At 40.6% G+C, this 238,886-nt stretch overlaps 2 protein-coding genes across 7 annotated transcripts; both read right to left on the bottom strand.

Annotated features, from left to right (window-relative positions):
- Positions 1-19,188: 19,188 nt before the first annotated feature.
- On the bottom strand, positions 19,189-121,907 carry cpne5b (copine Vb). Of its 3 annotated transcripts, XM_061687322.1 has the most exons (18): positions 121,700-121,907; positions 100,154-100,194; positions 99,745-99,791; positions 95,331-95,434; positions 60,967-61,030; positions 53,742-53,845; positions 52,060-52,164; positions 39,696-39,737; positions 39,530-39,605; positions 38,143-38,196; positions 37,571-37,632; positions 35,147-35,193; positions 30,751-30,932; positions 30,529-30,656; positions 29,370-29,472; positions 26,079-26,136; positions 24,551-24,624; positions 19,189-20,925 (listed from the first exon to the last, which is right to left on the bottom strand). In XM_061687322.1, the coding sequence occupies exons 1-18, from the start codon at positions 121,816-121,818 to the stop codon at positions 20,734-20,736; spliced, it is 1,602 nt and encodes a 533-aa protein (XP_061543306.1). In that variant the 5' UTR covers positions 121,819-121,907; the 3' UTR covers positions 19,189-20,733. The 3 variants fall into 3 exon arrangements, with proteins under 3 accessions (XP_061543306.1, XP_061543307.1, XP_061543308.1); XM_061687323.1 differs by lacking the exons at positions 52,060-52,164; positions 53,742-53,845; positions 60,967-61,030; ... (2 more) ...; positions 100,154-100,194; positions 121,700-121,907 and adding an exon at positions 44,973-45,051; XM_061687324.1 differs by lacking the exons at positions 19,189-20,925; positions 24,551-24,624; positions 26,079-26,136; ... (9 more) ...; positions 53,742-53,845; positions 60,967-61,030 and adding exons at positions 90,839-90,919; positions 93,853-93,892.
- A 13,526-nt stretch (positions 121,908-135,433) lies between these two features.
- kif21b (kinesin family member 21B) lies at positions 135,434-234,825 on the bottom strand. Of its 4 annotated transcripts, none has more exons than XM_061689086.1 (35): positions 234,411-234,825; positions 204,560-204,782; positions 202,440-202,622; positions 197,782-197,931; positions 196,158-196,295; positions 195,477-195,659; positions 195,243-195,358; positions 194,315-194,510; positions 190,572-190,761; positions 190,161-190,224; positions 182,023-182,253; positions 180,233-180,347; positions 180,033-180,159; positions 178,834-179,022; positions 178,560-178,759; positions 178,380-178,487; positions 177,500-177,816; positions 177,232-177,415; positions 175,865-176,068; positions 175,647-175,748; positions 174,100-174,265; positions 173,929-173,989; positions 173,789-173,837; positions 173,023-173,273; positions 169,322-169,390; positions 169,132-169,242; positions 162,396-162,434; positions 158,130-158,266; positions 157,845-158,025; positions 157,092-157,256; positions 156,137-156,254; positions 155,861-156,031; positions 146,856-147,055; positions 145,635-145,758; positions 135,434-144,564 (listed from the first exon to the last, which is right to left on the bottom strand). In XM_061689086.1, the coding sequence occupies exons 1-34, from the start codon at positions 234,449-234,451 to the stop codon at positions 145,659-145,661; spliced, it is 5,079 nt and encodes a 1,692-aa protein (XP_061545070.1). In that variant the 5' UTR covers positions 234,452-234,825; the 3' UTR covers positions 135,434-144,564; positions 145,635-145,658. The 4 variants fall into 4 exon arrangements, with proteins under 4 accessions (XP_061545070.1, XP_061545071.1, XP_061545073.1 ...); XM_061689087.1 differs by having other exon boundaries at positions 177,232-177,412; XM_061689089.1 differs by lacking the exon at positions 145,635-145,758.
- Positions 234,826-238,886: the final 4,061 nt, after the last annotated feature.

Genomic DNA, 238,886 nt, shown 5'->3' with positions numbered 1-238,886 from the left:
TAAACTGTATGTACCTTTTATAAAACAACTTCTTTAGAAATCATTTTAAATTTCTGTACATTTCCACACCCATCTGGAAATCTTCAAAGCCTCAACTGACCATACAAACTAAAGTGGGAACGTTTCAGAATGAAAGTACAGTTAACCCCCTGCCTTGTAAATGTATACATGCAGACTGACAGAGTGTAAGTAAAAAATGAAGACAATTATATTAGCTATGCCTATTAAGGACATACATACCCGCAGTAAGTACACAACAGAAACTTAAATTAGCTTCTAATTTAATAGTCAACCAGTAGCTTTCCATAAAAAGCTGAAAACGCAAACAATGACTCTATATGAGGTTAGCATTAGTTTGCACAAAACAATTAGCAAGCCATCTTCAACTACTAGCATGCATAAAATTAGCTTGTAGCCTCTCACTAAAGAAGAGACTTTCAGCTTCTCCCTGTCAGGGGTCTTTGCCACAGCGAGCCAGTTGCATGATTGGTTTGTCTGACGTAACCCAACCATTTTTATCCTGGCTTTAATAATTTTGAGATGGGGAGAGACCGCAAGATTTGCCAGATGGAACTGATCAGATTAGCAACCCGAAGACTTAATTTTCTCCTCATTCACTATTTCCTCTTATTGCGGGGCTGATTATTATTGATTATTTTTTTCTAATACCTGCTGAAGCCAAGATACGTGATAATTATTTTGGCCATAGTCGTGCAGCCCTACTTTTCTCTCTTATTAGTTTTGTTTTCTGTGAAATCTGACAACGCGCTTGTTCTCAGTGTGACCTGGAAAATGAGATGGCTCGGCGGTATTGTTTCTTTTTACAGACACCGAGAATTATTATTATAAAATTTTTTAAAGCACACACATTGGTATTTTTCTTTAACTGACATTGAGAATAATTTAAAAATAACAATTATGCTATTAGGCTAACAACGTGCTAGAAGCATGGCATTGAAGCTTTACGATCCTTTCTGTTTGAAGTGCTTTGTCCCCCTCTTGTGGCATCTTCTCCCCAATTACAAACCCTTTTGGGGGGGTCAATTATCTGCAGGTTTTCACTATTCGCGGATCAACTCAGTCCCTAGCCCCAGTGAATACTGTAACAGGGGTTCACGAAGATTGGCTGGCAACCAGTTCAGGGTGTACCCTGCCCTATGATAGCTGGGATAGGCTCAAGCACGCCCGCGACACTAGTGAGGAGAAGCGGCTCAGAAAATGGATGGATGGATGGGTTCACTGTATGCTGAAGCCCTATGTGTGACGTAAACCACTGCTTGTTGGTCATTGGTTGAGCAGATTCATCATTGTCACATGGCTACAAATGACTAGCTTACCCTCCTGCTGTCCTTAGCTCAGGACTATGTTTTCCTCCAGTTTCCAGTTTTTTTGAAGTGATCTGTTGTTTTGCTGCTATCAGTCTCCTCTCAAATAAAATGAGTCTCCAAGAAATAGAGGCGACATTCCTCCATTTTTGTTTGTTAGTGTATCTTGTCTCGACTGATGCGTTAAATGCGGCATGCTTTATGCATTTTTCAGGGGGTTACGAAGTGAAACGAACACTGTCCAAAAAATGGTGAGGAAAATTGCAGAATGAAACCAAACTGGTACTGAAGTTGAAAAGTGGAACAAGCGGATTTATATTACAAATTATTAGTCACTTTTTTTGAATAAAAATAAAGTATTTAATACATGCAGAAAATGGGTTTAGTTGATAAATTACAATATTCAAAATTACAACCCTCGGAGTGAGTTTCCAGTTAAATGACTTTCCTCAACATAGAAAAGACAAAAATACATCTACTCACCCAGCCACCTTGCTGAGTAACCCAAGTGGCAACTCGGCTGTTGAGGAATGTGGTCACAGCACTCTGGACTTTGGTTTTCAGCTCGGGACATGATTTTTTTACAAAAAGCCCGAAGGCAACACAAACTTTGATGAGCTGCATTTCTGGAGCCACATCAGTAGCCTTCTGAGAGATTTGAGTCTGCAACAAGGTGTCCATGCCACGACTAAAGGCTCCCTCCATGGCCTGGGGAGGATTAAAACATTCATCAGAAAGAAGAGTTTTTTTTTTTTTTTTTTTAAAGCCATGACGTCCACACAAAGTAACCTGATGGAGTGCTGTTAGTGAAGATAATTTTGGCATTTATATTGTCTCACAACAAATATTTGCTTAGGTAGCAGTGTCTAAAACCTCTCCATATAATAACAACAATTATTTGTATGCTAAATATAACGACTGGCTTGCAGTACATCGGGCTATCGCAGACTTAAACTATCGTGTATCAGGATTGTGTTGTCAGTGCACTGCACTCAGTAACGTGTGCTATGAGCAGGGAAAGGTTTTAATCCTATTATTCACTGGCAGAAACACAGTAGTGAATCGCTTAGTAAATTTGCAGTCACTCAGAAAATTCCTACAGTCTTTATGTGACTCTCAGGTAAGTGGACAATATCATTCACAATAGTATAATTATACAATATAATATCTCATAAGACTTCTGCAGGGTGAGAACTGTTTAGTAATTCTGAATGCTCAAAATTCATGAAATTGGGTTGCATTCAAATGGTACGAGTACAAACCCTATAGATGTATTAGCAAACAATGGTTAAATGAAAGATAATTTACAAGAAGGAAATATGAGGTGTGTCAGAAGGGTTCTAGGACTGGTCTCAATAAAGACATATCTTAAACTTTAAAGTTTTGGTCCAGACGATCAAACAGATCAATGGAAAGATTCTGGAGCGTTTGCTTCATCCAGAGCGCAAGAAGAGGCGAGGGTTGTTGCACGACAATTTGTGGCTGCTTCACCAGGACAATGTACCTGCTAACAATGCCCTGAGCATCATACAGTTTCTGACCAAGAAAAAAATCGCCTATTTCGTGAGTGGCAATGATGGCATGTGAGTGTGTCTACCTCTTGTACCAATGCAGGCTTCAAGTCAACCAGAGCAGCCTTAAAATTTGCATCTTCATTTAGAGAATCAGCCACTTCTTTCAGTTTATCAGCTATTGGAACTGGATCAAAGTTTTCTCCTGGAAAATTTTTTTTTGTTAATTAGAAAACATCAAGTGACGAATGAAATGTCTTCAGAGTCTCTTACAAAGCTTCTTTGCCATATAGACCAACATTAGACCATAAAAGATCACATCTTATCAGAGACTAAATTGTCAACTGGTCTGATAGTATTTAATGGTGAATCATGATTGCAATATTAGTAAATATGTAAATGTAAAAATGACATCTCTGTGGCAGCCCACTGGTTCGCACATTTGCCTCACAGTTCTGAGGACCGGGGTTTAAATCCCCGACCCCGCCTGTGTGGAGTTTGCACATTCTCCCCATGCCTGCGTGGGTTTTCTCCGGGTACTCCGGTGTCCTCCCACATCCCAAAAAAACATGCGTGGTAAGTTGATTGATGACTTTAAATTGCCCGTAGGTGTGAATTTGAGTGTGAATGTTGGTTTGTTTATATGTGCCCTGTGAGTGGTTGGCGACCAGTTCAGGGTGTACCCCGCCTCTCGAGGCTGGATAGGCTCCAGCACACCCCCGACCCTAGTGAGGATAAGCAGTACAGAAAATGGATGGACATCTGTCTCTGTTATGAGATCATATTCCAATCCAATTCAAGGGGGTCCTGGGCTTTTAAAGGAGTTCTGTTCCTACGACTGAGACGTAACCCAAAATTTTATACAATTCGTAATGTGCAGTGGTCCATCATTAACCTATGCTAACACTGTAAAGTCAAACAGAGTATTTGGTGAGTGTCAAGTGTGTACTGTAAAAGCTGTTATCTTTTTTTTGGATCAGTGTATTGGTACGTGTTTACATTTATTTTATCGTGTGTTTAAGTTACCTTCTTTTTATGCTTGTTGTTTGTCAACAGGCCATTGTTTCCAGGAAGGAGCGAGAGAAAGTTAGCCGGACATTCGATATTTGCCTGACGTTCGTCAGGGACCGTGTACAAGTTACACAACCAAGGTTTTGGTGAAATCACTAAAAATCAATAAATCACTTTTTTTCTCATTCTGATGTCTGTAGTTGTTGGCAATGGAAGTCCACTACGTACTACAGGTCAAACCTGGCTGAAATCTTGCATGATAGATAAACTGTGTGCAATTAATTGACATAAATATTCACTAAAAATCAATAAAAAGATTATCTTATTCTGATTGCTGTAGTAGGTGGCAAGGGGAGTCCACTACTTACTACAGGTCAAACGTTGCTTATATCTTGCATTCTGGTTAAATTGTATCTAATTATTTATCATAAACATTCATCAAAAATCCATCCATCCACATATATGTGATGTAGTGAGTAGTGGACTCCCATTGCCAACTACTGCAGAAATCAAAATGAGAAAATGTGTTTATATTGATTTTTGGTGAATATTTTGACTATTATTGAATATTGGTGAATATTTTTGCCAGCTAATTGCATCCACTTTCTCTATAATGCAAGATATCAGCAATGTTTTACCTGTACTACATAGTGGCCTCCCATTGGAAACTACTACAGCAATCAGAATGAGAAAAGGGGTTTTTATTGATTTTTGGTGAATATGTTTGATAATTAATTGGACACAGTTTAACCAAAATGCAAGATATCTGCAAAAGTTGACCTCTAGTAAGTAGTGGACTCTCATTACCAACAACTACAAAAATCACAATGAGAAAAAGTGTTTATTAATTTTTAGTGAATATTTTTCACTATTATTGAATTTTGGTTAATATTTTTTTGCCAATTAATTGGATCAAGTTTCTCCATAATGCAAGATATCAGCAAAGTTTAACATGCAGTAATACAACTACTACAGCAAACAATGAAAAAATAAACTTTTCTTTTTTTTTTTTTTTGGTCCTGTTCGGCTGTTAGGTCAAGCAGAATGCAAAATCTTTATCCCTTTCATGCCGGAACAGTTTTACTGTGTCACAGTGGAGTTTTTTAGGCTTCCGCTGTGGTTTCTTAGTTTTATAATTGAGGTTTATTGAGAATCAGTCGAACAGAACAAAGTTTCTAGAGGGGAGAGAGAAACAAAGACAAAAGACAAAGCCCTAATTGTAAACATGATGAGAGAAGTAAGTCATTACATTATCTACAACAATGAAACATTAAATTAGTGTTGCATGGGGCTGTCGTGCTACACCCTGTGAGGGAAGGACAGGACAAGATAGAACAGGAGAAGAAGCATGCAGGACAAGGGTCGTGAACCCGGCTGTACAACTGAAGTGTAGTGGGATTAATTATGTAAATTATAAAAGCCTACAGGACGAGAGTATAAATGAGGGGATACACAAGGGATTTGCATATTCATGAGTTACTTGTTGCAATAAGTGCGTGGTTCCACACCCAGTTAAAGCGTCCCAGGGGTGTGTGCCTGTGGCTACATGCAAGTGAACTGACACCGTTTTACAGGCACAAAGACTGACAGAAGTGTACTGTAATTGCTGTGCCAGCACTGCGGAGGCTGAAGACCCCACCCAATCAATCGAGGGGCTGGATCGGGCCCAATGGTCCACCCGAGAGCAGCCCGGTAGATGGGACATGTCCCACACCGAGGGACCGAGGGCGGTCCACCGGCCCCACCGAGGCGCCCCGACAACTGGCCACCCAGTGGGGGCTGCAGGGACCCAATGCTTCCTGTGCATTGATTGAATGTAAACTACGACGTTAAGACGTCATGCAACAGCGATTAACATTTTTGAATCGGGTCAAAACCAGTGGCCGACCGATCGCCCGCTCGTGGAAACAGTTGCTAAACCACGCACACTGCGCCATAGTTCAGTCAGGTTCAGCGGCGTCGCTCGGTGTGCGCCAGCCTTAACCACCATAATCCTAACCTTAACCCATCCTAAAGTGCCTTAACCCCAAACCTAGTCCGAATCTTAACCATAACGAACATCTTTTTTTATTATTTATATTTTGTACAAATGTGATACACATTTGGGATGGACATCTTTTTATATCTGCGTAGTCTACCCTTCCCGCGATGCAGGAGCCAATCATGTTGAAGCGGGGCGTGTTCTGCCAAGAAAGGGCGTGGGATTCCTAAGAATGCATGTGGGGAATCTGTGAAATCTGTGAAATTAAATGTTCACCCAAAGATAGCTGGTACAGGTTCCAGCACGCCCACGACCCAAGTGAGGATAAGCGGTACAGAAAATGGATGGATGTTTTCTGAAATGTGAAAGTGTTTTGGGATTTGTTAATGTGTTTTCTGAAATGTGAAAGTGTTTTGGCATTTGTTAATGTGTTTTCTGAAATGTAAAAGTGTTTCTTTGTTTTTTGCAAATTTGTTTTCTGAAATGTAAGCGTGTTTCACAATTTGTGATATTGTTTGCACTTCCAGGCCACACAGACGGTAAACGACATGTCGAACCCAGCGCCGTTGTTGTATGTCCTGATCAAATCCAGTCGCGAGTTTTTTTTACGGTTTCGTAAACTGTCCTCCAAATATTAAACGTGAGATAGTCGAAAATGTAGTTATGAGGCCGAGAACGAGCGTGTGAGACCTGAATGTCGGGTGAATAGCAAACATCCGGCCAACTTTCTCTCGCTCCAGGAAGGTCGGTAACACGCCCTTTGTTTTTTTCTTACTATCGCTCACCTAACCTTTGGTTTCAAATTGGGGTAGGTGGTTAAAATTTTTTTTAAAGCGCTGAACCTTTTCCTACCTTATTGTTTGACGTCGTATTTTCGAATAAATGGTTAAACTTTTCATTCGGCCAAATCATTGCAGTTTTACATCGACCAGCACAATTGTTTTTTTGTCAATGTCTTTATGTCCCCAAAGTGTTCTGTAAATTGACTGTCTGTTGTACTAGAGCGGCTCCAACTACCAGAGACAAATTCCTTGTGTGTTTTGGACATACTTGGAAAATAAAGATGATTCTGATTCTGATTCTGATAAAAGAACCGGGCAATAGAGGTTTGTACGGCCACCAGGTTATACCCCGGCCGCGACTTTTCTTTGTTCGCTTTTCCTAACCTCTAACAGTACAGTTGGACTCCGCGGAAAAGAAAAGTGGCTCGAGCATCGATACGACATGTAAATAAAAAGCGAACTGAAATGTATGATATTGAATTGACAAATCGTTTCCAATACAATTCTCTTCCTGGGAAATGTACCTCCGGCCACTGGGCAGTCGGTCTCCACTTCCACATCTGCATTGAACTGACGGTAGTCTACTTCGTCGTCGTCCGCAAACAGACATTGGATGATTTGAGTGGTTTGTCGCTCGATTGGAGACGACTGTGTTAGTCCGGCCATTGTTAAGCTTTGTTTCAGAGCGACACCCGCGCGGCGGCATCAGAGCTGAACAAGTGTTCTTCTTCGTTGCTTCTGTGCACCTGCTTCTGCTGGCCTCTACTGTTTGCCATCAGTACTCCACCCATCCATCTATTTTCTGGACAGCGAGCCTCTAATTTTAGGAAGAATTAAAAATTGTATATATATATTTTTTAAACTCTAACTTGTAACATTGATGACAAAGCAGGAAAGTGTGATTATATCCATGGATGCAGAAATGGAACGTATGAAAACGTAGGAAGGCGTTCTCTGTCCTGCCTGCTCAGTGCAATATGGTTATATTGACCTTAATAATAATAATAATAATAATAATAACAATAATAATATGTGGCACGGTGGATGGCTGTTTAGCACATCTGCCTCACAGGTGACCTTGATTCAAATCCAGCCTTACCTGTGTGGAGTGTGCATGTTTTCCCTGTACCTGCATGGCTTTAGGGGCCCGTGCACCTGTGCCCAAGGTGCCCTTATGTCATTTTTTTTTTTTTTTTTTTTTTTTTTAAACGACTGGGTGCATAATTGAATGCCTGTGACCTTCGATCCCTCAGGCGGCACTGCATCAAAAACCAACATCAATGTGTAAAGGATATCAAAACACGGGCTCAGGAACACTTCAGAAAACCAATGTCAGTAAACGGAGTTCGGCGCAACATCCGTAAGTGGAACTTGAAACTCTACTATGCAGAGCAAAAGCCATTTATCAACAACACCCAGAAATGCCGCCGGGTTCTCTGCGCCCGAGCTCATCTTAGATGGACTGATGCAAACTGGAAAAGTGTTCTGTGGTCCGACGAGTCCACATTTCAAATTATTTTTGGAAATTGTGGACATCGTGTCCTCCGGGCCAAAGAGAAAAAGGACCATCCGGACTGTTATGGACGCAAAAAGTTCAAAAGCCAGCACCTGTGACGGTATGGGGCTGTGTTAGTGCCAATGATATGGGTAACTTACAATGCCAAACCACATTCTGCACGTGTTAGAACAGCGTGGCTTTGTAGTAAAAGAGTGCGGGTACTAGACTGGCCTGCCTGCAGTCCAAACCTGTCTCCCATTGAAAATGTGTGGCGCATTATACAGCTGAAGCTGTACATCAAGCAAGAATGAGAAATAATTCCACCTACAAAGCTTCAACAATTAGTGTCCTCAGTTGTTGAAAGAAAATGTGATGTAACACAGTGGTAAACATGACCCTGAACATGATTTGCAAACCATTGTATTCTTTTTTTATTTACGTTTAACACATCCCAACTTAATTGGAATTGGGTTTGTAATGTAACCGTGTAGTTATTTGCTGCAGGCAGCATCAATAGTATCTGTCTGTGCCATGCCGACCACCTCTGGTTACGCCTCTCCTTTGGTTACAGACCCCTCTTGGCAGCGTGGGTTCAGTTACACAAAAGTTTTACCAGAATCAAAGGCGCCGTAACACAGCAAAACAACAAGGTACCACTGAATATTTGCTGTTACTTTTCCCTCATAGACACAAGCACAATGTTACGGTACACTTGAATGCACCATATGCTGGCTCACTCACCAACAATCAAACCGATCAAATGTTGGATGAAAAAGCCATGTAAGTTGAGTAACTCTTTTACATGTAAATGTAGACAATGTATGACAAATGAATAGGTCATGTTAACGTTAGGAGGGATAATGTGGAGTGAGTGGGCGATTGTGAAAGTTGACCGGCAAGGTGATGTCTGTGTGACTCGGTGGTCCACTCCACTGCCAACTGTCATCAAAGTTAATGATGAGTACAAAATCTGTTGTTTTGTAAGTTTATAAAAACAGCTCCTGATCCTAAGCATACCACATCAGTGTTGTTCTAGCTAAGTTGTTTTAACAGAGTGGTTTAACTTGTATGACAGTTGAAAATGTGGGAAAAGTGTGGAGCATGAAGCCTTTCAGCAAATCTACCTCTCCTCAATTACTGTTTTCTTGACACCTACTGTACATCACACATCACTGAAGGGTGAAGTGATTTTATTTTTGTTAACGACCCTTGTGAGGATAAGCGGAAGGGAAGAGGAATGAATGAATAATGGTTAATGTATTTCTTTATTTTATTTTACACTTTCTGGGTATCACCAAATGTTAAAATGTTACTTAAAAGATCCATGTACAGTCCAAGATTTTTGTAATGGCCATAGTTTCAAACTGGAACTATTTTGATTTCCATTATTTGTTATGGGGATATAATGCTGATAAATGGAAACAACTTGGAGGATAACCATCTTCCCAAATCGATTTTGTTTCACTCTCTGGTTATATTTACTCTTACTGTGTAAATTCACATTGGAACAATTTGTGAATTCAGCAGTTTGGAATATTGAAATGCTGTTGTGAAAGCAACTTCTGCCATGTATGCTTGTAGTTTGCAATCTTGTCATCGTTATTTGAAGCTTTTAGCTGTAAGCATGTGATTAAATGAAAATTTAAAAAACAAAAAACAAAACACTGAGTTTAATAAAACCAACCCCTAAAGCTGATGGGAAGTCTGACACAGACCCACAAGCACGGGCACGCATACACACGCACACAGACCAGGCCACATACCTCTTTTTGCCAGAAGATGGGGCCATCTACCTGGAGTTTATGTTATTTTGTGCATTGTCCCACTGTGTTGACCACACCCTTTGCATGCACGCATGGAAGCACATGATGCCGAAAAACCCGCATCACAGGTATGAAGTCTTGGTTGCTAACAGGCACTGCAGTTCTATTTGATCATATTCTTCTTTTTAATTGCGTAATGAAGAACTCATTGGGATAATGTGCCTTGTAGTTGGACCAAATACACGTGACTAGAGTGAAAGTGAGGGAACTAACGTGATATCAGAATTGTGTACAAAATGGATTTTGTCTGTGTGATAGAGAGAGAGAGAGGGAGAGCTATTGACATAGGATGAGGATTGAATGAGTCAGGAGGAATATGGTGGTTTACCTAATCGGCATCATTTTTGTTCTTGTTTTTGTGATATTTTATTGAAATCATGCCAACCTTTGGCAAAATATACATTTGGTTTTGCACAAGTTGCAATGAGAACAATAATAAAAAAACAAAAAAAATCAAGCAATTTCAAAGCGGCTCAATGAAACTAAAATTAGTGGTTTACTGTAGATGGTGACACTATAATGTCAACAAATGGCATAAGAACCATCCCTCATAAGTAAAACTCTTGGCAGTCTGCCTGCAGCAGTAATAAAATGGCGATAGAATGTAGAATTGGCAACGGCATTTAGCTTCTTTTTCCCCCCGACCAGAGATATGTTAACTTTTAATTAGTAGTGAGAGGAAAGCAGACGGGAGAGAGGCTTTTAATTTTAGTTTTGCTCGGTGCAATGAAAGCAGTTTCAGAAGTCATGAAATTTTCAAGCCTTCCATGCTGCTACAGAGTGCAATGCTGTTTTTTTTAATTGTCATTTACTTTTCTGATATTAAATACATTAGATTGCATTCATGGAACTGCATCTCAAACTGTATATGGATTGTTGTATGCATTATTATTTCTGGATTAAGATACACTGCATTACCAAAAGTATTTCCTCCCCCTGCTTTGACTCACATACAGTATATCCCATTGTAAATCCATCCATCCATCCATCCATTCATTTTCTGAGCCGCTTCTCCTCACGAGGGTCGCGGGAGTTTTGGAGCCTATCCCAGCTATCATCGGGCAGGAGGCGGGGTACACCCTGAACTGGTTGCCAGCCAATCGCAGGGCACATACAAACAAACAACCATTCGCACTCACATTCACACCTACGGGCAATTTAGAGTTGTCAATTAACCTACCACGCATGTTTTTTTATGGGATGTGGGACGAAACCGGAGTGCCCGGAGAAAACCCACGCAGGCACGGGGAGAACATGCAAACTCCACACAGGCGGGGCCGGGGATTGCACCCCAGTCCTCAGAACTGTGAGGAAGACGCTCTAACCAGTCTTCCACCGTGCCGCACCATTGTAAATCCATATGGTTTAATTTGATTGTGGTCTACCCTTTGGAGCTATAACAGCTTCAACTCTTGTGGGAAGGCTTGCAACAAGGTTTAGGAGTCAGTTTATGGGAATTTTTGTCCATTGATCCAGGAGCATATTTGTGAGGCCACACATTGAAGGCCTGGCTCACTGTCCACTCGAAATCCACACAAAGGTATTCTATCAGGTTGAGGGCAGGACTCTGTGCAGGGCAATTAAGTTCATCCACACCAAATTCTCTCATCCATATCTTTATGGACCTTGCTTTGTGTACCGGTGCACAGACATCTTGGAACAGGAAGAGGTAATCCCCAAACTGTTTGACTGTCCAAGATCTCTTGGAATGCTGAAACATTCAGAGTTCCTTTCACTGGACCTTGGGGACTAATATTATGGACATTTCCAACTTTGTGGGAGTAGTTTGGAGAGGGCCCCTTCCTGTTCCAACATGACTGCGCATCAGTGCACAAATCAAGGTTCATAAAGACACGGATGAGAGAGTTTGATGAGGATGAACTTGACTGGCCTGCACAATCTTGACCGCAACCCTATGGAACACTTTGGGATGAATTAGAGTGGAGACTGAGACCCAGCCCTTCTTGTCCAACATCAGTGTGTAACCTCACAAATGCGCTTCTGGAAAAAATGGTCATAAATTCTCACGAACACCCTCCTAAACTTTGTGGAAAACCTTTCCAGAAGGGTTTAACATGTTATAATTGCAGAGGGTGGACCGATGTCATATTAAAACCGATGGATTAAGAATGGGTGGAATGGTGGGCGACTGGTTAGCACATCTGCCTCACAGTTCTGAGGCCTGGGGTTCAAATCCCAGCCCTGCCTGTGTGGAGTTTGCATGTTCTCCCCGTGCCTGCGTGGGTTTTCTGAGGGCACTTCGGTTTCCTCCCACATCCCAAAAACATGCGTGGTAGGTTGACTGAAAACTCAAAATTGCCCGTAGGTGTGAATGTACCCGCGATTGGCTGGCGACCAGTTCAGGGTGTACCCCGCCTCTCGCCCGAAGATAGCTGGGATAGGCTTCAGCACGCCCGTGACCCTTGTGAAGATAAAGCGGTACTGAAAATGGAAGGATGGATTAAGAATGGGGTCACTTAAATTCATATCTGAGCCAAGGCAGGTGAGCGAATACATTTGGCAATATAGTGTCGGTTTTATCGCATCAATAATTAAATCTGAGTCATTCATTTGGATGCAAATCCACTGATGAGGATGCATTTCATAAATCATTAAAGATGGACTAATTGACAGCAAGATTATATCACTCAACAACCTACTTCGGATTTCAAAGTTTATGGATCATAATTACAATTGGGAACTTTGTTGATCTATTGTGAGAAACACATCCGGAATTCCAAGTCCATTCATGAATAATTAAGTACGTGACTTTACACCCATAACTTTGTTGTTGGTCTTCATAATTACCAATCACTTTCTGCTGAGTGACTACACAGTATTATGATAATTGGATGAAAAGAATGATGGAATTCATTTGACCTTTAATTCTACTTTCAGTGGCAGTTCCAGTTTTACCGAGGGGCCTGGTTGGGGCCAAGGGTTGTGTCAGAGGGACACATTTCGGGGTGGCATGGCTCAGAGGGTAAATGTAGGGTATCGCCACCTGAGTGCATGTTGTTATAGTGTCCCTGAGCAAGACACTTTACCCACATTGCCTATGAATGAATGTGGTTGGGCTGTAGACACTGAATGGCAGCCACGCTTTTGTCAGACTGCCCCAGGGGAGCTGTGGCTACATAAGTAGCTTACCATCATTAAGGTGTGACTGTGGAATGAATTAATAATGTGTGCAATTTATTATTATTATTATTATTATTATTATTATTATTAATCAACCCACTGCCAGTTAACTGCTAGTTAACTAGTTAACTTGACCACAACAACCAGACCAAGCAAGCCTGTAACAGTAGCCTATTTTAATAATTTTTTTTACCAGATTGTTTGTCATTCAACAGGCGAACCGCTGCAAAAATATGTGGCAGAGACAATCTCATGTAGAATGTAGAAGGAACAAGCAGGGGGGAAATATGCATAAGCTTCTTATGCTCCAAGCAAGAGAAAGCAAGTTGAAAGAATAGTGGTCAAGCACAGACTGATGAATGCCATTTATTTTACTATTACAGTGAAGAGAGCAGAAATGCAAATGGTGAAGGAATGTGATTCAATGCGGTATTCAGTTTAGGTGGAAGGCAATCTCTTGGTAGGTTTGCAGTTGTGGCATACTTTTTCCATTCTTGGAGGATGTATTGAATGGTGCTCCTTGAGATATTCAAAGCTTAGTATATTTTTTTTAATAACACAATCCTGCTTTAAACTTCTCCACAACTGCATCCCTGACCTGTCCGGTGAGTTCCTTGGTTTTCATGATGCTGTTGTTCACTAGTGTACTTTTACAAACCACTGAGGCCTTCACAGAACAAGTCTATTTATACTGAGAGGACATTTGTTTATTTATTTATTTTTACACAGGTGGACTCTATTTACTAATTATGTGACTTTTGAAGGCAATTGATTACCCTGGATTGTATATATTTTGGGGTATCAGAGTACAGGGGCATGAATACAAATGCACACAACACTTTTCAGATTTACAACCCCAATTCAAATGAAGTTGGGACATTGTGTTAAACATAAATAAAAACAGAATACAATGATTTGCACACCATGTTCAACCTATATTTAATTGAATACACTACAAAGACAAGATATTTAATGTTCAAACTGATAAACTTAATTGTTTTTAGCAAATAATCATTAACTTTGAATTTTATGGCTGCAACACGTTCCAAAAAAGCTGGGACAGGGTCATGTTTACCACTGTGTTACATCACCTTTTCTTTTAACAACATTCAATAAATGTTTGGGAACTGAGGAAACTAATTGTTGAAGCTTTGTTGGTGGAATTCTTTCCCATTCTTGCTTGATGTACAGCTTCAGCTATTCAACAGTCCGAGGTCTCCGTTGTCGTATTTTACGCTTCATAATGCGCCACACATTTTCAATGGGAGACATGTCTGGACTGCAGGCAGGCCAGTCTAGTACCTGCACTCTTTTACTACAAAGCCATGCTGTTGTAATACGTGCAGAATGTGGTTTGGCATTTTCTTGCTGAAATAAGCAGGGGCGTCCATGAAGAAGACGATGCTTGGATGGCAGCATATGTTTCTCCAAAACCTGTATGTACCTTTCAGCATTAATGGTGCCTTCACAGATGTGTTTGTTACCCATGCCATTGGCACTAACACAGCCCCATACCATCACAGATGCTGGCTTTTGAACTTTGCGTCCATAACAGTCCAGATGGTTCTTTTCCTCTTTGGCCCGGAGGACACGACGTCCACAATTTGTACTGTATTTACTGACATTGATTTATTGAAGCCCATGTGGTATTGAGCCCATGTGGTGATATCCTTGACACATTGATGTCGGTTTTCTATGCAGTGCCGCCTGAGGGATCGAAGGTCACGGGCATTCAATGTTGGTTTTCGGCCTTGCCGCTTACATGCAGTGATTTCTCCAGATTCTCTGAACCTTTTGATGATGTTATGGACCGTAGATGATGAAATCCCTAAATTCTTTGCAATTGTACGTTGAGGATCATTGTCCTTAAACTATTTTCTCACGCACTTGTTCACAAAGAGGTGAACCTCGCCCCATCTTTGCTTGTGAATGACTGAGAAATTCAGGGAAGCTCATTTTATACCCAATCATGGCACCCACCTGTTCCCAATTAGCCTGTTCACCTGTGACATGTTCCAAACAGGTGTTTGATGAGCATTCCTCAACTTTCTCAGTCTTTTTTGTCAACTGTCCCAGCTTTTTTGGAACATATTGGAGCCATAAAATTCCAAGTTAATGATTATTTGCTAAAAACAATAAAGTTCATCAGTTTGAACATTAAATATATTGTCTTTGTAGTGTATTCAATTAAATATAGGTTGAAGATGATTTGCAAATCATTGCATTCTGTTTTGATTTGTTTAACACAACGTCCCAACTTCATTGGAATTGGGTTGTATATCCCTTAAAATTTTAAAAACTGTACATCATTTGTGTTCCACTTCACAATTATTTGCTGATTTTTGTTGGTCTGTCACATAAAACTTTGATAAAATACATTCAAGTTTGTCTGCGATTGGCTGGCGCCCGAAAATGGCTGGGATAGGCTCCAGCAATCCCGCGACCCTTATGAGGATCAAGCGGTATGGAAAATGGATGGATGGCATTCAAGCTTGTGATTGTAAGGTCACAAAATGGTTCTTGCAACCACAAAGAAAGACCACGAACACTGGTACTCTAATATGTCAAAATATCTGGAATGCCAAACACTCTTGTTCAGGGACTTGTTCCCTATGTTCCAACCAGACATCTACTGTCTTCAGAGCACAGCAGAAGAGTGGATGTCATTGCCGAGGTAAGTTAACATGTCTTCACTTTCCACACGCATAACACCCACAAATCCTGTGCAAAAACATGGACATTCACTGACGCTGCAACTGCAAGTATTACAACATCCTTGTCAAAGTCAAGGTCTGTAACCACATCAGTCAGACTGCTCCTGTAGATGGCAAGCCAACAAATGATTCATTCATTCATTCATTCATCTTTCGTTCTGCTTATCCTCACTGGGGTCGCAGGCGTGCTGGAGCCTATCCCAGCTATCTTTGGGTGAGAGGTGTTGTACAGCCTGAACTGGTCGCCAGCCAATCGCAGGGCACGTAGAAACAAACAACCATTCGCACTCACATTCACACTTACGGGCAATTTAGAGTCTTCAATTAACCTACTCTGTTTTTTGGATGTGGGAGGAAACCAAAGTACCCGGAGAAAACCCACACAGGCACGGGGAGAACATGCAAACTCCACACAGGCGGGGGATTTGAACCCCGGTCCTCAGAACTGTGAGGCGGATGTGCTAACCAGTCGCCCACCGTGCCGCCGCCAACAAATTAGATAAGTAACAAAATTTACTCAGCATAGATGTCATAAATGACATTGCTGAATACTAAAATAACTATTCATTTTCTTTAAATTGAACTTTAATTTAAGGCAATCCATTACAAAGCATTTCACAACCAACCATTTGACAATAGTCATGTACAATAAGGGAAAGCAAAGTGTCATGCAACTAAAAAACAAAGAAATGCTGTATAAACAACAAAGATAGATTGTGGGATTAAAAAAATAAATAAACTGTAACATGCTAATTACATGCTACAATTCAGTTTTTTTTTTTACCACTGGTGAGCGAAAAAATGTTAGGGGAAGCAAGTACAACAGAGAAGAAACAGCAAACTGACATGCATGCTGTTTCGTTGGACAGGTTTCAATTTAACAAATGGCAGTAACGTGTATAAAAACTCGTAAGGACACATGCAGGTGATCCATATTGAAAATCACAATCCTAAAAGGAAATCGTGTGTAATTGATGGCAGGAGCAATGACCTTTCATATAATACCAAAAAACAAACAAACAAAAAATCAAAACAGTAGTATTCCTCAAAAAATATCAAACATATTCCATAAGCACTCTTTAATATTAAAGTGCAGTTGGGATCAATATGCAAATCAGCATTTATGTATGCTTTACATTCTCATGCATATTGATTCCCATTTACATAAAAGTTTTCACTGTAAATGGTTTCCTTCTACACAAAATATTCTGCCCCCACCTGTACTTCTGTCCAATAGTGAAACAGTTTCAATGAAATGTAAAGTACGTAAGTCTCTTTGTGTGTTGCATTGGGAGACTAAATTAATAAATCAGCATTTTCTTTAAAAACAAAGGACATCTCAAAAGCAGTCATCACAAAATATTAGGATGGAAACCACAACCCCACATGAAAAACAAATGATTGACTTTGATAATGACGCTGACCAAATTGGCAAAAGTTGCATTGAGTTTTAAAAGTATATAATTGTTATACTTATAACAACATATCAGTACTTTAGTCTCTCATTGTATTGACTGTAATGATCACGTTTCCATTTCTATTACGTTTCTTCAACTGAGCCATGGTTATAATGTATTGTAAGGCATGTGGCATGATGACATATTGTTCCTTTTTAAGGTGTCCCTTTCATCTAAATACAATGCTTGAAATAGAACATCTCTGTAATCGAGCTCATGTACAAGAAGCAACCCCCCCTCCTTCCCCTCCAAAAACAAAAAAAACAATAGGACTGCAACAGAAAACAGAAAACTGTTAATGGCAGTGGTGCCATGTGCTAGAACTCTCCTCTAGACTTGTGTATTTGACTCATCTGATCTTTGCATTAGAAAGACAACACAGAAGACTGTCACACTTTGGTGTTGGGTTATTGTCGGTGAATGCATCACAATTTCCAAGCTTGATGCCGTAAAGAGGATTTGCAATGTGGAACCAGCTGTTTTATCCTTTATTGTACTATTTTATACTCACTAAACCAATAGCACAACATGTAGGCGTCTACAGTTAAGTGATTGATATAGACACATTATACGTCTACATTGGAGTTTAACAACTCCCTTCAAATGTGAAAAAGTGAATGTCTGTAGATAATTTGTGAACCGTCTCTCACCACATTTGCAACAATGTGAAAGACAACTATGTGAAATGAAAATTCACAGAGAAAGAACACTGTCGGCAAGAATTCTGAGTTGTGACGCAATGTCTGTACGAATGGAGGTTACCTGACAGTTGATGCATGACAATTTTAACTCAATCTTGTCGGCATCTATCCACCTTGCAGTGTTAGCGCTTACCTCAAAAACAATACCGGGAATGGGTTGGCCATCATATAATCGAATTGGGGTTGCAAAAGATGGAAAATTGGGAATAAATTGAAATATATAATGTCTGACTGAATATACAATGGGCAATCAAAAAAAAGAAATAGGTCTAATTTTCCTCTAGCTTTATTTATTGCAATACAAAGGCAATATATGCATAGAAATAAAGCCTAAAAAGTGGGGATTCCATCGCTACTTTTCAATATAATCGTCCTTTATCTCAACACCGACTGTCCATCGTCGAACAAGGGCATGTATGCCAGCCTCGTACAATTCAGTAGGCTGCGCGCCAAACCTTGTTCATTATCAGATAAGTGTTAGCCCTGAGCTCATTTTAAAGGTTAAAAAAGGTGATAATCTGATGATGCTAGATCAGGTAAGTATGGTGGATGGGTTATGGTTGTTCATTAAAGGAACTGGTGACTTCATGAGCTACTTTACGTGTCACAAAGGTCACTCAAAGCAGGCTCTTCTTCTTCGCTTTGGATCCTGGACACCCACTTTTTGACTCATTTCCAAAATGGCTAACAAGAAGAGGCCAAAACTTTTAAAAAAGAAATCTAAACAAATTTAAACTACAAAACAGGAATATTTCTGGGGAAAAAAATCAATCATTAGTAGGTTAAATTAAATTACGCTCAATACTTTTTGACTGCCCCTCGTATATGATCAGACTGGAATGTTTTTTGCAAAACGCATGCTAGTCTATATGGGAACTTAACACCCCTCCCTTCAGAAAAAAAACATTCAGTAATAAACCTTGTTAAAATCAGCACATTTTAAAATCAGTTGATAGACTACCCTGCACTGTGCATCCCACAGTCAATTGGACAAACACAAACTCTTTCATTCAATAAAATAACTTGATCAAATTGATACTCACTTAAATACTCAAATGTTTAATTAAATTAACATTTATTATAAAAACATAATTTAATTTAATTGAAAAAAAAACATAGCCTTGAAATATTCCAATTTTAAATATTCCTTCAGCCAAATCTCTCATGGAAAGTTTCCAGATCCTCTAAGTTCTGTAGTAGAACCTCTACATTCCAATGTCCCTGAAGTCACACAATACCAAGGTCAATTCAGGAAAACAATGGCTCTAAAGTTGCACAAAAAACTCAGAAGAACCTTCATTAAGCATCGCATGGGACTTCAGCAAATCTCACGTGACTTGATGTTATATTGTTGACTTCAGCTCAGTGAGCATCTAAAGGATCTACAAAAAAGTGTTTTGCTTTTTCTTTGGCCTTTTTGTGATGGATGGGTACCAGTGATGTCAAAGAGGAACTGTGTGATAGAACTGGTAATGGAACGTATTGCAATGTAAAAGTAGCATAGCAATGATGAACCTACGCACGTCTCTATCCTTGCTCTGAGTTCAATATGGCTAAAGTTACATAAGGCTGACAATAATAATAAAAAGACGACAAACATAATGTACATCGAACAATGAGCTGCTTAACAGCCAGTGGTGTCATTTTGACCCTGTGACTGATTAATTTAATTTTCATTTCCCATAGGAAAATTGTTTCAAGATGTGAACAAACCAGAGATCTGTTTTGCATGGACTGTGGTGGACTTTAGAGGTTCCAACACTTACCAGAAAATTTCTGCCCCTTGCAACTCTACATCCAGTAGATATAGACATCAAAACTAAAGAGAGGTGCCCAAAATAAAATAAAAAATAAAATTAAAAAAAAGGTACCACAATACTGGCCAAGTAACCCCGAAGAATCAGTCTTTACCAACATATACTATCAACACAGAATGGTTTGAATCTAAGTAAAAAAAAAAGTTTGTACTTTTAATGCTTGTGGCATGCCAACAAATCGTAACAAGCAAATATGATCTTAACAGTGCAGAACTGTAAGAAAAGAAAAAGGGTGCTGAAAGAGAATATTGACCATGCTTAAAAACTATATATCAATAAATATGCATTATATTTATTATGTTATTTTTAATAAAATATATTCATGTATAAGGATACACGTGCAACCATTCTTATAGAAAATCATCTTCTGCTGTTTACATGGAAATCAAATAAAAATAGGTTATGCTTTTCTCAAGTTTCATCAAATTCCATGCCACTCTGAATAATATTTGACAGTAAATTCTAAATAAGGGGACTCTTGAACAACATGCTCTTATGAAGTTAAGTAAGAGAAAGGCAATGTCTAATGGTATGAAATACCTGATTGATGTTTGAAGAAATCAAATTGTAAACGACACACGTATTTTTCCTTAATCAGTCTTGATACATCATTAAGTAAATAGGGAGATAATCTCCAAATATAAAAACTAATTCCAGACAAAAAATGTTGCCTGAAAATATGAACGTACTAGGCCACACCAAAAACTGACAAGCAGTGCTTTAGGTCAAAGTTCACCACCTGAAACACTGTGAGAAACAAGCACAGACAGGCAAAAGTTTTAACCACGACATGATCATCTTGTTCAACTGACCTGCTGTCCGTTTTGACGTGAAACAGTCTTTGCCGCAGTTCTGGTTAAAAAATACTTTTTGCCAACGGGTCCTGGAAAGTTTGCATCCTCTCCTCAAGAAAATGCAACCTGATGGAGATGACTGCTTCACGCTGTCAGTCATCAATAAAACGCCATCTGGTCAGATGTGTGTGTGGTGATGTGTGAGTCCGGGTAGCGTGTAAGGTGGCGGGGCCGGCTTAGGTTTAATCCCCCGACTCTTCATGTAGGAAATCAACTGGTCGGGGATCTCTGCTAGCACGTCTTTAGCCAGCCGGGCCATGCTCAGCACATGGTTACCTGTCCGGTCCATATAATCTCTGAAGGGAACAAACTGAGGAGGAGCAACACAAAATGTGATATAAAACTTAATCAGAGCAATAGAATGACACACAAATTACAAAATGTTATAGTTCAGCAACCTTTGTAGTATATGTTGTATACACCACTATGTATTTGTGTCATACTGTACGTATATATACACCATACGTATATCTCATTACTGCTCATGGGTGGCTGCTGCCAAATGAATGGTTGTTGATTGGTTTTGTTTTGATATACAAAGACAACACATGAAAATTCTTCTAGGGCAGGGATCACCAACATGCTACCCGTACTAGGTCGTCCCCAAGGACCAAATGAATAGCCCAAGGCCCTGTTCTTGAAATAGCTGACCAGTGATGGGACATTGTGATTTCCTAGGAATGTTGTAGAAGTGATCATTTGAAACAGTATACACTTGCAGAGATACCAGTATATGGAAATGAAGTGTTGCATAATATTTTGCTGTTTCCCACCTTGTTAAATCGTTTTTTAACTGTTAATTATTGTGAGAAATAACAATCAGGTTTTTCACACATTTCAGATAAATATCATTAATCAATACTACTACTAATAATAATAATTAAAGTAGCCGACACTGCAAATTAGTGGAAATAATAATAATTAAAATTATTAATTAAAATTAGTTATTTCAGACATACTGGTAGCCCTTCACATAAACCAGTACCCAAGAAGTACCTCTCAGTTTAAAAAAGGTTTATGAGCCCTGGGCTAGACATTACTTTATTATTTATAGCAAGGTTTTGTACAAACCCCAATTCCAATGAAGTTGGATGTTGTGCAAAATGTAAATTAAAAACAGAATACAATGATTACAATGACTTATATTCAACTGAATACACTACAAGGACAAGATATTTAACATTAAAATTGTTTTTAAAAAAATTTTTTTTTATTTATTTATTTATTTTTTGCAAACATTCACTCATTTTCCCCTTGATGCCGGCAACAAATTCCCAAAAAGTTGGGCTAGGGGCATGTTTACCACCGTGTTCTATCATGTTTCCTTCTAACAACACTCAGTAAGAGTTTGGTACCTGAGGACACTAATTGTTGAAGCTTTGTAGGGGGATTTAATTCCCATTCTTGCTTGATGTCTACAACTACAGTTGCTCAACAGTCCGAGGTCTCTGTTGTTGTATTTTGCACTTCATAATGCACCACACATTTTGAGTGCGAGGTAGGTCTGGACTTCTGGCAGTGTCGCAGTCTTTTACTACAAAGCCGCAGTGTTGTAATTTGTGCAGAATGTGGCTTGGTAATGTCTTGCTGAAATAAGCAGGGACGTCCCTGCAAAAAGACATTGCTTAGATGGCAGCATATGATGCTCCAAACCTGTATGTAGCTTTCAGCATTAATGGTGCCTTCACAGATGTGCAAGTTACCCATGCCATGGGCACTAACACACCCCCATACCATCACAGATGCTGGCTTTTGAACGCTGCATTGATAACAAGCCAGATGGTCCTTTTCCTCTTTGGCCCGGAGGACACGACGTCCATGATTTCCAAAAACAATTGAAAATTTGGACTCATCAGACCCCAGCACACTTTTCCACTTTGCGTCAGTCTATCTCAGATGAGCTCAGTCCCAGAGAAGCTGGCGACGTTTCTGGGTGTTGTTGATTCAGTATATGGCTTTCGCTTTGCATGGTACAGTTTTTCCTTGCATTAGTAGATGTAGCGACGAACTATGTTAACTGATAATGGTTTTCTAAAGTGTTCCTAAAACCATGTGGCAACATCCTTTATACAGTGATGCCGGTTTTTAGTGCAATGCCACCTGAGGGATCGAAAGTCACGGCCATTCATTGTTGGTTTTAGGCCTTGCTGCTTACTTGCAGATATCTTTCCAGAATCTCTGAATCTTTTGATGAAATTGTGGATCGTAGATGATGAAATCTATAAATTCCTCACAATTTTACATTGCGAAATGTTGTTATTGAACTGTTGGACTATTTGCTCACGGAGTTGTTCACTAAGTGGTGAACCTCGCCTAATCCTTGCTTGTGAATAACTGAGCCTTTTGGGAATGCTCCTTTTATACCCAATCATGACACTCACCTGTTTCCAGTTAACCTCTTCACTTGTGCAATGTTACAAACAAGTGTTTTCTGAGCATTCCTCAACTTTCCCAGTCTTTTGTTGTCGCTGTCCCATCTTTTTGGAATGTGTTGCAGGCATCAAATTCAAAATGAGAGAATATTTGCAAAAACAACAACAACATATTATGTTTTGATTTACATTTTACACAAAGTACGAACTTCACTGGAATTGGGGTTAGTTGAATAGTTTTCATAACTTGTCAAGCATACAAGCAGCACTACTGTGTGGATTAAATATAAATATAGTCCAAGCTGAAGCTGAATCATTGTCCTCTTACTGTATGAAGCAAACAATTACATATTTTTTAAATTATAGAAATAATCTTTTATTTCTCCAAGGTAGTACAGTTTATAATTCATCCTAATATTTCCTGAAAAATGTGATTGTAAAGCAAACAAGCTTGAATTGCTTTAACACCTGACAATTACATGAGTTCAGTTTAGCAAGCATCAAAGGATTAACTCCGGGATTGTATTTTGCTTTTTCTTTGGCTCTATGTGGCTCTGGACACTTACTCCAAAAGAAAGACCAGTCACATCAACGGGTGTTGAAGGGGAAGTTTGTAGTTAACCAACAACAGTATTTGTCATATATGTTAAAACTGTCTCAATAACCAAATATTAGAATATTATAAAAATAATCTTTAAAAAAACATCCCTCTCTTGCCCCATCTGCCACTAATTTAATTTTAATTATTATTTAAAAACACTAGCCAGTCAGAAGAATAGCCAGTCAGTGACTGTAGCGACAGAAGTTGTGACCGAAGACTGTGTTCAATTATTAGCCACCCATTCCCATTTACCATGCACTGTTGCACACACCATTATAGTTTATTGGCTTGATTATGTAACTCCAGTTAGCAACAAAGGTTAAAAAGAAAGAATTGGACAGCTTTTGAGACAAAACAAGGGTAAACATATTTAACGGTGGTGCATATTTTACAGACGCAGTCGCGGTTCAGCCACCCACCACTGATCTCACTGTGTCACCAAGTAGGTTTATCACCTCCTCTTATATTTTTAATTGATTGTACAGTCTAAAAAATACATCAAACCGCTAGCAGTGGCCAAGATAGTCTTATTTACTGTGCACGTTTGTACAATGCACATCTAGTGCATGTTCATGTTTGTGAGGGGCGTGGCTTTGGCCAGAGACGCGAGGGGGGGATTATTGATGTGAGGCTACATTCAAATCTTGCTTGCATCTTGAAAACTGCATACTCTACCTTTAGGAGAAGAAACACAGTAAGTAGGTAAACACAGTACCTGGAAATATAACACAGCAATACTGTGAGTCACTTTTGCTATTAAAAGACAAACCATATTGGACTGGAATGTGAATTTATTTTGATAATTAAAAAAAACCCATCTATACAGCAGTCATTATTTTTATTAGCTAAATGGTGTGGCATGGAACACTTGAATTCTCCTGCTTTCCCTTTTCTGACCTAGATAGTGTATCTACAATGTCAGTGAATAGCTAAAAATTTCATTCCACGATAAGAGCCGTTACCTGGACAATGTCTCTCTCTGCAAGTTTCCCTCGGGAAGAGACCCGAATGTCATCACCATCCAACTCCACCATAGCTGCAAGAACACATAAAGGCATGAGTGGGAAGCAAATAAATTAATTATTGATACCGTTCCTCACCAAAGGCGGGGATAGCTTTAAGTGCTCTGTAGCTGCATATATCTATTCAACTGAAAAGTTCTATATTAAGGCCTACCATTATATTTTATAATTATGCACTCATCCACCTGGGATACAAATGATTGTGGACAGCAATTTCCTAATCCTTACAATAATGAACAGTAATTTGAAATGTCAATTACAGTGTTCCCTCGCCACTTCGCGCTTCACGTTTTGCGGCTTAAGTGCTTCGCGGGTTTCTCCAAAATATTCATTAAAAAAATAAAAAATAAAATACAGCCATATCGGCAGCCATATTGCGGAAAGACGCGTTGTTTCATGTTGATGCGCGCGAGAGAAGGTTTCCTTGCATGCCAAACAAAGAGATGAGTTGACTCAGAGGCTTTGTACATGCCTGTACATGCCTTTACTGTACGGGCAACTCATACAAGGCTCGTGATTGGTTCCCGGAGCGACATCGACCAATGAGCGCACGAGTGGATTTATCCCGTGAGCTGATTGGCTGCGCATCATCGCAGCCTCACCCAGTATCTTCCGTTGTTGTGTCTCGCCAGTCTGGTCCACGCTGTTATGTTCGCAATAAAATTTTTTAGTTAAGCGATAATTGTTTTGATTAGTTAAGCAAACCCTTACAATGCCGCAGAAGCGCTGTGCCCCTGCGAAAGCTTCCTCCGGGGCGCCCAAGAGGAAGCAGATGATGATGACCATCAGCGAAAAAGTGAAACTTTTAGATTTGATCAAAGAGGGCAGAAGTTATGCATCTGTGGCACGCCATTATGGCGTGAATGAATGTACAGTGCGGTACATCAAGAAAGAGGAAGCAAACATCTGCAAAACTCCTTCAATAACCTTCAATAAGGAAGCGAAATGTGTGGTAACTCAAAGAGAATTGTGAAAATCAAAGCTGCATTGGCATTGTGGATTGCTGATTGCAGGGAAAAGACAGTGAGTTTGGACACTAATATTATCAGGACAAAATTACTATATAATACATTTTAATTACTGGATAAGGTTTTATAATTAAAGACGTAAGTAAATATGTGTACTGTTGTAATCTTTGTCTCAAATATGTAAAGTATAAATACTGTTTACATATATTAAACATTCTGGTACCCACATACACATCCAAGAAAATTCCTCGGTGGGGGAGAGACGCAAATCCTACTTTGCGGTATTTCACCTTTCGCGGGGGGTTCTGGTCCCCAATAACCACGAAAAACGAGGGAACACTGTATTACCTACTATTTTTTCACATCACTTGAACAGGTTTGTTGTGCAACGAAAAAAGCTATAAGCCTTGCAATATCTGCATTATTACTCTGGCTATATTTCTGATGCATGCAATTAAAGGGGTGATTAATATTTATCATTGCACTAGGTTTAACCATACCGTCAAATTCAGCCTGACCCACTCCGACGATGATGATGGACATTGGAAGCTTCGCACCCTACAGAATAATCAAAGTAGAGCAATTAAAAACGTTCCACTACTCATAATCCCTTTATTTCCATTTAAGGGAGGAGGAAGCTTGTACAATGTTACAGACTTTGTGACATCAGAGTAGATACATGCTCAGCTATGTACCGAACAGCCACGCTAATGTTCTGTATCACTCTTTAACTAGCTGAATGACCTTTAAGGTTTGGAAAGAATGGCAAAAAATAAAAATAAAAAATGAAGTCAGGTAAGCAAGGTCAGAAAGTAAGGTACTGCAGTGGAACATTCTTATTCCACATGCTTTAGTTCCTTCAATCCACATTTCTTGTTGTTAAATGCTCACTGGTATCTGTTTTTGCTCACAAAATGTTTATCTGCATGCTGGAGGAGGTGAAATCAAGTGACAATATTAACTGCTACACTGATAAACAGCTGCTTCAATAGTCCACAGGAAGACTTTTGGCAAGCCCTGTGATGAGTGATAAAGTTTGTTGCATGAGGTTCAGAATGGATGGAAGCTTTTGTGAGCTGGGAGAGTAGGGGAAAGGGAGGAGATGCCAACTTCAGTCAATACAGCATCCATCCTCGGTCACTCGCCCAGCCACTCCCAAGCCACACATCCACAGCAAAAGCTCAACAAGCAAATCACATATTAAATACGAAACATAGAAATGTATGACATTTAACTGTAACCTATTAAAGTTAATTTAGTAACACAACAAAACAAATCATTAAAAATTCAAATACAGCAGTGCCTGCCCTCGACATACAAAGAGTGCAGTAACACATTTAGACATTCAATATAACAGTACTCAGTTATATATTCTTTATCTTCTGAGAGGAGTTTAGATACCTAGACTGTACATGCGTCCATGTACAGGATATCCGTCTATCTGTCTTGTACTGCTCCCAGGAGGCCAAGGTCGGCAGCAGCTCAATGGCCATTCAATTGATGCAAAGTGTGACTAAAACGGTTTCATTCTTTTTAATTGGATTCAATTACACCATTACTGTGTGTTTTTATAAAGTACAATATATTCTCTTTTGGGTATTTTCTTTTGGGAGGCTGAAACAGATGCACTGATGATCAATACAACATTTTGTGTTCAGTCTCTGTGTGGTCCGCTACCAAATATCCCACCGATGGGTACCGCTGTGCTAAAGTTCTGTAGCTAATTTTGGCTTGCTAGCTGAAATGATAATACATGGATTTCACAAACCATTAGTTTTTGACATTTCCGCGGATCAAAATGTCAGACCCCATCTGGTCACCCAATCTTGAAACTGACTAATAGGCGAATGGTAAATGGTTGGAAAAATGCATTATTGGAGACCGTTATTGTTCAAAGACTGGCCACCTTGACTGTTGGTGTAACAACTGCAGCTATTTACTTAAATGGTATTTGTCTAGCTAATTAGGGAGCCTCTCCAATGCTACCCCAACCCCGCATCAACGTAATAATCAGTGTTCAACACTTCTGTCCGCGCCTGTCCTCCCACACACACACTGAGACAAATGTGTGTGTGTATGTAGCCCGTGACATTAGAACCAAAAATAACCTGGCAGTATACCATGCCCTAATTTTTCCATGCCGCTGACAGCCCAGAGTCAGTATAATGAAACAACAAAGAAACCACTCATTTTCTCAGCATCTCACTGCGGATGTGCTCCTTAAATGCAAATGTCATGCATGCATATCCTTTATTGGGTGTCTTTCGAGATGTGGGTGCATCCCGACACACATTATTAGACGTCTATTTAGGTGGCCCAAGGTCATCTATTTAGAAATTAGAAAACACACCCTGCCAGGATCATATGAGCAGCAAGGATTTTTTTTATATGACACATTCTTATATTAGGGCTTTTGTCTGAAGTCAGTTCGGATGGGCTCTAGCTCCTCATGACCCTGAACAGGATAAGAAATATCCAGTACAAAATGGATGGATGGAGTCTTATTTTATGATAAGACTTGGATTTTTATTAAGGTCTCACTTTGTTGATTTTTATTAATTTTTATTTTATTTTTATTAAGGTCTCACTTTGTTGATTTTTTTCTCTCCCTGCTTTCCTTCTTTTCTCAGCAGTACCACTTGCACATCATCAGTCACCCCTTTATGTTTCATTCAAGACAATCCGGCTTCCTATCTAAAGTGAAGTGGAGTACTTTAGTGAGATGAAGGATAAAGAAAGACAGTTAATAAAATGAGAGAACGAAAGAAATGAAAGACTGTGAAGGATTTGGTTCTATTGGGAAAGGGGTGACATGTCTGGTGAAAGCGGGATTTGAGCGTCGAAAGGGGATGAGAATGAAAGAGACATCAGAAGTCTTTGCATGTGTGGGCAAGAGAGTCTCACTTTTCCAAAGGGAGGCGGCAAAGGGGCCGGAGGGAAGGTGACGAGTCATTGACACATGGTTTTGTGTAGACCAGGAGATCCGGCTATATTTTATAAACTCTGTCTTTTCTCTTACTCTCGCACACAGAGGTTAGTGACAAGTTCAAACAGAGTTGTGCAACTTTTTCGCATGCCCTCCTTATTATTTTTTTGGGGGAAAACACATTTCCAGCATGTATAATGTATAAAAATGACTCACAAAGATCCACAGAGGGTGAAAGTGGAAGCAGTGGAAGCAGCAAGCATCAGTCGGCAGTCAGAGAAGAAACTGTGAGATAGAGCAGCAGGCAAGATCTTAAAAGGAAGGTGTGGCTGTTCTAATGTGTTGACTAACAGTCGCAAATTCCCTTTAAATCCAGTCTGCTGGGTGTTCTGAGCCTGTGGCAGGCTGCGGAGGAGGTGGTAGGTGCTTAGAAGTAGAAAACAAGGGAGGAGAAATTAAAAGGTTCTATTCAAAGATTGAAAGACACAATATGTTTGGGAGGGAGAAAGCAGAATGTTGTCTATGTAGAGACCGAATATCTTGTTATCTTATCTTATCTTATCTTGTTTTTAATAAGCTTGTTGAATATATCCTCTCTGTGGCAAATTTATTATAGTGTGAATGGCCAAATATTCTTTCACTTACACTTCAAATGCGCCTTTTTGGGTGTCAGGGGATCATGTCCATTACAAGCCCATATTTGAACACATTTAGTAATAACAATATTCCACTGCTTGTTCATTTAATTGGATATCTGGGGAACATTGTGTAAAAATGTTAATGAATTAACCCCATCGTCTTCATTAACAACATTTAGATTAAACTGCGTCTTAACCAAATTAGTCCTGCCCTTCCCCACACTTACATTAACAATGGCCTCTTTGGTCTGAGCCATGTCAGATATGACTCCATCTGTAATTATGAGGAGCACAAGGTACTGGGAGCCGTCTTGCACTGATGCTGCATACCTGTGTGTGCACACATTTGATTAGACATCAAAGGGATTTCAAATAGCAAACGATGATCAATATGTGCCTTTTCATGCAAAATCAAATAACACTTGTCTTAATTTAGTTTGGAGAAAAGAACAAACTTCGATTATCAGATTGTCATCTTGTCACACCGATTTATACCCGAGTGCACCTTTTCACACGATTTAAACAGGTCGATTGTTAGCGATCCTGTATCAAGAATGTGAAAGAATTACATTTTAAATAGGTAATCCCAAAAGGAAATGTTTGCCTTCCCATCAGGCGATGGAGATCAATATTATCTTAGAAGTGTATTTGGATCAAGTCACAAATTGTAACATCATTGTATCTCCATGTTCATGATTACGTCAGTGTATGTTTATGGTGACACATCTTTCTCATTTGTTCGGTCCGCTACATCAAGCCTGTTGACAGCTGTCTTGTGATCTAAATTCATGTTCAAGCATGTCAAGTCTGATTTATTGTGTCTGTGCTGTTATTGGTCTGGATCATAAAACCAGAGATGGCAGAACACATACAGTTCTGGCCACTATTATTGGCACCCTTGCAATTGTGTTAACTTAGCATACAATCTGAAGAAAATTTAAATGTGCCATCAAAACATTGTACATAGGGTTTCTAAATTATTCTAAATTAATTTAAAAACAACAAAAAAGAGGAAAATAACCAACTGAATGCAGCAGTTTCATGCAAGAAAATATGGGCCTGGACAGTTATGAAGGCATCCTTGCTTCCCTTCCTGTAATCCCTTGGAACTGTCAGGAGATATTTTTCCTATTTGTTCTTTGCCATTTGTTTGGCCTTAAGCACAAGTTCTTGAATGCTTGCCTGATTTCTCACACTCAGGGCAGATGTAACCTTTACCCAAGGATTTTGTAATGGATTGACATCAGGACTCCACTGGCAAGTTTAAAACACTTTTCCTTTGAGGGTAGCACTGGTTTTTGATTTATTGTGACAATATTAAGGAAGGAAATGTATTTGTTCAACTCTTTTAATTATTGGCTTGAGAGTCTTATATTGTTTGCTCACCTTGCAACATGGTTCACCACTGGTGCAAAGTTGGTTGGACCATACAGTTGTACTGTCTTCAGACTCCGGTGGTACGCTTCTAAGATGCCCTCTATACCATTGCAGTAAGGATTCTCCATGTTTTCATTCTAAGGCGGTAGTACGATATGACACTTCAGGATTATATAGCACATATTAAAAAAAATAGTCTGAGCTACGAGGCTGAATGGAAAGTGACTTTACCAGTGGAAACTCGTGTGACACTCGTCCGTCGGGGGGGAGTTTGGCCCCAAAGCCAAGAGCCGGAAACATCTTATCACTGTCATAATCCTGAATGATCTCCCCAACAGCTTTAAGTGCCATGGCATAGGCGTTCAGCTGGTAGGGGTTCATGTAGTGGAGTGAGGTGGACTGAGAGGGGTTACCTGTTGACCATACAAACAACACCCAGCTTTCAGCTATCTGCTGTGCACAGTTTGCCCAGATACAGCACAGTGCAGTAGCCTTCTTGTTGAATGACCTTTTTTGACATAGCAAACGAGTTAATAGTAGGAGAGATACAATTGTTATTGAACTGTATATAAAAATATTGAGTTTTTCCATTCCATTTGTTCAACTAATTTATCACGTTATAAAAACAGCTAAAGTAATTACTCTATTTCAAACTGGAGACAAACACCTTTTTCCAAATGACAGACCTGTTTCTCTTCCACAGTTCTCCAAAATTCTGGAAAAGTTTCATGATTTCATAAAAAAGCATAACTTCGTCACCAATAACCAATAGGGGTTTTGAAGCAACCGATCAACAGCACAAGCTCTTATTGAATTAATAGAAGAAACCACAAATGCCATGGATAAAAAGAAATATGCTAATGGGGTATTCGTCTATCTAAATTAAGCATTTGATACAATTAACCACAAAATATTAATCACAAAATTAGAACAATATGGAATTAGAGGACTTGCACTAGGGGTGAATAGTTACTTAAGAAACACGAAGCAATTTGTAAAAATGGGTGAATATAGTTCAAAATGCATGGACATTGTGTGTGGAGTTTCACAAGGGTTGGTGCTGGGTCCGATTTATCATGTACATCAATGGCATATGCACGACATCACAATTACGCCAATACAAATTATTTGCAGACACCGAAAACATATTTAGTGCAGATGAAAATTTACAGCAACTGTTGGACATGAATAATTCAGAATTCATCAAACTAGAGATAGAGGGGGTTGTTTTGGAAAAGGGTGCATGAAATCGAAGTCCTTGGGGTGCTAATACATGACGAAAACTACTTAAGTCTCACATAAAATACATATGTATGCACAAAAATATCTAGAAGCATCTCTGTAATGGTCAAAGTAAGACACTTTATAGATAAGTCACTCCACACTCTTTTCTGTTCCCTGGTTTTACCTTACCCCTCCTTGAGCCATCACCTTATCGTGGTGGAGGGGTTTGCGTGTCCCAATGATCAGGAGCTAAGTTGTCTGGGGCTTCACACCCCTAGTAGGGTCACCCATGGCAAACAGGTCCTAGGTGAGGGACCAGACCAAGCATGGCTCCAAAAACCTCTATGATGAATAAGACAAATGGGTATCAGTTTCGCTTGCCCGGACGAGGGTCACCGGGGCCCCCCTTCTGGAGCCAGGCCTCGACGTGGGGCTCAAAAGGTGAACGCCCGGTGGCTGGGCCTGCACCCATGGGGCCCGGCCGGGCACAGCCCGGATGGATAACGTGGGTCACCCTACCCATGGGCTCACCACCTGTGGGAGGGGCCTTAGGGATCGGGTGCGGTGTGAGCTGGGCGGTGGGCAAAAGCGATCCCCGGCTACAGAAGCTGATTCTAGGGATGTGGAAGGTCACCTCTCTGGCAGGGAAGGAGCCCGAGCTGGTGTGTGAGGTAAAAAAGTTCTAGATATAGTCGGGCTCCCCTCCACAAACGGCTTGGGCTCTGGTACCAGTCCTCTTGAGAGGGGTTGGACTCTCTTGCACTCTGGAGTTGCCCACGGTGAGAGGTGCCGAGCAGGTGTGGGTATACTTATTGCCCCCCGGCTCGGCGCCTGTACATTGGGGTTCACCCCGGTGGACGAGAGGGTAGCCTCCCTCTGCTTTCGGGTGGGGGGATGGGTCCTGACTGTTGTTTGTGCCTATGCACCAAACAACAGTTCAGGGTGGGTACTCCCTTTTTGGAGTCCTTGGAGGGGATGCTGGAGAGCGCTCCCGCTGGGGAGGCCATCATTCTGCTGGGGGACTTCAATGCTCACGTGGGCAATGACAGTGAGACCTGTGAAGGGAATATAGAATACTTTGTATTCTAATATGTAATTCGAACTAGTTTGGAAGAGAATGTGTATTGGAGTATATTGCAGGAAGGCCCCCATCGGGGGGTATGTGGCCCCCATCAGGGGGTATTTGGAGACAGATGGCAAAGAAGAAAGGAACTGTGGGGAGCCACTATAAACATTGAATGCAGGAGACATCGGCAGGCGACGTCTGGACCCAGATCAGATCGTCATCATTTGGCCAAACAACGATGACGTCAGATTACGGACCAATCAGACGACAGCGATTCCACACCGGCCTGTTTGAAACATTGTATAAGTCTGGGGTAGAGTCAGATAGTTTTGTTCGACTACTGTATCTGCTAAGGATAAGATAGGGTAGTTACGAACCCAGAGCTCTGCAAAATGTATAGACTCCTCTGTCAGGAATAAATTGGTTGTTTTTTATACATTGTTGTGAACGAAGTTCTTTCACGAAAACGAGCACGCTTGGAACCACGGAAGTTAGGAGATTTTAAAACACAGGTTCCTTCACCTGGAAGGGCATGATTGGGAGGAACGGTCCTCCTGATCAGAACCCGAGTGGTGTTCTGTTAATGGACTTCTGTGCTCACCATGGATTGTCCATAACGAACACCATGTTCAAGCATAAGGGTGTCCACATGTGCACTTGGCACCAAGAAACCCTAGGTCGCAGTTCGATGATTGAATTTGTGGTCGTGTCATCGGGCTGTGAGGGTCTGCTGGGAACAAGGTCATAGTAGTACATAAGGCTAAAATAATAAAAAAAATAATGATATTGTGGAATTTAAACAAATACTTTACAAAGTCAGGAACAATTTATTACCGAGCAATTTACAAAAGAAAATGTCTCAAGAAACAGAGGGGGAGTATAAATTAAGAGATATAAATTAAGAGATATGGCAAACTTTTGAATCCAAAAATATAGAACCACATTAAAGAAATTCTGCATATCAAATAATGGAGTGACACTATGGAAGAGACTGATTGTGGATCTGAAACAATGTCCAAATGTCAACCAATTCAAAAACAGATACAAACAAATGATCTTTACTAAATATGAGAAGGAATTGGTATACATTTTAATACAATAATAACAATAATAATAATAATAATATATTATTATTATTTATCATAATATATTATTATTATTATTATATAGGACAATACATAAATTTATATGTATATTATATAGGTATAAGTGTTTGTTTTAATGCCTGTTTTTGCTGTGTTGTGGTTGTTTTTCTTCTTTTCTTTTCAGTAAAACCTAAGATACTGCTGTTACTTATATAATAATTTGTATTATTGTATTAGTGTATATAGGAATAAGGATGTGTATATATTAATATTTCTTACTTATTATTATACAGTATTACTGTAGTACCATAATTGATAAAGTAATAGTTATAATCCTTATAGGATTATAAGGAAGTAGAGATAGTGGTAGGAATAAATACATTTGACTTCTTCCTACTCCTTTTTGAATATGTATAAATTAACTTTTTATTTTATTTAATTTCGTGTGTATGTTTTGTTGTTCTTTTAAGGTCACTTTCACATGTTTAAAATAAAGAATTCAATTGAGCATGATCCTCTCGGAAAGGATCATGCTCAATTGTGGAAGTCACACTAGATGTGACAAAAACTTATACATACAATATAAATGAAGAAATTATACAGTATAGTTATTGTAGCTATCATTGCTAAAATAACTCTAATGAGGCATACAGTACTACTGTATGACTTCTAAAGTTCAAACTTAACACCTCAACACATTTATTACTGTGCTTTGGCTTGTTGGAATGCTTGTCAACGCCTGTGACCTTTCCAAATATCCCCACTGCAATGGCATATTATTTGGTCATTCACAATTAAGCTTTATTGGGAAATCAGAATATTGAATATATATAACAATAGCTATCCACAAGTATCATAATGACAGAGGTGTCACTGTCATTATACTGTATCATCCAATTAAACAATATTACTTTACATGGTTGCATCTAGGTAAGCTACACTAAAGGCACAGTGTCAGCACAAAGGAGAAAAAGAATAAAATGTTACAGCATGGAGACATTGTTGAGAGTAGCAACATCTTTTCACACAACCTTGAGTGTTTTTGTCTTCCGCTTTGCCAGCTATTAGCTTTATTTACCATACATCAACGGAGCAAATGTCAACACTTGCAGGTGACGATGTTTGTGCAGTATCCAACCAAGGCACCCGCTTGCATGTCTGTTTGTGTGATTGATTCCAAAATTGGACATGCCACAGTCAAAGATCTGTGCTTGCTTTACACAGCCCCACACATACACTTTGTATCACTCACCGTTAGATGCTGTGAAATCAATAGCCACAGTGAAATTGATCTGCGTCCTAGAAGGGGGGTAGAAAGAAAAAATGAGGAGAACAATTTTGAGCGAGAACAGGCAGGAATACTAAACGTTCCTCATCAAGTTCCATAGATCATTTCCTATGATGCCATATGAGGTCGAAAAGCCATCAGTACTTCATCAGTTATTGCCATTTGTCATATGCAGTCAAGCATAAAGTGGTCCCTCGGTTTGCAAAGAAAGATTGAAGTGATTATACCAGTGTACTTATCCGACTTTCACCTCCACTAAGAGCACTAGAAGGATGAAGCGACTTTCCAACGAGTAATTAAAGTGACGGCGCACTTAAGAACAAATCATAATCTAATTCTTCCTTGGTGATGAAGTTCTGCCTTCTTCTTGTTAATTTACGGCACAGTGACGAGATCTCGGGGGGCCCAAATGACTGCCCCTCATTACATGTGAGAGCCAACCCAGAGGAAGGCGGGAGAATGATAACCAAATGAATGGCTTAAAGATTCACATTAACCTTTCAGTTTTAGGCGGGCACTGAGAATATGCCAACACCGACCCTGCCGACCTTAGCATTAATCACACTTATTTGTATTATTTATGAGTCCTCTTCAATACATCATCGTGCTGCGGGAAATGCTGTGACAGTGATGTCGTTCTGTACTTAGAAAGGACCATTCAGTGTGTATACGTCCCTGTATGTGCATTGTGTGTGTGTGTGTGTGGACTGTTGATTTAAAGGTCAATGTTGGAAAAGAAGCTATGACATCTTTGTAGACTCTTTTGACACTTCACGCTGCAGTCTCAGGAACGACTGCCAACACAAACACAGTAGTATCTGCTACACTCCTCTCTCCAGGCAATATATATTTACTACATCTACATCCACCAAAATGTTGTGTTTTTGCCCTCATTTTCTCTGAATTTACAGATATGTATGCTGTCCTCTGTGCAAATAATATAGAAACAAAATAGAATCGAATAAGGCATTATTAGTTCTACAATGGGAAGAGCCCAAAGGCTCTTTCTAGGGTTAACATTTATAGCACAATATTGATAAACAGTGGAACCTCTACTGTTGAAAACCCCTGACCTTGTACTCAGATCAGTACTAAACTACATTTATTTAGCTTTTTCTTTCTGACATGTCTCCACTGCCAAATGGGTGGATAACTTTTGTATCACCACAAAGCTCACTAAGACAGACTTTAACCAACTGGTGAAGAAAAACCAAAAGTGTTTAATTTAGAAGTTGTCTTTCTATAACTATATGTGGAACTCACCGTTTTACTACAAGAAAATATGATAGATGACAACATAACGCTGAAGATCTTAATGATTACTCATGAGGTCGCAGTGTCCCATGCCATTGTTACTAATGTTGGCCACACTCAGGTAGAAGAATTGACCAAGAGGTCATTCTGACACATACTACCTAAAGTAATGGTATCATTAAAAAAACAAAAAAAAAAAACAACAAAAAACAGTACAACATAAATCAACAATAAATGTGACAACTAAATAAGTTATACATTCCAAGAACTACTGTTAACGTACACGGAAACGACAGCAACATTTAACGTAACAATAAGGATGTTAACGATTGAAAAAAAAGTCCACATTGCATTGTGGGAATCGTGCGGGTTTACGTCATGTACGCTTTTATTAGCAGTAGCAGCTAACTTTGTGAGCGATCACGTAAATAGTTACACGGTGGGCCGGCCGAGCGCTGTTTGGCCTTCCTGCCCATTGCAGTCTGGTTTAGTCAGTGTAGTGTTCTCAAGAATCAGTCTTATACTGTATTTCTTTTTTTAATTTACTTTATTTACCAGTCGATCAGCACACAGCTAGGATCTATTTGACAAGAAACTACATTCTTCTTTGTGTCCTTTTCTTAGCCTCTTTTTGCATACTGCCCCCTAGTGGTCCAATTGAGATACCATACATGGATGAAATTCTACCTTTATAACAAGACAAACTTGTGTTCCATCCATCCATCCATGCATCCATCCATTCTCTAAGACGCTTATCCTCACAAGGGATAAGGGATGGGATAAGGGAGTGCTGGAGCCTATCCCAGCTATCTTCGGACAGGAGGCGGGGTACTCCAAAGACTTGAGACTTGCGACATGCAAAGCAATGACTTGGTCCCACCTCTGCTGAGTAGTCTTAAGATTGCACTTTTACCACAAACAGCTTCATACTAATTCAATGTAATGTTTTGAAACTTATTCGACACATGTGATGTTTGTAACCAGTGTTAAAATTATCAGTTCATTTCATTCTTTGGCGACTACATAACTCAGCATTACTGATGGAATGACAATTCTTACACTAATTTTACAGTAAACCTTAAGAGCAGCATTCATTGAATTCAAAGTTAGTCAAAGAACAAAATGTGCACTTACCCTCCTTTGATGTAATCTAAGAATGTGAACTCCGACTCAACAGAGAATGAGAGCAAGGTCACCTAAAAGAAAGAATGAAAAAAATACAAGTTAGATTGAACACTATAAAGATTTGGTTTGATGGCCAAACACCTAGAGCCTTGCTTCCCATCAATGACGTTGTGTTTGCCACACTGGCAGAAGATAAGAGACGTTTAGATGATTAGTAATTTTCTTTCCCCGAGACAAGTGTGTAGATGATGGGAGCAAATTGCTTGTTGACATCTAACATTGTGATCTGTGTTTGAATGCCATTCAAGTTCTGAAACACCATGATTTTTGTTTTTGTGAAAATACTTAAATGAACCAATGAACAAGTCACCTACAGAGTGCAATGTACCAGATTAATGTGCACAAAACTGTGATGTACTGCTCATACTGTGGCGCCATCGATATTTTATACACCAAAAATACTCCATTTTCACAACACCCTCTACCAAATGTGATAATTGGAGTGAATCAGTGGACAAGAGAAGTAACAGTGAAGCACAAAAGAGGCAAACTTCCAGCTTTGATTAGGTGCAGGCACTCACAGTTCCAGAGTTGACATATTTCTTTTTCTTCATTTTCTTCTTGTTATTTATAACCTACAAATAAAAAAAGAAACCAATAAGAGAAACTTATTTGTCTTGGACTGATAAAAAAAAAATACAATTGTATAAAGGCCGACAACTCTAAATTGCCCGTAGGTGTGAATGCGAGTGCGAATGGTTGTTTGTTTGTATGTGCTCTGTGAGTGGCTGGCAACCAGTTCAGGATGTACCCCGCCTCCTGCCCGACGATAGCTGGGATAGGCTCCAGCGCGCCCGCGACCGTAGTGAGGAGAAGCAGCACAGAAAATGGATGGATGGATGGATGTAGATTTTGTCTTTAATGTTAGCGTTCATACTAGCAACATGCACATCTTTGTATGAAACTAATGGTCATGTTCCCTTTTTAAGAGAAAAAGGTACAAAATGTTCTCATGTGTGTGTGAACACATGCATGACGCACAATAGAGCACTTATAAACACCACATTTAACACTTTCCCCTTGGTATCCTGTGCATGCCAATCAGACACGCAAACACTGACATGTCCAAATATAATGTGTATTGATGGATGTAGTGGACAGCAGGCTCAAGGTGCACGACTCACGTTTGACGGGTTGGAGAGCAAGAGAGAAATGTCAATTTTGAGACCAAGGAGGTCTCAGCTCATTACCTTGATTCTTTATGGATTTAAGGCATGAAAGTGACAACCCCTAATTTAACATGGAGCGATAGCAATTTGTCTGACACATTGAACAATCTGCAGATGCAAAAAGTAAAAGGGCCTTTCAGACTCCCTTGGAGGTAGAGAAGAATCAAGAGTAACACATAATGGAGATGACATTCAAAAGACAGGTATTTATCCTCGGGGTGAGGCTAGCGAACCATGGCAGCATAAAGATCCTGACATGTCTTCTTTGTTGTTTTTCGTAGCTTCAGATATTTGTTATTGCTATAATTAAAATAAGGTAAAAAAATGCCAACATACTTGAAAATACAATTGACAAAAGACAGATTACAGTATGTCCCATGCTGTTAGAATCAAAACTGAAACATATACCTGCACAGTAAGTGAATTATTTCTGAAAGTCAAAAGCTATATTGAGAGTTCTTAAACTGAGATGCACTGAAAAGTAGCTCCGATGTTGGATTTAGTTATCCTATTTTATGCATCAGTGTCAGTGAATATATCCGCGCTGTTTTTCTCTATGGAAGATTTTCTTTTAGTTACAACTTATTCACAGACAGAGTATGGATGAGGCGATGCAACAAAAATGTTAGAGATGACAATGGAAGTTAGAAATTCAATACTTCAGATGCTAATTTAGATTTTGACTATCCCCCGCAAATGAAATACATGTATAGTAAAAATAAAAGCACTAATGAATTACCTCGTACACATTGAACTGGCTCTGCCCTCGAGCTAACTCTCGGTAGCTGGTGGTGAAGTCCCCAATGAAGTCATGGCTGGAAAGAGGAAAAACGTACTACTCAGTTGGACAACTGGTGAGTTACAAACAATCAGGTAAACATTGAGAAAGAGACAATTCCACTCACCCGCCGTCTCTATCCCAATCATACACCTCCACTTTGATTGTTCTGGAGAAAGAATCCGACAGAGACAGGACACATGAGAAAGTTGTTTGGAAAATAACGAAAATGTGTTGGAACCAACAAACTTTCACGTTGTGGTTCAAGCTGCTTATAAATTCAATCCACTCAGTGCAGAAATTCATTTCAAGAGCCACACTGCTATGTGCATTTGTCCAACATTTAGTGGATTCCTGCAGGTCCATATGTTCTCACAAGAATTGGAATGTCATACAAACTTGTTGAACCCCATTCTTTATGTTTGAGCAGGACTCTGTTCCAGCAAAATGAGGATCAGGTTGCCTGCTTGTTTCTTGTATTGAGGGCCACATTCAATGAATGCAACAAGCTTGCGCCATCTGAAGCTCTTCACTTATTCTACAGCCCCTCCAGCCCTGTAAACAATTTCACTCCACTTGTGCTATTTGTATGTGCAAAGCCATCAGCAAAACACTCACCAAATACGGAAAACACTACATTAAAAAAAAATAAAATAGATTTTTCAAATCAGTTAGGGGGCAAGGGTGTAGCAATTTCATACAACGATAGTAATTACAATAAAATGCTTGAAGCTAGTACTAATTCTCCTGCTAAATTCTCATGTGAAAAGCCTCTACAGGATGAGTAGATGTATAATAACGCAACTGGAGAGGAGTAGGAGAGATAATTTTTTTTTTAAATTTGGTATTCAGCAAATTATGCAAAAACCCATCGGCGTAGAGGAATCATCAGCTCAGTGCCCTTTGCATGACAGTGGGAGTGTTTGAGCACCCGACATAAACTTTGTATGGTTGTCTGTGGGAATATGTTTGACTCGTACTGTAGTACAATACACAATACAAAACACATTCTTTTCATCCCCTCATAATTGTCATCACAACTATCAGCAGTATTACAAACACTTGCCATCCCTTCCCCCAAATACAAGCCAGATATGTAGCATTTTATAGTCTGTGTTATGATGACTAATAACATATCATGTTTAGGGGATTTTACTAGAAGAAAAAAAAACAAAAAAGTGTTAATTGATAGCTAGTGGTTAGCAGTTAACAGTTCGACGAGAGATGATTTTTTTTTTAGCTCTTCCTATAGGATTTTTTTTCATTTTCAAAATACGAATAACTAAGCATTCAACCAGTACGACAGAACAAATTTAATTTGACCATAGCGCTACCACTATGTGTGTGCTTTAAGAATAGTAGAAAAGTGTTTTGAAATTATTGTTATTATTCAAAAATTGTAGCACACTTGGCTTTACCTTGCAAGTAACGAATTCAACACATTCTACCTAAAATATGCAACTTGCAAATGGCTACACGTTAAAGTCCATATGCAGAAAAACAACAGAAAAGATTTGTTACACTGCAGTGTAACCTTCATTGCTGAGTTCCACTGATCTCATCCCAATGTCTCTCCTCCTTGCTAACTTTGCCTTACATAAGAAGTTCCACCTGCCCAGATTCAAAGAAAGCTGTCACAGAGGACAGATGCCTAGAATAAGCCAAACTAGTTCCCTGACATCTGGCCTGTGTTGCTGTGTGGTGACAGGTTGTTCTTTTGAGGTTATCTTCAAGCATTTGAGCAAGAGAATGTGTGCTTGTCACACCAGTACGGGAAACGCCATGCTTCTCTCTCAAATGCAAAAAGACAGAGTGGATTAAGTCAGATGGCTTTGAGAAAATGAAGAAAAAGTGGCAATAAACTCTCTTTAGACCAGTTTGTGGACAGTAATTAAATTAAAGCCTGTGCGCACTGTGTTACACATATTAGGGAAATTAAATTGTTCTGACACGTATGCGCTGTGATTTAAAATAAAACTCCCTAACATGGATCATAAGACTTTCAGATCATTTAGTGCCCCCCTTGAAATCTCTGAACAACATACACAACATACACCAGAACTAATCTGCCAACGTTATCTCCTGCCATTGTCAGGCTTCTTTTAATGAAATTACTCATCTCCAGTAATGGAGGTACATGTGATTGAGCGAGTGAAAAAAAGTGGAATACATTTAACACTGAATCATTCTTCGCCTGTAATTACAAAGATTGCCTTGCAATATTTGCCACGGGTGAAAATAGAAAACCTTTGAGTCAGTGTGCTTGTTAATATGGAAGAAATGAGCTTTGGGAGGTTTTAATTAAATCACTACTGTACATTCATGTATTAAACATTGCTCAAAGCTTTGGGGAAAACTTGTCAAAGCTCAAAGATATTAAATTGATTACACATACAGCATATTATTCTAGTAATACATATTTTTATTATTGTTATTACTATCATTACTCATCATCATCATTAAGAGTCCTTAATAATATGACCACATGAAAGAGAAAGAGCTAAATGAGGCAACCAAAATATTCGAAACCAAAGGCTTGGGGTCAGGGGATACAGGTGAAGCACAGCCAATATCCAAGTAATGATTACTGTAAATAAAATTCCTTTCAATTTAAGTTCACTGGTCTGTACATTATATTGCTTTTCTTTTTGATCCAATAACATTCATGTTTTAATGATCAAAAGTGCTTAATTTGCATATTTCCTTTTCAAATACATGGATGAGATGTTTAGTGAGGCAGTAAGCAGCCAATTATCACCTCAGATTGCACAAGCATATACAAACTGGGTTGACGATGATTGTATTTGATAAGTGCACGTTTCTGTCTCTCCAATTTTTCCAGACTTTTAATACAGTATACACTCTAATTTGCCATAGTCAGGCTTATGTTTCTAATATAATATAATACTTAGTTTTGCTGATCCCACAAAAATGCAGATAAAAAAGCGCGAGGTGAGGCAGAGAGTACGTTGCCTCACTGAAGGGTGCATATAAGAGCACACTACCAGCCACCCGTGCCTCTGGAAACAACTCTAATATAGGGCTGCAACTAACAATTATTTTAATAATGGATCAATATGTCGATTGTATTTTCAATTAATCGAAGAATCACATAAAAATAACATTTTAATTTCAATCCCTTTATTCAAAAACAGGACATTATTTCAAATTGAGACAAACATATGATTATGATTGAGTTAGTGGTTTGGTCCGTAACGTCAGAAAATAGGCAAACATGGTAATCATTGTTTTCCACAATAAAAGCAGATGTTTGCAAATGTCTTCTTTTTTTAAACACAAAGATAATCAGTCATTGAAGACTACAGAAATTGCAGAATATTTACTCTGGAGAGGCTGAAATCAGAGGACTTCGACAATTTCAAATTAAAAAATGTCTCTAAATGATTAATCAAAAATAGTTATTGATTAATGTGATAATCGATTTGCTGTTGATTAATCAATCAATTACTGCACCTCACTCTAATAAGCAATACAGGTCTACAGCACTGCAACCACAATAATATGAATGCTGTTAAATTAATCAACATCTGACAGATTGAGCTTTATTAACTCTTTTTTTAATACCAAAAAAGACACACCAGATTTCCATCAAACTTTGTGGAGGTCTGGTAGTAGCAATAACTTTTTTTTGGTGCAGATCTGAATAATTCAATTCTTTGTGTGCCCTTATTACAACATAAATGGCCTGACTATGTGACCTACCGATTACCGGTGCTGTCAGGAGCTGTAATATGAAATATAGTATATCACATTGATATTTTTGTAATTCATAAAAGTGAGTTTTTTTCTGTCATCTAATTGATCATTTTAATTGGTCTGTATTAGTGGTGTTAAAAGGCTGATGAATCATACGAGAATCCTCATACAATCATGGATTAAATGTGCAGAGGAAGTTCAAGGACGGGTTTGGACTGTGACTCTTAGCATTTGAGGATTTGATGTTCTCAGAATGAACAAAATAACAAAAAATTCCATTGTCGCTTCGAGTTGTTTTGAGAAATAAAAGCTAGATCATTCAAGGCATAGCCGAGAAACAGAATATGTCATGTCCACATCTCCCTTTAGCTCATCCTGATCTCTCATAGTAAAACAAAACTCTTACTGAAACATAATCTTTGGACTTCTCTTTTCTTTTTTGTAACACTGCGTGACTCATTGTGGTTCCCTTTTCGACCAACTGCCATTCCTCCTCTATTGTTAGCCTCTTATGCTTCTTCTCTTTTTCTCATGCCCTTTTCTCCCTCTAACAAACTGAAGTCTACTGTCAGTGTTGGATCATATACCCACTTGAGGAAAAAGGGCTAACCACTGTGCATTCTTTTTGTAGAAAGATGATGTTGTCTTGGGTTACAATCTATCTTAACACAAACCCCAATTCCAATGAAGTTGGGACGTTGTGTAAGATGATGTCCATGTCCTGTTGAACCTAAATTCAATTGAATACACTCTAAAGAAATATTTCATGTTCAAACTGATTAAAATTATTTTTTGAAAATATTCTCTCGTTTTGAATTTGATGCCTGCCCCATGTTCCAAAAAAGCTGGGACAGGGGCAACAAAAGACTGGGAAACTAAGGAATGCTCACAAAACACCTGTTTGGAACATGCCATAAGTGAAAAGGTTAATTGGAAACAGGTGAGTGTCATGATTAGGTCAAAAAGGAGCATCCCCGAAAGGCTCAGTTGTTTACAAGGATGGGGCGAGGTTACCTACTTTGTGACAAACAGTCCTGCAATTTCATACTATATTATACAGTCCATAATATTACCAAAAAAATCTGAGAATCTGGCAAAATCTCTGTATGTAGGCGGCAAGGCTGAAAACCAACATTGAATGCCCATGACCTTCGATCCTTCAGGCGGCATTGCAGTAAAAATTGGCATCATTGTGTAAAGGATGACGTTGCAATTGACAAACGCAGCACGCTACACTCTATACGCATTTCGACCTACAGGAGCACCCAACTGAACTTGGCATCGTCAAACCGTACATGTTTGAGCCGATCAGGAGGTCGGAACCTGACAGTGATAACGACGAGCAGCCATGTAGCAGCTGTACAACAGAAAAAGCTATGGCGAGAAATAATGGCACCTCCGGTGGTGCCAATATTTTTTAGCGCGATTTTACATATCATATATTCATATATGTTTCAGTGACATGGGACAAGCTTTTACATCGTATGCAGTATTCCTATATATTTTGTGCCCCCGCTCGAGTCTCTTTATGACACGCCACACACAAATACTTTGCCGTGTCTGTTGGCTTGTCATATAGGCAAAAGTACAGACGACAGTACTGAAAAGTACTTCGTGGGTCTTTTTTGTGCATAATAGTGCATAATAACCATAATAGAGTGGTAGGTATATACAAGGAAATCCTCACCTCTTGTCTGCGCCGCTTCGCTGCTGCACCGTGGTGGCTGCGACATTTAGTTCTGTTGGTGGCGGTTGAGGTCCCCATGGCCGTAGAAAAAATAGTTGGCACCACAGCTGGTTTCAGCCTCTATCTCCGTATCCAATGCTTTCTCCTAAGTCTTTCTCAAAACATGCCGGTTCGAAGTCATCCATACAGAGTTCGGAATGCTTGCTAGGCACCCATTGCTGACCACGTTTCTTCCCCTGTCGAGTGACTTTCCCTATCCACTGTTTACATATTCCTTTTTCACTTGGAAAGCCCAAAAAAAACTCTTGCCACTGCCTGAACCATTTGTACAACCAAATGCCACACAATAAACAATCCTGACATCGCTAAATCATACGACAACAAATATACAAGGATGGGAACAACAGCATGGAACAATAGCACACAACGCCAAATGAACAGGCTATTTGGCTCGTGTTACGTCAAAGTGCCGGATAGAGCCGAAGACCAGAAGGCGCTGGATACAAAAAGCAGGTGCATTCTGAATCATATTTATCAAATTAACTGCTGTATGTCTCCTAAATAATCATTTTGAAAAGGCAGATGTGATTTGTAAAGGGGTTCTAGACTTATCAAGAACATTTTTAACATCTTTGCCCTCTGACCTTTAACCTACCAGGCATGTTTTTGGGATGTGGGAGGAAACCGGAGTAACTGGAGAAAACCCACGCAGGCATAGGGAGCGCATGCAAACTCCACAGAGGGAAGGCCGTATTTGAACCCGGGTCCTCAGAACTGTGAGACGGATGTGCTTGTGAAGAACAGTTTAATGCTATATCGCTACAATTCAATACTACATGCACGTTTCACAGTCTTTGCACTTTTTCAGCAATTATTTTCAAACTTGGGGTGGGACTTGATTAAAAAAAAAAATCCAATTAAATGGAGGCTTTGTAAATGATTAATCAAGTTTTAATCGTATAACAATATTTGGCAACATGGTTTAATTTAAATAGATTTTGGTGGTCAGCTGATTGACAAAGACGGGAATATTGTTAACTCTGGAAAAATGCATTTAATTGAATTGCAATACAAAACAGTAGAAAAACTAATAGAAAAGATCCCTGACCAAAATTAACCAGACCTAAATATAAAGCACCATTTTAGGACATTTTTTTGATAACAGTATTGCCTTTAAATGGTTTCTGCATGACAGTTGAAAGGTTTGATCACATGTCGGAAGGTTTTAGTGCTTCGGTGGTATAAAAACAATTGCACAAACCCAAGCTTATCAAGGCTTACATCAGACAGATTTTTAAAAATTGAAATTCACCTCCTATCATTCCAAGCAACGCTGTTTCATCCAATTTCTTTATTTTGGTACCTGAGGTCCGACGTCTGCGTCAGTGTAAGCTGTGTACCAGGAAATCGTGCACTGACAAAGGTTCCCCATTGTTTGAAACACAAAATGCGATTAAAATTAGCTCATCTTATTAACTAATTAATTTGCTCGTAATTAATTAATAACTATTAACCCACCCATATTTCAAACATGTACATTTTGTTTAGAAACAAATATATGATTTCAGCTGACAGGGATTTTAACTTACTCAAGACAAAAGTGTGGGTGGCGAGGCCTACAGTTCACACAAGCAGTAAATGAGGGTGGCTTGTACTTTATCCAAACACTTTTGAGCCATTCAAAATAGTTATGGACCTTGAATGCAAATAAATTACATGCTCAGAGACCTTAAATCATAACAGTAAGTAAAGTCTTGATTGATCTTCTACTAAAAAGATATTGTGTCCTAACATTTTGGAAATATTTTAAAGGACTGATATGGTATCCAACAGAAACTAATGAAATGAAATGATATGTACCGGTACCTCTTACTACAAGTACAAAAGGGACGTACTGTGTAAGTCTGCTGAGTTCAAGGTAGCATTGAAAAAGCCTTGCATTTGCTTTTGATTTTAATAACTAGTTCCTGCAGTAGAGGTAATTATCTCTGCACTGATGCTCTGGCATACTGTTAATTTCAGAAAGGCTACAAGCCACGTTGCATGCTCATCTAAGGCCAATCAGGTAGATGATCTTAAAGTACAGATTCCTGTGGAGTTTTCCCCCCCCCCACATTATAACAGAGCATCTAAATGCATTTGGTGGCTATCGGTGCTTGGCTTCTTGTGTATGGGTGTCACATTTAGAATACCATATGTACGGCAATGTTAGATTGTACAGGTTGGATGGAAATACGGAGAGGAAAAACAAGCAAGTGCATAACCTGTTTTCTATGCTGTTTTGGTCATATTTCAAGACCTGCAGCATTTTGAACCGTTTCAGCTTGTGACTTGTCATATTCCATTACTCACAACGTGCTAGTGTGTGTGTGTGTCTGTGTGTGTGTGTGTGTGTGTGTGTGTGTACGCCTTTGAAGCTCACCTCACTCAAGAGTCTATGATCGACTCTGACAGGTTAGTGACCCCTTTTGGAGCTCGTGTGAGATACTCTGGCTGGCACAATTTCCCCCAATGTTTTGTTACACGTTACAGATCCTCGGTATGAACAAGCAGCTCTCATCCATTCTTGGGTTTGATCTCACACACATCCTTTATTTTCCCAGCATCCCCCTTAATTAGATTTCAAGTGTAGGCACACACATTATGACAAAAAATTGTATCACACAAAACTTTCTTACCCTCCAGAAGAGATACTGTGCCTGTCACTTCTATTTCATCATTGTTTATAGCTTCTTCCTGATATAGCTTGTTTTCCTTCTATCACTGACTTCTAAATGAAAGGCAGACAGATAAGCTAGGGGAGATATGAGTTCTGATCCCTTATAACACGTGCCTTTATTCATAATGTGCGACGTAAGTAAGTAAGATGAGAAATTCATCATAGTGTTAGATTCTCCTGCAGTGCAGTGGATTCTCAAGGTCAACATAATGAAGAAACTATTAATTCAATTTTATTCAGTATTGTCTCATTTGTAGTCTATAATACTAAGTCCCTCTATTTACTTTGTTTTGCCTAAAATAACTGACTTTGTTAAACCCCATCACTCTTGAAATTCAACTAAAAACATGAAAGTGAATAGCCTCATTCTAACAATGATGAATATTTCAATCAACTTGAAATATTAAGTTCGAGTATTGTCAACTCATCAGTTAAATCAGAGCAGTCCAGGTAACTCAGATTGCTGAGTTGACTCAATTAAATATGAGTAGCCCCTGCAAAACTCCCCGGGACAACCCGCACAAGCTAAAATGTCAAGACCGGTCAAGACTGCCCCCTGGAAAGGAGGCCATTTTCTTTTACAAGGAGGCCCAGACAGAGTATCGGGAGTCGACATAAGGAGGAAATAAAGATTTTTGTAACTTATAAAGGTGCAGTTCGCCACTCTATGCAATGTTACCAAACCAGGTTCCTTAAGCTATTATCCTAAATATTACCCCTTGTTAGCTCCCTGTAAGTGATGTAGCCTGTTAGCTAACTATCTGAATTCAGCAAGAGCATTTTGATATCAGGATTTTCCCACCTATCTAAGGCAATTTTGGTCTCAAAAGAAAAAACAAAAAAAAATAAACAGGTAAATCCTGGATATGTAAAACAATTATACTTTTCATGTTCACAAGTGTGTTGGAACAATGTATATTACCGCTCTAGGAAGTATTCGTTTGGCGACATATCTGAATATTTTGAAGTTATGGAGTTAAATGTGTGACAATGAACGAGAGCGGATCCCTCGAACTTCTTTAAAGTCTGTGAGCTGTGTCATACATATACATAACACTTTTTAACGGCACACTAAGAAAGGCATATAGACAGAATTTTTCCCTTACATGTTAAATATGGGGGGCACGGTGAGCGACTGGTTAGAGCGTCAGCCTCACAGTTCTGAGGACCGGGGTTCAATCCCCGGCCCCGCATGTGTGGAGTTTGCATGTTCTCCCCGTGCCTGCGTGGGTTTTCTCCGGGCACTCCGGTTTCCTCCCACATCCCAAAAACATGCATGGTAGGTTGATTGACAACTCTAATAAATTGCCCGTAGGTGTGAATGTGAGTGCGAACGGTTTGTATGTGCCCTGCGATTGGCTGGCAAACAGTTCAGCGTGTACCCCACCTCCTGCCCAATGATAGCTGGGATAGGCTCCAGCACGCCCGCGACCCTAGTGAGGAGAAGCGGCTCAGAAAATGGATGGATGGATGGATGTTAAATATGTAAGGGATAATGTACAGTTCAGAGGTTGTTTAGAACCAAATTTATCACCAAACAGCTTTTGGTGTCCTATAATGCAGCATTTCATGTAGCCTGGAGAGACAATGCATTTTCTGGCATCTGGTTATGTGCAAAAACCTCCCACCACATACTCATAAATTGTTGATAATCTAGTTTACATCCGGGAATTTCGCGTATACAGTACAAAGTGAACATCACATACTCAATTTTACATCATACTTAGTATTAATAGTATGTTGGCATGACATTCCGAACACAGCCATAGAGGGGAAATACATTGCCTCTGGGTGGCTGCAAAAACGACTTATAGCCCAGCGTGGCTGCCATTAAAAGACTACAAAACCCATCGTCAACAGGTCAGTCAGGGTAAAGGTTGCTGTCCAGCTAAAGCAGATGAGCTGATTGCTCTGGTGAGAAAGGTATGTGTTAACAACAGCAGTGCAGGCAGCAGCAGAGAAAGAGACAGAGGTGAGCGTGTTTTGTTTTTTCCTCTGTCAATATGATGGTCTAAGGTCAGAGGATGCTTTGATGCTGTGTAAACCCCTTTGAGACAAACCGTTTGTAAAAACAGGCTATACAAACAAGGGCCTTGCCTTAATTTGCAGATAATTAGCGGACTAGAATCTTTCAATTTGGATACCCGAATCTTGTGTTTCACCTTCTTTCATCAGGCTTCTGATCCAGAGAAGGAAATAGGCCTACTCTTCATGACCGGAGAAGCTGAGGATGGCAAATATGCTCACAGACATTCAGGATGTTTCAGTGATACTGGAGGACAAAATCATCATCCGTCAGCTAAAAAGTGTTCCAGATGCCTTTGCTCTCCTAATTGGCCTTTTTTATAGTCTCAACATTGACTATCCAAAGGGACTGAAATACAGTTTATGAGATTAAAAATTGAGGGAGACAGATTTAAAAAATAAAAATGAGTGTCAATGCATTTCAAACTGTATCTGTGTCAGTTCTCCATACATAGACATTACTTGCATTGTAAGATTCAGAAACTTCTAAAAGACTGTTAAAAGCACCTCTAAATTTGCAACTGTTAAGTTTTAAATTATATTTTCATTGTTTTATGAATTTATAGATTTGTGATCAAATGTTATTTGTAAAAAAAAAAAAAAAAAAAAAAAAAGTAATGTCTTTATGTATTCAGTCATTTTAGAAAATAATTGATTTAGTTGACCTGACAAATAATGCAATTTGGAGGTATTGATTACACTTAAGCTTATCAATGAGGTCAACTTTTACTGAAAAGGTAACCTGGCTGCCTTAAAATTTTATGTTGATTCAACTAATAGGCTTAGTTGAAAAACGTATGTTTCCTTGTTTGAGAAACAAATATAGAAATACATGTTTGTTGGTTGGGCTTGTAATGCAATGTCACCTCAACTCGGCATTTAGTTCATACAACTTAAATTTCCTTAAAATTCCTTGTTAGTAGAACTTAGAATATCAAGTTGAGCTGTTTATCACTTTCATATTAATCAATTTAACTTATAATTGTAAGTGGCAACAACTTACATGGAAGTCTAAAGAACTAGAAATCCTTAGCTCCCTTTTTAAGGCAGCCAGGCTACTTGATTTTTTTAAGTTGAGCCAACAAATTTGTTTTTACAGTGTAGCAATGTGAGGGTGGATGGTTTTATCGATCTGTACCCTGCGATTGGCTGGTGACCAAACAAGGGTGTACCCCGCCTCTCGTCTAAAAGTCAGTGAGGATTGGCTCCAATGACCTTTATTTGTAAAGCGTAAGTGGAAGCAAAGTGGATATAATTTTTTTTTTCTCAATAAGTTTTATATAAGCATGTGTTTAAAGAAAATGAAGAATGTGGAATAAACACTTTGATTTAAGTGCAATTCCATTCAAAGGAGTAAGACTGCACTGTGTCCCAATGGAGCTACTAAATATTTGAGCCATTCCAAACGGCGATGATGCGACATGCATTTTATTACACACTCTTTAATCATCATTAAAGGAGAGTGTTAAATATTCTTTTACTGTTTTACCCTACCTGTACAGTTTATAAAGGAGTTATGATGTAGGCCGTTTGACTTTGGAATGAATTATTTGTATAGTTTTTTCCCCCCCAATGGTAAACAACAACTGGACATCAACCAACAGTCAAGTGCGTTTAACCTTAAAAGTTCAACTTTATGAAGAAAATTGTATGAACTTGAGATCACATCATAGCAAGTTACTTCCTGTATTGCAATCATGATGTCAGTTCCCTCAATTGTATTTGAATATCACCCATTTACACACATTGTCGTTTCTCCATTTGAGTGTTACCGTGCGTTTATTTTGCAAAAAGGATAATGGAGCGGAGCACAACGAGGCATTTAGTGCAGATATAAAATCACTCGTGTGCTTTCAAGTAAGAATCAATACTGAGAAGTGATCTACGAATGTGGCTACAGTAAAATTGTGTGACCGTGAAAAAAAAAAAAAAAGACATTGATTCTTGCGCTGGCGCGGTGGACAACTGGTTAGCATCTCTGCCTCACTGTTCTGAGGACCTGCATTTAAATCTGGCCTCACCTGTGTGGAGTGTGCATGTTCTCTTCGTGCCTGCGTGGGTTTTCTCTAGGTACTCCGGTTTCCTCACACATTCCCAAAACGTGTGGTAGGTTAATAGAAAACTCATAGGTGAAAACTCATTGCCCATAGGTGTGAATGTGACTGTGAATGGTTGTTTGTTTATATGTGCCCTGCGATTGGCTGGCGACCAGTTCATGGGTGTGGAAGAGGACATCCGGTGTGTGTGTTTGTGCAAATAATCAGACAAGCCGGACTAAGTTTAAATCGAGACTCGTAGTGAGAGAGACAAGAAGCAGCTGTGTGGACAAGGACCAGGGAGTACCTGTCATAGTCGCCATTGCAGAGCGCTCGGACAGGAATGGTAAATGGCTGCCACACTGGGTTTAATGTGTTCTTCACCACCTCTGTTTTATGGCAGATCGTAAACCTAGACAAGAAGAGTGTAGAGGAGGAGACGAGTATGTGTTAAAGTGGCAGTGAAAAGAATTTGCTCATTAATTCCCTTTATGCAGACATGAGAGATAAATATGTAGATGCAAGGAGGATGAGTGGGCCATGGAAAGGAGAGAGTGGCTCCGATGTGGAAGCCAAGTAAGATGGTTCAAATAGGCTCTGTGTCCAGCTTTGTTTACTTCCTGGCTCGTCTCCCAGTTATATTGTTTTATAGACCCCGGAGAATTATTTCATATCCGAGTCTGACTCTCTAAACCAAGCCGTTCTGTGCCAACGGATTTCTGTGATATCTGCAATGCTTCACGGAGAATAAATCCTTATTAAATACCCCAAACCATCCTCTCACACAGCAACAAGGCATGTCACTTTTATTCGGATTACTTGTGCTCCACTAAGTGCCCCAAGCATTTTAAACCCCTGTGTGAACAAGGAGATGCTTAAACATACATACTGTACTGTACATGATATACTGTACTACTATGTGTTCTTTTTGCATTAATTACCTCTGCATGTGAACAGTGCATGACTCATTAAACACTGTAGCTCCTCTTATAGTGTACATACAGCAAGTACCGGTACATTACTTGCTCTTGTGCGCTCTTTTATAATTCTGCTGCATATCCCTCTCCCTTCAAGATTGTTTACATACATACTGCATGACTACATATGGTGGAGCAGTACAGTAGCTGCTTTTGTAAGGACTTGGCTTTGGGATTGGATGGTCTAAGTTTGGAATCCTGCTGTGGAACAAAATATGGACTAGCTGCTTGAGACATGGTAATCGTCTTGCAGAGTGCTGCAGGGTTTCCCTTGAGCTTTTAGTTTGCTTCTGACTGACATTAACTTAAACATTTCCAACCAACCAGTTCATCCTGTCCGTTTTTTACAGTGTGGGCTAGCAAGGACATCTGCCCCAAGTTATCAAATAAAAAAACATTCAGTCACTATGACTGTTTATAATTGGGCTGAGACAAATTCACTGTTGCAAGAAGTGGATGCAACGTGAAAAGGAAATAAAATCCCGGATTCTGTTGAAATATTTTGTGGTGCTAGCCAAAATAGCACTGAGGTTATTCTTGTATGAAGCTTACAGGTTTTTCTTCACCATACAGTAAATACCATTGAAAGTAACATAATGTTTTAAAAAAATCTACAGTGACCTTTGTCTTTTATGACAAAATGTATGACGACCCAGCACAGCGGCCATGTGGATATAACGTCTTCTTCACAGTCAAGAGATTTTAGCTTCAAACTCCTTTGCGAAGTTTACACGTTCCCCCCCGCGTTTGCATGTTTTTATTTATTTATTTTTTGTCCAGGTACTCCAGTTTCCTCCCACCTCCCCAAAGCCTGCGTGTTCGGTTCAGTTTAGACAGTGTGACTGGCTGTTGGTCTATATGTGGTCTGTGGTTGGCTGGAGACCAGTCCATTTTTCTACCCTACCTCTCGGCCAAAGTCAGCCCGGGATAGATGGATGGATAGATGGATGGACAGATAGCTAGATAGATAGATAGATAGATAGATAGATAGATACAGTATTACCGTACTTACGTTCCATCTTCATTGCTTCTGTAGAAAACCATGAACGGGTCTGATTTCCCGAAGAAGTCCTTCTTGTCCAGTTTATTGGCACAGAACTGCATAGTGGCGCTGTCCTATGATGTGAGCAGATGGGGGAAAGAATAGGGAGAGGAAAAGCCGAAAGTACCATTAAAAACTGTTACAGTTTGTGTGGGTTATGTTATGTGTGGCTTGTGCATTCATACTGTATTGTATTAGACTGACTATTTACCAACAACAATTGCAAAGCCAATACACAGTAAAAATCAATGATTCGAGAAATGAAAATGTCAACATAATAATATTTTTGCAATGTTACAGGTAATTAATTGTATGTGTAAATTGCCCTTGCAGTCACACGGAAGGTATTTTTGGTCCACACATTACCTCTGTTTTACTTGTTTTGCCATATTTGGTAACCCTAAATCTATTCTTATACAAAAATATTATGGTGTGATTTTGTTTTTTCACCACTTTATTTCTTATGTACAGTACCAATAGGCAAAACAAAAGACAAATATTATATTAAATTAGTGGTAACAGTTGCCTTCCATGTAGGTGCTGTGGCTTCAAATCCCCCAAGTCATTAACATCTTGTATTACATGACTGATATTTGATAAATCATCATCGATAACCTGACTGTTATAACATCATGTCTTGAAATAAACATTGTCTGATCTTGTTAATGTGCAGCAAAATTTGTACATAGCACTTTGCACAAATCTGAGCAGTATTGTTAGCACCAACGTTAGCGCTAACAAACCGCTGATTGCGGTCCACTGATTTGCTCGACCACTAATGTAGGTTATCTGGCAATCTGACAATGACAGAAACTCTATCATTGTCAATACGCTCAGGTGTATCAAGATGAGTACTTATTCTATGTCAACATGTTCAAACTATTAGCCTATCTGCCTATAAGCAGAATTATGTCGTTATAACAGGACAAGGAGTGCAGATTGGTTGTGTATATATCAAAAAAATAATTATTATAAGGGTATTTTCAGTCTCATAAACACTACAATGAAAATAGGTATGATTAAATATTAATTTTCCATTTAATTTATCAACCTGCATGGTAAAAAAAAAGCATGAACAACTTAACTGTTCAACTAAAGTCTTAATCGACATTGATAAAAAAAGTACACTTATTTAGACTTTACTATCATCCAAGTAATATATTGTTATTTTATTTAAATATATTAAAAGAGACCGTAAATAACACTGACCTCCTGACCTCACATAAATCAAAAGTGAGCAGATACTGCTGAGAGATTGATTCATGCTGTAAATTTTTTTTCTTTCCCTCTCTAACAAATAAGCCTTATTGTGCAATTTTTCCCCCTACATTGTTTATCATGTAGGGCTTACAGCATGTTCAAATATAAATCACTGGCATGCCTTCAAGGCTTGAAGTACTTTCTTAATGATCCCCTCCCTGTGGCTGCCTGTGATTGTTTGCAGAAAAACAGGCCTGACTAACGCATGAATGCTAGCTGCGGCTAATCTCTGCAATAGTGTTCATTACAGTACTTTCAGACACTTTAACAATAAACTGCAGTTGTTGTCATCATTGCCTGAGGTCTTACACCAGGCGGCCAGCACTCCACTAATGATAGCTTGATAGCTTTTTAATGTCGCAGCTTGCACCTCGTGTCAGGCGGTGCATCGGGTGGCAAATCAGTTAAGGGATGGATGTGAGGTTCCAAGTGTGACAGATTGTGTGAGTGTTTCTGCGCGTGCATGCCGAATGTCCACTCAGATTCCTGGTTCTTTTTTTTTTTTTTTTTTTTTTTTAAAGCAATGTCCTCCTGCCTGTGTCTTTTATCACTCCCAGTCAGGCACTTTGCAGCAAACATGACCACTCCAGCAGCGAGAAGAACTTTATCATCATCCCTTTCCTCCCCCTGGGGGTATATACAGTACCTAGTGCACATCTGCCACATTTGACACAATCTTTTTGCAGAGCTCATTACATTTCATCTGCTTACATATTCATCTCACATGGTGCTCACTGTATGACACGTTAACAGCTGTATCTCATACAACATGCAAGATCTAAAAGTGAAGTGCAATTTACTGGGAGATTTTTCTGTGTATGAAAATTATTCATACTCATGCACTCTCGTGTCTTTTTGTCTTTCTTTGTGGATAGCAACTGCATGTATATGTCTGCATAATTACAGCAGCAGTTGCCAAATGCGTTTCTCATGGGCATGGAACTCCACAAGCTGAAACCCTCAAAGGCTGATAGAAGGTGATAGTTCCTGCTGACTCAAAGCATCTTGATGAATAGTATATACTTTCCAGGAATTGACAATAAGATTAGAAATGGCATTGCATTCCGCGTATTTGGGGTAACATGGATATTTGACTTCAACAGCCATCAATGGCAGTGAATGAGTTAACGTGAATTCAGAGATATGTTTTTAAATGCATATATTCTGATGTATGAGTACGATTGTATCAGCCATTTAAAAAAAATGTTTGTCTTTATATAACAGATAGCTATATCCTTTTCAATCGATTGAGAATAACTGTTACAGTGAATAAAGGAAAACCTCTTATCAGTTCATGAATTTTAGAGATGTATTCTCATAATACTTTCTTTTGTCTTGGGGCAACTTGCTAACCCAAGTCATATTCAGATAAATAATCATGGAAGCAAAGGGTATAACAAACGAAAGACCTGCTTCTTCTTTTGAGCACATTGAACACTGTGTTCTTGGCTTTCCATTAGTCTTCCCAAGCGTTTGAACGGTTTTGTGCATTGGTGTTGCTGTTGCCCTGATTCAGCCAGAGTAAAAGGACATACATGCAAAGTGCTGCTGCAATAATATGCACATAAAAATATTTATGGCAATGAACAGTGTTGGGGACATTAAATATGCATCTGCTCCTGCCTCATTAATGTTCTGCAACACGAACTTACACTCTTGGTAAGATCGGAGCTCAACAGCGTTTATTAATATGGAGAGAATCAACGTATCAATATTTAAACTATGCGTGCGTGTGTGTGTGTGTCTGTGCATGTGTGTTTGTGTCCTGTTCATTAACATCTTTGAGTGGAACTGAAGAAATAGCAATTACTAAGCCCACCTCACTCTCAAACTACCTAATAATTGCTTTTCTTTCTCTCTCTGCATTTTTCTTCATATTTGGTGTTTTCCATAACTTTCTGAAAAGAAATGTGCTTAATGCTTTCAGACTGCACTTCTTCTGTAGAATAGTAGGTAGGCAAGAAAATTGGATAAGGAGTAAAGGGGAAAATATATATACAATGTTTTGCTTAAGTTCCTTCTTCCACTATATGAACTCTTTTTCAGCCTTATGTAGTGAATTTAAAACAAACACCTGAGAACAGCTTTGACTGTGACTTGAGTTGTCCTTACAAATGATTTCACCATTTGCCAGTTGTGTAAAGGTCAGATTGCTTTCTCACCAGCTGAACCATGACAGAGTTTGTTTAGTCCTCAGTGTTTTCGTACTGGTTGATAGCGTCCACACCACCTGAGATGACCAAGCAAACTGCACTATGGGGGAAAATGATCTGGATGATCCATCCATCCATCCATTTCCTGAGCCGCTTCTCCTCACTAGGGTTGCGGGCGTGCTGGAGCCTATCCCAGCTATCATCGGGCAGGAGGCGGGGTACACCCTGAACTGGTTGCCAGCCAATCACAGGGCACATATAAACAAACAACCATTCGCACTCACATTCACACCTACGGGCAATTTAGAATCTTCAATTAACCTACCATGCATGTTTTTGGGATGTGGGAGGAAACCGGAGTGCCTGGAGAAAACCCACGCAGGGATGGGGAGAACATGCAAACTCCACACAGGCGGGGCCGGGGATTGAACCCCAGACCTCAGGACTGTGAGGCAGACGCTCTAACCAGTCGTACACCGTGCCGTCTGGATGATCCAAATACACAAAAGGATGAAAATAGCTTCAGATTCCAAATATGGTTTCAATTAAATGATAATGTCTTTAAACAGTGAGGGTCTGTGCTTGTGTGTGTGTGCTCTATATGAGGGCTAGGTCAGGCTGCGCTGTGTTTTAATTAGGCAAAGCTCGGTCTCACACTGTCATTAGCCAGGCTGATTTTAGAGCAACGACCTGGTACCTGCAGGGTGTGAAATAATCATCTATCGATTCACGTCACTGTTTTTGTTTCATTCTTTCTGACATGCAAGTACATATACACATAGACACGTGCATGGACACACGCACACACACACACACCCTCTGCAATTTTTCATCTTTTAATTGCACATTTGCTTGTTTTCAATATTTCACATCTGCTCCCTCCTTCATTCCCTCTCTGCCTATGTCTTTGCACAATTTGTTCAGTTTCACTCTCTTGCTTTCCAATATCCTGCTCCAAATGTGTGTGCGGTGAGCTCAGTGGAGCATCCACAGCTTCAGACCGCAGGCTTAGTCAAGAGAATGATCAGCATTCACCTCATCATGTTGTGGGGCCATTTCATTCAACATTGTGCCCCTCCACTGACAACAGATGTCCTGTCTGCTGTGTTCTGAGAGGGGCAAATGGGTCAGAGCTAGCCGCCAGCATAAACACATAGTCACATACAGGTTGGGAGATAAACTAAATAACTAGATATCAATGAGCGGGTATTTGGGTCTGGCGATCTGTCAGCATGAACATATCCTCACACTAACTGACGAGCGTAATGGTGAATCCACCAGTGAAAATACTAGAGCTACGAACAAATGAGTGGCAATTCGGATTCACTCAGAAATCGGCTTGAAAAAACAAATCCTGAACCATAATTCTCCCATTTGAATAAAAACGAATCAAAGTACGTATTTTAGTCTGACAAGAGATGCAATGCTTTGTTTACGTCCGCTGCATTTCGACGTACTGCGCATGCGCATATGCTCAGTACTGCGCATGCGCATATGCTCAGTTGTAGCCTAAGCTAAATAGCTGGCTTAGTAGAAGATGTTGCCAGCCAGCATGGATTTGACTGCACCAGAGACTCCGCAAAACATACCACAGCCACAATGCAGCAATGGATCCTGGTTAAAGTAAGTCATTTTAAATTAAAAAGAAGCGTTTTGACAACAGCTTTTTTTCCGGACGGAAGAGTGGTTGCTAAAACACACCAGCCCAAATAATGTCAGCTGTCTTCTCTGGTGTTGTGACCAAATCGGCGATTTCTTCTTCTTCTTTTCCTTTCGGCTTGTCCCTTTAGGGGTCGCCACAGCGCGTCATCCTTTTTCATGTATCTCCTGCATCCTCCTCTCGAACACCAACTGCCCTCATGTCTTCCCTCACGACATCCACCAACCTTCTCTTTGGTCTTCCTCTAGCTCTCTTGCCTGGCAGCTCCATCTTCATCATCCTTCTACCAATATACTCACTATTGCTCCTCTGGACGTGTCCAAACCATCGTCCAAGTCTGCTCTCTCTAACTTTGTCTCCAAAACATCGAACCTCGGCTGTCCCTCTGATGAGCTCTTTCTAAGTTTTTCAAACCTGGTCACTCCGAGAGCGAACCTCAACATCTTCATTTCCGCCACCTCCAGCTCTGCTTCCTGTTGTCTCTTCAGTGCCACAGTCTCTAATCCGTACATCACGGCTGGCCTCACTTCTGTTTTATAAAGTTTGCCCTTCATCCTAGCAGAGACTCTTCTGTCACATAACACACTTGACACCTTCCTCCACCCGTTCCAACCTGCTTGGACCTGTTTCTTCAATTCCTGACCACACTCACCATTGCTCTGGACGGTTGACCCCAAGTATTTGAAGTCCTCCACCCTTGCTATCGCTTCTCCCTGTAGCCTCACTCTTCCCCCACCACCCCTCTCATTCATGCACATATATTCTGTCTTACTTGAAACCATACTGTTGCTCGCAAATACTCACTTCTGTCCTGAGTCTAGCTTCCACTAGTCGTCATTGTGTGGCTCATCAACTTTATTTCTCTATAGTTCCCACAGCTCTGCACATCACCCTTGTTCTTAAAAATGGGCACCAGCAGACTTTTCCTCCATTCCTCAGGCATCTTCTCACGCGAAAGAATTCTATTGAACAAGCAGGTCAAAAACTCCACAGCCACCTCTCCTAGATGCTTCCATACCTCCACAGGAATGTCATCAGGACCAACTGCCTTTCCATTTTTCATCATCTTTAATGCCTTTTTAACTTTTAGCCCCTTACTAATCATTGCCACTTCGTTGTCCACCACACTTGCCTCTTCTACTCTCCCTTCTCTCTCATTTTCCTCATTCATCAACTCCTCAAAGTATTCTTTTCATCTAGCTAGCACACTGCTGGCACCAGTCAACATATTTCAATTTCTATCCTTAATCACCCTAACCTGCTGCACATCCTTCCCATCTCTATCCCTCTGTCTGGCCAGCCTGTATAGATCATTTTCTCCTTCTTTAGTGTCCAACCTGCCATGCATGTCATCATATGCCTACTTCGTCTAGCTCCTTCCAGAATTTCTCTTTCACCTCTAGGTCACATTCTACCTGTGGGGCATAGCCACTAATCACACTATACATAACACCCTCAATTTCAAGTTTCAGCTTCATCATTTGATCTGATACTCTTTTCACCTCCAAGACATTCTTAGCCAACACTTCTTTTAAAATAACCCCGACTCCAATTCTCTTCCCATCTACACCATGGTAAAATAATTTAAACCCTGCCCCTTAACCTTTAGCCTTACTGCCTTTCCAGCTGGTCACCTGGACACACAATATATCAACCTTTCTCCTATGTCAACCAACTCCTGAGATTTTCCTGTCATAGTCCCAACATTCAAAGTCCCCACATTTCAGTTCTAGGCTCTGTGCTTTCCTCTTCTCTTTCTGCCAAAGAAGCCTCTTTCCACCTCTTCTTCTTCTTCGACTTCGACCCACAGTAGCTGAATTTCCAACGGCGCCCTGCAGGTTGATGGCGCCGGTGGCGGACGTTGTTAACCCGGGCCACGACCGATCCGATATGGAATTCTTTGGATGAACGCTTATTATACTTGTTTGGCAAAGTTTTAAGCCGGATGCCCTTCCTGACGCAACCCTCTGCATTTATTCGGGCTTGGGACCGGCCTATAGTTTGCACTGGCTTGTGCCCCCCATAGGGCTGCATTTGACCAAATCATCGACGAGTGTACGTTATATGTACAATCTGTTCAAGCAGTTTTTCCAAAGTGTCACTTGTGATAATAATGACTTACTCTGCAGTTGCTCAGTTCCTCTGCAGATAGGATGATAGTGCCACATTTCTTCCCTGGGATCCCTCTGTGGTGAATAGAAAAATTATTTTATGATCAGTTACTGCAATTAATTAGTCAATATCTCATGCTCAGCAACATTATGTATATATTATGTGGCTTTGATAGCTGTGCTGTGCCAAGTTAACCGCTGCACCTACAGTATCTATGGTGAAATATGTTTCATTCTGTCTACACATATACCTTGTTGTTATGCATAGGGCTATATGGTAATTTTCATACAATTTGATCAATAACAGAAAATACACTTTCATTCAAGACATTCTAATAGAGAATTTGTTTTATTTTCTTTTATGCCGCCTTGATTTCATATGGGTAAATGAATCCCATCCTGAAACAATCACGCTGAAAGTCGTATTTTCAAAGTTATTGATGATTTAAAATTTTAGGCATTCATATTAAAGGAAACCCTTATTGACAGTGCAAATGGTGGTGGCCCACTGAAACACAGTTCTTGCATAATGGAACAGACAAATGTGCAGAAAGGTAAAGACATAAACTGCTTCATAAAACCTGTGTGAGTTTCACAATTTACATGTGCTGGCCTGCAATCTTTGTACATACAAGTACATCAATGATCTTAACTACACATTAAACCCATTACACTCTTGTCTTTTTACAGTCGTAATAACAGTAAAGACATGCAATAGTTCAGACACTTTCACAAATTCATACATATTAATTCATATCTCAGAAATAACATAACAGCAATACAAAACAATAACAATAATATTATTTTGCTTTCTGCTGTTGAATGAATGCAAAATGGCTGCCTAATCCTGGCACTTCTGCTCAGATTCCTCTGGTGTATTGCAACAACATAAGGCTCTTTCCGGCGACATTAACGGTAAAAACATCATGAGTGACGAAACTGATTGTTTGTAAAATAACCCCCAAAAAAGGAGCACTGGAGACAACCCATTTGCATTAGTTTTCATGGAAATGGCCTATTAAACATTTGGAGAAAAATCCTTTATATCAAAAAATATAATTAACAACTTCAGAAAACATTGCAAATCATGAAATTTAGTTTGGAACACATAATGGTAAAGACATTTTTGGCACTAAAAGTTTAAAAGTATTACCTTTAGAACCTTTATTTTCTTAGAAACAATTATTACCACTTGAATGATAACAACTGCCAATAATTCAAATACTCACAGCATTAAAATGTACTGATTTACAAAAGGAAACTCAGTGAGGTATGTCTTTACCATTATTGATCAAATTATATGAAAATGACCCAAACACTCACCAGTCACAGTAGTTGATAGAATGAATACCGCTCTGACAGAGTCAATAGAAATTAAGCATTGTTATCTTTTCAAAGGCAGAATCTTTGCTAAAAGCTCCTGCATCGCATTACAATACAGTCATTTGCAGTGGTACCTAATGAATGGTCCAGTAAGTAGACATATGTGGGAAAAGTGGTCCAATTGAAAATAAAAAGATTCATTTTCATCTCGCTCTTACATATAGTTTGGCTTATTCCTGAATACAGCATGAGCAAACATGAGCCTGTTTGATGACTCAAGAGCCAAAAGACAGTGAATGCCAGATTGAACATTTAACATCAAACAAGCCTTTCACTGTTATCTCATGCAAATTAAGGTCATGTGCTGCATGTGTTGATTTGCATGTTTTTAAATTGTCCAGATCAAATGATTCTCAAAGAAAAATAAAGCTGTAAGAACCACAAAGTACATTCTATCATCTGTAATAAGCAATATATAATAATCTAATCGGCCAGGGGTGCGCAATCGAATTCAAACTGAGCTTAATATGACTATGTCCTTCTTCTTTACAAAAATAAAAATCATACCACACTATATATACTGTATTCGTACTTATTTATTTCTGAAATTTAATTATATTGCCCATGACACAAAATCTGCAATAAGTTACAAATTGTGAGGAGAAATATGAAAACACACAGACAATACACTGTACAATATAATGATTGGATGGTAAAAGCCAAATTATTTCAGTAAAGTAACAGACCATAATAATAGCATACAGGCCACATAATTCCATCTGTTTTGAAATACTTTTCAACATTTGAGTTTTCTCTTTAACTTACTGTGGGCCTCTGTGATCAGAGATGTTAGCCCACAACATAACAGAGCGGCTTTTGGTTTGGCTATAACACCTCCCTGGTAGTGGTAGACTTATTATGCTCATCTCCTTAATAATTTATTGGTGAGTGTACAATAACAAATATTCCCAAAGAAAACTATTAGAATGTGTGCCAGCCGCTTAATTGTGAAACTTGCTGAAAATGTACTCCAAAACTTTTAACAGCCTAATTAAAACTTCACAGTGGTTGTTTTCAGCAAAAGAATTGGGCTGCTAGTCTATTTTGTTCTACAAAGTGCCTGGGTCCTCGTCTTAAAAGTTGATCTTGTATTTTCTGGTGACAAACATTTGTTGCCTGTGGCGGTGTAGATATTCTTGAAAATGGTTTCTATTGTTGCGCCACACCTGTTTGTTCTCGACTAAAAAGTGTTGTCATCTGTGTTGTGTAGATTACCCCGGCTCAGTTATACATGACCACTTTCTCTCTTCCTTCCCTCTCTTTAAATCATAACAACACAATAATTTTGTGGTTTCCTTGGAAAATGTAGCACTTTGTTTTAATCAGCAGGCCACAAACGTTATTTGTGTGTTACAGCTGAGGATTATTAGGATTGCTGTTGATATTTTACAAGTTGATTAATGACCTTGTTAATCACTTGTGTGTCACAGTAAGAAGTAAATGTCGCATTAGCTTGGAAATACTACAGAAGGCAAGATTCTAACAGCGGGTGGGGTGTGGGGGGGCATCTCAAGGACATGGAGGATAAGGACATAATAATGACTCAATCTGTGGGAGGTTTGTTAACAGAACTGTGCTGGAGTGTCAATGTTTTACAAAAGTCACCCACAACATTTGTAAAATGTAATTAGTCCTTAAACAGCTATTGAAAAATATCACATTTTCCACTATAACAATGCTCAATGTACAGTAAATTATCGTGGTTAGAGTCTACAATTACGCTTTCTAAAATGTAATATTTATCTTCTCGAGAGGGGCAAAATATGTAAAAAGCTGACTTTCTATAGACATAAATAAGGTATCACATCCAGTGAACCCCTGCTATAATCATTTGCACCCTCACTATATCACAGACATTTAACTGATCGGTTTTTAATATGGGTTTTTACAGTACACACACAAGTCCAAATGTAGCATTGCACACCTTCAGGGGAGTATCACGGTGTGCCAAAACATGCCGAGAAGCACTGAGCACTACTGGAAAACAATGTTCCATCCATTCATTCATTTTCAATACCACTTATTCTGTTCAGGATGCCGGGGTGCTGGAGCCTATCCCAGTTGGAGAGGGTCTCTAAGTCCCCATTTTACGGTGCAGATACTTGTGATCTCCTTTACATCATCCGCCCATTGAGGTCTGCTTGCAGTTCTGAATAAATGTATTTTGCGTGCTTCGGCCTCCCGGACTCGAGCTAATCTTCTTCCTCCATGTCAAAGGCTGTCAGTGCGCTTCTCGTGCGACACATTTAAAGGGAATGAGAGGAGCCACTTTCACTGGACAGGACTAAAGTCGACTGTGCTCATGCCTACACCAGCGCGACGTCTCTTTTAAATGGGTTGGCGTGTGCTGGTCCACGGAATTACCAACACCGGGTCCAACCCGCAAGTACATTTACTGTTATCACTTGCTGGGGTTCGCATTATACTTATTCTATTCTTTAAGAAAAAAGCAGAAGAAAAACTTTGAAATAACTCTGTTTTATCTTTTACTACATCCATTTTCAATCACACATCAACACAGTACGTCTGTAATGCCCAACATGCTGTAACACAGCGGTGAGGTGCCTGCACAAACCGTTCTGTCGAAAGAAGTTGATTAAAATTATTTGCATGTGTATGAGTGACATGTTGCCTAAATAATTACAGTTATATGAGTTAAAACGTTGAATGTGCTATGAGATTTGGCCACTAAACTCCTTGCAGTTCCTCCTTGAATAAAAAGGTATGTTGAAATTTAAAACATTCTATCAATGTGCTTCTATGACTTAGAATGTGATGTACCAAAAGAAAAAAAAAAACATGTACACACCTCTGCTCCCTTCTGGTATACAGGCAGTGAAAAAAGTGTTCTCCAGCTGTGTGCAGAGGTGAGTCTGTAAAAAGTCAATGAGGAGGAGACCTTTGAGCCACACATCGAAAGACCTCCATCAGTGTTCAGGCGGGAAAACATCCCTATGTGTACAAGTGATGTGAGAAGCCGTGAGTGCTTTTTGGCACCCGCAATTCGATGCGCAAACCCACTCTGAAACACTTCAACAGCACCCCATCAGCCACTGGCTGGAAGGTGCAGCCTTGAAGCAAGAAACATACCCTAACATCTTTCTCCGTACTTCCTTTCCAAAATCAATCCATGTGCAGATTTCAATAAATGTATTTGAACGTTGTGAACCTCCAAAATCCGCAAGTACAAAAAAGGTTGTGTTTTGCTACGTAATGATGTACACTATTAGCAAGCAACATCAATATGCTCAGCCATTGTATTGATGTACTGTTTGAAAATGAAATGTTCATGTTTGCAATTTTACAGACGAAATCCTTACTGGTTCTATTAAGCATTTAAGCTACAATATTGAATCAAAATATTTATCGACTGATTTTTATGGCCACGTATTTTGCATATCATGATCGTGGCAGTCACAAAACAGACTGTCTTAAATGAGTGACTAATGATCTGTCCCCAGCGGGAAGGAGACTCTCTCATTTCACTCGAGATGCCGAAATTCCATTTCAACCATGAACTATTGGAAAGAGGAGATGAAAATTATAGTACTGAATGCAATCTAATTTGAAACTCACTATTGATTTGCAACAGAAAAAGGTAATACTCCAGTTATGGAGACAAGACCTCCTGAGGATGGCACACAAGATGATAGTGCTTTCTCAAATTACCAAAAACATGAAACAGAGCATTCATCTAATAAATGTATCTGGAAGGTGGTGATACAACCGCAACATTAACGAGCCCATCTTGCAATAACTGAAGATGACTGAAAGAAAAGAGGTCGCGTTTGAGGGGCACTGTGGAGTCAAAGAAATGGTGCATGTATAATATAACCTTCCCATCCATCAGCACAATGCTTCAAAGACCCAGCATACATACATTAGATTTTAATCCTTAGATATTAAAGCAGCAGCAAGGAATAATTGGGTCATTTTGTTCCGTAGCTTCGCCTACAGTATTGATGGTTAAAGAAGCTAAGCCAGTGAATCAACATGGCATGGTTTAATTCTTTCTCACGTCTGCTTAGGACATAAATGGTTGATCCCTATGAACCCTGCCTAGTAACACGACTTGCAAACATGTGCTTTGACAAACAAGTTAATTATTCTGAATGGTTGGTCCCGCACCAATTGTTTTCATGTGAAAAGACTATTTCTTTCAAGAGATAAATTATAAAATAATCTTTGAATTATGATATATTACACTATAATAGTGTCTGCACACTTTTGAGTGCTACTCTAGTTGATATCAAAACAAAACAGAAGCAAAGGTCTTCAACAGTCCTCTGAAATTTTATGACTTTTATTCAATTGTATCCGCGCACGAGTGCTACAGTTTTGTAATGACAGCTATTCACAGTCAGATATTCAAAGTCACATTCCGTTCACACACAACGAGCACTGGAGATAATCCGACTTGTTGAAAGTGAGATTGTGTTGAAATGTTGTCCAGAAGAGCACTTAAGCAAAGAGATCCATGGTTAAAAAAGAACCCAAACTATCGCATTGATTCAACAGTGCGACTGAGAACATCAAACCTTCCCTGATGATCATCCCAGAGGAACGAGAGGTCTGAGATGACTAAAAAAAGAAGTAGAGGGCAAACAATGAAGTCCTTAAATGGTATTAGAAAATATAATTTCTGTAGAACCTCTCAGTAACAGGCTGCAAATATAATATTTTGCTATGAAAAGTCATTCTTTGTATGGTGAAAAGTGTAATAGATCTATTTTGTTGAAAAAGGTCATCGAACTGCCACAGGTACACTCGATCAAATTGAGCAGAACGGAACATTCTTTTAAAGTGCAACATTTGTTTTGTTGCCTTATGTTATATTTTCATTGCCTAATATTTGTGAGTGATAATTTTACATCTTAATTATCACTGCTCATCCTGCCCCTCTCTACTGTGGTGTGTGCCATTGCGAGCATGTCTTTGCGTTACGGTGATGTTTTGAGCCCTCAATCAGAATTTTAAATACCAACAAAAAAAAAAGTACCAAACACACCTTAACCCACAGCACACTTGGGGTGAAGTACATTCATAAGGGACACCAGTGAGTCACACATCGCAACACAACACAACCACTTTTACAACCCTGAGCTGGGATGTATACGCCTTTTCCCCCAGATCGTTATTGTATTAACAGCACTGACACAGAAATATCTCACTTTTGTTGAGTTTTGTGTCAAAGGGAGGTGCCTTCAATATATGCTTTCGGTGTTTCCCCAGATATTCAATAAGGTTTAGACAAGGGCATATAGAATGCCAAATAGTCCAATATTTTGTTACTCTGTATTTTGGGAGGCGTTTTTAGCTGTGTGTTTTTCATTAATCCTATGGACCTATGACCTGCCGCTGAGACCAACCTGTCTGTATAGTTGACTGGAGGGCACATTTTGCTCCAGAACGTCTTTATTATCTTGAGACTTCATTGTACAATGCTCAGATTCAAGACATCTTGTGCCGAAAGCAGCAAACCAGCCTCAGCGCATTATGCCTCCTCCTTGCTTCACAGTAGGTACAGTTTTTTTTTTTCATTCCATCCTTCATTTTTACACATTAGAGCTGATGGAACTTGTCAAAAAGCTTTTTTTCATCTGTCTAAAGGACATTCACCCAGAAGCTTTGTGGTTTATCAATGTGCATTTTGGCAAATTCCAGTCTAATCACATTATTTCCGTTGACATTGAGGGGGTTTCTTGCTTTAACGGAAAGGTACTGATATTTTTGCCTACGTTTATACTTATGTGACATACTGCATAGTCAATCTCTATTTTTTTTAAGTCATAATTATTTATTAATGTAAATGAGAAGCGGTTCTCAATGGCCTTACCTGGATACATAAATAAATATCCAACCATCCATTTTCCATACCCCTTATCCTCACAAGGGTCGCGTGCGTGCTATCCCAGCTATCATCGGGCACGAGGCAGGGTACACCCTGAACTAGTTGCCAGCCAATCGCAGGGCACATTTAAACAAACAACCATTCGCACTCACATTCACACCTACGGACAATTTAGAGTCTTCAATTAGCCTACCGTGCATGTTTTTGGGATGTGGTAGGAAACCGGAGTACCCGGAAAAAAACCTACGCCGGCACAGGGAGAAAATCCAAACTCCACACAGGCGAGGCCAGATTTGAACGCGGGCCCTCAGAACTGTGAGGTGGATGTGCTAACCAGTCGCCCACTGTGACGCCAATAAATAAATAAATTGTATTGATGTTGTGGTCAAAATAGTACATGAATCTCGGTCAAATTAGTGTACATGTATAAGGTTTGTGGGTCTTTGCAAGCTATACCAATGATCTACAGACCCTTTCAAAAAAAAATGTAATATAATGGAAAAGAGCGTCAGCCTCACAGTTCTGAGGACCCGGGTTCAATCCCCGGCCCCGCCTGTGTGGAGTTTGCATGTTCTCCCTGTGCCTGCGTGGGTTTTCTCCGGGCACTCCGGTTTCCTCCCACATCCCAAAAACATGCATTAATTGGAGACTCTAAATTGCCCGTAGGCATGACTGTGAGTGCGAATGGTTGTTTGTTTCTATGTGCCCTGCGATTGGCTGGCAACCAGTTCAGGGTGTACCCCGGCTCCTGCCCGATGACAGCTGGGATAGGCTCCAGCACCCCCGCGACCCTAGTGAGGAGAAATGGCTCAGAAAATGGATGGATGGATGGATGGAAAAGTTTATTTATTTCCATAATTCCATTCAAAAAGTTCTGACCATGAGCCTACATTGGCTCATGGTCAGAAGCGGCTTGAGCCGAGGAACCCGACAGTTGTAGCCCATCTCCTGTCCCGGATGTGTCTGAATGTGGTGGTTTTTGAAGCTGTGACTCCCGCCTCATTCCACTCTCTCTGGATCTCTGCTAGATTCTTGAATCTTCTCTGTTTGATAATCTGCTGAAGACCACGGTCATCTCCTTTGCTGCTGCATCTTCTCCTGCCACATGTTGTCCTTCCACTAGACTTTCCATTGATATGCTTGGACACAGCACTCTGTGAACAGCCAGCCTCTTTAGGTACAAACTTTTTTGGCTTCCCCATCCTATGGAGGGTATTAATGATGGTCTTCTGGCCAGTTGTCAAGTCTGCAGTCTTCCCCATATTGAACCCAACTGAGACATTTTAATTGAACCAAACTGAAGCAATTTAATGACAGCTGGGGAATCCTGTGCAAGTGCTTTGAGTTTAGTAGATTATTAGTATGTGACACTCAGTTTAAAACATTTATGGCCTACAGAATTTGAGCGGATTTCTTCACAGTATTCTAATTTTTTGAATTCCCGATTCCTTGGGATTTATGAGCTTGAAGCCCAAATTATGTATAAATAAACAAAGAAATACTTGAAATTGTTTAAATTGTGGGCCCTGAATTTATAATCTTTGAAAGTTAAACTTTTTGAATGGAATTATGGAAATGAATACACTTTTTCATGATATTCAATTTTTTTGGAAAGGGTCTGTACTTCAGATGTAAAAGTCCAGTGTAAAATCCACCTCGCTCTGAACTGACATTCTTTTCAGTGATTCTCTACCAATGATAAAACCATTATTAAATAGGGTCCAACAAAATGACTGACCTCAATAACTGGGGGAAAGGAGAAACTATAAATTGCCATCATGGCTAAGAACACACACACATAACACACTTGGAGACTGCTACCTCCTCAATTACCCACTGCTGATTCTACAATGCCTGAGCCATTCATGACCTCATTTAACTTTATTACAACTTCCAGCGAAAGTGCACCCTTAATCAAATTGTACTAGGAAACTGTTAGGAGCCACCATGAAAGTAAAGAATTGGACTCAAATGAGTGCCTCTTCTTGTGTTCTGCCTCTGGCCAGTAGAAGAAATTGACCCAGTATCCATCATGCTCTCATATGAAGCACTGCTGCATCAAAAGACAACACTGCCATCTTCCTCAGAGCTTTAGTCTCATCGATGACTGAGACACTCTGAGGCCGGCAATCAGCTATTAGGAACACTGTCTATAATACCTATTTTATGATTCAAATTGTGGTAAATATTTCATTTGGCGGACTTCCATTGGCCACTGCATGTCTTGTCACAGGAAACTCGTGAATGTGAAAGCTGAAACCAGGCAGTGGAGGACCGAAGTGTTGAGAGTAAAATGTGAAAGTGAAACACATACACGCATTTTAACACTGACTCTGTTATCACTTCCGATACCACTTTAGCGTATGTTGGTTTTGATAAAAACGTAATTAATTTAGGAGAAAAGAATAAGCCGCAAGCGACGCCTGCATTACTTCTGGTTTAGCGTGATCTTAAATGTAACCGTTAAAATCTCAAAAAGAGGCACCATGTCTCTTTTTAGATGTGTAAAACTTCAGGACAAAGTGACCAAAAACCCTCTATCTCTCGTAATCTGAAAGTTGCTGCAGGAATTAGATAAGAGTTTTTGATAACCAGAGGTCTTTTGTCGAATCAAAACACACACAAATTGTAAAGGTAGTGGATTTTTATAGAAAATTTAACGAGGTTTAACAGGGGAATCTACAGGGGAACAATGCAGGGAAAAAAGCAAAACAAAGGACAGATGAACATTGGCAAAGGAGACTGACTTGTGATGTGAGGGCGGAAAGAGCCTGTGCGGTGACCATGCATAGAGCTGGGGGTTCCATTTCTCATTAATTTAAACCCAAATATGCACCAATCTGTACATTAATAGACCACAAATTGGACTTATGTTGCGTGAAACACAATTTAGGCAGGCTGGGCGATCTCCCGAATGTTTGGCCGGTCCAGTCCATACAGGCAACAGGTGGATTTGACGGAAAAAGGAGACAAATTTCAAAGGACAAATGGCTCTTTTGAACCTTTATTTGGCATGTGGGACCAGCGGATTTTCAAGCTTTTTGGGTCGGTATCTTGAGCCTTGTACACAGGAGGTCTTCTGATGACTGGGAGTCCAGGTTTCTGGGGTCGCTGTTAATTGATTTAAAGTCCGAGTGAGGAGTCAAGATTCTCTGGTCTCTGTTTTTGATGAGCTATTTCAGACTGGCTGGTTATTCATTTAGCGTCCGTGTGAGACAAACCAGGCATCCCCGTGACCGTCTGTCTCGGAGGGGGAGCGGAGGCAGGGATGCAGTCCCAGTCCGAGATTAAGGTCGTGGTGCCATCTAACAAATGACACCTTAGGCAATCAGCAATCGTAACAATGGAAGCCAATGATGCCGGGCCCTCTCATTTGTTTTGGAGGGGAAAACAGTTCCATTTGCCAAAACCGCTACCTCATAATGTTTTAAGCCCTGTGTGATGTGTGAAGGAGTAGAATGCTGATTCCCAATCAGATGACCGCAAGGTGCAGACTAACCAAATAAAAAAAGAGCTCATCCTTAATGACATCCTTGTATTTGTATACTTAGTGCCGTGTGTTTGAGTTGCTTCATAAATTGAGAAGTCAAATTGAATCCACAATGGCAGAAATTTGTTTTCTTAACAGATGGTTCGACTCAGTGAGAGAGAAATGATCGATTGTTAGCTGTAGGAAGAGAAAATTGACTTTAACTCAGTTTTAGGACACAATCAATACTGGAGGATCACACAACTTTCTTCCATGTCGGTGAACAGTCACATTCAGGCAACACAAGTTCTTTTGAAGTGCGAAGGAATTTAGAACTTTTACATTCTTCAATACATTTCTTATTCATTAATTTTATTTTCCTGCTTACAGTACTCTGTTCAGGGACACGGTAGGGGTTTCAGCTGATCCCAGCTGGCTTTACTCCACAAAATGGATTATAAACTGAACTAGTCACCAAGGAATCACAGGGCAATTGCGACTGGAAAAGTGGTCATGGATCCTACACCAGCAACATGAAATCCAGATGCAGATAAGCCCAAACTTATTCACATCTTCGCCAAAAGTTTGAGGTGAAATGAATTTTTTATTAGTGGTGCTTGGGTATCTTCTATCTGGAGATGACACTAGAAAGTAGTGTAATACTGTATGACATTAAGTTCAGAAATATAAATGATTATTTTCTGTTACAAATTCCATGTCAAATTTATTCAGACCCTTTCTCAATACAGGCATCTTTTAAAATAACCATGCAAATCCATCCATCCATTTTCTGAGCCGCATCTCCTCACTAGGGTCGCGGCGTGCTGGAGCCTATCCCAGCTGTCATTGGGCAGGAGGCGGGGTACACCCTGAACTGGTTGCCAGCCAATCGCAGGGCACATACAAACAAACAACCAGTCGCACTCACATTCAGACCTATGGGCAATTTAGAGTTGTCAATTAACCTACCATGCATGTTTTTGGAATGTGGGAGGAAACCGGAGTGCCCGGAGAAAACCCATGCAGGCACGGGGAGAACATGCAAACTCCACACAGGCGGGGCCAGGGATTGAACCCCGGTCCTCAGAACTATGAGGCAGATGCTCTAACCAGTCGCCCACCGTGCCGCTATATATATACTGTAATTTCACATGTATATTACGCATTTTTGTCCCCAAATTATCAGAAGTCAATAGTGCGTATAATACATAAGTATAGGAGAAAATGAAATAGACTTTCACATTTTATAAATGTATGCCGCCATCGAGAGGTTATGAAAAAGCTGGACACTTTCATTCCAATATGCCACCGCCCCTTAGAGGTTATGAAAAAGTTGTATACTTTTGTTCTTGTATGCCACCTGGAGGTTATGAAAAAGGTGGAGCCTACACTTTCATTCCAATATGACATGGGTACATATGACTGCATATATGTACAATTGTGCTCAGAAGTTTACATAACCAGGCAGAATTTGTTTTTTGAACTATTGTTTTTTTTTTTTACAAATACAACTGATGACTGAACAAGAGCCATACGTATTCAGACCCTTTGCTCAGTATTTAGTAGAAGCACCTCTTTGAGCTAATACAGCCATGAGTCTTTTTGGGAATGATGCAACAAGTTTTTTTACACCTGGATTTGGGGATCGTCTGCCATTCCTCCTTGCAGATCCTCTCCCGTTCTTACAGGTTGCGTGGTGAACATTGATGGGCACCCATTTTCAGGTCATTCCAGAGATGCTCAATTGGGTTTAAGTCAGGGCTCTGGCTGGGCCATTCAAGAACAGTCATGGAGTTGTTCTGAAGCCACTCCTTCGTTATTTTAGCTGTGTGCTTAGGGTCATTGTCTTGTTTGAAGGTGAACCTTCGTCCCAGTCTGAGGTTCTGAGCACTCTGGAGAAGGTTTTCATCCAGGATATCCCTGTACTTGGCCGCATTCATCTTTTCTTCGATTGCAACCAGTCTCCCTGTCCCTGCAGCTGAAAAACACCCCCACAGCAAGATGCTGCCACCACCATGCTTCACTGTTGGGACTTTATTGGACAGGAGATGAGCAGTGCCTGGTTTTCTCCACACGTGCCACTAAGAATTAAGGCCACCAATTTCTGTCTTGGTCTCATCAGACCAGAGAATCTTATTTCTCACCAACTTTTCGTTTAGAATTTCATTTTTGGACCACCTCGACATTTCTACCTCACAGTCGAGAGGTCTAGGTTTCTCTCACTGTCCTGAAAACACACACAGTAGTTGGAAGACTCTAAATTGTCCATAGCCATGAATGCAAGTATGAATGGTTGCTTATCTATATGTGCTCTGGGATTGCCTGGCGACAAGTCTGGGTTATATCCCTCCTCTCGCCCAAAATCTGCTGGGATGGGCTCCAGCTGGATATATTTTACTGGCTATCATACTGGAAGTGGAAATAACCCATTTGGCACAGTTTGGTGCCAAATTAAGTGTCCACCTGATGATATCCTTACTAAAACCTTTGTGGAAGCTTTGCCCATTGCTTTTGTTCTATCGAATTTGGGAGATTTGAAGAGTACTTTTCCAAAACAAGAGAAACCTAAAATAAAAAACAACAACTAATACATTTAAAAAAGATTTCACCCTCCCATTCTGTTGTGCACATACTATTATCTTTTGTTGATCATGTTTAGAATAAGTCTTTGAGTGGGCAGAGCCATTTTCTCAAATCAAAATAGATTTATAGCATTTTGGAAAATAACTCCTCATTTTTATGCACTAGTCAGGGAGTTGCTGATGATCAAAGAGGATAGAAATATGTTTCTTTTTTTGGTTTGCTCCTATTTACTTGGACATACAATAGTAACATTCGCAACATTTTTGATATTCAGAATCACTGAGGACCTAAGATGTCTCTAGACAACATAAACAAAGACAGAATAAACTTTATTATTGTGGAGGGGTTCTCTCTTTGCTTTTGATCTCTTTTTAGGAGTCTTCACCTGAAAATGTGGCTAGAGCTTAACACTAAACTCTAAATCTTCCCAGGGGATGAATAATTCAGGCCTTAATTGTGTGTGAGCTACTAAATGTCCTATCACACTGGCTGAGACGTTACTGCGACTGCTGAGACTGATCAGCGCGGCAACTTGGCACAGCCGGATTACTAAATTTTGCTTGCGCGCTCACAAAGGTAACGTTGCGCGGAAAGCAATTACCCCTGTGACGTCTTCCCAACGTCTGCGCGAAGTCAAAGCTGTATAATATGAAGAGCTCTGCTAAATAAGTGGCATGAAGGAAAACATATTAATAGAATCTTCACTATTTAAATATACAAATATACTGTAAATGAAGTCATAAATCTAATATATCTAATAACGTACATGGTCACTGCCAGGCAAACAGCTGGTAGTTATGAGCATACGTTATGAGCGTAAGTTTTTTTTCTGTGAACAGAAAAAGTGATGATCATTGCATTTTAGTGTTCTTGACCAAAATAATAGCGCAGGATAATTCACTATTTTCTGTACATGAGTTGATTTGGCTCTGCTAACCACTCTCAACCAGGATGAGGATTGCCGTCGTAACTTTTCCTTAATGAGCAGCCACACAGACACCATGGGGATGTCAGCTCCAGAAAGCCTTGTTCAAACAGTTTCTTTTTGATTCTGATCAAGGAGTTGACGCTCCTGTGGGGCAGCCCGTTCGCTGTCAGACACATTTTTACAGAACCATCCGTTTTCCATCACCTAGACCCTCAATCATGAGCAGCCTGAGGGCATTACAGGCGTCACTTTTTATCATGGCATCAAGGACTTCACAATATATTTTAAAGATGGAGTTGACGTGGGAAGGTGTAACTGTTCCCTCCCTCTTTCCCTCAACTTCTCTCAATTCTGACCTAACTGAAGGAAAATATCTGCAATTGTTCACTAATTGTTGTACAAATATTGCTAGCAGATTCCTACTCAATTGAAAAAATAAATGTATGGGACATTTACAATAGGGAGCATCTTACATTTTCAAAATATTTGTTGTGGTGGACGACAAAGAAAAGATCATAGACAGATATGTGTGCCATGCCCAAAATATCATATCGGTTCGTGAAATTGGACTGATGCCATCCATGCCTGTACTGTTCAAAACCTTTAGGGGGGATTTGCAAGGGAATGTATTAACCAACACTATATTCAGTTAAGACCCCGACGTGGCATTTGGTTTGTTGACAGCAATTATCAACTTTCAACTGCAATTTCTGAAGAAATTTTTATTTCTAGGTTACGACACTCTAGTAATAGGAATAAATTGTAACTGAGTCTTTTGTGTACAAAATACCATGCAAAATTATATAATGCTACAGTATCCTATGATTGGAACTGAAACTGATTTATTATATTAGTCTCCTTCCAAGACTAATAAAAATACTTTTTTTAGAAAGCAGAAAAAAGGCTCATAATAGAAAGCTAAAGCTATGTTCAAACTTGAAATGTGGTTGTCTTGTCCAGAGCAATGCAGGGACGGTGCATGGTTCATTTTACATGGCACACATGGTTTTTCTATACCGGCATATTCGATATTGAAACAACGTTGCCCCGCAAAAGTGTGCAGAAAGTTGCAACCCAGATGGACAATGTTTGTGTCAGAGTGTGAAATGTAATTCAGAACTCCAAAACATTAATGCTTTCTTTTCCAAGTTAAATATGACAACTGTACCTGATTCAGTTGTTATTGTATACATCTGTATTGTAAATTCCTCTAGGCTTTTTTTTTTTCCAAACACTGGACCTGTATCATTCACATTTCAGCTGCACAGACCGAACCAAACTAGAGTTACTTGTCAAGCGGATTGAGAACCATCTCTTTGTCTGCTTGTTTGGTGTCCACCAAGTTTCAGATGGTAGCGCTGAAACAAACTGCTCTACGGTACCTGTAGTTTGTTTAAACTGAACAGAACCTGTGAAGTTCCACCAAAAAGCTGACATAGTTGAGCAACCAGCCAATAAATCTTCAATCACAACACCTACACATTCTATTTGGTGTAAACGAGAATAACCTGAAGTTGAGGAGATCTGGTAAAATGTGCCTTGGTTTTGACTGTGTGACCTGTTTACAGAGATCTAGATGCAGTCTCAGATGTCTGCTCTAGTTAAATATTCCATGACCGGCTCCCAGAAGACGGAGAGACAGCTGGAGCCTAAAAAAAACATCAGCTTCCCATCTGTCAAGGCCCTGAAGACAGATAAATCAAGCTTCAGGAGAGGTTTACGTTGGAGAAGGAGGAAAAGAAGCCCTCAAGTAGTAATTACACTTGTGACCATTATTCTTGTCTGACCAGCCAACCTCTCCCCAAGGAAATAAGTCTGGTACCTTGTATTTACTGTATGGTTGAGGGAAACCTGGTACTTAAGTGCAGTTGCTCCAAGAATCCATATTAGCCTTGTGTCACAGACCCAAAACCACAAATGGAGAGCTCGGAATGTGCTGCATTGTGGGCACAGTGAAATGTAGTCCAATCAGACCGGGTGACAAGTGTGTAATAGAGAGAATGAATGATACATGGTGGAATAAAACAGCGAGACAATTGTGTTTAGGAGCTATAATTAGCCTCTTAAAACATTTGCGCATGCACAAGCAGCTAATGCATCTTTCTGAGGTGTGTGTTTATCTGTGGTTGTGTGAAATGTTACTTTATAAAAGGGACACCATTAGAGCCACTTCATTTATCACACTATGCAAGAGAGGAAGAAGCCGTGAGGTGTCATGACAGCTTTATCAGTCCACTATAAGACCTCCATTAGCACACCTTACTAGAGGAGGACAACAGATATATGTGAGGGTGTTCTGTGGACATGAGCAGTATACAAAATAATACATTAAAAGCCACTTAAAAAGTGCTTTCACACACTAATGAAGGTGTTGACTTCAACAGCGAATAAGCTTTACTTATTAACATAAAAATTGTGTCACATAGACTCAACTTGGCCACTTGGTGGGGTGGATATAAAATAAATGCAATTTCCGTATTTTAATTGGTGGCCACAAAATGATTTATTGACATGTTTTCACATAATGTGAACAAACAAATACACCAAGGGAAAAAAGTGAAAACATCACCTCTTTGGCATAGGCAATAGCGGATAAATTAATTCACATTTTTCATAAGTCACAGTACACATACCTTCAACTTTGATTATAGCAGCAGACCTTTTCCACTGAGTGCTGCATGAAGAAAAAATGAAGAATGTGGGGGCAGCTTGGCCACTGAACAGACACTCATCCGGCACTTATTAAGTTCAGGGTTTGAGCCTATGCCAGCTGACTTTGAACAAGAGGCACGGTATGCCCGAGACTGGTCGTCAGCCAATTGCAGGGCACGTATAGACAAAAAAAAATATCAACGCTGACATTCACACCGAGAGACAATTTTGAGTCTTCAGTGAATTCATCATACATGTAGCTGTTTTTGAAATGCGAAAGGAAATTGAGTCCAATTTCCTGGAGAAATTCCTCGTATGCACGGGGAAAACATGTAAACTCTACACAGATTCAAACCTAGAATCTTTGAGTGACAAGCCACATGAATCACCATACTGTTTTGATGGCCAATCCATTTGCGATGTTTACATTTTTCTTTTTTGGTTATTGTACATGATTTTTAGTTAACATATTCTCGCTCTGTTATCTCAGAATGTGCCATCAGGGTCGTGTTGTGTTGTTCGCAAACGTTTGGTTCAAAAGAACAAATCTTTTGAGTGAACGTATTGAACTGGATCAGTTCATGAAATGATTCAGTCTTTGAATTTGACTGCCGCCGTGAGCGAGTCGACTGGGAGCGAAAACGGGAGTGCTGCAGCGTTCTGTCATTCACTTCTTAATCTTCGGCAAATGACCAATGAGCATCCAGCATTAGGCAACACCGCGCAGGCAGTAAAGGGACGAACTGAATGTACTACTGAATTGAATGTAATAAAGTGAACAATGTTCTGTCACCCACGAGTGATTCGTTCATTGAACTTCTTGGTTCGCGATACGCTAGGCAGTGACGTACTAGAACGTATGCAGTGAACTGTTCTGCCATGAGTGACTCATGCGGGAGTTCACTGCGAACTAGTTAGTGATTCGTTCGTGCAAGGAAGGACATACTACGCACTGAACATACGCATGAGCGATGTTAGCCATTCAAACTGACGTCCTCGCGGGGATAGCTTTCACTGGCATCTGTCAGCCAAGCACATGAAAACAAGCACACATATTTAAAATAAATGTACATTAATAATAAATGTATATATGTACACATACATATCATCCCCTCTGTGTCTTTAATGTGATTATTAAATATTTTTGTTAAATAGTAATAATACGTAAAAGAGCACTTATATACTTCTCAATACACTCAAAGATGCTTTATACTAATCAGATGACAATAACAGTAAGGTGGGTGAGCAGGAAGCCCGGGTGCTGGTGAGAATGACGCTGTCCACCGCGGTTGAATGCAGACTCGGCGGCCGGCAGGAGCCTGTGTGGATGTAAGGGGATACGGAAGGATATGTGCGAAAGCTGAGCTCGCCGCACAGATGTTCACTAGTCACAACCGAAGCCGGGTGTTCGAGAGCTTGCTGAGAGAGAGATAGGTAAGTGATAATTGAGCGTAATTTCTGTTTTTTTAATCTCCCCGCATTTCCTAGTTTTCAATACGTGATAACAGCAATGCATAGTCATTTGAACATACATTTGGCACAAGGCCAGATGGATGCTTGTTATCCAACCTCAGTTTTTACCCTGATGTGCCAATCACTCTGGAACAAGGTCACTCTCATTAGAGCACATGACCCATTTCCATTGCTCCAGACTCCATATTGAAATATTTTTCCACCATTAGCTTTAATGTCTCAATGCTGGATTAAATTTTCCTTGTAGTGTACTATAAATACATTGAATTAAAGTATATAGTCACAGTAGATTTCTATTGTTTCTTTAATTCGTTGTAAGCAAACATTGATGGGTTTGCTGATCATCATCGTCAGTGACCCTCCCTAAACTGTCAAGTTATTGTGGTGGAGGGGTTCACCCATGGTAAATAGTTCCTATCTGAGGGACCAGCTAAAGTATGGCTCTATGACCTACTATGATGATGACAATATATGGACCTCAGTTTCCCTCGCTAGGATGTGGGTCAGCAGGGTCCCCGTCTCGATCCAGGCTTGGAGGTGGGGCTTGATAGCGGCCAAGCCTGCAAACATGGGGCCCGGACAGGTGCAGCCCGAAGAGATTACATGGGTCCCCCGTTTTCATGGGCTCACAGCTGTGGGAGAGGCCAAGGGGGTTGGGTGCAAAGTGAGCTGGGTGGCCGACGAAGGCGGGGACTTTGGTTGTCTCATACCTGGCTACAGAAGCTGGCTTGAGGGGATGTGGAATATCAGTGAAGGAGTCCGAGCTGGTGTGCAAGGTGGAGAAGTTCTGACAAGATACAGTCAGGCTCCCCTCAACACACAGCTTGGGCTCTGGTACTAGTCCTCTTGAGAGGACTCTCTCCCACTCTGGAGTTGCCCCTGGTGACAAGCAAGTGTAGGCATACTTATTGTCCCCTGGCTCTGTGGCAGTATGTCGGGGTTCAACCAGGTTGGGAGGATAGCCTTCGGGTGGGGGGACAGGTCTTGACTGTTTGTGCCTACGCAGCAAACAGCAATTCAGAGTATCCACCATTTTTGAAGTCCTTGGAGGGGGTGCTGGAGAGCGTTGTCGTCAATGCTCACGTAGGCAATGACTGTGAGATTTGGAAAAGTGTGATTGGGAGGAAAGTCCCAACGGCTAGAACGGGAGTGATGTTCTGTTATTGGACTTCTGCTTGTCACGGGTTGTGCCTTGGACTTTCTGACTGACCACTTTCTTCTACGGTACCAAAAGACGTACTCTGCTTTCAAAACCATCTTAAAGCATGACAATGGACCATCTCAAAATAAATTCAAGCATAATTCTTGACAAATATGATGTAATGAATGATGAAAAATATTAATGGGCCTAGGTTTCCCTTCCCCGGACACCAATGTATGTGTCTGGCAATTCCTCCCTGCACTTGACCGCATACATCAGATTGCTTTTCTGTGTGTGTGATGTCCGGTCTTTGAGGTGTACCAGCCTTTGTCTCAGTGTGTTACTAGGTTTGAAGTGTACCAGAATGTTGTGTTGGTTGAAAATCCTTCTGAGCTTCTCAGACAGACCTGATACAGTACATATGGAATTACAATATTGTTCCCTCTGTCCCTCTTTTCTTTCTCATCCACCTTGTTCCGGTCCCTTCTGGAATTGGAAGCACTTTTCACGAATGACCAGCTGGGGTAATCACAGGTTTGGGCGGCCTCCTTCATGTGTCTGTGCTCTCTCTCTTTGGCCTGGGTACTGGTTGGAACGTTATCGGCTCTGTGTTGTAGGGTATGGATAATGCCCAGTTTGTGCTCCAGAGGGTGGTGTGAGTCAAAAAGGTAAGTATTGGTTAGTGTGTGTGTGGGGGGGGGGGTGTTCTGTAAACCCCAACATGGAGGCCCCTGTCATCTCCAATTTGGACATCACAGTCCCAAAAATCTATTGTCTTTGACATCCTCACGCGTGAACTTGATGTTATTGTCCACTGAGTTAATGTGCTTGCTGAAGGCTTGCACTTGTACTTGTGGCAAACATTGCTAATTGGACACAGACACACACTCCCAGGGAAATACATTTCAGAATGATTATCTGTGATTATTTGCGGTAAATTAGCCGGAGTAACACACAGCACAATAGCCACAAGGCCAAACACTTGTCTGTAAAACTATACCTTCGACTGTTATACACCAAAGCCGCCAACAACTTTAAATCCATAGTTCATTGAACAACAAAATGTCACTTTTTTTCTGAGCAGCGAAAAGTACACAAGAGCAGTATTGTGAGGAAAACATGCCAACTAGACCACATTCAGCAGGCATTCTCTCTTCTAGTCATCTGCGCTGTGGTGCATTTGCACATCTTGGATAGATAATGATGAATCAAAAAAATATACTGTAGATCAGTTCAAGGCATGCTTAGAAATAGTTTCAGCATAAGAGACTCCACTCGTCCATTATCACAAAGCTGCAGATTTGGACAGAGAAGGTGAATGAGTCGCTATTCGGCAAAATGTTCACCTCTGTTGCTACTTAACTACGAAGAGCAGCTCAGTATATTGGAGCTTCAGTTCCTGTTTCAGATGTCTGACTTCAAGCAGCTAGTATACTGAATCATCTGTCTGAGCATGTTGCTGACATTGCAGCTCCCCCATAGCCTCAGAAATGAGGAAAAGTGCTTTAGCTAGGCCATTAAAATATATAACTCGTGGGATGAGGGGAGTGTGTGAGTTGTGTGCGTGCGTGCGTGCGTGGGTGTGTGCGCACGTGTGTGTGTGTGCGTGTGTAGGCAATAATTCCCATTATATTTGCAAAATTGACGTATAGTATCATGTGGTATAAATTACATTTTTATTTTTATTATATAATTGTGACATCTATTTTTTTGCAAGCCACTTCAATAGATACACTTACACACGTTATCCACTCCAATGATATAAAATAAAAGAGACTCTCACTTGACACTCTCAGAGAAGTTTTCATTCAAAGACCCTGTAACAAGATTCAGAGATTATTGCTGGAAATGTGTAAAGACTGAGAACATGTACAATGTAGAACTGTTTTAATAGAATTGTTTTAAAATAGCGTTGGTGCACACTTGGGCTTTCACGCATGAGTTGGCCCTCCCCCGCTAAAAATGTACTGAGCGTCTTCATTTCATCAGTGGCTGTCAGGCACAATTGCGAGTAACTTAATTATAATAACTTGGCAAATTTCTACCACTGCCGCATGCAGTTATCCAACTAGCTATGTCAACAACCCGAAAAATGCTTCTTTCCTGGATATCACAATTTACAGAACAGCTCGCGGTCACGATTCAAACTCCCAAATCATATATATTTTGTGATAATCAGGCTACTATAATATGCTGAAACACGTTTTAACATATTTTGTATAGAGTGTAAAATATAAATCTCCAACAATGGCTAATAAAACTGTGTATAAAGATGTTTTCAGACTCAGAGTTATTTCAAATACAATATGTCTTGTATTGCACTGTGATAGCTTGAGCAAGTCTACAAAATGAAAGGGCAAGTAAAGTTAGTGAGGAATTGTAAACCATTCACTGTTTCAAGTTGTTATCAAATGTTATCATTTCATACATATTAGTGCCAAGCTCAAAAGAAAAACACTATGACGAGAATTAGGTCACAGAATTATGTGAATAAAGTTGTAATATTACATTTTGTATAAAAGAACTGGGTACCTGTGTTCAGATGAGGAAAATGAAACAATGAAATAGTCAATGTTATTTACATTAACACCATCATCAGCATGAACAGTTTAACGTGAATGTTCACATTTCAAGTATGTCTTTTCCCTATAAAAAAAACCTACATGGATTGAAATGACCTTAACCAATTTTCCGGGTCTATTCAACTGTCAACCATGAGTAGGTTACCACTTGAATCGCTTTGACCAATAAGTTCTATTGTTCATCACACTTAACAAATGCAGTTGCCTACAATGTGTCCTACAGGAAAAATATGAGGACACAGTATAATTTATTAATCTGATCAGTTTCAGGACATCTTCATGTCGAGTGAATAATTAAAAGGACATTTGAGTGAAGTTGAGAGGGCACTGTCTGCAAGATTTCATCTGAGATGGAAGATCTGAACTAAACTGATACATTACAATGCAATAGAAAAAACTATAATGGCAACCTTCTCTCCCAGGGTGACTTCTCAGTTACTCAGGATGTCAAACATTTCACCAGTATTTCAGAATCTTGCAATTCAACACCCATGCAACTACAGAAATAAATCAGAATATTATTCAAATACATTGTTATAAAAAGTGGCACGGTGGATGACTGATTAGCACATCCGCCTCACAGTTCTGAGGACCTGGGTTCAAATCCGGTCTCGCCTGTGTGGAGTTTGCATGTTCTCTCTGTGTTTGCGTGGGTTTTCTCTGGGTACTCCGGTTTCCTCCCACATCCCAAAAACGCGCATGGTAGGTTGATTGACGAATAACTTGTCCGTACGTATGATTGTGAGTGTGAATGGTTGTTTGTTTATATGTGCCCTGCAATTGGCTGGCAACCAGTTCACGGTGTACCCCGCCTCCTGCCTGCAGTTCGCTGGGACAGGCTCCAGCATACCCGCGACCCTAGTGAGGATAAGCGGTGTAGAAAATGGATGGATGGATGGTTAAAAATAGCTTCTTTTTGCATAGACTCTAAATGCAAGCAATGATGCAGTGCTGGTTCAAATTTCCAATTCATTACACTAATGATAGCCTTCAAATGAAACATGTTGACTGTGACTGTTTGGGACATGAACATAAGCACTTTATTAATGCAGCATGTGTGCTCCTTCCTCAGGCATTCACTGCACACATATTTAATTGAGATTGGAGGTTCAATTTTACACCTGGCGAGCGCCTCAAAACAAACAGCCTGCATGCAAAATAAGTGCTCTCTGTTAAAATAAAGGCAATTCCTTGGTGGTTATATTGCTGCATGCCCGCTGTTATTTTCAATTCTTCATCTTTCCTCTGGCTGAAGCCTCTAATTCTCTATTAATTGTATGTCTGGTAAAACAGAGACAATATAAATGTCTTCAATGATAACGTTTCCTCACCTCTAAGTGTCAGTCAGCAATGAAAAAATCCAATGGACGTCAAGCACGTATTTCTATGAATTCCCCATCCCTCCTCACACAAACTCAACAGCAACACCTGCATACTGCATCAAGTCACACATAGAGATTTCAGTCAATGCAAGCACAATGCTCAAAAAATATAAATGGGACAACACTATAAACATTTTTAGGAACACTGAAACCTCCAAAATCAAACACAGTCATTTCCATGACACTAGTTGACTTACAACAAATGTTAAAACAAAATTTCCAAAAGGAATAATGTGAAGTAAATTAATTAAATTAAGGTTGGTGAATCTAAAGTTGCTAGATAAGATTCATCATTAGTTTTTGGGGCCGATCGTCTTTGTCAGCATCAGGGATGGGGGGCTGGGTCTGGGTCTTGTTATTTTAGTATTTTTTTATTGGGGTCGGGGGCGGGGGGGCATAGGTGTGGGGCTGGTTAGAGCTGCCGCCTCCTTCCGTGGTCTTCTGGTTGGGTGGGTTTGTCCTACAGGAGTCTATCAACAAACCTACAGTGTAAATATTGCGCACAAGGCAAGGCAAGGACCAGGTTTCATCATAATTGTGCTGTTCCTGGACAATGGAGCAGTCCTGCTGCTCCATTGTCCAGCCGGTGGGTGGGGTTCCCCATATCCTCCTCCTGGGTGTCAGCTGGGTTGCCTCAGTGGGCATGGGTGGCGTCCTCTCGGCTGGGTTCTCATAGGATGGACCCATTTGGCCCGCATGTGCTTTGCCTGCACAGCAACTCAAAAGACACCTCAAATGACCAATGTGCATATGTGGCAGTGTTGATCCACTTGCATGTCTCTGTAGCCTGACAGTAAAAGGGCAAGCAGGCACCGAACATTCACTAACTTTTCCATTTGCTGAATGTTTTTTTTCCTACACATTGTAATCCGACATAACAATCACATGCAGTGTTCGAGGATACAAAGAAGAAAAAGTCAAGCGAGTCAATGGAATCCTGCTCTGGCCACGTGTTTTCCCAGAGGGAACCATCTCAGCTTCATGTACTGCAGTGGAAGTGATCTGGCTGTGTTAATAGTCTGAGCCATGGAGAAAACCAATGAATACAATTTATCCCTGGGACATTTTAAATACAGCAACCCATCCTTGGCCAGCAGTTGGAGGACATTAACTCCATTAACTCGTCATGTCAATGCACAAATAGTCTATAGGCTAAGTGAAACCTTGGGCTGCCTGAGTAATCAATCAATAGGGTCAGCATGGGCAGAAGGATGCGTGGAAACAATGAAAAGCAAGTTTAACACCAATCCCTCTTCTTTTCACCAGGCTGGCCAATTATCATGTGTGTGTGTGTGTGTGTGTGTGTGTGTGTGTGTGCGTGTGCGTAGTGTGGAAAATCTGTCTCGTGTAATATATTGTGGTGGTCGACGAGCATGACTAAGTTTACTAGTAATGGCTCAATAACTGTAGAAGCAGGTAGGGTGAAATGAACTCAATTATTAAACTAAATGTCTAAAAAATAAAAGAAGGTAAGGCAGTAAATCCTAATTTCTTTATGATGTGCTTTTTCAGGGTTTTTGCTTATCAGTGTGGAACAGCACATTTAGTTTCTAATTTACACATTCAAATTTTCATTTGTCTCAATATGTACGTTTACAGTATATGATGCTGTTGGGGGGTGGAATGCAGCAAGCTGCTTCATATTCATTTAGTTGAAAAAATTTAGTTGAAAAAAAGGCCAGTAATCCTCATCATCAACAGTGTTGAATTATATTGAAATGTAGCTTTATCTTCTGGTTTCATTTAGTACTCAGGCAGGCGGGAGAGATATAGTGTGCATGATTGCGATTGAGATACGACACACATAAACAGAATAAATAAATAAATAGAATACTGCAGAAGCAATTTATCTAAAATGACTGTGTTTACTTTGTGCTTCAGTAGTCCGAGATGAAATCTGTAAATGATAAAGTTAACAAGCCAAAGACACACAACTCATATACTGTCTTCCTTATTAGTACTTTACACTATTATTCAGACTAACTGTTAATTGTCATTAGCTTTTTTCATCATTTCCACATTGTGCTTCTATCCTCTCTCTCTCTCTCTCTCTCTCTAACTCTCTCTCTCTCTCTCTCTCTCTCTCTCTCTCTCTCTCTCTCTCATTCCATCTAACCTGCAGGACTATTCTGCTTATGAAAAAAAGACAATGGCTGCTGCCAAAATGAAGACAGAGATTAACAGCACTACGATTCGCCATGAAAAGGCTAGAGTAGGAGCACACTGAAATCATGACGAAGATTCAAAAATACAATCAGTGTTCTCCTTTTTGTGTGTGCGCATGTCCTCGTACCGACTGAAAAGATTTTTGGGTGTGTGCTGTTCTTGTGTGTGTATTAAAAAAAAAAAACTCCTCATCAACCTACCAAGGCTTGGGAAAATGTCGTGACATTTCAGAGTAATAAGAAATCATCTTTCTTTGTTACCACAGGAACATGAAAACAAACTGCTGGGTTGGAGTGTCACACTTCAATTTCGCATCAATTCAATGATCAAAATACTAAGGGCTTATTTGCAGCAAAATCAAAAACTCATTAATCTACACCAAAGTTATTAAAGTAAATGAAAACTAGCAAAATAACTAAAATTAAAATGGAAAAAAACGTTTTCATGAACGAAATAAAATAAAAATGAGAATGATTTTTAAAAAACAACTAAAATGACATTTTACGTTTGCAAAACTAACTAAAAGTAACTATAATACTGAAAATATCCTTCATTTTCGTCTTGGTCAATTCATTTCATACATGAGCTTTCGGCGTTAAAATTAAATGTATTTATTTCGAATAAATACGGTAAATACAGAATGGATACCGAAGGAAGGAACAGTCCTTTGGGAGTTGTAGTTCTCTTACTGTGTGTCGCCTAGAAGTGACGCCATCGGGCAGTCCCGTCGTATTGACGGCCTCCCAGACTAAGCGCAAATTTCGCGTCCATTTTTACATCCAAGCTGTTTTCTGTTGCTACTTGTTGCTAACAGAAATGGCTAAGACTGCTACTGACTTGCTAGTGCCTTCACGGAACCTGCACGGCGGTTATTTGTCTTTTGGGGAAAATTCAGAGAAACGGACATCTGTCACGAGTGTCAAAATGGCGCTGTTTCCTGCCACGAAAGGCAGATTTGAAAGTAGACAATGAGTTTGTCTCGCTGACACAGCCGGTGATTGAACTTCCGCAACAACAACCTTCAGCAACAGCAGGAAAACTTGAAAAGCTTTGTCACAATAATCATGGACTCAACAACAACAACAAACAGATTAGATGCGCTTTCACTGGAGATACAGCAGGTAAAAGCTAGATTACTTTCTATCTCTGTCTATCTAAAAGTCACAAATCTGAAAGTCCACTTGATAAATTTGCAATTTAATCAAATTGTTTAAATAGTGGAACAATGATCATCTCGTCTCGGTTTAGTCACACATTTACTCACTCGGTGTGAAGTCTGAACACAAAGATGATATACTTGCAAGAAGCCATACACAGTAAATGGCAATATGTGGACACACCACTTTATTCTATGGTCTGCTATCTAATGGAAGAATATTTAATTGTTCAGCTTGTCACTATGCATCGCTGGCATTGATATATGAATAAACATATATTTGTAATTAATAAATAATAATTGAATACTTTTCCACTGCACCCCTGATTACCTCTCAGGGCACACTATTGGGACACGGCACCCTGGTTTGGAATCAGTGCCAAATGCACCAGTAAAAAAAAAAACATGAATAAATATGCCTCTAAAGTCGCATAAAAAATGTGTACTTCAAACCACTGTCCTGCATGACATCACTCGAAAAGAGTGACTCCCGTGAGCATCGTGTGAAACCTCAGCATCTAAATGATTAATGCTAGATTGGAGATTGCTGGAAAACTTGCAGGAATTTGGAACTTCTGAGGTCTGACCTAAAATCGTTCCAGTCAAAAGGGGCTGACGACCTTGATAACTATGTCGTTTATCATTAAAAACACATTATGCTATAGTTGATTATGATGAAAAATATTAGATATGATGAAAATAAACCTAATCTTTTTTGGCACTCGTTTAAACTTTTATATTTGATCAAATTATGTCATGTATAGTACATATATGTAGCGGTACATCCTCACACCATTTTTCATATACATACATTAAGTAGCAAGCTAATATCTATAAAGCTAATATAACTACTAAATAAAGAGATACACATAAAATACAGATTATGCAGATATATTTACACTGTTCCCATGCTCTTAACCGGGTTGCTATAAAACAGGATAACGGTAGCGTGTTTTGATTTTTCTTTGACTTTTGTTGTCAAAAAAGAGAAAATATGATGTGATCGTAGAACCAGAAATGGGACTTGCTCCTACTGCAAAGTACGACCCCAATTCCAATGAAGTTGGCTGGATGGCCTGCATGTGGATCGGGGCTTTGGACTGGCGTGGCTGCTTTAGAGCACCTCGTTTTTGGTTGCGAATGCACGCACGTCACAGAGAGAAGACGGAAGAGCGAGTGGAAAAAGTAAAAATTCAGACTTGACAGCGGCGGCACGGTGGTGACTGGTTAGAGCGTCTGCCTCACAGTTCTGAGGACCGGGTTTCAATCCCCGGCCCCGTCTGTGAGGAGTTTGCATGTTCTCCCCGTGCCTGCGTGGGTTTTCTCCTGGGCACTCCGGTTTCCTCCAACATCCCCAAAACATGCATGGTAGGTTAATTGAAGACCTTAAATTGCCCGTAGGTGTGAATGTGAGTGCAAATGGTTGTTTGTTTATATGTGCCCTGCGATTGGCTGGCAACCAGTTCAGGGTGTACCCCGCCTCCTGCCCGATGATAGCTGGGATAGGCTCCAGCGACCCTTAAGCGGCTCAGATATTGGATGGGTGGATGGACTCGACAGCTAGTGTGTGGACAGGGGCTTCGCGCTGGTGTGGCCGCTTTAGAGCGCCTCATCGTCTCACCCTGGGAAACCCTGCGACGACCCGGTGGGATGTACTGTATGTATTTCAGCCACCGGAGGCTGTAAGCAGATATATTTTCATGGCTCAAACATTTTGTTTCCTATGGGAAAAATGGGTTCTAAATCAGAACAAGGAGGTTTACCAGCATCCTGAAATTTATTGTTTGACCTTAGAGCTTCCAGTATGCATTAAATCAATTCATTTTGCGGATCCAATCATCCACTCTATGATAACTTATGATACCTGACTAGTCATTTCAATCAAATGTGCCTTTTGGGGAGCACAAATTGCCATACAGAATTGAAATAGCACAGCTTTTCAACCCAATGAAGCAATATTTTTTATTCTTTCTAAAAATTATTCAAGGCGGCCACAAAAATAACATGTGGCAAGTACTCAAGTTATCACTTAGCTGCAGCTCGTCCTAAAATATACTATTTGGCACAAATGAAAACTAAATCCCTTTCAAAACAAGCCAAGCCATAAACGTTGACAAATCAGTGATTCCTGATATAAAAGTTGCAAAAATCATTCCCGTCCGCGCTGCCAAGTAAGCCCTCTTCGGTTGTCACCGTTTGTGTCTCCGTGCAGCGCAGCTTTGTAGATACACACACAATGTTGTTTTCTTTGCAACATGCGTTTTTGTCAAATTAGATACCGTATTCAATTCCAATTAGCTTTTAGATTTAACTTATCATGAATGCAACAACAGAGAGCAGGATATTCAATTAACACAATCATTCAACCACTATAAAAGCACAAGCTAAAGACTTTAAACCGTTATTTAGGTGATTTATTTTCCCCAAGTGTAGCCCTTAAATAAACATATATATATATATATATATATAGACAACATATTTTGATGATGTGGTCATGTCTTGTCTGGCCATTTTACTTTCATTCTCTGAACAATCTTGTTTTTGTTTTTTTTTACCCACTAACTTCTTTTGCCCAGACTATTTGAGGTGTCACACATTGAAGTATGGTTGCATTTATGCGCTCTATGCCAAGAGTGAAGGCTCTGAATTTAAGTGACATTGAGGTGGACTCCTAACCGTTATCAGGTGGCACTGCCATGAACTTTCCTTTTGGGTCAAATGTACAGTAGCCCAAACAGCACTTGGGCTTTGGAACCAGCAACTCGTTGTTGAAGAGATGCTTGTCTTATTCCTGGCTACTGTTGAGGTGCCCTTAAGCAAGTTATTGATCTCACCCCACTAGAGAGAGGTGCAGAACTGTTTGGGCTATTCATTCTCTCTGACATCTCTCCTTGCATGCCTGCATGTGTGTGTGCTGGTTATCTGTGTGGTGTGCAAGACAAATATACAGCAGAATGTGATTATAATTATAATTAGCATTACTCTTATAAGTACACACTGCATTCAGTGTATCCAGCATGTTCGACCCAGACTGAATAAATTCTCTTTTGTTGTATCTCTGTATAGAGTTAGAGTATGTTTTCTGATAAATTGGTTAAATTATCTGAATAAGATCACTCACCCAAGAGGTTTTTCCAGTCGACTGGCTGGTGATCCAACAATCTCCCCGAGAGTACAGAACATCTGACCCAAAAAGTCCTGAGAATGCAGCAAAGGAAAGGAGGGAGGAAATGAAGCAGGCTGGCATTGTGGAGTTCAGCAGCAACAACAACAACAAAGAACTGTTTAAAAGTGAGGTCAGACCAGCAGGAATATTCCTGCTGTCTTCTTTCAACTGTGGACACGCCTGCAAAAGTTAAATTTCAGATCAAATCAAATCAATCTTTTTTAGCGCATTAAATTCAAGCCAGTTCAATACTTGGGCAGTGTATTTGTATTCTGGGCCATATGGATGAAGCTTGTTTTTGAGTGTTTTGATTATTTCAACAGCAGATTTGCTGTCTTGGCATCTTTTGTTAGGTACAAACTGGAGGTGTGTCGCACAGTAAGCATACTGCAGTGAGCTGTGGACTATAACAGATAACACAACAGATGAGATTGAACACATAGTGCTAATGACAAGGAAGATGATTCATGACCACGTAGCTAGCGGTACATACTCTACAGTACTGTGCGCACATTACAGTTGTCTTTTCCACAATGCTGTAATGACCATATAAAAGCGCATCCCTTTCACGTTGCGTTTAAAAGATATATTTTTCCCAATGTTGCTGGTCTGTAAAAACAATACAGACGCCGAATGTCGAGGCAAACTCTGGATTTTCTGCATTACAAGGTAGTACCAGTCATAGCCATCACAAAGGTGCAACAATGCGTGTGTAGAAGGGTGTTTCTCAATGTTGCGATCAGGTGTGAAGTTTAACATCTGACACTCACTTTTTCTGCCTAGGAAATTAATATTTAGTATTTAATATGCCCCACCAATAAGATGGCACTGATGTCATCACATACACATCTAATTATCTGATTGCACGATGCTGTGCAGACAAATGCCGGATCTACTGTTACGGCTCTTATTCGATACCAATTTTAAATTAAAGTTTACAGTACTTGGCAGAAGGCAGAGCTCCACCAAGAACAAAAACTGTCAGTGTTCAATTTGTGGGGGTTTTGACCATCTGTTCACGAGTTAGCATGCTACTTCCTGCTTCATGGAGGATCATCAACATACTAGCAGTACCATATGTGACTCTGGGGATTGTGGACAGGTTTGTTAATGATATATTGACTCAAACACTGGAAAAAAAAACCATTGCATCCATCTTTTTATTCAGTTCCTCACTCAACAAAATTCTGCCAAGAGGAACGCTATAAAAAGGCCATTAAAAATTAAACTAGTGGTGGCTTGTGAATTTTGCCCAGTCCTGTCCATCTCAACACTTTGTTTTGTTTTGTTTTGTTTATCGGAAAAAGGAGAAAAGGTATTGAACAATCCAGACCAAGGAGTTCCTTATGGTGCTTTGGGAAAGAGCAACAGCATCAGGCTTCTTTGGTGTGTTGTGATGCAGTGAAAAGTCTTGCCAACCCAAGTGTGAGCAAACACAAACTGTGTCATGACTGAATCTAGTTCTTTTATCATGCAGCCATCGTGGAACCCTTCAAGACCACGAGCGTGTTGAAAGGTTGCACAGATAGGCTGGAGTGCCGTTCAGACACTGCCCTTCCTCTTGAGCCAATGAGAGACAGCAGCCATGCAGTGACAGATGTGAAAGCGATGCTAGCACCTACGTTGAGTTCTGCAGGCTTCCAGAAAGGTTGGCCAGCAGCAGCAACAACAACAACAACAGTGACAACAACAATAACAACAAAATAGGCCCATCATATACCATATAACATGACACTTTACCAGAATGAAGTGCTCCGAAAGATGCTCAAGGTGATGACGTAAGAATGGAAAGACAACATGCTGAGCCATAATATTCCAAAAAGTCAACGCTAATGATGGGAAAAAATGCAAACCCTGTTAATCCAAATACATCCAATAATCATCAGCTGATGATTTCAAAAGAAACAAATATTCTCAATGCTTTGAGTCACCATAGTTTCCAGTTTTGTAAAAAAAAAAAACAAATTTGAAAAAAAATAGCCAACACAGTAATTAATCATTAATCACGAGCTTGAGAGTTTTGGGTAAAGGAGAAACAAATGGTGAAAAGCATTGCCTAATAGAAACTTTCACTGTGACGTCACATCACTCTCATATGGTTTCTTCCTGGACTGATTTCACCTTTTCCACCTGAAATTGACATATTCACTATTGTAGAAAGTGAAAACTGCGAGTCCTTTTATGAGATTTTAATATTCTGCAACCATAAAGAAAACTTTTGAGTGTTTGCGATGAAGTATTGTGTGAAGTATTCACTGAGTTCCGTGATAAGAGATTAGCTAGTCTTGGCTCATTTGGTTAAATATTTCAGACACAAAAGTAAACCAGTTTTTCATGGTACTTGGATCTGAATATTCAGATTAGCATCTGATTCTTTAAGTAAACCATTAATGGGGCAAAAAAAGCCCTAGGTAGGCCTGGTTGGAAAACCGTTCGGATGGCTCACCACTCAGACGGTGTGTTTTCCTACTCCACGTATGACATTAGCAAGTACACCTATCGGAAGTAATAAAAATAAAGTGGTCTGAAGTCACTGTGAACGGGGTCTATTGAAGCCCTTCTACTGTACATGGTTGAATGGGAAGTTGTTGAAATGTCCTTCTGACTCACTATGAACAGAAAAATGAATTCCATTCAAAATGGTATATGCTCATCCAACTGTTCACAAGATGAAGACAAGAAAACGAACATTTTGCATTCGGATATTTTAACAGACCAAGCACTAGAAAGGGTTTGCTTTATTCCATCAAGTAGCAGCAGGCAATAGACAGCTTCTAATTGGAAACACCACAGATAAAGAGGCTTCTTAGCTCAAAGTCACATTTTAACCAACATGCACTAGTTTATTCATGCATCAGGTTAACAATTAACAGTTTTAGTTTAGCCAAATTTAGCCAAAACTGGTCTGCACTTATCTGTGGTGTCAAGTAGAACGTAAATATAATATAGTACAATGTGCACTCACATGTTTGGACAAGTCTGGACTTTTGGAGTCAACATCATACCTGAAATGAAACCCAAAGGCAAAATGGCCATTTCTACATTACACAATTGTAATAATTAACTCCACAAGAATGTTTTGCTTTTCCTTTGGCTTTATTGTGACATTCTTTGGTTACGCCACCACAGAAGGGGACCAGTGATGGTAGAGAGATGGGGAAAATTACGATGACAATGCATCAGTCGCTCTCTGCTTCATTGTGTGCTTTGCATGTTCATGACTGTGATGGGTTAAAGGCAGAAGACAAATTCCATTCACATGCAAGTAAAGTTGTGAATTAATGCCAATAAAGATGATTCTTCCTTCTGTTTTTCTTAGCAGAAATGTGACATCCCTATGCATATTTGTCACATATTTGTTTATTTTTGTAGGAAAAGTAGGAATATTAAGATTTCACTTTAAAAACAATTTTTTGAACAGTTAATAATGATTTTATGATACCGACAGACTGTTTGACCATGGTTTATTTCTAATTCCTCTAGGGAGAATTGCTTTTAAATGGTAACAAATCAGTGGCTGACCAATGTCTAACCAATGACCAACTAATATATCAAATTTATATTGAATGTACTGTACCTTGATCACACATTGAATCATTGTTGTGTCGATTTACTGTCATGGGTAAAAATTAGATACGGGAAATGCAAATCGGGCAGCACGGTCGCCGACTGGTTAGCACATCTGCCTCAGTGATTGAAGACTCTTAATTGCCTGTAGGTATGAATGTGGGTGTGAATGGTTATTTGTTTTTATGTGCTCTGCGATTGGCTGGCGACAACAATGGCGGTGTACTCCGCCTCTCGCCCGAAGATCGCTGGGATAGGCTCCAGCACGCCCACGACCCTAGTGAGGATAAGTGGTACAGAAAATGGATCGATGGATGGAAATGCAGATCAAATTAGATAGCATTCAGAATAAAAACAGAAATACACTATTGGAAAATATTAATGCAAAACACGGCCTCAGCCACTTTCCAGGTGTTATGATCAGTGGGCAATGTGATTTGGGTTCAGTCAGACCCTTTTTCTTCATCCATAATCATGAGTGGTGTGCTGATCTAATTTGCATATACCGGTGAGTAAAAAGCAATGGAAGCGAGTGAAATGGTGCATATGTGATTTACTAATTATTATGTTCACCTACACATTAATCAACCACAATTGGGCAGCATGCATGTTTTCATCACGTTTACAGCCTCTGGCCACCATGGATGAATTCAAGCATTTTATTGGATGATGCACACTACAGCCTCCCAAGAGCGATGAGGCCAAAAATACAACTTGTTTCAGAAAGGGATTGACAGGAAAAATTATCAGTGAGGCACAGAAAGAGGAAGACTGGATGCTGAATGAAGCCAGTCTCTCCCTCTGACTTCAGGATCGCCGTATAAAAAATGGAGAAAGCAATCTGTCAATGTAGACTTCCAAGGAAAACAGACTCACAAGTCAAACCGAAGGCTCTGCTTTTCTTCAAAAAAGTAGTCCAAGATGTACTTCCGAACAAAATCGGGGTTCAGGGTATTGTCTATCACTTCAGTCCTGCCAAACTGCAAATAGAGAAAGACAGGAGCAAATAATTATTATTTTATTTTATTTATGATAGTCATTGTCATTGATGGTGTAGTAGTACATTCGCCAGACTTTGGTGTGGGCTCAACCCGTGTCCTTAGAGTCTAAAGTCCACAGACTGAGCTATTTCCGCCGGAGCACTCGAAACCTTAACATGGTTTCAACTGGGATCTTCCCCCTCGTCAAAAGCATACACCTTGGTTGTCAGAGACCTGATTAAGAGTGTTGCTGTCACATGTTGAAAAGGAAACCAGGGGTATGTTTCTGGGTTTCTTGATCCTAAACCTCTCCCACATTAATTACAGCGGGATAAGTCTCTCTTGAACCCCCGAGAGGGAAAGCGGAAAGATAAAGGGGCATACACGCTACTTGCAAAGAGAATTAAGGGGGAAAAAGTGGCTGAAGAAATACGTCCAGGGGTGGGGAAGAGGAGGTGTAAAATAAAAAATAAAAAGTAGTGAAGAGAGTGACAGGGGAGAGTAGGAGAAAAATTGTTATTGAGCCTTCCTAATTAGTGAGAATCTCCTGTCAATGTGTCAAACATGATGAAAAGGCTAGAGAAAAGACACACAGCATATGAGGCATTGAAACACCCAGTCAACCAAATTCATTTATATTACCAGACGTTATCAAGGACATAAATACAGGTATGTTTTAAATTATCCTGCATTAGAATTGTGACTGTATTTTTAAACTGTTCAAGGTGTGGCAGAGTTTTCTTGCCATGGTTGGAATGATTTGTTTGATTTGCACATTTTGAAGGTCTCGGTTATCAAAAACAAAAGTGCTATAGAACTCATTATCCAACTTAGTTCTTGTGTCCACTCTTCTTGCATATTAAGGCTTAAGTGACAAGATTCCAATTTCTTTGATCCATTTTGCTCAGTTCAGATATCAATCAGAGTCAAGAAGGGGGTAATTGATGATATCAGACATCCTCTGATGATTTGAAACCAGAATATTTGATGTGGATAGAAATCAGATTGTAATCAATTATCTCCCAGTGAGACTGCAGCAACAGGAAGACATTTACCCTGTCAATGTGAGCCTGACACCTGTGCAATACTCTGATGTTCAGTATATGCATGCATCTATCCAAGCCACATACCCACAGGCACACATAGAGCACAAGTGGTGCTCAAGCACCTGCCCTTCTGCCCTGGATGGAAAGAGTACCCTTTTTGCTCCAACCGTCATTATTACCATTCATTAATATTTAAAAAAAAAAAAGTACTATTAAAGTCAGTGATTCATTTGTCTGTTTTTAATGACTGTGTGAATACTCATCTAACTTAAATTGGACCATCCAATTAAAATATGAGGTGAAATGTCACAGAAGAGACGACAAGACGTTGTACAAAAACAAAATCATCAACTCCTGCAAATTTAATTATAGCTTCTTACGTAGCTATGATTAAGAAAAAAAGATTCACCCAAATATTTTTTTTAACATCCATTTGAAAGCAATATTTGTTTTTATGACAAACCGAGGAGGAATCATCTACTCATCTACTTCGGCGAGTAGACGACGCACCATCACCGAGCTATCCAGACACTGCGAAAGTCCCAGAGGTGTTGATGAGACACAGAGCACATGCTTGTGATGAGGCAGGTGATGGCGAAGATGAGCTCCATAATGTGATTTCCCTGCTGAGTGGTAGAGACAATGCCAAGCTCCAGAGTTCATTAGATACTGCTGGGCTGCTGGGCCTGGCTAATGAGAATCTGGCGGGAAGTCTCTGACTGACACCCTGGCCATGTCCACACACACACACACACACACACATATCTGTTTTCCTAACTTTATGGCACAGGTGTCAAACTCAAGGCCCGGGGGCCAGATCCGGCCCGCCAAGTCACTTTACGTGGCCCGCGAAAGCAAATATGTGTGTCAACTTTCATGATTATTGCTAAAATCTGTTCCTAATTTTTTTATAATATTCATATGTAATAAATAATAATGAACTATTGTAAGCATGTTTTACCTCCAAACACATTTTACAGTGACTTGAACAATAGTTGAACAAACCATTATCCTTGACTTTAAAACTATCCATCCATCCATTTTCTGAGCCACTTTTCCTCACTAGGGAGGGTCGCGGGCGTGCTGGAGCCTATCCCAGTCCTCATCGGGCAGGAGGCGGAGTACACCCTGAACTGGTTGCCAGCCAATCACAGGGCGCATACAAACAAACAACCATTCACACTCACATTCACACCTACGAGCAACTTAGAGTTGTCAATCAACCTACCACGCATGTTTTTGGGATTTGGGAGGTGAGGAGAAGTGGCTCAGAAAATGGATGGATGGATGTATATATATATATATATATATATATATATATATATATATATATATATATATATATATATATGCCCATAGGGTTTTCATCCACATCACATTGAATTTCCTCTCTTGCGATGCACCTTGGAAAGATTTGTGCATGTTTTATCCAAACCCCCGACAGGCAAAGCCCTTTCATCTTCATGCTGTAAAGAATTCCTTAATTTGATTGAGGGAAGGGGATTTTGCAGGCAGGAACTGCATTGTCACACAGGGCTTTGCTGCAAATCTTTTCTTCACAAGATGGGAGTGGTGGAACCCAAATGATGACATCAGAAGTCATCAACAGTATCCTCTCTCCAGTTGAAATCAGCCTGTGCAGCAGTGAATTGAGGAAGGTGATGTGGCGTTCTGTATTGTAGGGACCAATGTTACGGATGTGGCAGAGGACCGCATGTTTGGAGGTGGCAGCACTTGCAGTTCTTGGGATGGGAATGGTTATCATTTTGTATGAAAAAAATGTGTCTATGATTGGCAGTTGTCTTAAAAGCTTTTGAAAAAGGCATCTTTGTATTAAAGCTGCGTTAACTATTTTGAAAAAAAGGTCTAGGAAGTGTGTGAAAACAATGGAAACGTTCACATATTTGGGGAAGACTTCTGCTGTGCTCTGAATACGATGATGAAGATCACGTGTGTCTGAGTTTCATTTATTGAGCCAAAGCAAACGAGAGCAACTGTAATAGCAGTGTTATTGTGCATTTAAATGTTGCTATTGCAATGACAGATGCTGTCACAAGTGAGTAAAGTAACATTTGGCGCAATAATTATGCTGTGAGTAGATGATGGGAATAAAAGCCATAAAACTCACAGTCGGTCTCCCAAGAGCATTGGCGTTTATGATTAGAGCACGTTCTAATTTTAATGATATGTACTGATAGAACGTATACAGTTCTGTATATGCATTTAACAAAGACAAGGCAAACAGTCCTTCAGCAGCATCTGAATGTCAGCCCACACAGCAATCTGTTCTCAGCAAGTAAACACACAAGCCGGCGGATAAGGGTCATCTGATGGTATAAATACATATGATATGCATTTTTTTAGCTATAGCTTCGCAGTTTTTACAAAAAACATTTTTTTAAGTACAGGACATGTCAACTGTTAAATATAACAAAACGTGATTCAAAAACAAGTATTTTTTTTCAGGACCACAGTATCAATACAGAGACAGCTTGTTGTCAGCCGCTCACGTCATCTGACTTTTGTCTGTAGTCTCTTCTTCTTGTGTTATTTAATGAACACTTGCTATGACACCAATTTGTTTTACATGTGATTGCTGCTCCTTTGTAGTGATCCTCTCTCAATATCGAAGCGCTCACAAAAGTGTTACATTTTAGTATGAAATGTGCCAAACAGATTGTTTCATTAATTGACTGATTTCAACAAATCTCTTCTTTGCCAGTTCGTGCCCCTGCCTGAGCGCATGCCGTCATTGTGTCCCTGGGCAAGCGAGACACTTAACCCACTTTGCACGTGAATCAATGTGGTTGGATGTTTGGTGGTGGACGTAGGCGCAGAATGGCAGCCACGCTTCCGTCAGACTACCCCAGGGCAGCTGTGGCTACACGAGTAGTTTACAGTTACCACCACTAGGCTGTGACTGTGGAATGAATGAATAGTGTGTGCAATTGTAAAGTACTTTGAGCTTCTTGAAAAAGCACGACATAAGTGTAACGCATTAATATGACTATTGTAATATTCACATTATTTTATTTCTTGTAGTTTGTTTGATGCTCCTGTTAAAGTTAAAAGTGGAGTTGAGTATATAGAACTATTTTATTTATATATGCACATAGAGAGAGAGAGCGAGAGAGAGAGAGAGAGAGAGAAATGGAAAGTCTAGGTCTATGTTGACGGCTCAGGTGTCTTCATGCATTATTTGTGGCTTAAGAGGAAAATCATTTTTTTGCAGTTTAAAAAGTTAAAGTAGATAAATCCACTTACCTCTCTCCACTGTTTGGTTTCCACACCTTGTGTATAGAGGACACACACTTTGAAGCAGAACAGAGAGGGAGATAAAAGATTGTGAAGGATGAAAGACACAGAGAAAGGAAAAAGTCAGTCATCAAACACAAGTAGCTTGACTCAAAATGATAAATCAGTGTGTGTGTGTGTGTGTGTGTGTGTGTGTGTGTGTGTGTGTGTGTGTGTGTGTGTGTGTGTGCGTGCTTTTGTTTTGGGATGTTATCTCCAATACAGTCAGTGAACTAAGTCAGGGAGAAACAAAGATTTCCCAAATTACAGAATGAAAACTGGGTTAAAAAGAAAATACTGACCAGTAAAGAAGAACATAGAATTAGTAAAGAAGGAAATGAAATAATTAATTCACTGACAGTTAAATTCAAACACTCACATGGATCTGACTTGGAGAATGTGTCTTTATCCAGAAGATTTCTGTAAATTAAAAAGACAAATCAATGTTACTTAATTACAAAGCAAGATTGATATCAGAATGACATCATGGTAATTTTTCTTCCACATAACTATAGATTGAAGTAACAGTTTTCCTTTAAATTTTGTTTTATTTCATTCTGAGACACAAAAACATGCCGCAATACAACTTTATGACACAGTACTGTATTTGGATTCGATACACGCAACGTTGTCAAGTTTATTTATAATCCCAATTGTCACAAAAGAAGGCAGATTTGCTATATAAGATGGTCTGAGATGCCTAAATACAGTGGTCTTCGAGGAAAAAAAACATTTAGTCGCTCTCGGGCAGAAATCCTAGATGTCCAAAAATACTAAATTTAAAGGTCCCGTATTTTGCCAAACCAACTTTTTCTAGAATTTGGGATATAATATTGTCTCGATGAGTTTTAACTTTTAAAGGCTTTTTCTCAGGTAGTGGGGTCAGCGTGAGCCCAAACTTTGAAGTGCACGGCCGGCGGTGGCGACGTGTATGTACCATTTTAATCAATGACAGAGAAATAAATTATCTTTTTTTTTTCGCAATTTAAATGAGCAAGATTGTTGCGCAACAGTATATGATACAAATATACAGTATAATACCAAGCAGAGCGATGTGGTGTTTGATAAGATGAAATTTTTTTTTTATTTCCTGAAAAGTAGTGATTTAGGAGATATGAGGACTCTGCCTGATAAATCAGCGCTATAAGTTTTTTCTATTTCTTTGAGTTTGGGATTTCTCACCAAAATGATGTCTATATCATTTTGAGTGACATAAGTTTGTGTACAATATAACAAAACTTTTCATTAACTAAAAGCCCAGCCTTAAAGAGGTATATTTTAAAAATAAAAGTAATTATTTCTGAATAATTTTTAAGACACTTTACATTACATAACGATACGTAATTGAATTGGGGTTTTCTGAGCCACAATGATCAAATGATTGTTGTTTTCTGAATTTACTTATTTCAATGTCCCATAAGCTTGACATTTTGATGAGAGACTGAAGAACAAGACTTACCCCTGTCTACAATAACTGTAGTTATCATCAAGCTACCAATTTCTTGTATTTGCATAATTTTGTATTAAGCACACACTCATTCACAGTGTGCAAATTCAAATGTTAGCATGCTCCCTGAAAATTGTAGGGTTTGCTATGAAGGACAATCGCAGCTTGATTGACAGCATCACTATCTCTGCCCTCCAAACACTCAACAACAACAGTGGACCTGTGCAGTTCAGAGCCTTATCTGCTGGCCTAAACATTAACAAAAGCCCTGACCTGCAATCATAATTTGCATGAAATCGTTTTAATTTATTTCCAACGGTCAGCAACGGCCCATGTTGTTCAGTGCCTCCATTATCGAGGAAGCCGACAATTGCTCCCACTGTTGGCAGTGATTCCAAAACCAAATGGTGGATACCAGCGGTATGCGATGCCATCAAGCTGAAGAAGGAGTCCTATTGGGCCTTTTTGATCTGTGGGAGTCCAGAGGCAGCTAGTGGTACCACAGACCAGACACAATGCAGCTTTTGTTTTCAGTGAGGCAAGAACTTGGGCGTGGGAGGAGTTCGGCGATACCATACAGAATGACTTCCAGACGGCTTCAAGAAAATTCTGGTCTATCATCCGGCGTCTCGGGACGGGTGAACAGTGCGCCATCAACACTGTGTACAGTGGGGAAGGGGCGCTGCTGACCTTGACTCGGGATGTTGTGAGTCAGTAGGGAGAATACTTTGAAGACCTCATTTCCACTGACACCCTTTCCTACATGGAAGCAGGTTCTGAAGCCTGAGTTGGGCTCTCCTATCTCTGGGGTTGAGGTTATCAAGGTGCTTAAGAAGCTCCTCATTAGCAGGGGTGGGTGAGATCCGGCTAGAGTTTCTAAAGCCTCTGGATGTTCTGAGGCTATTATGATTTGACTCACCTTTGCAAAATTGCGTTGACATCAGGGACAGTGCCTCTGGATTGGCAGCTCAATGTAGTGGTCCCCCTTTTTAAGAAGGGGGACCTGAGGATGTGTTCTACGTACAGCTGTGCTCACACACCTCAGCCTCCCTGGTTATGTGTATTCAAGGGTCGGAGGGTCCTTCAGAAAGTGTAGGAGCAGTGTGGTTTTCGTCATGGCCGTGGAACAGTGAATAAGCTCTACACCCTCAGCAGGGAATTGTTTTGTGGAATTGGAGAAAGCATTCACCCTTCTCTCTCGGGAAGTCCTGTGGCGGGGTGCTCTGAAAGTATGCGGCACTGGAGGTTTTGATACGAGCTGTTTGGTCCCTGTACGGGAGGTAGGGTTTAACTCCACCAAGGCTACCCTTTGTGATTGATTTTGCTCATAACCTTTTTGGACAGCATTTCAGTGTTCAGTTTCACACCATCTGCAGTGATGCAGACTCAGTATAAGTCTGTTGTGGTGAAGAAGGAGCTGAGCCGAAAGCCAAAGCTTTCGATTCACTGGTCAATTTACATTCCCGCCCTCAGCTACGGTGACGGGTTGTTGGTCGTGAGCGAAATAACAAGATCACAAGCTGCCAAAATGAGTTTCCTCCACATGTTGTCCGGGCTCTAGCTTCGAGATAGGGTAAGAAGCTATGTCATCCAGGAGGGGCTCAGAGTACAGCTGTTGCTCCTCCGCATCGAGAGGAGCCTGATGAGGTAGCTGGGCCTTATGTTTATGCCCCCTGGACGCCTCCCCCGGGAAAGCATTCCGTGCACGCCCCACCGGGAGGAGTTCCCAATGACAACCCAGGACACGTTGTAGTCTCCCAAGAAGATCTGGATGAAGTGGGCGGGGAGAGGAAAGTCTGGGCTACCCAGCTTAGGCTGCTGCCCTTGAAACCCGACCCCAGATAAGTGGAGAAAATGGATGGATGGATGGATCTTTGGATGCGTGCATGATTACTCTTTAAGCTGTGTTGATATAATCTTGTGCTTCATTTATTCTACTTATCTGTAACTCAACACCACACTGAGTTTCTTGCACATCAAATGCATGTCATTCAATGTTTTATTTCAAGCTTGCATTTATACTCATGGTAATGCAAAATATGAACAGAAAAGCTGCACGAATCAGTGTATGTCTAATCTAATGAAACTGGAAGGAAATAGGTAGTGACAGTTCACGACTCAAACAAAACATTGTGTCTGGGGGGGATACAGTATGTTCCCTCTTGTCTGCTTGAGGCAAAGGTGCTTCATGACTATGGTTTGGCCTTTAACCTTGAATGTGTTATAATAATAAATTCCTCTTATTCTAACATTTCAATTGAAGTCCTGTGTATTAAAAAACTCAGTAAATGTAATATGTCACGTTACCAGAAATGTGTACAGTAAATGGAGTCCGGTGACATAAATGCCTGTAATTGATTATTGCTGTTTAATATCACTTGAAAAATAATAAAAGACAGATCATTATCATAGGCACATTTCTGTAAATTATATTAAGTATATAACTAAAGAGGGCAGCACGGTGGGCGACTGGTTAGAACGTCTGCCTCATAGTTCTGAGTTCAATCACAGCCCCCGCCTGTGTGGAGTTTGCATGTTCTCCCGTGCCTGCGTGGGTTTTCTCCGGGCACTCCGGTTTCCTCCCACATCCCCAAAACATGCATGGTAGGTTAATTGACAACTCTAATTTGCCCCTAGGTGTGAATGTGAGTGCAAATGGTTGTTTGTTTATATGTGCCCTGCGATTGGCTAGCAACCAGTTCAGGGTGTACCCCGCCTCCTGCCCGATGATAGCTGGGATAGGCTCCAGCACGCCCGCGACCCTAGTGAGGAGAAGCGGCTCAGAAAATGGATGGATGGATGGATGGATGGATTGATATAACTAAAGAGATTCATCAACTTCAATCATTTTTTTAACAGGATTCTGAGTCAATGCCCTCTCTTTGATTTTATGAATAACTTATCACGAAGAAAAAGGTTCTAATTGTGCCTTGATTAACATCCACAGCTTTGAGACAACATGCATGCATGCATGCATGCACAGGAGAAGACAACGTGCATAATGTGTTTATGGCAGTGGGGGTAGTAGGTCCTGTTAAAGGGGCTAGAAGCCCCTAATAATACAATATATATTGTATTTACATTCATCTTCAGGGAGTCACCATATACACACATGAATACACTTTGGTTAAAAGGTCTCTAGGGGCGTAGAAAGCAAAACAAGATATCAACCCCAACTTCAAACAGAAACACCCAGCAAGCAGGAGGAGCTCATCTATTCAGAAGCAGATCCGCCCAATGAATTTTCATCAAAGCGATTCTTTTATTACCCTGTGCCGAGAGTGGGCCCCGTAGCGTATGCTTTACAACACGCCAGCCCCACATCAAAAATTGTCCTGCCCTAAATTCAGATGCAACACTTCACTGTCCCAATGTTGTCAAATAAATTGCTCAACAAAGTAAACTTTGGATGTAATCGGTGAAGTCACTGACTCTAAAGGGGAGTGCTTGTCCACCTATCAAATGTGAAATAACAAAACCAAGTCCATTTTCCTGTGTGGTTTCCTTTTGTTGTTGTTATTTCCTAAAATAACAAAACCAAGTCAATTTTTTTTGTGTGGTTTCCTTTCACTATGCAGTCTTACCTAGTCAGTGTTGGCTAACAATGTTATCAGCTTTAGCTTGTGATTACCAGTCCGATCATCGATTGTGGGGCTATATGTTTGAGGGGCAGGGAGGATGATGGAATTTATGCTTTTCCTGCCTTAAAATGGCTGTAAACAGCGTGACGTGTATGCTGTAATTCAAGATTGTAAGTGTAGCACAAGGCCAACATCCATATGACAAGGAATTTACTATATTAGGGAACCATTTAATATGGAGCCTGCTGGAGAGGGAAATGGATTTTCAAGCTCTTTGAACAGGTCTCTAAAGACTCTTCAGAGGATTTACATTACTGTTTCTTGAGTGCTGAACAGAACTCGCAAAGGAAGAAGACACACTGGCTTTGTTGCTCTGGTCAAGCACCATCCTATAGCTTCTTATCAGAGTATGGCTCTACTGGTGGTTCCCAGTATCTTAAAAAGAAGAAAACAAGTCAAATCTTGACCTATCAGGCTCCAGTACTGTGGAACCATATCCTGGTCAGGACTGTGAGGAAGATGGAGTCTAATCCCAGCTGATGGTTGGCGAAAGGCACAATAAATCCTGGCTTGTTTGCCAGTCAATCAGGGGGTGATTGTGAATGGGACAATGAAGATAAATGTACTTGGGGAATTCGATCCAACACGCGCTTGAAAGTCAGCTCCGTGAACCATTACTCTACTGTGTTCACATGCTGTTTATGTGGGTTGGTAACTTATCCCTCTGTCTGTCTATTAGGTAGACAAGAGCTGTTATTTAATTAGGGAAAAAAATAACAAAATTGACTGTAGAATTGTGCTGCATGAGCCAAACAACAAACCATTTCACCTAAACGCACATCAGTCCAGACCAAAGAATTTATTCTCACTTTTGGCCATTCCAGTCTGTGCGTTGGGGCCTGCTGGGGTATAACTATTCTCAATTTGTCTACAAATAAATAAGCTGCCATTGTAGCAGTAGAGACTCAAAACCCTGCATATCATTCGTCTTTGCTAATAAAAGTTATGCTCTGCTTAGAATCATTTTTCCAACAGCATAGTCGAAGCCAGAATTGCAAACACATTGTTTTCCACACAATTGTTGCTTCAAAAGTCCAAACAACAAACAAGGACACCAAAATAACTAATTCTAAGGCGTTAAAAATTTCAAATGTGTCATCAGATTTGCATTTGAGTGTTGTGCAATCTACTGGCAATGCTACAGGGGTTTCAAACAAACTTCCCTGATGTAAATGAGGTTCAGAAAAAGATCTGAGCTTCAGCCGAGGCAGTATTCGTGTGTGTGTGCATGCGTGCGTGTGTGCATGTGTGTTATGCCCCACATGCTCCAGCGTTTGTCTGTATACAAGAGAATATTGAGGCATGAAGAGAGCAGCAATGTGACAAAAACTCAATCACAAGAGGAGAAGAACAGACAAATATGTCACATGAAGCGTGTGCATGAGTGTGTGTGAGAGAGAAAGAGTGAGCGAGAGGGAGTGTGTTGGGCGTGGGGGGTAGGAATGAGAGTCAAAACAGAAATTGTTGTGGATGAGATCAGAAAGAGACCAGAATAACAAAACTTATTTTGCTCATGCAGGAGAACCACGCCCCAGTTAGGCAGACACTAATTTAACAGGCTTTATTTACGTACAGTATATAGTGTAACTCTACCACCAACTCTGGTAATTAGGCAGATGCTTCTTTTAAGCCAACGGGAGGCTCCTGTGGCCTCGCTCACTCTAACTGCTGCACTCAGCCAGTGCAAACTGAGAAGGAGATAATAAATATCAAGGGATCAGTGCTCCTGTTTGAAGAGGCATGGAAATTGACATGATTTTTCGACTTGGACTAGATAAGAAGTGAGCATTAATTCCACATTCCACCCGTGCAGTCTAATAAAGATACGTACAGTAAACCCACCCCCATCGCTGGGGTTACGTTACAGACCCCCGTACGATAAGTGAAAATCCGCAAAATAGAAATACCCCATTTAAATACACCCTGACATGTTTTATAACATTTGCGGTACTTATTTTAAAACTTTTAAAATAATACAAACATATTTCAACACATTATATTGAGAGAAACAGAGAGAGCAAGAGAGAGAGAGAAATAGAGAGAGAGAGAGAGAGAGAGAGAGAGAGCAATAGCAATGGATAACACAAAAATATTGTACAAACATTATAAGAAAATAGGCACAACAACTGTAATAAACACTGTTTAAAAAAACGCAAAATACCGGGGCTGTAAAAAGTGAAATGCGATATAGTGGGGGTTTATCGTAGGACAAAATAAATGGACTGAAATCATATCACACTGCCCTACCTCAATGACACTTAAAAGTGCTTACAGTGTTCCCTCTCATTTTGACATCATGCACGTAGACTATTTATTAATATCTCCAACACCTTATTCCCTCACAATGCACATCAAGGCAGCACAAGTACAGTCTGTGAGCTTCACACACTGAAGGCGTTTTTGTGAGGCTGTAGTGGGTGTAGTGTGACTCTTTGCTATTAAGGTTCAAGCATGAGCTTTACCTCTTGCGCTCACACACGCGCAACTGTACAGTAGTTGTGTAAATGTGGGGGCGGGGAGAATGCTCGGTAGATTCATTTGTATGAATATTTCATATGATTATTACAGTAATTCAAATGATCATGCTTACCAGTTTTATTAAACATTGGTAAAAGAAATGTAAAAAAATAAATAAATCACAGCTACACACACATCTGCATTTATAAAAACCACAAGCTTTATACAAAATCATATCATCATATTTCTTCATTTGAGTGGGTGTTCACAATGGACTCTGCATACTTCACTATGAGGCAGTAGAATCCTGTTATTTTTTTCTCAGCCATTTTGTGCAGAAAAATCATGACAATTTTAATTAATGTATTTATAATGGAATGATGCAGCATTATAAATAAGTCCAATGCGGAAAACGTTAATGATTGACAGTCATACTCACCATTGAATACACAGAGAAAGCACCAGTCATCAGGTTCAAGTTACCTAATTACTTTGATTTATTACCAATACTTGCAAAACACCTAGTATTGGCATTATTATTACGTCCATCATATTGTGCTAATCTAGTGTAAGTGCAAGAAATAAGCATACTTGAAGACTTTGACCTAGTTGTCCAGTTGTAAGGATTTTCAAATCAATTTTGGTGGAGAAAGTGTGAAGGTAAAACATTCATTGAGCAATGATGTTTTCATTCAGCAATAACAGCCTGCCTCTAAAGAAAATGTGTTCCCCTCAAGGACATTTAAGCAAGGATGGATAGTAATAAGAAGGCGATCCTCACTCGTCCTCCCTGAAAAAACTATGCCAGTTTGACAAAACGAAAGGGACTGTGCGCGTGGTAACAGAGATGACAGAGCTAGCTGCGGTGGGAACATTAATTCAGAGTAAGAAATTTAAAAAAATAACTCCATAAAACTAAAAAAGGGGGAGAGAAAGTAGAAAGTAGAAGTGAGATGGGGGAGGAAAGGAGCATGTGCACAGATTGGAAAGGAAGTTTAAAAAGAAGCGATTGTCGACGAAAGAGGAATCTGTTTACTGTGGTGGATGAGCACTGAGGGGAGTGTATGGGGAAATATATGCCGCAATATAAGGAATGTTTAAAAAAAAAAAAAGCCCTCATTGCTGCCTCTCAACTTATCACTGACGTATCATCTCCTGCAATATCTATCCTATTTGATTAACAGATTCTTTGATATTCAGTGTACATGGAATTAAAATAATCAATCACTCATCTACAAGAAATCATGTTTCAACCATCTATGCAGGAACTTAATTTAAATCAACAATTCAACCTCAAACAACAGAGTCCAAGTGTAATGCTGGCATTACTTGAGCGTCAAATCGATGGCAGAACCAAGCAGGATCCTTCCTCCCACCAGCTGTTGAATTATTCAAGCCAGAACTTCCTCTGGGGAGACTCCAAGTTAGTGTGCCAGACAGTCACAGTGAGCTTGCTGCCTGGCGTGAAGGCTTAAGATCATTCCAGAAGTCTCAACAAGGAGAACCGTGCTGTTGGCCGACACAACACAGGTCAGCCATCAGGCAGATGTGCATATTGTGTAATTAGGAGACTGGCTCATTGTGCATTGCTGATAAGTGACATCAGTAACCAGTGGTAATACACGTGTAGGCTAAATTGTTGCCAACTGTCCATTTAAGGCAGAGAAAAATAACAATGGTCACTGAAATATTTTGAAACTGTTAAAAGTAATAGCACAAGTTATATTTTAAATATTTTTGAAAAACAAAATAGCAAGCACATTCTTCTGAATTGAAATTGCAGGAGTAAATTAAAAATGACTTATTACGCTATGACTCTAATTAAATACTGAAAATTAACTAATAGAAATGTAAGTACAGTGATACTATTTCTTGTTTTGTTTTTAAACCTGTCCTGTTCAGCTGCATGGCCATGCAGAATGGTGGATCTGCATGCCTTTTGTGCTGGAACAATTTTGCTGTGCAGCAGGGGAGTTTGAAATATTCCCTCTGCTTGTTTTTTGTTTATTATTATTCTGATGTTTATTGAAAATGCAATCGGACAGAAAAGGTTTTTTAGGGGACAGACAGAGGGACAGAATGGACAAGGGGGAAAGGGGTGCGAACCACAGCAGCAGCAATAGTTTAGATATTTGACCACAAGTAACGTTGCCAAAGTCAAATTGTGTTATTTGTGGATGGAGGGGACACCCGGTGAGGACATGCAACAACCAATAGGACAAGATGAGAGAGGACAGAAAGTCCTCTCTCAGCCCCAACACCAAGCCGTCATCCAGCCAAGGGGGGCCCGGCCTCGGGAGCAGAGGGACCAATTCCTGTAACTCTCAATGAAGTGCTCCTTGTGCGCAAACTACTCCAGCCATCTCTAGTTTTGTTGTTTTCCAGGCGGCATGTTTCAGCTCCTTCCACAGATGTTCAATAGGATTCAGATCAGGGTTCGTAGAAATAGAACCACTTAAGAATCACCCAATGTTTTGTTCTTAGCAATCTCTTGGGTGTTTTTAGGTATGATTTGGTATCATTTTCCAGTTTGAGGACCTATGACACTCAGCCAAGCTTTCTGATACTGTGCTGAACATTCGCTGCAGAATGCTTTAATAGTCTTGAGATTTCATTGTACCCTGCACAGATTCAAAAGCAGCCCCAGAAGATAACTTGGCCTCCTCCATGTTTCACAGTCGGGACCTTGTTCTTTTGATTTTTTTAATGTTCTTTTCCAGTTGTCTTTATCCATAGTAATTGTTCGACATTTTGGGAAAGTTCTGTGCACAAGCAGGAGCTCTTGAAGCCACTTCTCAGAAGCATGCTATATTTTGTGACAATAATGCTATAATTGGCAATTGTGTAAAGTGCTTTTCAGAATAAGAATAATTTTTACTGGCCAAGTATGTTAAAAACAGACAAGGGCTTTGTCTCCAGTAGGTGCAGCCACTCTATTACTACAGAAAAAAAACAAGCCACAATGACAAAATGTACTGTACATTTAGGACATAAAAACATAGGTATAGAGATTCATTGAGCAATATAAGGCTACCAGTAATGCTGAAGCAATTATGGGTTAGGGCATGAATGTGATCCATCCATCCATATTCTGTACCATTTTTCCTCAGTAGGGTCACGGGCGTGCTGGAGCCTATCCCAGCTATCTTCGAGAAAACCCCCGCAGGCACAGGGAGAACATGCAAACCCCGGGATTTGAACCCCGGTCCTCAGAAATGTGAGGCAGATGTGCTAACCAGTCTGTTGCCGTGCATGAATATAATGTATACATAAATTAAATATAAGGAAGAAAACTTAAAATGTTATTATGAAAGTAATTCACTGTGTATTAACTTTGCCCTGGAGAGCTTATAAAACTGCTTGTGAGAACGGGCTGCTTTATTTGAGTGAAAGATTAAAAGGATAATGAATATGAACGATTTTTCTTACTGGGCGAAAACAACTTTTCTTAAGTGGGTCAATTCTCAAAGTGCAACTAGAAATGATGAGTAAAATGCATCAAGAAAATGTGAAATTGTCTAATCTGAGGCCAAAACCAGAAAATTCCTTCACTATCAGACATTATAGTCTGATTTGTTTTAACCTTGCCTGCAGCAAGATGCATTGACTCTTTCAAGTAGCTGTGGACCAAAATAATCACTTTTGAGAAGGTGTTTCTGTCTGAAGGAATAGCAAATTGAAAATGTGGTTAAATGTTTTATATGACTACTGTAAAAGCCCAAGAGAAGTTCATGTTCTGGGAAAGACCTCTTGATTAATTATAACAGGGGCAGTAGCTATTCTTAAATGGATGAACCAACCAACGTAATTATTGAATATAGTTTTCATATTTCCATGGCAACTGCTGTACTCTTTCATTATCTGAACCACTTATTCTGGGCATGGACATAGGCAGTTGATAGATAGATGAACAGACAGACAGACAGACAGACGGACTAAAAAAAACAGACATCGATACTGTATATTCACTTTCACTATCCATTCTGCACTGTTATTATACCAAAAGTGACCTGTTTCTTTATTATGCTGTTGCAGGTACCACAAACACATGTAAACCTGGAATTGAAATGTACTTTAATTAAAATTTTATGAGGCATACGTTTTGAGGTTTGCAGATCATTACGAAGTAAGAAGTCACATAATGGCTTCCAATCTTACTGTTTGTGAAATTCTTCCTCAGAGAACCATAAATGTGTCCAAAAGACAAATGTTACCCCATAGCGCGCAAAGATGCTAAAATCACTCCTAGACATATAAATTAATCTTTAAAAAAAATCATAACTTGAATGAAAAAAGAGCTGAAAATGTGCTTAGAATTTCTGTTTCTATTAACAGATTTATTTAAAGCAGTTGTATTGAATTCAACAATAAATCTTATAAGCCATCATAAATAAAATTACATCCTTATGAATGTAATAAGTAGAGGAAGCAATACACCAACATACACACACATTTTTTTTTTTTTTACTCATCCATTATCCGTTTCCCCTCAGGGTGTCAGCAGCTCCATAATCAAATACACTCATTTCACCCACACATTTTTTCACACATTTCCAGCTTTGCTGGAGCACACGGGACCATCTTGCCCAATCATCTTATCCTGCAAAGAAGGGAACACAGCCAAAGCTGAAATAGCAGCATAGGCTCAGAATAGGCGCAGAAACGCACGTGATCCAACCTAGTCATGCATTGCTTACTACAACATGCTGGAAGACACTGGCATTAAAACATTTGCATAGCTTTCAATGTATTACAAGCAGTGTCAAAATGAAAGGAGTTGAGCTTGTCATATCATATTAATTGTGATTTAACTTGTCTCAAGTGATTAGCGTATAGGGTGATAAACTGAGTGCCCAGTATGTGTGACACCCTCCACATGGATGCAATATGTCAGTGTGAGTTTGGCATAATAGGGTAGAAGTTGAACATGACTTCACATAACAATGACAGCATGTAAAATGCATTTGGGCGGACAGCAGTCAAATGAATTAAAGTGAATTAATTAGAGTAGACGTATGGAGCATTTTTTTTCTGTTTTTGCTTGTTGAACTGCAGTGGAGTGTCATCTAATATATGTCATGATAGTGCCACTGTGGTACAGTATATGTATGCACTGGCTGAACTCTGCAAGTGTTGTAACCGCAGCATTATTACTATTGGTTATTAATTTCTTACAGAGGGCTAGTGCACGATTTGTCATGATCTGTCCCCTGCAGTTCCTCTTACTCACCAGACGGCACCGTTCACCCTGCTCATCTCGGCAATCACCAGGAAACCCTCCAACTATTAGTCATTCCCTCCCCAGAGACTCAATTAGTCCTTGTAATACCCTGGCTCAAGAAATACAACCCCACCATCGATTGGACCAACCTGTCAATCACTGATTGGAGACATTTTTGCCACTGTCCCTGCCTTCTCTCGGCCATCCCCACCGCCAGCAAACCTCAGCCACTAGTAACACCACTCGATCGCTCCCCGGTCCCAGAAGAATACCACGACCTCTCTCCGGTTTTCCGTAAGTATCTTGCCATCTCTCTCGCCCCCCAGCACCCTTATGACTGCGCCATCGACCACCTTCCTGGAACCCCTCTCCCCTCTAGTCACCTCTTCAACCTTTGCCTCCCGAAAAGGATTGCCATGGAGAACTACAGCCGTGACTCACTAGCCTCTGGACTCATCTGACGCTCCCCCCCCCGGGGGGCTGGGTTACAATAAAAAAACAAACCCCCGCTGCCCCTCAGTGACCCTTCGTTTGAACCCCTCTGCGACACCCAGATCCTCACCAAGTTGGACCTGCGCAACGTATATCATCTCATTCACATTAAAGAGGCGGACAAATGGAAAACTGCCTTTAATGCTCCCCTAGGACATTTCGAATATCTTATCATGCCCTTTGGGTTAACCAACTTTGCCCTGCAGTTCCTCTGCGGAACTGGGATGGCGCTTTGTGCCTTGTTTTTCCCTCTCTCTCCAGCAATTATCACCTCTTCGGGTGCACACCTGGTTCCAATCAGCACTCATCACAGCCTGCACTTAAGCCTGCCAGATCCAGTGTTCCAGCGCCAGAGTATTCACGCACTTCCATGGTACACCGGCCGATTCTCATATTCCTACTCTTGCTTGTGAATGAAAAGAATACTTGATGACTCGCGTACGTACTTATCCTTTTGTGCTCTCCTTCTCCTCCAGTGCCCTCCCGTGTCTCCCGTATCGCCGCCTGCCTCAACCACGCCGCCGAGCTTCCTCATCTGCTCATGCTCCCACATCCAGCACGCTCCCTGTTCCTACGGACCACCATCACGCCTTGGAAATCCAGACCTCGCGCTTTCCCAAATAAACCATTACCAACTGCTTCCTCCGTCTCCGTCTACTTTCGGGTCCAGTCCAATACCGTTTGAATACAAACTGTGGCACGATTATTACTACTAAATTACTTCTAATTGCACCTCCAGTGGTCTTGCACTAAATTTTCTTTATACCCAAGTAGTCGCGTGTATTACAATGAGGGTTAAGATGTGTCACTTTTGTGTGGCTGTGATCCTGATGAGGTGGAAAAGTCTCATCTTGCAACTGCACAACATTGGTTGTGTTGACAACTGTAGCTCACTTCTGACCATTAAAGGGTGACTGAGGTGGAGCACTGATGCTTCCAGCTCACGTCAATAGATGTAGACAGATACATTTTATTTTGAGAAGGTTGAAAGGCTGAAGGTTTTAGTGTGACTTTTTTTTTTTTAGAATATTTTCTTTAAAAAAAGAAAAGAAAAGAAAAAGAAATAAATAAAAAGAAAAAGGGTTGTGTTTAATATTATTCGTGAGCTGCATATTGAAGCATTTCAGGATGAAGCGCAATCAAGTGAAGTTTACATGCACACTGCATTTTTAATGTGTATGAGAGTGAAAGTTAAGACATTTACTGCACTGTACAGATGGTCTATGTACATAGTCCATCACCATTAGACTTGAATTTTAAGTTTGGATGTTTTCTTGGCTGGTGTTTGTCAGAGATAGAGCATTGATCAAAACCTCTTCGACCTCTATTTAAGTCACCACCAGCTCCTTTCCTTGCTAAACAGCACATCATTTCTGTTCAATCGTCGTCCAAACATCCTTGTGTCCATGTGCAGTAAGACATACTGTAGATTTTATACAAAGACATGATGGATACAGGAATTAGAGTAATCCTTCACAGAGCAGATTAATGTTGTTGAAGAATAAAGATGGTGACAGCTGAACTGTGCGAGTGACAGACCCCGGGAGGGGGATTATAGGGTGCAAAACTCAACATAAGAATCAGCATCTTTCTGTTATCATAATGGATAATGTTGAAACGAGGCTATTTCGGGGTGAACAAGAAAGATAAAGGAAAATCTGTGTTGTAGAGAGCAAATACAGCTTTTTATAGGGCGAGTTAGTTTATGTTCTCTTCTCTCTAAGGCTGCTCAATAGCGTTTGTGTGTTTGATCACAAACATTTCCTGAACTTACAAAGTGGGCTAATGTGCATTTAAAGACTTGAAAAGTAAAAGGTTTCACATAAGAGTCTCAAAACGCTAAACCTTTCAAGAAGGAAGTGATCCAACATCAATTTAATTGACGCATTCAGTATTTTTTTGTTTTGTTTATCGAGTAGATAATATCTAGGTATCTATTCCAGTCACCAATGGTGACAGGCAGGACAATTAAATGCTCTTCCACTACATGGCAAAAGATCAAATTAATCTGCGTATCCACAGTTGCATACAACAGAATAATAGTTTATGTTCAACTAAAGAGGCCTACATTTTACGCAAAATAAATTTGTGAAAAAAAATTAGATGAGATACTATTATTTCAGTGTATATATACGGTACTTTGTGACATTTTAATTTATCTTTTTTGGGGGGATGCGTGCCATATGGTTTTATTTTATGTGTGCCTTGGCTCAATAAAGTTTGGGAACAACTGCTTTATAAGCAACACATTAAAATGTCAACACCAAAAAAACAACAAAACCAAACATTTTCAAGCCCAGGTAAATATTGTTGGACATTCAATTACAATGCTAACCCTTTTTTCATTATTTAACTATTACAATTACATTATGTTTTATCATATCCTCATATAAATTTATTACACTTTCCTTCATTAAGATTATTACCTCTCTTTGCTTTTTGGCTGGTGGTTTCCTGCCTTGCAGCAAATGTATGGCATTTCCATCCATCCATCCATTTTCTGAGCCGCTTCTCCTCACTAGGGTCGCGGGCGTACTGGAGCCTATCCCAGCTGTCATCGGGCAGGAGGCGGGGTACACCCTGAACTGGTTGCCAGCCAATCGCCGGGCACATACAAACAAACAACCATTCGCACTCACAGTCATACGGGCAATTTAGAGTCTCCAATTAATGCATGTTTTTGGGATGTGGGAGGAAACCGGAGTGCCCGGAGAAAACCCACGCAGGCACGGGGAGAACATGCAAACTCCACACAGGCGGGGCTGGGGATTGAACCCGGGTCCTCAGAACTGTGAGGCTGACGCTCTAACCAGTCTTCCACCGTGCCGCCTGTTTGGCATTTCATTCAACTTAATTTACCAAATATCATTTCTTGCCCTATGAAGGACCACACTGTGAGTGAGACGAGGGGGAGCAGAATAAGAAGAAAATATGCATTCATATTTAATAGGGAAGCTTTGTGTCGCCTTTATACAGATGTAGTAATACTTTACCTACACTTTGTTGCTGCAGCAGCTATAATATAGGAAGAATACAGTACAACAGATGAATAGACTGATCAGAAAGACCAGAGAAGGCAGGAGGACATAAAAAGTTGGAGGTGCAATCATTGGAGTTTGTGCGAAGCCCCCAGTGATGAAAGTGGAGGCTGGCTTCAGTGCGGCAGGTGCGGAGAGTGTGTGGTCACTTCACACACTCCGTCTTTGTAACACTGCGACGTATATCGACGTCAAGAAAAGGGTGAAGAATAAGAAGGTCAACTCACTCTCATAGATTTAATGACTTACAGTAAATGACATTGACAATAGCAATGACAACAACAATAACAACGACAATAAACCTCTCAGTATGATAAAGTGCACTTCTCCACCACTGCAAACTACAGCCACAATACAATTTTAAAAAGCATTGTTCAATTAATACACCTATGAGACAATTTAAATTTCCCATCAGGACACTTTTTAGGTATTTTGCTGTTAGATTTCATTAGCTGGTGTAGGTGTACCTAATGTTGTGTCCATTGAGTGACACCGCAGATCACCAGCAGATACTTTACTGGGGATCTCTTTATGGTGCATGAAATATTTCCATCTGAAGTGCTCCAACCTAAAGAGATGTGACGTGAAAGCGAGTGAGGGGGATGAGAGTGACGATAAGCCATGGCTGCGGATCTCCCCTGGGCTTTTCTACACCGAGTGCGATGCTTTCATATCTGTCCCAGATTGATAAAGGCACCTATCGCAGGCGGAAACCAGGCTTCTCATAAACTCAAATCTGTATGCAAATGCCGACCATCCAGACATTTAGCACATGAATTTAATCAAAGCCGTGTGATGCTTGTATAAAGGAAACAACCGGAGAAATTCCACGTCCCACTCCCCTTGGGAAAACACGGTGCTGAAGAACAGGAACGGTTTCCTATGTCATTAAAACATGCGTGACGTGCACACTCCCCCAATTAGAGTGAGATTTATCAGCTATGAGATCAATCTTCACAGTCCCAAGATTATAGGTGTCACGTGCAAGAAAAGGACAATCCATTACAGTAATGGCTTAATTGGCTCTGCTCTTCATTCTCTCAGTATGAACTTTGATCCGAAGTTTGTTGATAAACACACCCCCAGATAACAAAACACAATTAATCCCAAAGCAATAGTACATTATGCTGAATGGCATGTTTATTTGCGAAAACATACATAACAAAAATGACCGTGGAACTTCAAAGTTTAAAAATAATCCATTCCAGGATGCTGATATTGCTCCCATAAAAAATGACAGAAATGTCATTATTGATTGACTGGCACTGAGTTGGCAGGCTTGCCCCTACCCCGAGAGGCGATGTCAGTGATTCTGATGCCATGAGCGCTCTTCATGTGTGCCGTGGGAAATTATAAAATTTGACGTGATTGCTCCAAAAATGATTTAATTTGCAAGAAATAATGTATCTTTGTTCATCTATTTATGCCAGTGAGGCATAGTGACAGAGAGAACAAAGAAATGCTCTTCTATTAGATGGCAGGAAGTACATACAGTAATTAATGTATCCACTTTTTTTACATTTCTGTGTGTTGGTGTGCCGTGAGATTTTTCAATAGTAAAATATGTTCCTTGGCTCCATAAAGGTTGGAAATCACTGAGCTCGGTAAGCCAAACTGTGCCATTGAAAAAAAAAAAACGTCATTAACTGTAAAGCGACTTTCTTGAAATAACATTTTAACATTCATACTGTGTGAGTAAAAGAAAAAAAGAAGTTAACGACTGTATAATAAAACTTCAAACAAAAATGTGTGTACATTTAACTTTGAAGGTGGGGGGCAGGTGTAGCAGATAGGGAATTACAGTGACGATGACTGAAGGCAAAATAAATTAAAAATGGTGTCGTGCCTTATAACTCTTTCTTTTTTAAAGTGCTATATACGTAAATACATCCTATTAACTTAACTGGTGTCGTACTGAGCAGCCGGGACCGAGACACGTACGAGACCATAATAGGAGCGCAGTGAAAGGGAGAGGGAGGCATCAACAGTAAACTCCACGCGTGCAATTGTCGCTGACAGCAAATTTGAGGTGCGCACAGGAGGTGTGGTCAATATTACAGTATACAAATCCTATAACAGATTCATAAATTGCGGCTAGGATTCCCACTGAGTTGAACACTTGCATTCTGATTCTGATTCTGATGACTTCAAGCATTATTTGAGGTTTGAAGGCTTATTACTCCGGAATTATGAATTGTGTGACATCAGGGGTGTTCAAATCGAGAGGAGAATATAAAAAAAAACTAAGAACTACAAATTGACAAATGACTTTAAATGTTGTGATCTTACCTTACAATACTAATTCTGTATATTTTCTTCTCTTTCCTTCTGATGCTTCAATGACAAACCTATATTTGTGAGCCAGCTGAGCCTTGAGGTGAAGGACTACTATCAGAAATACTGCCTTTAATTGAACAACAATATAATCCACTGAATGAACACCACATGCCGTACATTCTCCCTGGTTTAAAGACCAATCATTCCCTACGATTATTTCGGTTGATTTTACTTATACCCTTGTCAACCCACTTTCTCCGTCACTGGCCCTGATAATAATAAGTTGTCTGAGCAAGGGGGGTAATTTGTAATGGGGGTATTATCCAAAAGAGGGAACAGCTATCATCATGCGTGGCGAGCTGTGCAGGAAGTCACAAATGTGAATCATACAACATTCGCACAAAAAGCTTTTCGATGACTTTGAATGACACACTGCAGCACCACCTTTATTCCGCTGCGATTCAAGGTGCTATGTCAAGAATGGGCAAGTAGGGCAAGGCCACCCGCGACTAGAAAACACTGAATGTGTGAGGATGCGTGCTTTTGTTGACTTTTGCCTTATTTTTGATTGGATATAGTTTTGTTTCATGTTGTGTCTTGTTTTCTTGTGTCCCTTGCGCATGTATGTCCAGCTTGCTCGTTATGCCTTCGTCACCACCTGTTCTTGTTGGCCCTGCTCTTTGTGTCGACCAATCAGCTCCCTCCAGCCACTGGTGTTATGTTCAGGTGTGCTTCATTGTCTGGTCAGTCTGTTTGTATTAAGTTCCCTGTTTTCTTTCAGTCAAGTCTCAGTTCATTGTCCTACATCTCGTCGTCTTGCCTGTCCTGCTCCCATGCACTTGGGTCCACCTGTGTTTTTGACTGCACTCCACCACAACAAATCCACCACTCCAAACATGACAGATTGAAGCGAGCGTACAGGGACTCACCAGGAGGCACACCACATCAACCTGCACGGCATCGGGCTGCTCGCTATCACCCTCAGCCTGCTGACCGAGCCAACGCTCAGTGAGTAAGCCTTCCTGTTCTCTCCTCTCTGTCCCTCTCACTGGTGTTTCCCAAGTGTTTCACAGTACCCCTTGCTCCACACATATTCATACCTTCCGATTGTTCTTTTTTTTTTTTTATTATTCAAGGTTACTGCCATTCTTCAACCTCCTCCCACATTCTAAATTAGATTTGGATTTAGATTTTTCCGGCCCTTTCTCTTGTTTATCTAGTTCTTGTCAGTTTTTGTTACGTATTCCCAATGCCAACCCAAGAAGTTTTTCTCTCTGACCTTTTACTTGGATACCCGTTTGGCCATTTATTCTGGACCACTCCATGGTGGCCAACGAAGATGCCGAGGTAAAGGTCAGTGTCGTTCTGTTGAGCCTGTCTCGTCGTTACCTCATACCGCGCCTTTCATATCACGTTGTTCTTCCCCACTTTCTCCATCACGTCGTTCCACACCTGTATCCAGTTCACGTCGTTCTCTTGACCCCATGCCCACGTAACCTCACTCCGTGGCTGTTTCATCACCTTGTCCCGAGCCCGGCAATATATATTTTCCTAGTGCTTGCAGAGTCTGCTTCCCTTGTTTCTGGTGCCCCTCAATGTCTATGGCAGCAGTCTGATCAGGCTGACGCAGAACCAGTTCCGGCCTCGCGGGAGCTCAGGTCTCCGCTTCTGGCCCTGCGGGTGCTCGAGGACCCTGTACCAGGCAGCTCAGCGGCTGATCATGGAAAACGTACCTGTCCACGTTTCTACTGGCCAACCGTGACCGCCGCACCAGTCACCTGTCCACGTTCAGACTCGGGGGCCTGAACTGCCGCTACAGCCACCTGACCAGCTTAGCGCATCCTGTGGCCACCATCCAACTCTCCTCCGGCGGCGCAAGTGCCGCGGCCGTTATTTGTCTCAGCTGTTCACCTAAGACCTGGCATGTCTGGCTTCTGCAACTCGCCGGGATCCGGCATCCCAGCCGTCTGCCTGTATGGCCACAAGGACACCCATGCACTTGGCATCCCGGCTGTCATCGTGACCGGTCTGGCTGAGAACCTTATGTTTGGCAGCCCACAAGCCCACCAGACTGGGCCCGATGGGCCTTTTTCGGTCATTCCGGTCGGCCTCCAGAACGACCTGGACAAGACCGGTCTGCGTACCCTCGTATCAAACTCTAGGCCAACTTCAGCCCATCCAATTAGTCTAGTGCTGCTCTTAGTCAGTCTTGATTCATTGTTCTATGTCATCTCTTGTCATGTTGTCCCGTTGTCTCTGGAAGTGAGTGTTTCCCTTTTGTTACTTTGTATCTTGATTTTTGAACTTTGTTCATTCAGTATTCTTAATGCTGCTACCCCATACCTTGGCTTTGCTTTTCGATAACTACTTTTAAAAAAGGTGCTTCCAAGCACATAGCTCCCCCCCGTGCTACACCACACACAAAAAACACACAAAACGTAACAGTGTTTCAAATGCTATGTGCTAAGCGTATGACGTATCACTAAAAGTGGGACTCCAGCAGAAAATGTGCTTTCCGGAGATAATACATCACCTTGTTTTTCCATCTCAATACAGATACCGTGTACCCACACAAAAAGGGTAATCTTGAATGAATGGGATTTATAATGTATCTGAATGCTGCTTACTTCGTCAGTCAGAATGATACATTCAAAATCTAAAATCTTGCAGAATTCAACCATTGAAGGTGCTCCTTCCACATTGATCCCACTCCTTTTTTTTCAGTGCAACACTAAATCCACGTGTGTCCACTAATTAAAATGACATTCTTAGCTTTTTTTTAATCACTCTTTGCTGAGGGATCTGGCACAGATCTCTCTGTATGTCAGACAGCACATCAATAATGCACACACAACTCAAACTGGCCCGCTTGGATGGCTCAACAACCTAAAACCCCAGCATGAAAGGATGTGGTTGGGTGTGTGCATGAAAGTCTGAGAGCAGGGCATTGAGAGGCTTGACTTTCTAAACCTTTTCCATATTGAAAGCATAATGTGTGACTATTTTAACTGAACAAGTGTTGTGTTTGTCCGATTTCTTTTCTGACTTTGCTATAAAGCGAAAATGGGGATAAAGGCTGCATGGTAGTGAACAGGTCAGGGGAAAACTTCGTGAATTCGGTGCAAACATTTATCAGTCACAATTTAATTGATTTGAAATCATCTTCATGTGATTCCATTTTTACAACAGGAGAAACCTGTAAAATGTATCCACTTAAAAACACCTAACTTGTTCAACCACGTACATTTTGCGACTCAACAGACTTGTTCAAGCCCAAAGTCGGAGCAGGGTGCGGCACCCCTCGCGCAACTTTCTCCCCCACTTTGCACCCTCCAGCAGCGGGGGGACTCACCTGCAGGAGACGGTGACTTCCACCTTGGTGGCGGGTATGTTGCCGGTGATGGGGTCGAAGTCGTACACGGATGCCCTGTCTTCCAGCTTGTCCGTGACCTCCCTCTCCATCAAGTCCATCTCGAGAGCGCGCGGTGGCTCCGGTCGGATCCGGGAAGCGCACAGCCTGGCCCCGAGGGAGCGCGTCGAGTCCGCACCGACTCCGGAGACCAGATCAGAGACCGGGCGGCCTCCGGTCCGACCCGGTGAGGCAGCCACTTCAGAGACGTTGAGGCTGGAGATGAAGGCGAGGAGTGTGCTGGGGAAGGCTAAGGCGCAGTTGATGATGTGTCCGAGTTTGGCCGAGTGCTCGTGTGCTGAGCTTCTCCTGCTCTGTCTTCACTCGCTGTGCACGGTGGAGCGTGTGGAGAGGAAACGCAGCAGATGCGCGCAAACGTATCGTCCGCCTCCCCTGAGTGAATCACACCCAAATGTTGGCGACCGTGCCCAAAGCGCACTCTTGCTGCGTGCTGTGTGCGCACTCGTGCTTCGGTCACGCACCGATATCTGTGGGGAGTTGACGTTATTACAAAAAAATAATAATAATAAACAATGGCACAGATATGTCATTCAATAATAGGCTAATAATAGGCGATGGCTGTGGGATGGGTAAATTATTAAATCGGTGTTCTAGAATACCAAAATTAGGGATTCCCCAGTGACTTGCTGCTGGTAAAATGATGAAAATGACTTACAATGAAGAGTGAAACGACTTTCTGTGTATTTTTCTGTGGATGGTCATTGTATTTGTTTTTTATTGAAGTCTAAATTTAGCTATGTTATTCATTTTACCAGTATTTGGGTCATAATATTATTATTATTATTATTATATTATTATTGATCTAAAATCATTTCACGGCCACCATAACTTCCCTAAAAAATCCTGGGCAAAAAATACGTTAGGATAAAATAGAACTCACATACACTATTTGCTTCATCAGGTACACCTGCAATCTAATAAGACTTCCATCCAGCCATTTTCTATACCGCTAGAGATACAGGTGAGCTGGACACCGGCCAATCACAGGGCACATATAGACAAACAACCATTCACGCTCACAATCACACCTTTGACTTTAGTGTCTTCAATTATCATTACTTGCAAATTTTTGGAATGTGGGAGGAAACCGGAGTGCCCAGAAAACTCACTCAAGCACAGGGATACCGTACAAACTCTGCACGAGGCCTGAGCCCGGATTTGAACCCCCAACCTCAGAACTTTGAGGTGGGTGTGTTAACCACTTGTCCACCATCTAAAACGGTAAGGAAAGGCAAGTTTATTTGTACAGCACCAAAAACAAGTTTGTAGTGATTCACAGAGGAAACAAAATCATGATTAAAAACAACATGAAATGAAAAGATGAAAATCAAGGTAAATTCCCAACAAAGAAGTATAAATGATAAATATAACAGTAAAATGACAAAACACTGATTATCAGATTGAAATCAGAAAATGAAACGATATATTTTTGAAGAAGCACAGAACAATTGTTTTAACAAACGTTTTCCAGACAGGATTAAATGTATAAGCAACAGTTTTAGCAGATCTTGGGTATTTCAGAAGTTTGTTCCATTAAAGCCGAATGCTTCTTCACATTGTCTGCTTCTGTATAAAATTGTATACAAATAATAATGTTTAGTTTTGACTGCCAGTGTCAGAGGTATTTAATTTAACCACACATTTCTTATAGTGCGGCACGGTGGAAGACTGGTTAGCGCGTCTGCCTCACAGTTCTGAGGACCGGGGTTCAATCCCCGGCCACGCCTGTGTGGAGTTTGCATGTTCTCCCCGTGCCTGCATGGGTTTTCTCCGGGCACTTCGGTTTCCTCCCACATCTCAAAAACATGTATGGTAGGTTAATTGAAGTCTCTAAACTGCCCCTAGGTATGAATGTGAGTTTGAAGCGTTGTTTGTTTATGTGTGCCCTACGATTGGCTGGCAACCAGTTCAGGGTGTACCCCGCCTCCTGTCCGATGATAGCTGGGATAGGCTCCAGCACGCCCGCGACCCTTGTGAGGAGAAGCGGCTCAGAAAATGGATGGATGGATGGATGGATGGATTTATTACAGTGGTTGTCATTCGGGGCGGACTGGGGGGGAAACATGGCCCAGGAGTCATGGAGAGACTGGCCCAGTTCACGCGCTCCGTGGGGAACCAGCCAGCCGGCAACACAAATTTCATGTAACCCGATGATTTTAAAATAATAATGATAAAAAATACATTTGATGCTCCAGTCCAGAATTCATGGGCTAGGTAATAACCTCATTAACCTAATAAGGACCATAGATCATTTTACACTTGAGACTATGTGAGAAAGAAATCCACAAATGTTTAATCAAGGCAGGTGTCCTCTTCTTGTTTGTTGAATTTGTTGTATATTTTCTTGTTTTCCAAAAACAGCTAACAATAGAGAAAAAGCTGCCCATATGATGGACCGTTATACTGCAACCACAATAATAAACTCTCTAAATTCTCAGGAAATGTCAATCAAAAATGTGCATTATTATCTTGGAAAAGGCAGAATTCACGGTGTTCTATATATTTCTGTGCCAGAGGAGACACGACCATGCAGTTTTAAAAAGTGCAGTTACGAATTAAAATATGTTCAAGCGGGTTGAGGTAAAATCAATATTAATTACAAGGAGGGGGATTACATATTTAATGGCATCCATCCATCATTAGCCAGTTGTTTGCTGCTAAGACCTTGGGCCCAGTAAACTATTGTAATAAATATGCAAAACCGCTGCATGCGCCTGCCAACAATGAGATGGGTTTGTCATATTCGGCTAAGTACACTTCCCAAATGCAGGCACTCTGCACATAGCCTTTGTTTCGCTTTCAATCTCACGGGGGAAAATTTGAAGGACTGCAGAGAGCACAGCTGGCATTTTTGGTTTAATATGGCAGCGGAGACCACATATCCCTAGTTTGTCTCGCTTCTCTAGCTTATTTTCTTGCTGACATGTACACACACGTATATACACACACACACAGCTTTGCACAGTTTTCACTCATAAATAGATAGAGAAGCACATGGCTCTTTCCTGCAAAAAGCAGACATAGTTGTCTGGATTCTGGAAATCAATTTATGCCAGTAAAGGATGTCTCTGCCCACACAGCCCTCCAGCTTAACATCAGCAACACACACACACACACACACACACAATGACAATTTATCTTCTCGCCTGTCACTGAACAAGCCACAAAGAGGTGCACACACAGTACTCATGCACACCTTTTCCTCTGATTCATATATTTGGTGGGTTTAATGCGGATGTGCACGTTATTGCAGATGTTTCAAGTGGTGGGTGGGCAGGATAGAAAAAAAATGGAGTAATGACCAAAGAAAGACCTTCAGAATGGCAGATATATTTCGTAGTAACAATTCCACAAACACTGCAAGTAACTATACAGAATGAAACACTTAATGTAGATAAAGCAACCAGCAGCTTAGTACTAAGAAACGGAAGAGCAAAATGCAGATGCCAATTCCCAAAGGGACTCATGAAGATGCAGCTCGGTTGTGTAGTCGATCATACAGATCAACAAAATGATGCTCCTTTAAATGCTTTTGCTCTATCCAATTGGGATGTCGCAGGAGGTGGTCAATGCTTTGTGCTGTTGCTGACATTAATAACACCGTAGGGGATTCAAATGCCCCCTTCCGTCCATCTCTGTCCTATTTCCTCTTTCCTGCTGCTTTGTAAGCGCTAATTACTGTGTTTAGGCTTTCTTGCGTCATGCTGTCCAAAAATATTGTCTTTTTCCAAGAATTGAAAACAGATGAAGGTCCCGTCAAGCAAAATACAGTATGTTAAAAGATGTTTGTCAGCAGCTGTAACATGTAAATCCAATTATGTATACTACCTAAACCACATGCTAAAACAAATGTAACATTTGGGGTGCATAAGATTTTTAGAGTTCTAGAAATGTTGCACAGATACAAGAAACCAATCAAGAAAGCAGGTATTTTGACCAGTGTGAGGCACACATTCAGAGGCGGATAATTTGACGTCAGGCACGTAATTGTTCGTCAAACCTAATTTTGTGGGTGCAGATAGAGTTAACGAAGAGGCTCATCCGTCAGGGAATGTGTAGTTGTCTTGCAATGAACTATGAGCTCTCTCAGGAAGGATTTCAGATGTCTTCTACTTCTCCAAGAAAAACTGCCCTAAAACATTCCAAAAACAAAAGTAGTGTTTTATTTCACTCAATTACAGATGTGGAACAGTGTTTCCCAACCTTTATAAGGCACATATTTTACGTTGAAAAAAGCTCTGGGAACACCACCAAACAAAAACTTCACAAAAGTATATCGTATATATTGAAATAATGAATGAATTAATAATGAAGATTGGATAATTTTCCATGACACATCTGAGCTGGCACAGTGGTTGGAATTCACTGATGTCAAATACATACATTTTTATGACTGATATTTATATTGCTCATATACAGGATATTGAATATGACTTTCTCTTCAAATTTCTCATATTTATGCATGTTTTTAAGCATCATTGCTTGTTTTAAAAATAGTTTGGATAATGTTTACAGCAGCAGTCGTACAAAGATCTAAAAGTGAGTTCAAAAACTCTTTTACAACAAATCAATGTGTTTAGAGATTAGCAGCTGTTTTCAAATGTAGAATCAGGCTGACAGACCAAAGCAAAGAGTTTATACGAGTCAGAGGTGTAACTCACATGAAAACCAGAGAGCTGTCTATGGGGAGGGGGTGAAAAGCAATTTTGAAGCTGAGAGATTATGGAAAATCTATCTCAGCCATTACATAAACATTAGCCCTAACCAATATAACCATTTGGAATTATCTGGGGGGGGAAATAAATCACTGGTGTACAAAATAACAAACGGTGAATTAGTAGGGGGGAAAACACAGTTGATGACAGAACATTTTTGTGAGCTGTAAAGAAAGAACCTCAAACAACTTTTAGTGACAGCAACAAGCTCCATCATCATATTTGACTTAAAATGAGTTAGGGTAAGAAGAAAGAAGTTCATAGTCTGGCTAGATTATGCACCCAAGTCTCCCAAAGCTAACATTGGACAAAAGAAACTCCTGGGGCCTCATGTACAAAGACTTGCGTGGATTTCCTAGTGAAACATGGCGTTCGCTCAAATCCAGAAAACGTCGTACGCGCAAAAACATCCAGATGTATGAATCTGTGCGTATGCATGAATCCAAGCACATTTCCTTTGTACATCCCAATCAACGTGGACATGAGCACACATGTTGGAGTAGCCGACCCCTCCCTGTCCACGCCCCCATTTAAATATGCAAATCATATTTAAATGAACCGTGCGCCTGAGATCCCGATCTCTGCATGATCAAGAAAAAAAAGGAAAATGAGCAAGGTAATGAAGAAAAATATTTTTTCTGAATGTGAAGTTGCTCAATGAAGTGGAGGTGCGCAAGAAAATCCTCTTTTGTCAATGCTGTGGAGTCAGAACAGTGCGCACACGCTGAACTAAAAAACAAGGTGTCAGACATTAAGGTGGATGTGAAGCGGAAGACAGCTAAATTCTGAGTCCTTTCCTCTTTTACATTGTTGAAATCAAATGTTGCTGGGTATTAATTGTTCATGTGTCTCTGATGTGCAGCTTTATAATAATAGTTTCCCAGCATCACCTCCAAGTATCGCCAAAGCAACAAAAGCTGCACAAACGTGCGTACGCCAGGCACGAAGTTGATGTGAGGCTGAGACAAAGACACAATCATTCACATTGACACCTATGGAAAATTCTTCCATTGAAGGGAAGTACAAGCAGTTCCAAATATCCCCCTGCAGGTGTCTGCTAGAGAGGTGAAGATGAAGAGAATTCAACATTTTGGAACAGCCTCTGAGCTAAGTCCAATTGAAAACGTGTATTGAGACATGAATGGGGGCTGAGCACAAGAGATGTCCTTGCAATCTGACAGATTTGGAATGCTTTTGAGAGTAAGAGCTTTTGCGAGTATGTCAAGATGAACCATGCAGATAGACTCCAACCCAACACAGGAGGGCCTCACATATGGCATTACATCATTGAATTTTTTTCTTGTTTTTATTTTGTTTTATTTTATTGTCAAGCAGCACGGTGTAATGCTGGTTAACATACCAGCCTCAACGTTTCCGATGATCTAGGTTCAACTCTGAGCTCGGTACTACGGTGTAGAGTTTGGATATTCGCTCTCTGCTTGCGTGGGTTTTTGCCTGGGTACTGCAGCTTGCTCCCACATTCCCAAAAAAATGTGTCTGAATGTCAATTGAATGGTTTGTCATGTGAACTGTAAATGTGTGTTGGTATGACAATTAAACTTCTTAAATCGTGGCAAAATCCAGGTAGATATAACATTTTCATATTCGCTGTATACTTACTGTAAATTTCTCTTCATGAAGTACATCTCCAAGGCGAGTGCCACTGGCTTGTCATTGGAAGTTGCCTGGAACAAATTGCTATGTATTTTTGTGTACCCCGTTGCTTGACAAAGAACCTCGGTGGTGGTGTGGAGGGAAACATGGGGTTCGATAAATCTCCCTTCAATGGGGCCGCACGATTCCTCCCCGTCACCCCCGGGGTGTAATCCCGCTCTGTGGTGCTGTTGTTTAATCCGGAATCAAACGTCTCCTGAGGTGGCCAACATGAAAGAGGAACATTTTCTGAATGATTACCCAGTGACTGGCAAGCAAACAGAAGGGAAACACGCTCATGCACAGTATGCATGCAATATTTATGGAAGGAGAGGTGGCTGATTGACTGGCTGGGGGCCCAGTGCTCCCTCAGGCTGCAGCAGTGCACATTTAAGCAGTGTGATGTTGCATGAGTGAAGAATAACAGCAACTGATGCGCAAAAAAATATTAAGGAAAGTCTTGATTCAGCACTGAAGAGTTGAACTTCATCACAAATTAATCTCGCCTCTCTAACTTTTCTGATGCAGCATGAAGAGTAGCTTTATCTATTGCGCTGATGTTGAGTTAGGATGCTGAACTGCAAGTGAAAACAATTCCCACCTATAAATTAACTGCTTTTTGGGCAAATTGACCAAATTTGGAATGGTTAGAAACCCACAGAGATGTTTGTGTCAGTGGCTCCTCTAAGTCACTACTGGCATTCAAATTGATTATATGCTGGTAAAATCCCTAAAAAAGCTAGCAAGACTGTGATTGCTTGCATATTTACTGAAATATACTGCATTACAGTACACAAAACCCTGTTGTCAGACCCAAATCCTCAGTGCTCTGAACTCACTTGTTGAATTGGTCACTCACACAGTTAAGCACTTTTCCCCTGGTTAGACAAAACTTGCAAACATCTTTCCACCCACAAAAACACATTTTGCACTTTGATGCTCTTGTGTTATATGGTAACCACAGGTAGCAAAAGTGAAACTCAATTAAAGCACAGCTGTTTAAACACAAACATAGCAACTCTAAATCACACATGTGGCTTATGATGTAAAGAAACCAATATAAGACAGTTCAGTGAGCACTAGTTCTTGAAGTTTTGCTAGGACTAGAGAAAATCAGAGATGCAGAGTAAGAGTAAGAGATGGTGGAGGAGGAGGTACAGTATAAGACAAGGAACAATTACGTATTTTAGATGAAATATGGGCAACTTTCGTAGACCATGTTCTTGTGTCAGTGAATGCAGCCTAAGTGAAGTAAGATTCAGTGTCCTCCATAGTTTGAAGATTCAGAGAGAACAGGTCATTGCTTTTTACACTACATGCCAGCAAGACAAGAGCAGAGGGGAAAAAACCACAAGAGAGCCAGAAGGCAGGAGTTAAGAGTTAAATACCCCAGAGGCGGGGCGTGGGCAAGTGGGATTGACGACCTGGAGAAGACCACACCCATCGGCTTGAATATAGACTACAAATTTGATAAAATGGGTTTAAAATCATATATTAATATAAAATAACCTCAACTTGGTACTCTCTTTACTCAAAGGTCAAGCACATATGTTTTTACTTTAGTTTTGGCAAATCAACTGCTTATGATTCAAATCACATTTCATGGTGCTTGGAGTCAAATCAATTCTCAAAATCTCACAGCTGCGTTTGTAAAGTTGACACACTGAAACAAACATTAAGGCATACATTTGGAATAATTCTGCAGCGTTCGTGTAATATCAAAACATACATTTATCCTTGGTTAAACATCAAATGAGAGTCTGCCCGGATCGACATTGCAGTTCCTCTCAACGCTTGCGGGTGTCACCTTGTCCCAGCAATTGTTCCTATTCACAGCCAGGTGGTCCAGTGGAAACATCTGGCCTTTGATGCTTGGGAGTTCAGACTTCGAGAGTAGATGTTAATTAGTTTAGGGCCCACGAGGAGTCTCCTTGGGGGCAGTTTCACAGCAGGGCCGCTTGGAAGTATGCAGTTTATCAAAGTGGGGGGGGAGTCACTGTATCACCTCAGTTTGTGGGGAGCATGTCCGCTACAAGCTTTATCATCTGAGCATTGTGTTTTCATTTTTCTATGTTGTGTTTAATGACTGTTCAGGGGTGTTTTTCATTTTGATTGGCTCTGGGTGTAATATGACAGCAATATTCGGTTTTGAGCACACACTCAATTAGCACTGAATATTCGGTTTGAGCACAGACTCAATTACTAAAAATGCCTTCTACCATCTGAAGAACATATCCAGAGTGAATGTGTCAAGCAGACCAGGAGAAGGTCAGCCATGCGTTTATCTCAAGTAGACTTGACTATTGTAATGGTCTTCTGACTGGACTCCCTAAAAAGAGCGTTAAACAGCTGCAGGTCATTCAGAATGCTGCAGCTCGGGTTCTGACCAGAACAAAGAGGTCAGAGCATATTACTCCAATTCTAAAGTCGTTACACTGGCTTCTAGTCAGCTTCAGAATAGATTTTAAAGTTCTGGTCCTGGTCTATAAATCACTAAACGGTTTAGGTCCTGAATACATGAATGAAATGTTAATGGAATATAAACCCAGTAGGGCTCTGAGATCGACAGACTCCGGTCAAATAGTGGAGCACAGAGTCCAAAGCAAACATGGTGAAGGAGCATTTAGCTATTATGCTGCACACAAATGGAATATGTTGCCAACAGAAGTGACATCAGCCCCAAGTGTGCATGTTTTTAAATCCAGGTTAAAAACTCTTCTTTTTCCCCATGCTTTTCAGAGCATTTCCACTTTTAAATGATATTTCTTGCACTGCGCTGTTTTAATGGTATTTTTATTTTATTTTACTTTTTGTTTTAAATGTTTATAAGCTGTTTATTCTTTGTTTTTAAATGCTTTTAATCATGTAAAGCACATTGAGTTACCTTGTGTATGAAATGCGCTGTATAAATAAATTTGCTTTGCTTTGCTTTAGAGAAAAAGATGAATGGTTTCAAGAGAAATGTCTTAGCAATTGAGAAAAACTGTAACAGTATATAGTATACAAAGCCCAATTCCAATAAAGATGGGACGTTGTATAAAAAGTAATTATTTTTTTTTGTGGGGGGCAAATATTCACTCATTTTGAATTTGATGCCTGCAACAAGTTCCAAAAAAGCTGGGATAGCTTTTAATATCCCGGAGTAATTTGAAGGTAACACATATGAAGTGGGCTCATAGAGAAAATAAGACGGAAGGTGGGTAATGTTTGATGGACTGCTGTTGTGATCGGATAACGGCTCAAAGGTCCAAGTCTGCTTTCTTATCCGCCTTCACACTTCACAGGTTTTTCTCTGAGTGAATAGGAATATTTTACTGGTGAGTGTTTCATTTAACTTCTACATTTCTATGTTGGTATGTTAAGTCCCGAGAGATTTCCTTACCAGGTGTCCTGTCCTTAGAGCCATGGTGGAGCTGGCTCTCTACCCGGGGGTGGCCCTTATGTACTTTTTTGCAGTTTTGAACGCCACCAAGTCGGATCGGCTAGAGCTGGATGACCGGGCGTCCATGAACGTCTTCTGTCTGTTTGTGTTGGTGCAGCCACTGTGTTTGGTACTGGGAGGATACACCGGCATGGGCACATACCTGCTCACTGCACTGGTCTCCTACAACTTTCTGCCATGGAAGAAGACGACACAGACGGGAAAAGAACCAACGAAGACAAAGTGATCAGAAATATTGAATGACTGCTTGCTGTTGGGGCTCCCCTGTCATGCACCCCCCCCCCCCTCCCCCCCTCCCTTCCGCCTTATCGTTCCCTATCCGCCCTCCTTTCCAACAAACAAGGGACAACCTCCCGCCCTCGGGCTGGGCCTGATCCCGCCTCTCAATTGAATGGGTGGGTTACCCACCGTGGTGCAGGCACAGCAATTACAGGACACTTCTGTCAGTCATTGTGCATGCGAAACGCTGTCAATTCACTTACGTGTCCGCAGGCACACACCCATGGGACTCTTTCACTGGGTGTGGGGCCACTCACTTATTGTGACAAATAACTCACGAACATGCGAATTGCTTGGGTATCCCCTCACTCACACTCTCGTACTATAGACTTTTATAATTTAAATAATTAATCCCACCACACTTCAGTTGTACAGCGGGGTTCACGACCCTTGTCCTACATGCTTCTTCTCCTGTCCTATCTTGTCCTGTCCTTCCGTCACAGGGTTTAGCACTACTGCCCCATACAACACTCATATCTAATGTTTCATTGTTCAAGATATGTAATGATTTACTTTTCTCATCTTGTTTACTTTGTCTTTTGCTTTGTCTTTTGTCTTCGTTTCTCCCTCCCCTCTCAAAACTTTGTTCTGTTCGACGGATCGACTCTGATTCTCAATAAATATCAATTACAATACTACGAAACCACAGCGGGAGCTTAACAACTCCACTGTGACACAGTAAAACTGTTCTGGCATAAAAAGGATACACATCCTCCATTCTGCTTGACCTAACAGCCGAACAGGACAAAAACAAAAAACAAAACAAAAAGGTTACACTGCACTAATCAATTTGGTCTCATTTTTTCATATCACAAATAGTCTGACATTTGAACAGGAGTGTGTAATTGTAATAAGCAGTTTGGCACTGGCTGTGAAGATTTGGCACATTTTACATTGATACACCACACCTACTTTGTTGTGCCGCTTGTCCCACAAATGCTTGTACTCTTTGTGTGTGGCAACATTTAAAAGGAAAATAAACTGACTTTCCAAGAATCATTGTTACGACAAAGAAATTAATCTAATCATGAGCGTGCGTGTGTGTGTTTACAGTATGTGCGTGGTGTGGAAACCTGGAAACAAAGTGGGACTAGACCAGCCTCGTTAATAGTCCTTAGCTCTCTCCCATAGACATGCAGATGCTCACAATATGACAATGGGAATATTTTTGCAGACGTTAAAGATACTCCTCATCATTAAAATCCTCCTTGGCGGTCATTTACAGTCCCTGAATGGTTTGCTTTACTCACAGCATCTCACGGCATTTACAAGTTGAATAAAATGATTTATAGTGTCAAGCCATGGACCATTAAGGTTGTTTTTGGGATATATTTTCAGTCAAGGTTATACAGTACCATGAAAAAATTGTTCATCATTTGGCTTTGTTTACCCTCTCTCTTATGGCAGTAAATGTGAAGTATGTTCTCATTTACCCCCCTAATTGGCACATCAGCAATGCTGCCTTCTGCATCATCCATTATTTAAAACAGAATATCCGCAGTCCTCAGGTATACTGCTCATTTTTCCCCACAAGGTGCTTTTCGCTGAATTACTCGCCTTGGTTGCTCATCATCCATCAAGCCCAATGCATCTCCTCAAGCTGCTTTGTTCGCTGCCAATTAGCACACTTTTGGGCTTTTTTTTCTTTTTCATAGTTAGACTTCACTTTTTTTAGGTGCTCTCATCTTCCCTCTCATAGACATGAAAGGCAATTGAACTCTGTTAATAATCGCGGTATTGTTGTTTTTACTGGGATTACATGCTTTCTTGAACTGTATTGAAAATCCCACAGCTGCACATGAAACATATCTCTGTGAAGGACTATGAGGGCCACAGTGACAAGAGCAGAAAATAATACTACTCCTCCTCTGATAATAAAGTTGAATTATTACCAGAAAAAAAAAGGCAAAAAAAAAAAAACATTGCAGCAGCAAGCTGAAACATATAGGGCCCTATTTTCGTGAACGGCGTAAATCCGGCATGGCAAGCGGCGCAACTGTGCACCAGAGGCGGGTTAGAGCAGTGTTGGTAATTTGGTGGAGGAGTGCTTCACTATTGGGACTGTATTGGACAGGTGATGATCAGTACCTGGTTTTCTCCACACAAGCCAACAGTTAATATTTTGGTCTCATCAGACCAGAGAAGCTTATTTCTCACCATCTTGGAGTCCTTCAGCTGTTTTTTTAGCAAACTCCATGCGGGCTTTCATGTGTCTTGCTTGCACTGAGGCGAGGCTTCCGTCGGGCCACTCTGCCATAAAGCCGCGACTGCAGTGATGGTTAACTTTCTAGAACTTTCTCCCATCTCCCGACTGGATCTCTGGAGTTCAGCCACAGGGATCTTTGGGTTCATATTTACCTCTCTCACCAAGGCTCTTCTCCCCCGATTGCTCAGTTTGGCCGGACAGCCAGCTTTAGGAAGGGTTCTGATAGTACCAAATGTCTTCCATTTCAGGATTATGAAAGCTACTGTGCTGTTAGGAACGTAAAGTGCAGCAGAATTTTTTTTGTAACCTTGGCCAGGTCTGTGCCTAGCCACAATTCTGTCTCTCAGTTCTTTGACCTCATGATTCTCATTTGCTCTGACATGCACTGCGAGATGTAAGGTCTTATATAGACAGTTGTGTGGCTTTCCTAATCAAGTCCAATCAGTATAATCAAACACAGCTAGACTCCAATGAAGGTGTAGAACCATTTTAAGGATGATCAGAAGAAATGGACATATTAAATATATGAGTGTCAAAGCAAAGGGTCTGAATACTTATGGCTGTGTGATATTTCAGTTTTTCTTTTTTGAATAAATCAGCAAAAAATGCAACAATTAATTTTTCTGTCAATATGGGGTGCTGTGTGTACATTAATGAGGAAAAATATGAACTTAAATTATTTTAAGAAATGGCTGCAATATAACAGAGTGAAAAATGTAAGTGTGTCTGAAAACTTTCTGTACCCACTGTACATAATCACAGCAAGAACTAAAGGTACCACAACTGAAGATACACACATAGTATTGGGTTGTTGTCAACTCCAGTAGTTGAATATTCAACCTGCACCAAAATGTACTATAAGGTTAGTTCTGTTTAGGTATTGCATAATCCTACTAACACAACATTCCTATTTTAAATTTAATCAAATGTTAACATCAGATTGGAGCATTAGGCGTACAATTTTCAGATGGATACAACATGAAGTTGTTATCAAGCATTGAGAATGTGATTCAGTTTATTTTGTTGGTCTGTGGAACACTCAAGTTACTGGTCCTTTTATTGTCAGTATATCTCAGTGGGACACAGTTGTAGCGTATATTAGTCAAATAAAAATGTAATTAATTTAGTAAATGAATAAGTTAGTTACTTAATTGTAAGTTTAATTGTTAAACTCAAACTACTATGTCTCGTAAAGAGGCACCATGTGACTGTTTATATGGATAACATTTAGGGAAAGTGACGAGAAACCTTTTTATCAGTCTTGTAATCTGAAGGTTGCTACACTTTATGAAATTTTGAGTTCTAGATGACAGAGGCTTACTTAAACTCATAACACACACAAAATACAACCGAGTGGAATTTTATAGTATATTTAATGACATCTACAAGGGATCCAGGGAACACATAACAGGTCTAACTAAAGAAAGAAAATAACACTAATAATGGTAAACAGAAGGAACATAGGCATACGAAAAGGGAAAAAGAACATTGTTTTGGGACTAAAGTTGGAAACGTGAGCGTTTACTGCGTCCAGTGCGGACGGGAGAGTGAGGACAAAAGTTGAGGGTAATAATAATAATAATAATCCCGCTTGGCTGGAAGCGTACCTGGTACCTTCGTAGTAGCTGCTCTGATTGCCTCGCGGTGGCCCACGATTAGGCTGGGAAGCCAAGTCTGTTCTATCCCGGCTTTCGCGGTTACCGAGCTGTGCGCCCGAACAAAGAAAGGGCAAAACGGGGAGGGGTGGCCCACCGGGCGAGCTGCCAGCAAGACGAGGAGAGGAAAAACACGAGCGCGAAAACACACGGGCGCCAGGGTTAAGTACCCCAGGGGTGTGTTGAAGAGGGACGGAGAAGACCACACCCATCAGCTTGAATCTTGTCTACAAATTTGATAAAATAGTTTTAAAATCATATATTAGTATAAAATAACCTCAACTTGGCACTCTTTACTCACAGGTCAAGCACAAGGAATGTTTATACTTTAGTTTTGGCAAATCAACTGCTTATGATTCAAATCAAGACAAACAATTCTCAAAATCTCACAGCTGCATTTGTAAAGTTGACGCAATGACAGACATCAAGGCATACATTTGGAATAATTCTGCAGTGTTTGTGAAATATTAAGAGACATTTTTCCTTGGTTAAACATCAAATGAGAGTCCGCCCGGTCGGCTTTACAGTTCCTCTCGACGCCTGCGTGTGGCGCCTTTCACGCACGTTAGGATATTAAGCAAATAGTTTGTTGCTGTATTTGCATCCCACCGTCGATCGGTCTCTTTTGGCCTGTTGGGAGTTCAAACGAAGAAAAGACTCTTTGATGAGTGTAAACCAAGATTTCGAGGGGACCTGCTAATTACTTTAGGGTCCAAAGCGTCTTGTTGCGGGAGTCTCACAGCAGGGCGGCTTCGAAGGCTGCAGTTTGTCAAACTGTGGGGAGCCACTGTGTCACCTCCGTTTGAGGGGCGCATGTCTGCTACAGAGTGATGGATGAGCAAGTGAGAACTTTCATTTCCAGTGATAACCACTTCTTATTAATGTTTACACACACACAAGCAGTTACTGTAAGGGCTTTAATATTCACTCCAGGTATTTGCCTGAATTTACTCCTTAAGTTGCAGCGTGATTGATGGCCCACAAGGACAGAAATCAATGGATCGGCAAGCAAGAGGAGACTTGACTGAAATGTTGCAATGTAATCAAACTGAAGAAGATACTGGCATCAAATTCCTGGAGTTCATTTTCTTTATTTTATTTTTTTTATGTGGGGCGAGCAGATGGAACACGCCCTTCTAGGAAGGATGTGACGACTGTGCTGTGTATGGATATTTGTTTGTGACTGGCATCTTCAAATGGTTTTCGCCTCCTCTGAGGCATTAATGGCCATCATACATCACAACATTTGTGTGTCCCGCCGCGACTGTGGCAAGTGTTGCCCCGCACGAGTTAATGATCATGCGTTCGCAAAGGGAATGAAGATGCATGTGTTTCTTCTGAGAGAATCTTGACGCAGACAGAAAAGCCTTCAGGTGAAATAAAAATCTAACCATGTGTCCATCTGTTATTTTTCTTTTATGTTCAACTATGTCAGCTCATTTATTGTTTTTAATTGCATGCATTGGGTCTAATCAAATCATCAGTGAAGAAAATCTGAAGTCAACTACCCAGAGGACAAACAAATTTAAGTTTGGTGCAAGTGTGCCTTTGAAATTCTCCATAATGCATGATGTCACAGTTTAGAATCAAAGGATTAATTCCAAAAGAACAGGACCGGCCTCCACAAGGAGTGTTGAGCGAACATGAGAAGAAGAAGTATACAGAAGACCACAATCTCTCCACCTTAGTGAAGGTCTGTGCTCCACTGGGTGCATTTCTAGTTCTATTTAAAGCCATTCCCTGACAAATGCAGGCTGACAATACGGACAAAGTGAAGGAGTGCTACGGATACTGAATATGGACATTCACTACTAACCTCAAAAAGAAAATGATGCCTTGCAACCCATGGTAATTGATTTCCGAATTCAAATTCACTTAGTTGTGAAAATAAACACGCAAAGCCGGGGCGGGGCGCACATTCACCACACCAATCATCCAATCTTTTGGAGGACATCTTTTTACTTTTACCGGAGTTACATTATCAGAATCAGAATCATCTTTATTTGCCAAGTATGTCCAAAAACACACAAGGAATTTGTCTCCGGTAGTTGGAGCCGCTCTAGTACGACAACAGACAGTCAATTGACAGAGAACACTTTGGAGACACTATTATTACTATTATTATTACTATTACTAAGTACTAGTAATAAGTAAAAGTAATAATAAGTAATAGTACGAAGAGTACTATTACTCTAAAGTACTCTTCTCACCTCAGCTGTGCAAAAGCTGTGAATATTTATGTACATGACATATATAATATATGTACATTTATTTTAAACCTTTTCATGCTGCCATTACAGGGTGTTGTTTGTAGAATTTTTAGGAAAAAAACTAATCTATTTGGGAATAAGGCTGCAACATAAAACTACAAAGATGAACTGGAGGTGATCGAGGGTTTGGCACAGCAATGACAGAAATGCCGTTCTCCTCACCACAATTACTTTTTACACCTGTCATTCTTAGGTTAGACTATTGCATACACCAAAATAACATCCAAAATCTGAAAACACTTCCGCCAAGCATGTTTTTTTAACACATTTATTCTGTTCAGCGAACATTGTATTTGTCATTAAATATGTATTTACATTATATACACTAAAACCCGTTTGTACATGGCTTGGTCACATGCATATTCTCATAACAACAACAAAAACGGCACACACATTTTTACTCATTTAAGAATGAGTAGTTTGTGCAATAAAAGGCACAAATGACCTTTTACCCTGCTTTCATGTCGCATCAAGTATTGTTTTCACAGACATTGCAACATGTATTATTAGAAGAGATGTGTGACTGAGAGCTGGCGGCTAGCAGCAAAGAAGTAAGCAGCCCTCTAGTCTGTGTGCGAGTACGATCCCGTCCCGTCGGCCCGGATGATGAAAAGACTTCTCAGCCGTTAACGATCGAGTGAGCGGAGACATCGGCAGACTTAAAACTGAATTTGTAGGACCATGTTTCTGCTACACAGACATTGTGATTGTGTAAGGCCCGCTGGCTGAGGCACAAGGCTCAAGTCGAGGTACCAAGCTTCTATTTCTTGACAGTCACACAATGGTCGGGCTGGGTGTGAAGTGCTAATTGCTCACGAGCGAATCACTTGTAATGGGTTGCTTGATTCTGACAGGGTTTAGGGCAAAATCACAGAAAGAACTCTGAAAAGCCACCGTGTAACCAATTCAAATTTAGCGACAACTCAGTTTTTCTTCGTTTATGGTACTTTTTTTATGTTAGCTGTTCAAACTGTTTTGAGGTTTGGTACAAAGTTCTTATTTCTTTCTTTCTTTTTAATTGTTTGACTGCATAGCGCCTCCAGCTGGTTGGAGGCTCAATTGTACATTAAGGACAGTAACACGTCATAAGAGCATTTTTACTGTTAAGTCTGCTAATAACTTCTTTTTTTTGTTTTGTTTTTTTTAATTCAAAATGAAATGAAATAAAGGTTCCAGTGGAAGACTTGCGTCAATAAAGGTCAGCATGCTGCTCTCTCAACATTTACAAAAGGACTGGGCAGACAGAAGTATCTTAACATGCCTGCACATTTCACAGATACTATTAATAGAATTGTCTGTTAAACCTACTGAAGATCTAAAAAGGCGTGTTTGCAGTAAGATTCCAGTGTCGTATTTAGAACGCCCAGTCAAGACTACATTTCATACAGTACATATCTGGCCTATTCCCAGTAGTGTCTACTATCCAAAGAGCATGGAAGTCCTAACTTTCAGCGAATGAATGAGTATTAGGGCCACTCATGCAAACAAAAACAAATTGTAAAATGATGAACATAAATTAGTAAGACGACAGCAACAAGTCTTGATATGACAATAACAGAGTAGAAGACTGATGACAGTACGCTTCTATTATAAAAGTTATCTTACGTAAATAAGATTGTCATGTTGGACTATGATGACTAAAAAGGTGCATTTTTAAGCAAAATTTGTGATCTGACGAGATTATAGTTTTTACTACAGTATTATTATATTTTATGGGTTACCTGAATAGTTGTAATTTGCGAGCATTGTGTCATAATATGACTATAACGGATTTTTTTAAAAGTGGTAATTACTTTTAAATTGTAATTTTTCGGGTAATGTCACTCAGTATTATTTAAAAACACTGTCAGATGACTGGAAAAAACATAACATACGTTTATGCTTATTATTCTATTAAAATTACCAAAATATACAGTGGGTACGGAAAGTATTCAGACCCCCTTAAATTTTTCACTCTGTTATATTGCAGCCATTTGCTTAAATCATTGAAGTTCATTGCAGTTTTTCTTTTTTAATACATCTGCGAAAATGTCAACAAATATGGGGTGCTGTGTGTACATTGAGGGAAAAAATTAACTTAAATTATTTTAACAAATGGCTGCAATCTAACAAAGAGTGAAAAATTTAAGGGGGTCTGAATACTTTCCGTACCCACTTTAATTAAGACCTTTTCCCTTAAATTCCCATAGCTTTATTCTCTACACATTGCCTGTGAGGGCTTAATACTCTTCCGTAGCAGTGAATATGAAGAGGCTGTCTGAAGAAAGTGAAGTCAGGTTGTTACCCTGAAAAGTTATGGCATGACTATTTACACAGCATCAAGCCTTGTAATTGGACGGACTCTTCTTTAGAACTAGGGACAACTTTGAAGATAATGATGGCCAGATGAAATGATCATCTAGGTGGGAAGTGACATTTCAATAAACAGTGTGATCCTTTGGCAAATTGGATATGAAATTGATGTAGGTCTTAAGCACTGAGGCTGATAACTCTTAATGGGATGAACTGCAATCTTCACAGATGTGCTATCATTCAGTTAGCACCATGAACATTGTATGTATAAGCAGGGGATCTCACAGTGAGATCCTATCCTCACCAGTTATGACCTAGAAACATAAAAGGTAGCAAACTGTTTTGTTTTTTTTGGCTAATTGGCACAGACTAAAATACAATAAAGGGTCCAGTGGCGTGCCCTTGAGTTGAAATAAAATAAGAGCAATTTGAACGAGTGTACCAATAGTAAAATCCTTTTTTTTTTTTTTTTTTTTTTTACCTTAATACGTTTTTTTCCCCAAACGCAAACTCTCCGATTTACATATTTGGGCCAGATTTTAAAAACCTCAATTAAGATTTTTCCAGCAAAGTAAACCTATTTACAGAAAATACATACACAATAAATGTAGAATATGAATAGGGTGATACACTAATAGTACCCTTTTTCACAAACAAGGCATTTGAAAAATGTGACCCAAAAATCACGTCAAGTGATGAGTTCAATACCATCTAAAATGATCCTTCAATCTGTACCTGAGTTTCTCATCATGGCAAAAATATAGAAACCGAGACCACCCCAATAAGTCTTGTTGGTCCACATTTTTGCATTAAAAAAAAACAAAAAACATCATTGCTTTTGGAGTGTGTCAGCAGCATCTGACTCCTGGTAGCAGTGTGTACTGCCGAAATTCAGTGGAACACAAGCACCACCTTTTCGACATCCTTTCATCATTTTAAAGGACTCGTCATGTGCAGGGGACAGGAGTTGGGGGTTCTGGGGGGTTTGACTTATGAGTCCCAGATGAAAAAGCTTCATGTCAACATTTTCTGAATTTGGATGACAAGGGGGGGAAAAAAATAATGTTTGAAGATACATGCAAGAAAGACTATCAGACCTATCGGGCGAGCCAAAAAATGAGAAAAGCCAGTGGACATTATGACCGTTTGCTTCGAAACAGGATATGTCTTCCCGTCGTTGAATGGAGCAGTAAAAGGTGGGTGGAGGGAGATTTCAAAATCCCTCTCAGTGGTGACCTGCTTTCCCCCAGAAAGTCTCTTCTGCAGAGGAGCCAGGAGAAATGTGAGAGCGCTAATTAAATTGGCTTCACACAGACTTTCAGTAGCCGGGAAAATGGGTGAAGCCTTCAGTGTGAGGACTACCAGGATACATGAGCACAGGAGGGAAGCTCAACTACTTGGACAAACTCAATTCAACCTCTGATATCATATACCCTCCGTTAGCCTCTTGGTTTTTCAAGTTAACACACTACATCATGAAACATGTAACGCTATCTGACAAACAGCGATTAGGACAGCGTTACATGCAGGAAGTGAAATATGCTAAATTGGTCATGCTCTCCCTAGATTACCAGCATCAAGTACAGTGGAACCTCTGAAATAGAATGCCCTCATTTGGAATACATCAGACAACAATGTTTGTACAGTATATATATGCACACACACACATTGTCCAATATACCCCCAAGTAGTCCCTTAATTAACCTCAACACACAAGAGTCTTCACTGAGTTTACTCAAGGTCTCTGCCGCCATTTTTTTCAAACTCTGCACGTAGCTCTACTCGTCTCCACAATGGCCAAATGAAAACGTCGAAAGAGGCGGGAGGAGGGCCCGGAGACCAGAAGTGACGTTGAATAATACGAACGACAAATGGAGAGTGGAATTTCTTTTTAAACCTGTTAAACGTTAAAACGGGCGCTGGAATGCGACATCCTCACTTGTCCTCTCCAGAAATTGTCATCGAATGAGAGAGCCGCAATAAACAAATCGGGTCTACTCTTCATTAACAGTAGAGAATTTATGCGGCTCAACTAAAACTACATACATATAATTTGTAATTTTATTGTAACATTTCATTTTGATTAACTTTTTTCCCTTTTTCAAGGTAGTGACTCAGCTAATCGGTAGGACGGTGCCCCTAGCGCACTTATTGACCAGCCGCCACTGCTAAAGTCACCCAAGTTCAGTACAGTTTCTTGTATGACGTCACATGAGAAATTAGCTAGACCTTGGCTCAGAAGCCGTCAAAGGATTAAGACTGGGTGCGTTTTCGCTTTTTGTTGCCTTTTTTCTCTTAACCGGCACTTATTCCAAAAAATGGGACCAACAACAGGGAAATGACACCATGCAAAACATAAAAACATTGCACAACAGTTCAGTTCAGCAAGAAACAAAAAAATTTAGATATATATTTTGCTTTTTCTTTGGCTTTGATGGCTTTCTTGCTACTTATTGCAATACAGTGTATGGGGGGGTTATTAGGTCTCAATCTGTAAGGATTTTGGAAACGGAGGGTCAGTAGACCATTGAGCGTAAATTGAATTTCCAGTCAGGGATTATATTTAATATAGTGAATTCCAAACAATGAATCCATCACGTTTACCGCTTATCCTCACTTGGGTCGCGTGTGCTGCTAGAGTCTATCCCAGCTATCTTCGGGGCAGGGTACACCCTGAACCGGTCGCCAGCCAATCGCAAGGGGACACATAGAAACCAACAAACATTCGCACTCACGTTCACACCTAAGGGCAATTTAGAGTCTTCAATCAAACTACCATGCATGTTTTTGGGATGTGGCAGGAAACCGCAGTGCCCGGAGAAAACCCACCCAGGCACGGGGAGAAGGTGCAAACTCCACACAAGCGGGGCCAGGATTTGAACCCCGGTCCTCAGAACTGTGAGGCAGATGTGCTAGCCAGTTGCCGGCCAAACAATACATGAGGAATGTTTTTATTTCTGTTTAGTAGTGGTACTCTTTGTTTTTCACTTATGTAGCAGTAACTAAAGAATGACGAAACATGAGGCACCTTCATCATTAAAGTTCAAGTGCTTCAAGTTCTGATAAATGTTTGGTTTTACATTTTACCGCAGCTTGAGTTTGAGGTTCCACTGTAGTCTCCTTCTCAGCCTACTCGGGAGCATGCCCACATCATCTCAGTCCAGTCAAATTTGCTGTTTAAATGCTACAGTAGTTTGACTGTTCCATGTATGTTGGCTTATTTGGCATGACTGGACCCGCGTCAATTACAGGACATTCTCTGTAATGAAGAAAGATTGTTGGGGGCTTCAGTTACCCTTCACATAGAGAGTTAAAAAGGCATGTAGGGGGCCACATACTGTATGAGATGGGACCGATCTTGCCCTTAATGAAAGCACTGTAGTCTGCAGGGGGTGTTTGGTATTTCTGCTGTCGTCAGGACTTTTTGCACAAGATAATGAAGTCTAGTGAGCTCCTCCAGGGCCAGTATCACCTCGCTTGAGCTACTGGATGTGTGTTTTCCTGTTTGCAAGGTAAGCAGCGAGACAGCCTGAACCAACAGAGGACACATTTACAGACATAAAGCGCCAGACAAATGCAGCACCAGGTTTTTGTGCAGAGAGACCCATAAACATGTTCTCGCCCATGTGGAATGCTCAGTCCAAAACAAATGAGGTAGGGAAAATGAACATTAAAGACTCCTTGTTGATCACCACAGAAATTCAGTGACAACTTAAGGGAAAACCTGGGGTACAACATGAGATGTCTCGTTGTGTAACAGCTGAATAAAAATGACGATGATGGTCATGAAAGATGATTGTTCAATGATTGATGTAAAAAAAAAAATACAGAATTCCTTCAAGGAGATATTGAAGGTGTTTACACAAATGTTCCGTAAGTACTCTGCTTTTCACCGCCCTCAAAAAAAAGGGGAAACAGCAGGACACTCTTCTTCATCATTTTGTTGTGATGAGAGAAATCGTCCTGCCAGATGTGTCTGCAAGATGCATTTGCCTTGTCCAAGTAGCATCACAGCAAATGGCACTTTCAAAAAATATATATAAATAAATTTAAAAAAAAAAAAAAAAAAAAAAAAGAAAGAAACAATTGTTTATTATGCCTTTCAAGGCAATGTTCCGTTTTTCACAGTAACAAATAAAAGTGGAATTGCCTTGGGCATGGAAGTGAGGTCAGAGACCACAACTGAATCCACACGAAAAAATGCTCAACCGCCATCATTTGGATCGTCACCTCTTCCTCCACACTTTTGCCATCCACAGCTTCACCGTCTTGTCACTGCAAACAGGCACAGTTGGAGAGGGAGAGGGATTTGGAGGTATTTTCAGAAAAGGGAAGTCAGGAAAGCACAAGAGAGAAATAACACATCAGTGAGGTCTCTGTAGACGCGCACACACATGCGCCTCCGCTTTTTGTTCCCACTTTTCCAAAGGTACCGTACTCTCAAACCGATGACTGATAAAGTTGCTTGTGCACCACTGTCAACTTTTCGTATTCTCTTTGTGAATTATCAGCCACTTGATCAAATACATGTGCGCTGATTTGGCTGGCTATGTTCACAATTGCCAAGTTTGGTTGGGTTAAAACAAACGCTATCATCTGAACTCAGGTGTGCACCAAACAAGCAGTTTGAGACAGCGTGAAGATGTAGTTTGCCTGCTTGTGGCTTGGGTCACTTATGTTCAAGTGTGAGCGCTGCTCCGAACAGGTTTTAAAATGACAGCACAAAACACAAAGGGAATTGGCCAAAATAATGTAGCTGGTTCTTCTTTTGTTATTCAGCGTCACAGGTTTGTCTTTGTCTCCCTTGAGTTAGGTTGACACTATGTACCTGGTGGCCCCGTCTGCTCACAATGAAGTTAGTGCGTGGTGGAATTTAGGCCAAATTTTCCCTTCGTATTCAAGTCTTGATAAGTTTTCTCACGGTATCCGCGACAGGCCTTGAGGCGGGGCAGGGGAGTGGCTGAGGACCAGAGGGTCATAGGTGCACTACAGTTGTATGTTCTTATTTCTGTTACAGTTGTCAGACGAGACAGCTGTACGAGTCCTCATCAAATCTCCATTTGTTTTTTAATCCAGGGCTCTCTCCATGGTTGTGAATTGAAATTTGCTTTCAAGTCAAAGTGACTGCAATGTCTGTAGATGAATGATAATCATTCTAAATAATTTCGCGAGGAAATATGGGCTGATAATAGCAATTAGTATAATGCCTGAAAGAATTCCAATGTGCAAATTCATAAATTGTTACTTATGAAGCGGCATAAATCTCTTGCATGATGGCAAGAGAGCAGAAAAAGGAAGGAAACAGAAAAGTGTTAGGACAGGAAAAGGAAAGGAAAAGAAAGTACCGGAGGGAGGAGGAAAGGTGGTAATCATGGGAGGCTGGTGGCTCGGCCCTTGATGGCGAGGACCCGGCGAGGAAGACACGGGGTCAAGCCAGGCACATAGTTCCATAATTTCACCCTGCAATCACTGGGGTCATCCAGGAGGAAAGGTGTGAGACAAACAGGTTGTTTTCCAGTACGATTGAAGAGGCAGATGATTGGCAGAGGAGAATGAGGAACAAGAGAAGACAGAAAGCAGAAGGAGTAAAACGTAAGTGAAGTTGGTTGTGAACAAACGTGGATGAATCGCCACCTGGTATGAGGTCTCTTCTGTAGCAATGTGAGAAACTTGAAACAAAGTTTTCAAACCTTCCAGTTCCACAAGTGCCCCTTTTCTGTAGGGGCTGATATTATTCTTGATTTTCTTTATTGTTACACAGAGAACACCAATATATGATTCTGTCTCATGATGCGATTTCAAAAATCCTCAAGTTGTCACCAGCAACAAATTATTTCCTCACTGTTATGACCACCGGTATGAACACCCCACACTATCCTTGCAATAGGTATAAATAACTGCATTCCCCATGGCTAAGTATCGCGAGTCTCCCAAGGAACTGAAACCTGTGTATCATTAATTACCTGGTTGTACAACAGATAACGTTCACTTTAACTATGACAACAATCAAAGCATTGACACTTGACTATATTGTCGTTTTTACGTTTTGCTATTTACACTACTCAACGGGGGAGAATGGAAAAAAACAAAAATCACTCTTTGTAATTTTTGTTAAAACTGTCAGTATGAGCAGACAGTAATACAATAAAATGATCTGTGAAAAAGCCTGGAGCCCCTTTTGGCAGTTTGTAGTTCCATAATTTGTGATTTGCAATGCATTAACTGTTTAACAAAAAAGCCCTAAAATGGTGGTAGGGTAGTAATAAATCATTATGTAAACATGCATTGTAATAACCATAACTATAGGAAATCTAAAATCTAGCGTCATTGCATCATGTGTGTTCATACATTGAGTGTGACACTAAGAGGACTTGATTAAAATGGCCGATGCAGGGGGGAAAAAAATAAAATAAAACATTTCTCTTGAATGACCTTCTGCCCCACAGTGAGGTATTAAGGGGCCTGCTTTGAACCCAGGCTTCAATAACCTAAAATAGTTCCTTTCCCAATAGAGTAAAGCAACTCCTGAGGACAATTCATGGTAGTCCAGCAGAAATTGAAGTTACCTGGATGCAGTGAAAATCTGCCTGGAGTTGGTACATATGGCATTAATGGGGCTGTCGTGCCCTTTGACTTCTCCGATGGGAGTGAAGTTGTCGACGTTCCACACCTTCAGCATGCCACCCCGGCAGCCGCTGAGCACCAACAGCCTTGCCGGGACGTACGCCAGGGCGCACACCCAGTCCTTGTGGGCGATGGGGATTTGCTGTCGATTGAAGGTAGAGAAGTGCTCAGTCAGCAAAAGACTTTTCATAGTGGACAATTCATCAACAAATATGACAAGGCAAGACAAATTTTGCCATGGCGCAATTAATCGATTAGTATGCCAACCCCACATGTATATTAAAGCAGTGTATAATTTAAAAGACTGACATTTTAAACACTGAAAAAGACTGGTAGCACAGTGCAAATCTCATAACATACTCTACTCACAAAAAGTTAACAAAAAAAGTTTGCTTTTCGTGTGAAATTTCAGGATAAACGTAAAATGCACTATAACCTTTAAAGCTGGACTTAATTTGACCTTCTCTAAACCTTTGAAAGCAAATGTCAAACTACTGAATGTTTCCGTACTTTTTGCACCACTTGCTCTTTAACAAAAAGCTGAAAGGCAAAATTAAAAACAGCTGTTTTTATTTTATTTCCACAGACATCCACTTCTATGCTTTCTGTGACTCTTCCAGTGTCTTTGTTTCTAATCTAATCTCACTGGCTACTTCCCTCTGAGAGCATCTTGTTTGAAGCCTCGCGGTGGTGCGGTACTGTTGATCAATTGTTAGGCGGCGTCTTGTTCTCATGTCGAAATGTGAACATGTTGAAGAGGACAGCTTCAATACTAATTCTAATAGAACCAGGAAATGTATTGGACACATGCAATCATGTGCTTAGAAAAGGTCAAATTCAGTTCACCTGTAGGTTCATCCTGAGTTTCCCTAGAAAGCCAAACACGCATAACTTTTTGTGAGAAGTGTATTGAGTGGAATCTCTCAAGTCCATTCAAACCTTAAAACTGAGAATTGTCATCAAATTTGCTGTACTCAAGTACATGCACAGTGAGCATCAAAAGGATAAACTCCCTAATTGTTATATTTGCGAGGCAATCACAGAAGGGTACCACTGGTGGTGAAGAAGAATGAGTCATCAGTGTGTTTTTTTTATTTTACAATGCAAAATGGATATCCATAGAAATATCAACAATTACACACAGGCTGGACTCAGTTGAACACACACAACGATGAAAATAAACTCCTCTGTAAGGAGAACAAAAACAACCAATATGGTTACTGGGCAACGTATAAACACAGTTTGAGATCCACAGGCAACGTTATTCTTAGCTCAATTCAGTCAAAAAAAAAAAAAAAAAAACTGTGTGTGCTGCCTTGTGTGTGAAAAGATAATCCCAATGACACAAGCCTCAAAGTAGCAGGTGCAAAAAAAATGGCAGCAGCTAAAAATGTGTGCACTTACAGATATTTGTGTTCTTTTCAACTACATTAATGCTCAAGTGGCAAACTTTCCTGTCTCGTTGCACTTTCAAAAACTCAACTAGCCCACAGGCATATCTTCTGCTTTTCAAATAAGCATTTCACAACAAAAACAAGTTTCATTTTCCATGAAAAATTTGATTCTACTAAAACAGTTTGAAATGTGTGTGTTTTCTTTCCTCAAATTTTTTAAATGCATTCTCTCTTCATGGTCTCTCACCCACTGTCAGGAACAAACTACCACATGCTGACAAAAAAAAAAAAAAAAAAACACAACAACTGGCAAATGACATGAATGTATGTATAATACTTCCTCTGGGGGGCTTTGAAGTAAAAGTGGAAGAGAGAGAACAGGTTGAACCATGTCTGAGCCCAAAATGAAACTACATACAAACATAAACTGTACTGTAGGCTCAAAGGCTTGTTGGGGACAACAGATTATGGAAAATTGACTTTTCAATTGCTTTTACACAAATAATTACATCTCTGCAGGCCCTGCACACCCATTAAGTGAAATCTTTTGTAAGCTGCCCATTTGTGAAAACGTGTCTGTGAACAAGCTGTTCAGGATTGTTGCCCATTGTGATTTAACAGTAACTCCTTCACAAAGCTAACAAACTACCTCCTTCCCTTGTTCTGGATCCGTCTTGCTCAAATTGGATTCGATGTGATTTTTGCTGTCCAGACTTCATGAGGTCAAGACATATATGACAAAAATTATATTTGGATCCGCCAGTCTGAACAAGGCCCATGTGTTTGGCGATATGTCCACTGCATGCGCCATACTGTATATGCAGAGTCGCTACACTAACTGCAAATGCAATACGGCAGCTTGATGATGAAGTGAAAGCTCACTTGCTTTTTATATCCACTGTGGGCTAGTAGCAGCCCCCACCGCATCTCAACCCCCGAGCTCTGCCTGTGGTCGTCATTTTAATGACAAGCCTCACTCGCATTGGCATACCCCGCGTAAGAAAGCAGCACTGTAATAAGCAAGTATAATTCCTACCTTTTGTGTATTTTGAGCAAATATTGTCAGATATATTTTTTGAAGACACTTGGGAACAAATTTATGCAAGACCTCATATTTTATTTAAATGTATTGCTGTTGTTGTTGACGCCTAATATTAAACAATATATTTTGCTATGAAGTGGAAAACGTGTTAAGCTTTAATATTCTTTATCCAATGCTGTTGCTAGCTTGTGGAGGGAAATAATAACATGGACTGATGAGCGTTGATGGCACGACAATATCCAGGTTGTGACAGATCACGGGGTGTTTTCCCATTTGATTATTTTGACACAATCGTTTTTGAAATTCTGGAAGCAATGCTGCATACTGTTTTGTATGATGAATTAAGCATCTTAGATGTGTCAGAGATGTAGAATATTGTGGAACCTCTCAGTCAAATGCTCCAAAAGGTCATACAAGTTGGAACTCAACCAAAATAGTTGGGAAAATACTGCTCTTATCGCGTTTTCCCAAATGCTGTTGTGCATGACATCATACAAGACCTATGCCAGTCTTGTGAGACTTCATCTCAATGAGCATCTACAGTGCCGTGCAAAATTATCTGCCCCCAGTTTTGGAAATGGCCTTGTTCCACTTTCCAGATGCATAGACGTTAATTAAATTTCTCATATGTTCTTGAATTTCTTTGGATCATGGCATTTTGTTGCGGCTTTTGAGATTTTTTTTGGGGTGACTTCATTTTGTCAGACGGGTTCTATTTAACTGATTTCTTGCGGCACAGGTCTGAAGGTAATCAGGCTTGGGTGTGGTCAGTGAAAACAAACTCAGTTTTCCAAAGAGGGCCAGTTAGCTTTGAATAGTTTTTTTTTTCCCTTCATAAATAAAATCACCATTTAAAAATTGCATTTTGTTTACTTGGGTTATCTTTGTCTGATATTTACATTTGTTTGATGATCGTAAACATTAAAGTGGGGAAAATCAGGAAAACAAATATGAATTTGAGAAGGGGGCAAATACCCATCCCCCTCTACTTGTGTCCATCTTTCTTTAGAGAACACATCTTTCACATTAGACCATATCACACTTTAGAGACATTACGCCAATAAAGAATGTTAAAATGTTACTTTAGAAACATTGCCTGTACAATTGTAGTGTACTTTTTTTAATGCTAATATATAACAAGAATAATTTTTATGTAAGAATGTTCAAATTTAGTGTTATATAAAAAAATAATAAAGGACATTATTTCTTGATGAGGATGCCAAATTACAGTGATTTACTTGCATTCGTTAAAAACATTTTTTAGTGGTTGAAATGTTATGCTTGACTAATTTCTGACTTCTCATAGACATTCATTGAGCTGGCGTAAAGTGGGTGTAAAAAGGTGACTTCAGTTTGAAATTTCTCATTCCTGTTCAACAGGGTAAAACGCCAAGAGTTTGGTGAAGTTAAAAGAGCCCGCATTAAGTCACTTCACAATGCGGGATGGTCTCCTCGTTTTTATGGCAGATGTTCCATTAAATTTGTTGAGCACTGTCACTTTTTCCATTTTCAAGGCCAAAAGGAAGAAAGGAAAAGGACGAAAAAAGAAAAAAAAAAATATATATATATATATATATATATGAGGAGGAGGAAAAATGAAAAGATGTATATGGATATATATATAAATATGGATGCTTCACTTGTGTATGGAAACATGAACTGTTTGGTCTAGTGAGTGAAATGTTTGGTCTGACAAAATGACTGTACAGAAAACAGATGGTGTAGTAGAATAACTAAAAAATGACAAGCCAAGGTTGTGCAAACCCACTAACCAACTAGAACAACATCGTGCATGCACACAATGGTTTTGTAAGGTATATTTACACTTTGATAAAGCATTTGGGAAGAGCTAACATACAGTGTACATTAATGTTAAACAAAGTGCTCCATTTGGTCCCATGAGGTTGTGCGGTATGCTTTTCCACACAAAGGTTAAGAACAAAAAAGCTCCTAAAGGAGGCAGCGTTCCAGAGCTGTAATATACAATATCATTTTATACCCTACGCTTGCATTCTGATGCAACTTCATAATTAGACAAGAGGCTGTAAAATAGATTGTATTGGCTTTTTGGCAAATAAAGTAGAGGTGAGACTCCACGGACCACAGCACAGACTCAGATTTAAATGAGTCTTTGAACAGCGCCTTATTTTTTTTATTTAGTCTGTTGGGAGAAATAAAAATAAAAAAATGATTGAAGATGGAAGTAAAAGGAAAAAATAACTTATTAAAAACTTGACATCCTGCTTAATATGCAAATGATTGCGCATACAAATGAAATCTAACCACAAGGTGCAACATTATGCATTTTTAACATAGACAGGCACCAGTCGATACGCAAGAGACACACCACCGAAGTAAACACACACGCACTCAAAACACACACTTCCTTTCTCTTGGACTCTTATGCCCCGATGTTGACATACTTTCCTGCCACTTGCCACAAAAGCGCACCAGCGCCACAGAGTGAACCCAGTATATAAATTGAGAAATAAATCGCAGTTGTCCAAAAACACCCAATGACACTTTTCACATTGCCTTTCTGTAATAGGCACAGCAGGTGTTTGTCTGTGGAACATGTGAGGCCCAAATACGATACGAACACGCGTGCTAGGCATGTCCACATTGCGCAGTCAAAGTATTGAATGATGTGAGCTCCTGAATGAGGTGCCCTTCGAGATCAACTCAACATCCACGGTCGGGCTGCACCTCATTAACCCCATAGCCAGACAGAAGTGCAATTTTGGGAGACTTCAGTCATTCAGGCTGAGCCACTAACCCTTTGACATGGAAGACGTGGGAGCAGCTTGCTAAAAGCACTGCATTTAATAGCATTCGAGACAATCTGAGAAGTCTGTCCTCTTTTCTTGAGGCGTTTGGCTCCATCACACACAGTGATCGTTAAGGCCCATAAATTGACCTGTGTGCAATGTATAACTTCCACTAAAGGTGTCAATTGGTTACAGTATTTTTGAATAAATGTTGCTGAATCTGGAATTCAAAGAATGTTTACTGTAATTCAGTGAGCAGCATCAATTCAGGTACGTGTGATAACATAATACTCCAGGACCTCGGTGATTATTTGAACAAAAATTGTTGTGGTTCTGTGGAGTCCCCCAAGGAACTAGCCTAGTCTCTATTCAATTTTTCAGCGACACAGTGCCATTCATCAACGTTTGACACACAGTACCCACCACTACAAAGATAACTCTCACCTAATCATGCGAAACCAATCAGTCTACTACGAAACCCAATTCCAATGAAGTTGGGAGGTTGCAAATCCTTTTCAACTGGGACAGGGGCATGTTTACGACTGTGTTACATCACCGTTCCTTTTAATAACACTCATTGTTGAAGTTTGCAGGTCGAATTCTTTCCCATTATTGCTTGATGTACAACTTCAGTTGCTTAATAGTCTGGAGGCTCCATTGTCGTATTTTCCGCTTCATAATGTGCTACATACTTTCAATGGGAGAAAAGGTCTGGACTGCTGCAGGCCAGTCTAGTACTCACACTCTTTGACTATAAAGCCACACTGTTGTTGTCTTGAGATTGTCTTGCTGAAAATAAGCAGGGACGTCCCTGGAAACGACGTTGCTTGGATGGCAGTATATGTTGCTCCAAAACCTGTCTGTACCTTCCAGCATTAATGGTACCTTCACAGATATACAAGTTACCCATGCCCAACTCCCCAACCATATCCCCATCTCTGCTGTGGAAAACCGGGAAATTTGTAGTGAGAGGTCGAATCATATCATACTCTGTACAAGAAAAATAAATAAAATTTTGAAAATGAAATTGAGGAAAAAAATTAAACATCTCACAGAAAAATATCCAATTAATCCGACAGATACGCTTAGAAACCAACTTCAAAAGGCAAAACATCTATTAGACGTCATCTTGTCAAAAACAACAACATTTCTACAACAGTTAAGATAAACGAACTTTGAGTACAATAATAGGCAAATTTCTTGCGGACCAACTTCAGCGCAATGAAGAAAAATCATTAATTACAGCCATTGAAGATTCAAACGGCAGCTGTACACAGTCGCCGCTAGAGATAAATTAAATATTCTAAAATTATTACAGCAGTTTATACGCATCTTCGAGCAACCCAGACCAAAAACAAAATGAAACTTTTATTAAAGATCTAAACATTCCTCAATTAAATACAGAAATTGCTCTTTTTTTCTTTTTCTATTTTTCAGAACAGTCAAGGAGATAAATGATAAAGGTCATTTCAAAAAAAAAAAAAAAAAAAAAAAAGGAACTGGGGTTTATACATTTGGACAAATAAATATTACATCTTGTAAGGCTGGAGATGCTACTGTACCTCTGATTACATACAACGCAGTGGTTTATTTGCTTTAGAATAATTCTCTCTCAACCCATTAACCAACACATTTCTTTATAGAGGTGTAGCGAAGAAGATTTATATTTGTCCACAATAATCCATCACATGCTAACACTGTACATGCACCCGGTAGAAAGACTGGCTACTGTTTATACACAGTAAAATTAATATTGAGAGGTCATTTATCAACAGCTGCAGAGAAAAGAGACATAATGTCATGAGGACCATTAAACACTTAAAGAGGCTCCAGGTTCACAAGGCTATACATCCAGTACAGCACAGACCTCCACCAAGAAAGAACAATCAAACTGAAAATCTTCAAAAGATCTAACCCCAACATATATTTTGGAATGTGTCGTTAGGATCCATGCATTATTTGGTGAGAAAATAAAGAAAAAGTTTGCAAAATGCAATCCTTCACAATTTTGTTTGCATCATGTAGTAATAATGTTCTGGCATTTGCTCATGTCCTACCACACCAAGTTTTATGAAAAACAATTAGTTGTATATTTCTGCCATAAAACCCAGAGCCCAGACCTCAACCAAAGCAGAGCAATCCTAAACATGTCTGATTTGAGTTTTGAATTTTTTTTTCACAATCAACAGTATTTTCAGTCTTACTTACATCAGTCACATGTAACACCGATTGTGCAAGTTGTCCCACATAAAAAGATGAGAGGTCTGTACTTTTTGTCTTTGACACACTTCAACTCTGAGAGACCGAATGCGGAAAAAAAAAATACAGGCAATCACATTGTATGATTTTTTACATTTATTTGCATATTCTTGAGGAAAATAAATATCTGGACACCTACAAACCAGCAAGAATTCTGTCTCTCACAGACCTGTTACTGTTACATCTTTAAGAAGCTCTTCTAATCCTCCACGGTACCTGTTTTAATTCCATATCTGTATAAAAGACACCTGTCCCCACCCTCAAACATTCAAGACTCCAACCTCTCCACCATGGCCAAGAACAGAGAGCTGTCTAAGGACACCAGGGACAAGGCTGGGATGAGCTCCACTACAATAGGCAACCAGATTGGTGAGAAGAGATCAAATCTTGACGTAATTATTAAAAGATGCAGGAAATACAAGATAACTGACAATCTCCCTCGACCTCAGGCTCCATGCAAGATCTCACCTCGTGGGGTATCAATGATCTTGAGAATGAGAGGGATCAGCCCAAAACTACACGGGGGGACCTGGTCAATGACCTGAAGAAAGCTGGGACCACAGTCACAAGGGATCATGGATTCAAATCCTGCAGCGCCCGAAAGGTTCCCCTGCTTAAGCCAACACCATACACACTGTGAAGCATGGGGATGGAAATATCATGCTTTGGGGTTGCTTTTCCGCAAAGGGGAGAGGACGACTGATCCGTATTAAGGAGACGATGACTGGGGCCATGTAATGCAAGATTTTGCGCAAAAACCTCCATCCCTCCATAAGAGCATTGAAAATGGAAAGTGGCTGGGTCTTCCAGCATGCCAGTGACCCCAAACACACAGCCTCGGGTAACTAAGGAGTGGCCCTATAAGAAGCATTTCAAGGTCCTGGAGTGGTCTCCAGACCTCAAACCAATAGAAAATCTGAGGTGGGAGTTGAAAGTCCGTATTTTCCAGCGACAGCCCCACAACATGAAAAGTGGACCAAAATATCTGCTATAGTGTGTGCAAACCTGGTCAAGAACTACAGGAAATGTTTGAACTTGGTAATTGCAAACCAAGGTTTCATTACAAAGTATTGAGTTAAACTTTATTGTCAGAATATTTATTTTCCGCAAGAATATACAAATAAATTGTTTTAATTTTTTTTTTTAAATGATCATACAATGTGATTTCCTGGATTTTCTTTTCACATTCTGTCTTTCACAGTTGAACTGTACATACGATGAAACCTACCGACCTCTCTCATCTTTTTAAGTGGGACAACTTGCACAATTGGTGGGTGTCCAAATACTTTTTTTCCACCACTATCTGTTCAAAAAAATCAGGGAGTGTTTTCATCAACATCATGGACATCAGTCACATGTAACCTAGATTTTATCACTTGTTATAAATCTGGAGTGATGGCACATGTGCTGCATGGTGCAACAGGCATTCATTATTCAGCTTGTATTCTTTCAAAACAATAGGCCGGAACACACACAATACACACCTGAGTGAGCTCCTGCTGCTCCAAATCCCATTTTTTGATGCCGTTGTCTCTCGATCCACTGAACAGTACATCTCCCTGCACGGCCAAACACTCGATGCCATCGTAATGTGGTGGCTCAAAGTTATGTGCTGGGCCAACGTTACCCATCGTCCCCTCTGCCACATCAAACACCTGTAAATGGAAGCACAAAGCACTGTTAAATATCTTTAACTTTTATCCCGACACTGTTAGTAAAAAAATAAATATGGTCTCAAAATATTTGTTCATGTTAATCACCTTCACGTAATGGTCTTTAGAGCCAGTGATGACCTGGTCTTTGCCCAGTAGAGACTGTCCCACCGTGAGACACATGACAGAGCCAATGTGGCCTGTCAGCTTGCCCATAGCATGCATCCTACACACACGCACGCACGCACACAGGCATGCAATCACGCACGAACCAACACAGAAGTAGAAAAGAAGTTGAAGCAGATTTTCAAATCATAACGTTCCCTGAATGAAGACATTTTCCATTTCACCAAAAACCTGCTCGAGCCAAAGCCCTGTCACAGAGAGCGAGATGATACTAACAGGGTGTTTATTAAATGCATTTCCATCTTGGCAGAATACCTACGCATCAATAAATGGGTATGAGATTTTCTGTCTAGTTTCCCTTTGTCCCTCTAGAACAATCAAATAGAAAAGGAGAATATTGAGACCTTCCCCAAAAATGCTCATGTGTACCACTTCACCAATATTCTGCAGCTTTTTAGTATCTTCTATAAGATGTAACTTATTGCTTGCAATTGATGTCTGGTCTATGTTTAACATCATGTAATCATGACAGTGCAAAGAGCAGAAATTAAGAAATACAAGTTAGGATTTAGGTGTCCACACATGCATTTGTATTTTTTTTTTGTGTCTTCCATTATCAAAATCCATTAGTAAAGCAACAGGTGCCACCATAAGGTGTGGTCTGGTTCATCTGTGGTGTAAAGCATGCAATATGAGAATTTACAGCATCTGGGGTGAAGTGATGAGACAGTTTTCCCTGTGGAGATTGATGGTGTATTAAGTAAACATATGTTTGTTGAGTGAAATTTCTTCTGAATATCACACATAAATAGAAAAGGAATAATAATAAAAAATAAAAGGAAACTAAGTCGATAATAGTGTGCACACTGCTCACAAAATAGATTTTTGGAAAGAAGTCACACAGGCATGGATGAATAAACAAAAGAATGTACTGTACCTGTTGAGATCCCAGATGCGGACAGTGTTTCCAGTAGCGGCGTACAACACAGATCCTGATGGGTTGAGTGCAATCTGGTTGATCTGACATTCACCATGTGCAAATGTTATTGTGCGGGTGGTGGCGCCGGCACACGCATCACCTGACACTACCTGCCCTAATGAACTGGTGGAAGGTAAAAAGAGAAAAACTCAATGGAAGGCAGACACAAAGGGAACAATTAAACATACAGACGACAGTTCATTAGGTACTGTACATCTGCACAATGTAATGACATCTACATTAACGAATTCTGCCTTTATAAGATAATAATGCTCAATTCGGATCAACACTGACTGTTGACTATAACCATATTAATAAATATTGTTCAACCTTATCTTTGATGTTTCATCTGAACTGAAAATTATTACCTCAGCGGACAGTGAGCGGTATTGTTTTGATCGTCACGTTACCAGGATTACACAAAAACAACAGAACCGATTTCCATGAAACTTTGGAAGGACGCCACTGTTTGACGAATTTGATTTCTACAACAATTGCTCCCAACCAGATACCAAAAATGTTCCGTTACGGTCCCTTTGCCCATCATCATCATCCGTAAACCAGACGGGGGGCCGGTTAACATTTTTATTTTCTATTTTTCCCATTACCGATTCATGATGGAAACGTTCATTGCAGCATTTTCGTCTGTATCCCCTACAAATATTTACAGGATCTCCACTTCAGGTAGCTAGTGGAGGGGTCGTAACTTACCTGAGTGTGCGGACGCACTTTGCCGAATCACGTATGTCCCACACCTTGATGTAGGACGTAGAGACGGAGAAGACCAGACCCGAGGAGGGACAGTATTTGACCGAGACTACATTGTTGGGGTGGCCTTTGAGCGTGAGAATCTCCTGACCTGTCACCAGGTTCCACATCTTACAGGTGCGATCTGGAGGAAAGTGTTAAGACTACTTAGTATGCATATGCATATGACAGTGCTTCCAATGGATCTAATACACTGACTTTCTGTCAGTGCTGTGATGACGTGTGTACCTTTAGATCCAGTGAACAGCAGCTCATCCGTGGCGTCCACACACAGAACGGGCTTTGAGTGACCCTCGGCTACAGACACACACTGCAGGGGGGCTGTCCGACCCCCCTTCACACCACCGATTGGATTGATCACCCCCCTGAAAAAAATTATTCACAGTGTTACTTCATTAAGGCAATATGAAAGCGAATTATTGCGCTGACATTTCTACAGATGAAAAAAATAAAACTCCAGGCATACATGCTTATTCACCCCAAAAAATGTTTGTTTTTTTTAAATACGCTTACAATCAGTGGACACAATTGACATCCAATGTGAGAGCTGTACAAAATAATTCTCCTTGTTAAAAAGGTATTCATTTAAGACCGTCTATTACAGTCAACAGTAAAATGTTTGAAAACCACTGCGCTAGGTGTTGACATGTCTTGACCTGCATGTTTCTAGTCGATTAGGTGATTTGATTGTCCCATCTAAGGGATGGATGAAACGCATACTTTTTTTTCTGTTCTCGTTTTCCCCTGGCTTCAAGACAGAGCATATCCGGCCTAGACACCACATAATTAGTCCTTGGTTTGATTATGTTTTGTTATCCTTAGACTACATTTGCACCTTTCAACACTCATGCATACATCTTTCACTCATCCACTCACGACTCTACTAACTCTACTGATCATTTCCATACACGTGTCTATACTTTAGTTAACATTCAATTTGGTCTAATTTTGTTTAATTGGGTATCATTTGATTTATTTACTTGAATCAAGTATTTTTTTGAGTAACCTTACGCACGGTCTGTCTCCCTTTGTGTAATAAACTTTTTAATCGGAGCCATAAAACATCATACTGAGAGGTGATTTTCATATTCCAAATAGCGAATTTGGCTATAGGCGTGCAAGAGCTTACATTTGAAATTGAACATCTCTCAGTATAGCGCAATGATCTTTACCACCGCTACACAGTTAAATTAATATCTCCCTGATAGTGTTAATCATAACTGAACATTATTTTTCATGCAGTTCTTGAGTTGGAAGTCTCTCTTGATTGCATTGGTAGCCAATGAAGTGTATGGTGAGTATGTTTACTTTTATTATTATATTTACTAAGTGTTGCTACAGCTCTTGCACTGGCAGTCATTGTTTTGTGCAGGTGCACCTAATGATGTGGGCCATCGAGTGTACATACTCAAAATCAATCTCCTGCTCCCTCCTTACTGACTGTTGTGGAAAAGTCAAATTCAAGTATCAATTGAGAGTTCATGGCTAGTCAACCCACTTCTTTCTCTCATCCAAAATCATGCCATCATAAACACTACATAAGACACACGCACACACAGCTTTCACTGTATGTTATATGCACTCAACCTTTCCCCATGTAATGCTGACAGTCGGAGTCAAAGAGAACCAGGAGAACAGTCAGCAGAGTGAGACGAGTACAGGGAGATGGTGATGGGGAAGGGGGAGGATTGTGAGAAAATTGGTCTCTGGTGGGCTTCCTAATAACACTAGTGGGGCCTGTGTGTCTGTGTGAAATGGATGAAATGGAAGAAAGGGGGTAAAACGCAACAGAGAGGGTAACAGTGGACTCCAAGTCATCATTTTGAATTTTAATAGGTATTTTAAATTTGTTACATTTGTGCTATTTTCTTTAAAAGCTCAAAAGCGCCTGTATGACTTCCTCTTGCTGCTGGCTCTCTGTCCATGGTCAGAGGTCATCAGCCCCTAATTTCTATTCAAATAACAAGTGGGCGTAGCGGACTTCTGCCAATTTTAACATTAGTCTACATGGCTGGACCCCTATGAACTCTGCTAAGCAACAAACTGGCCGGTAAATGTTTGACGTGACCAGGAATAAAAATCACAGCAATTCTGTCGGTCTGTGTTGCTCCGTCAACATGAATTGTATGTCCCTGTGAAGTGTGATTTAAAATATTGGTTTTGAATGAGAGAACATTATTTTAAAAATTCAATTAAATTAGAAAATTAATTAAAAAAACAATTAAGACATTATGAGTGATTATTGTACTTATGTATTCTACTGATGTGGCTGGTGCCACATTTTTCAATATAAAAACACAGCTGGAGGAATTTGAGGAGAAAAAAGAAACAACTGTGATGACACAAATGCACACACATTGCTTTCGTCTGCATTAACAAACCAATCAAAAAGTTAGTAAATCAGCCAACGGAAAACAAAAATTGCACCCAAAATAAATACAAAATGTAGAAAGAAATAACTCAACAGCAGCCTGTAGAAAAATGCATTACCTTAGATGACATCAAAACATCCATTAACCGCCACCTGTGGTTCACCACCTCCGTGGGTTAGGGTCCCCAAGAAAGAATATTCACTTTGGCACCCTTCACATCAATGTTGCATATTAAAAATAATATTTTCTAGGGCCCCTGTCGGTCATCGGGCTCATGATCGCCATCACTCCCCCCTTTATGATTCCTGTGAGTGGCACCAATGTATGTAGGTAGAGTAAATGAGAAACGTTGTAAGAAAAGCCACTTTTGCCTCTTGGAAAATATGCCCTACCTATTTTTATCTGGGAAAAGAAATACATTGAAAAAAGCTAACCAACAAAACTAACAGAAACACTAATAAGAAGATAATTACAATTTTAAAAGCGAGAAGGGAAACGGGAGTGCAGTTTTATGAGGGAACATCATTTTGCCTGTTGTCAAGGCTACAAGGAGCTCATCGCTACAGCATAAAATGACTTTGAACGCTTATTTTTATCTACCTGTTGTTTAGATAAAACTATATTGACTATTTAATCCTTTTTTTTCTCCCATTAAAAATATGAAAACTGGAATACAGCTTCCCTTGGTCCAAATACTATTGCAGCAACTGCTCCTTCTCTATCAGCATGAAAGGTGTCATAGTGAGCAGAGTTATGAAGTATGTAAGAGCTGCTAATGGATGTTGCAGTTCCGAGCATGGGGGATCAACAGACTAATGAGAAATGTGGAGGCAGATCAGTGTGTGTTCTCTGCATCACACAGAGAAATAGAGAAGCGCCTCTGTGAAAGCTGCGTTAAGTTGTAAGTTAGTGAGCAATATACAGAGATAGAGAGTAGAGGAAAAATGTGTATGTCATTATAAAATGAAACAATTTGTCTAACACTACTCTATGCAAAAGATAAAAACCCAATTCTCTGAAACAGAACCTCTCAAGCTCACCAATTAGCATGTGTTATTTTCTTTCACTAGTATAAACAAGCTAGGCCTGAAAGAACAAGTCTGGCTGCCTGTTAACAAAGAAGGGAGCCTTTTTTTATACATACAGAGTAGGTAGGGTAAACAGAGTGCAAGGGGTGAATTAGTGAGTTTAAACGTTGAGATGCAAACATCTGTTTTAGGAGTGATGTTTTTTTCTGCCATTTTAACGCATCTGCAAACGTTTAAAGTTGTATTACTTGTAAATTTTTTATGGATTTGGGCCTTTTGACTTATCCAAATTAAACAAGTTCAGTTATTCAGTACACACATTTATGTACTGGGCCAGCCAATAATAATATGACAATAATAATAATAGAAGACGGAGAACGGTATGTACACCACAAAGTGAGCGAAACTTATGTAGGGCAACTCTGCTCATTCATCACCATGTTTATTACATGTCATCAATGGGAGAATACTGATTTTATTCATCTTATATCAGTTCATTTATTTTATTATTTAGAATGTTACTTACAAATATTTTAGAGTCGTGATAGTTTTACTCTGGAACCATCCATCCATTTTCTAAATTGCTTATCCTCATTATGGTCATGGGTAAAATGGGGCCTGTCCCACCTGACTTTGGGCGAGAAGCAGGGTACACCTTGGACTGGTCACCACCCACTCGCAGAGCACATGTAGACAACCATTCACAGTCACACCTAATGATGATTTAAAGTAATTTAATTAATTGCAAAAACATGTTTTTGGAATGTGGAAAGAAGCCAAGAATCAATTTTCCAGGACTGACAACGTGATAAAGACTAGCCTGAGTTTTATGATATTGCATTTTAAAATTGTATTTGCACAACCAATTTGTATGTGAAGAGTGCATTAATTGGCTGAGCATCTCAGGTTTTGCTTACTAGCAACACCACAAATACACCACAATCACACATGGGTAGAAAGGCTGGTGGGGGGAGGAAAGACAGGTGGTGAAGAGGCGGCCAATGATGACCACAGGAACCGTGATGACATCATGGTGAGTTTACAAGCAAATGGCAGAAGACATGACAAAGAAGGAAAAGACACAGTTGGTCTACCTGAGCACCTCGGAGAGCGAGGAGTCGCTGTCATCCGACCTGGAGGGAGAAGAGGAAGGAACGGGGTAGGGAGGGGTGTCAGGGAGAGGAAAGGGTTAATTACACTAAGGAAAGACAGAAGGGTTACTGGCAATGGGTTACAAAGGAGGAGGGACTGAGGAAAAGGCTTTACAGTGGGTACACAAGAGTCTAAAGACCCTATTAAATTTTTCACTCTTTGTTATATTGCAGCCATTTGCTAAAATCATTTAAGTTCATTTTTTCCTCATCAATGTACACGCACCACCCCATATTGACAGAAAAAAACAATTGTTTATATTTTTGCAGATTTATGAAAAAAGAAAAACTGAAATATCACACAGCCATAAGTATTCAGACCCTTTGCTCAGTATTTAGTAGAAGCAACCTTTTGAACTAATACAGCCATGAGTGTTTTTGGGAATGATGCAACACCTGCATTTGGGGGATCCTCTGCCATTCCTCCTTGCAGATCCTCTCCTGTCTGTCAGGTTTGATGGTGAACGTTGGTGGACAGCCATTTTCAGGTCTCTCCAGCGATGCTGAATTGGGTTTAAGTCAGGGCTCTGGCTGGTCCATTCAAGAACAGTCACAGAGTTGTTCTGAAGCCAATCCATTATTTTAGCTGTGTGCTTAGGGTCATTGTCTTGTTGGAAGGTGAACCTTCGGCCTAGTCTGAGGTCCTGAGCACTCTGGAGAAGGTTTTCGTCCAGGATATCCCTGTACTTGGCTGCATTCATCTTTCCTTCGATTCCAACCGGTGGTCCTGCCCCTGCAGCTGAAAAACACCCCCACAGCATGATGCTGCCACCACCACGCTTCACTGTTGGGACTGTATTGGACAGGTGATGAGCAGTGCCTGGTTTTCTCCACACACACCGCTTAGAATTAAGGCCAAAAAGTTCTATCTTGGTCTCATCAGACTCAAGAATCTTATTTCTCACCATCTTGGAGTCCTTCAGGTGTTTTGTTTAGCAAACTCCAGGCAGGCTTTCATGTGTCTTGCACTGAGGAGAGGCTTCTGTCGGGCCACTCTGTCATAAAGCCCCGACTGGTGGAGGGCTGCAGTGATGGTTGACTTTCTAGAACTTTCTCCCCCCTCTCCCGACTGCATCTCTGGAGCTCAGCCACAGTGATCTTTGGGTTCTTCTTTACCTCTCTCACCAAGGCTCTTCTCCCCCGATTGCTCAGTTTGGCCAGACGGCCAGCTCTAGGAAAGGTTCTGGTCGTCCCAAATGTCTTCCATTTAAGAATTATGGAGGCCACTGTGCTCTTAGGAACCTTAAGTGTAGCAGAAAATTCTTTGTAACCTTGGCCAGATCTGTGCCTTGCCACAATTCTGTCTCTGAGCTCTTCAGGCAGTTCCTTTGACCTCATGATTCTCATTTGTTCTGATATGCACTGTGAGCTGCAAGGTCTTATATAGAGGCTTTCCTAATCGAGTCCGATCAGTATAATCAAAGACAGCTGGACTCCAATGAAGGTGTAGAACCATCTCAAGGATGATCAGAAGAAATGGGCAGCACCCGAGTTAAATATATGAGCGTCCTAGCAAAGCGTCTGAATACTTATGGCTGTGTGATATTTCCGTTTTTCTGTTTTGATAAATCTGCAAAAATTTAAAAAAAAATGTTCTGTCAATACGGGTTGCTGTGTGTACATTGAGGGAAAAAAATGAACTTATGACAAAGCTGTTGTTTTTTTGGAGTCTGTAAAGTAAACACTCGCACAGCTCTCTTGCCCCCCCCCCCCCAAAAAAAACTGCCATTTTGATTGGCTCGCAAAGGCTACGTGCACGGTCATGTGACTGCCTTGTGTCGTCTGATTGGTGAATTGGAGTCAAATGACAGTGATCATGTTAGATTGCCGCAACAGGCGGAAGTCAAAGATGGAGTCTAAAAATAGACGCACACACGCAAAGAATGGATAAATAAAAGTAGCGAACGGCATGTCGATCATTGTAACAGAGTAAAAATATCAATCCTTCTTCACATAACTACTCCAGTAAAAAGTACAGTGCATTTAAAGTACTCTGACAAGTACATCCATCCATTTTCTGAGCCGTTTTTCCTCACTAGGGTCGCGGGCGTGCTGGAGCCTATCCCAGCTGTCATCGGGCAGGAGGCGGGTACACCCTAAACTGGTTGCCAGCCAATTGCAGGGCACATACAAACAAACAACCATTCACACTCACAGTCACACTTACAGGCAATTTAGAATCTCCAATTTATGCGTGTTTTTGGGATGCGGGAGGAAACCGGAGGGCCCGAGAAAACCCATGCAGGCACGGGGAGAACATGCAAACTCCACGCAGTTGGGGCCGGGGATTGAACCCGGGTCCTCAGAACTGTGAGGCTGACGCTCTAACCAGTCGGCCACCGTGCCGCCCCTGACAAGTACAGTTTATCGAAATTTTACTTGAGTAAATGTAACGGAGTAAATGTAGTATATTACTACCCACCTCTGTAGCAATGCCCTTACAACGGCTGACAGCTGAAAGTTCTGCGGGGGCCCACATAGTCCTGCAGTCTTTTTCTCCAAAATGGGCGGGGCGCCTTACAATCCGGCACGCCTTATCTGTGCACCGAGTTCCAAAATCTGTAAATGTTGTTGTGTGACTTTAATGAGCGCGCTGCTTGACTGACTGGGAGCATTTCCTGCCGACACGCTGCTTATATAGAGGAAGGCGGACGTAAAGGGGGAAGGGTGCGCGTGACAGAGGATGCTAAAGACATGCCCCCAGTAGGTATATAGTTCCGGTATTTGCATCGGTTTGGCTAAGGGCCCCCAAAAATGGGGGCGGAAGCACAGTTTAAACTGCAAGCTATTAGTTACGCGGAGGAACATGGGAATCGAGCAGCCGCAAGAGAATTCAAGATCAACGAATCCATAGTTCGCAAGTGGAGGAAGCAGGAAAACGAGCGTCTCCAAGTCAAGAAGACGAAGCTGAGTTTCCGCGAAAACAAGGCGAGATGGCCCGAGTTGGAAGACCAACTCGAGCAATGGATTAATGAGCAAATAACAGCCAGGAGAAGCGTCTCTACAGTCACCATTTGACTGAGTACAATAACTCGGAGCTTGCCATCATTCCGGGAGGCTTGATGAAGGAACTCCAACCGCTGGACATCGGTGTAAACAGGGTGTTCAAAGTGAAGATGCAAGTGGCGTGGGAGCGATGGATGACAGATGGCGAACACAGCTTTACTAAGACTAGGAGGCAGCGTCGGGCGAGTTACGCCACAATTTGTGAAAGGATTTTGGATGCTTGGGCTAACGTGTCTGCTTGCACTGTTGTTCGAGCTTTCGCGAAAGCCGGCATCATTTCTGAGGATCCGCACGGCAACGAGACTTGACTCCGACAATGACGAGAGGGAACCTGGCGTGTTTGATGGAGAACTTGCCCAGCTGTTCATTTCGGATACAGAAGATGAGGACTTTGATGGATTTATGGATGAGGATTGATCAAAAAATAACATGAGTACATTGTTAAATACTTCAATAAAGTACAACCGAACTCAGTTTTGCTCCCGCTGCCTTTTTAAAAACATTGTTTTAACGTGCATGCATGCTACCGTATGTTTTAGGCTAGCGTATGTTTTACCATGCCTGCGCCCAATAATACCGTGCGCCTTATGTATGTGTTAAATACAGAAATAGACCCCGTAACTGAGAAAGCGCCTTTAATACAGTGCGCCTTATGGTCGTGAAAATACGCTATCTTGTCTTTGTAGTGTATTCAATTAAATATAGGTTGAACATGATTTGCAAATCATTGTAATCTGTTTTTATTTATGTTCAACTTCTTTGCAATTGGGGTTGTGTATACGGATATACTGTCCACCGAAACATTCTTAAAGGTCCCCATATTTTGGCTATTTAGAGCTCCATAGAGTGACTCTCTATCATGGAGTGTAAAAGTGTCAATTTCATTTTAAAAAACACATTGGTTTTGTCATACGAGTGTCCAGAAAAGGCCCCTCTGACAGCTACTTCTGTTTGACCCAGTTTTGTATCCACTTTGTTCATATTTGGCGAAGACCTCCCCCTTTCCTCTGATTGGTTGCCTCCGTGTAGAAGACCTACTTGTGAGACCACACGTGTTCATTATATAGACAGCGCTGCCTCTGGATCAGAGAGGTAGGCGGAGATCTAGTCATCTAGTGACGTAGATAAGCTTGAGAAATTGGAATGACCTGATTTCAGACCTCTTTGCAGAAAAACGTCTAGAACGCAGGAATGCGTGGATGATTTTAGTTCATATTTCACACGTGTACTCAAGCACCATAAAGACAATATTACATCCCAAATAATACAAAAAGTTGGTTTGGTAAAATACGGGACATTTAACCTCAGTACGGCAGTAATATTAGTCGTTCTTCACAGAGGATAAAAACTGTATGCCTGTGAGTATTCTTTTATTGTCTGTATACATGTATTGCAGCTCCGTTTGTGTTCAAATATCCGTTGCTTAGAGGGTTATAACACCACAATATAAATGCTATTCGTTAGTCCATGCCTATGAAGTTTCCCATTATGTGTTAGCACTAATCTAGCAGCATTTAAGGCGTTGTCGTTGTTTTAAATACACAACGTCAAATTGTCTTTGTTTTATGTTGAGTCTGACAAAAAGCATCAACTGAGTGGCAAAAAACACCTTAAAGCCTCATCTTTAAAGAATCGGTTACAAATTCTATCTGTCAAACTGAGATCATACAGCATAGAGTCACTGCAAAAAAAACATACGACCGCTCATATCCCGAAAAACTTGTAGGTCGGGTCAATTGTATCTTAAGGCACCATTGTAATACTATTTGATGGGTCTCTGTGACTGGGTTATGGGCTCTTTGCACATAATCTCCTGTGCTGCCGAAATAGGGCTCAATCTTTTCGGATTTGAACTGCATTATTGTACACAAGGTGTTTATAGGACTTGCCCAAACTAACCATCACAGACGTACATCTTTGTTAGTTGACCTCCAAAGCGCCGGGCAGGAAATTAAGAGAAATGCTTTAACATATGCCTCACAGTGCAAATGTAAGGCTGCTTGATTTTATTATCCATCCATCCATTTTCTGTTATAGGTAGTTTTTGTTTCCACTGTAAAGATTCAATGAGGTGAAATTTTTTTTTTTCATCCATTACTCTTGGTATACAAGTTCCACAATGTCAGTGTCATTCTCTCTTTCTGGTCATAATTACGCAGAAGGGATAATCATCAATCACACCGTCTGCTGGGGAAACTGCTGGTGAGGGTATTCATCCTGACCACACCCTCAACTCCACATCATCTCAGAGAGAAAGGCCATGCAGTATGTGTGGTTAATAGAGCAGTAAACAATATTTATATTATGAACCTTTATGGCCTTGGTTTGTCACCATAAAAGCCAGCGTTACAGACACAATGACATGGCCCCAGATATTTTGAGATGGAAAGACAGGGTTTAAAACCAGCACAAATTATTTATTTATTTGCTTTTTTAATGAATGCTGGTTGCTGTTAGCATAGTGATGTTCCGTTTCTGACACAACAAAATGTATTTAAAATTCATTGGTTTTATAGAAAGGAAATGTAAGATGTATAGAGAAAATAAGGATCTACTGTCCCTTTCAAGGCGGCACGGTGGAAGACTGGTTAAAGCGTCAGCCTCACAGTTCTGAGGACCCGGGTTCAATCCCCGGCCCCACCCGTGTGGAGTTTGCATGTTCTCTCTCTGTGCCCTGCGATTGGCTGGAAACCAGTTTAGGGTGTACCCCGCCTCCTGTCCGATGACAGCTGGGATAGGCTCCAGCGCGCCCGCGACCCTGGTGAGGAGAAGCGGCTCAGAAAAGGGATGATGTCCCTTTCAAAGCCGCTTAATACAACCAGCCAGAAAAACTGATTAAAATTCATCTTCCATTCTAGTATTATATGTAAATGAATTATCCATGTCAAGGCCTTGACACACACAGAAATATACACTAAATCAGAGGGGTATTATAAATAAACAGGGTAATGATTATATGATGCCAATTTAGAAAATGTCACAATTACAAAGATTATAATGAAAGATATCCATTCTACAGAGAGACAGTAGCATGTGAAGATCAATTTAAGAATGGAGGCAATGTAAAGGTTGGGCAGTGAATGTTTGTGTCACAAAAAATGGTTCATGTAACAAAAAATGTCTTCATCGAATTCATCAATGCAGCTGCAGCGGGAATGTAAAAAAAACGCAAAAGCTAAGAGACTTCATATGAAGTATCTGGTGAGGAGCTCTGTAAAAGGCTATGCAGAGAATCAACCTCCCACATTGTCAGTCCATTCAAATGGCTACAAACGACAACAGCTGCAATAAAAGATTACAAAAGTAATTCCCCTCCGCCTCCTTCACACGACAACGAACCACCAGCTCTTGAGCAGAAAAATATTCTTATGTACACATTGGCAGTAAATGTTTTCACACGTTCGCTGACAATGAGGCAAAATACAACAATTTCATGAAGGTTGCAATTCTGCTGAATGTACTACATAATAACATTACCCCATAACTCACTACATGCATTTAAATGATATATTTTCATGAATCATCAAGCTCATCTTCATTGTAATGTAATGGGAGTGCCACAAAAACGACAGACTTAGGACCTTTCTTCTCCAAAGACCTGACCTTCAGCCACCCTATGGGGCCACTAAACCAAAGATAAGATATCAAAATAACTTTGTCTTATTGTACTCACTTGTCCAGAGCAGAACCTTGACTTTGGTTGCTGGTGAGCCTCGAGAACACATTGCGGTCATTCCTGGTCCTCAGAGGAGGGGAAGAAGGGGGAGTACAGCCATCAGTGGGCCTGAGAAATGAGGACAAATTACATATGAATAAGCGTAAGTGAATAGACATAGGTGACTTTGGAACAGGTGTGCATGTACCTGTACGAACGGTCATAAGATTTTCTTCTGGTGATGGGAGAGGTGTCGTAGCCCCGCGACTGCCTGGGACTGACACACCAAAAAAGCAAACTAAGCCAATGCTAATCACACAATAACTATATCCATTATGGTTGTAAAGCAAATAGCAGTGTTACTAACATAAAAAAACAAAAACAACTGGCTTACTCATTTTAAAAATGCAAACACACACTTCCATCCTACGGGATTTATTCAGATTCCACTAAATTACCTTCCTTTTTAGGGCTATGTTCTTAAAATCTCACGATGTTTTGTGATGTGACATGTTTTGTTTTGTGCCTACGTGGTGGCCATGTTGAATGTGGGGCATTGACACGGCAGGCATGTGACGATGGTTACATCTATTGTACATAGAGCAGAGGAGAGAGGGCGGCATGGCTGCAGCGTTAACTCTGAGGACTACAAAACACAATTCTATGGAGTCTGCTATTTTTGGTACAGCAAATTTTATTTTTCAAGCCATTCGCCTTTGGCAACAGATTTGGAACTACGGAACTAATACCTAGCGGCTCATGAAAGTGACCCACCTATGGTGAGTACTGTACGTCAACAATGTCACCATGACCAAGCACACCGGTGTGATAAGTATGTATAAAATGTGAAACTTTCAAACATTTTCAAGCATTTTTGAATATTTATTTACAATAAGTTACTGTATTGTAAGTACTGGGTGTTTCAGGCCACGAAAAACCTACAAATAATAATGTTGTACTGTACAGTAATATGGGTGCATATGGCCTCCAAAAAAAAAAAAAAAAAAATCGGCTGTATCGGTTGACACCCCACCCCCACCACCCCCCATTAGTCCGTTCTATCTAACAGATGCCAAAAGATGGTGCCAAAGGCTAATAGAAAAGTAGTGATGTATATCGCTTGAGAGACTAAGATCTTCTGTATGTTGGAGAGGTGGTAAGTATAGCCTGGGTTGTGACAGGAAGTCTTTGCTGCATGTGCATCTACAGGTGCACTTCAGGTGTGAAATAAAATCTCCAAGCCATTTATTTTTCAGGGTAATGGTGTAAAATGAGTTTGAAATGATATTAACATGTTTTGTGATCACAGCTTGGTATATTTACAGTTTAAACCAGTGATTCCCAACCAGAATGCCATGGCACATAGGTGTGCCGTGAGAGCTCTTCAGGTGTGCCGTGGGAAATGATCAAATTTCACAAAATTGGTTCGAAATGTTTTTATTTACAACAAATAATGTATCTTTTTGCATCTATCTATGCCAGCGACATACAGTGACAGGCCGAACACATAAATGCACTTCTATTATATGGCAAAAAGTACATAATTGATGTCTATCCACTTTTGTGACAATTTTGTTTGGTGGTGTGTAGTGAGATTTTTTTTATGTAAAATATGCACCTTGGCTAAATAAAAGTTGGGAATCATTGATTTCAACTATAACTATAGTAAATTCTAAATATTTTGGGTGGGGCGTCAATTACTTGCGTTTTTTTTTTTTTTGTTATTGGTGGCAAGGCTCTGTCCTTATCCTTCACATATACCAGGGAATTGGGGTATTGTGACTATGGTTTGCTGTGAAATTGCTATATAAGCGGCGGCACGGTGACCGACTGGTTAGAGCGTCAGCCTCACAGTTCTGAGGACCCGGGTTCAATCCCCGGTCCCGCCTGTGTGGCGTTTGCATGTTCTCCCCGTGCCTGCGTGAGTTTCCTCCCACATCCCAAAAACATGCATTAATTGGAGACTCTAAATTGCCCGTACGTGTGACTGTGAGTGCGAGTGGTTGTTTGTTTCTATGTGCCCTGCGATTGGCTGGCAACCAGTTCAGGGTGTACCCCGCCTCCTGCCCGATGACAGCTGGGATAGGCTCCAGCATGCCCGCGACCCTAGTGAGGACAAGCGGCTCAGAAAATGGATGGATGGATGCTATATAAGCGCAACGATATCTTTGTCAGGCAATTTGAGACAGCTTTAGTATTGCTCTCATTAGATTGTGTCTCATCTAATGTTGGAGCTGGTGATCATGTAACAAACACGAGCAAGAAGAATATTCACAGTTGTCACCTCTCTACCTTGCAGATACATACAGTGGGTACGGAAAGTATTCAGCCCCCTTTAATTTTTCACTCTTTGTTATATTGCAGCCATTTGCTCAAATCATTTAAGTTAATTTCCCCCCCCCCTCATTAATGTACACACATATTGACTGAAAATATTGAATTGTTGACATTTTTGCAGCTTTATTAAAAAAAGAAAAACTGAAACATCACACAGCCGTAAGTATTCAGACCCTCGGTATTTAGAAGCTTTTTGGGAATGATGCAACACAGGTTTTTCACACCTGGATTTGGGGATCCTCTGCCATTCCTCTTTGCAGAACCTCTCCAGTTCTGTCAGGTTGGATGGTGAATGGTTTAAGTCAGGGCTCTGGCTGGGGCATTCAAGAACAGTCACGGAGTTGTTCTGAAGCCACTGCCTTTGGGTTATTGTCTTGTTGGAAGGTGAACCTTCGGCCCAGTCTGAGGTCTTGAGCACTCTGGAGAAGGTTTTTGTCCAGGATATCCCCGTACTTGGCCGCATTCATCTTTCCTTCGATTGCAAACAGTCGTCCTGTCCCTGCAGCTGAAAAACACCCCCACAGCATGATGCTGCCACCACCACGCTTCACTGTTGGGACTGTATTGGACAGGTGATGTGCAGTGCCTGGTTTTCTCCACACATACCGCTTAGAATTAAGGCCAAACAGTTCTATCTTGGTCTCATCAGACCCAAGAATCTTATTTCTCACCATCTTGGAGTCCTTCAGGTGTTTTTTTTTAGCAAACTCCAGGCAGACTTTCATGTGTCTTGCACCCAGGAGAGGCTTCCGCCGGGCCACTCTGCCATAAAGCCCCGACTGGTGGAGGGCTGCAGTGATGGTTGACTTTCTAGAACTTTCTCCCCTCTCCCGACTGCATCTCTGGAGCTCAGCCACAGTGATCTTTGGGTCCTTCTTTACCTCTCTCACCAAGGCTGTTCTACCTCAATTGCTCAGTTTGGCCGGACGGCCAGCTCTAGGAAGGGTTCTGGTCGTCCCAAATGTCTTCCATTTAAGAATTCTGGAGGCCACTGTGCTCTTAGGAACCTTAAGTGCAGTAGATTTTTTTTGTAACCTTGGCCAGATCTGTGCCTTGCCAAAATTCTGTCTCTGGTCTCTTCAGGCAGTTCCTTTGACCTCATGATTCTCATTTGCTCTGACATGCACTGTGAGCTGTAAGGTCTTATACAGACAGGTGTGTGGCTTTCCTAATCAAGTCCAATCAGTATAATCAAACCCAGCTGGACTCCAATGAAGGTGTAGAACCATCTCAAGGATGATCACAAGAAATGGACAGCACCCAAGTTAAATATATGAGTGTCACAGCAAAGGGTCTGAATACTTACGGCTGTGTGATATTTCCGTTTTTCTTTAATAAATCTGCAAAAATTTTAGCAATTCTGTTTTTTCTTTTCTGTCAATAAGGGGTGCTGTGTTTACATTCACGAGGGAAAAAATGAACCCAAACGATTTTAGCAAATGGCTGCAATATAACAAAGAGTGAAAAATTGAAGGGGGTCTGAATACTTTCTGTACCCACTGTATATACATCATACACATTTTTTAATTGCTTCCCCAATGACCACTTTGGTTGTGTATGTTTTCCACTTACAAGGTGTGACCTCTGACAGGCAAGCTGATGGTACGTGACGCTCGTTCCCTGTGGTAGGGGTCAAGCAGAGAGAGGCCGAGGCTAAGACCCAAGCTTGCCTTGACCCTGCTCAGACTGTCCTCCTGGATGTCGGTGAGCGAGGCCAGGGACTTAGTGATTTGCTGCTGCTTGCAGCCTGACGAATGCTCCAGGGTGGGACCCAGATACTCGGCCGACACCGCCTTCATCTGAGCTGACAGACGAGATTCCACCTGTGTGGGAGGTGAGAACCCATTGTGTTACAAGGAAGCAGAAGGAGAGAGAGAAATGAGACAGAGAAGGCAATGGGGGCAAAATAAAATCAGCATAAAAACAGAATCAAATCAAACTAGAAAAAGCAATTCAACTGAAGTCTAGCGGCATGGAGCTGAGCAGGATCATATTACAGCAATAACAGCGTGGTCAAACAAAGCTGTAAAAAAAACACAATAAAGGATGGAGGAGACTGTGCTACCAGGAGAGTAAATCAGAAATGTGTCAAATGATAAATTATTTCACTCCAAACATCAAAGGGGCAAGTCATCTTGTCTGTATGCTTATACCGCCACCTTGTGGTATATAAAGTGCACATACACTAAGATAAAATGAAAGCTGGTATAAATGTCGCTAATAGTCACTACTCCTCAAACGTTCTAATTTGATCTAGTGATTAATCTGCCTGAGTAAAACCAGACGAGGGATTTATACAAAATGTAAATGAATGCCACAAGTAAATAAGATGTTTTACCTTCATTTTGAAGTCATCTTGACTATTGGACTCTTTCATTAGAGAGACACTGGAGGAGGGAAAGGAGAGCTCAGATAAATAGATAATTTAAGTGATTATAATCGGAGAAGATCAGGAGTGGGGGCAGACTGTGGTTTCACCTGTTGTCTGAGGCTTGACTGAACTCAGATGGCTCCTCATCTGTGCTAGCATAACCATTCTCTGAAAGTGTGGAGAAAAAAAATCTTCAGTCAATAAGAAACAATTAAAAAACAATCAGGTCATCTATTCATCTGTGCTTCTTATACATAAACACACAGTGTGTCCCTCACCCTGTTGTACATTGTGGATGAGAGCCTGCAGTTCAGGGATGTATTCTGCCTTTTCCCGCAAAGCATCAAGGATCATGTGATTTTGGGATGAACCAATCACATCGGTCTGTCTCAGCTGACCCTCCAGCAGTCTGATCTGAGCCTCCTTCTGTGCCACCTGTAAGCTCTACAAGAGGCACATACATATGGGGCTGTGGGTGAGTGGCATCTTCATGCTTTCATAACAGAAAGGACAGTATAATGAATCAATCTTGTTACTAGCACAAATTTAAGTGCCAAAATACAAATGATGGTATTAGGGAAAGACTGTTTTGTTGTCAAGACATGAATATTGCATTCAGCAACATGCAAACTGATATAAATAATGCACAATGCACTTATATACCTTTGGTCCAGAGTTATAATGGTTGAAAAAAAAATTATATCTCCAAGCAACATGGAGAAACTGTTCCATATATGGATGCTTAAGGGAAGGGAAGCAGTTTGAGGATCACATATATTCTAGGTTGCAGGTTTATTTAAAGTTGAGGGGAAAAAAGTGACTAAAACTTCACCTAGGCCTACAAACATCAGCCATTCCAATTGTCTTTTAAAATATTTAGATGTATGTAATTGACTATGAAAAAATAACAATTTATGGTCAACGAGTAGTATCTGCAACATTTGCACAATCGGCATTGTCCCAGATTATCGCACTGGTCACTTTAAACTGCATACATTTCTTGAAGTCTCAGAGCCCTTTGCACAATGGTCATTGTACCGGACTATTGCTCTATTAGTCATTCAAACTGCTAAGAGGACTCTGCATATTTTTGCACAATTCATCCATCCATCCATTTTCTGAGCCGCTTCTCCTCACTAGGGTCGCGGGCATGCTGGAGCCTATCCCAGCTATCATCGGGCAGGAGGCGGGGTACACCCTGAACTGGTTGCCAGCCAACTGCAGGGCACATCCAAACAAACAACCATTCGTACTCACATTCACACCTACGGGCAATTTAGACTATCCAATTCATGCATGTTTTTGGGATGTGGGAGGAAACCGGAGTGCCCGGAGAAAACCCACGCAGGCACGGGGAGAACATGCAAACTCCACACAGGCAGGGCCGGGGATTGAACCCCGGTCCTCAGAACTGTGAGGCAGACGCTCTAACCAGCCGTCCACCGTGCCGCCTTTTTGCACAATTGTCCAAAAGAAAATGTCAATTGTACCGGCATTACCAGATTACTAGCAACCTTCTATTGCTCAGTGACTGTTTTTTTCTCAATGTCTTTATGTCTCAAAAGTGTTGTCGTACGAGAGCGGCTCCAACTACCAGAGACAAATTCCTTGTGCGTTTTTGACACACTTGGGAAAATAAAGATGATTCAGATTCTGAATTTTATTTTTTTTTTTTCAAATAAAAATACAGTATTGTCACATAGAGAGCATCAAAAACAAAGTTTGTTACTGCACCACAATCCACCAAAAACCATCTCTTTGGTAGAGTTATTTGAGTTCCACAAATTCTAGACTCATTTAGTGGTTCTTGTTTCTATGAACAGACCTTGTCAATAGACGCCTTGAGAAAATGGTCCAGCAGGTGGCGTGCTTCAGCCAGAGAACATGAGCTGATCACCACTGAGGTGTCCACTGAGTCCAGCTCATCCTGTATAATAATTGGGAATCAGTAGTTAAGTTCGGGTTTTTATTTTATTTTTTTTAACACACAGAAGACTAGTGTGTGTCTTTTTTCTTTTTTTTTTTTTGTCGATGTGTTCATACCTTTGTTTCCTCTATCTGCACAATAGTGGCCTGGCAGTCCGACAGACTGTCATTGATGTAGTCGATGTTAGCGTTCAGAACCTCCATATCCTCACCAACCTCCAAAAGGAGTCGGTCCTCAGCTTCTGGACCCTCCCCTTCCGCCATTAGTACCGCTCTCTTGTGTGAAAGCGCCTCCTGCTGGGCCGTCAGCTCCTCTCGTTTCTGACTCAGAAAAAAAATGAGGAAACATTTGATCTTTGTCCTGTAGGGTCTGAATACAGGGTTTCCTCGGTTTTCGACTGAGTTCTGTTCCAACAGCGTTAACTCAGCGCTAATTCAACACAAACTTGTACACAAGTAAGAGTGTACCCCACTCACTAACCTATGCTAACATAGTGTAGTTAGTTACTGTATATATTCGGTATGTTGCATTCGCTAATTCACATACCTGCATACTCTTTATGGAACCTATGCTGTTACACAGTGAAAAACTCACCTATTCATTATTTTTTGCTAAGGCCGAAGCATTAGAAGTTCTACTTTAGTGTCATCTTGTGGAATCTAGGTGTCAAGGCACTACGTTTAACTGAGTTGAGGAGTTTCATTATGACAGTTTGGAAAATAAAAAAAAAAACTTGCAGATTCTCGCTATTCGCTGTAGCTTACTTATTATTATTTAGTGGTGGGATAAGTTTTAGACCTACCCGCAGTAGGTGAAATTGTGCCATATAAGGCTCGGTTCATACTGCAGGGCATGATCCCCAATTCATATTTTTTGTTAAATCCCATCTTCTTATGCAGTCGCTCACATTACAAAAGCAAATGCGACTTTTACCGTGGACGAAACGAGTCCGTGACATCATACGCATGCGCACAAAACAAGACGTCACATTGGGCATGCGTGTTTACGGAACTCTCGCATAGAGTGGGACACCCTTATTTCTGGACATGGTGTTCGTTATGGACAATCTGTGATGAGTACAGGAGTCCAATAACAGAACACCATGCGGGTTCTGATCAGGGGGGGGCGTTCCCTCCAATCACGCCCTTCCAGGTCTCACTGTCATTGCCCATGGGAGCATTGAAGTCCCCCAGCAGAATGATGGAGTCTCAAACGGGAGCGCTCTCCAGCACCGCCTCCAGGGACTACAAAAAGGGTGCATCGGCACAAACAACAGTCAGGACCCGTGCATGCCTTAGTGTGCAGCACTACTACGTATCCTACCGCCACATGCTGTTAGTATGCTCAAAATTTCGCATGTTGTAAAACGAGGGCCTCCTGTACTGAAGACAAATAAGAGCATAGATCTTTACCGGAATTATAAATGTAATTAAAATAAATAAATAAATAAAATAAATTGTAAAAATGTCAATGCCTCCCCAACCTTTATGAGTCGATCCATGTCAGCTTCTACATTGGCGATGGTCATTCTCTGCATGACGATGTCCATAACACGACGCTCCAAAGTCTGCCACTTCTGACGGGCCGACTTGGAGAAGGTTAGGGCTCTGCCCGCTGCTGCAGTGGTGCCGGCATCTGCTGGCTTACGCTGCAGCTTCTTTCTGCTGCTGTGAGGAGGCAACAGAGGTGTGAATGATTGGGACACCACACACACACAGAGCATGTCAAGCACATAATTGAGGCCATCTTACCCAACGACCCGCGTCCTATCCATGCTGCCCTCACTCTCTCCCAGGTAGCCATACCCATTGTTTTTGTTGTTCCACTGCCGCACTAATCCGCTCACAGTCTTCCCGCTCTCGGGTTCAGAGCTGCTCGCCGTGGTGCTGGCGGACAACTCTGCCCCAGAGTCAGTCACTGGGGGGGTTTGGTTCCAGCGTGCCACGCGTCCAGCTACACGGTCTGACATGGGTTTTGCCAACCTGCGGAGGGCCGTCACCTCCTGAGTTTTCCTGCGCAGAACCAGCTCCTGCTGCCGCTTCTGTGACTCCAATGCTCTAATTTGAAACTGACGGGATTAAACAGGGAGGTGATCATAAAGTTACAGTTAAAATCTAAAATATGACTACATTGATGTACATCTTGCGTAACTGGTTTAAAAATGAGCAGGGAAAGGATTTTAATACCTGAAATGAAAGTGTAGTTGAACATTACCAGAGACTACAAATGATCCACCTGGTGGTTCAATTTTGGAATAGCACCGCAACATTATTCCATGAGGCATACAATTTGGTTCAGTTAGGTACAGTAAGCAATTTTTCATGTTGTTTATGTGATATTTTGTTAATGGTACAAAACATTTGCCTTTGTTTTTCTATTCTTCTTACTTCAGTGGAACGTTACTTGGCTACATTGGGCTTGGTTAACGCTACATAGTACAAGTGACACCACAATTCCAATTGGAATTTTCATCTGTTGCCCAGTTCTACTATGCAGGACAACATGGTGTGAATTGACATTGAAAAATAACTGACTTAACTCAGCTCTGCCCTCCAATGTCCAACATTTAAAAACATTATTCAACAACAATGGTGCGTAAACTGTACGGTCACTCAATAATTCTTGTCTGACCTCTTGTCGTCGCTGCTCCTTCTTGAGCTGGGCAATCTCACGGTTCCTCTTGGCCTCCACCAGCCTCCTCCTCTGCTGCTCCTCCTTCATCTGCTTCATCACCGCCACCTTAAGCAGACCAACAGGTGAGATGGCGCCCAACTTCGTCTCTTTTAACTGTGATCCTGCTTGTTCCCTCACCTTGGCTTTCTTCATCTCATTGACCTCCGTTTGGAGTTTCTTCAGCTCCCGTTCGTACCTGCTCTGGTTTTTAAGGAGGCGCGCATGTTCCTTCTGTGCAGCTCGGAGCTTCAAAAGGTCCTGGTTCATCTCCTTAAGACGTTTCTCATACTCCTGCTTAATGCGGTTTGCCTTCTCCTCTGTATAGTTCTCCATGGACACTGTGGAGACATGTAGTAATGTTAATGACCTTACTTCACCTCTTTAAGTGTGAGAAAATAATGACTGGACTCACTGAGGTTCTGAAGCACACGGTCCCTCTCCAGCTGGGTGTCTCGGATCTTGTTCTGCAGCAAAATGAGCTTCTCCTCATACTGGAGCTTCAGCATCAGCAACCTCCGTTGGCTGTTCTCCAGCTCATCTATCAATTTCTGCTTGATCTCGATCTCGCAGGTCAGATCAGCAAGGTCGGCCTGGAAGTTGGCTGAAAGTTGGGAGACCACATGTCAGCGGGCAAAGTGGACAGAGACTCAAAATAAGCATACCTTGGAAAACATTCTAAATCCTTGCATGAGGGTGATTTGCTTCTAGTGTATGTGTGCAGTGTGCAACACAAAATATACAGCAGAGTATATATTGAATTTCCTTTGGAGGGACTATAATCAGTGTAATAAATTACATCAAATGAATTAAAAATGTAATATTTGCTGTTCAATGGCAATCCCAAGCCCACTTGTGGACCAGTTTATCCATTTAATTTACTATTCCTTGTCACTCTGCGGTTCTGTCAATACTGTGTGACTAACGAAAAAACAGAACATTATTACATCATATTTTTCATATTTTCTATTGACTGCTCAGTTTTTTTGTCCTGTTTTAAATGTTAAAAGCTCTGCACATCTTTGTTGTTTCCACTAAAACTGCATTTTATTAGTTGTTTTAACCATTGTGGGGCACATACTTTTCCTTGTGCATGAAATGTGCTTTATAAAGAAAAGTTGTCCATCAAACACCACTACACTAAAATGGTCTACTTTTGTTCCACTACAGAGGGCCTCCTCCCCGATCACTGCTTGCTGTTTTAACCAAAACTATTTTAATAAACCAAGGGCCAACCCTTTGAAAATAAACGTAATATTTTGAATTGATGATTGATTCCTATTACATTGAACTGATTCTGATTGATTCAGGTGAAAAGTGGATGGCTAAATTACAGATTAGCCTTTATGATGATTTTAAAATTGAAGAGCATCTAACTGACAGAAAATTCTAATATTTTGGTTACCTCAATTGTTTACATGATTTAAAAATATTGGAAACAGCGACACTATAACCTTAACCAAAATAAAAAACACTGTTCACAAAAAGGATATAAGACAGCGCTGTTGCACACAATGGAAAGGTGTGTATTAAAAGGTCAAAATACATGGACGTCAAAATGTGTTTGTGGGGACATGATTTGACATATTCCTGTAAAAAGTCAAAGAAGCACACCCTTCTCATCAGAATCTGAGTCTGAGTCCACCAGGCTCTCATCGCTGTCAAACTCGTCATCATCCTCCCTTCCTTCCTCCTCGTCCTCATCGCAACCACTTTCCTCCTGCAATGGAGACATGATGTCCTGCCAGAAAGATCAAGATATTAGGCATCCTTCTTTTCGCCTCAGGTCTGAAGCAACAGATAACTTAAGTTACCTCGGTGTTATTGTCGTCTGAATCCATCTCTCCATTCAGTCCGTTTTGTCCATTGTCGCCAATCTCGTGGTTGTGTAATTTAACACGTTTTTTCAAACCTTTCTCCAACTCTGGACTGGAGAAGAAGAGCAAAAAAATATATATATTTTGGTCAAGCCAAGTAATACAAAAGTGTCAGCAAGTTATCAATTTCTATAGCATTTGTCATCATTAGGGTCATGGATGAGCTGGAGCCCATGCCAGCTAACTTTAAGCCGGAGCGTTCATCCTGGATGACTCGCCAGTCAACTGCAGGGTGGATACAGACAAAAGCATCCATTTACACTCACATTCACACCTGTGACAATCTGGAGTCTTCAGTTAACCTAACATGCAGAAGAAAAACATTGTTCCTGGAGAACATACCAACTCCACACATGAAGGCGTGAGCCGAGATTTGAACCAGAACCTCTCCGACTGTGAGGCAGACGTGCTGACAAATTCGTCACGGTGCTCCTGTTATTTATGTTTTTGTTTTGAGAATGTTATTCATGTTTTACTCTAACTTGTATTATGGGTAGGCATAACAACTGATTAGTCAGAAAATTATATGGCTTATGTGGAAATTGATTGTTGATTAAGCTTAAAGCAAATGAGGCGAAATGCAGTGCGCAATTACTTGGCTGGAACCAGCAGCGGAGCGGTTGATCAATCCTCAGAGAGTTTGCAGTCTGAAGAAGCACAAAGGACGTCAGTTATAGGCTGGTCGACGGTAATTCTGGTTCACCTTTTGTTACAAAGTAATAGTTGTAAAACGATTATGAATGCAATTTAGATGTATGGAAAGACCGACTGTCAGTTGTGCAGTTAAAATGAATATAAGAAAAATGTGAAAAAAATAAAATAAATACGCTTATTGAAATAATTGATCAGGGCAGCACACTGATCCATGTGGTTTGCACATCTGCCTCACAGTTCTGAGAATGGTAGTTTGAATCTGGGCTCCAGCCTTCCAGTGTGGAGTTTGCATGTTCTCCCCATGGTTGCGTGGTTTTTTTTTTTCGGGGTCCTCCGGTTTCTTCCCAAAAAAGAAAAAAAAAAAAAAAGTATTTTAGGCTAATAAAACTATCAATTATCCATGGGGTGTACACCGCCTCTCGCCCAAAGTCAGCTGGATTAAAATAGATGGGTGGAATAATTGATTATTCATTTTCTGATCGAAAAATGTAGCAGTCAAATGCTGCTACTTCTTTATAAAAAGGCAAATGGTACAAATATCAAAGTATTGACCTGTTTGAAAGCAATGTAACCCTCTCCATTAGTGTTTTGAAAACATTCCCAAGTGATGTGCTTAACATACAAGCCAGACACACGGGCAAAGTTTTTATCTTTTTTTTTTGTCCCATGATCCATCACTTTTGCTTTTATCTCATAAGATTTTAAGATTTAAGATTTTAAGATTTAAGATTTTATGACCATTTTTATCCTCCCCTTTGCTCTGAGTTTTACAACCATGCATTTTATCAAATGCCCCATCTTAAAAGTCCCATTTACTTCCATCTATATCCCATTAAATCCCAATTAGCCTTTTGGACTGTGCACTATACTCTCTCACGACCCAGTGGCTGGCTGAATGAGCCCATTCTGAGCCAAAGCCAGATTTACTCCTGGCTGCATCCCAATTCCATTCAGGGGCTGGCTGCTTAAATGACCTATAATGTACCTCTTGAGCTCAAGTAGATAATGGAAAGGGCAGCATTTCATGCGAAGTTATGTAAAAAGAGATGAATATGAGGCGATTATCTCCTCACCTCATCCTCCTCTGTCTCCTCTCCTTCTTCTTCAGCTTCTCGATGTCCAGCTTGGCTCTGCGCAACACGTCCGTCATTTCGGCCTCCATGGACATGACCACAGGGGAGGAGCCAGGGGGGTGCCCAGGGGCGGGGCTAAGACAGGAAGAAGTGAAGGATGTACGAGAGGGGAGCCGAGCAGCTTGACGTCGCAATGATTCATTCATGGCCTCACTCTCCAGCAGCTTGGATCTAAGTAAAAAAGATAGTTGATGCTTTGTTATGTTTGGTTTCCAGAAATTAAGGGTATTAGAACCACAAAGAAAAGGAAAAAAAATATGAGAACATTTTAATAATGTTCAGAAAATTAAGTTGGAATATTACAAGAGAAAAATTATAACACTGCAAGAATAAAGTCATAAATTTAAAGAGTAAATCCTAAAATTGCAACGTTTTGATACCAGCAGCTGTTGTCACTTTCTAGACACCTGTCATGCATTGTGTAGTATCAGTAAATATTTGTCTAAACAAATGCTTCTGATCAGATAATTGAACAAACCAAAAAAAAATTAAAACATTTCTTGGCTGAATTATTACCTTTGGTTAGTAACACAAGTTAAAAAGTAGGAACTGGAAATGTAACTCGTCACAGCAACACAGACACAGACAGTTCTTTGAAACGGGAATTTATTGTTTAGACATAATCATTGCACATCCTGCTCACATGTGAGAACTGCATTTATAAAGCAACAAACAATATAACGCACAGCATCAACATAAAATAAATAACATAAATAAATACCTCGTTTGGTGCTTGCCATGAAAAGAGGTGAAAAGTCTGGTAAAATCCTCTAAAGTTTCTTGTTCGTCGTACCTTTGGCTTTAGACCTAACCATAACTTGGAGCACGAGGAAGAGACATGCAGTACGCAGTTACAAAACATGTGGCTGTCGATGTCCTTCTCTCAAACTTTACCGCAGTAGCAACAAAACAAAAATGTGTTCTGGACATGAACACATTACAACATTGTCAACCATAATGAACATATGACATACCTTTTCTGTTCACATTTAATTAACACATGAAAATATTTATTTACAGTCAGAGAAATAAGTTATTAATTATGTATCATAAGAAAAGAATTGCAAAGTAGGTAAGACTTACACTTCTACCAAAATCACATCTTAAAATGTGAGATTATACAGTATTTCAAAACCAAAATCGGTGTTAAGTGTAAATGGATGTACCCTTATGTGTGCAACTTAGTGAGCCTGTACTAGGGTAACTACTTGGTAAATGGGTTTTCCAAGATGAATTGATTTGGTAAGTAACTTTCCGGTGTCAAATGTAGTGTTACTGACAAAAGGTTTCAACTTCCGCACCATGCTGTCTGCACTGGGATGAGCTCCTACAACTCTGGCCAACACTCAGTTCTTGGTGGTCTATCGCTATCATCTTGTAGAATTACAATGTCATCTACCTTGATGTTACGTGTGGATTTTGCCATTTCTGTCATTGCGGCTTCCATCTTTCAAAATTCATTGGCCAGGAATTGCACTCTCCTCCACCTTTTTCGCATATATACTGTAGATCTATGCAGATCTGTCCAAGAGGTGGCAGAATAATGGAAGATTTCCTAGTGAGCATGTGATTCGGAGTGCGAGGTTCTGGGCCTGTTGCATCATGAAAATGTTCAACACTTCGTCGCCTGCCATTAATTCTAGCCATTGTTTCATAAAGACACGTCCTTAGTGTTGTGGTAATGAGTGTTTTCAGACTTGTCAAGCATGACAGTCAAGATGCTTCTGATTATCTGAATTTGGCTCAACCAGACTCCTCCCATATGGTTAGCTGGTAGAACATTCATGACAAACTCACAAACAATTGCAGGTTGACGCTCTAGATCCATTCCCTTTAGTAGCTTTAGCAGCTTATGAAATTTGTTCCCTGGTTACATCTTAATTGCTGCACTGGGCCTCTGATAGCTATGAGGGTTCGAAGAGCATTAATGAATGCGTCTGTTATCAAGTTGCTTTTGCTCTTACCAAGAAGGCATTCAACGTAGCTTGTTGCGCTTGTTAAGAGTGTATTCTTTCTGGAGCTTGATGTTTTTGGATCTCGTCAGTAAAGGCTTGTTCTTGCACCATCTTAATAATGAAGACTTCTGCTTCTCTTATTTCTTCTAGGTTGGTTGGTCCCTTATATTCTCTGATGATTTTTTTTCAGCATGGCAACAGCTCTGGACAAGTCGGAGAACTGAAGTGTTTTACTATTAAGTTCACTTCCTTTGACTTAGCTGCATGTACAGTATATAAGCCTTGCGAAGCTCAGCGTCAGTCGTCTCAACATCTCCCACCATTTCCTCTTCACATGGAAGGTTTTGCTGATGTTAGGTCCTTTCAACCAGTTAGATAGTTTCAGATGGTCTGCCATTAGTCCTCTTGAGACACAGTCAACGGTATTATATTCAGATCCAACGTTGCCACTGTTCAGGATTTGTGCTGGACTTTGGCTATTAGACCTTTTCTAAATTGACATAGTACTCCAACTAATGTTAGTTAAGTCCAGGTCAGTCAACAAATGATTGTTCAGGGTGGTTTCTCGGTAACGTGCTGAACTATCGAAAACCACATGGATCTTACCAGGTTTGTGGGGGTGGTAGACTCTGTGGTGTGGAATTCACCATGCTGGTTGATTGTAAAGTTAAGACTTCAGACTCTGGGACTTCTTCACCATCTCCCCTGCTTATTATGTCATCCATGAAGTCGACATAATCCTTGTAATAATTTTCATTTCTCCTTAGGAGTCGCTTTAATGTGTCCATTTTGAAAGGAAGCAGGAGTTCGTAATGGCCATCTTCTGTCTTCCTTATGCCTTCCTTTGCCTTCGACAGGAAGAAAAGGTCTTCCTGAGAGACGGGATTTGCATCTGCTGTATGATCTGTAAAATCTGATTTGAAAGCCTTGATTATGTCAGTTGGCCTAATCTCTTTGTGTAATTCTCCTTTTAGTTCATCAGATAGTTGCATTGCAGTTGAGACTTGTGCTATGTTCTGTGACTGATTCCTATTGCATCGCCATACCCACAATGCTCCAGCTCTCTCTACAGTGTATTTTTGGGCATGAGTGAAGCTGGTTTCTGAAGGCCTTCCCAATTACGGATGAGTCGTTTTTACAACAACTGCCAAGCTGAGTCGTATGATACTTCTGTTCAGAGTAGAAAAAAAATAAAATAAATAATTCGACAGCTTTCTTTGCTGTTCTGCCAAGGTACTTTCTCGAATAGTATAGTTTTTCGTTTTTCCTGTCTATTAATGACTTAAAGGACAGTCGTCAGTCTTTGAATTTCAAAGGATCTCAAATTAATAATGCGGGCTTGGGTGTTGGAAGACAGTTGGCACATAAGGCTTCTAACAAAACGTTGATCAAGTCACAGCTTTTATGCACCTGAGCTTAATGCATCGATGTTAGACCTTGGAGATTGGAATCTTGACTTGTAACTGGCAAGGGTTGAGGAATGAATGACGGACTTGAAGCATGGAGGACTTGGGTTGTGACTAGTAGAGACTGAATTAATGAATGCGGGACTTAAAGCCCTGTGACCTTGAGGTTGAGTCCACATCATTTATTAAGTTGATTGCGTCTTTTTTTGACAACTTGATTGTAGACCTTCACTTGAGCTCTTGCAGCGTTCAGCCTTTTCACTTCAAGTTGTCCAAGCTTTCTCCAATACGTTTGTCGTGCATTATTTGTTGTCTAGCTAGGTTCTCAGCTTCTCGTCTCTGATGTTCTACAATTTCCCTTTCTTGTTCATCCAATACTGACAAAATGTCTTGGGATGCTGCAGCTTCAGCCGAATTTCCTCTGACTGAGTTTATGCTGAAGCAGGTAGAACCATGTTTGGTTTGCTGAGATGGTGACCTTGCTGAAGAGACTGTTGAGACCAAGAGGGATCCAACATCAGGACAAGGATGTTGCTCTTCATTTACAATGTCGCCTTTAAATCTTATGTCTGCCTTCTGAATAATGGAGCCTAAAGTGATATGTACATGTCGACTTTTCGTCGCATGTCTGGTTCAGGAGCTTGTATTTCATGCAAATCTTCATAAGTGGCCTTTAAATTACAACAGTTGCTTTCCATGATCTTAATTAGATCATGCAACTCACCTTTGGAAGCCTCATCAATAAACATTTCCTTGCTTATTTTTGCCTGAGATATCACTGTAATTCTGTACCAACGTACATTATTTTTTTCTTCCAGTTTTCCCTTTTCAGTAAAGGTTCGGGTTCTTTCACCTCTACGTAGCCCGTCTGCTTCTTCAGGTTCAGAGAGCTTTGGGTTGAGCATTTTTACTGCATGTCTCAGTGTTTGTGTGGGACATTCGGAATAATCTGAGTGGCCCCTTATATTGTGTGTATTTGGCCCTTTTAATTGTGCGTGTACGTTTGACACTTTAAAGCTCAATTTCAAAAGAAAAGCAGTTTATCTATGTTAAATCACTTAGGTTTTACACAAGGCTTTCATGTGTCAACGAGGTAACTAACTTTGACTTCATGGTCCTTTTAAACTTGCGGATACCTTCAAAAAATATTACTTTTACAAACTTAATTCCAACCACAACTATTTATTTTCTTTAACACTTTACGCAAAATTGTACTCTTATTTATGGGTTAAGTTGCACTCAGGAGACATACAGTTGCAGCTCAATAAAATTATAATTAGAAAACATTTATTTCTGTAGTGCAATTCAAAAACTCATACATTCAACACACCGAGTAAACTGTTTTATGATTTAAACTGATTATTTTATCTTACAGCTAACGAAAACCCACATTTTAACATCTCAGAGAAAGTAGAATGCTAGATGAGAAACAGTCAAAAAGATTTTAATATGGACATGCAGTTGGAATTGGCCTTCTCAAAAGTATTTTGTTGTGTTGTATGAATCAGTATAATTTAAGTTTCATTTTTGGAATTACAATGCTGAAATACAAACAATGACCTCTCGTACAGTATTCTAATGTATTGAGAAGCACCTGTATTTGCCTTTTAAACCTTGTAATAAGTAACAAACAACAACACATCACACACAAGGTATATCCCCAAACATGTAGGTAAGCACAATATTCAAGCTCATTAGAGCGGTGTCCTGAGGCTTTATCTTGACAACTTGTGCATTTGACACAGTCCTATTACCAGCGATTGAATTTGTTATGCTGACAGTGTCTGGGGCTTGCTTGATATGCTGTATCGCTGTCACGTTTTTTTACGAGGAGGTCTCCGCCTCCTCATCACCCGTGCTGAGCAGGCCAGTTCTCACTGTAGCTCTCTTCACAGCAACACAGACACAGGCGGTTCTTTGGAATGGCCTTTTATTGTTTCGACATCTTCATCTTTGCACATCCTGCTCACGCCGTGACAACTGCATTTATAAAGCAACAAACAGTATAAATGAGACGCATAGGGTCGACATAAAATAAATACAATCATAACAAATAAATACCTAATTGGCTCCTTGCCATGAAAACAGGTGAAAAGTCCAGTAATAACCTCAAGTTTCTGTAAAGCTTGTTCGTCGCCTCTTTGGCTTCAGATGTAAACGTAATTTGGAGCACAAAGAATTGGGTTGATGCCACAGACGGGACGGGGCGGCACTGCCGGCAAATATAGGCCCAGCCAAAGTAAGTACTTTGGGTCCCACAGTCGCCATGGAGAACTTTTCCGCTCATGTACACATTATGCCAAGCAAAAATATTTCGACGCATTGATAATTTGGTGGCGGCACGGTGAACGACTGGTTAGCACATCTGCCTCACAGTTCTGAGGACCGGGGTTCAAATCCCGGCCCCGCCTGTGTGGAGTTTGCATGTTCTCCCCGTGTCTGCCTTGACGGAGTCCAACCCTAACTGGAAATTCATTGGACTTACTGCCAGCAATGCGGACCTAACTCTGACACTGGTCGCACAGGGACCAAACAGCCCGTAACTGGGAGTCCAGTACCTCCTACTCTCGGAGCACCCCCCACAGGACTCCTAGAGGGACAAGGTCGGACGCCTTCTCTAAGTCCACACAAGCATATGTAGACTGGTTGTGCGAACTCCCATGCACCCTCCAGAATCCTGCCGAGGGTGAAGAGCTGGTCCACTGTTCCACGGCCAAGATGAAAACCGCACTGCTCCTCCTGAATCTGAGATTTGACTTCCCCCATGGATCGTCCTGTACAGCGCCACCGAATAGAGCCTGACGAGTGTTATGCCCCTGTAGTTGGAACACACCTTTCTGTCCCCCTTCCTAAAAAGGGGGACCACCACCCTGGTCTGCCAATCCAGTTACACTGTCCCCGATGTCCATGCAATGTTGCAGAAGCGTATCAACCATTACATCCCCAAAACATCCAGAGCCCCTAGGAACTCCCGGTGGATCTCATCAACCCCCAGGACCCTGCCACTGAGGAGCTTTTTAACTACCGCAGCGACTTCAACCCCAGAGATAGGAGAACCCACCTCAGGGTCCCCAGACTCTGCTTCCTCAACGGAAGGCGTGTCATTGGAATGGAGAAAGTATTCGGCCCACCAACTCACAACGTCCCAAATTGAGGTCAGCAGCGTCCCATCCCCACTATACACTGTATTGATGGTGTATTGTTCACCCCTCCTGTGACGCCCGATGGTGGACCAGAATTTCCTCGCTGTTCGGAAATCGTTCTCTATGGCTTCACCAAACTCCTCCCAAGCCCGAGTTTTCGCCTCAACAACAACCAAACCTGCATTCCACTTGGTCTGCCGGTACTCATCAGCTGCCTCCAGAGTCCAACAGGACAAAAAGGCCTGAAGAATAGGACTCCTTTAGTCTGACAGCATTCCTTACCGCTGGTGTCTACCAACAGGTTTGAGGATTGCTGCCGCGACAGACACCCACAACTGTTTGGAGAATAGGCACAAACAACAGTCAAAAGCCGTCCCCCCACCCTAAGGTTAGGGTTAGGGGAAGGCTACCCTCTCATCCACTGGGGTGAACCTCAACATAGAGGCGAGATGTAGGGCAATAAGCATGCCCACACATGCTCGGCACCTCTTACCTGGGCCAACTCCAGAGTGGCAGAGTGAACATATATATATATTTTTTATTTATTTATTTTATTTTTTTTAATTAATTGAACATTCCAAAAAATACAACATCAAACCAGTGACATTTCATGTTACGCATGCGGTTAGTGAGCTGGGAACATTTCTTTGGGCAGAGATTCAAAGGGTTAGGGGTGGGGAATGAATGAGGCTACATGCAAATATTGCTATCATTTTGAAAACTGCATATTGGACCTTTAGGTTCAATATCCTCAAAACTCCTCCTTTCACGCAGGTATAAATTTACAATTGCAATATTGTAACTTAATTCTCAGAGAGTTATGATTATTTTTCCTGACTATATTAAGACATTGTTCTAGTGTAACATTTTTACTTTATCATGGTGGTATAATTCTTTTTCTTTTCAGTACGACCGAATTTTCCATAGATAAAGACTATAATTTGTTGCACTAGTTATAACAGTTAGAAATGATGACTTGAATCAGGTGTGTCAAACTCATTTTTGTCACGGGCCACATTGTAGTCACGGTTTCCCTCAGAGGGCCGTTGACTGTGAAACCATAACTGTTTAGTCGCCTCATAATACTATTACATACACACAACAAATTGATGGATACTTAGTTTTAAAATCAGATGTCAAGGGTAATAGTTTGTTCAACTTAGTTACTGTATACAGTAACAGTAACCTGCAATAGCTCAACAATACTATTTATTATATATGAGAATTTGAGCAAGAATCATCTGTGTCCACTTCCATATTTGCGTTCGTGGGCCACGTAAAATGAGTTGGCGGGCCAGATATGGTCCCCGGGCCTTGGGTTTGGCATCGGTGACTTAAACATTCTAAATGATAGTACAAAAACACACATTATTGGTGAAAAGTTTGAGTTATTTGGAAAGTTAGGTGCCTTGCTCAGGAGATCCTCAATAATAAGAGGGAACACTCTTACGTAACTGATATCAAGTTTAAGGCCTTTGACCTTATATAATTATTAACAGTTTATCATTCGCCGTGCTTTGCCCAATGTTTTACTGTTGATATGCGAGATGCAATACAACATGAAAAGCTCTTACCTGAGTTCTTCAACTTCCCGGATGTAGTTCTGAATAAGGGCCCCAATCTCCTGGTTTCCCTCACCTAGACATCAAAGTAAGAGGCTTGAGTCAGATGGAATAAAATACTCAAATGCGTGAAATTAAAAGTTAAAATTTACAATTTAATTTTGTTCCTTACAGGAAGTTGGACAGTACAATACAAAATGATTTTACACGAATCTTGACACTTGTCATGATTGGGAAAGAGGAATAATTAGAATATAATTCTCATTTGTCTGCCCATAATTTAAACTCAAATAATCTGAGATGGTCTGTCACTGGTTACAAGTTACCTGTACCCTCATCTTTCCACGATAACAACAAACAAACAAACCAACCCATAGGAGCCAATTTCCAGACCAAAACAACTCAAAATTAGGAGGCACGTACTTGACTTAGAGATCAGCATGTTGACCTCATTGGCCAGAAGATGTGTGACTCGGGTGTTGAGGTGGTCGATGGTCTCCTGCATGGCCTTCACTCTGAGGCGCAGTGTGTCATTCTCTCTTTGGAGCATGGTGTTCTCCTGGTACAGGTCGCTGTAACCCTCCGAACCGTCCTCACATGCCACGCGCTTCCCCTGCAAGCCAAAGATAAACCCCGAGTGACAGTGATTCCTAACCAGTGTTCCATCGCCATAAGAGATCATCACACATGCCACTCGAACTTATCCAATTTCACTTAAAATCTAAATTTATTTTCTACAAATAATGTATCTTTGTTCATCCATGCAAGACAGCAACGTATAGTGACAGGCAGAACAATTAACTGTTATTCCACTAGATGGAAGAAGGTGCATCATTAACCTGTGTATCCACTTTTTGTGATAGTTTTGTTTGGTGGTGAGCCGTGAGATTTTGTTTCATGTGAAATTTGTAACTCAGCTCAATAAATGGACAGAATTTCTAGGCACAGATGAGGCGTAGCGGGAGTCCAGTTTTGTGGCCTCAGTATTGCATCTTTGCTTTTTGCAGATGATGTGGTTCTGTTGGCTTCATCAGGCCGTGATCTCCAACTCTCACTGGTCTCTGAGGCGGGCTCTCCTATCTCTGGGGTTGAGGTCACCGAGGTAGTTAAAAAGCTCCTCGGTGGCAATGCCCCGGGGGTGGATGAGATATTCAGTGCCATTGTAGGCTTAAACATGCTTTGAAACAACGTGATAGCGTGAGATTTATTTAAGATGGACAATGCCGGTTTGTCTGTCTAGGGCTCTTCAAGTTGCCATTGTCAGACTCAGAATGATAAACACTGGAACACTCTATTACATAATCTGTGAACAGAGAGTCCTTGTCTAATCTGGTCACGGCACGCAAACATCATTATGTCCAGTGGAAGAAGCCTGTGTTACTTCCAGTCACATCTCATCCCTTATTACCGCATCCAGGTCAAGTCGCATTCACTACCCTCGAGTCACCGCGACAGCCCACTTGAACTAACTCCCGAACATTGCAGGTGGGCAAGTAAGAGGTCCAAAAGTGCAGACTGCTGCTTCATGTCAAAACTACTCTTGCTACGGCGGTTAATTTTTCACTGCTGTGGGTTTGTTTTAATTGTTTTATCTACCTGTTGAAAATTCACATTAGTAACATTACTCTCCCATCTATTAGGGTGGGCGCTTTCTTTTTTCCCCAAATTGTTTTTCAAATGTTTTTTCTAAAACAATGTTTATTGTTATTTCTTTTTTGAGGGGAACCAACCTTAAAAACGCTTATTGGTGGTTTATCCCTGCTTATTCAAGAATTTTTGGGGTTCCATTTTTATTTTTTTATTTTTTAATAAGGGCCGTCTATTATCAGTGGATTTTCACCATTAAAATAATTATATACCATTTTAATATACTTTGTTTTCATTACATCATAACTTTTATGAATTATTACTTTATCATCTTCACTTGTATGGTTGGGATAAATCATATAGTTATCGAGTTATAATAAGGGTTGATCGACTTTTACCAATAGTTCTCCATGACCTGCTTTCAATGACTTTTCCAAAACCTTAAACTTGATTTCCAAGCCCGAGAAATAAACACATTTAATGCCATTTTGTTTGCAAATATAACATTTCAGAATCCATGTTGACCAGAGAGTAGGGTTGGGCTTTGTTTGAAATGTGGACTCGTCGGACCACAGAACACTTTTCCACATCACCTCAGTCCCTCTTCGATGAGCTCGGCCAGAGAAGCCGGCAGCGTTTCTGGGTGTTGTTGATGAATGGCTTTTGCTTTGCATAGTAGTTTCAAGTTGCACTTACGGATGTACCGCTGAACTGTATTTACTGACATTAGTTTTCTGAAGTGTTCCTGAGCCCATGTGGTGATATCGTTTACACATTGATGTCGGTTTTTGATGCAGTGCCGCCTGAGGGATCGAAGGTCACGAGCATTCAATGTTGGTTTTCGGCCTTGCAGTGATTTCTCTAGATTCTCTGAACCTTTCGATGATATTATGGACCGTAGATGATGAAATCCCTAAATTCCTTGCAATTGTACGTTGAGGAACATTGTCCTTAAACTGTTCGACTATTTTCTCACGCACTCGTTCACAAAGAGGTGAACCTTGCCCCATCTTTGCTGGTGAATGACAATGCAGCAATTCAGGGAAGCTCCTTTTATACCCAATCATGGCACCCACCTTTTCCCAATTAGCCTGCTCACCCATGGGATGCGCCAAACAGGTGTTTGATGAGCATTCCTCAACTTTCTCCATCTTTTTTGCCACCTTTTTCAGCTTTTTTGGAAAGTGTTGCAGCCATGGAATTCTAGGTTTATGATTATTTGCTAAAAACAATAAAGTTTATCAGTTTGAACATTAAACATCTTGTCTTTTTAGTGTTTTCAATTAAATATAGGTTGAACATGATTTGCAAATCATTGTATTCTGTTTTTGTTTATGTTTCACAGAACGTCCCAACTGCATTGGAATTGGGGTTGTATAATAGTTATTTGTATTACTCATATTACATTAAATTATAGTATATAGTTACACGCGACTAAATGACTTACTGTGCCACCCTAAATGAGTTGTGTCCTGCCACAGGTCCATGAACTATAGTCTTTCTATGCCAATCTTTAGATACAATTTAATCAAAGTCTAAATTGATGTATTTCAGCCACTAACCTTTAGATGAAGCAAAATAAAGTAAAAATAAGAAAAATGGTTTTGATCATTTTAATTTGCATATCAACTTCTTAAACAGCTAACGTATTCCATTCCAACATCCCGCCAATTTTTTGTCTTGAGTTTGTTGTCACATTTCTGTCGGGCCAATTATACATACCCGTGCCCTCACTGTAGTAGTCTCGCCACGCTGCACTATTTGCATATCTGTTGTTGACCAATACTGGCCACTCATGCCAGATTAGCATCTGCACCACTTGCACACTGATTGAGGAGTATCTGCAACATTTGCACAATTGACATTGTCCCAGATTATCGCAATACTAGTCACTTTAAACTGCGTACATTCCTTGAAGTCTCGGCGCCCTTTGCACAATGGTCATTGCACCAGACTATTCTATATTAGTCATTCAAACTGCTCTAATTGCTCGAGGACTCTGCATCTTTTTGCACAATTGTCAAAAAAAAATAAAAAACCGTGTACCGGCATTGCTCAGCGACTGTTTTTCTCAATGTCTTTATGTCTCAAAAGTATCCTCTGTCAATTGACTGTCTGTTGTCGTACTAGAGCAGCTCCAACAACCGGAAACAAATTCCTTGTGTGTTTTTTTGGACATACTTGGCAAAATAAAGATGATTCTGATATAGATCGTCACTTCCTGACCAAGTATGAACCACGCGTCTAATCGTCAGTGAGCTGACTGCTTTCAAATTTAGCCCAGCATGTGGCACCTCCACAGCAGCAGCCTAAGCGAGAATTCATTCATTCCACTTTGACAAACACGTTTTCAGACCACAGGCGCACAATACTTCAGAAAATAAAAGGCCCACGTTGGTTCAGCTGGCGTTTGAGGGATGTGACATGACTCAAAAGCAAGAGGAAGGACACTCGGACACCGTCGCCAGCCCATCACATATTGAAAAATTCCCAGTATGCCGACTCAACTCTTCTATAGCTAAACCAACTCTTCTACAGCTAAGCCATGTGTTTAAACTATCAGTCCCTCCACCACGCACCGCTTTGTACTCCAACAGCTCCATCTGGAGGCGGGCTATCTCAGCACGCAGGGCGCTGATCTGCTGGCTGGTCTTGTCTTGGTTCACGACCACCTTGTTCTTGATGTTGCGGGCCCGGTTCGCATACTTGAGGGTGTTCAAGGTCTCCATGAAGTCACGATCAGATGGACTGACACAGGCGATCATCACTGTGCGACTGGAAAGAGTCATTTAATATTTTAATAGGGAGGTTTCTAATGCACAGTTGCAATATTTATCAGAGTATGACATGACAGGACAATGCATTCATGTTCATTATCACATAAGAGGGAGTCATTTGATCAAGCGGGATTGAAATTGTGTCTTGTTTTGAAGCAATAGAGGCAAAATCGAGTGCACTACATGGCTGCTAACAGCGGAGATGATTTAGTGTCAACTAGTTTGCGGTCCGAGGAAGAATATGGTTGTTAAAAAGCATTTAATATCCATCTATCCATTTTCTTTACCGCTTGTCCTCACTAGGGTCGCGGGCTGCTGGAGTAAATTCTTAAATCAGTTAAGTAAAAGTAACTAATCTTGAAATCATCAAACTCTAAAATATGTATATACAATTGACCCTGCTATTCGCGGGGGATAGGGACCAGGCCCGACCGCGAATGGCGGAAATCCACAAATAATTGATGCTTATTATAATTACCATGATTCCCCCCACCCCCAAAATGCAAATAAGTGGGTATCAAGAAAAAAATAACTATATATTATATATAATTTGGCAGGTTTGTTACCATTACTCTTCTATGTAGTGTGTTGAATTTACATGACATTTTTTGGGCCTGTTCTGTGCCACTTTAAAAGTGAGCATTATGACATTCGCATGTTTAGACTTGACTTTCAGGTCAAGTTTTAGAGTTAGCTTTAAAATAGCAACATTGTTGTGAATGTCATGTACCTGTTGCCTCCTAGTGAGTCCTGTAGCAGCCGAGTGAGTTTGGAGTCTCTGTAGGGAACATGCCCCCCTTTCTTGGACTGATCTCCTAAAGCACTGATGACATTTCCCAGGGCCAACTACAACATACACACACATTAATCACATACCATAAAAAGCCAACATTAAATGAGTCAGTGAAAGCAGAGGCAACGCACATGCACGCGTACACGCTCGCACAGTTTGTTTCTGCCTCACCAGTCCACAGTTAATGGAGATTCCCTCACGGGCTCGCTCTCCAGTGGCTCCTGTGCGTTTGAGCCTCTCAGAACCAGCCAGGTCCACAAAGTGGAACTTGGCCATCAGTGCTTCATATTCGGGCTGCTTGATGGCACTGGAGTCCATACCATTTAATTCCTCAGTCTTCCCCTCTCCATTCGCCTAGCGAGGAGGTTGGACAAGAAAAAATAAATTGAGCAAAATGTGTTAGAATGTTGGAAAACAGTTCATGGTAATAAGGTATTATGGTTCAAAATCTTTTCTATTTTTCAAGGTCTTCTGCAGAAATTTACAGCTGTATACATCAGATATTTATACATCTATGCTCTTATTATTGTACTTCATAACATCAACACGGCATTACGCTATAAACAGGTGAGTTTTGTAATAGCAGAGGGAGGCAAAACTTGACAAATACTGTACAAACCTTTTATGTACGGTTATGGAAGTACATTTCATTTCATTCGGTTTAAAGTAAAATACAGTACCCTTACCTGCCTTTCTATCCTCTCATTAATCCTAATCTTCCTTCCTCTGCCTACTGAGAGATTTGTACGTAAAAGCAGATTATGATGAAATTCTGATAAAACTCCCTCATCCTGTATCTTTTGTCTCTATTCGTTTTTACCCCTGATCCATTCATCCTGCAGCAGGACTCACCAATTGCAGCTGTTGTTGGCAGACTCTCATCTGACAGAGGTGGATAGTGAAGATGGCGTGTGAGCGTGAGCTTTGAGCGTTCATCTGTGTGCTGGCAGTGGTGCGGGACAGCGCGCCCAGCTTCAGACACTGCAGCAGCTGTGCACACACAAAATATGGCACAGCTACAACTTTTCATTTGAAATGAAGACAACCTAGTACAATTTGTCATCACGACATCTCTTCTGTCGTTCTGAATTGCCTCAACAACACCAGAACAATTCCTGTCCACATGAAGAGAAATTTCAGCTGTTTAGAATTGTACATGCATATAGCCTAAATGCACACGAATACGTAGTTCTTGACATGATCCCCCATAAAAGCATCCATATGCCTCACTTGTCTCTCAGTTGTCTTCACAGTTGGGAATGCAATGCACAAAGCTGTACCAAGAAGAGAGGCCGCTCAAGATTGCAGCATTTCATTGTCTGGTCTTACAAACGCTAATTAAAATCAGCCTGTCTCATCATCTGGTATAAACACCCTACCTCATCATTTTCTCAGTTTATTGCTGGTGTTCTTAAACTCTTTAACCGATTGCCATGAACCTGAATAGGCATTTAAGACATTTTTCAACATGCATTTCATTTCATGACAGGCATATGTAGGTAGTAGTAGAACCTGTGAGGTCCTCCATAATCCATTTCACGATGCGGGTTAACCTCCAATTTGTTCATAGTTTTAAACAGATTGTCCCAAAAATTGACCCAATTTGTTCCAGGGTCAAACAACATATACAGGCCTCTCTCATCTTTTGAAGTAACACAACATATAACGTATACATTAACATATTCTTACTTGTCATGCAAGTGTAAAAATAGGTTAACCACCATTAACATTGTTAATAAGATCAATATATTTTGGAATAACTGTCACCAATAAAAAAGCGACAAAATACCCCCACCCCCTTTTTTCTCCAGTCTATTCACGCTACAGATGCCCGTCAATGTGAAGACCCTCTGCTAAAGGGAAAACAAAAACAAACAAAAAAACATTCACCGCCAAATCAGTCAAAATCAGTGAAGCTGAAAGGCAGCTTGCAGGAGCAGAGTCTCCTTTGTTAATCCCGACCTCATTGTAGTTTTTTTACAGCTGACCAGTAGACAGTTGTTGACTTTTGGTAGCTTCTGGGGATGTCTGGCAGTGCCCTGCAATAGGAACTCAGTAGGTGGTAAAAACTGTCAATTTGAACTGACCGCAACTTAAGACTCGTTACTAAAATTAAGAACATATACACAATGAAATGACCTCCAAAGCACGTTAAAACCTCTGCAAAGGCAAATTACTGTTTTGATTGACACTGTGTGAGGTGGTGATTTAACAACATGCATAATACTTTGCTGATTTGAATATTTTTCCCCTCTCGCATAGCTAATTAAGGTAACAAGAATTTAGTAGCACAGATGTCAGTATGATGGGATGTACTACAACACTAAAAACTACAACAACAATCCAACTCACGCCTCTCCGGCAGCGTCAATAAAAAACATCATTCCAAAGGCAGAATTATTTGACACAGTTCTTGTATTTGATCTGGCCGGTGCACACACAGTATGTGCCAGTGTCATGAAACACATGCACTGACCTCCTCCTCTGACTGGACAAGTCTGGAAGTGACCCCGGTGGTGTAGATGCTGCCACTAGCATCCTCATGGATTTTTATGTTGGACTTCCTGCTCCGGCTCTCTGGATCTCTTGCACTGTCAAACAAGTCCAGGATCTCTTCATTGTAAAGCTAAAATGAATAGAGTATTTAATTTAAATAGCAATCCTTAAATTATCAAATCTGTAATCACATTCTAGCTTCACAAATCAAAAACAGAAGTATAAAATGGAGGAGAAAAGGTTTTATGCAGGACTGTTTTGAGTAACTATAATAATTAACACACTTGAGTGTAAATATTATAAAGTCTTATAAAGTCAACGGAGTGAGGTTCCCCAGGCTGGTGAAGTTACTACATAAATCATATTGTTTTCATGTATTGGACTACTTTTATACGTTGATATATTTCTTTACAATGTGTTGTGTTTTTTTTTTTTTTTTTTTGTTAAGTTTGTTTTGTCCGTTTCTTTTCTAACTGATTGTTTAATTTTGGCACAACAAAATATTTCTTTTTCTCTTCAGAAAAAAAAATAAAAATCTAAAAGCGGGACATCACATTGTCATTTAAAGGATGAATCGCTCTCTTGCCAATTTGCTGCACATTTCTTTGGATCATTTTTTGTATTGCCTCGCTCAGGCTATCATCAACGAGCGCTTTCTAAGTTTTGTCAGTCTAATAATGAGCACAAAAAAACAAAAAACAAATATGCACTGCCTACCTTAGTTGCATTTCGTGATACACAGTCAATAACGGTTGCGCATGCACAGATCTTTCTGCTCATCTATGAAAAGTGCTTCCTAACACAATCTTTAGCAGTTTTGGTGTTATTCTGACTGTTTATCCCTTTGTGTACTTTTTTAGAAAAAGTTTCGTGCGACAATAGCGCACCTCCTTCAGACTTCATTCATAATGTGGCGGCTGCTGTTTGCATTGGATTGGTTTAATGTGCATATAGGCAGAACTTCCACCGGGCGAATGGCTCCGTCAAGAGCTATTTTGACATTAACCGTTCGTTGTTTTAATTAAAGACACAATACAATTCAACAAATAACATGCATATACATACTGTAAATAGTACTCTTTGACAAAAATAAAATGATTTCCAGTCTTTGACAAAAATAAAATGATTTCCAGTCTTTGACAAAAATAAAATGATTTCCAGACTTTTTTTTTCGGACATCAATCACAAACACTATTAGATTTGTGATTGGATGATCAAGGATGTGGAGGCAGAGCTACCGCATACAACAGCTTTCCGCCTTACGCCGTGGAGCAGACAACTAGTTTTCACCTGACATCCAAGCGTTATGCACAGTGTCAATGATCGTCACGCAGCGCAAGTTGAAGCACAACATAGATTTTTCCATTCGTCCATACCAAGACTGTTGGCAAACCCAAAATAATAAAAGAATCATTATTTACCGGTACAATTAGTTCCCATACTTCGTCTATATGCAAAGAAAGATATCTTCCTGGACTAAATTTATACCCTGTTTAAAAAAAATTCACCATCATCACTGTGATCGAGAAATGATTTAAAAAAAAAAATAAATTAAAAAAAAAAAGTTACCTAAGATTTCATTAAGTCTCCTTATAATCCTTATCAAAAGAAACGTAAACACATTTAAAGAGCTGATTTGCCAAATAGATCATATGAGTGACCACTGAGATCAATGAGGCCAAGGGTCACAGAAGCTGTGAAGCTCAGCTGTTCCCCCACACTACCACACACACACGCACAAACAATCATCATCAGCTGAGATAACCTTTTGACCAGCGAAGCTATAGGAAGACGCCAGACAGTGACAGCAAAAACAGACATATTACCAACAACCAACCTAGATTATTGAGTAGAGTAATACAATTATTTTAAACATAATCAAATTATCCATCCGCACTTCCACAGACATTCAGAGGAAGCAAAACCATCCAGCAGAAACCTTAACTGGCTTTTTATCTCATTTCTCACAGACACGCTTCCCTCTTTCCCCTCTCATCCCTTTCTCTTATCCATCTTCCAGCCCACAGTGATGAAGTCTAATGTCAGTCGTAATGGCTAAGATTCATTGGTACAAAGCACAGCAGAAAATCCTGCCTGTCTGTCATCAGGTTGTCACTTCCTGTTTGTGGAAGGGGGTCTGATTCTTGTTTCCCCTTTTTGTCCCATTTGGTTAGTTAACAGGCCCAGTAACCCTCCCAGCTCACACAAGCACACATGAGGCTTATCGTAATTTCTTGTGTAAAATGCGCATTCCCCCCCCCCCCCAAAAATATTGTTAAAGTTCAATAGTGCGCATTATACATAGGTATAGGAGAAAATGGAGGGGGGGGACCTTCACATATTATAAATGTATGCCGCCAATAGAATAGAATAGAATCGCCTTTTATTGTCATGAACATGCATGCATGCACACGAAATTTGTTCTCTGCATTTAACCCATCACAGTCAACACATAGTTAGTGGAACACACTGGAGCAGGGGGCAGCTGAAGCGCCGGGGGAGCATTTCGGGGTATCAGTGTCTTGCTCAAGGACACCACAGCTGTGAGTCAGGGCGATATTGGCGAATGGTCCAGTCAGGGTCTTGAACCGAGGTCCCCCACGGTGGCAGGTGATGATCTTAACCATTTACATACCCAGGCAGAATTAGTGAAATGCGGGACAGAAAATGGATGGATGTTTTTTTTTTTTTTTTTATATAAATACGACTGATGACTAAACAACAACCATCATTAATTTCTTTATGGTTGTTTTCTTTCATGATAATGCTTTTGTGAAATGCTGAACAGTTTAATTTGAATCTCATTAAAATAAAATTTTATTTGTTTTGCCTGGTCCTTCATGTTTTCTTAAAAGGTCAGATGACAAAGATATTATGGGATCAGGTTAAAATTACCATTTGCATTGTTTATATGTTATGAAATACATGCACATAACTTACGGCAAGTTTTCAACCATAGTTTAGCTAGAAATTAGGTTTTTATGACGCATATTCAGTCCTCCCCGAACATACCCGAAGCTCAAGACACCAGGGTGTGGTTACTCTATCCACCGAAAGGGCTACCAGAAGTGGCGTTGCAATTGCCAAACACAGCACGCTATACACTATACGTAATGGCGAGCAATGTGTTGGAATATGTGAAGGAGGAGGATTTCAATGTACAGGAGCACCCAACTGAACTTGGCATCGTCAAAGCGTACATGTTTGAGCCCATCAGGAGGTCGGAACCTGACAGTGACGACGACGACCGGCCAAGTAGCAGCTGTACAACAGAAAATGAGAGTGGCCGCTGGCTCGATGTGACGGTATGTCAAAAGGATGTCTTTTTATACACTCATGGCTTGAAATAATGCCACCCCAGGGGTGCCAATATTTTTTAGCAAGACTACATGTATTATATATTCATATATGTTTCTGTGACGAGGCACAAGCGTTTACCTAGGATGCAGTATTCCTATATCTTGTGTGCCCCTTGCTCGAGTTGCGTTATAACACGCCGCACACAGTGTGGTATGTCTTTCCCGTGTGTCTGTTGGCTTGTCATATATGCAAAAGTACAGACGACAGTACTGAAAAGTATTGTGTGGGTCTTTTTTTCCTACTCCCCAGTGCATAGTAACCATATTAGAGTTGTGGGTTTATATAAGGAAACGCTCACCTCTTGTCTGCGCCGCTTCGCCACTGCTACGAGATTTAGTTCTCTTGCTGGCGGTGCAGGTCCCGATGGCCGTAGGAAAAATAGTTGGCACCGCAGCTGGTTTCAGCCTCTGCCTCTGTATCCAATGCTTTCTGCTAAGTCTTACTCAAAACACGGCGGTTCGAAGTGATCGGTACAGTTTGCTTGCTAGGCACCCATAGCTGGCCACGTTTCTTCTCCCTGTCGATTGACTTTGCCTATCCACTGGTCACATATTCCTATTTCACTTGGAAAGCCAAAAAAAAAAAACCTCTTGCCGCTGCCTGAACCATTTGTACAACCAAATGCCACACAATAAACCATCGTGACTTCGTTAAATCATACGACAACAAATATACAAGAACGGCAACAACAGCATGGAACAATAGCACACAACGCCAAATGAACAGGATGTTTGGCTCGTGTGACGTCACCGGAAAGAGACGAAGACCGGAAGGCGCGGGACGCAAAAAGCAGAAGACGCATTCTGCATCATATTGATTTAACTGCTGTATATCTGCCATATAATCACTTTGAAATGGCAGATGTGGTTTGTAAGGGGGTTCTAGAGTTTAAAAAATATATATATAATCTTTGTCCTCTAACCCATTGTACTCATCTTACAAATTCTGCCTGGGTAATCAAACGTATGAGCACAGCGGTGTGTTTTCTCATTTACTAAATAAAAGTAGGGCTGTGAATTTCAAAATAAGAGCAAGTAAATAAAAAGAAAGTATGTGTTCAAATAAAGTGCTTAACTTCAGAATAATTTTTTTTTTTTTTTTAAATACAGATATTTCATGCTTTGATCACATGGGTAGAAGCAAAATCATGCATTGTAAAAATGCATTATACATAGGAAAAAGGGTTTTCCAGAATTTGTAGGTCAACTTTGGGGGTGCGCATTATACACGAGAAATTACGGTATGTACTGTACATCCAATTCCCTCTGCATCACGTACCTCAAGAAACTGGGCGCTGACTTTAAATTCAGGAGGCTGGGTGCCAGCTTCTTTGGCTTGCTCCTTCCTGCTTTGGATCCCTTCAAAGAGCTGGTGAACAGCTCGTGGGATGATGCCCTGCTCCGGCACGGTTAGATTCACATCGAAACCGGTCCCCATGGTGTAGGTCTTCCCAGAACCAGTCTGAATGAAGCACATTCAAACTCCATATTTATAGTCCAAATATAGCAAATCCTATAGTCTTACATTACAAAATGACCTGAATTTTAATATGCATTATACAGTGACAGGTAATCACACTTAATGTAAACTAAAGTAAATACTCTTTCTTTTGCACCAATCTACCTTCAAGTGTGATCTAGAGCAGCGATTCTCAAAGTGTTGTATGGGTACCACGAGTGGTACACGGACACCCTCAAACTCAAACATTTATTTCGGTAAAAAAAATTATTTAACGTTTATGTGGAATACACAGTATTTTGACTGAATCATTGTTCAAGTACAGAGGCTTTCAATAATATTAAATATACTGTACTTTTGAGGAAATAAAAATCTGTCTTCATTTGATGAACATTTAGGCCTACTATGCTGCTGTATTTTAATGTAGGTCAACATAGTGATACTTGGTAAGGATTTTTTTAGGTGGTACTTGGTTTAAAAGTTTGAAAACAACTGATATGGAGCATTAAACCCATTTATAAATTGGATATGCATGTACTGAGAAAAAGCATAGGGTACATTTACAATAAAGCATTTTGTGAAAATGTAAAAAATATTAAAATGAATCCTAATAGGGCTACTTCTTGTGTCACCTTTGGCTACGATATGAATAATTTTGGTCTAAACTGTGTATCGCTGGCATCAGGCACAATCCTCGTACCTCCAAAACCATCACTTATTCAGGAAACCAAAAAAAATAAAAAATGTTTGTTGAGCCATTAACATTGCATCGTAAAAGAGAGCAAGCCAGTTTCAACACTGGTAAAAATAACAGACCCACAAGGGGACTGACGAATAATAGTGATTTGTGGAAAAAATATTAAATTGACCAAATTTGGACATAGGAGGTTTTGGCCCCACACCAGTGATATGTAAATTAAATCCCAAACTTTCTTTGAATCCACTCCAATAAAACACAATCTTCTTAGGTAATAGTCTTACTACGACACTGCACAGCAGACGTGGCATCTGTAAATCTGAGGATTATGGTGATGTTTAAAGAGAAAATGCTACCATATGACGTACTGAAAATTTTGCAACAAAGGCTGCTAAACATTTAAACATTAACCGTAAAAGAATCAGGGATGTAATCTGATGTAATCTGACAAAAAAAAATGTAAAAGAGTATAAACAAGGAATTGGGCAGAGCTTTTAGAGTGATACAATACTACGATGTTACATAATATTAGATATTAAATTATAGCAGATACTGTTTTAATTAAGGACCATTATAAATGGAAAAATCTCTATGCAAATACAGTCTTATTACCTTACTTGGGTCAAGGAAAACACAATTACATTTTAGTGCAGATCCAGAGGCACAAAAACATCACTATTACATATAATTGTTGTTTGCAGTATATATAAGTGCACTGCAACACAGTGAGATGTGTTTCTTACTTTTGGATTTTATTGAATTATGAAGGTAAACCTTATGTCGTGGCCATTATATTCAAACTTCTTACGGGTTATAAAATGTAATATTTCTCCAAAGCTCTCGTAAACATAGTAAAATGGAAAGACAGCAAAATACCTTCAGTATGTTTAACAACCATGGATCTAAAAGCAAACAGCACCAGTAGATGCAGAATACTAAAACCCCAGGAAATCCCAAAAATAAACCCTTTTTGAATTAACACACATCCTGCGTGATCCGATCACAAACTGACAGTAGAGGTGGGACTACAGCGAAGGTATTGAGAGAGAACAGTGTTCTCACGCACAATTTGTTTAGCTGCATAGATGCAAATGTTAAAAGCCTGCAATAAAGCAAACCAGCATTGCACTACACATGCTTTGTTTCTAACTAATGGGAATGGAGAGCACTCAATGACATGCATCTGGAAACGGTTCACACCTGGCAGTAATGACAGGCTCACACAGAGACCTTGGCAACATACCTGGCCATAAGCAAACACGGTGGCGTTATAGCCCTCAAAGCAGCCCTCTATGAGCTTGTGCACACATGCTTGGTAGATGCTCTGCTGTTCTGAGTCGATGTCGAAAACAAAGTCGTAGGTGAAGGCCTTGTCTTTTCCCAGGAGGACTTGCGGCTCTCCGTGGGTGACCAATGTGCACACGTGGCAGCCCTCAATCTTCTCTTTGGCCATCTGAGGACGTATCCTGAGAGATGACAGAAAACATACACAATGAGTGAATGAAATATTACCATTATTTGCTGTAAACCAAAACTTGGAATGGATGTGATGTAAAAACCGCTGGCTGTGCCGTTTTCATGAAGCATCTTAATCAAATATTATTCACGGGCTGGACGTGACCTCCTGGTGTGCACAAAAGTAATCCATTTAAACATGATCTCATATGGCTGACAGGACTATAACTCCTTTCACTGTTTACCATCGAGAGATTGAGAAAGCATGCAACAAATCCCAAGATCACGATAGAACAAACACACAAACACAGGCCATGTCCAAAAAAACGATTTGCCTCGCAGGCTTTTTCATCCATTTTGATTTTGTTCATTGTCTGTGTTGATTATTTTGTTCACTTTAGATCTATGTGTGATGGTATTTTGCCTTTTTCAGAAATACCTTTCAGGCTTATGATTGGTTGAAAAGGCTTAAGGGGCAAATTCTTGACAGCTTGCATATGTACACATACACATAACCATGGTCAAGACATGCTGAATGAAACCGCCTATTGACTGCCACAGGGAGAAGATCAGATTGTACCTAACATTGTAGCTGCTGCGAGTGCATGACAAAGCATAAAAAAGACATGGCGAGTCTTTGAGAGAAGATCAGATATCCTCATAAATTCTTAATGCACCATACCGTATGTAAATCCCACTGTCTTAAAGTTTCCAGTTCTGACAGGTTGTTCATTGCAATTAAGTGCTTCAGTCTGACATCCCAGGTGTGAAAAAATCTTAGATTTGATGTGTCTGAAAGATGCAAACTCACTGACAGAAGGAGACCAAGGTAATTAAAATTGAGATAATTTTACATCTTTTCCAGCAGAACAAGCAAGACGGCTGCAATGTGATGATATAAAGGTGCTATTTGCCTAAAAGGGACCACGTGAACTAATTTATATTGGAAGAGAGCAGCGTGAGCACAATTTATGTGAGTGTATGTTAACTTCCTGCCAAGAAAAAAGCTCAGACATTGCAGTCTACATTAAGCATACAATCTGTCCCACAGTCATGTGGTCATATTGGTCTTTTTGTGTGGAGAGGTAATCACTTTAGAATCCAGAGAACATGATGAGCAAACACTATTGGAGCATTGTGTCTACCGCTCCACATGCTAAACCCTGGATCAATCCTAAGGGGATGCAAATCAACTTGCTCTCTCACAGAGACCCCCGATTGGATGTGGCAACAGAGACACACTCACACATCAGTGATACGGTAGAGAAAAGTGAGAGTTCATCATCTGATGCTGTGGAGAGTCTCCGCATCGCAAAGACACACGTAGGACCAACTAGTGCACCGAGACAGCATAAAAACATGATGTACGAACAGCACACCGCTCGTCTCAAGTATGAGCCACTCCCACCAATAACACTCCCTCTCAAGCTCTCAATTCCTCAGACATGGCTTTGAGTAACCAAGGATCAACTAATCTGTATAAATATACACCACACAAGACCACCTTCAGATAACCTTGACACCACAGTTAATATAAATGGAACCACACACACCCCATATGAGGACCTTTTAAGCCTATTGTTGACAAAGGGGATAAGGCAAGGTAATGTAAACTGGCATATGCTGGTTTTTAGCCAGTGTCACATGTCGTTAACCTGTAAATTGTATGTATATAGAAATACATAAAGAACTGTTTGATGTTCAATAGATAAGTAGAAAACTATAATGTGACCTGTAATGTCAGGTCTAGTTCTTGTGATTTTGCATTTATAAACCACAATAATGGGTTTGAAACACAAAAATAATAATAGAACAATCAAATTGCATTGAAGAGTAGACCTTTAACTTTAATCTAGGAATTAAAGCCATTTTCTGTCACTCTATTTCGCCATAATGATCAGTTAAAATTAGACTTTACACCGATTTTATCGGGCTGATCGGTATTGGTCGATATTAAGCATTTTCGGCTGATCGGCTTTAATGTCATAATTACACCGATTTACACCAATTTTATCGGGCTGATCGGTATCCGCCGATATTAAGCATTTTATGCTGATCAGCTTTAATGTCATAATTCACCGATGCGATCAATTCCACAAAAGACTCCGCGTCGCCGCGTGCACAGTATATTTGAATCCAAAAGCTAATTTATTTTTAGCCTTGTTGTGCGTCTTTTGACGTAGTACTGCATAAATAAATATCTGACGGCCAATGAAGTTATTTTTATTTTTATTAATTTTAAAAACATGTCGGCGGTGTGGGACAGACAACACGTCTGAGACAGGCAACGTGTAATGCCCGCATCAGACTACGAGACAAATTTGCTCTTTCACGATTGCGCTGTCAGGCTACTGCAATAAAATCTTGTATTCCGATACCACCGCATCCCGTTTTTTACGATCGTTGGGCTTTATCTCGTCAACTCAAATGCAACCGGATACACTCGTTACCGTGGCGACGACAACAAGAGTGGATCGCGCCGACTATATTATGAGGACAAAATGGGGAAAAACGTGTTGGTGGTCACCAGTGCTCAGGACAGGAGAAGGACGTTCGTTTAAGGCTTGCTTGAGGTATGTTCATGTATTTTTATATGGTACGGCTCACAAGCAGGCAATAAAATGTTATGTAGCCTAGCAAGGTACTGCTCGCACGAACGGTTGGACGTAAACATGCCGCCGTTGTCAAATTATGCTCTAAAGTTTCGGTGTGGGTGAAGTCATTTAATTGAAGATAAAGTAATTTAATTACAGTAAGTTAGCACCCATTATTTCTGTCATGTAATGTTGGTTTGACCTGACTGATTAGAATACACGATTTGACTAGAGCAGTGATTCCCAACCTTTATGGAGGCAAGGAACATATTTTAAAATTGAAAAATCTCACAGCACACCAACAAACAAAAATGTCACAAAAAGTGGATACATTAATTACTGTATTTACTTTCTGCCATCTAATAAAAGACCATTTATCATTTGTTCTGTCTGTCACAATGCCTCACTGGCATAAATAGAGGAACAAAGATAATTTTTTTATTGTAAATGGAATTTTTTGAGCAATTAAGTGCACAAGTACATACAGTAAATGAATAGGTCATTTAAATAGACCTTGATAGATCTTGTGATCGGATCAGTTATCGGTTTTTTAAACTCGCTGATCGGCGATCGGCCCCAAAAATCCTGATCGTGTAAAGCCTAGTTAAAATCCATATGATGAAAATACAATTTTTCCTTCATGATGAGAGAACATATTTCCATTATTTTAAAAGTATTGTAAAATAAATTAAAGCCATTTCATGCAGAGTACTTCCATTTTCAGGAGCTCAAAAGAAAGACAGGTAAAACAGATGATTGAAGAATATTTTCTATTGTGAAGAAAAAACATTTCCCAACGTCAACATAAGTCAACGACTCTGGAGGAGGTAGGTAATTGTCAAAATTTACAATACAGAGATTCCTTGATGAATTGTACACTGGCAACATTGAAGTACAGAAAGGAGTCAGAGGAGGCTTTGACAGAAAAACGTGTGTTGAATGAAACCAAGGTGAACGTGTGTATCAGAATGACAGAAAGAGGAAAATATAGAGAAGGAAAGGAACATGTCAAGATCCAAAGCATACCACATCATGTGTCAAACATCGTTGAGGCAGCGTTATGGCATGGACATGTATGCATGATAATGGACTCACTCGTGTTTATTAATGACAACTGACTGAATTCTGGGGTGTATATGCGCTTTTCTTGTTCATTATTTACCAAATATCAGCATGAGTGAGCCAGGGTCATTTTATAACAATGGCACTTGGGCTTCATGCCGCATGGTCACATTTTGGACTCATCAGTGCTTTGCTCATTAGGATAATTACTTTTCATTGTCATTTAAAAGACAACATCTCTGCATCAGTCTGCACCTTCACAATTGCTCTCTGCTCATGAGTCGATCAGTTAGACACAATGAGACTTTTTGTACAAGTCTGTTACTTAGGATGAATGTGTCCCAGGAATCCAAAATGTTAGTTGTGAATTGTTATATTCATCCATTTTCTATACCGCTGATACTGTTTAGGGTGACTGGGAGCCACAGCCAATCCCAGCAGACATCAGGCGAACAGCAGACTACACCCTGGACTAGTGCCCAGTCCAAAGTTATTATAGTAACTGATCGGGGCAACTTTATGGTGGTATCATTGGCTTTCCACTTACATACTGTGGCCCCAACCGTGCTCACGGGAATGTTCAGAAGCTTAGATCTGCGCCTGAATCCAATGCCATCGTTATGTTTTGCAACAATTAGTTTGCGAGGGTCTTGAGACAGCTCTCTGCTCTTACCCATCATGAGATGTGTCTTGACTCACACCTTGGGGTCTCCTCCCGGTGGGAAATGCCCGAAACATCTCACTAGTGAGGCCTCTAAAAACTAAACTAACTGAATTTGTAAAAGTCAAAACAAAATAAAAACCAACTATTATGGAAAATCCAAAACTATTATAACCCTGGGCCAGTGAACCACATGCCACATATCGACAGGTAACCATTCACACTCAAATACAGTCACTAAGTGGGAACCAAATTCAGGCAAGTGGACCACTACAGTGTTAGCGGCATTGTCATTCTAAGGGGAGTAGATGAAACAAATAAATAAAACATAAAATGAGAGGATGTGTTGAATTTGTAGAAAAGGTTATTTTTTCTGCGGGGTTGTGAATTTTTTTTTGTTTTACCAATTTCGGTTAATAAAACAAATTACATTATGAATGTCCTGTACAAAAAAAAATGCCCCGTAGTTGTCAGTTGTTGGGATTGAGCTAAAACTGAATTCAAGAACATTTCAACAAGCATCTGCATTAATGGAGATAAACATGTCTGACTGAAACAGACGCACACACACACACACAAAATGGCAAACAAAAACACAATGATGAAAGTCAGTGTGTCCACAAGGAGAAGAATGGCACATCTATTTATACTCATTTCACACACCCACAAAAGACTCAGCTGCACCAACAAAGGACAGGACCCATAACATTGATTGGGACAGCAAACCTCTCTCTCTCTCCACTCACACACACACACACACACACACACACACACACACACACACACACGCACGCACACGCAAAAGCACACAGTCAAAAACTCATTACACACAAGCTCCGAGGGAATTCTCTTATTAGACTAATTATCAAATCCAATAGTGCTAAGTAGGAACAGTCTGAAAAAGGCAAACAAACAAACAAACAGTCACATGCACTAATTGTGCCTCTGACAGCAGTCAAAGTCAAAGATGGCAGATGGGGGTGAAGAATATGAGGTGAATATATTCTACAGAGTGTCTTTTCCATCCAGAACTGCATTCATGGGGTTGTGAGGCTAAAGCATGCGATGAACCAGCCTCAGACATGTATTGTATGATGGAGTTTTCCATCCATCCATCCATTTTCTGTACCACTTATCCTCACTTGGGTCGCGGGCATGTTGGCGCCTATCTCAGCTAACTCTGGGCGAGAGGCAGGGTAAACCCTGAATTGGTTGCCAGCCAATTACAAAGCACATATAGACAAACAATCATTCACAATCACATTCACACCAACGGGCAATTTAGCATCTTCAATTAACCCACCATGACAGTTGTAGTTTTTTTGTGGGGTGATGTGGGAGGAAACCAGAGTACCCGGAGGGGGGGGAGAAAAAAAAAAAAAAAAAAAAAAAATTAAAAAAAAAAAAGCAGGCATGAGGGAGAACATGCAAACTCCACACAGGCGAGGCCGGATTTGAACACAGGTCCTCAGAACTGTGAGGTAGATGTGCTCACCAGTCCTTCGCCGTGCCGCTGCGAGTTTTCAAGTTAAAATGAATTTGAATCTTGCAAATCTTACAATTTGTGCGTTTTCATCTTAAGTCCTCAGGCTTTAAACTTTTAGTATGGTACGACTGCCAATTACACTATTCATGTTTAGCTCCTGTGGTCTATGCTGATACCAGTGCACCCAAGGGCGCATTTTCAAATATTCCTCAAAAATGTCTATTAAAACAATCCATTTTAGTATGGTAATTGGAATTCTTTAAAAAAAACATTTCCCATAGAAAATAATTTTGAATTTAATTATTCTCTTCCAGGTCAAATACCCCAAACCCCACAAAAAATTAAGAATTGCCTATACTAATAGTTAAACCACAAATTACGGTCCCAAAGCAGTTCACACACAGGTCAAACTTATCTTACAACTTTATTCTCAACAAAATGCAGAGCAAAAACATACACGTAGCGACTCTCCCCTAACTTCTGCTAAAATCTCAGGCTCATCTTCGCTCCTCCGTGACATAAAAAAAACATACTTTCTTGACATCAATTAGTACTTTTCCATTAGCCAGGGCTTTAGCCATCTTGTAGCATATTAGGGTCATAGAGAAAGAGCTCCGAAAATCGACAGATTCTGCAAATAGGGGAGTTTTTCAGCTGATAGAAAATGATAGAATTCAGATGATAGAAAAAAACAACTACAAATAGGTAAATTTGTGAATAGCAAATAGCTATTAGTGGCGGTGGTTTACTGTATTGGGACTGTCACAGAGCTATTAATTTATTCAACAATATGTTCATTATTGAAGATTGTTTGTAGTGCTGTAGGGCAGCACTCCATTAAGCTGACAGCTGTTTCTACTGTAAGCTTTTTTATGTAGCAAAGTTGGGTAACCAAAAATATTGGAAATAGAAACACCTCTCAGTAGGATACATCGCAGTTGTAAATCATTGCAATGAAAGTAATCTTAATTCTTGCGTGCATTATTATCTTTCATTGGCAGATTTTTGAGTAACAAATATTCAAAGTCCCCTGAGCACACATAGACTTTATAATCATTACTTTGACCACACTAAGAAATGACAATGCTATGAATGTGAAATCAGCCTTGCTTCAACATTTCCCCTTCAGCTGGACTGATTCAGGAGGGTCCAGTTGCCTTGGGAACGGGACAAGCCACTCAGGGACTGCTAATGTGTATTGACCATATCAGTGTGCACATTGTGTTTGCATTACACCCCTCCCCAAACACAATTGTTCTCTAGGGTTGCACAAATTACCACATATCCAATTGTGCAGTAATCCTCATACACTTGTCCAATCAGGACCCACAAAATAACCAAGATGAAATTCTAAGTCGGTGGTCACCAATCATCCCTGTACGCCGATATCAGCCTGCTGCTGACTATGTGTGTTCACGTCAATTCAACCTTCAAAGCAGCATAGTGGTTATAACCAAAGAGCTCTTTTCCCTTGTGTAAATTGTTCAGTAAAGTCCAACACCTATGCACATGCACACACGCTCACAGAAGCTAAGTTAATCGTATTCACTTGAGCTGGGAGTGTTTCAGGGCTCTGTTGTTTGTCAGCTGGCACAGGAAGCATGCTACTGCTTCATATAACACTCAGCCCATTTATCCGAAAAGAAGACCCACAAACACGGACACGTAAATAACTCCATTCAGCGCTATTGGAACAACCATTCTTCATTTCCTTTCTTCATTTCCCCTCTTTTGTAAACATTATCCTTAATAAAGTCTCATACTGGTGCCCTGACTTTATTCATTGACTCGTCTTCACACCCCCTGCATGTTCCTTCACTGCGTTTGCCAGAAAAAAACACAACAGGACGAGACCAAACAGCGGACACCAAAGTAGCCCTGGCTTGCTTTCTTACAAACCATCAAATATTTTCTTGGTAAAAAGACGACATTTGGTGAGCAAGGAAACGCTCTGAGGAAACAAAGGGGGAGAAATATGGGGGGAGTCAGAGATAGGCTCGGTCTGCTTTGCAGGTAAAGAATGAAAACACTGATTTGTCTCCGATAACATCCTCCAAAGATTCTCTAGCTGATCAGGAGCATCTCAGAAAGCCCAGAAATGAAATCATTGTGCTCTTCGTAGTGACTACTTCAAATACTTTTTGGGACTGCCAATACGGAAATCTTTCAGGAGTCTAACCATACAGGACAAGACAGACAATGTATGAAGTACGGCCATTAACTAGCCTGCTGGATTAAAACCAAAGCATTTTTTCCAACAAATGTCGTTTTTCTACAATGATTTTGCAATTCTACTACAATGCCATAATATTAATATCAATCTGTGTCTTACCCTTATGTTGCATTGCAAGGTGGCTGCATGCCCATCTGTTTTAACATTTATTTGTCTGATATAAGATTTTCAAATTAGTATTAAATCTAATCTGGTCTTTCTCTCAATTTTGTGCTGCTATTTTTAGAACATTTCAGGAACAAGCAGCAAAGAGCACAGAAACATGGCATATGTGTGGCTGTGAAGAGAAGCAGCAGTGTATCTTCCAAAAAATGCAATAAGAGGCTAAAATTGAAGGAGACTTGGAATTGCGATGTTACATTATCATTGGCCTTGAAATGCAGCCTGTGATTAGACACGGCTATAATGTTTAAAAAAAAAAAAAAAAAAAAAGAGTCTACATTAGACACATACAGTACAGCGTAGATCACAGTTTATAAGGACACAGTCATCTATCCATCCATCCATTTTCTATCACTTAGAGCCAGCCTATTCCAGTACATTTTAGATGCGTGACGGAATATCCAAGTGAGGGGAATAAATTTGAATATTGTGGAAAACTATTTCATAAATTCAAGTCAAGTGAAACTCATCATTAAATACAGTAGACTCCCTACACCACGGCTGTCAAACTCAAATTCACAGTGGGCCAAAATTAGAAATGGGGACAGTCGCAGACCAATTGCTATGTATTGAAAATTGACTGAAATTGTGCATGTTTTCCCTTCTCTCCAGATATATAATGTTAAACCTCATCATATGATAACAAACGCACCCCTGCAGAGAATTTGGATTTTGACAACCTGGAAGACTGTAAAGAGTACAATAAGGCAAAATCAACCAATTTTATTCACGCAGAAAAACATTTATTTATGTTGATGTACAAATTTAAGATTAAAATTAAGGTGGGTAGAGTAGCCAAACATTGTACTCAAGAGTACTGTTACTTGACAATAATGTGACTCAAGTAAAAGTAAAAAGTAGTCCTCCAAAAAATTACTTGAGTAAGAGTAAAAAGTACACAATGAAATAATTACTCAAGTACTGAGTAAATAGCACAAACAATAATAATATTTATTATTAAAAAACATTTGCAATTTACTGTTTTCTCAAGTTATAACTGAGCTGAAATATCCATGTTTGGTCAGACAGTGCCAGACAAATACTACAATACATGAAAGCTGTTGTTTTTGTTCGTCTAAATGTAAACAAGAGGAGCACGCCGTTGCCTTCATGGTAACGACGATCTTCCCAAAATGGCCGCCGCGTAGGCACGATGATCAGCGGGCTGGCTTATCTAGTGTTCATACCGATGCCCGGGAAGCCCAATAGAAGACATTGTGTGAGGTCATATGACTTTCTTTTGTCGTGTGATTGGTGAACTAGACTTAAACGTCACCAGCGCTTAAATTAGACTGCCGCAAACAGCGCCCAATGCGGAAGTCGAAGTCGTAGTCTCGCGCATGAAATACTTGATGAATAAGCAATAATTGATCAATAAATGTAACGGTACTGCTAGCTGTCAGCGTTCAAGGACTACGAAACAGCCTATGATGACAGGGCTTGTATGGCCCTCAACTTTGTTTGTTTGTTTTAGCAAGTTGTTTTAGCAAGAAACTCAAATCATGTTTATATCAAGCATAAGCATATATTTAGTTACGTGCATTACGGGTATAGTAATAATTTCCCTAAATGCCCTCCTTCCTTGATTTTATCTCTACCTATTTTGTTTATATTATAGCTGCTAATAATCCGCGCGCGTAGAGGAAATATGGTAGATTCGTAGTAGTGGTAAACAGAAAACGATAACACTTGAACAACAAAAAGACATATTTCAACAATCTTAAAAAATATGTCCACAATGAAATGGTAAGCATCAAATAATTCAAGATATTTGCGTTTAGTTGCAATGGAAAAAAAAACAACCTCACTGTTTCCAACATATACCAGTCATGTTTCCAACCAACCCTGATAAGATAATCAATCAGGAGACTCAAGTAGAAGTTTGATTAAATAAAAATGTGAAAGTATCATGGTAAATGAGGAACCTTTTTGATTATTTTAGGGCTAATTGTGCCTAAGGAAATAATAAAAGACCACTCTATTATGCATCATTCATCATAACGAAATACAATCACAGAGTAAATGCAGTTTAATAATGCACTATTCACCAAGAATGTTATGGTAAAGTACACAGTTATTTAGTGATAAATACAAAATTTTGGATGCGTTTGTCCTAAAAGGTTAGCCTTTGCCACACTGTGCACCGACACAGTGCTAATGACACAAAACATTTAAAGTGATTGTGCAGCCATGACTAATGGTCTTTGTACTATTTATCTTTGTAGTGTGCTAACTGAATCTGCCTCTCACAAAACTAGATATACAGTGGGAGAGAGAGAAAATAGAAAAAAAGATGTAATGTGGCAATTGACGGAGATTGTTTTACATGAAAAGGCATATGAATACAGGAAATTGTCTTTGGCCTATTTTGGGTGTTTATGCTCAGGGCATATTGATCACTGAGGGATGAAACTGGAGAGCCCCTGAGGTGCAGTGCAGTGGCAAGCGGCTGACTGCTGAGGTCAAAACTGTAGGAAAAAAGCATTTGCCAAAATTAATTATGGAACAGTCACTGATGGTGTAGCGGTTCACTCTTCTGATTTAGGCAGCGTGGGTTCAGTTTCCACTCAGTGAGTGTGAATGGGTGCCCTGTGATTGACCAGCGCAGCGTTTCGTCTGCCTTTTTCCCACAATCTGCCGGGATAGGCCCCGTGACCTCGAATAGGATCATCACTGTCCGTATCGGTAGAAAACGGATGGATGGATGGAATTAGGAAATATGTCTGAATATGTTATTTTCTCAAAAATGATGATCAATCATAAAAAGGAGGGGAATTTTCTTGCTGAAACTGAAATTGAAGCATTAAGTGGAAGCATGGGGAGGTAAAATAATATGTACAAAACACCTCATATATTTGAAATGCATCATCGTTGATGACAGTGTATCCTCATGGGTAATCACTGTTATCCATGCTATCCATACAGTAAGTACCATAAATAACATTACAATAACACTGTTCAACACACACTTAACTGTTTTTAATTCCACAATCTATGAGCAAAAAAAACTTGACTTATTTAAAAATCAAAGAAAAAAAGAATATTTTGGCCCATGTTGCGAGCTCAAGTACAGCACAGTCAAGAACTGAGAGAGGCAAACATTTCCTTGTCCGAATTGGAAACAAACAAATTTGTTTAATTATTTGTATTTAAAAAGAAATAATTTTAATCGGACTAGAGAATCTGTCTTTGAATATCCATCCATCCATCCATCCATCCATTTTCTGAGCCGCTTCTACTCACTAGGGTCGCGGGCGTGCTGGAGCCTATCCCAGCTGTCATCGGGCAGGAGGCGGGGTACACCCTGAACTGGTTGCCAGCCAATCGCAGGGCACATAGAAACAAACCACCATTCGCACTCACATTCACACCTACGGGCAATTTAGAGTCTCCAATCCATGCATGTTTTGGGGATGTGGGAGGAAACCGGAGTGCCCGGAAAAAACCCACGCAGGCACGGGGAGAACATGCAAACTCCACACAGGCGGGACCAGGGATTGAACCCGTGTCCTCAGAACTGTGAGGCTGACGCTTTAACCAGTCGGCCACCGTGCCGCCTGTCTTGGAATATTCACAGCTATTTTTTTCCCAAGCCAGTGTCATGCTGCCCGAAAGAGCTCGGATAGTAGAAGTCTGTCAGATGTCATGTTGTTCTTTAGGCTGCAAATGAGTTGCTCGTTGAATACAAGTACTTCATTTCATTTTACCGTAAACATGATTAATCAATTATCAATTATTATTGATAATACATTTTACATTTGAACATGATTCAAATAAAACTGTGACCTGTGCTCCATGCACATAAAATTCTCAGTGAGAGTGCATATAACATAAAAAATTTTTTTGGGGGGGGGCAAAATGGACCTCAGAAGAGATTTTAATCACATACTTTATCATAATTAGTATTTTAATCCTAATTACTTTTAGAAATTAAGTCTCTACTGCAACAATATTGAATTTAGCCCTAATGGATCTGGTTACTGCTTTCATTAATTAAAGATATCTCACTAAAGGCATCTTTTTGATTTGTAAGTAACCTTTTTCTGTCCTTCTGCCCATTTCATCAGTCCTGCATTGATTCCCTGGATAATCGGTCTGCTGTGAGTGTGAACATAAACCTATAAACTGCTTCCAACTTCCGATCTGTATGTCTCCATCAGATTAGATGTGGTTATTGAAAGATCACAAATCAGCACAAATGCGAAGCACAGATGCAAGGCAGTGGGCACATGAGGCAGATGCAGTGGCCATGACACGCTGGCATTTGTCATACCGACACTGACACACATATGCCATTTTTTCAGGCCATTCAAGGCTTCCTCAAGGGCTCTGTGACGAACACATCCAGGATGGACAAACAAGTTGTGGCAGTGTACAAGTTTTGTAGCAGAGGTTAACCTTGTATCGTACCATTCTCCCAGTGCAGCAGGATCTCATTTAGTCTCCTCTTGTGACACAGATTCATGTCAAAGTGTCAAATCCAAATACAGTGGAACCACTAAGGTTGAACATAATCTGTGCGAGGATGCGGGTTGACAATTTTCCCATATAGGTTTCAATTAATGTAGAAATAATTTGTTCTGCTGTCAAATGATATTTGACTTAGATTTGTTTTTAATGAAATGTACATACAATGTTTTAGGTAGACTTTACACCGATCTGATCGGCCTGATCGGTATCGGCCGATAATTAGCATTTAATGCTGATCGGCTGAAATGTCATAATTCGCCGATCTGACCAATGACGTCCCTAGGGTCACCTCACCGTCGTGTGCAGTATATTCGAATCCAAAAGCTAGTTTATTTTTAGCTTTGTCGCGTGTCTTTTGACGTAGTACTATAAATATCTGACGACCAATCAAGTTATTTTTTAAAAACATGTCAGCGGTGTGGTACAGACAACACGTAATGCCCGCATCAGACTACAACACAAATTTGGGCTTTCACGATTGCACTATGTCAGACCGCTGAAATAAAATCTTGTATTCCGATACCACCGTATCCCGTTTTTACGATCACTGGGCTTCATCTTGTCAACTCAAACGCGACCAGATACACTTGTTACCATACTGACAACAACAATAATGGATCGCGCCGTGTGTCTATAAGAACAAAATGGGGAAAAACGTGTGTTGGTGGTCACCGGTCCTCAGGAGAGGACGTTCATTTAAGGCTTGCTTGACGTATGTTCACGTACTTTTAATACAATACGGCTCGCAAGCAGGCAACAAAATGGTATGTAGCCTAGCAGGTTATTGCTAGCACTAACGGTTGTAAGCGAACATGCAGGCGTTCTGTCAAATCATGCTCTTAAAGTTTTGGTGAGTGTGAAGTAATTTAATTACAATAAAGTAATTTAATTAAAGTAAGTTAGCACCATATAGCACATATATCATAGACTTATGTGACGGAGCAGTTTTTCTAAATAACTGTTAATAGTGACAGGCAAATACAATAGTTTGGGATTATTTTGTCAGATTTTGGGCAGCACTGAGCAGCAGGCGAATCACAGCTACACATTCAAAACCAAAACAAGAGGAAATTGTAGAAACTGTTGAAAGCAGACACTTGAGGATCAATGTGATATGTTCACAAATTGGAACTTGGCATGGAGCACAAGTTATTCATCAGGCCGTTATGAAGACAAAGGTATTTCAATTTCATTTGTAAGTCGTTTATTTGCATCTTTGCGTAGCTAGAAAAGCACTATATAAAACCAATGTATTAGTAGTAGTAGTGGGGATGGGGGTGTGTCACAACACCCCCACTTTTGACACCCACACTTTGTATGCTGCCACCCCTCCACCTGTATTTCTTTTTTTTTTTAAATAGCGTTATGGATTGTGTCAAATGTTGTTTTTAGTGTATGCCGTTTGCTGCCAAAACAAAAAGGGACAGTAGGCCACAAATGGCCCCTGGGCCATAGTTTCGACACATCTGTAGTACAATGTGGTAATACAGACTGATAAATGAAGTGAAGAAATTATTGAGTTTATTTCCATCCATCCATCCATTTTCTGAGCCGCTTCTCCTCACTAGGGTCGCGGGCGTGCTGGAGCCTATCCCAGCTGTCATCAGCCAGGAGGCGGGGTACACCCTGAACTGGTTGCCAGCCAATTGCATGGCACATAGAAACAAACAACCATCCGCACTCACATTCACACCTACGGGCAATTTAGAGTCTCCAATTAATGCATGTTTTTGGGATGTCGGAGGAAACCGGAGTGCCCGGAGAAAACCCACTCAGGCACGGGGAGAACACGCAAACGATTGAGTTCATTTACAATGAAATATTTGTTACTTGCTCAATTGGGTTTTCAAAGCCATCAAAAGGAAATAATACACAAACATCCACTAAGGAGCATTGATGTGCATTTTTCTTTTCTTCTAAAGCACAAACGAGACACTTTTTGCAAGCTATCAATGGTGCTAACCTCCCAGACGGGCAGCCATGCAGCCTCAGGCACTGTTGGCCATTGGCAACAAGCAATAAGAGATAGCAGCACTCACATTCTCTCTGCTCATTGATTTGACTGCTTGTGTTGGCGTGAAGTGTCGCTTGCTGGAGCACAAACGAGCGAACTGGTTCATCGAGATCAATGCGAGGCTTTTCTTAACCAAGCCAGACTTCGGGGCCAGGGTTGTCCTACATTGTGCACATAAGTCTAGGTCGAATGTTCATCCCAACTAAATTTGCACACCATCCCTTTCAGTCAGTTCATTTCTAAAAGACACAGTCTGCCACGTTAAGTTTAAAGGCTTAATGACAATGTACCATGTGGCTCATTTCTTTCCACTGTCCTTGTATTTAAAAGAGAGGAGGGCCGTCCATGTCGCGTGACAACTCTGGGGACGTGAAAGACCAAAAGACAAAGATGATGATCTGAGGGAAAGGTTTCAAATAACCCATTTTTGGAAATAATGCACAGGACAATAGTAACTGCAACCCGAGTTGGTTAGGTTTAGACACAATAAAATCTGACCTGCAGCAAACTGAAGACAACAAATCCAATGTATCCCCCCACATGGGATACAATAATCTCTTTATACACATTCATCATCATCATCATCATCATCGTTATTATCATCACCATCATCATAATCATGACCATCAGTGTTTTTTAACCTCTGCGGACAATGTAAAAAAACATTTAGAGGGGGGAAGTCAACCACGGTTAAGATCTTCAGTGATTGATTAAAAACAGTTTCAGAGAAGTAAGCTATTCCACATCCATGGCGTTATCTCATAGAATTGTTTGATGTTGATGTACAACAATTTAAGAAAAAAAAATCTCTTTACATGAGTCAGAAAACTATTTAAACAGATCATAAAGTTAGTGGTTAGCACATCTGCCTTACAGTCCACAGGTTTGAATCTTGGTTCAGGCCATCCTGTGTTTTTGTTTTTATCCAGGTACTCCAACTGAACTGAAGCCTCTATATTGTCCATAAGTGTGAATGTCTGGTCAGAATCAGAATCAGAATCATCTTTATTTGCCAAGTATGTCCAAAACACAAGGAATTTGTCTCCGGTAGTTGGAGCCGCTCTAGTACGACAACTTTGGAGACATAAAGACATTGACAACAAGAAAACAGTCACTGAGCAGTAAAGGGTTGCTAGTTATCTGGTAATGCCGGTACATTTTTTTTTTGACAATTGTTGTCTCTACTATACCACTCCGGGTACTCCGGTTTCCTCCCACATTCCAAAAACATGCGTGGTAGGTTAATTGAAGACTGTAAAAAAGTCAGCTAGGATAGGCTCCAGCTCAGCGACAACCCTAACGAGGGAAAGTACGCCAGAAACTGAACGGGTAGATGATCATAAGGCATCTTTTATGCGCTGTGAACGAGTAATAATAAAATATGAACATCAGTTGTCAGCTGGTCAAGAAATATGTTTATAGCTGCTCATTTGCATTTAAAGTACTGGAGTGGCTAATTGGGTAGACAACAATTATTCCTTTCAGGTCATTCAATAATATAATTATCATACTCAGTTTCATCATAACCAATCAACTATTCATGAAGTGATGAAAGAAACTGTGTCACAAACTGGCCCGTACTGTCAAATTGTAGTAACCATCAATCAATTGGATGGTCGTCGCTCATTGTTACATGGGCACATCAGTGCGCATCATCTGATTCTGGGTCAATCCCCTCATTTCCGCTGCGCCCCCTCCCCCCCCCTCCAACCTCCACCCCACCCCCATCGTCTGTGCCGTCTGCTCCCCCACGGAAGGAGGAGGGACAAGAAAAATTCAAATTAGCATCCTTTCCTACATTTTCATGACAGATGGCCTTGTCAAGGTCAGAGAGGTGTGAGCAGATTCCTGCTTCCAATTAACTTCAACATTCAACACAGTCACAGACGATCTCCGTTAGCATGTCAAGGATTAAATACACGTCTGCTTTTTTCTTTGGGGTTGTTTTTTTAGGACAAAGAGAAATAAATGTATGATGAGAAAATGAAGCGTAAAGCAGAGAAATGTATGATGAGAAAATGAAGCGTAAAGCAGAGAATGTAGCCATTAGCTAACTATAAAGAAGTTCTATGTTACAAATTAAACATTAATGAGCAACCAGAAGAAACACCAGTTTACATGGAAAAGGATGACGCGCTGTGGCGACCCCTAACGGGACGAGCCGAAAGGAAAAGAAGAAGAAGAAGAAAAAGAAACACCAGTGAGCTCAACAAAGGTACAGCAGATGCCTTGAAGCTAAAATATGATTCTCTGCTTGTGGAATTTCAGGTTCACAGTAGGAAGATGAGATGTAAAAGACACTCGAGATGGAGGAGGGGGGGGAACTCCCTGTAGGAAAACCTCCCAAGGGCCAAAGAAAATCTCAAAGGAGGAGTCTCTGGACAAAAAAGAAGATGAAAGCAAATAAACTCTTGAGACAAGAGACACTGCAGCTCATGAAGAGCAACAAACAAAAGGCTGGAAACATTCTAGGCCTCATGACTGAGGCAACAGAAGTTGAGCAGATACCATCATCAACTGACACAAAGGCGCCCTTTAAAGAGGCTCAGAGACTGGCAGCAATCTTTCGTGTAAAAGTTGTCTTCAGGAGCCCAGGAGGCACAACATTTTGTTCTAAGCAGCACTTGTGACACCAGTTAAGGATCTTTTGTTGACTACAGTTAGGACAAAATGTTCGTATTGTAAAGGCAAAACGAGATCAGTCCAATAATTCATACGGTCATCCAAAGCCACAGATTATTTATGTGTGACTGACACACTGTTTTCGCTGTAGTGGTTGCCACACAGTAGTCTTCTTAATATAAACAATACTTCACACCAATTATTTAGAATAAATGTGTCAATACAGGCACCTTACACAATATTCAATTTCTGCCATTGGAAAGTCCTGAGTTGCCTTACAACATCAAAGGACATGGAAGACCACAAATACCACGAAAGCAAAGTGCTTGTAAAATTGCATTCCTTGGTTAGGAAAATTCTCTTACAACATCAATCAATACAAGTCAAGATACATATATCATCATTGTAAAAATCTAAATAAAGAGAGGACTTCATTAATGCAAAGAGTGGTGGGTATTGTTAAGAACCTCATAATTCAATTCATTTTTTATTCTTTATTTCAAGTTGATATTGATTTAAATGCTTTGATGTCGATCAATGATCAATGGGATGAAAATGAGCACCTCAAAATCTGAGACCATGGACCACAGCCGGAAAAGGGTGGAGTGCGCTCTCCGGGTCGAGTAAGAGATCTTGCCCCAAGTGGAGGAGTTCAAGTATCTCAGGGTCTTGTTCATGAGCGCGGGAACAATGGCGCGGGAGATCGACAGGAGGATCGGTGCAGCGTCTGCAGTGATGCGGACTCTGTATCAGTCTGTCGTGGTGAAGAAGGAGCCGAGGTGAAAAGCAAAGCTCTCGATTTACCGGTCGATCTACGTTCCTACCATCACCGATGGTCACGAGCTGTGGGTCGTGACCGAAAGAATGATGATACAAGTGGCCAAAATTAGTTTCATCCGCAGGCTGTCTGGGCTCTCCCTTAGAGATAGGGTGAGAAGCTTGGTCATCTGGGGGAGAGGAGCCAGATGAGGTGGTTTAGGCATCTGGTTAGGATGCCAATGGACGCCTCCCAGGAGGAGGCCCTGGGGACAACCCAGGAAACGCTGGAAAGACTATGCCTCCCTGCTGGCCTGGGAACGCCTCAGGATCACCCGGAAGAGCTGGACGAAGTGGCTGGGGAGAGGGCTTCACTGCTTAAGGTGTTGCCCCCACAACCCAACTTCAAATAACCGTAAGAAAATGGATGGATGGATGACAGACAATATAACAATACTCACAGGCATATAATCTTTAGTATTACTAGTATTACTGCAGCTTACTGAGTCAGTTGTGAAACTCTTCTTCGTGTATGCCTGTATGTCTGTATTGCATTGTCCGCAGGTGGCCAAGGCATGCATACCAGAAGGAGCGGCACAATGTCCATTTAATTGAAGCAATAAATGTGGAACAAAATTGTTAATTCTTTACATTCTACTTTATTATGTCATTACTATATGTTTCCATACAGTACACCATTGTAGGACACTTTTTGTTATTATTTTGGGAGGTTGGAACGGATTAATGGCATATTCATTAATTTCATTACGGGAAACATAATTTGAGATTTGAGTTTTTTGAGGTACAAGCATTGTCACAGAACCAATTGAACTCTTGAATTGTACATCAAGCAACCACTGTATGAGGGGTCTACGAGGAAAAAACTACTGGTAGCATTGAAAGGCAAAGGTACAGCTGCGTACCACATCATACGTAAAGCAGCTTCCTCAACATCCCTTTTATTTATTACATTTTGAATTCATCATCATTACAACTTTATTCTCATAATTCATTGACTTTTTTGTTATTCTCTATCATTTCTTAGTTCCCAGGTACCAAATTCTATTAAAGTGCTCAGTGAGCCAATGTAATTGAAGCCAATCTCCCATATTACTGCTTAAGGCTAACCGTATGCTATTATGACAACAGGTAAACCATATTTCATTTCATTTCATTATTTGCTGATGAATGCAGCACTTACAAGTGTAGCTCTATTATCCGAGTTCGCAACAAAACAAGCTCTTATAGACAAAACTCCAGTTCAGTGATTAAGCTACTTAACATTCGAGGTGATTATGGGCCAGCTGGCCAGCATGCGCACACGCACATTTCTGTAGAACGACACTTTTGCAGACCACTTTACCATAAATTTAATCACAATGCAACACCTAACCTGGGCTGATGTTAATCCTAACCAAATGGTAAACGTTATCCCTCTGTTTAAACTTGTAAAGTGCAGCAGCACTTAGGGCCATCACAGACCCGACCACGCACACGCACGTGTGGACACACACGGCGCACCCACCTCTTCATATCTGCACAGCAGATTCTGACAGCAGCTCCACTGGAGCATGCACATTATTGCACAGTAAACAATCTGGCCAAGAATTTGAGATATATGGGAACATGGCAAACACGTGCAGCTGTCCCAAATTATTCATAGACATGATGCTCCTCCTAATGCCCACGTGCACACACACACACACACACACACATTGCATGCTATTTGCATGTTTACAGCAGACCTTTTCAGAGCAGACTTTTTTTTTTTTTTTTTTTTTTTTTTTTTTAACAACCCTACACCTTCTGCTTCACCACACACCCTGTCTTCCTCTGACTTTATTGGCATGTGTGTGCAAACTCAGCACAGAGCACAAAAACCCACACTAACATCAGACTCATTCACACAGCATCCTCTGTATACACTGAACGGGGAAGTGCACTGTTAAAAGTGCTTGCATGTGCTATGCCCTGTATCTCTCTCTCAAAACACACACACGACCTGTCAGTGTGTGCGCAACTCCAACAACACAATACAAACCGTTCCAAAGAAAATATGCAAAGGGTGCGAGTAGATGAAGGGGAACAGGACACATTGGTCACAGTTCCAGGGATCCAAATAGAAGGACACTGTGGAGGGCAAACAACTCCACTAAGGCCAAAATTCAGTTTATCATTAATGGTCTGACCCAAGTTCATTGGAAACTCTCACACTCCATAAACATGCTTTGCTAAAAAAATAATAATAATAATAATAATGACCTACTGCTTGCCCATTATTCTTAGGTCACAGCTCTCCTCCCTGGCTGAGGTGACATCAATTAATGGGGAAAAATAATAAATCGTATTGCTATGTACAGTACACTGTCACCATCGTTAGACCTTTATTAATAATACAGGTCATATTTTCAGTATGAACATTTTGGCATACTGTCACTTGCATGTCAAGTGTAAAAGAAGTTCACAACTATAAATAAAAAAAATAAAAATAAAAAACAATAAAACTGCTTTGCACAACTGCAGTTGTATCAGCATTACCGGTAACCTTTTACTGCTAAGTGACTCTCCAGAGTTTATTTTTGTGTCTCAAAAGTATGTTTTGTCAAAATGTCTGCTGTCCTGCTAGGGTGACTCCAACTGCCTGAGACATTCTGAGGATTCTGATTCTGATTACTATGAGGTCAAATATTGGGACCACATTGGTCTTATCGCTTTGAATGTCAGACTGCTTACTTTAGGTACCTTCTGGAGTGTAATCCTTTTCGACTATTTTATCGAAGAAGTTACAATAAGCCTACCGCCACCCTAAAAAAAGCAATGCAAAACTGAGATCTTGTGAAATACGCTGAAGTTTCACATTATATGACTATGTCTTGTATGACGTCATCCATGAAAGTTGTACATATTTTTTAGGTGCTCCAAAAAGGCCTCAAAGTTGAATAAAAACACAAACTCAGAATAATTCCCTATGATATTTGCTGGGGTACCGCATGATGTTGAAATTCGGATCAATTTCCGCAGTTCTATGCAACTACAGAGGCATATTGTTCCTGGATATTTTGTTCAAATTCCAAATTGCATAACCTTAGAAGCATTGGGCTGGAGGTTCAACTTTACTTACATCCACGATTCATGATTTTTCATTGCTTCAGTAACAAACAGTAAACCATCATAGAGACAGGGAGTGGATAAAAAGTGTTAGTTATCCTTTCATCATTCTGTACTATAGGCTCATCGGGAGTTAGCCAGCCTATCCCAGCTGATATAGCCTGAGAGGGGAAGTACATTCTGGTCAGGTCACCACTTAATCATGGGGCTGACACATGGAGACAGTCAAAGTCCCAGTTCAATTAACCTAATGTGCATGTTTTGTTTTGTTTTTCTGCAAGAGAGTGGTGAGAACTTTTAAACTTCTTGCTGTGAAGTAACAGTGTGAAAGAAACACAGTTTTTTTCCAATAAGACTGCAGTGCATACTTTCACTGAAATGAATCATGTCAACAGACTCATCAGAAGCTCACAAAGCAGCCGTTGAACAGGAAGTACAGATACTGTAGTTCACCAGTGGTCTGACAGGAAGTCATTCTGCAACAGCAGCAAACCATTTGAGGGCTGGTGCACATGCACCAGCTCATCCATGTACCAAAATGCAACATCTCATTTTAATGCAGCATATAAATAATATAAATACAAGTAAAGGGCTTTTTGTTGTTTTCTTAAGTTAAAATTTGTTATTAAATTGGATTGTAAGATTGTTGTAGCTTAGCAACTCCTTTAGTCCTCCTTTGTGCCCTTAGTCAGACACAATCTGCTTGCAAAGCTCCATTACACAACAGTCAGCTGTTTTCAAGCAGGTGAAGTATGCAACACCTTCAATTCTTTTAACCTAGTCACTCCTTTCAGTTAGGATTATTCCGAACCCAGGCGTTGCAACAATAAAATGAATAAAATTGGTGCGTAATCATTTAATCAATATCATATTTGATTAAATCAACAGATGCCCAAATAATCACTGGATACGTTATCCAACACCTAAAATAGACTGCTCCTTTCTTCATCAGAAAAAAAAATAAGCAAGTTAAAGCTAATGTTTAAAAAGAAGGTGCATACTATTTTGATAAGCATTATTTATTTGCAGGAAAATATATTTGTATAAATGAAGACACCCAATAGACACCTTATTTATAGATGGATGCCTGGTAGCTGGTACTGTCCAAGGTTTAATAAATGCCTCCAGTCAATGTATAAGGCCATATATTTTAGAAATAGAATATAAATATAGTTTATTTTCTCTTGAGTAGATTATTTCATATTTGTAAACAGTCGCCACCAGGATATTTCCGGGTGGAAGAAAAGCAATTGACTACTGCTCACCTGAACTGAAAGGATGACAAAAACCTGTTGCTTAGGGTTGCTCCACCAGCTATACCCTGAAAAGTTTAGTTATTTTTTTCCAATTTCCTTCAACAAAATAAAATCTAGCGATACCTGTAAGGAAGGAGAATAACTAAGCGCATGTTGTAAATAGCCGGCACGGCGGACAACTGTTTAGCGCATCCGCCTCACACTTTTGGGGAGCGGGGTTCAAATCCCCGGCCCCGCCTGTGTGGAGTTTGCATGTTCTCCCTGGGTGGGTTTTCTCCGGGCACTCCGGTTTCCTCCCACATCCCCAAAACATGCGTGATAGGTTGATTGAAGACTCTAAATTGCCCGTAGGTGTGATTGAGAGTGTGAATGGCTGTTTGTTTCGTGCGCCCTGTGATTGGCTGGCGACCGGTTCAGGGTGTACCGCGCCTCCCGCCCGAAGATACCTGGGATAGGCTCCAGCACCCCCGCAACCCCCGTGAGGATAAGCGGTAAAGGAAATGGATGGATGGATTGATGTAAATAGTTGGACAGAGACAGACTGGGAACAAACCATCAAACTTCCATCATCGAGTCTGTGAAAGATATTCTCACAAAAACACTGAAACTTCACACATTCAAACTATGGCAGTAGAGTAGAAGGCTAAAATCATTTAATGTTTTCTCAATTGCTCGGCCTTGGTCAAATGACATGTAAGTATTTGCTTACTCGTGGTGCCATCACAGATTTTGGCGGGTTTTCAGCCACCTACAAGTACGTTATGTGGTGTCATGGCCAAAAGATCTAGGGTCAGTTATGTGAGCGAAGGATGGGCCTTATGAAACTGTTGTTGCGATTCCTTAGCATTTTAGGGCTTTTTTTGACAAAGTGAATAATCACGAAACTAAGCAACAGGGTTAAAATATTATTAAAGTGCACCCTGATTACCGCATCTTATGTGTGCCACTCTTTGCCATGATAAACCGTCACCCCGGATGGTTAGGTCTCATAGGTTTGAAGGGCAACAACAACAAAAGAGAGCATGTGATCATGAGGGTGAAGAGGAAGTGATGCACAGCTGTGGACAGCCGACACGGGAGTGTGCTCCATGTCACGTTTCCTGCTCGTCCCCCTCCCCCATTAGAAATGTTTCAGTGCAGTTTTCACAAGAATTTAGTAGGACTTTGTGCAGAACTTGCAATGCAATGTAAATAGTTTGGGATACTTTTTATTTGTTGTTGAAGCTTTATCCTACCTGGTTTGACATTACGGCAAAACACTGTATTTTGGTGGAAAAGTGTCGAATTTTGTTAAGCACAGGTCCATATTTGTGGAGTATGTTGAAGCAGAACTAACGATTGTTGTGGATTGCATAGTTGTACTGGAGGATTGTCCATTTGCACTGAGCTTGTGTGATGTAAAAGCTAATGCATGTTAATTTGATGATTGCAGTGCTTACTTTTTTGAACAATTTTCTACTAAATTTCACATTGTTCAGTGGAATGCTTGCAGTTGAACAAAGCCTCTCACGGTAACTCTGCAGTAAACTGGCCATATGAGGGGCATGAATGTCGAGACCGAGTGACAGAAATCTCGCATGGGGAAGAATACATTGCAGTGCTGCCCCGTGACCTGCATAAACATCAAGCAAATACAGTACACACACCTCGCAAGCAACAAGCCCTTTTAAACGGCAGCCCCCTGGGGAGACAGAGCCGTGTGGCAAAGTATTAACACTCACAGGAAACAGCCGAGACTGGTAGCCTACACAGAACACACGTCCAGCAACAAAACATTTTTAAGCTCCCATTTAAAGCCTTTGTGCGTCAGCTGGGAGAGGCCTCACTGTTGTCCTACGGCTCATTACTTTGATGATGTGTGATTACATTTTCTTGAGAAACAGATTCAAATTTAAATTCTTGAGTCACTTTTCATCGTTTTGCAATCAAAAACCGAATCACTCTCTCGACCTTCATCCAATATGCTTTTTTTATTTTGCAAAAATAAAGTCAGCTGTTTCGGGTACATGATTCAACAAGGGATGCATTTATTCATTTGCCGAGTTGATGCTTATAGTCTCGTTTCCTTGTCAGGAACAAACGAGAGAAACTTGACGATTCCTCAGGTCATACAGTTTAAATTAGATCAAGAGAGGATCCTTGAGGAAAAGACTGTTAAGGTGAGAACATCTACCAGGCATCACAAGGTCAAAGACCACAACGGCACTAAACAGATTGGTCTTTGTGTCTATTTATGGTTGGCTGAACATGCTGACTTAGCAGTTTGGCGAGAGTGACTTGCCACTGTGAGACAACTTACATGGCAGGGTTGCCGTGAAAGAGAATAGGATTATGCAGGAAGACATCGACATGTATAAGGAAATGTACGCGCGGCTCTTGTCGCGTTACAGACACTAAATTGCTGACATTTATAAGAGCACAGTCATGCTTAGAGGCACTCGCATTAAGGCTTCAATTTGGGGATGGCGTGTGGAGGGCAGCCTGGAGGTGAACTTACTGGGCTATCACGATGGGTGGGCAAATGTCAAATTATTGTTATCTCCTGAAATCTGCAGGAAGTGAGTATCAGGCTTTATGAACAAGAACATTTTAAACTGTAAATTGATGAAAACAATGTCATTCTGGGCATGTGAACACGACAATGGCGTTTGGGTCTCAGGGTATGTTTACACGACAACAAGCGAAAAACAAAAAAAAAAGATCTTTTTTCTTTTTAAATTTTAAATCTCAAGCTATCAAATCAAAGTCTCTTTTTTGCTTGACAATGGGTATTTTACAGGTTGCCAAACAGCAACATACAGTACAACAGTGTTCTTACACTTCATGTGCCTTTTTTTCAAAATCACATTACTTGTGAGACTAGGGCTCCACAATTAATCCAATTTTAATCATGATTGTGGTTTTTGCTGTCACGATTAAATGAGCCTGATCATCAGCGATTTTTTACATTTAAAATGCGGGCACTGCTGCACATAAAAAGTACTTCATTTGTAGCCGTGCCCGCAACCATGTGGCGAACTTATGGTTAAGTATTGATTAAGGGCCGGCACCGCACTCCCAGTTTGTGACCGTGCACGACTGACCATGCGTGACGTACCATCCTGGACAATTCACTATATTGACGATGGAGATTTTCAAATGAAAAGTCGGTGCTTGCAGCCTAATGTTATTGCCTTCCATGCATTAACTGTATTTGCTTCCATTAAGTTGCAATTTCATGATTGGACTTTGTAAAAGCACATTTATACAGTTAGCCCTTGGTAAAGTATTTTTTTTTAGGGTACATTTATTTATTTATTTTGTATCATTATCTATTATTTATTCTAATTTAAAGATTCATTTTGCCCTGTAAGCTGCTACATATTGTTTGATGAAAAGTAGTGCAATAAAAACAAAGGTTTTTCCCTAACATGAGTAATAGCCGTGATAATTCATCCTGATTACAATTTTGATCAAAATAATCGGGAGTATTATTTTGGCCATAATCATGCAGCCCTAGTTAGAGATATTTATTTTTAAGGGTAATGTTGTAAGAAGCGTTTGAAATAATATTAGGATTATAGTTTGTGGTACATTAACAATTTGAACTATTACTTGAGGCAATTATCTTTTTAAAAAAAATTTGCGGGGGTCTCAATTAATCACGTTTTTTCGCTATTCCCTGCAGGTCTGGGTCCCCATGACCTGCAGGGGGTTACTTTAGTTTTGCTCTTGAAGATACAATTAATCAACATCACATCCATGCAAAAAAATTTTTTTAAATCTAACGCAATAAATTTATCGACTACACTCATTCCTAGGGTATTCAAAAGACTGTTTTGTCTCGGAAACAAGCAGTTGCTGCACAAGTTTGTGCATATGCTTCATTATCAAGTGATATTGCCAACTACAGGTCTAGCATGCATTTTGCTGAGGGTTCTGTCATTTTTGCTTGTCAATGTAATCAGGGATTGTACATTCCATTTTTACTTGGCCTTAGTAGTAAGTTGTATCCAATCAATTGTGTGTGTGTGTGTGTGTGTGTGCGCGCGCGCATGCACATTTGTATGCATGCACTGTATGTGTAAGTGTGGCTCCATCCATTCTTCAAGCAGCCACATTTGAATGCAGGATTGTAGGTCATGTCAGCAGTCATTGTTTAGGGAAGCCAGCGCAGACATTCAGGAAATGGATGCTGGCGAGTCAGACTGGGTCGGCCCTCGCTCCAACCTCTCTGCCCTCCACCGTGTATGCTCACTCACGCACATTTCATGCAGCCAGGCCTGAGGGCACCACAACATGGGACCAATTAAACCCCCCACCCCCTTATCGCTGGCCAGTTTTCTTAAGTTAAAGCCCGTGAGGTCAGTGGGAAAGCCGGCAGTGTACAGCAGGAAGTTAGCTTTCTTCACATGCTTATTTGTGTGCTGCTCATTTCCTGTCAAATCTACTTTTGGTGCCACTTAGAGAGCACATAAATACAAACATATGACTGAGCGAAGCAGTGCCAGCTCGCCCAAATGCTGTTTAATTTCAATGTAAGAATCTTGCTAATAGAGTGTGTCTGTGGCTTAAATTACTCTATGTTCTGTCATTATTATAAACAGTAGTAGTAATAGGCAGTAAAATAAATAAATAAGTAAATAAAAATGGAGCAATTCAACTATTGTATGCGCCTGCATGTGGGCAAGGAGCGCCATAGTAGCTGATGCACCTTCAGACGTTTATTGAACGGGACAAAGACTGCACAAGAAGCAACTTCAACTCCAGCTTCTGACACCACTCTCTTGGCCACGCCCCTCAAAGGCACATATTCAACATATGAATACTACACTGCGTACAATTAGAACTTTATAAATGTAATTATAATTCTTGGCCATGCCCCTCAAAGGCACATATTCAACATATGAATACTACACTGCATACAATGAGAACTTTATAAATGTAATTATAATTATTTCTTTAGATTCTCTTTTATAATGTTTTTATTAAGGCAATGCATAAATGGGTGGTGACTCGAATTAGCATTCGAGTACGCTGAATCAGAGTTTTCGGATTTTAATCAACGAATCGAAGAATACCATACTACTTACTTTATTCTGACAAGACCTGCAATGCTGCCAAGCTGCATTGCTTCAAAAAATACAAAATATTTCACCATGTTTAGCCTTTGTTTATGAACAATGCCATTTCGACTTAGGACGCACGCACATACGTGCAGTTGTACAGTAGCTACCAAGTCTATAGCTGATCATAGATAACAGATGCAAATAACCGTAGCCGTCCCCACTGAGATGTTGATCTCCGCAGAAGGAGGCGTCTGACGGCCGTGCCCAAGGAGCTGCGCGGACGTTCATGCCAGATGGCGAGCACGGGAAAATGAATGGGAGAAAGTTGCGCGACATTCATTCGACACATCGTGGCAGATGATTGACAAGCGCGACCATGCTACCAGCTAGCAGATAGCTAGTAGCCGGCTAGAAAGAAGACAGATGTTCCCACCCAGCGTGGATTTACGCATTTTACCGCAGTGAGACCATTGCAAAACAAACTACTTTTGGCCACGGTACAGCAAGGGATCTTGGTTAAAGTAAGGGATCTTGGTCAATCTTTTCCGGAAGGAGAAGCGTCAGCCAAAATGAGTCAGTGTACTCTTTCCGGTGTTTTTGTCAAAAACTGCGAACCGACAAAAACTGCAACCAGGTTTTAACTAGGGGGCGATGGATAGTTTTCAAATAATAAAATTAGAGTTTTCATTTGTTGTACAATGACATGACTTTATTTCAGAATCGTACAAGGAGTTAGTTTGATTCTGATTCAGAAGTCATTCGTTACAGTCAACGTGAAGAGAGAATGGGGTTTTCGAGGGTGAGTCCGAGCCATATTTTTTTTTATAAAATACAGGGCTATTTGTCTTTATTAAAAGCATGTAACAAAAATAATTATGATGTTTTTTGGGGTCCTGGAACGGATTCACGGCTTTTCAATTCATTTCAATTAGATAAATGTATTTGATGTGTAAATTGAATTACAAGCTTGCTCACGAAAAAAAAATAATTTCTAAGTATTTAAGTAATAAATCAAGGTGCCACTCTATTCTAAATTCAAATCAGTGGTCAACCATCATCCCAAAACGTATTTTGTTCACCCTTGTATATGTAGTACTGGAGAATAATGTTCGTCACACAATGGCTATTTATAAAAAATTTAACTGAATGCCATTTAATGACAGCTGTCACCTTCACACAAGGCTTTCACACGCTTTTCCCTGCGTCAATCAATAACTTCAGTTGACCAGCGGCCACCAGCTGGCTCAGAAGCTTCACTTTTTTTTTTTTTTTTTTTTTTTTTGTCAGCACCACCGCCTTCCTCACTTCCTGTTACTCTCACTGTGAGCAAGCACAAAAGAGATACACTTAGCTGTAAATGGAAAAGTGACTCTAAAGCTGGCCCTGGGGAGACGGGAGACGGGAGCCGTTGGGAGCGTGGTCCATCTTAAAAGGGTCTGCAACCCCCCCACCCTCTAAGTTCAATGAATGAGGGCCTCCCAAAGTGGAAGTCTCAAGGGGGTCCTAGGACAAAATTTAGGTAGATTGCATAGCAGCCCTATCACATGAGTAATGAGATCTCTACAAACTGTCGTTCTATTCATGTAAGGAGATGGAAGTTATCTCAAAAGTCCAGCATATGCACCTCCATATGCACACACTCTATTGAGGGGGGCTGCCAATATTTGAACACAAAAGCTGCTGCGCTGTCCAAGCCTTGAGGTCTTTTTTCAACAAAGGCGCCGTCTTCCGAGCTGCGCCTTCATCCTTAGGTGGGGGTTTATAAAGCAAGCTCCAGTAAACCATTATAATGCAAAAATATCAATGCTTTTGAGGAGAATAAGGCAAATATTGGTTTTGGACAGGAGAGCCCATCTCTTCTTCCCACACCTGTCTGGTAGCTGTCCTTGTCACATCAGCCCCATACTGAATGGAAGATGCACACATGCTTTGGAGGACAGCATGGAAATGCACAGAGGTAGTGTGTGTGGCACACGCATTAACACCTTATCAATACTGTACATTATCATAAAAGCAGCTAATCTTGCAGCATCATTCAACAAAAATACAAAATCAGTGTTAAGACTGGAAGTGTGCATTACATGCTTCAGACTACAATGTGGTCTTGCAGATCTCCACAAACACAACACTTACATATACACCTACACAGAGACGTTGGGAGGCTTACCTCAGTGCAACCTTCACGCAGCAGTCACCCAGACTCGCCATTGTCTCGTCCCAGGTCCCACGCGGCTCGTGCGGGGGATACCAGCTCTGTGTTTGGATTCAGTGCGCGGCCTCGGTGCTCTTCAGCGGCATGAAGGAGCGGCGGCGGCGGCGGCGGCGGCGGCGGCTCAGGTCAGCGGGAGTTGCCGTCAAGAGTTGGCCGTTACCAGCTGCCTCTTCCGAACTCCTCTCTGTTTCTCCCCGGCGGTGACGCTCATCTTCTGCGAGCCGCCTGTGTCCGTCACACTGCACCCTAACCTGTTTATGTGATAGCAATGTGTGAGTGCCGGTGGCTACATGTTGTCTGAAGCACACGTGAGCGACCCTGAACGCAGCAACGCTCCTTAGAGACCGACGCGGTACGCTGATTGAGAGGCCACCACATAAACTCAACTGAAGAATGCCGCCTTCAAGTACTGTAGGAATTAATGCCTTCACTCGCAACGGATCTTGCCATCGTTTTATATCATCTTACAACACTAGTTTAGCTATGACGGATAATTTTCTGAAATTATGATTTATGCACAAAACATTTTATACATACAAAATACAACTATAATAAATATAATACAAATAATAAGGAGCGGTGGATCTCCTAAATATTCAGACTACTATGTGTGTGACTAGTGAGGATTATACTAACAACAAACGTGATTTATAGACATTTCATTATCAGTCATAAAATAGAATTAAAAACATGCAAACTGCAGCTCCTACTCCAAACTCTGTAGATTACAAAGCGCCTGTGAACGCCTCAAAATCGAGGCCACGCCCACACTATAAAATGACTCTGGCTGCCTTCGGTGACATCAGAGGGAGTTCTGTTTAACTGCAGTAAACACGTCACACTGTAACAGCGCCTCTATGACGCTTTAAAGGGCCGCAGATGAAAGGTTCAAACTCAAGGCAGACGTTGTTATGATCGTGCAAAGTATGGTGTTAATTTGACTTTAAGAGTAGAAGGGAAGTTACACTCAACTGACTTCCTACTCCTGAGTCAACACTTCAGAAGAGGAAGTCCTTTCTGTTTAGTTCCTTGTATCTCTTCTATTTCATTGCTGGCCTCGTCTCAATTTTTAATATTGAAGTGTAAAATATATATATATTTTTTGACTGCTCCTGAAGTTGATATAAATAATAATAATAAGAATAATAATAGTTCTAGACAGCACTTTTTAAGGGTTCTTTTAGACTTAATAACTCATTGGGCTAATTAAATACTGTGTGCGTGTGCATTTATTAAGCTTCTCAACTGAATAGGGAGCATGGGTGATTCTGTGCCTTGCTCGAGGGCACATCTACAGTATGTGTAACATACAGAGTGCCGAACTTACTTTTCCAGGAGTCCGCTGTTAAAACAAGACACATAAAAGATAAAGACATGAAACATTCGATCAGACATGCACTTTGGCGTGATAAGCAGTTCCAAATGAACAAAGGTGGGTAGTAACGCTTTACATTTACTTAAGTAACATTTTGGATAAATTGGTGGCGATGTAAGCGCAACAAAGGCGACGTTGGATTCCGCACAAGATTAACATCCAGTTATGAGGATAAAACTTCAATCCTCCTAGATCTGCTGCTGGAACTGATCGTGCTGCACAACAGCCACAGCAAACATACACAAGTGACGGTAGTGCACACACCAACGTACAGTTTGTGTACAGTATGTTTTTGTCCTGTGAACCTTACAACACATGTAACCCAGTTGCATAAGGCTGTAGCTCTTTTTGATCACCAGGTCCCATTTCTTGCTCTTGGGGCATGTTTGCAAATGTACCAAAGCCCTACTCTGAATGCCACCTCCCGAGAAAAGCACATTTCATAACAGTGTGGGTTGTAAAATCCTCAGGACATTTGAGTTTTGTAATTGTCACAATGTGCTGCCTAATCCTTACTTCCAGGGACTGCTAGATAAAGCCAATATAAATACGGCGGAAACGCAAACACCCCTGTCGCCTCCAGGCTTTGTCGGTAACATAACTCCTTTGGGTTTTGCATTTACAGGTACTTCCTCCGGCTATAGACATGAGACGACAATAGCCTCAAAGGCTTTTTGAGCTCAAAACCATACAGATGACTCTTTCCTTTGACATGACATATTTTGAACAGTTGTTTTGAAAATGGTCAATACATCCAGTGGACATGAGAACAAATGTTCTTGCCTCACTGACAACATGAAGCCCGAGCTCCAATACAAGCGCTCTAACAAACATTCTACCTTTACAGATAATAATGTTCACTTGATTGACACTGTCAGAGGGATATTTGTTTAATGATATGTTTATTATTATGGTTTGTAGTTTGTAGTTGTGTAGAAAAGGATGGCAGTGCCTGCAGACTGAGATGGTGGTCCCGCATTTCAAGAAGGGGGACTAAAGTTTATGTTACAACCATAGGGAGATCATAGTCCTAAATCTCTCTAAAGTCTATTCATGCACTGAGGTGAAGAGTCCCACAGTTAGTGGTACCACAGATCCAGGAAGTGCAATGTCAAGGTAAAGGTCCTGTACTTGGTCTCTGAACACTGGACCTGCTCTCTGGGTTTTCTACATTTTTCATAAGCAGTCCATATGGTTTGTGGACTTGGAAAAGTGTGGATCGATATGCTCCAGGGGTACAATGATTATACAAGGTACCTGTACAACTGAAGAATAATGTCCCTGGAAAGTGAAATCATAGATGTGTTTCGAAATACATTATACATTTCTGAATATAATTACTGAAAACTATATAGTGGACATATAGGGCTCTATTTTCGTGACTGGCTTACATCTGGCGTGGCGCTTGGCATAACTGTGCCGAGGCGGGTGTTGCTAATTTCGTACCCTGGTGATTCTAAAAGAGGGACATCTGTGCTGCTGTGGGTGATCACAGCCAACTTCAAGCCTGTCCAATCAAAACTGCTCCTCCCATTCTCGCTAAAAGTGGTGCGTTAGTCGCGCAGTGACAGTCTTTGACATTGGCGGAAGAAGAAAATGATTTTCTTGAGTCCAGGAGGTCAAAGCTCGTAAAGTACATTCAAGCTGAACTTTATGTCCCCACCAAAGAGTGTAAGATGGCCTTTGTGCTTATTTTATGATTGTAGTTCTATTTTGAAGGTGGCCTCCTATAATGTGATTTTAAATCATGTTAGCTACCATCATTCTCATAGTGTATGTATACACTAATCATTATGGACAGTCATGTTCAAATTGTGCATAATACCTGCAATCTCTAGTCTGAATGACTACAGGCCTGTCGCTTTGACATCTGTGGTCATGAAGTCCTTTGAACGTCTCGTGCTGGACCACCTCAAGAGTGTCACAGGTCCCCTGCTGGACCCCCTGCAGTTTGCCTACCAAGCGAACAGGTCTGCGGATGATGCAGTCAACATGAGACTGCACTTCATCCTAGAACACCTCGACAGTGCAGGGACCTACGCGAGGATCCTGTTCGTGGACTTCAGCTCAGCGTTCAACACCATCATCCCTGAACTCCTTTCAACCAAGCTTCTCCAGCTCAGCGTCTCACCTGCCATCTGCCAGTGGATTTACAGCTTTCTGACGGGCAGGACACAGCAGGTCAGGCTGGGGGAGGCCACCTCATCCACACGCAGCATCAGCACTGGGGCGCCCCAAGGTTGTGTCCTCTCTCCGCTGCTCTTCTCTCTCTACACGAACGACTGCACCTCAGCGAACCCGACTGTCAAGCTCCTGAAGTTTGCAGATGACACCACTGTCATCGGCCTCATCAAGGACGGTGACGAGTCTGCATATCGACAGGAAGCGGAGCGGCTGGAGCTGTGGTGCGGGCGACACAACCTGGAGCTGAACACGCTCAAGACGGTAGAGATGATCGTGGACTTCAGGAGGCATCCTTCGCCACAGCTGCCCCTCACGTTGTCCAGCTGCCTTGTGTCAACCGTCGAGACCTTCAAGTTCCTGGGAATTACAATCTCTCAGGACCTGAAGTGGGCGAACAACATCAACTCCGTCCTCAAAAAGGCCCAGCAGAGGATGTACTTCCTGCGGCTTCTGAGAAAGCACGGCCTGCCACCGGAGCTGCTGAGACAGTTCTACACAGCGGTCATCGAATCGGTCCTGTGTTCTTCCATCACAGTCTGGTTTGGTGCTGCTACAAAAAAGGACAAACTCCGACTGCAACGGACAATCAAAACTGCTGAAAGGATTGTCGGTACCCCCCTACCCACCATTGAGGACTTGCACGCTGCCAGAACTAAGACAAGGGCGTGCAAAATCCTCTCGGACTGTCTGCACCCCGGTCACCAGCTCTTCCAGCTCCTTCCCTCAGGTAGGCGCTACCGATCAACGCTAACTAGAACTAGTAGACATTCCAACAGCTTCTTCCCTCTTGCGATCAACTTCTTAAACACCTAACCTATAATTCCATTACAACAAGCTGGCAATTTTTTGACTTGAGTTCGTTGTCACATTTC

This window comes from Phycodurus eques, chromosome 10, assembly GCF_024500275.1.
Source record: "Phycodurus eques isolate BA_2022a chromosome 10, UOR_Pequ_1.1, whole genome shotgun sequence".
NCBI lineage: Eukaryota > Metazoa > Chordata > Actinopteri > Syngnathiformes > Syngnathidae > Phycodurus > Phycodurus eques.
Note: the sequence above shows the minus strand (reverse complement) of the source record. Positions and strands in the feature narration are given on the sequence as shown.

What these genes read in the sequence shown, in the direction of transcription:
- kif21b (XM_061689086.1), bottom strand. Translation starts at nt 234,451, where the DNA reads ATGGCGAGTCTGGGTGACTGCTGCGTGAAGGTTGCACTGAG. An exon ending in CCGTGTTTGCTTATGGCCAG is followed by an intron (nt 202,623 to 204,559) that starts GTATGTTGCCAA and finishes TGCTTCATTCAG; the next exon opens with ACTGGTTCTGGGAAGACCTA. An exon ending in CCTGTCAGAGGTCACACCTT is followed by an intron (nt 169,391 to 173,022) that starts GTAAGTGGAAAA and finishes TTGGTGTGTCAG; the next exon opens with TCCCAGGCAGTCGCGGGGCT.
- cpne5b (XM_061687322.1), bottom strand. Translation starts at nt 121,818, where the DNA reads ATGGACTTGATGGAGAGGGAGGTCACGGACAAGCTGGAAGACAGGGCA. An exon ending in TGTCACACGAGTTTCCACTG is followed by an intron (nt 30,657 to 30,750) that starts GTAAAGTCACTT and finishes CTACCGCCTTAG; the next exon opens with AATGAAAACATGGAGAATCC. An exon ending in CCAAAGAGGCCATTGTTAAT is followed by an intron (nt 26,137 to 29,369) that starts GTAAGTGTGGGG and finishes ATTATTCTGTAG; the next exon opens with GGTGCGAAGCTTCCAATGTC.